Below are 243,793 nucleotides of genomic sequence, written 5' to 3' on the forward strand. Positions count from 1 at the left end.
CAATTACTCAATTTAGTGGACTGCCAGTGGAACGCGAGGCCTACGTGCGCCATTGTGCGTGCCAGTCCCTAGTCCCTACAAGAACTCACGTGCTTGCTAATTTCTCTAAAGCAAAACTAAAGTAGCATCGCTACGGCAAAATAGTCAAACTCGTCTCTAAACTTTGCTCCGAGGTTTAAGTTAGACCCTGAAGTATTAAATTAGTCGTCCAAGTCCTTTAAGATTCTTTTGCAAATGATGGCCGATTTGATACTTCAGGGACTAAAGTGATTGTTGGGGCAAAGAATATATACTACTTTTCATAGTTCATCACAAAACGGCACAAATGCAGGCATGGTGATGTTCCTTATCTTAGCACGCACCCTACAAGGCTACAACGCCATGCCCTACGTCTCCCCTGCAAGCTGCCATTTCAGGAATGTCACTCGCGCAATTACCACGCCCATGTCAACGTGGCTTGCCTTGGATTGCTAGCGGTAAATTTCAAGGAAAAATTCATAATGAAACTTAACTGAGTTTGTAGAAGCTGTCTTACTCTCCATCTTCTATGATCTCGGTGGCACAAGTTCGGCCACTTAGTTTATCGCAGATATTCATTTATGAAACTGCGAAGGTACTTTTACAAAACAAATCTTCTTTTGAAATAAAGCATGCAAAACAAATCTTGTAACGCAAGTGCCACAAAACAAAATTGGTACCTTCAGATATGCTAGTGGTCAACATCAGAATGCGATATACGGGTTCTAGGGCATCGAGTAACAGAGAATGAAGTACCCAAGTCAATCATTCATTCATTCTAGTGTATTGGTTTGCGTCGCGTTCTATGTGCAGAGTAGCTAAGTTCCAAAACTTCAGTTAAAGTGGTGGTATCCTTGATGGTCCCGGACACCACGCGGATTCTACTTTTTCCCTGTCCGGGAAAGAAACACTTACAGTGGGCCTTTGATGGGCTTGTAATCCTAAAAATATGGAGAAGATCCGTAGTCCGTCTCCTTCGCGGGCTGGGCTGTACATGGGCTCCCCCCCAGAAACCCTCGCCTCAGTGGAAGGTTCTAGTAACCACCAGTCTGGCCAACCGCAACCGTCCGATTGGAAGCTTGCGGCCGGATGCACCGTGACCTCCTTTATATGCGCTTCTAGACGCGAGTCGAAGCATCCAATCCAACCAAATCCTGCGTGTCCGTACTCTGCTTCCCCTCCGGCCACGGCGGCGCTGCTCTCCGGTAAGCCTCCTCCCCCCGCATATACCATGTGCCGTATTGCTTTGCTTCTCGAGATGCCTAGATGTCCGCGCGTATTGGGTTAGGATCGGAGGGCGCCTGCTGGCTGCTGCTACTTGCGCCATGCCCGTTTCTTCCCCACGATTTGATGCCTTCTCTGTCGATTCTTAGCAGGTCGGAAGATGTTGGATCTTCCGCTACAAATCCAAGCATTGAGGATAAAGATTAGTTTTCTTTCTGTTAAATTTCTTTCACAGTTTAGCGAGTTGTTAATTTCCCCCCAAATTTAAGCAGCTGCTATTTTGAAGGTTTCTTTCCGGGAAAAAAAAATTCAAATCCCGAAACCGACTGGGATTGCAGTAGCCGCAGATGCTGTTAACTATCAAGTTCCCGGACATATAAATTACTCGACTTGTTATTTCGTTTGTTAATCCTAGCTATTGCGTCCTGTGTGCCTGTGATTTCTGATCCTTGAATTGGAACCACAGAAATCTCTAGGCGACGAATCGAATCGAGCAGGTAGAGGAGGAACCAGGCGGCCATGGCTGAGCACCTGGCGTCCATCTTTGGCACGGAGAAGGACCGCGTGAACTGCCCCTTCTACTTCAAGATCGGCGCGTGCCGGCACGGCGACCGGTGCTCCCGCCTGCACAACAAGCCGTCCATCTCGCCGACGCTGCTGCTCTGCAACATGTACCAGCGCCCGGACATGATCACCCCGGGCGTGGACGCGCAGGGCAACCCCATCGACCCGGAGCGGATCCAGGAGGACTTCGAGGACTTCTACGAGGACATCTTCGAGGAGCTGAGCAAGCACGGCGAGATCGAGAGCCTCCACGTCTGCGACAACCTCGCCGACCACATGATCGGGAACGTGTACGTGCAGTTCCGGGAGGAGGAGCAGGCCGCCAGCGCGTTGCAGGCGCTGCAGGGCCGCTACTACTCGGGCCGCCCCATCATCGCCGAGTTCTCGCCGGTGACGGACTTCCGGGAGGCCACCTGCCGCCAGTTCGAGGAGCACAGCTGCAACCGCGGCGGGTACTGCAACTTCATGCACGTGAAGCAGATCGGCCGGGACCTGCGGCGGAAGCTGTTCGGCCACCTGCACCGGTTCCGCCGGAGCCACAGCCGGAGCAGCCGCAGCCCGAGCCCGTACCGCCACCGCCGGAGCTCGTCGCGGTCGAGGGACCGCGACGACGACTATGACTACTACTACCACTACCGTAGTGGCAGTGGCAGCCGGAGGAGCAGCGAGAGGCACCGCAGCCACGACAGCGACGGGAGCCGCCGCCGGCGCGGGCGGTCGAGGAGCCGGAGCCGGAGCCCGGTGAGGGAAGGCAGCGAGGAGCGGAGGGCGCGGATCGAGCAGTGGAACCGCGAGAGGGAGGCCGCGCATGTGTGAGCAGAGCAGGTCCTGTGGGCTGTGGCTTGCCGGCTGCAGTTTGCCGCTGTGATGGTGTTGGCTTGGTTAGTTTGCCAGGTCGCTGATCTTGTGAACTAGTAATTAGTCAGTATCAGGTCGTAAATTGAACTCAAAATTTGGGGTTTTTAATTGTGACCAAATTGAACTTGTGGTTGTCGGTGAACTCGCTCTGGATGTATTGTTGGAACCTAATTGCCTGTTCTGTTTCAGGATGAGCTTGTGCTAATGATCAAGTGATGCTCTATTAGTTTATGCTCTGCATTTGATACATTTTCTTGCTCTCAAGCTTCTGCCAGTGAAATTACTGGGAAAAATGAGCTTGTGTCTAAAGAAGCATTATTTGGCGTCTGCTGATGATCAGCAAAGGTGATGTAGGAGGATAATTCAGATAGGGTGATGTAGGAGGATAATTCAGATAGGTTGTAGGCTTCTAACAAATTTCTTACCACAGCACATTGTCAATCATACTTGCCATCTCCTTTTTTCTGAAAATAACATCCTGCTCTTTATATATTTTTTCGAGAATGACCTGCTCCTTATATTTTTTTTCTAGAATGACCTGCTCTTTATATATGTTTGGGGGAGTTTATCTATCCTGATGTTTATTTTTTGAAATAAAATTATGCTTTTGTTTATCATCAGACAGTCGGAAGCCGACAATGCCCTTCGCAATTGAGAATGAAACCAAAATTCACACCAGTGTTGCCTATTTGCAGTACTCCTTTTTCTCACTTCTGCCGCTATAAACAAATTGGAATTGGGAGCAGGGCTCAGCTCGGTTGGTCAACCCGCGTGGGTGTGAGGCTGACAACTAGAGTTGGAATCCCGTGTGTCGCGTCTCTGGTAGAGCGCGGGACAGACCGGTTGGGATTTAAATCTCGGTCCCCATGCCACGTTCCTCGGGGTGGTAGGAGGTTAATCTACCCTCTGTTCTATGTAAACAAATTGGAATTACTTTAGCGTCATCTACTGTTTGTACCTCATACTTTTCGGGCTAGAAATGCCATAATGGAACTATCCATTATGCTAGATCTTTGGTCTTTTCCTCTTTGGAATGGTCATGTTGCTGGGATGTTTCATAAGATTGGACAATCTAGCAGCTGTTGAGGACCTCCAAAGCATCCTCTTATTAGATGGAGCAAGCAAATCTTTGAGATGTACCAGAATTCTTTTTCGATGATGCTTGGCTGGGCTGCTGCCCTTTCAAAAAGAATTGTGTAGAAAGAGTAGTTCCGTGTTTTTCACTTGTTTGAATGCCATAAGGCCCTATGGCCGTGGAATGGTATCATCATTAAATCTCGAAGTTTTGTTTCACATACAATACATAATTAAAAAAACTTGTCATTAGGGAACAGGCTGATGCAACACCCTTCCAGAAATGCGGACAAGTGAAATTCTCATGGGTGTTGGGGATAGGGGTAGAGCCAACACGTGGGCTGCGGTAGACGGTAGAGGAAGAGAGGAAAAGAGGAGAACTGGAGGAGGAAGAAGGGAAAGGGCCGAGCTCCTAGCTATAATCCCGGCTCTAGCACTCGTAGGAGCAGAGAACTCATGCAAACCATCCGGGTTCGAAGATCAATTACAACTTATCTAGGGAGAAGAGAAGTAAAAGTTAAGAGTACAAGTCAGCATGTAATCTTAGGAACTACTTGAAGGAAAGTTGCATCGCATGGAGGGTGTGGTCATGGAATTCTTCAGCAGGTCTGGATGGAATTTCAGGAGTAGAATTAAGGCTCAGTAATCTAGTTCTTGTTTTGTTGGTTTGAACCAAATAATTGTGTCTTTGGGTAGCGTGTGCTAGCAATCTGGGTACTGCGTTCTTGTCTGTGTGGCTGTAGACGTCAACTTGTGAATGTTCGAAGCCGAAAACGTTTCCTTACTCTAAAAACTAACTTTCGCCTTATGGATAACCAAGACGAATTCTCTAACAAATCATGATCTACAACAATGAATGATGGGGGTCCATGTCATTGAAGATCCAACTATTCCTTGTCGTCCAAATTGCCCATGGCACCAGAACGACAATTTCTATGAAAGCAAAGGATCAAGGTCCAATGGGGGTGACATTGGGAGGTAAATTGAGGTCCAACAAGCTTTGGTGAAGTTATACCTGAGGAGCAAGTGGGTCAAAGTCTCCTCTCCCTGGCAGATACAGAAGTTACAGGTGTATGATTCGAGATGAAAGTTCTTTCGCTTCAACAGTCCTCTTTGTACTAAGCCTACCTTTCGAAAGGAGACTGAACAATTCTCCATGTTTCTTTTGACAAGAAGTTTTCCAAAGCCATACAACATAATAGACAACGAACGATCACGCGTTAATATATGATCAAAGTGTAATGATACTGCCTTGTCATAGTTTTTTTTCCCTTTTTGGTACAACTTGACAGTGGATATTGCTTCTATATATAAGATAAATACTTCTCTTACGAGAGACTTGAAGCGGTACCATTTGACCATCAGCTGTGCACGAGACATGCCTCGTTGTTTTTGTAACGAAAATATCTGATTGTGCCGTGCCGTGCCGTGGAGTGCAGGAGACGTCAGTATTCGTGAGAGGAACTGCAAAATTGGAGGAGGCTGGAACTACGACCAGAAGTGGGCAGGGTCAATGCACACCCAGGAGAGGTACCTTCTTGGAAGTTGGAACAAAGAACGGGTCAGGCCATCCTCGGCATATGTTGTTCACAACTTGTCAATAGCTAACTGCCACCCTACTGCCGATCACTGCCAACCAACCGGATACCTACGCAGGCACCTACCAGTCGAGGAACAGCTGAGAAAGCTGAGCAGTGCCGTGTTCTCCCGGCACCAAGCTGAGACAGCGCCCAACGTAACCATGGAGTTCTCCCGGCTTGTTCTCCTCTGCCTTCCGGCAGTGTGGGCGCTCGCCGCCACCGCCGGCGCAGCGGCGGACGTCCCCGCGGCGCGGAGCCCAGGCTGCGCAACGAGGTGCGGCGACATCGAGGTCCCGTATCCCTTCGGCTTGGACACACGGTGCGCGATCCACGCCGGCTTTCGGCTCAACTGCAACAAAACTACCACCGTGGGCGGCGGCGGCAGCGTCAGGCTTCTTTACAAAAACGTCGAGGTGACCAGGATCTCCGTGCAAGACGGCAAGGCCTGGTTCAAGACCTGGATCTCTCGGCAGTGCTACAACGAGACCACGAACAAGACGGTCTACGGCAACGCGTGGATCAACTTCACCAGCTCCCCCTTCGTGCTATCGGCAGACGACAACAAAGTCATCGTCCTCGGGTGCAGAAGCATGGCTTACATGCGGAGCAACTCTGTAAGCAACTCTAGCTTGACGTTCTGCCCTTCTCTCTTTATATCTCTATCTCTATCTTTTTTTTTAAGGTAACAGAAGGGGTGCACGCCCCTACTGGTTATATATAATAAAAAAAAGCATGAGTTTACAGGAAAAGAAAAAGAAAAAAGTTATAAGCAAGATTCTAGCCATTGAACTATTTAACTGTAAAGTACTTTGGTTTTGGCCCAATCGATAACCATGCCAAACTCCTTTTTGAAAAAATCTTTTGCTCCATCAACCGAGAAAGCTTCATTCTTAAAAATAAGGTTGTTTCTTGATGTCCAGATACTCCAAGATAATAAAATAATTATCTCCATGAAAAATAGCTGTGAAATTTGCTGTCGAAGCGATTGCAGAGCATCGAACGCCCCCAATTGCATTCCAGCAGAGTTGAGCAAAAGGGCAGGTTAGGACTAGATGTTCCACTATCTCATCCTCTTGACAGGAACAGAAAACAGAACTGTAGTCATCTAAATGCATTGTTCTTCGCTATAACATTCCCCGAACATTAATTCTATCTTTCAGAATCAACCAAAAGAATATTTTGTGTTTAAGATGACAACAAGACTTCCATAACCATTTAAAAGATGGGTATATCTCCATGTACCTTTTATTATCTGATATGCTTGCTGTGAACGGTAAATGCTTCCCCCCCCCCCCCCCCCCCCCAAAAAAAAACAAAAAAAATATACATCCAAATATCATTCGCCTGATGTATGTTACAAGTGTCTATAGTGTCCAAAAGAGCTTCCAACTGCAATGATGCTTTTGCTGAAATAGGAAGATGTAATAAGTTATCTAAATCATCAATATCTGCTGCATCTTGTAGAGTGATTTCCTTACATTTCACAAAAGAATAAAGTTCAGGGTAGGCCCATCTCAGCACACAATCTCCCCATAGATCCTCCCAGAAATGAATGGTAGCCCCACTTTGTGGTATAGGCGAAGCTATGCCTTTGTACTCTATCTCTATCTCTATCTTTATCTCTATCTCTATCTCTTATATCTTCTCTACTTATTACCAAAGCAAGAAATGATTTCCTGACCCGTCAATCGAGTCCTAATCGGAATTTGGGTGACTGTACTCTAAGTTAAAGTTAAGGTCAGAAACCGTTTAGAATTAATGTTTGACGAGTAAAATAGAAAAAAATTGAAGTCCTCAACCTATACGTACTATATTATTATATAATATATATGGTGGATAATACATACATTTTTAGATGCTAATAATATATTTAAATAGCTTCTCGTAGCAACGCACTCTAGTATATAGATACACATATATATATATACATATATATTAATATATACCTATGATGCTGCGCGCCACTTGCAGTACATAATCGGCTGCATGTCGATATGCGACGCAGCACCCAAGAACGGCTCGTGCTCCGGCGATGCCGGGTGCTGCCAGGCGGATCTCCCCAAAGGCGTGCAGTACTACCAGGGCTTCTTCAACTCGTTCTACAACACCACCCGGATATGGAGGGAGACCCCTTGCAACTACGTCACCGTGATGGAGAGGGCAGCCTTCAAGTTCAGCACCACCTACCTCACCACAAGGGCGTTCTACGACGCCGACGACGCAAGGACCCCGGTTGTGATGGAGTGGGGGATCACACGGCAAACATGCGAACAGGCCAGGATCAACAAGACTAGGCCCTACGCATGCGTCAGCGACCACAGCGACTGCGTCGACGGCGACGCCGGCTACCGCTGCAGGTGCTCTGAAGGATTCAGAGGCAACCCATACATCGCAGACGGATGCGCAGGTTCCTCTCTTCTTGTCCAGGGCCCATTGGTGTTCGTCCATGTCTTGTAAAGTTGTAAGTCATTGCGATAATTTTTGTCGACCCATTTTTTTGTGCGGTTTCAGATGTCAACGAGTGCTTGGACAATGTTACTTACCCCTGCTCTGGAATATGCCAAAATAAAATGGGGAGTTTCACATGCTCGTGCCCGCGAGGAAGAAACATGGTCGATGGCGTTTGCGTGAAAAATCAAAGGTCATCTTGGATGGCGGCGGTCGTTGGTAGGTTGCCGAGGATGCTCTGTTCTTTTGTTAAACATTTTAGTGCTGGGGAGTTAAAATGTTCATCATTTCAAACTTTGAATCATCAACCAGGTGCAAGTGTTGGACTCGTGGCTCTTGTGATCGGCATCACCTGCGCATACTTGGTCAGAGAGAGGCGAAAGCTACACCGCGTCAAGCAGCGGTACTTCCGGCAGCATGGCGGCCTGCTTCTGTTCGAGGAGATGAAATCGAAGCAAGGCGTCGCGTTCAACATCTTCTCCGAGGAAGAGCTGCAGCAGGCCACGAACGGGTTCGATGAGCAGCGAGTCCTCGGCCACGGGGGCCACGGAACCGTCTACAAGGGAGTTTTGAAGAGCGACGTCGAGGTAGCGGTGAAGAGGTGCACGACGATCGACGAGCAGCAGAAGAAGGAGTTCGGCAGGGAGATGCTGATCCTATCCCAGATCAACCACAAGAACATCGTGAAGCTCCTCGGCTGCTGCCTTGAAGTCGAGGTCCCCATGCTGGTGTACGAGTTCATCCCGAACGGCACGCTGTTCGACCTCATCCATCGAGACCACGGTCGGCACATCTCCCTGAACACTCGCTTGAGGATTGCTTGCGAGTCTGCTGAGGCATTGGCCTACCTCCACTCCTGCGCATCGCCGCCGATCCTCCACGGTGATGTCAAGTCTACGAACATCCTTCTGGACGGTGACTACGCAGCAAAAGTCTCCGACTTTGGCGCGTCCATCCTAGCACCAAATGACAAGTCACAGTTTGTCACGGTTGTCCAAGGGACTTGTGGGTACCTCGACCCGGAGTACATGCAGACATACGAATTAACAGACAAGAGCGATGTGTACAGCTTTGGAGTAGTCCTCCTAGAGTTGCTCACACGCAGGAAGGCATTCAACCTCGAAGGACCTGAGCACGACAGGAGTCTGTCAATGAGGTTTTTGTATGCAATGAAGGAAAACAAGCTTGAGGATATCCTAGATGATCAGATCAAGAACAATGAGAACATGGAGTACCTTGAGGAGATTGCAGAGTTAGCGAGGCAGTGCTTGGAGATGAGTGGTGTGAATAGGCCGTCAATGAAGGAAGTTGCGGATAAGCTTGATAGGCTGAGAAAGGTCATGCAACATCCATGGGCACATGAGGATCCTGAAGAGCTGGACAGGTTGCTCGGGGAGCCGTCCATGGTGAACTCGGCTGGTACTACAGGAAATTTCAGCATCACAAAGAAAGCTGCCATGGGCTTGGAATCAGGGCGTTAGTTGCAACACTCCACATAGCAAATATCTGTACATTTTTTTTGACTGTGCAACGATCTGCAGAGGATCTATGTGTCATTCTACTTTTGCATTAACCTACCTTGAGGCATTCTACTGCTTGACCTTGCCTTGCCGTCAGGCATTGAGAATCTTCTAGGAACTGAGGCATTCCTGTGTTCAGGTTACCATTATTTGGTCTTTCCAGTGGGTCGCATGATTGAGCATCTACTCAAGATTTCCAAAGAGGTTCGAATGTGGAAGGATTGCCTAACGAGCCGTTTGGATCCTCTCATTTTGAAGGAATTGAAATCTACTTTATAAACTAAACTATTTGGCTTATAATTTAACATCCCACCCCTTTCCAACCACTTTCCAAAGTTTAGATATAAGCCTATCCTAAATTCATAGGATGGAAGATGGAAATTGATTCTATACATCACCAAGCTATGTTTCTATTCCGTAATTTATAGCATGCTATTTGGCTCACTCCTCTGTAGTAGAAATATAGCACATAAGTATCTCCCTCGTATGGCCAACAATAGTATACAGATATATTCCGTATATAATCATATTAGGTTAATAGATTTATATCTAAATTATGATTATTAAAATGGAATTCAATTCCAAAGTTCCAAATGGGCGGTAAGAGGTTGTAGTTGATGATATTTGCCATCAGCCACCTACCTTGTACAAATTACCAAGAGATACATTGGAAAATATATGTATAAGCAGTGGGGCCTCTCTAGCTGAGAAATCATTTACAAATTGGTAGTTGCACCACTGTAATAACTATTTCAAATCATCTCACCAGAGCCATCTCTTGTGCAATAGCTAACTATAGAAAGAAATAACCTCAATGGAACATCTGGAAACAATTCCTTTCTTAGAACAAAAAGTTAAGGTTGATGTAAACACATCATGGTATACTGGCAAGCATTAGACACACACAGTACAGCCCTGCTCTAGCTGTACTATCGACTCTAGGATTCTGAGATCAATGGAATTCTACAATCTGATGTGCCCTACTCATGTGCAGAAATTATCAGTAGCAAAAATTACAGGAAAGCAGATATAAACCCGAAACAGGAAATTCTTAAGCCTGACGCTGTAAAGTAGTTTGAGCCACGGGCATTCTTCTCCTTTCATAGCACCACAGATATGAGCTTCCAAGCTCTCTTAATAACCTTGAAGGTCTCAATATCACTGCTCATTCACTTACCTGAATATGTAAATGCAGACAAAGATGCAACAGCGGGTTAGCAGTTGTCACACAAATGAGTTTATTCTGAACAAGGTAGGATCAGACAGCAATTTCTATTAATATTGCAATAATACAGACCTAATTGAAAAGAGTGAAATAATGCCCTTGTAATTCAGGATAATTTGAATGACTAGACTAAAGGAACATATGTGGTCAATTATAGCACCAGCTGCACAGGCTGTGGGCTGGGGCATTTGTCTCTGAAAAAGGGAACAAATTGCTCGAGTCTGATTATGCGATTGAGCAACAGGAAGTCATTCATTTATTGACGGATCAGAACACCAACAATAAATAAGTATTTATTTAAAAGATGGGAGCTGATTTGTTGGGAAGAGCATCACCTATAACTAAGTATTTTTACTTTCTAGATTGTCCTTCAGTAAAAGAATTTTCATAATGGCTGCCCATTTCATCCAACATATTTTGAGTTATATGTGAGAAGGTAGAAGTTCAGACACGGGAAGGGCACTAACTGGACCAATATGCCTAAGTTATAAATAAGTTACCAATCAATCGCAGTAAAGAAAAAAACAGATAGCTATTTAAGATCAATTCAATATCAGAAAGATAAAACACTTTGTATCGTACCACGATATTGATTGCAGCTTGTGGAAGCAAGTATTTGACATGGATGGCCAGATGGGTTGTATCAGACCTACACCACATGTACAATGGCTGAAAACACTTGCATCTTCTTTTTGCATAACTGACCACACATCTGTTTTAGGAGAATAGTAATACAGAAACATCGACGACCAGTTACTTCTACTGAAGAGAGACCAAACAACTTTATTTGGAGAACAAAAGTAAATAGTGCATTGAAACTACAGGTTTCAACTTCTTTTTGAAATTTTCAATGTATCTGTGACACAAAACCAGCAATCAGCAAGGATCATTAAATCTAGTACAGATGAGCTTGTCCGCCCCCCCCCCCCCCCCCCCAAATTTATGTGTAGCAGCCCAAAATTTGCGAAAAAAAAATGTTACAATTCTCGTTCGGATCATTAAATCTAGCGAGAGATGAGTTTGTCCCCCTCACAATTTATCCAGCAGCCCAAAATTTGCCAAAAGAAATGTTACAATTCTTGTAGCCCTCACAGAAAACTAAGTGACCAGAGGCAGGTGAAGATATCAACTTCCTAAGTGGGTGTGTGCAAAAGTGGAGATTTGATGCAGGTTCAGTCTACATCTTGGCTTCCTTGGAGTCCTGGTACTCAGCTTCAGGAGTCTGGTCTCCACCGCTACTGCCGCCGCCGCTGCCTGCGCTGCCACCACCACCTTGCTGCATGTGCTCTCCAATCTTCGATACTGCCTTGTTTGCAGCTTCCAGTTTCTGCTTGATCTTGTCCAGATCATCCTCGGCCATAGCTGCCCTCAGATCAGAGACGGCAGACTCGATCTCCTTGGTGACTTCAACAGGGACCTTGTCCTTGTACTCACTGACGCTCTTCTCGATGCTGTAGATTGTGGTGTCTGCAGAGTTCTTGAGATCAATCAGGGCCTTCTTTTCCTGATCCTTTTGAGCATGCAGCTCAGCCTCCCTCACCATCTTCTCAATATCACCCTCCGACAAACCGCCAGAAGACTTGATGGTGATTTCTTGTTCTTTGCCAGTGGATTTGTCCTTCGCAGACACCTTCACGATGCCATTGGCATCAATGTCGAAGGTGACCTCAATCTGGGGCATGCCTCTTGGAGCTGGTGGAATGCCTTCAAGCTGGAATTCGCCAAGAAGTTTGTTATCTGTAGCCATCTCCCTCTCACCCTGAAGCACCTTGATTCCAACCTGTGTCTGGTTATCTGCAGCGGTGGAGAAGACCTGGCTCTTCTTGGTTGGAATTGTGGTGTTCCGGTTAATCAGCCTGGTGAAGATGCCACCAAGAGTCTCAATGCCAAGCGAGAGGGGTGTGACATCCAGCAACAGAAGCTCCTTCACATCGCCCCTCAAGATGCCGCCCTGAATAGCAGCACCCATGGCGACAGCCTCATCTGGGTTGACACCCTTGCTTGGTGGCTTGTTGAATATCTGAGAAACAACCTCCTGGACCTTTGGCACCCTTGTCATACCACCAACGAGTAGAACCTCATCAATCTCCTGCGTAGAGATGCCAGCATCCTTGAGGCAGTTCACACAAGGGATCCGAGTCCTCTCGATGAGATTGCTCACAAGAGACTCAAACTTTGATCTGGTCAAGGTAATGTTGAAGTGCTTTGCACCAGAGGCATCAGCAGTGATAAAGGGGAGGTTGATTTCAGTCTGCATAGTGGAGGAAAGCTCGACCTTGGCCTTCTCAGCAGCTTCCCTGAGCCTCTGCAGCGCTAACTTGTCCTTGCTCAGATCAATGTTGTCAGACTTCTTGAACTCGGCAACAAGATACTCGAGCAGTGCACCATCAAAATCCTCACCACCAAGGAAAGTATCACCATTGGTTGCCTTGACCTGAACAGGGTGTTAAAACTAAGAATCAGAACACCTATTTCAACATCTGCATATAGAATCTGGACAAGATGTTAAAAGAAAGTACCTCGAAAACTCCATTTGATATCTCAAGGATTGACACATCAAATGTGCCACCACCCAGGTCAAATACAGCAATAAGGCCCTCCTTGTTGTTCATTCCATATGATAGAGCTGCAGCAGTGGGCTCGTTGATAATCCTCATCACCTCCAGCCCAGCAATCCTACCAGCATCCTTGGTAGCCTGGCGCTGAGCATCATTGAAATAAGCTGGGACAGTAATGACAGCCTTGGAGACTGTCTTGCCAAGGTAAGCCTCTGCAGTTTCCTTCATCTTGGTGAGAACAAATGCACCAATCTGGCTAGGGGAGTACTTCTGGCCACCCATCTCCACCCAGGCATCACCATTCGGTGCCCTGACAATCTTGTAAGGCACCATCTTCATCTCCTTCTGGGTCTGCGGGTCATCAAAGGTCCTACCTATCAGACGCTTCGACCCACGGATTGTGTTCTGGGCATTGGTCACCGCCTGCCGGCTTGCAGTGATACCGATTAGCAGGTCCCCATTCTGATTCTTGGAGACAATGGATGGCGTTGTCCTCGCGCCTTCTGCATTTTCAATCACCCTTGGTGTCTGCACAAGCAAATTCATCCATCACTTCCTGACAACCAGTATCACAACTAACTACTAATTGGACATGTACTCCTATTCCAGCACGTTCAAGCCATGATACTAATTACAGATGGATACAGCAACTGACTTAAACTAGTAGCAGCCATTCAAGCCATGACATTTGTTACAGATAGGTACAGCATCTTACTTAAAAGGAACAGGGCATCGCAAGTTTCTGAGTGAGCAGGGGAAAAAACATACCTTTCCCTCCATGACGGAGACGCAGGAATTCGTTGTGCCCAGATCGATGCCGATGACATCTGCCGCCGCCGGCTTTGTGCTGCACACATAACACTCGCTCAGACACCGAAAAGTGAAGAACCAAAATGTCATGGATGCAGAACGGCTGATGATATGACATCTCCAGTTCCTAATTACCTGAGAGCACGAGCTACAGCCCCGAGCCTGGAGAGCAGAGGAGTCGCCGTCCGCTGGGCCGCGGGAGCCTAATCAGATCGCACGCAACGCAAGCAGAACAGATCAGCACATCGGATCAATCCAAACACCATCAGACGAACGCACAACACACAAAAAATCGCGAGAATCTCAGAAAGATGGGAACTGACAACTACCGCAAGCAAAGGGCAGACGCAGAGGAACAGAGGAGGCGCGGACCTGGGCAACGGCGGAGGCGAGGGTGCGGCCGGACCTGGCCAGCCTCGACGCGACGAGAGCTCCGAAGGCCATGGCTGGCGCTCGAGCTTGGGCGCGGCTCCCGGCTGCGGCGGCGGCGTGAGGGGGAGGAGGAGGATGCGAGGTCCGAAAAACCCTAGTGGGCGGCGGCGGCGTCAAGCGTGCGCGCCTCTTAAACCCCTCCCGGTCCGCGGCACTGGCTTGCGAGAGGGGAAAGAAATGGCGGCCAGGGGCATTTCCGTGATTCCCAGCGGGCCAAGGCTGAGGCTGACGGTGGGCCACGAGGGCGTGGGCGGAAGCTTCTAGACGGCATCAATCCACCCCCGCCCGTCGTGCTGGGGCTCCGATGACTTTTCAATCGTGTCCCGATCGTGGGCAAAGGATTCCCAGACTTCAGGAAAAAATGGTAACTATCGCGATCTCTTTCTAGCACAATACTACTCAACTTGTATATTCCTGTTGCAGAAACATCCACATAGAAAATAAAACCATGATTTAGACGTCCTTAATCACGGGATTAAGAAAGTTTTGCAAACATTAGTGTGAAATTGGGGTAAAAAAAAACTTGTCAAAGCTTTCTCCTTTAAACTGGGGCCAGCATATTGTGCCCTGCAGCTCTAGAGGCCTACACCGACGTGATAAATTTGATCAGTTTCTGACTTTTTATTATTTTTGCCGCCCTGAAAATATTCGGCCTTTCTAGCCGTCGCCTTTTTGAGTTGGAACACGACTCCAGAAAACTTTGTTTCGTAGAATCTCCGGCAAAATGGCAGCTTACTGTTGTTTTGATGCCAAGAAGCTCTATCTTGTGTGTTGATCCTTCTGCTCCGTGGCAGAATGTGTGTTGGTCCTTCTGCATGCAGGCATCAAAGCATCCGTGGCAGAATGTGTGTTGATCCTTCTGCTCCCTCTGTGAGGCTAAATTCTGTTGCAAGCAGAAGAGGGAAACGGCAGGGTAAAGTGCACTAGAGATCCTTAACCCTTTCTCGGATCCTCATCTAGGCCTATGAACTATCATGAGAGCATCTGATTCTTCAACATTTTGAGTGGTGCGTTCCGACTTCCAAGTGAAAAATCTAGGTTCGTGATTGGACATGGAGTGAACTTTATAGTGAACTACTTGAAAAGTTTAAGGGCATAAATGCTCATATTCAGAGAATTTGGAAAATAAAAATAAGGGTTCTAAGTTTTTTTTGCTTAAAAATGAAATGTATCAGCATTGATGTGGTTCTCATAGTTGAAATCAGAATGCATGAAACCATATTGGAAAAACTATTCCTGCTGCTCAACAAGAAGCATCAAGCAGCTGAAGCGAAACAGTTGCCGCACGTGTGCTTCCTCCGGTCCTAGGTTCCTTCTTAAGTTAGATTCTGTTGTAAATATCAGGAAAACGGCAGGGATTCCCCTCCACATCCTCAAGAAACCCAGCGTTCTGGCAGAACTCAACGGTATCCGCGATAGTTTCCTTCAACGGCCTGACCTTCCACCCCAGTTTCTTCAGCTTGTCAGACGTCATTGGAGCTGGGTGATCCATGTCACAGATGCTCTCCCTGCGATTTCAGATCATGTCAAAGTTAAGACTTTGCTAGGTTCCATTTATCATTATATTCATTATATAAAAGAACGAAAAAAAACAAGAGAGTCAGCCAAGAGAAGGCTTACTTGCTCATGAAAGGGTACTCAGTGTACATGCTCTTCAGTAAGTCCAGAAGGTCACGGGTGCTGATGAAATGAGGTGCGCAGATGTGCCTACCAGAGTTTTCAGGTGCCTCATAGACCAGCAAAAGAGCATCGGCGGTGTCCCGAACGTCAACGATGTGCCAAAGTTTGTTCCTCATTTGATCAGGACCCCCTGCAGCATGAAGATAAAAGATGTGGTGAAGCTGTATTCACCACTCCAAGAACAGTAATTAACATGTGAACATAAGATGATCAACTGAAAACCATTAGTCAAATAAAAAAAAAGGGAATCCAGCGCATATTTAGCTCATGCGTGATGAGTGCATGAAACCTTTCAGGAAGTAGACGAGGAACTGGCAGCTTGTGTTAAGCGTTGGCTGCAGAAGAGGACCAAATACCAGGGCTGGGTTGACAGTTACAATATCCAGCCCTGTTTGCTTCCCATACTCAAGTGCAGCCTGTTCCGAAGTGATCTTGGCAACTGAGTACCAATCCTGCAGTCGCCCCAGGGCGAAGTGACGAATTCAAATCCGCTAGATATTGACTGAAGTTAGCACTTAAAATCATGTCTCAAGTCGTTTAGGATTTCCTTGTTTCCATTGCTGCTGCTATGTTTACAGTACTAGTTACCTGGTTATTCCTGCAGGCTTCTGGGTCTGACCAGCAACCTTCATCTTTGATCTTGTCTTTGGGCCAATCTTTCGGGTCGATCTCAACAGCCACCATGGAAGAAACGACGACCACACGCCGCACACTCGCAGCTGAGGCGGCCTTGAGTACGTTTGTGGTGCCATTAACCGCAGGGCCCAACATTTCTCGCTGAAAAGTTGCGCACGGCGTAATGCATGTGGAGAACAAAATACGAAAAAAGAAGAAGCAGAAAGCCTTGGCAAGTTCGAATGGACATCGTTCTCGGACAATGAGCGCTTTGGTTTGCAACTCTATGCTCGATAACAGTTCCTCCTGGAAAAATCGATCCTAATAACCTCGTTGCTGGCATGGACTGACTGATTGAACCCTAGATTTTCAGTCGCGTAAAATCTTGGAGGAGTATGGAATAATGAGATGCTCCACCTAATAATAACTAAAAATTTACGAACCTAATATCCCACAGCAAAGGTTATTACCTCTGGATCAATTATCTTCCCCGAAGGAACTGGAGTGGCAACGTGGAAAACTCCCTGGCACCCCGTGATGGCAGCTGCCATGGAGTCATAGTCCAGGAGATCGGCCTTGAAAAGTTTGAGGTTTTCGGATGCGTTCTCTAGCTGCTTCAAATGGGCGGTCTTCCTCTCAGCTGAAACACGAATACAGAGTCACACAGAATAATTAAGACCATAACCTCTCAAGCAACTGTGTCCGTGTAGTTTTTCCTTTATACTTTTGAGGAGAACGGGGGGAGAGCATCCCACCTTGTCATTCATCATGGAGCTTCTTGCAAGCTCAAAAAACATATGGTTCAGCAATTTTACAATAACCCAACACAACACAACACTTAGAATAGGGATGGAAAAACAAGCGTACGATTCAAAAGACAGTCATGATACAAGCTAGAAAGACGATCACTGATCATTGATGAGAGCCGCCACCGAACAACATACTTGCCTATTACGCTTTCGGCAATTGCGCATCCACACCACCGGTCGTAGCTGTGCCGCTCCAGTGTCACCCTCCATCTGAGGGTCAGATCAGCGGAGTGGGGACTAAAGGTGGCACGAGGCATGCAAACCAAAGATTCCCTTTGAAGCTGATGGTAACACCTTTCAAGCATATCCATCTAACGCCATAAAGGGGAGGAAGCCTTGTAGGGGAATGGTCAAAGAAGTAGAAACACCATCTGGCATAAGATTTGATGACACCACCAACGCGAAGAGCGCCATCGGAGCAGAGGCGTCACATGGAGAACACTCATCAAACCATGGGAATGGCCAACAACCAGTATCAGCCAAGTCAAAGAAGTGTTCGTACGAAACAAAAGAGAAGCAGGAGGCTTCCCAGAATCCCAGTACTCATGGAAGATCAAGGACTGTAGACCCTGCGAAGGAGAGACACCCCCATGCACCGGGCATGGAGCTTTAGCAGCACGAGAACTGCTGCCACAATCAAGATCCTCATGGGCTACCATGTGTATGGTGTGGGGGTCGCAAAGACAACGCCTCCATGGAGGTGAACGACGCTCGCAAGCGTTGCCGTTGTCACTGGTTGGAAACCAGAGATTGCTTTCACCGGCGACTTCCAACACCACATACCGGCAGCAACATCTTCACCACAGAGCATCGGCCCCACGGCACCACAGTAGCCCGTACAGCGCCGTGCCTCAAGTGGACCCTCAAGTGGACGAGTGCAGCCGCCGGCGCCCGTGGACAGGCACTGCAGCTTTGGACGAGCGAAGACCATGGACATGGCGACACTTGCTCGTGGATGCGCCCGCCACAGCACCACTGACGGGAATGGGCGCTGCAGACCAGCCGCACCTCCGGCTGGTCGTCGCCGGGTTGGCCACAGGCCACGGGTGGGGCCCGCGCACAGATCGGGCATGGGAAGGACGCCGGAGTGCAGATCGGCTGTCCAACCGCCGCCGGCCATGAATCTGCGCGAGGGAGCCCAGGAAGTGTAGATCAGGCCCACACAGGGCCGGATCTGGCCGGGGAAAGCTCGCAGCTAGCGCTGGACGGCCACACGGAGCTCAAATCGGGCATGGGCATGAAGGGGGGAGCAAGCAACAGAAGCAAGACGAAGGCACCAGGGGAGGGAGAGAAGGGAGGCAGGGACCGCGGCAAGCACCGTTTGGTGCCGGCGGCGAGGGAGGCAAGGACAGTGGCGCTCGGGTGGTAGCTGTGTCGCCTGGGAGACGAGCGCGAGGGGACTCTCCAACCAGTTCGTTTCTTCTTTATACTGATCTGCTAAGCTAGTGCCCACACACACAAGCGACGAATGATTAGTGGTCGGAGTTACGCACCCAGGTCGCGGACGGTGCCGTGGACGGCGTAGCCGCGGGCGAGGAGGAGCTTGACGAGCCACGAGGCGATGTACCCGCCGGCGCCCGTCACACAGACCGTCTCCCCGCTCCCGGCGGCGCCCTCCGTGCATCCGGCGGCCATCTTTCTCAGCGCGACTCTTGCCGTCGTCGTCTGCTGCCTGCCCTCGTCTTAAACCTTTGGGTGACGAAGGGTACGGCTTGGGCCTCATATATGGGGCCATGGTCTCCGGATCTCCGTGTGTACCTGCAGGTCCGGTGCCTCCACGTATTCCACGAGTACAAGGTGCTTAGGAACGGCCATCACGGGTCCGAACCACCGCGGGGTGGTCCGGTGCCGCCACGTGTGGAAGCCGGACTCCTAGGGGACCTGTGCACCTGGGTCGGCCTCGTGGGTCCGGACCTCCGGGGAAGAGGTCCTGTGCCGCCACGTGCCTCTGAGGAAGCGGCTGCTAAGCCAGCTCTGCCACGTGCCCGGTGGCAGCCAGCTTTCCGCGGGACGCCAGCCCAACCACCGCACTAAATGCGGGTAGATGGGTGCAAGTGCCCGGGTCAAGGCGTGGGTTGTCCACTGACACGCTGGACACGTATGCTGACACCACGGTAAGTCTGCCTGTTTCCAAGGCGGCACGTCACTGTGCTCTGCGCACGGACAGACGGCGTGTAGTCACATCACGGCGCCGCGCGTGGATGATGATGGCCTGCTGCAGGCGAGCCGAGGCGTGCGCGGCAACAGTGTGCGCGAAAGCGACCGCGTGGCGGGTCAGCGCTGCACCTTTGTCTGTCAGAGGGTACTGACCCAGCAGCGACAGCACGACTTCCACTGTGCCTAACGCTGACAGCAGGTATTGTGCCGGTAAGGCGGCACATGACCACATCCTCGCACATCAACTTCCTGATAGAGGACTACAGGGAAGTGCTGGAGATGAAGATCACCATAGCTTCCTTAGAACAGTCTTCTGTTGGCCGGACCCACCTGTCGGGGCTCCGCACAGTGTAAGCACTCCCCTTAGCCTATAAAAGGGAGAGTGCGCTCGTTAAAGCTCCGAAGCTCGAAGGTTCAAAAAAAAGCTCACAAGCTTGCAAGTACACAAGGTCTCTTTCTCAAGCAATACAACTCACAAGTGGACGTAGGGTATTACGCTCCTGCGGCCCGAACCATTCTAAATCCTTGTGTCTTTCCCGTGTTTCTCCACCCTTTGATCAAGCGCTCTTAGGTCTCCCCCAAACTCATCCATAATTAGGATTAGCCGGGTGCATTCCGCCACCCGGCTGGAGATTTTCTCCGATATTTGGCGCGCCAAGTAAGGGGTTAGTTTGGTTTGCGCAAGATCAAGGCCCTTGGTCACAATGTCTCTCCGTGACCACCTGATGAGGGAGGAACTGGCATCATCCGTGTCGCTTGCCTCTCGCCGTCCTCCTTTCAGGGTTGTGGCGCCTGTTGCGTCGCAGCGACCTGCGGGGCAATCCTCCCGGGCCATGTCGCAGCCCACTCGAAACGGGCCGCTAGCAGCGGCCAGGGAGCTACTCCGCAACCTGCCAGGCGCGGTGGCCTCGCCCGACGCGCAGAGGCAATGGCGTGACGACGTTGATCGCCTTCTCAGCCTGGCACAGGTTACCCCAGGCTCAGCGGGGGAATCTGTGTCCAGGCAACGCCGTCGTCAGGGCGGCGCATCCGGCTCTGTGCATTCCCCAACGGTGAGGAGTGCACGGACCGAAGAGCTCCGGATCGAGGATTTAGTCCTACGGCGAATCCTGAATCGAGAAGGGGTTACACAGGCTCTCCCCCAGCTGGGAGGGCCCCTTCAAGGTGTTGAAGGTGTGCCGACCCGGATCTGTTCACATAAGCTACGGAGGAGGGCGAGCAACTACACAATTCATGGGATATTGAATACCTCCGTAAGTTTTATACTTAAGGGTTTAGCCGAGAATAAATCTTTTCCTTTATAATATAATAGCACATCCGTGCAGTCCAGGGCGGTTGAGGTCCGCCCTCGTAAACCCGACCCCTGGCGTACATCACACAATCTATCTGAAATAATTTATTAAAGGAAAATTTATTCTCAGCCTGCCTTTGAGGTTTATGCAATTCAGCTTCTTTTCTTACCTACTGCTTACCCTAACCCCCACGTGGTCCTTTATCCCTACGCCACGCTTGAAGCTCGAATTGAGTTGCTGGATTGTGTCTCCGCTCAGGACCTCTAGTTCATAGGAAGGAAGGGTCCGGTCTTCTAGGACCGGCTTCAGGGAAGCGTACTTGTCCTCAGCGAGGTTCAGAGTTGTGTAGACGCTTAGCCTGGTTCCGTACCCTAAGCCTGCACGCTCTACCTCTCTAGGATAAGTACCACGGCTTTGGAGAAGCGTACTTGTCCTCAGCGAGGTCCAGAGTTATGTAGCCGCTTAGCCTGGTTCCGTACCCAAGCCTGCACATTCTACCTCTCTAAGATAAGTACCGTAGTACCTAGAACCGCGGAACCGGAAGTCCGGACCCCTTCGATCCTAGAGCATGGGTCCTGGCGCTCTGATTCACTAAGCCCAGTCTTACATCTCAAAGGACTCTTGCCGGTATGGTGAAAGGATCGATGGACCAAGAGGGGGGGTGAATTGGGCCTTTTTCAATTTCTAAAACAAGATAAAGCAACCTTAACCTATGCAAAACTAGAAAGGCACCAATTTACCATCCGGGTAACAAAACTACTTACGCAAGCTAGGAAGGATAAAAAAGAGATAAAGCCTAGCAAGGTAGAGCTAACTAGTGATCCCTAAATCAAGCATATGAAAATATTTGCAAGAAAGATAATGCTTGAATAAGTAAAATGAACAAGAGACAACCGGATTTTTCCCGTGGTATCGATGTGTTGGCACACACCCCTAATCCACGTTGTGACACTCACAAAGAGTATTGTCACCTCCCAAGTCACCAAGACGAGGGCGCTCACTAAGAGTCTCCGTTCACCATCCCGGTGTGGTGGAGATCAAGCCACGTACAATTTTCTTCTCCGGGCTTCCACAATCTTTGGCAAGCTCCGCGAGAATCACCTCGATCACCAAGATCGCCTAGGTGATGCCAATCACCAAGAGTAACAAGCTAAGGCCTTTCACTTGAGCAAAAACCGATCACCAAGAACGGATGCACACAAGCTTCTCTCTACTCAAGTCCTTAATCTTGCTTCTTGAATGAACAAGTGTATAAAATGATGAAGCTCAAGGTGGCTCTTGACTATAGTATGAGTGTTTGGGTGTTCCCTGGTGTCAAGAGTGGTAGAATGACCTATTGGAGGGGTATATATAGGCAGCTCACACAAATAGAGCCGTTGGAGAAAAAGCTGCTAGAAAACTGCGTAGCGCCGGTTAATCCGACGTCCCTCCAATAGTCATCGTCGGTTTAACCGGTGAATGTAAACTACCCCTTCTGAAAACTAGCCGTTACAGCTTGGGCAGATTAACCGTCGTTGCATCGGTTTAACCGGTGAGTGTAGTTATCCATTGATCAACTGAAAAACCAAGTCACTGGACAACTGCACCGACGTCCAATTTCAAATAGCGTCGGTTTAACCGGTGAGTGTAGTTGTCCACTGATCAACTGAAAACCAAGTCTCTGGACAACTGCACCGACGTTAAATTTTAAATATCGTCGGTTTAACCGGTGTATTGACTTGTCCAGACCTGTTGACCTCGTTTAACCGATGTATAGAAAACTTGAGGCGTCGGTTAAACCGGTGTTAAGGATTTTCCTGTTTTTGCCTTTTCTGACTTGAGTCTTGAATGAAATCCAAATATTCTTGAGATATAAGTTGAGAACAACTTATTTGAGCTTCTAGAAACCTGAGTGACCATTGTGTGCATCCATTTTCAAATGACCAAGTCCATGCTCATGTTACTAAGCCTAAACCCCTCTCAATAGTGCGATCACTATAAAACTATAAAACCTATACTAACCTAAGTGTCCTTCTCATCCTTATGACACTTAGGACTAGAAAGGTCCTTAGTCTTGACATATTATTGAGTTAAATACCGAGATCGCCTTTTTGAAAAATGAAAGTTAGGGGCCTCTTTTGACATATAACCAAATGAGCAATAATGATCTATAAAGCTGCACAAACTCATTAGTCACAATAATGGTTGTCATTAATCACCGAAACATACCTTGAGGGCCTAGATGCTTACAATCTCCCCCTTTTTGATGATTGATGACAACATAAACATAAATAACGAGAGAGCAAGAAAGATAAGGCACGAATAAACACAAGCAAACTCGAAAAGAGAGGATCAAAGAACTCAATGGTTCAAACGAAATGCATAGATATGTCTCAAAAGCTCAGCATACTCAAATGACAAATGTACATATCCATGAACTAACACCAAATATAATACAATAAGAAACATCAAGGTCCTGATCACGAGCTCTCTCTAATGCTACCCTCCCCCTGACTCTCACTCCCTCTCCCCCTTTGGCATCAAAGCACAAAAAGGAGAGCTACTGATCCGGCTGACGAGGGACGGCGAGGAAGCGATCCGGGTCATCATCATCGTCGTCGTCAGACGGTGGATCCTCAGAGACTGACGGTAGCTGCTGATCTGAAGTGCCTGCTGGGGCTGAGCTGACCGGAGGTGTAGCTGTCGTCGAGGCTCTGGTGCTAGCACTGCCGGGGAGAGGATCCGTGGAAGTAGTAGCCGGCTCAGCAGAAGATGTGTCAACATCTGAAGTAGTGTTGTCGATCGAAACCCACCGGCGAGCAGCGACAGGCAACACGAGGAGCCGGGAGGCTTCCGGGACGGCTGGTGGGCCCCGGTCCCTCGGTCAACGGCCCAGCGACCTGGTGCACACCCTGGCTTGGAGTTGCTAGGCGTGCCACCTGATCCTGTACCTGATCAGGAAGGTGTGATTTGTGAAGTTCCTGTAAGCACAGACACTTGTAAAAATTAGTCCGAGCCGTGATCGGCTCATCACTCCTCCCCGGTATCGGCCATAAGGAGCCGATTGCATCATTACCGGATCGGATCTTTGGGTCAGACAACATATGTATATAATAATGGGATAAAAACTTGCTTTAAAAATATTAATCTAATCCAATCTACGACAGCTAAGCCCTCACTACACAACCGGAACATCCTACACGTGATTGAGCCTAACGAATACGCAAAACATCAGAACAAATACCCAAGCAGAGACCCTAAGAACAGCTAAAGAGCCGACTCTTTAAGGAACCCTCTACGCAGACTAAGATCCGATACTAACGTATTGCCGGAACTTTCAACTCGTTTGCAAGGCCTAATCATGCACATATTGAACTAAATCCCTAACAAGTAGGAACTAGCCGTAACAGGTTGGATCTATCAATAAAAATAAAGCAAGACGCGATCATTGCATCCATGAACAGGTGCAATGATCGCGAAACACGCAAGAACAATGAACAGAGCAAGATCATGATATAAGAATAACATTACTCTATGCGCGCTATGATAACTAATGCTACTCGCCATCTACAAGGCTTCAGAACGAGCAACATATAAAGCAACAAGCAAGAGCAATGCGCCCCCGATCACGCGAAGCGTGATCAGGGGGCAACATGGCACTTACCCGATGAAGAACCCTGGAACAGGGGAGGCGATGCGCCGTGAGTTGTTGATGAATGAATCCCCTTTCTTGTTTATTCATGGTACATATTTATAGTCCGTAGACTTGTTCTCCTTAACTAACCCTAACCAAACACGACACGAATCCTAACTGCCTAAGCCTGAATTTACACAGCCTTACTGGCCCCAGACACCCGTACGGGACCCAATCTGTAATCCTACCATCACCTTTCCCTAGGCCCGTTTTGCTCCTTGGCCCACTTTTGGCCCGTCCAGAATATGGCGATAACACATGCCCCCCTGGTTTCGGCAATGGTAATTCCGAAATCATTTCTTTTAAAACCATCTCGACCCTTCGGCTTCCGATCCGTATATGCCTTTTCGACTTCCAACGGACATGACTGCCCTATACCAATCTCCTCGGGAACTGTCACAACGCCGATTCACCTTTCTCCCTATTTACCTTTATAAACTTACCCATCGTAACTTCCCCGGTCATCTTTTCTTACAGCCATATCAATTATAGTGTCTCTCTTCTTCCACCATGGCTTCTTCTTCCTCTGCCTCTTCCACCATTTCTTATGAATCCGAGTCCTCTCGAGAGCCAACCCCGGAATACGACCCAATCGCTGCTTATGAAGTCCGTGCTCCCCTGCATTGGGACACAGAGGAGTGGGACTTCCGTTATCAATCAGAGGATGATGAGTCTCTGACTGATGGTGAAGATCTCGCACTCCTCCTCGGAGCCGAGATGGAGGAAGATGAAGACGACACGTCTTGGGGGGAGGACCTTTCTTCCTCGGAGGAAAGAGCCGATTCCTTCTCCTCTGAAGAAGATCCGATGGCAGGTACCTTCCTTCTTGGCAGGTTATCGGACAATTCTTCCGACAGCAGCACAGGAGCCGAAGGCGACGATAGCTTCACCAGCAACGATGGCGGGGACGACGACGACAGCGGCAGCGACACCGATGACAGTGGCTCAAGCATTGCTCCGTCGCCCAAGCGCCGCAAGACTTCCGGCATGTACTGGTGGTAGACTGTAGTGTCCTCACTAGGCCGTCTTTGGGAGCAGTTAACTCCTCTTTTGTATTTGCTATCTTGCTGTGAATAAAGTCTACTTTTGTACCAGCAATTCTTTTTGTGCGTAATTTGTTTGCTTTGAGAGCCGATGGCAACGCATTGGCTTCAGAGTAATCGGTCCGGATTTGAAATAGCCCTTCAATTTACTTTACCCTTCCGCTGGCCTTCCTCCTGACACAAATCTTCAAGGAACCTGGGATTCAGATCAACTCCGATCCCCTTTTCTCACAAACCCTAGCCGCAAGGTCCTTCCCGGTCCTTGAGACACATATCCGATCTTGCGCCGCCAAACCCAAATCCGCCCTCCAAGATCCCGATCCAAAATCCCCGATGGCGGAGTCCTCGCGCACCGCCGCCGATGTCTTTGGTCTGAAGGTGAACTCCGACCCCCATTAATTTTAATATAGCATCTGCAAGTTTTACTGCACGGTTAATTAATTCCTCCTTCGGCAATCTTGTTTTTTCTTGGGGCTTTTTCAGGCTTCCGATATCTTCTTTCCACACCCTTCTTCCCCCAATTCTTTCTGCCTTGGGCCTCGTTCCTATGAGAAACCCATAGATTTGATCTCTTGTGAAGCCAATCGGATCCCCTTTGTGAGTCAGGATATAGACCTAGAATCTTGGTCGGATAGCCTCCGCGCTTGGCCAAATCCACCTGAAAACTGGATAGTTTGGTACAACAGAGTAGCGAGCGCTTACCAGCCCTTATGGGAATCCATCGGGATAGCCGATGCTCTGTCTCTGTCTCTCTCCCCCCTTGAAAAAGACGAGAACCTTCTGAAGACCATCGGCTATTTCTGGTCTGACGCCTTGAATTGTTTTCTCTTCGGACACAGCCCATTAGCACCAACATTGCTAGATGTTATGATGATTACCGGCTTGGACATATCATCAACCTGCCCCTCTGCTTACAGCCTCCCTGTGGTCCCTTATAAACTGTCATCCAAAACCGAGTGCACTAACTGGAGCACATACCTGAGCCAACACCAGAAAAGTAAGGGCCCTGTATCGGAGAAGGAGCACACAGCCTTTCTGAACCTATGGCTCGAACATTTCCTCTTCTGTGGCCCTTCCCTCGCTCCAACCAAAAACTACCTCTCCTTGGCTTATGAGCTGGCAAGGGGCCAATCTGTTGGCCTTGGTAGGCTATTTCTCGGGGAACTTTACAGATATCTCCATTTGATGACTTCTAGCCTTCTTTCTCAGAAGAAAATCAGGACCGGTGGCCCATGGTGGTTTATCCAGTTGTGGGCTCGTCTTTATTTCCAAAGTTCTGACCCTGATTTTCCTTCCTTAGTCGGCAATTCCTTCCCTGATCTGAGTGGGAGACAGATTAGGTGTACTAGTTTCGGGCAGGCCTTGTATAGTCTCCCTGGCGGGAAACTGAACCCTCTAGATGCTTCCCGATGGTTCCGGATCTTCTATAAAGGCCTTGACAACCCAAACTTCCTTCCTTATGCCGATTCCGAGCTCTTTGAGAACCCGGCTACCTTCCGACTGGCCGACATTGCCTATGATGCCGACACCAGGCGCCTTTACTCTATCATGGTTCGGCCCTGTCTCCTCCCAGTTGGCATGAGCACCTCCAACCGGATCCTCAAGCCTGGTTATGAGTTTTACCAGCCGGTCGTAGCAGCCCGGCAGTTCGGTCTCGCGCAGGTGCCTCCCCACTTCCTTCTTCACCTGTTGACATCAAGCAGGGTGGACCTTCCTGACGCCTTAACCACCCAGAGGTGCTACAGTTTGTTCACAGACCTTCCCTTGTCTGTTCCCACCAATCTTTCCTTTACTTCTTCGGCCGTCGACTTTGAGGGATGGTGGTCGATGTGGAAAACTCACGTTTTCCGAAGAGCTCTGGGCCCGATGCTGCAGCAAATCCATCCCGAGTATGATATCCCAGCTGGAGAGGTACCGCCTTTGATTGGTATTTCCTCTTTTAACCTTTACTGGACCCCTTTCTGACCCCATTTTCTGCTTTTGCAGCAAGAAGACGGCCCAGAGCCGATGAACGATGATGGATCGCCCTTCTGTTTTCTGGCGATTGCTCCTGTGGTTCTCTTCGGTAAGAATGCGCCCCCTCCCTCAAAAAGCGTGATGCAGATTCAGCCGAGCACTGCTAAGCTGACCCCCAAGCGAAAACGGCTTTTGGAAGCTGTTGCCCCCCGTGCTCGTGCCAAAACGAGGAAAATTCTGGTCAGAAAGGTCCGGAGAGAAACCACACCGTCTTCTCCTGTTCCGTCATCTCCAGTCGTCGCCCAGGTTTGGCCCCTCCTTTCGCTTGGCAATCGGACCTTTGTTCATGTCCCCTTTAACGGCACTCTCTTTTCTTGCAGCCTGCTGTTGTAGAAGTCTCCAGCGGGGAGGAGCCCCCATGCCAGAAAGGTTCATCTTCAGAGGCGCCAGAGGACGTGAATGCGCCTATCAAAGCCCTGATTGCTCTTCGTGATCCGGGCGCAACAACCTTGGAGGATCCTTCTGCGTCAGCTGTTATCCCATCTGCCTCACCAAGCCCGCAGGCGCCGATCGTGACTCCATCCTCCGCTGGCCCCTGTTTGGAAGGACCCTCTACCGCTTCGGCCACTGCCAATCCCCCTGCACGAGAAGTACGTCCCGCGAAGCCGATTGCCATCTCACCGGCCATCCCTCTCACGGAGCCGACTGTTGTCCCGTCGGCTGTTGCCTCTTCTTCTGAGGGTGTGGCTCAAGCGGCCTCTGCTGCTATCGTTCGTCCTTCGGAAAGGGTGCACCCCCGGGAGCCGATCGTCCCTTCGTTGGCCATCGCTACTTCCTTCTCAGGACAGGTATGACCTTCCCTTTTCCTTTGCAATTGCTTTGGTCTTCTCCTGCCATACCTCGCTCACCCTCTTTTCCCCCAGAACCTAGATCTTTCCGAACTCCTTGCGTTTGATCCTGCCACGATTGGGTCGACCATATTGGAAGCCGATGACTCTTCCTCGGGTCTGTCCAGCACCGCCGATCGGCTCCTCCGCGTGAAGGAGCTTCTGTTGGGTCCGATCTCCGCGCTGATTCAAGACTCCAGTGCAGTTAAAAAGATCCTTGACGAGGTCAGTTCCCAGCTCCCGGTGAGTCTCCAGGCCAAGCTCTTGCCGGCCGGATACCTTTCTTCCTTCCAAGCAACAGTGGCAGAAGCTCGCCGTAGGATCGAGACTCGGCGTTCTCAATCACTCTTAAGGACCATCATCGCTGAGATGTGTCAGTCGATCAACAAGAAGAAGGCCGCACTCGACGCGAAGGTTGACACATCCGCTTCTGCCCATCGGCTTCGGCTTTTAGAGAAAGAACTGGAAGACCTTGAAGCCAAAGTCCGGCCACCAAGCAGCGCATCCAGGAGGAGAAGGATCTCATTGCAGGTTCTGAGCAGGAGGCAGAAGCTTTGACTTCCGAGCTGAAGGCGGACTTGGCCGAGCTGAGCAACTTGAGCAAACAAGTAGTGCCGGGAGCGAACGAAGATGATGAAGCGGTACTTGCTGAGGTCGACCGTATCCGTCTAGATGCTATCGCTGCTATAGACGCCTTTCTTCAGTAGTCCTGTTTAGAGTAAACTTTGTATCTTTATGTAGTGAACCCATGTAGTGAACCTAAAGTCGATGGTGGCACATCGGCTGTTCGATAATTTGTGATGCTTTGACTGCCATAAGCAAAAGCTTCTAAAGTCGATGGCAACGCATCGGCTGTTCTAATCCTTTCTATTATTGTACTGGCCGATCAGCGCTTATCGGCCCTTTTCCCGTTTTCCTGTCTTGCCAATGCTAACGTCGTCGACTCAACTTTCACCCCCTTCTTACCCTGTTGGTTGCATCGGCTTCTTGCCTGATGGGTGCCATCGGCTTTACTGTTCGTCGGCCCACATACTTGAGAAATATTTCTTTAGGTGTTGGCCGTTGACCGTTACCGGAAACTTGACGCCGTCCAATTCTTCAAGCATGTATGCGTTCCCGGGTAGAACCTGGTCAACCCTGTACGGTCCATGCCAATTTGGGGACCACTTGCCATAGGTTGCATCTTTGGTTCCCAACGGTAATACCGCTTCCCAAACCAAGTCTCCTACCTGGAATTCCTTTGGTTTGACCTTTTTATTATATGCACGGGCTACTTTAGCCTTATTCTCCTTAATCTTATCTAGTGACCATAGCCTGAGTTCCGTGAGGTCCTCCACATTATCACTCATCAGAGTAGCGTACTCTTCAGTGGATAAATCATTCTGGAACTCTATGCGTCTGGATCCAGCTGTAACCTCCCACGGTAGCACGGCTTCCTGTCCATAGACCAAATGGTAAGGGGAAGTTTTTGTCGCCCCGTGACAAGATATGCGGTATGCCCATAATGCTTCCGACAAGACTTCGTGCCAGCGTCTGGGATATTCGTCGATCTTCCTCTTAATCAATTTAATAAGGCTCTGGTTGGATGCTTCGGCTTGCCCATTCGCCTGGGCGTAATAAGGGGATGACCTAATCAGCTTGATACCCATATCGGTAGCAAATTTCTTGAACTCTTCTGAAATAAAGACCGAGCCACCATCTGTCGTTATAGTCTGTGGAATCCCGAATCTATGAATAACGTGTTCTTTGACGAACTGAATCACATCTTTGGATGCTACTGACTTCATTGGGACAGCTTCTACCCATTTGGTAAAATAATCTGTGATAGCTAAAATGAACTGATGACCCTTGCTAGACGGAGGATTGATTTTGCCGATCATATCCATGCCCCAGCCTCTGAACGGCCACGGCTTAACAATGGGATTCATTACTGACGCTGGCACTATCTGGATTTTTCCGAATCTCTGGCATGCCTGACACCCTTTATAATACTTAAAACAATCTTCAAGCATAGTGGGCCAGTAGTATCCTGTCCGTCTGATTAGCCACTTCATCTTGTGCGCTGACTGATGAGTCCCACACGTTCCTTCGTGAACTTCATGCAGGAGCCGATTGGACTCGGTCGGCCCTAGACATTTGAGCAGCAGCCCCTCCAAGGTTCTGTAAAACATATCATCTCCTATCAGGACGTACCTCATGGCTTTATACCGTATCTTCCTGGGTGCCCCCCGAGCCGAATCCTTCAAGTAGTTGAAGATATCGGCTCTCCAATCTCCCTGGTCCAGGAAGTATACCTGATGTCTGGGCCCATCGGCTTTGTATCCTGAAGCCAGCTGCGCGAGATCATTGGCCTCTGCATTCTGAGCTCTAGGTATCCAATAAAAATTTATATATCTGAACTGGGCTATCAGTTCCTGGCATTGCACCCATAATGGGAATAATAACTCACTTTCACACCTGTAGTCCTCGGTGAGTTGGGAAATTACCAATTTGGAGTCTCCGAAGACTTCTACAGCTTCGGCTCCAGCTTCCAGAAGCAATTCCATGCCTTTACGCACCGCCTCATACTCTGCAAGGTTATTAGTACAAGTGGCCGGTAACCTAATCGAGAAAGAGTATGTTGCCCCCCGAGGTGATACCAGCAGGATGCCGATTCCACATCCATCTCCACAGACGGATCCATCGAAATACATGGCCCAGGCTCGTACGGAAAGCGCTACTATGTTGGTATTAACTCTCTCAGCAATAAGATCAGCCAGTGCTTGCCCTTTAACTGCCTTCGCGGGTTGATATCGGATGTCGAATTCTGATAATGCAAACATCCATTTGCCCAATCGGCCTTTCAACACAGGAGCCGATAGCATATGCTTTATAACATCCGATTTGCAGATGATGATTACCTCAGCCGATAGCAGGATGTGACGAAGTTTGGTGCATGTAAAAAACAAACAAAGGCAAAGTTTTTCCATGTCAGAGTACCTCGTCTCGGCGTCCAACATCCTTCTGCTGAGATAAAATACCACCCGTTCCTTGTCGTCGTATAACTGCACTATCACCGAAGCGATAGAGGTGTCACCGACCGATAAATATATGTAAAATGGCCTGTCTTGTCGTGGTGGCACCAACACAGGTGGTCTCGACAAATAGTCTTTGATTTCTTCGAATGCCCGTTGTTGTTCTACCCCCCAGCGGAACTCTTCACTGGTTTTGACTTTTACCAGTTCCATGAAGGGTTCAATTCGCCCAGATAGGTTAGAGATAAACCTCCTGACAAAGTTAATTTTGCCAATAAGTTGTTGGAGTTCCTTCTTGTTAGTGGGCGGTACCATAGTACGCACGGCCTCCTGACTTTTTAGGCCGATCTCTATTCCTCTTTCATGGACCAAGAAACCCAAGAACTGCCCAGCTGTTACACCAAAGGCGCATTTTTTCGGATTCATCCTGAGCCCGAATCTTCTAGTTCGTTCCAAAACTTGCCGTAGATCGTCTAGGTGCCCTTCGACCGATGCTGACTTGACCACGACATCATCGATGTATATCTCTACCAGATTGCCGATTAGGTCATGGAAGATGTGGTTCATGGCACGCTGATACGTTGCTCCGGCATTTTTCAATCCGAAGGTCATAACCACGTACTCGAACAGCCCCACCGCTCCGGGTACTCTGAACGCCGTTTTGTGTATGTCTTCAGGGGGCATGAAAATCTGATTGTACCCAGCATTACCATCCATAAAGCTCAAAATCTTGTGGCCGGCAGCCGCATTGATTAATATTTCTGCAACAGGCATCGGATATTCATCCTTCGGAGTGGCCCTATTAAGATCTCTGAAGTCCACACAAACCCGCCACCGGCCATCTTTCTTTTGCACGGGTACGACACTTGAAATCCACTCAGCATATCTGCAAGCCCTGATAAATCCGGCTTCTATCATTTTCTCTATTTCTTTTTTTACTTCGATCAAGACATCGGCTTTCATCTGACGTATCCGCTGTTGGAACGGTCGAAATCCACTTTTGAGAGGGAGCCGATGCTCCACTATGCTCCTATCGAGCCCAGGCATTTCCGTATAATCCCAGGCGAAGCAATCGGCATATTCTTTCAATAGGGTTATCATCGGCTCTCGAAGTGACGGATGCAATTTCTTACTAATGAACGTTGGCCGCGGCTTATCCCCGGGACCAATATCGATCTCTTCAAGTTCGTCAGCCGATGTGAAGCCATATCCTAACTTCCCGTCCTCTGTTAGATCAATGCTGCAAATAGGAAAAGAAGATAACGAAACGATCTCCAGCCGATCGGTGGTATTGGCCGATACACATATTTCACTACTTTCCAAATGTTTAAGAAAAGAATCAGGCCGGCTGTCAAAGCTGGCCATCTCACAACAGCTACGTAAAGCGCCTATCAAAAATTCACTTTTTGGAGGCCGATTGCGCGAATCGGCCTCAATGGGTACATTATTGTGACTTCCTTCATACAACTCCTCTACTCTGTAAGGCCAGTGGATAAGACCAGCCTTACTCCATTTTTTGTAGCCTCGATGCGGTCACACCCTTCTAAGCTTATCCCTGAAATCGGCTCTTGGTCCTCCGCATCCCAGATGCTCATGGCAGCATGCGAAATCTCGATTGAGTCGTCTGCCTGGACTACCTCTACTTCATCTCCATCCCACTGGATCAAGCATTGATGCATTGTGGAGGGGATACAGCAGTTGGTGTGGATCCAGTCCCTGCCGAGTAGGATGTTATAGGTGCTTTTGCTGTTGACGACGAAGAAGGAAGTCGGGACGGTCTTGCTCCCGACGGTGAGATCTACACTGAGGACACCCTGAGCTTCTGAAGTCTGCCCATTAAAGTCACTTAACGTGACATTAGTCTTGATCAAATCCCCGGCGGATCGCCCCAATCGGCGCAGAACTGAATATGGCATAATATTGACCGCCGCTCCCGTATCCACCAGCATTTTATTGACGGGCTGACCATTGATATACCCTTTGAGATATAATGCCTTCAAGTGCTTGTAATTCTTGGCTTGCGGCTTCTCGAATATCACCGGCCGTGGTCCCAAATCAAGCTGGGCTACGGATGGCTCCTCGTACGCCTGAGCGTGGAATTCTGCAGGAAGCACAAAAACCATGTGTGTGTCAGCCGATACCCTCTTATCGGCTTTTGTCGACTTGGGCCGCCATTCTTTCCTCGAAGCGCGCGGCTTCTTTTCCTGCTCATAATGAACTTGTTCTGCCAAATCCGGTCGCGCTTTTCTCAATGTTTCGATGTATTTGGCCTCGGCCTCCTCCAAGCTCCGTAGCCTCTGAACCCGACGCTTCTGTGAACGATTTAGTCCATCCGGGCACCACCGTGGGCGATGATACCTATCCCCCTCTTCATCTTCCCCTCGTGGTAATTGAACCCGCCGTTGTTGAGTTGGCGCAGGTCCTAATCTCCCAAAAACTGATTCCCTTGCCTCTGTCTTCATAGGTGCACATTCTGGGCAGTCCCTAACAGTAGGCAATCGGCTCATACCGGAATCCCAACAGTACCTGAAGAATGGGCAGTACCAATGATCACGAGCATCCTCATGCTTCTTCAAACGCTTTCCGGTGCGATGCTCATATTCTTCGTCTTCAGATTCCCGCTGGAGGCGCTGCTGGTACTGATACTCATATTTCCTAAGAAGGTCAGAAGAAGTTGGACGTTGATTCCTTACATACCTTACTCGTTCTTCCGTGACATATTCTTTTTCCTCTTTTTGGGGCCGATTGCTGGAACCAGCCTTCACATTTTTGGCCTGATGTTGCGATGCTACCCCTGCCAAGTTGATGCCGAGCGCGAAGTTCAACTGCCGCCTTGCAGACCGATCATTTTGTTCTACCATGTTTACACCAGGAAAAGGCTGAGTATCTACATTCATGGCGGTCTTCCCCAAGATCAATCGGCCCTGTTCAATAGCCGATTGTATTTGCCGACGGAGTTCCTTGCAGTCACTCGTGCCATGGGTAAAGGAATCATGCCACTTACAATATAATCTCCCTTTTAACTCCTGTGCCGAGGGAAGCTTATGTCCTTCTGGAAACTTCAACTGTTTTTCTTTCAGTAATAAGTCGAAAATTTGTTCGACCTTACTCACGTCAAAGTCAAACCCTTTTGCCGGACCAGTTTGCTTCAGCCATTTACAAGGCACGGGATTTGCACCACGAGCCCACTCAGCAACCGATACCCCCAGTTCCTCTTCGGAATCATCGGCTTCTTCCGTTTCGGCTACTGCCACTTGACGCTTAAATTTGTCTTGATATAACTCAGGATGGCGCTGCTCATACGTCGATAGTTTCTGTACCAGATGCGCCAAAGAGGTGAATTCCAGTTGAAAAGCCAGATCCCTGATCGGCTTTAATAATCCTACTGATGCTAATTCGACAGCTTCTTTTTCCAAGATCCGTGTTGAATAACACCTATTCTTCATCTCCCTGAAGCGTCGGATGAATTCCGCCACGGTTTCCCCACGCTTCTGTCGGAGCTGCGCCAGATCGGCAATTCCTGCTTCCGCAGCTTCTGTGTGATACTGAATATGGAATTGTTCTTCCAGCTGCTTCCAGGTAAGGATGGAGTTGGGACCTAACGAAGTATACCATCCGAAAGCCGGTCCCGTAAGCGATTGCGAGAAGAACCTTACTCGCAGCGGATCTGATACAGAAATCATGCCCAATTGTGCTAAGTATCGGCTCACATGCTCGATAGAGCTAGATCCTTCTGCCCCACTGAATTTAGTAAACTCGGGGAGCCGATACTTGGGTGGTAATGGGATTAAATCATAGTCTCCTGGATACGGCTTAGTATAGCCGATCGCTCTCCTTTTTGGTAACATGCCGAACTGATCCCTTAGGATATTGCTGATTTGTTCCGCTGTCTGTAACCCAGGGGGCGAGTGCATACTGTCATGACTCGGCCCGGTAGCATAAGTTGCTAGCCACGCTTGTTTATCCGCGTCAGCTCCGGAAGTCCCTCCAACTGTCTTCTGTACAGGATGTACCGGATTATTACTGTCCGGTATATACATACATACATAACCATGTGGGATCTCCTTAGGTGGCTCGCTGAAAAACTGGTGATCCATGGGATCACCACCTTCTTTATAAACTACATAAGCTGGAGCACCATGGGATTCTGCAGCTGCAAGTGTATATGGTAGTGGTGGTCTGGTTTGGAACGGCAATTCTCCTCTATGACTTCCCAAGGTAGGTCCAGTTGGGGAATGTTGATGCTTCATAATCTCCTGGACCACACGCAGAGCCACACGCTCAAAAGCATTGACCAAACTTTCCGAATGTCGGTGCAATGAATGGGCCACCGCATAGTTCACTTCCTGCCGCAGCGCTCTAGTATGATCTTCAGACGGAATGGATAAATCCACCCCATCAAGGGCACCTTCAGGTGAAAATCCCTTCCACCTGACACCATGGTTGCGAGTCCTTTCGAAAGAACCGATGAGATCGGCTTCAAACTGAGTCTTGATTTCGTCGTACCTCTGCTTGTGTTCAGCAGAGAGCTCGTCGTAAGTGATCGGATCTTCCCTTGCCATCTTGTTGATCACCGCTAGCGGAGTCGACGAAGACGACGAGGTCGATGAAGATGATGCCGATGACGATGAAGAAGTCGATGAAGAAGGTCCCACTGGGCGTGCCAGAATGTGTTGTCGATCGAAACCCACTGGCGAGCAGCGACAGGCAACACGAGGAGCCGGGAGGCTTCCGGGACGGCTGGTGGGCCCCGGTCCCTCGGTCAACGGCCCAGCGACCTGGCGCACACCCTGGCTTGGAGTTGCTAGGCGTGCCACCTGATCCTGTACCTGATCAGGAAGGTGTGATTTGTGAAGTTCCTGTAAGCACAGACACTTGTAAAAATTAGTCCGAGCCGTGATCGGCTCATCACTCCTCCCCGGTATCGGCCATAAGGAGCCGATTGCATCATTACCGGATCGGATCTTTGGGTCAGACAACATATGTATATAATAATGGGATAAAAACTTGCTTTAAAAATATTAATCTAATCCAATCTACGACAGCTAAGCCCTCACTACACAACCGGAACATCCTACACGTGATTGAGCCTAACGAATACGCAAAACATCAGAACAAATACCCAAGCAGAGACCCTAAGAACAGCTAAAGAGCCGACTCTTTAAGGAACCCTCTACGCAGACTAAGATCCGATACTAACGTATTGCCGGAACTTTCAACTCGTTTGCAAGGCCTAATCATGCACATATTGAACTAAATCCCTAACAAGTAGGAACTAGCCGTAACAGGTTGGATCTATCAATAAAAATAAAGCAAGACGCGATCATTGCATCCATGAACAGGTGCAATGATCGCGAAACACGCAAGAACAATGAACAGAGCAAGATCATGATATAAGAATAACATTACTCTATGCGCGCTATGATAACTAATGCTACTCGCCATCTACAAGGCTTCAGAACGAGCAACATATAAAGCAACAAGCAAGAGCAATGCGCCCCCGATCACGCGAAGCGTGATCAGGGGGCAACATGGCACTTACCCGATGAAGAACCCTGGAACAGGGGAGGCGATGCGCCGTGAGTTGTTGATGAATGAATCCCCTTTCTTGTTTATTCATGGTACATATTTATAGTCCGTAGACTTGTTCTCCTTAACTAACCCTAACCAAACACGACACGAATCCTAACTGCCTAAGCCTGAATTTACACAGCCTTACTGGCCCCAGACACCCGTACGGGACCCAATCTGTAATCCTACCATCACCTTTCCCTAGGCCCGTTTTGCTCCTTGGCCCACTTTTGGCCCATCCAGAATATGGCGATAACAAGTAGTGAGTGTTGATGCTGCCGGCTGTGACGACTGCTGAACCAAAGAGACCTCTCCTCCTCCTCCTGAAGGTAGTGTCTGTGGAACGACGGGGAGGCCGGCAGACTGCACTGCTGAGGGTGACTCCTGGAAGAGTGAGGTCGCAGGCAGTGGAGAGAAGAGTGGACGACTCGCAGACCCAAGTAGTGCTGACAATGAGAACATAATCTCCGGGGTCGCGGAAGAAACTGGAGCAGTGGAGGCTGGAGCTGGTGTAACTGCAAGTGGTGGTGCTCCAGCGCCCTGAAGGCCTGACGGTCCTGGCTGCTGTGGGGCGAGTCCGGTGTGAGAATATAGCTGAGAAATCATCCCGAACATCGCCATCATGCCCTGCTGCATCTGCCGAAACTGAGCGTCTGTCCTCTGAGAAACTCTGTCAATGAGGCCGACAAAACGCTCCTCTGTAGCAGCTCGCTCTCGGGCGGCCTCTCTCTGTATCTCTGCAAGCTGGGCCTCATGGGCTCTCCTGGCCTCCTCCTGAGTACGGCGGTCCTCCCTCTGCTGTGTAACCAGCTGCTGCAGAAGTGCGGTGAGCTCAGACGGCTGAGACACCTGAGACTCTGAAACTGTGGTAGCAGCAGCAGCTGACACTGGAGCTGGCTCTCTGGAACCTCCTGCCTCGTGATCGTGACTCGCTGGAGCAGGTGCAGGGAAGTACTCCTCGTCCTCGGAGGAGTCTGACTCTAGGTCTGACCAATGTATCTCATCATCTCCTCCGGAAAGCTGTGCCTCTGCGGCTAGCAGTGCCTCATCCTCCTGGGCAACACGTGCCTGTACCTCAGGTGACAGCCGTGCCATGGCAGCTCGATCTGCCTGTCTCCCTCTCCTCCTATCTGAGGGTGCTGTCGGACGGTAAACTGGAAACCATGGAACCTCGTCCTGCCTGTACACTGCACTGACGGGTGACTCAGCTGGCACGATCATAGAGCAAATGAAGCTGATCCAGTGAGCATAAGGAAACTGTCGTACAACGCCCATCCCGTCAGTGATGACATCCTCAATCTCAGCCAGAATAAAGTCAACAAAATCGAACGGCTCGTGAGTGAGAATGTGAAGAAGCAGTAGCTGCTGCAGACCTGTGAACCCCTCTGGGTAGCCACTCCTCGGGAGCAACGTCCTCCGGAGTGCCATGTGAACAGCGTAAGCCTCTGGGGTCAGCAGGCTCGGTACTCTGGCGTAAGAAGCTGGAAAGGGCTGGCGGAAGCACTGTGAGATCGCCTCGTGAGAAGGTGCAATCCCGCCAATCATGGCCCTGCGAGGTGGATCTGCATCACCGTAGACCATCTCGTGCAGAGAGACGTCAACTAGGTCAACTCCAAGGATCCCAGCAAGTGTCGCTCTGGACAAACCAAACACCTGGCCTCCAAACATGAAGTGTACTGCTCTGCGCTCTGGGGCTATCCAAGCTGTGGCATAGAAAACCCTGACCCAATCCTCAATATATCTGTTCCTCTCAATCGAGAGCAACCTGGGCAGACCCCTGAAGTGAGCAAAGTGCTCCCTGACATCTGCTCCCCCTGCAGCTGTCCTCAAAGAAACCCAGTCAAGAACTCTGTGAGGAAAGATCCAGTGGCCCCGCCTCTGATAGGTCTCGTAGAAACTGGCCTGAAGGAGTGTCCAGAATCTGCGATCGACCCTGCTGTCACGGGTCACCGGGAACCACTCCTCCTCCTGTACACTCCACCTGAGCCTCTTGACCTTTGCCGCATTGGCCTTGGTCAAGTTCTGGAGCAGCACACCTGGCTCCAGACGCACGACAGTGTCCATGCGGAACACTGCGCGCTCGGCCGCTAGGGCCTCGGCTCGACGAGCTGCTGCTGCTGCTGCGGTGGACCTGCGAGGCTCCTGTGGCTGGTGGCCTCCTCGCGTCCTCAGTCCGGTGCGACGCTCGGTCGCTGGTGAAGTGTCACCTGCGGGAGACGTCTGCCGGGTGCGGCCAGAACGTCGTAGAACTGGTGACTGAGTGTCCTGCCCCTGAGACTGCTCGGACTGCACTGTATCTGAATCTGAATCGGACTCTGCCGCTAAAAGTGATCGCTCTGACTCTGCTGCTGCTGCTGCGGCTCTGGTGGCTCTGGCACCTCGGACTCTGCCCATCCCTCTGCCTCTGCCTCTGCCCCTAGCTGGCGTATCTCTGATCGCGAACGGACGAGCACGGCCTGACGCCTGCTCCACAGCGGCCTTAGCCACCATCTCGGCCCTCTCGGCCTCTCTCGCTGCGCGAGTCCGCTTGCGAGCGGGCTCCTCGACCACTATCTCCTTCCCCTTCCTCTTGTCACGACCCATCACGACTCTGGAAGTAACAAGGATGCGGCGACGCGGTGGCGTGCGGGTGACACAGGATACACGGCCGGCACAGTGACGTACGGGCGGCGCTGCGGTGGTGGTGATGCAATGCGGTGCAGGTGGCGCGCGGTGGAGCTGCAAGGCGGCGCTGTGGTGGTGGCGACGGCGCGGGCGCAGGCGGCAGCGGGGTGGAAAGCGGTGGCGGCGGTGTGGGCGCAGGCGACAGCGGGGTGGAAAGCGGTGGCGGCGTGGGCGCAGGCGACGACGCGAGGGAGAGTGGGCGCGTACGGGCGCCGGCGCGAGAATGCGGCGGGCAGCGATGAGCAGACGGCGAGCGGCGGCGGAAGGCGACGGCGGCAGACGACAGCGGTGGTGACGGGAGCGGGCGAGTGAAGACGAAAAGATGGCAGGAACGGCGAAAGTGAACAGGTGGTAGCGAGTCGGGCAAGAGAGTAATATGACATGTGGACCCCGCAATTTTTCTTATCGCCGGTTGATCCGACGCTTAGGTTTTGAACGCCGGTTGATTGCGTCGGTGTAGTTTTCCAGAGACTTTGCCAAATCTGCATCTGCACGCCGGTTGAACCGATGCTTCCACAAATGAACTCGTCGGTTGAACGATGCAAATAACAATTGATTTTCAGGTCAAATTTGTGATCTGTTCACCGGTTGATCCGATGCTACAAACTTTGTATACACCGGTTGAACGCCTGAAATGACTGAGCTGAAGCTGACACATAGTAACGCCGGTTAAAACGATGGTTATAGATCCATTGAACGTCGGTTTAACCGGTGAACCCAAAAATCTTCTCTCAGCTCACTTTTCTATGCTAAGTCCAATGAACTTATAAGATTCAACTAAACTCAAGTTAATGGACTTGCATAGGCGACTTTACCCCTCAAAATAAATATGATAGCTTAATAACTTAAATAGTTTTTCTTTTCAAAATCAAGAAAAAAATCGCAAGAGAGACAAAGCGCCAAATTAAAATGTATGAGCTATGTCATAGGAATATTGAAGGAGGAAAGCTTCAAACTCACCACGACATTGCTCACTAGGCAATAACGCACCTAACACTTTACTCTTTTCACTTCTCATCAGTTGAGATCTTGTACGTAAAACAAGTCTCATTTTCATCAAGTGATCTCTTTTGTGACCCTTACGCATGCAATGATAATGCAAGCTACAACCACATGCGAAAGAGAGGTAAACATGAAGTGCACAACTATATGATAAGAAATGCATAGCGAGAATTTTAAATTTTACTTGTCAAGTTTGATCCTATGGAAAGCTTCATCATGATGAGCTTTTCTACAAGCCTAGAGGAAAACAAGTGGACCACCACCTCTAGCTAAACCCTTGCTCATCACTATCTTACCATGGTTAGACAAGTGTCCTATATGTATGTATTTTTCTATATGACATGGCAACTTACATGACGTTTGCTGCATCTAATACATTAAGCTCATTTCTTAGCCTAACAAAGGTACTCTCGTCTAAAGGTTTTGTGAAAATATCCGCCAATTGCTCCTCGGATCTCACACCTTGAAGGGAAATGTCCCCCTTGGCTTCGTGATCACGCAAGAAGTGATGGCGAATATCAATGTGCTTTGTGCGAGAGTGTTGAACCGGATTCTTGGCAATTTTTACAGCACTTTCATTGTCACAAAGGAGTGGTATTCTTCCTAGTTTCACACCAAAGTCCAAAAGAGTTTGCTTCATATATAGAATTTGGGCACAACATGCACCGGCTGCTATATATTCCGCTTCCGCGGTGGACAAAGCCACGGAATTTTGCTTCTTACTCGACCAAGAAACTAGAGAACGCCCAAGCAAGTGGCAACCCCCGGAGGTACTCTTGCGATCCACACGGCTTCCGGCAAAATCCGAATCCGAGTATCCCAAGAGATCTAAGCTAGCGCCTTTAGGGTACCACAAGCCTATGCTAGGAGTGTGCTTGAGATACCGAAGGATCCTATTCACAGCAGAAAGGTGTGATTTCTTAGGGTTAGCTTGAAAACGGGCACACAAGCACACACTAAACATTATATCGGGTCTAGATGCGGTAAGGTAAAGCAACGATGCTATCATAGAACGATAGAGGGATTGATCAACTGGTTTACCGTCCACATCCAAGTCGAGATGCCCATTTGTAGCCATAGGAGTCTTAATTGGCTTGCATTCATCCATCTTGAACTTCTTCAAGATATCTTTAGTATATTTTTCTTGATAGATGAATGTTCCTTCTTTCATTTGTTTGACTTAAAAACCAAGGAACAAAGTCAATTCGCCAATCATGGACATCTCGAATTCCCTAGACATCATGGTAGCAAACTCATGGCTTAGTAAATTATTAGTTGAGCCAAAGATAATATCGTCAACATAAATTTGACAAATGAAAAGATCCCCGTTGACGTCTTTTGTGAACAAAGTGGTGTCCACCCTCCCGATCTTGAAACCTTGCATGATTAGGAAGTCACGAAGCCTCTCATACCAAGCCCTTGGAGCTTGTTTGAGCCCGTAGAGTGCCTTGTGCAACCTATAAACATGGTTGGGATTCCTCGGATCTTCAAACCCGGGAGGTTGCTCAACATAAACAAGTTCGTTAATAAGGTCATTTAAGAAGGCACTTTTCACATCCATTTGATATAACTTAATATTATGATGTGAAGAGTAAGCAAGAAGGATGCGGATAGCTTTAAGTCTTGCGACCGGAGCAAACGTTTCACCAAAATCCAAACCTTCGACTTGAGAAAACTCTTTTGCCACAAGTCTTGCTTTGTTGCGTACCACCACCCCATGTTCATCTTGTTTGTTTCGAAAGACCCACTTTGTGCCGATGATGTTCTTGTCTTTCGGAGGAGCTTCGAGGACCCATACTTCATTGCGGGTGAAATTGTTCAACTCTTCTTGCATGGCCGTCACCCAATCCGAGTCCTCAAGTGCTTCCTCTATGCTAGTGGGTTCAATACAAGAAACAAACAAGTGATGTTCGCAAAATGAAGCATACTTAGAGAGAGTTCTTACTCCTTTGGAAGGACTACCAATGATTTGATCAATTGGATGATCCTTGGAGATGCGACCATGCTTCACAAGCGGTATTTGCGTGGATGCTTGTTGGGGTGGATCATGAGTGATTTGTGCTTGTGGTGGAACATTTTGCTCTTCTTGTTCTTGGACTTGGGGTGTTGGTGTTGACATATTTTCTTGAGGTAGTGGATCAACTTTATCTTGATCTTCATCCACTTGGGGTGCCGTGGAGATGTTTGGCAAAGATGAGGAAGTTCCTCCCCCTTGATCATTGTCTTCATGCACCTCCACCGGCTTGATATCCCCAATGGACATCTTCTTTAAGACTTCTTCAATCTCTTCATCCCCTACATTTTCATAGCCAACAACCTCCTCTTGGGAGCCATTAGATTCATCAAACTCCACATCACATGTTTCTTCAACTAACCCGGAGGTTTGATTGAATACTCTATATGTTTTGGAGTTTGATACATAACCAAGAAAGAAATCTTCATCACATCTGCTTTCAAACTTACCGAGCCTCTTCTTCTTATAAATGAAGCATTTGCAACCAAAGACTCGAAAGTATGAAATATTTGGTTTCCTCCCGGTGATGAGCTCATATGGAGTTTTCTTAAGGAGTCGGTGAGGATACACTCGGTTGGATGCATGACACGCCGTGTTGATTGCTTCCGCCCAAAACTTCTCGGACGTGCCATAATCATCCAACATTGCTCTTGCTAGGGTGATGAGTGTCTTGTTATTTCTTTCCACCACTCCATTTTGTTGAGGCGTGTAGGTGGCGGAAAACTCATGTTTGACTCCTTCTTCATCGCACCATTCTTCAATCTTCATATTTTTGAATTCGGTGCCATTGTCACTTCGGATCTTCACGATTGGGGAATTGTATTCCCTTTGAGCTTTTCTTGCAAATGACTTGAAGATTTCTGGAGTTTCACCCTTATCGCCTAGAAACATGACCCAAGTGTAACGTGAAAAATTATCAACAATTATTAGGCAATAGAGGTTACCACCAATGCTCTTGTATGAAGTTGGACCAAAGAGATCCAAGTATAGTAGCTCGAGCGGTTTGGAGGTAGACAACATCGTCTTGATAGGATGATGAGTTGCAACTTGCTTCCCGGCTTGACATGCTTTGCATAGCTTGTTTTTGTCAAAAGTGACGTCCTTTATGCCGGTAATCATCCCTTTCTTGTGGGCTTTCTTGAGGTTGCTCATGCCAATATGAGCAATTCTTCTATGCCAAAGCCACCCAAGAGACGACTTGGTGAAGAGGCAAGTCATGGTGTTTGTTTGCTTTGAAGAGAAATCCACCAAATAGATATTGCCATGCCTAAACCCCGTGAATACCAATGACTTGTCTTTTTCATGAGTCACTACAACACCATTCTTGTCAAAGGCACACGTTAGTCCAAGATCACATAATTGTGCAATAGAAATGAGATTAAAACTAAGTGCTTCTACAAACAAAACATTTGAGATGGATAAATCTTTTGAAATTGCAATCCTACCCAAACCTAAGACTCTCCCCTTTGAGTTATCACCATAGGTGACATGTTCATGATCGCCGGGGTCTTCAAGAGAGGTGAACATGCTATCATTACCGGTCATGTGTTGAGAGCAACCGCTATCAAGAACCCAATGTTTTCCACCGGTTTTGTAGTTCACCTACACACATGAGAATTCATTTTTGAGTTTTAGAAACCCAAACAAGCTTTGGGCCTTGCACATGTGTGACAAGTGCTTTTGGGACCCAAAGTTGCTTGGGGAGCTTCTTCTTCGACTCCTTAGCAATTTTGCCAATGAACTTGGCCTTCACCTTGCCCTTCACTTTACTCAAGAGAAAATGGTTATCTTGAAACATTGATGAGTAATTCTTGGGTAATTTAGGAAGAGGACGTGATGGCAAAGTGCACTCCCTAGTGTGGTGCCCGGTGACTTGGCAATGTTGGCAATATGAACCAACTTCCTTGATGAAGCTTGTCTTGATCTCCGGAGAAGGAGTTGCAGCCATGTTTGGCTCCGAAAATGAACCAAGACCTCTCTTACCATAGTCACGGGCATTGTTAAAGAGAATCTCCTTGTGGATGTATTCTCCCCTTGAGAGTTTCTCCACACTACTCTTGAGGCTTGCCACTTGATCCATCAATTCCTTTTCCCTAGAAGAAGCAAGCTTGGGCACAACATTAGTGGCATATGCATCAATGAGTAGGTCATCACATGAAGTAGAAGCATTGACCTTTTCAAGAACAACTTTCTCAAGACTTGGGTCAATTACTTCATAAGCAAATTCAAGTTCTTGATACTTGTGAGCCAACTCCCTATGCTCTTGGTTGAGCTTTTTGTGGCTCTCTTCAACTTGCTTAACAAGTACAAGTGACTCATTGTGCTTTTTGAGCAAGTCATTATACTTACCAAGTAAGTCGGAGTGGGCAAGCTCTAACTTGGCATGAGTGCTCTCAAGAATTTTGACTTTGCCCTTTTCCCTCTTGATGACGGATGTATACTCATTGATGAGGTTAGTGAATTCATTGGGATCAAGCTCTTCATCACTATCATCTTCACTATCTACCTCACATACCTTGGTGTTACCTTTTGCCATGAGGCACATAGGAGGCGGAGGTAGAGATGGGTCTTCATTTGTGAGGGCGATGGTGACGATGTCTTCTTCATCACTTGAGTCTTCGCTTGATGAGACATCGGTCACCCACTCTTGTTTTTCCACCAAGAAACTTTTCTTGGTGTGCCCTTTCTCCTTTGGGAAGAGCTTGGTCTTCTTGTCATGGGTCTTCTTCTTCCCAAATCTCTTGTTTTTGTTCTTTTTCTCCTCTTCTTCATCATCGCTTGAATCATGGCGATGCTTGCTCTTGTTGTCCTTGTTTCTTTTATCCGGCTTGGGACAATTTGGACGGATGTGCCCTTTTTCGCCATAATTGTAGCAAATCTTGTTCTTGACATCCATTGGCCGGAACATTCCCTTCTTGGAGTCAAAGTTGAAACCCTTCTTATTGATCTTCTCATTCAAGCGTTGAACTTTCTCATCATGAGAGCAAGTTCTCCATCATCTTCAACATCGGATGAGCTCTCATGATGATCATCTTCTTCATTGCTTGAGCTTGAGTCTTGTTTGACCATCTTGAGCTTGCGGGATTTGTTTGTCTTGGTCTTTAGAGCAATTAACTTGCTTGATGTTGGCTCTTCGGACATACCAAGAATGCTCATTTCATGAGCGCGAATTTCGCCCACAAGTTCTCCTACTTCCATTGTGGCGAGATCCTCCTTTTGAAGCATAGCATTGATAATGTTATACTTGGGCTTCGGGAGGAACATGAGGATCTTGCGATTGATGGATGCACTGTCAATTTTGAATATTTCAAGTGCATTAATGTCCTTGACAATGACATTCAAGCGAGAATACATATCATTGCAATTTTCATGAGCTAGCATTTTAAAGGAATCATACTTAGCTCTAAATAAGTGATATTTTTGCTCACGAATTTTGGTGGAACCTTCATAAATTTCAATGAGTTCCTTCCAAATATCACTTACTAGGTCCATGCCATTTACTCTAGCAAAGACCTCCTCACTAATAGCTTCGAAAATTGCATTTCTAGCTTTAGCATTCCATTTTAATTGTTCGGGGGTGGGAGTTCCGGTGAACCCGACTTTAGTTGCCGACCACACTTCGGGGGCAATCGCATCAAGGTATGCGGCCAAGCGAACTTTCCAATAGGCAAAGTTCTTACCCTCGAAGTGAGGCGGCGAACCACCCATCTTGGCCATAGCTCTAGGCGGTGAAGCCTAATGATCCAAATGAGCAACGAGGCTCTGATACCAATTGAAAGGATCGATGGACCAAGAGGGGGGGTGAATTGGGCCTTTTTCAATTTCTAAAACAAGATAAAGCAACCTTAACCTATGCAAAACTAGAAAGGCACCAATTTACCATCCGGGTAACAAAACTACTTACGCAAGCTAGGAAGAATAAAAAAGAAATAAAGCCTAGCAAGGTAGAGCTAACTAGTGATCCCTAAATCAAGCACATGAAAATATTTGCAAGAAAGATAATGCTTGAATAAGTAAAATGAACAAGGGACAACCGGATTTTTCCCGTGGTATCGATGTGTTGGCACACACCCCTAATCCACGTTGTGACACTCACAAAGAGTATTGTCACCTCCCAAGTCACCAAGACGAGGGCGCTCACTAAGAGTCTCCGTTCACCATCCCGGTGTGGTGGAGATCAAGCCACGTACAATTTTCTTCTCCGGGCTTCCACAATCCTTGGCAAGCTCCGCGAGAATCACCTCGATCACCAAGATCGCCTAGGTGATGCCAATCACCAAGAGTAACAAGCTAAGGCCTTTCACTTGAGCAAGAACCGATCACCAAGAACGGATGCACACAAGCTTCTCTCTACTCAAGTCCTTAATCTTGCTTCTTGAATGAACAAGTGTATGAAATGATGAAGCTCAAGGTGGCTCTTGACTATAGTATGAGTGTTTGGGTGTTCCCTAGTGTCAAGAGTGGTAGAATAACCCATTGGAGGGGTATATATAGGCAGCTCACACAAATAGAGCCGTTGGAGAAAAAGCTGCCAGAAAACTGCGTAGCGCTGGTTAATCCGACGTCCCTCCAATAGTCATCGTCGGTTTAACCGGTGAATGTAAACTACCCCTTCTGAAAACTAGCCGTTACAGCTTGGGCAGATTAACCGTCGTTGCATCGGTTTAACCGGTGAGTGTAGTTATCCATTGATCAACTGAAAAACCAAGTCACTGGACAACTGCACCGACGTCCAATTTCAAATAGCGTCGGTTTAACCGGTGAGTGTAGTTGTCCACTGATCAACTGAAAACCAAGTCTCTAGACAACTGCACCGACGTTAAATTTCAAATATCGTCGGTTTAACCGGTGTATTGACTTGTCCAGACCTGTTGACCTCGTTTAACCGATGTATAGAAAACTTGAGGCGTCGGTTAAACCGGTGTTAAGGATTTTCCTGTTTTTGCCTTTTCTGACTTGAGTCTTGAATGAAATCCAAATATTCTTGAGATATAAGTTGAGAACAACTTATTTGAGCTTCTAGAAACCTGAGTGACCATTGTGTGCATCCATTTTCAAATGACCAAGTCCATGCTCATGTTACTAAGCCTAAACCCCTCTCAATAGTGCGATCACTACAAAACTATAAAACCTATACTAACCTAAGTGTCCTTCTCATCCTTATGACACTTAGGACTAGAAAGGTCCTTAGTCTTGACATATTATTGAGTTAAATACCGAGATCGCCTTTTTGAAAAATGAAAGTTAGGGGCCTCTTTTGACATATAACCAAATGAGCGATAATGATCTATAAAGCTGCACAAACTCATTAGTCACAATAATGGTTGTCATTAATCACCGAAACATACCTTGAGGGCCTAGATGCTTACATAAGGTTCGGAACCCCGTGGGAACGATCGCTAAGCGTCGATCCTAAGTCATGTGCAAGTCTAAACCTTGCGACTACCTACCAGGGGGTCAAGGGACCTTGGTAGTCCAAAAAGCACACGACAGAAGGAGAACAAGCAAATGAAAAAACAGCTAAGTTTTTTTAAAAAACAGCCAAGTTTTTATTACTTGCCATCCACAGAACACTACATTACTTATCATGTGTACAAAAACAATTTGTATTGCATATCTTTGTATTACATATCGTATACAAAACTTTATATAACTTATAATATGTGCTACTACTCCTAGTCCTTCGGCGGTCCGGAGGGGCCTTTTTTCCTTCTACAGGTCCGGCTCCACGATAGCGCTCGAAGCGGGCGGCCATGATCTCCACGGCCTCTTCTACTCCCTCCCGGGCAGCGGCCTCCGCTTCTGGTGCGGAGCCCTCCGGGACCGGAGTTAAGGGGATGGCGGGGTCGTGGCTCCGGAGGCAAGACAGGACGTGGTCTACCACCATCCGAGCAAGCTGTCCACCTGGCGCAACGCAAGGATATGGCCCCACCTGCGGGTTCGTTCCTCACCCGAGGTGGGCCCGGGGGCCTCTGTCGGTACATACAGACAGAGGTACCTCCAACTAGGGTGTCCAGCCCGAAGGGCGCGGGGTTATCTGTAACCTCGCCTTAAGCCTTTGGGTGACGAAGGGTACAGCCCGGGCGTGACAGCTGGGGCCATGGTCTCCGGACCTCCCCCTGTGCCCTTACAGGTCCGGTGCCTCCATGTACCCCACGAGGATAAGGTGCTCAGGAATGGCCACCACGGGCCCGAACCACCGCGGGGTGGTCCGGTGCCACCACGTGTGGAAGCCGGACCCCCAAGGGGCCTGTGCACCTGGGTCGGCCTCGGGGGTCCGGACCTCCCTTCCCTCCGGGGAGGAGGTCCGGTACCGTCATGTGCCCCTGAGGAAGCGGCTACTAAGCCAGCTCTGCCACGTGCCCGATGGCAGCCAGCCTTTCGCGGGACGCTAGCCCAACCACCGCATTAAATGCGGGTAGGTGGGGTGCGTGTGCCCAGGTCAAGGCGTGGGTTGTCCACTGACACGCTGGACACGTATGCTGACACCACGGTAAGTCTGGCTGTTTCCAAGGCGGCACGTCACTGTGCTCTGCGCGCGGACAGACGGCGTGTAGTCACATCACGGCGCCCCGCGTGGATGATGATGGCCTGCTGCAGGCGAGCCGAGGCGTGCGCGGCAACAGTGTGCGCGGAGGCGACCGCGTGGTGGGTCAGCGCTGCACCTTCGTCTGTCAGAGGGTACTGACCCAACAGCGACAGCACGACTTTCACTGTGGGTAACGCTGACAGTAGGTATTGTGCCGGTAAGGCGGCACATGACCACATCCTGGCTGTATATACGCACATCAACTTCCTGATAGAGGAGTACAGGGAAGAGCTGGAGATGAAGATCACCATAGCTTCCTCAGAATAGGCTCGTGTTGGCCGGGCCCACCTGTCGGGATCCCGCACAGTGTAAGCACTCCCCTTAGTCTATAAAAGGGATAGTGCACTCGTTAAAGCTCCGAAGCTCGAAGGTTAAAAAAGAAGGCTCACAAGCTTGCAAGTACACAAGATCTTTTTCTTAAGCAATACTGCTCACAAGTGGACGTAGAGTATTACGCTCCGGCGGCCCGAACCACTCTAAATCCTTGTGTCTTTCTCGTGTTCCTCCACCCTTTGATCAAGCGCTCCTAGGTCTCCCCCAAACTCATCCATAACTAGGATTAGACGGTAGCATTCCGCCACCCGGTTGGAGATTTCCTCCGACAATTCCTAAGACTAGTTTTTAGATAAGAAACAAAAGACTAGTGAAGTGCACTAGAGATCCTTAAAACGTTAGTCGGATCCTCATCTAGGCCTATGAACTATCATGTGAGCTTCTGATTCTTCAACATTCTGAGTGGTTCGTTCCAAGTGAAAATCTGATTGGACGAGGAGTGAACTTATAGTGAACTACTTGAAAAGTTTAAGGACATAAATGCTCATATTCAGAGAATTCAGAAAAAAATAATATTAAGGGTTCTAAGTATTTTTTGCTTAAAATGAAATATATCAGCATTGAAGTGGTTCGCATAGTTGAAATCAGAATGCATCAAAACATATTGGAAAAAATATTCCTGCTACTCAACAATAAGTATCAAGCAGCTGAAGCGAAAAATATTCCTGCTATAGGCTGATCACGCACGCACCACCAGAAGATCATGCCACCACGAGTGGGGAGTGCTTTCTGATCACCACAGATCATGGCAACAAAGGCCGGATTGTTCATGCGGATGTGTCGCACCACGGACCACACCACAAGCTTGGACCTTTTTGAAATTTGAACACTTCTGCACCATAAGGAAATAGCTTGTGCTTTCAGGCACTCCGCCTATAGTACCGGAGATTCCACCAAACTCTGTCCATTTATGATTCCCTGCAGTAATATAGTTCTTAGTTACCAGAGTTACTGGCGAGATATCTCTTTTTCTTTTTCTTTTCTTTTCCTGCAAAGAGAGATGAAAAGCTGGGAGTTTTGCCCATATGGGCCAAATTACAAGGTCGGTCTAGCCAATAAAAAACCATAAGGATTACTCGTGGAGTCTCTTGCTCTTGTGTTATAAGATCTGTTCTAGCTTCCTTTCTGTACGATCATGTTCCATGATAGTGGAGGTAGTATCATAGCAAGCTAACCAGTGCGCGGCACAATCACTCCTGTAATAATTCAGGTGTTCCTGAAGGACGTCCACACAAAAGAGGTGAATTTCTAAGTGGCCAAGAGTGATTTGTAGTAGGAACAAATTGCTAGTGATATTTGTATTAACCAGCTTCTCTTTTACTATTTGCCATCGACTACTGACCAAGGAATCCTGTGTAGTTTAAATACTGACAAATCAAATAACATCACTCATGACCATGATCTGTCATATTAGGAACACTACTGTTGTTGTATCCGAATGATTCTTGTTCGATCATCGAATCACTGAAAGAGACTGGCAAAGCAATCAAACTCAAGGTGAATATCAAAACAAGCACAATACAGGGGACAAGTAGAAAGTCCAAAGGCATATCAGAATTCCGAAACAGGGGCAATGGATTAGATGCAGAGAACGTCCATACTGAATGGGTGAAAGGAAAATACACTTCGTTGCACACATTTACATTTAGCTGACAGCGAAGGATTGAAAAAGCAAGTCCATCAACACATATGCATTATTGGTGTAGGATATAACGTATTAGTTAACAATGTTCTGAGCGCAATTAGATAAAAGGAGAAGCAATAATAAATAGTTTGTTTCATTTATCTGTAGCCATATGAAAGGGATGAGGAAGGCGGCAAGGACATCCCTCTACATCCTGCAGAAGCCCTGCCTTCTCATAGTATTCGACGCTATCAAACAATGTTTCCTCTATTTTCCTTGGTTTCCAGCCCAGATTCTTCAGTTTCTCCGAAGTAATTGGTGTAACTATAGATTTAAGATCCGAACCAATGTCACTGCAGAAGGGAGATGTAAACCATGTAAATAAGTGCTAACCATTCAGGTTCTAACAACATAGGCACGGTAAGAGATCCACCAGTTTACATAGTTATAATCAGGATGAGTCATCTTCAAAATATTCAACAGATCTTTTGTGCTAACTCGATCCGGTGCACAGAGGTATCTCCCTGATGATTCTGCTTTCTCGTACACCAGAAGCAAAGCATCAGCCACATCACGGACATCAACTATGTGCCACAACATGTAGTTCATTACAGTAGGACCTCCTGTAATCAAGATAATAGAATTCAGGAGTGTGAAGTACTGTAGTTTAGAGGCATTTAAGAACTAAAGAGGACTGAGTATGCATTATCAGCACCGCAACAAAACAGAAACAGAAAAATAGAAGTGATTGAATATTAAAGTTAACAACGAAAGGAGTTTGTTTCTAATATACCTATAATTGCACTGCTGAAAAAATATCAGAGGAAAAACTTCACATCAGAAGGTAGATAATGGTTATTTTTTTAAGAAACTGTTCTTTTTTCTGTGTACACATAGTAGGCAGAACATAGAGGCGTATATTAGCAATTCAAGGTAGCAAATGAAAACTATTACCAGTGTACTCTGATCTCATCTGAAAACCTCAAACTTATCAGGTTGGCACTTGATTATTAATGCTGGTAAGTTTCCCAATCAAAGACATATGAATCACATAGATACATGAAAATATCCTGATAGCAAACATTAACTAATGGGAAGTAGCAGAAAATACATAAACAACCTTTTATGACGTAGATGAGAAATTCACTGCTGGTATTAACAACAGGCTGCAGGAGTGGGCCTAAAACCACACAAGGGCAAACTGTAACAACAGTTAGTCCATTTTTCTCTGCATACTCCAAGGCTGTCCCTTCTGCAAGAGTCTTGGCAGCCATATACCAGTCCTGCCAGCAGAACTAGGTTAGCATCAACTTAATCCTCCCTAGTAGCAATCATTGTAACAAGAATTGATAACTGAAATATAATTATATCATAAACTAGAAAATAATTGAGTGCATCTGTCTAAGCAAACTAAATTAGATGCTCATCTTCAAGCATGTGCTTTGTGGTGCTCTAGTGGAGTTCTATTACCGATAGCAACTCAGTGCCCCAACAAACTAACCTCGTTCTTCAAGCATAAATTTCTGTCGGACCAGCAACTTTCATCTTTTGGTTTGCCTTGAGGCCAATTCGAGTTAAAATGAACAGCAGAAGTGGATGAAACCACAACAGCCTTCTGAACATTATTAGCTGAGCAAGCCTGAAGAACGTTTAAGGTGCCTTTAACAGCTGGTGCCAATACTTCTGACTGCATTGTTAAGGGTTGAAGCAAACAATTAGAAATCTCCAATGCTTAACGAGTAAAACTCAATAAGATACACAATTCTAGTAAGAAAATTGCATCTTGATAGTAGCGCATAAGGGAATTATGACGATCAAAAGTCACAAAACAGAAACCGTGCTAAAATTGCGGTTCATGTACACTGACTGCACCAACAGTTCAACACATCCTAGTTCTGAAGAAACACTAAGGCTCCGTTTGGTTCTGATTTCTAGGACCGATTCGCTTCAAAGAATCCGTTTACGCAACCAAAGGGCTCCACCGGCCGCAGCGATTCCGTGGAAGCGGTCGATTCCTCCAGTTGAAGCGCGGCAGCGGCTGGTACCCAGATTTTCACCGATTCCATTGGATATTTACCCACCTGCCATCGGTTAAGCGTACCGGTTCGGCTTCTTTCTTTTGTTTCCCGTGAGCTTCTCTTTCCTCCTTATCCACGAGCTGCCCTCGCCGCTGCAGGTGCTCCCGCCGCCGCCCCCACACCCCCCCCCCCCCCCGACGCCCTCCCCGCCGGCCCCGCCGCGCCTCCCGCCGCCCCCCAACGCACCGCCCGCTGCCCCCGCTGCCCCACAACGCACCGCCCGCTGCCCCCGCTGCCCGCCCCCGACGCGCCCCCCGCCCGCCGCCCCCGACGCGCCCCCCGCCCGCCCCCGACGCGCCCCCCCGCCCGCCGCCCCCGCCGCACGCCCCCGATGCCGCGCCGCCCGCCGGCCCCGCCGCGCCCCCCAGCGAAGAGTCTAAAGCAAGAGCACAAGATGGGCTTGGCCATGGCCATGTGAGGGAGATTTGTAGGGCGCATGGAGAGTTGATGCTTCGTTCCCCATGGAGCTCTGGTAAGTGAACCTTAGCATTCTTGCGTAAAATTTGATTCTTTCCGCGGCTTGAGGTTTGCCCTGGTTAGACAAGATTCCTTCAGGATCAGACTGAGTTAGTTTTGATATTGAACTTGACCAGCTATGTATGTGCCAACCCTAGCTAGCTTGATTTCTATTAGCAACTATCTATCAAAGAAAATGAAGTATGAGCACTCATGCTAACGTTTTTCTTTCTATATGTTGATATAGATATGACTTGTTGGATCTTTGCACCAATGGACCAAAAGAAAAGCTTGACTCAACGGTGATCAGTCAGGTATGTTGATTACAGAGTCCAAAGTCATTTGCACTATTATAAAGTAAAGTTGTTTTCTTTTTCACGCAGCACGTTCACTATATAGCTTTGCAGTCACTATATGCATAGCTTGAAAAAACCAGAATTGATCCATAATTTTGCAGAAGTAGCCTGCTCTTGTTTGGTTGCAATATTTTCATTTTGAAGCTTGCTGTTAGGCTGGATATTCCAAGGAATTAATTTTGCAATTTTCTTTTTGCATCAGCTATATCACATTTTGAATGGCTCAAGATTTACCTATGATTATGCATTTTAAGTATAGTATTTTTGCAGTCTTGTCAGTGAAGTGTTGTGTTCTGCTTGCTGAATAAGTCCATTTTGCAGCCAGCTATATATGTTACCAGCCTTGCAGCAGTAGAGGTACTACGTGCACGCGATGGAGGCGAAGATGTGATCAACTCTGTTGATGTTACATGTGGTCTCAGCTTGGGAGAATACACTGCACTTGCATTTGCTGGTGCCTTTAGGTATTCTTTTTGTTCATTTAGAAGCACTCATTTGTCAGGTCAAATCATGTCCTACATGGAGTGAACCTCTATACGTAATAGGCTTTATTTGGTGAATATAGTTTGGATACTATAGTATATCAAATATGCATACTTACACATCGTATATCAACATGCAGCTTTGAGGATGGACTGAAGCTTGTCAAGCTAAGAGGAGAAGCTATGCAGGTTAGTCTACAGAAACACTAAGAGTTCATTTGATTATTTTTGTACATTGAATCCTAATGTCCATTATCTGTGTAGGATGCTTCAGATGCTGCCAATAGTGCGACGGTTAGTGTGATTGGTCTAGATTCAGAAAAGGTGCAAGAGCTATGTGATGCTGCTAATGAGGAAGTAGATGAAAAGGAAAGAGTTCAGATAGCAAACTTTTGGCTGATATCTTTGCTGCTTGATCATGTATTCCTCGTTTTACACTGAAACAAAATAAAACCGATCTGAAGCAGTACTCTGTTTTAGGGAAAAGGAAACTGTCGAGGAAGTATTTGCATGTTTGACTAGGGGCCTTGTCGGTGACCAAAATTTCTTCGCCACAGCCCATCTTTGACAAGGTTAACTAGTTGTTCATTGTTCTACCTAGTGCTTACCACAGTTTAGCCATGCTATACATTTTCCCTGCTCCTCCGCATCACCGGCACACTAGGTTGTGGTCACAATTCAGGTCGTGGACTCGTGGTTATGATTTTTCTGCTACAACTTTGACGAGTCCTGCGAGAATGTTGGGTCATTTTTGGCTCTGAAACAAACATGCCCTGAACAAACATACGTTGATTTTTTTTTCAGCGTCACGTATTATTGTCATTCGGTACTGTGTACAAATTCTAGCATGTGTGCGCGCACAAATTCGATAAGGCCATGCGCTGTGTATACAAGTTCCTTCAATATATCTTTTGTATTAATTATATACGTCAAACAATTCTAATTATGATAATTTCCTTTTCAAAACGGTCATCTACATATCCTTACAATTAATTAGCATATAAACAGTCCTATACAGTCCCAAGGGCAAAACTGACATTTTTACAGAAATCCACAGCTGACAGCTGTTTTAGCCAAACAGCTTTCAGCTTTCCTACAGCTGTCAGCTCACAGCAGCTTTCCCACAGCTGATTCCAGAAATCAGATTTTCAGGAATCCACAGCTGAACCAAACGCACCCTAAGTACAAAATCAAAGCAACTGACCGAGTGAGATAGGTGCTTGCCTCAGGATCGGCAACCTTAACCGAGGGCGGCACGGGAGATGCAGCATGGAAGACCCCCTTGCACCCAGCGATCGCGGCCGCCAGCGCGTCAGGGTCAAGCACGTCGGCCTTGAACAGGCGCAGGTTCCCCGCGGCCCCGTCCAGCCGGCACAGGTGAGCGTTCTTCGGATCACCTGACACAGTTTCCACCGCCATTAGCCCCACCTTTCGACCCAGAACGACAAGCCCGCATATGCAGCACCAACGCGAATTTTCTGCCTCCCCCGGCAGCTATCCCCCTCCACGGACGTCCAGGAAGTCGCGACGATTCGTGTTCGTGGAAGGGGGGAGGAAGCGGGCGGCCGTCCTGCGGAGCCTCCGCCGCCGCTGTCCTTCCGCCTCCGGCCTCCCTCGCTGCATCCCAAGTTCCACCGAATTCTACATATGACCGCTTGATGTTTTTAACAAACCCCCCAAAAAGGATGGCTATTATCGATCGCGATCCAAATTTTTGCAATAAACCCTCTAATTCGGATCGCGATTATTAATAAAGATCCAAATTTGTACAATAAACCCTAAAATCGGATCATGGTTTCTTACCGCGATCCAATTTTTTCATATAACCCTCTAAATTGGATCATCACTGTTAATCACGATCCAACTTTTGGCAAAACCCGCGACTATTAGTCGCGATCCAACTTTTCGCAAAACCCCCAAACTAGTCCCCTCGTTCGCTTCTGCTCTACTCGTGGCATCTGTTCCCGTCCGCCGCCGGCCGCCGGCTCCGTCATAAGCGGCCGGAGTTCTGGTGGTGGGAGAATCGTAAGGCGACCGCGCACCGCGGCGGCGCGCTGCGGTTTCTCACCGCTGGCCAGGAATCTCGTAGGAGGCTTAAAGAAGATGCTACGCGAGACCGAGACCGACAGGGTCGACAAGCACATCCACCCGTGGGTGCTCCGCCTTCTCGAGCGCACGCGGCCGCTGCGCCGGGAGAGCTACCCGCTGCTGCACGCGCCGCAGGGGATCCACGGCGGGGGCGGCGACAGGGAGGCAGGCGGTGGTCGAGCTGCTGCTGGGCCAGCGAGACCGGCGGGACGTATAGGTGCTCCCCGTCACTGCAACGCGGCGGGAGGTAGGAGAAACATTAAAACAGATGCAGCATCAGAGCGGCGGCGGGACGCTTACTTGGGTCGCGGACGGTGGCGTGGACCGCGTAGCCGCGGGAGAGGAGGAGCTTGACGAGCCACGAGGCGATGTACCCGCCGCCCCCGGTCACGCACACGCGCCGCGGCGCCGGCGGCGACGCCATCTCCGCCAACCACCGGGTGCCGGCCGGCCGGCTTGCTGCTGCTCTCGTCGCGCACTGATGGTTAGCCTCCGGGGCGCAAATAGATTAATGACGAAATCCAGGGTGTTCGTAAGCATCTTTCAAGAAAAAGACTGCCGATATAATAAGCATTTGGATCCTAAACAATTTGATTAAAAAAAGCACTCGTGTGTGACCATTTGATACAGGTTTGGTTTGAGGATCGAAGTGCCGAGAGAGAGAACCTGACGGTGCGTTTGGCATGCTTTCACGCTATGCGTTGAATCCAGCACGAGCTCTATCGAATCTGAATCCAGCAGCAGGAGCTCTATCAAATCTGCCAAATAATTTTCTAGAGAGAAGTAATTCTCTACTAATTTTGTGGGGTGATTTTCTAAAGTGAACTAAAAGGCTGGGAGCTGGAAAAAGTAGCTAAAATGATTCTTATCCTAATTTTAAAAGTTTATGCTAGAGAATAAAAAAAATTACCTTCAGTCACAGAATCACTTCTACCAGAGAATTAGAATAAGTTAGAGCTCTACCAAACACACCATAAAACATGGTCGGATATAAAGAGTACCATACTTCCCTTTTATTTATTATAGGAAAGAATTACAAGCCTCGCAACCTATTCAACCGACCCGACAAGAGCACGCACAGTAGCATCACCGGATTACAAATATAGAGTTCAAATCCAAGTTGGTACATATCCACACGAGAAACAAAATAGCATATAAACATTTGCACACTCGGCTGCGCTGTCCCCAAATCCATGCGATTTCCGGGGCTAGATTTTGTTGAAAAGAGGAGGGAAACGGCAGGGAGCCTCCCCATCCGCATCACCAAGGAACCCAGCCCGCTGGCAGAACCCGATCGCGTCCGCGATCGTCTCCTCCAGCGGCCGGCAGCTCCACCCGAGCTTCTTCAGCTTCTCAGAGGTCATCGGAGCCGGGTGATCTCGATCACATATGCTCTCCCTGCCAATCATCAATTTGACACCAGCAGATTCAGTGTCAGAAGTCAATGAGAGTAGATATTTTTTTGTAGTAATAAGCGATTTCGAGTAATTGTTTTACCGGGTAATGCAAGGGTAATCAGGGTACTTGCTCTTCAGCAAGTCGAGGAGTTCGCGGACGCTGATGACAGGAGGTGCGCAGATGTGCCTACCGGAGGCTCCAGGCACCTCGTAGACCAAGAGCAGCGCCTCGGCAAGGTCACGGACGTCGACGACGTGCCAGAGCTTGTTCCTCACCTTGTCAGGGCCTCCTGCACCAGCGATAGATCAAGGATGAAGAAGCGCTCGTGTTCCCAGCCGCAGCGGATCAAGATCGAAGCAGTTGCTGATGAGGCGTAGTGTGATGCAGGGTCCAAAGTCCAAACCTTCAGTAAGTAGATGAGGAACTGGCTGCTCGCGTTAACCGTCGGCTGCAGCATGGGACCGAACACCAACCCCGGGTTGACGGACACCACGTCGAGCCGGTCTGTCGCCCGTATTCCAGCGCCGCCTCTTCCGAGATGATCTTGGCGACCGCGTACCAGATCTGCAGTTACACAACACACGGCAGCAAGATTTAAGCAAAGAATTTGTAAAAGTACGATCAGAGCTTGTCTGTGCGTGAGAGTGAGACTGGCACTTGCAGAACAAGTAGTACGTTATTGTTCCTGCTGAACTCTTCGTCTGACCAGCAGCTCTCATCTCTGATCTTGCCTTCAGGCCAACCTTTCGGGTTGATCTCCACGGCAACTATGGATGACACGAGTAACAGCTTATTTTTTAAAAAAATGCTTGTTCTGAATAAAATATCAGATCCGAGTACTGAACTTACCTCTGGATCCGTCAGCTTCTCTGATGGCACCGGAGTGGCCACATGGAAAACCTCCTGGCATCCCACAACGGCAGCTGCCATCACGTCGTAGTCCAGGAGATCAGCCTTGAAAATCCTGAGGCGCTGAGCGGCACTCTCGAGCCGCTTCAGATGGGCCGACTTCTTGTCACCTGAAACGGCAGCCTGTATGTCTGTCTGTCCTGCCACGTGAACAACAAACTGAAAACAATCCAGCAGGAAGCTTCAGATTGCGCACTCAGGTCGCGGACGGTGCCGTGGACGGTGTAGCCGCGGGCGAGGAGGAGCTTGACGAGCCACGAGGCGATGAACCCGCCGGCGCCGGTCACGCACACCGTCGAACTTCCGGCCATGGCGTTGACGCCGCCGCCTCCGAGTCTCCTCAATGCTTGGCGAGCTCTTCCTGCAATTATTGCTAGCACTACCAGCGAGGTACGTTCTGAGCAAGCTAACAGTCTCTTATCCTAGTACGGGGAGGACCTTCTTAAACAAAGACATACTATCTAAACTTCGATATGTAACTACAGTTATCTACTATTCCAACCCACTCAAATAAGAGTTTTACAACCTATAACCAATAAAACCGCTTTAGACAAATAAAGTCACACAAATTGCAAATATAGAACATGGAAATATAAAGAAGTATGTTAGTGAAATGCAAAATTGGCACGTCGATTTTTTTTCTCGTGGTATCGGTAGGCTAAAGCTACTCCTAGTTCACGTTGGGGCTCCACCGAAGATACGCTCCCGATCAAGAGCCTGGTCTCGCCACTAAGGCTCACGCCGACCAAGTGAAGTTCTCGCCACAAAGATAATGCTCACCACCTCTTGCACCGGTCACCTTGACGCCGTCTTCGCTACGCAGCCTTCCATGAAGGAGGGGTCTTCTCGTCCCCGAACACGATCGTTGACGCCGCTCCACACCAAGCCGGAGGGTCGAAGACTTGCCGATAAGTTACCAAGACTCTAAGAGCCAACACACCAAGGTTACAACAGTGGTTCACTCTATAACCCAACACAAGACAGCTACATCTTGCTCTCTCATTCTTTCTTATCTAATTTAGCACTAACACTTTCAAAGCTTGTGCTAAAGGCTATGGATGTGATCACTAAGTACTATGGTGGCCGGCTAGGATGTCCTCTTGAATGTGTATGATGAGCTTCCTCTAGATTCCAGCAATCTCAAATGGGCGAGACAGAGTATAAGTAGCCCAATAACTTCAAGAAGCTGTTGCTCCAATAGCTAGAAAAAAGAATAGTAGTGTCAGATGAATCGAAGCTCTGCCTGAGTGGGTGTCGGTTCATCCGGTCACAGTCTTTTTGCCAAATACCCTCTCTGCCACGCCAGCTTTTGCTTGCGTCGTTGCATCAACACCTTCATCTGATGCTTGTCGATTCATCCGGCATTGAAGAATTTTCTTCCAAGACCTTCCGTCACTTGAGTAATCAAACCACGATTTATCGAATCATCCGACGCTTGAGGACCGGTTCATCCGACACCGAAGATTTCTCTTCATTTGATCATCGTTGCAATTCTGCATTGCACGGACCCGTTATAATTTGACGAGCAAATTCCCTATATAGCACTAGATAAAAACTTGATTTCCTATTTGTCACTGGAAAATTTTACTTCCTTCATTGATACCGAAAGTTATATTTTTTTTTCTTTTCGGCACTGCCGTTATATCTGTTAGCATCATCCGTTAAAAATCATTGTTGATCATATTGGCATTTAATTTATGAACCAAAGTACCCCTGACAAAAAAAAGTAGTGGGCCACTTGTTAACCGAACCCCTCCCTCCCAGAACCCCCGCCCCGACCGACCCCAACCTCTCTCGCGCAAACAGTCGCGCCTCCCCTCCCTCTCGTTCTCTTCCCAATCCTACATCAACAGCAGTGACGATGACTGACAACAGGGAGGGCCGCGGACGGCGCTAGCTTGAACAAGACGTGGGGGGCGACCCGTTTTGCAGGCCGCCGGCACGGGGGACCCGCGGCCACGGCGGTGGGGACAGGCAGCGGCCTGCGGGTGGCCGCGGCGGCGAGCAGGCTGCGGGTGGCTGCGGCGGCGAGCAAAGCCAGATTGGCTGCAGCAGCGGGTAAGGCGCGAGAGCAGGCTCGGCTGAGGACCCGGGGGCAGCCTAATCATGGACCTGATGATATTTCAGTAGATAAGATAAAGGGTAAAAATATTTTTTAGGTTGAGCTTAGCACCCAGCTAACGGAAGTGCTAAGAAAGTAACAAAATATGAATTCCAAAGTCAATTAGGGAAGACAAAATTTTGTAGTGTCACATAGGGAACTATACTAATTTTCTCTAATTTAATACCGTCGGTTCATCCAAACCGTTGAATTTTATTCTCCCTTGTTCAAATCGTCTCGGCTGTTATTTGGACATGCCTAAAATATTCTCTCTGATTTTTCACTATGGCTTAGGCATCTTGACTGCAATTTGGAATATCTCCATCCATAAGAAAATTCTTCAAATATAATCTTACAAATTTATTAGTCTCATTAACTATGTTATCACTCAATTATCAAAATCACAATTATAATCTAACGAGACCATATTTCTTACGCACATGGCACATGGCCAAGAGCGACCACTGAATGCACATTTTGGACTGAAAATTTTACTGGCTGTAAAGTATTGCGAATTATACATCTCGATCGCCGGTGGTCACATGGCTCTGGGTATTCATTTCGGACGCCGAATGGTTGTTGATAAGATACAAACAGACCATCTGGGCCCATATAGAATATTCAGAAATGAATGAACATGCATGAAAATAATAGGATAAGCTCTTATTGACAATGAAGCTAGCTAGCTGCAGCCAGTCAATGACCGCACGGGCCACGGCAGCCAGTTACAGCCGCTGAAGCAGATCTTTTTGATAAGGAGGGCATCAGGAACGTGTAGGGGCGGTTTGACCTTAAGGCGGGTCCCAATCTTTGGAAGACCGTCCAGTTCTCTCGTCTCTTCGTCATCCAGAAGCTTGAGTGGGTGAGGAAGACCGTCCGCCGCCTCGCTGACGATGGTGGTAGACTGGTTGTTGTGGTAGTTCGGAGCTGGAAGGAGGAGAACGATGGAGAAAGTAATATTTTAAGGCGTGAGGTCGGGTTTTAAGCTTGTGGTCGGTCTCAAGCTTTTATGAGGTCGATCTTAGCTGGCTTAAAATCTCCCTATTTCACACGCTACTGATGCCCTAAGAAGCTAGCTGATTGCCTGACTAGGCTGCTGGCTACAACTGCTTACGCCTGCAACCCAACGGATGGGCGGTGAAGCTACAGCTAGCCAAATAGCTGAAGTGACTGCAGATCTACACATAACTTTTTATTTTATAATATAAGAAAAATAGGTGAAATATCTTTCGGTCAGCCAGAAATTACAGCGACGTGGGATTTTACATCTCTGGTTGCCCAATGATGATATAACTAATCAAATTCTAACCACTATTCCTGATAAGTGGACTGCCCAAAAACATATTTGAATTCTCAAAAACAAGGATGAGAGAGTACATGAAGAGAAAACTTCCATACGGAATGGGTTAAAGAAAATAGACTTTATTGCACACAGCTGATGAACTACAGCACAAACCACTCATATTTAGCTGAAAGCAAATAATTGAAAGAGCTGGTCCACCGAACATAGACGTTATTGGTCTCTGTTTAGAAAATGTCCATCAACAATGTTCTAAGCCTAATTAGATGAAGGTAGAAGCCATGCAGAGTTTGCTTCATTTTTCTATAGCCATATGAAAAAGGTGAGGAAGACGGCAAGGGCGTCCCTCCACATCCTGCAAAAGCCCCGCCTTCTCGTAGTACTCAATACTGTCCAACAAAGTTTCCTCCATTTTCTTCCTTGGTTTCCACCCTAGATCCTTCAGTTCCTCCGACGTAAGTGGTGTCACTATAGAGTGAGTGAGGATCCAGATCACTGTCACTGCGGCAAAGAGATGCAGAACATATAAATAAGAGCTAGCCATTTCAAGATCTGCCACCACAGGCATGGTAAGAGATTCACCAGTTCACGTAATTGTAGTTGGGGTGAGTCTTCTTGAGCAAGTTCACCATAACCTTTGCGCTAATATGATGTGGCGCGCAGATGTATCTCCCAGCTGATTCCTCTTTCTTGTATATCAGAAGTAGAGCATCAGCCACATCACGGACATCAACTATGTGCCACAGAATGTTCTTCATTACCGCTGGGCCTCCTGTAATCAAGCTAACGGAACTTCAGTGGCGTCGCACTTAGTTCAACATGGAGTATTAAACTAGTGTACACTAATCCCAGTTCAAAAAACTAATTAGTGCAAGCACATAAAAGTTGGAATTTGTCATTTGGTTATTACTGAATGCAAATAAATTTCCTAATAAAAAAGTAAGAAAAACATCACATATATGATAAACCTAGTAATTAACAAGGAATAGGAGAAAATAACAACAAATATAATGCAACCTTTTATAGTGTATAGGAGGAATTCATGGCTGACATTGGCCACAGGCTGTAGGAGTGGGCCTAATACCATAGTAGGGCCCAACACCACTAACCTCATTCTTTTCACAAAAGCTTATGTCCGACCAGCAATTCTCGTCCTTGGGTCTGCCTTGAGGCCACTTCGGGTTGAAATGGACAGCGGCATTGGATGAAACCACCACAACTTTCTGAACGTCATTAGCTCAGCAAGCCTGAAGAATGTTTAAGGTACCTTTCACAGCAGGGGCCAGCACTTCTGTCTGCATGGTTAAGGTACATACACAATCAACTCTCCAGTGTTTGAGCAGTGCAATTCAGTAGGACACACGGATTACAGCATAAATTTAATTTGCAAATCTTATTGATAGCATTGAGTCAGTGAAAGCCAAACCAACTGAACCTAGTGGTACTGATACTTGCCTCCGGATCAACAACTTTGTCCGTGGGCACCGGGCAGGCGACATGGAGGACCCCCCGGCACCCGGCAACCGCGCCGGCCAGCGCGCCGTGGTCGAGCACGTCGGCCTTGGACACCCGGAGGTTCTCCGACGCCCCTTCCAGCTGCCTCAGGTGGGCGTTCTTGGGATCAGCTGAAATAGGTCGGGAGCTATTAGAAATGGAGCCGCAGCCAGCAACAGGGCGGCCGCGTGTGGAGAACCCGACGGGAAGAGGGTGCTTACACGGGTCGCGGACGGTGGCGTGCACGGCGTAGCCGCGGGCGAGGAGGAGCTTGACGAGCCACGAGGCGATGTACCCGCCGGCGCCGGTCACGCACACCTTCTCGCGGCTCCCGGCCGTTGTGCCCGATGACTCACCCATACTTGACTAACCCAGCTGTACCCGTATCCGATGCTTGCGTATCCGATACTTTCTCTATACTACCATCGTGTTATTTTTTAAACTCACGTGTTGCCGTACCGGTATTGCCATACCCGTATCGCGTATCGGTGATATACAGGTGCCCACCCCTTGCTGCTCAGTGCTCAGCGCCTCTCGCTCTCGGCGTCGTCTTCCGCTAGGCGCTGTGCCCGGCCGTGAGTAGCAACCTCGTGCAGGTAGTCGTAGTCCGATACAGCAAGCTCACGAATGACTCGAATGGTGGTTCAGTGCAGGCAAGGGCGGGAGTACCTAGTGGCCCTTACTGATCTTAGACAAATTGAATGAACACGTGCGGTGCGGAGGCTGCCACGACGCCGTGTCCACCAACTACCTGACGCCGCCGGCCGGTCGGGCCGCTCTGCTCCCGCGCCGCCCGCTGCCAAGAACAGGCGTGTTCGCAGAGCATCTTTCATGAAGATATGAATGTATAGGACTGCAGACACGGGCGTGTGCTGTTGGTAACTCTACGAAGCTCGTCGTTTAGCATCTTTCAAAGAGGAGCTTCCTGGTTTGATCCCCAACCCAAGGCCACCTTCCTGGTTTCGTAGTGGGGATTGGGGAATGGTCAGTCAGTCGGCCGGCTGTGGAGGCAGAGGGCATCTTCAGAGTCAGGCGGGGCACTACGCCAGAGGGCAGAGGTTGCAGAAGCACTGGCTCCTCGATGTGCTTTGGTTATCGCGCTTGATGGAGGTTTTCAGAAGGTGATTATTCTGCAGCCAGATTGCTTGTTGCTAGTCGCATCCAGGATGTTGTATACTTTGAAGGTAAAATAGGCATTTTGATCCCTTAATTTTATTCGAAAGCTCAAGTTCATCCCTTAATTTTTAAATTAACTAATATAGTATTTTATTAAGGTCAAACTCATCCTTGTGATGATATTATACTCCATAATAACATGAGATAAATGTAAAAAGTTCTTTTTATCCTTGATTTCATTTTCCTCTCCTTATTTTTCATGTTTGTGTCACTGTTCGCTCAACTTTCTGCAACATTCTTATACGGTGGTATGTAATTATATAATAAGTAGCTTTAATTTTACAATCCAATACTGCATGGGTAAATAAAATTCTATGTCCAAATTAAGCACTTATAATGTTTAGCTTCTAGATAAATTTTAGAAGGGGAAGGAGTTAAGGGCAAAAGAAAGATAAAATCTCATATTATTATGAATATATATCAGCAAAAGAATGAGTTTAATTAAAAATAAAAATTGAAGAACTATCTGAAAGTTGAGAGATGAACTTGGCGCTCGGATGAAAGTTGAGAACGTTTGGGTTATTAATGACTGAAATCAGCGGCCTGTGAGGGCTTTCCGTGCGGGCTGGCCCAGTGGGCTAGCGATACGGCCCACCCGGACGCCAGAAGCTGCATTTTTATAGGCGTAACAAATCACAGATTGGCGATACGCAGCAAATTCTTTCATGCTTCCTTAGCACAGCGTGCTCCAGGAGGCTGGAGGCGCAATATTACAGGCGGCTCCAGATGAATTGCAGAATTTACATCGAACGGGATTTGCTCTCTTGCATGCATCTCTTCCCATTCCAGGTTCATGATTTTCAGTCACATTACTGTGTCCAAGGATGTTTGAGATGGTTTCAGATAACAACCAGCTTTTCCTCCGACAGTGCGTCCTGGAGTGATGATCCGGGTGGCAATGCTGTGCAGGTTGTTGAGCACCGCCCAACCGAATCACATCTCGTCATCCATGAGAGTATGTGGTTTTAGGACTTTTGTTGCATACCAAAAGGTTTTCTGTTACCCGATTCAGTCGCTGTGGAAATTGAACGTACCGTGGTTCTGAAAACAAGCATGCAGGGGAGACAAGCAGACTGTCCAAATGCAGTCTCCGATTCTACTTCGTTCGTTTTAAATTGTAGTTCGTTTTAGCAAATCCAGATATATAATTTTTATTATGTATTTAGACATATCAAAACCTATATATCTAGATTTGTCAGAACAACCTACACAGAGGGAGTAAAATACAACGACATATATTTCTCCTACGTATTTCCAAAAAAAATTATCGTGCAATACAATATTGTCATCAATAACGTTCTGAGCTTATAATAAGATAAAAGTGGTGGATATAATGCAGATCTCTGCTTCATTTGTCAGAAGCAAAATGGAAAATATGAGGAAGACGGCAGGTGCGGCGGCCCTCCACGTCCTGTACAAGCCCTGCCTTCTCGTAGTATTCAACGCTGTCGCACAAAGTTTCCTCCATTTTCCTCGGTATCCAGCCTAGGTTCGTTAGTTTCTCCGATGTAACTCGCGAGATTGCAGATCCATAGTCCTTGTCGTCGCTGCAGCAGAGAGATGCGTAGATGCCATTGTAAAGGGCAATGAGCTAGACATTCAAGCTCAGACAATTCGGATATTGTCACTCACCACTTCACATAACTGTAGTTAGGGTAGGCCTTCTTCAACAAGTTCACCATGTCTTTTGTGTTGATCCGGTCTGGTGCACAGATGTATCTCCCAGATGATTCCGCTTTCTCGTATACCAGAAGCAAAGCATCAGCCACGTCCCGGACATCAACTATGTTCCAGGGCAAGTTTTTCATCACACCAGGACCTCCTGTAATGACGCTAATGGAACTTCAGTGGTGCAAAGGAAACTATTGTAGTGTACCCGAGTATGATTTTGCAGGGATGAGGTATTAAAGGCTAGTAGTACTACATAAAAACAACAAAATAGAAAACAAAACTCAACTCAATATTTGATTTAACTTTGAGGTTAGCAACCAAAATTTTTGTTCCCACAGCAAGTTGAGTAATTGTTCAATTTACCGACTTCAAACCAAAGTTTGATAATCAAAGGCAAGAAAAATCATCGCATTCGGCAGTGTAATTATCCAAATAATCAATAAGAACTAATGGAAACTAGCAGAAATATATGCAGCCAACCTTTTATAATGTAGATGAGGAATTCACTCGTAGTATTGACCACGGGGTGCAGCAGTGGACCTAAAACGATACAGGGGCAAACTGTAACAATAATCAGCCCATTCTTCTCTCCATACTCCAATGCTGTCTCTTCAGCAATTGTCTTGGCAGCACTATACCAGTCCTGGGAGCAAAAGTAGGTTAGCCATAGTTTGGTCCTCCCTGACAGATTAATGAGCAATAAGAATTGATTATAATATAAACGATAAGAACACTAGTTTTCCTAAAAAAATACTATTTACGTTTTTTAAGGGCATGAACACTGTTTATGTTAGCAACCTTTAGAATTGCTTGGGTATATTTAAAGAAACTGAATCAACTTTACTAACCTCATTCTTCATGCACAAATTTCTGTCTGACCAGCAGCTCTCATCTTTGATTCTACCTTGGGGCCAATTCGGATTAAAATGAACAGCAGCGGTGGATGAAACCACAACAACTTTCTGAACACTGTTCGCCGAGCAAGCCTGAAGAACATTCAGAGTGCCCTTGACAGCAGGAGCCAGTACCTCTGACTGCACGTTGTACCCAGCATATGTTTATGCAGCAAAAAAAACTTTTGGACAATAGGACAAACGGTTCAAAAATGCATCTTGTTGGTAGCAGGGAACCAGTGAATTCTGGCAGTTGATAAGCATCGAGATTGGTACTTGCCTCAGGATCGAGGACCTTATCTGCGGGCACAGGGGAGGCGACGTGGAAGACCCCCTCGCACCCGGCGACCGCGGCCGCCAGCGCGTCCTGGTCGAGCACGTCGGCCGTGAACAGGAGCAGGCTCTCCGGAGCTCCCTCCAGCCGCCGCAGGTGGGCGTTCTTGGGATCACCTGAAGCAGAGTCCGCGCCGTGCATGAGTCCCAACTTCCGGCATGCCGACACGTCGGCCGATCATGGCGAGGCAGCGGCAGGCAGCAGCAGAGCGGCGAGCGGCGTGTGTGTGCATGCTTACTTGGGTCGCGGACGGTGGCGTGCACGGCGTATCCGCGGGAGAGGAGGAGCTTGACGAGCCACGAGGCGATGAACCCGCCGCCTCCGGTCACGCACACGCGCCGCGGCGGCGGCGACGACGCCATACTTCTGCCTCGATTCAGTGCCTCACCCACCGTTGGGATCCTTCATTCTTCCTCCTCCATATATCTGCGCCACGGCTTCCGCTTGCCAGTTGTGCTTCCCTGTCCTTCCACTAGTCCACCAGCGCGAGCCGACGAGAGGAACACGACGAATGAACCGATCAGGAAAAGATGATCGAACGCACGGAAAATAAATACAGGAGTAGCGATCACCCGCTTTGAAATCATCGCTATGTTTCTCCCTGTCGCTTGATTGGTCGGAGGTTGCCGGCGAAATTTGCAGCCCCAGCGTCCGTTCACATACTCCAAGTCCGGAAGTCCCAGCCCATTCTTGATTTCCCTCTGGAGTATATATTCTCTTCTCTTCTCTATACAACTAAAAAAACTCAAGTGGCCACAAAAATTTTGTTTCGTAGGTCGCCGCTGCAAAAACCATCGTCCCGCTAAAAAAACCCGCGCGCCGTTGGATTAGTTTCATCGTGCGATTCCTTGCATCTCGCGGTCCGTGTTCCCTTGCATCGTGCGATTCCTTGCGTCGTGCGTTCTGCAGCTGCCTAGAGGCGCGATCACCGGGGCGGTTCTGCCGCTGCCGGCGGCAACCACGGCGAGGGCCGCGTTCCGGCCACTGCGGCTAAGGAACAGCGCCGCCAACCGCTCCTACCCTTTCTGTGCCCCATCACACACGCCCTAGACCGCCCAGAACATACCCACGGCCCTGGAAACCCTTTACTCACCGTGACTCTGTTCTTTGTGTGCGCCGGCGGGCTGAAGGAAGAAGATGACGGAGGGAGGGACACTGTGGCGAGGGATTTGGCTCGGGAATAGCTCAAATCGATACGTGAGGTGGCGCTGAGACTACTAGGGCAGTGAATCGACGGGAGATTTCTACTCGGAGACGAATTTGGCGGCAAAGCGAGCTCGGCCAAGGAGGAGCAGACTGGCGAGAGGAGGAAGACGATGGCCCTACAGGCGGTATTTATTCTCATCCGCAGCGCCTGAGCGGTCTCCACCTCCTGCTTGCTCGATTTCTGCTATCCCTCGCTCGAATCGACGCGTGGCTCACTTCAATTTTTACCACCATTGATCAGCGGCGCCATGTCGAGAGGATAAGCTCGAGCTGCTCTGCTTCTGTCTTTGAATTTTCTGAATGGCTCGATTGCTCTCTAAACCAGCAAGTTTAAACTCAGTTATCTCCAAAGTTTACTACAGAATTTCGAAATATGACAAAAGCAATGTTGTAGCCCCGATATTCCTCTACAACTTTCATTAAAGGTATCTATCTTTCTTTGTCCTCGAAACCATTCAAAAATAGCTCTTAATATTGCTATTTGTACCGAGTTAAACTGAATATTCCTGAATCTGAACGTTGCAATGCATTTTTCTCCAAATTCTTTCACTGAACTTCAAAATCTCCAAAAAGTAAATTTGTAGGTTTGAAAATTGTCTAAATTTTTTTTTTGCAGGCATCCTTGCTGGTTTTTCCTCTAACTTTTCCAAATTTTACTCCGAACAAATAGGGTTCATGATGTTTTTCTGAATATTCAGCTAAACCCTTTCAGACTACCTCTGTTTGAATTCAAATTTGAATACCTTGCAAAAAAATTTCATAGGAACAGTGACATATTTGCATAGCTCATCCAACCAGCTTTGAAATGGGGTACTTGTCATCCAAAGTTATCCCATACAAAGACACTTTATTTGGCCTCAAAGTTGAACCCTTTTCGCTGAAAATTTCAGACTTAGAAATATTGTAAGTGCTGAGCTGTTTCGGCATTTTCTTCAAACTTTCTTCAAATAAATTCTTAGCATCTCCAAATCTTCCCAGGTTTGGTTCTATTGCTTAGTACATTCCTTGTACTATACTTTCATGCTCACCAAGTGTTCTTCATTCGTGCTGTTTTTCCACGTTTGATATACTTATTACTACTATCTGACTGTCTGTTCTTGGATGACATATTAAATTTTAGTGATAAGATATGCATGATAGTAGATAGTCAGATAGACATCATGCCTATAAAATATATTTTTATGAACCATACCATTTTGCTTTTTCCAAAATTATTGAGATCATAGATGGCTAAGATAAAGTGGGAGAGAAACCTAACTATAAATAAATATCTCATTCCTCAAGTCAATCATAAATAAATATCTGACCCCTAAAATGTCGAATTAACCAATTCAAATGTGGATGACTTGAATGCGGACATCCGCAAGACGCTGTTCTTCTGATCTTTCCCTTTGGGCAAACAGAGCAACTTCTGTTATGAGCAAAATGTGTATTGAAAACTGGAGCTCCTTCCTTCTTCTTATGTAACTTTTTTTATACCCTGGTTTTTGTTGTTTAAGGTTTCATCCTTCTCCCTGCCTCCTTCTGCTCGCTGTTGTTGTAATCCTTCTGTAAACATTTCCTTGCTCCTTAATATATGTCCAGGCTGATCCCAATGGGTCCACCTTAGTTCGCGTCAAAAAAAACATTGAATTAGGATTCTCGGATTGTTGAATCAGTCATAAAAATATTGAAGTATTTATCGTGCGTGGGAAAAAATATGAGTGAGGTGTAGGAGAAAGCTATAAATAAATATCTGACCACCTTTAGATGTTGAATTAGCTATTCGAAATGTTGACAACAGAATCTCTCTTTACATAATACGCGGCAGCGAGTATTTTCCGATTATAAATAGATAAACTGTGATATGCAAACCGATAGAAATACATATACATGGCACCACGACTCCAACTTTATAAAAGACGCACAAAGCAGAGCAAGCAGGAGTGAGGAACCGCAGCCTGCTGCCCGTGTCCCTGTCCCCCAACCCCAAGCCTACTTGACGGCGTCTCAAGGGCAGGAAAGAGCGGTAGAAATAGGGAAGCCGGCAAGGTTCCCGGAGGAGGCCGGCCTTCTCCAGGAACTGGAGGCCGTCCGCGAGCGTCTCCTGCAGGCTCCAGGCTTCTCGGCTTCCACCCTAGGCTCCTCAGCTTATCTGCTGTGAAGGCAACCTTGTAGTCCACGTCCACCGTCCTGCGACCCAAAGCCATCCTGTAAACGACAGCAAGCGCGAGCGCGAGCCGTTCGCAGCAGCTCGAAAGAGATGAGGTGATGCCGTGATGGGTGGCAGCAGGGCTCACTTGCTCACGTAGTCGTAGCTGGGGAACATGCTCTTGAGCAGGGCCACCATGTCCGTGATGTCCATCTGCTCCAGCGCGCAGATGAACCTCTCGGATGGCCCCGCCTTCTCGTAGACCAGGAGCGGAGCGTCGGCGATGTCGTGAACGTGCACCAAGGGCCAGAACTACTTGTTCATCGTGTCAGGTCAACTAGCTCCCGGTCCGCATTAGTGTGTGCAATATCGGAGTGTGATTGCCAGCGCGAGTAAACTAAGGTAATGGATCGATCTCATGTTGCGAGCAGCCTGCAGCTACCAAGTTGACCAGATTAGTTTGAGACTGATTCATTGACAAGTGCTAACATTTCCCTTAACGAATCATTGCTCGGAGCATTTTTTTTAAGGGAATGCCACACGATTGATTTTGAGTTTTGAGTTTGAAACAATAACATCTCACTGTAGTTGGTGGGCATAAACAAGTACAACTGGCCAAGGCAGTATGGGAATGGCGCCAAGAGTTCAGCTGAAATAAAAGGTATAAAGCTGCGTCCTTTGTATAGCTGCAAATATATGTGTTATTGTCTGATATTTTGATCGTAACAGCACAGATCCCGTTCATTCCTCAGCGTTCTCACGGTAAAAATAGGGAAGTCGGCAAGGTTCCCCATCTGCATCCTGAAGAAGACCAGCCTTTTCAAAGCACTCAATGCTATCCGTGAGCATCTCCTCCAGCTTCCTCGGCTGCCACCCCAGGTTCTTCAGTTTATCCGATGTAGTATAAACCTTGTAATCCACATCGACCATTCTGCATTAATCCAAACCATGTGTACACAACAAGCACAAGCATTAACACCCCGTTTGATTGGATGACAGACCTCCTGCTGTTTTTTTTAAAAATAAAAGACGAAAAACTTTAACACGTAACTGATATGATGGCACTTACTTGTCTGCATAATGGTAGTTTGGGAACACGCTCTTCATCAAAGCGACTAAATCCTTTATGTCCATCTGATCCAATGAGCAAATGTATCTCCCAGAAGGTTCAGCCTTCTCGTATGCTAGGAGCATGGCATCAGTGAGATCGCGGACATCTACCAAGGGCCAGAATTTGTTGTTTAATGTGTCAGGGCCGCCTGCAATTAGACCAATGGAATTAGATTAGGGTGAAACATGGAAAATCTGTTTTCTTTCAAAATTTGTTAAATTGCTCGTGTGGCTTAACTAATGAGTAATGAGATAATGAACATAGCTCGATTTAGTTTCAGATTATTATCTGTACTGCAGCTTTCAAAATTAGTAGTATCCTGGTAAAAGATGAGAAGTAATGTATAAAATTCGCTATGGTGTGAACCTTTTATGATGTATAGGAGAACTTTGCTGCTGGTATTGACTGCCACATGCTGCAACAGTGGGCCAAAAACTAGACCCGGGCATATTGTAACTACATGCAGTCCATTTTTCTTTCCGTATTCAAGCGCCATCTCTTCTGCTTCGGTTTTGGCAAGAGAATACCAATTCTGCCAACCACAGAAAATGTTACCAAATTAGCGATCCTTCCCAGGAATAAATTACAAGTACTCAGTAATGCAGAAGATGATGTTTAGATTTGGAAACCAGGTTAATTTGGACTTGTCAATTCCTTCAGAAGACCTATCTGTATAACGAATTGAGATGCAGATTCATGTATTAGCAAATTAGCACGCGTTCTTTTGATTGATCTCATTGCTTTGGCAATTGCATAGCTATCAACTGATAATGGGAGGAGTAGTATCTGTAACCTGAGTTTCCTTGCAGAGCTCCTTGTCTGTCCAGCAACTCTCATCTTTGAGCTTGCCTTCAGGCCAGTCAGGGTCGAAGCAGGAAGCAGCAACGGACGATACTACAATGAGCTTCTGAACATTCGTGGCCTAGCAAGCCTCGAGCACATTTTTAGTGCCCTTCACTGTAGGATTCATCAGCTCTTTCTGCACAATCATGTTTTTCAGACAAAAAAAAACATGTGTTTTTCAGAAAAAAATTCATGTTTTTCAACATATTTTTTTAATGGAGTTTTTTTCAGCATATTTGTCACGGAGAAAGTCTGAAACCACAGGGAGACTCTATTGTTCGGCTAGTTTCAGTAAATCTTCTTCTTTAAACACTGCAGCTGAAAATGGGCGTTGTATGAATCTACAACACATTCGAACCTCGGGGTCATCAAGCTTGTCTTCAGGCACCGGAGTAGCCGGGTGGAAGACCCCCTCGCACCCCGCGAACGCCGCCGCCAGCGTGCCATAGTCGAGGACGTCGGCTTTGAACAGTCGCAGGTTCCCCGAGGCCCCATCCAGCTGCGCCAGGAAGGCGTTCTTCGGATCACCTGGAGGATGAACAGCATTCAGCATGAAGAAGACAAGAGCCTCTTTCAGGGCCGTCTCAACGGTGCAAGGGATAAGGTATGTGTCACTTGGGTCGCGGACGGTGGCGTGGACGGCGAAGCCGCGGGAGAGGAGCAGCTTGACAAGCCACGAGGCGACGAACCCGCCGCCCCCGACCACGCACACCCGCGGCGGCGGCGCCATCCCCCTCCCTCCTCTCCACTGCTGCACCACCGCGGCGCTCACCGATTTCTGAGCGAGAACCCCGCGATTTCAAATCGTGGAGATAGTATGGGCCTGTTTAGTCCAGGACCTGTAAAGGAAAAAAAAAATTTTAAAGGAATCTTACCAATTTGAAGTACTAAATGAAGTCTATTTACAAAACTTTTTGCATGGATGAGTTGTAAATCACGAGACGAATCTAATGATGCTAATTAATCCATGATTAAGCAATAATTAGCGGATGGTTACTGTAGCATCGCTGTTGCAAATCATGGATTAAGTAGGCTCATTAGATTCGTCTCGCGATTTACAGCCTATCCATGCAAAAAGTTTTGTAAATAGGTTTCATTTAGTACTTTAAATTAGCAAGATTTCTTTAAAAATTTTACATTTACGTTTACGGGGTGGGAATTAAACAGCGCTGGCTGCAGCAGTTAACTAAGTTCAAATCGACAGATCGATGCAGCCTCGAACGTGCAGATCGAGTAAACAAACAACACGCCGAGTAAATCAATTTGGCCCACGTGGACAAGTGCGGAAAGGAACAAAAACACGTGGTGGGACCACGCACACCCGCGGCGGCGCCGCCATCTCCGCGGGCTGCGGGCTGCGGGCTGCGGGCTGCCTAGGCTTGTGTCCCCGCTCCTTGTCGCTTTTCTCCGCAGCACTAACAGCAGCACCAATGGGGAACCTTCAATCGAGATTGAGGATCTCCCGGGCCATGGAACTGATCTGATGGACCGTGAACTAGTTGAAAGTTACAGCACAGGTTTTTGTCGTCCAACATCTGCACGGCAAGGCAAGGCAACCGCCCGAATCGCAACGATCCCCAGGCGTAGAAGATGCCACGCTGCAACCAGGGAGCACACACGTGTCATTGCTACTGCTAGCACGCTCCCCGCGCGCGCATCTCGGGCGAAGTAAGACTGATGATCGGTAAAGCGCCCGTGGTTTTCTGGCCGTGCCGGGAGCTCGTCGGCGCACCGTATCCCGGCGCGGGGGCGCGGCCGAGGCGCGTGCTGGGACAACACGTCGTTCCGCACGGAGGGGACACCGGCTCGGCGAGGTTGTCTTCGTCGTGAGACTGAGATCGACGGCGCCCGAACTGGTTAGTCGAGATCTTCGGAGCAGACGCGTAACGATCAGCGTGGCGGTCGAGCACGTCGACCTTGGACGGAGGCGCATCCTCCGGCCGGGACCGTGCCCAGCCATCAGCTTCGGCTGGATGGGCACTTCTTTGGCGTCACCCGAGACGGTGCGCGGATGGAAACCCCTCGCAGCAAATGCATCGTTTCGCCTTTCACCGTTGCACATCTTTTTCTCCCCGATCTGCAAAGATGCCCTTTTTCACAGTGACCTTGCCGCAATGGGTTCCAGAACACGTCGCTCGACACGACAGCTAGCGATTTACCGAGAAGAGAGCTCCGTGTCTCCTGCTCCAAAGCGAGCAGATGGTGGACCTTGGCATGAGCAGAGCAGCAGGCCAGCTTCCATATTGAAATGAGGAAGGTTTGTAGGAGCGTTGGAACATGGCACTCGTTAATTTCTCTCTTGTGAAAAAAAAATGACCCCTCGTTATTTCGAGTTCACAGTTCAGCAGCGTAAGACCAAGAGAGCCACCAGTTCATAACCAAGAAACCCTGCCACGGCAGTTGATTCACTGGTCACCAGCCAGACGGAAGAGATGGGGAAGACGGCAAGGGCGCCCGGGTACATCCTGGAGCGCGCCGGCCTTTTCGTAGCACTCGACGCTGTCCGAGAGCGTCTCCTCCAGCGTCCTTGGTTCCCAGCCCAGGTCCATCAGCTTCCGGCATGTCAACGACGCTTTCTGATCGACGTCAAGGATGCTGCAAGAGCAAAAGGAAGTGGTTCAGATCGCGTAGAGCAGCACAAGTTCCAAATCATCGCCATGGCGAAACCTACTTGTCTACGCAGTTGTACTCTGGGTGCATCTTCTTCAGCAAGGCCACCAAATCCTTCGTGCAAATGTGATGCGGCGAGCAGATGTATCTCCCGGATGACTCTTCCTTCTCGTACAGCAGAAGCAAAGCATCAGCCACATCACGAACATCTACTATATGCCACAGTTTGTTGTTCATCACATCAGGGCCTCCTGTAATCCAACCAATGGAGTTAATATAGTCCAATCAAGCAAGCAACTTGTACCCAGTAGTAGCACTTTGCAGTGCGAAACAGCGAGATTAGCTCAAGTGAAATATCAGTACTACTCGTTTCCTCAAAACGTCATTAATGCACTGGAAAATGCGAATGGAATGTGGACTAGATCCTACTAAAATGCAATAATTCTATCATGGAATATGATGTACATGGTTTTGTCGTTTGTATTCATCTTAAACATGTAATATCAACAATAAATGAGCTGGATGTGGAATCGCATACAATAGATTGTGAAGAATCTGCTCGTGGATGGAGGTTCTGATTGAACAGCTGAAGAGCATTAAGAAAAAGCATAGCAGCTATTTCTGAAAAGAACATAAAGGACGAACATGAGACAGGAAAGGTAATGGTGACGAACAGAGCCTAGATGATGATCACTAAGTACCACAGTATTTGAACCTTGCCATCATTTGAATTTGAAAGGAATCCATCTAACAGGAACTATTAATGTGATCTCATCTCAAGGCCTTAGATTCTGTTGTTAAACAGACTGGACGCTTGGTTGTTCAGGTTCTTCAATTAGTGTTGGTCAGTTAGCGTTGGTTGGTTTTCCATCTTCTAAAGTCAGTTTCATCGAGTCTGTAATCTATATATGTAACTCTCCAAGCTATGAATGAATCAAGTTGTGTTAATCACTTCTTCATGGTATCATTCGGGTTCCTTTCCTGAACCTCCCCATCTTCCGCTCTTCTCTCATCGTGCCATGGCCAACGACGACGCGGCTGCCGCTGAAGCAGAGCGCCTCGCCGCAGAGCAGGCTACCGCTGCCCGCGTCCAGGCTGCTGCTGCCGAGCACCGCGCCCTTCAGGCTGAGGTCGCTCGCCACGAGCAGGCCCTCGCTGATGCCCGCCGCCATCTCGCGGCGGCCTCCGCTCCCGTTCCTGAGGATGATGACGGCGCCTCGTCCGTTGCCACCGACGACATCGCCGGCGACGCCGTCCCTACCCTCCACGCGCAGGCCCTCGGCATCCTCAACATCCGCGCTCTCGTTCCGGTGACCCTCGACCTCGACGCGCCCTCCTTCTCCAAATGGCGCCGCCTTATGCTCCTCGCCCTTGGCAAGTACGCCCTTGCCGATCACGACCTCAGCGACGCCATCTACCCCAACAATCCACACTGGGTGCGGATGGGTCTTCATGTGCTGTCCTGGCTGTACGGCACCATCACCACCGACCTCTTCGAGATCGTCACCACCGCCACTCCTTCTGCCCACATCGCGTGGGTTGCGCTCGAACAGCAATTCATAGGCAACCGCGAGACACGCGTGCAGCTCGTCGACACCGAGTTTCGCACGTTGTGTCAAGGCGCTCTCTCCGTCACCGACTACTGCCGGCGGATGAAGACCCTCGCCGACTCTCTCATCGAGCTCGGCGAGGTTGTTCCTGACCGCGTCCTCACCATGAACGTGCTCCGCGGCCTCTCCGAGCGTTTCCACACCCTGCGCCTCTTCCTCAAGAAGCAGCGGCCCCTGCCTACCTTCGTCGAGATCCGCTCCGAGTTGCTGCTCGAGGAACTTACTACGGCGTCGGCCGCTCCGCAGCCGCCCACCGCTCTCGTCGCCTCCGGCACACTTGCCTCCGACGGCAGCTCTGGTGTTCCATCCACCGGGTCCTCCTCAGGTGGGCGCGGCTCATCGGGCGACGGTAACCGACGCCGCCGGCGCGGCCGCGGCAGCGGCTCTGGCGGACAGTCCGCCGGCAGCAGCGCCGGCTCGGGCACGCCTGGTGGTGGCGGTTCTTCTACCTCAACGCCACGGGCTACCACTTGGCCCACGATCTACAATCCTTGGACCGGGACCATCCAGATGTGGCCCGATCCGGTCCAAGGTTGGCACGGCGGGCCATCTCCGCCGCCTGGGCCGCCCCGCCCGGCGTCTAGGCCGCCTCAGCAGGCGTTCGCGGCCTGGCCTGCTCCCGTTTCGGCTCCAACAGCTTGGCCGGCCCTGGTCTTCTTGGGCCGCCACCTGTAGCTCCTCCTGCTGCTGCTCCACCGGTCTACTCGCGCACGCTTGCTGCTGGAGGTATTGGCTCATGGGATCAGCAGGCCCTTGCCAGTACCTTCAACACCATGACTCTAACACCTCCATCTTCGTCTGGTGATTGGTACATGGACTCCGGTGCCACTTCCCACATGGCCTCCCATCCCGGTATTTTATCTTCCTCTCACCCACCATGTTCCTCTACTCCTTCGTCTATCATTGTGGGTGACGGGTCCTATCTTCCCATCACTGCCACTGGGTCCGCTTCTGTCGGTAATCTTCACCTAAACAATGTTCTTGTTTCTCCCCAAATTATCAAGAATCTTGTTTCTGTTCGTCGTTTTACCACTGATAACAACTGTTCTGTTGAGTTTGACCCCCGTGGTTTTTCTGTGAAGGACCTCCGAACCCGGAGCGTGATCACCAGGTGCAATAGCTCTGGCCCTCTGTACCCAATGTGCCCTCCGCTCGCCAACACATCACCCCATGCCTTCCTCACCAGCGTGTCCTCAGAGCTGTGGCACCAACGCCTTGGTCACCTAGGCCACGAGGCTTTGTCTCACCTTGCTCGCTCTTCTGTTATTTCATGTAATAAAGATACTACTACCTCAAATCTTTGCCATGCATGTCAACTTGGTCGTCATGTTCGCCTCCCATTTCCTCACTCCCAGTCTCGCGCCTCTCGACCGTTTGATCTTGTACATTGCGATTTGTGGACCTCCCCCCTATCCAGTGTGTCTGGTTTTAAATATTACCTTGTCATTCTTGATGATTACTCCCATCACGTGTGGACTTTCCGTCTTCGTCTTAAATTCGACACGTTTTCCACTATTGCACATTTCTTTGCTTATGTTGCTACTCAGTTTGGCTGCACCATCAAAAGCATGCAATGTGATAACGGTCGTGAGTTTGACAACTCCTCCACACGTGCCTTCTTTCTCACCCACGGAGTCCATCTCCGCATGTCTTGCCCCTATACCTCGCAACAAAATGGTAAAGTTGAACGTGTTCTTCACACTCTCAATAATATCATTCGCTCCCTCCTTTTTCAGGCACACCTTCCCCCTGCCTGTTGGGTTGAGGCTCTTCACACTGCCACTTACCTCCTAAACCGACACCCCACCTCCACCCTCCACTTCTCCACACCCTTCCATACCCTCCATGGTCATCCTCCGTCTTATGATCATCTTCGGGTTTTTGGGTGTCGGTGTTACCCTAACCTTTCTTCCACTACCCCGCACAAGCTAGCCCCTCGCTCCACTTTGTGCGTCTTTCTGGGATACTCGTCTGACCACAAAGGCTATAGATGCCTTGATCTCACCACAAACCGTGTCATCATTTCTCACCATGTTGTCTTCAACGAGTCTTCGTTTCCTTTCGCTGAGGCGTCCTCCTCAGCCTCTCCTACTAACCTTGATTTTCTAGATGATTTTTCTTCACAACAGGTAATGGCGCCTTCTACACTGGTTATTCCCGGTGCAGCCTGGCCGACTAGGCCTCCTGCTGCTCCTGGCTGCCACCCTGGGCCACTGCCTGGTGGACCGCTGCCTGGTGGGCCGTCGCCGCTGCGGCCGCCTGGCTCTCCTGGGCCATCCCCGAGAGGACCGTCTGGTCTTCCGCCCGGGACGCCACCTGGTGGGCTTCCTCCATCGGGTGGGCCGCCCCCTGGGCTGCCTGGTGGCTTGCCACCCCCGCCCGGTGGGCTGCCTGGTGGCCCGCCCCCACCGTCCCCACTGCTGCCTGGTGGGCTGCTCCCTAGTGCCCCTGGTTCTCCTACGGTCTGGCTGTGGGCTGGTCTGGGGCAGGCACGCTCTGCTCGCGTACCGCGCCTGCACCCTGTCGCCCCTGTGCTGCCCCCTGGTGCAGTCCCGGTACCTCCCATTGTCAACGATCATGTGATGCGCACTCGCGCCAAAAGTGGGTTCAAGCAGCCAAGCAAGAACCTTCATGCGGCTACTCTATCACCTGTGCCAACTTCTGTTCGCAGTGCTCTCACTGATCCTAATTGGCGTGGTGCTATGGAGGAGGAGTTTCAGGCTTTGATTTCCAACAACACCTGGACTTTGGTACCACGGCCTCCTCATGCCAATGTCGTGACTGGTAAATGGATTTTTCGACACAAGCTCCACTCTGATGGTACTCTTGACCGCTATAAAGCTCGATGGGTTCTCCGTGGATTTACTCAGCGTCCTGGTGTTGATTTTGATGAGACGTTCAGTCCTGTTGTGAAGCCAGCCACTATCCGCACTGTTCTCAGTTTGGCTCTCTCCAACAACTGACCTATCCATCAACTTGACGTCAAGAATGCATTCCTCCATGGCACTCTCTCAGAGACTGTGTTCTGCTCTCAGCCTACTGGTTTTGTTGATGCGGCTCACCCTGATCATATTTGTCGCCTCACCAAGTCTTTATACGGTCTCAAGCAGGCACCTCGTGCCTGGTACAGCTGCTTTGCTGCTCATCTGCAGACTCTGGGTTTTCTCGAGGCTAAGTCCGACACCCCCTTGTTTATATATAGACGGAATTCTGGTACAGCATACCTGCTCCTCTATGTGGATGACATCGTCCTTACTGCCTCCTCAGCTAGCTTGCTTCGTCAGCTTCTTACTGCTTTACAGGCTTCCTTCCCAATGAAGGATCTTGGTCCGTTGCAGCATTTCTTGGGTATTGCTGTTACACGCTCTTCGTCTGGCATGATGCTCTCCCAGCGCCAGTATGCTCTCGACCTCCTGGAGCGTGCCGGCATGACTGCATGCAAGCCATGCATCATTCCCGTAGACACTAAGGCCAAACTCTCGTCTGATGGGCCTCCTGTGGCTGACCCAACCTTGTATCGAAGTTTGGTTGGAGCACTACAATATTTGACCTTCACTCGCCCTGACATTACCTACGCAGTTCAGCAAGTCTGCCTTCATATGCATGATCCGAGAGAGCCTCATATCACTGCAATGAAGCGCATTCTTCGTTATCTGCAGGGCACCTCGGACCTCGGCCTCTTTCTCAGCTGCACTGCATCATCAGCTCTCACCGTCTACACTGACGCCGATTGGGCAGGCTGTCCAGACACGCGTCGCTCTACATCAGGGTATGCTGTCTTCCTTGGCAACAACCTGGTTTCCTAGTCTAGTAAACGCCAGCATACGGTTTCTCGCTCCAGCGCCGAGGCTGAATATCGTGCAGTTGCAAATGGAGTTGCCGAGGCTTCTTGGCTCCGTCAACTACTTCAGGAGCTCCACCACCCTCCTACGCGTACCACACTCGTTTACTGTGACAATGTGAGTGCCGTCTATCTCTCCTTCAATCCGGTGCAACATCATAACAAACACATCGAGATCGACCTTCACTTTGTCCGGGAGCGTGTGGCTGCCGGAGCTGTTCGCGTTCTGCATGTGCCGACTTCCTCTCAGTTTGCCGACCTCTTCACCAAAGGTCTGTCGTCGTCTGTTTTTATGGATTTTCGGTCCAGTATGAATGTCCGTTCCACCGGCGTTCCTACTGCGGGGAGGTGTTAAACAGACTGGACGCTTGGCTGTTTAGGTTCTTCAATTAGTGTTGGTCAGTTAGCGTTGGTTGGTTTTCCATCTTCTAAAGTCAGTTTCATCGAGTCTGTAATCTATATATGTAACTCTCCAAGCTATGAATGAATCAAGTTGTGTTAATCACTTCTTCAGATTCTACCACATAAATGCAGTCCAGAATGCACAGATACAATTTGCATTAAACCGCAACTGGACTAGTGGTAAGGGAGCATAACAGCATAGTGAGTCAGGACAAAAAATTCACCAGAGAAGTGATAATCCTAGTAACACATGAGAAGGAATGTAAAGAGGGAACCTTTTATAACGTAGATGAGGAATTTGCTGCTAGTATTCACCGTAGGCTGCAACAGTGGGCCAAAAACCAAAGGTGGGCAAAGTGTAACAACATTCAGTCCATTTTTATCTGCATATTCCAAAGCTGCCTGTTCAGCCATAATCTTGGCAACAGAATACCAGTCCTGCCAGTAAAAAACAGAGAAGCTCCCAATTTAGACCTCCCTCAAAAAAAAAACCTCTAGTAAAAAGACTAGCCTATGTTAAGAAAAAACACAATTGGCCTTTCAATGGAGATATTACTACAAGGAACCAACAAACAAGGTAAACACGTATGTTTATGATACTCCCTCTGTTTTTATTTGCATGTCGTATTAGGTTTGTCCTAAGTCAAATTTGACCAATTTATAGAAAAAAATAATAACATTTACAATACCAAATCTGTTTCATTGAATCCACCATGAAGCATACGTTGATAGTGCATATGTTGGATGGTATAGTTGTTGCTATATTTTCTATAGACTTGGTCAAAGTTAGCTAACTTTGACTTAGGACAAACATAATACGACATGTAAATAAAAACGGAGGGAGTATTGCAAAGCTTGCTGTACTAACTTGCATTACTGACCCCATTTTCCTTGCAGAACTCTTTGTCTGACCAGCAACTCTCATCTTTGATTATATCTTGAGGCCAATTCGGGTTAAAATCCACAGCAGCATTGGAGGACATCACAACAAGTTTCTGAACCTTTGCAGCCGAGCAGACCTTTAGTACATTTAAGGTACCTTTCACAGCAGTATCGAGTACTTGTGACTGCATAGATGCATCCAGATCATGGTGAGTGAAGAGCACTAACCTTCTATACAACACAAAAACTTACAGCAAGATTCACAGTGCCAATAAACATTGCATTTTAACAAAGAGTGCTTCCAGCATTCAAGCCTTACAACATAAGCTGACTTAAAACACAGCGCATAATGATCCAAATTTTATTACTCACCCAATGCTACAATAGGTCGTGCGAATATTCTCCAGGAGCTAGTACTGAAAACATAAGTCAGAAAACAGCCTGGTTTTGGAAGCATGAATGACTGAAGGTTCCAAGGATAAACCCACTTACACATTTCCTCTAAATCGTTAATAGTCAGAGCATATGCAGGCACATGGCTGAAACCATAGGAGTCTGGAAATGCATTAGCTGTGAAGTGACCTTAGAACAACACACGCTGATCCGATAAAAGCATAGTCATTTTTTGGAAAAAGGAAGAGTTTCCGGCCTCCGCAACCCCATACAAGCATAGTCATGCACTCCACCTATCTATCTAGATACAGTGCTGAATACGCTGATGATAAGCATTGGTGTCAAGTAAGCAAGGACTTGCCTCAGGATCAACAATCTCATCTTCAGGCACCGGCGTGGCAAGATGGAAGACCCCCTCGCATCCTTCAACTGCAGGCGTTAGCGTGTCGTAGTCTAACACATCGGCCTTGAACAGACGCAGATTCTCTGGGGCCTTGTCCAGCTCCTTCAAATGGGCGTTCTTTGGGTTGCCTGAAGGAGAATCCGCAATTAATTAGCACAGTCACGTCCATGGCGGCATGAATGAAGCATTTTAATTTCTTGCATCCATGATTTCAAGGCGCATCGACTGTTCGAAATCGGGGCATTTTCAGAACCGAAGGAGCGGCTGTGTCAGTGTCACTGTGAGGAACAGGAGGGTAGTTACCTGGGTCACGTAGGGTGGCGTGGACGGCGTAGCCGCGGGAGAGGAGCAGCTTGACGAGCCAGGAGGCGATGAACCCGCCGCCCCCGGTCACGCACACACGCGGCGGCGGCGCCATCCCCCTCCCTCCTCTCCACTGCTGCACCACCGCGGCGCTCACCGATTTCTGAGCGAGAACCCCGCGATTTCAAATCGTCGAGATAGTATATGGCTGCAGCAGTTAACTAAGTTCAAATCGACAGATCGATGCAGCCTCGAACGCGCAGATCGAGTAAACAAACAACACGCCGAGTAAATCAATTTCACCCACCTGGACAAGTGCGGAAAGGAACAAAAACACGTGGTGGGACAGATCCAGCAGATGAGCACATCGCAGTCAGCCACCTTGCAGCCATGAGCCATCCACCATCTCCCACGGCCGCTTCGAGATCTCTCGGATGGAGAACGCCATGAGCAACGGAAAATGCCGCAGCGCCGCCGATGCCATCGAGGATGCCGATGCTTGCCCAGAAGCAAGAACAGGTGTGGCGCTCCTAGACCTGAAACGGCTACTGGCTCGGTTCATTGGTTGGGCCGCGTGGGGTGATGAGGGCGCGTCAAGTTGTTCGATCGCGTCCCTCCGTTTGGGATCCGGTGGTTCAAACACGACGTCAAGCTAACCATTAGGCCTGGGCATAAAAACCGAAAACCGAACCGAAATAACCGAAACCGAAACCGAAAACACCAAAACCGATCTAACCAAAAGCTATTTCGGTTGTCATTCCTCAGAAACCAAAATAAATTTCGGTATTCGGTTTTTATCGGTTTAAACCGAATAAACCGAAAAGCCCAGTATGTTACAGGCTTACAGCCTAGCGGGCAGCGGCGGCCCAGCCCATTACCAACAAACCCTGTCCCTAGGCTAATCCCGTGACGGTCTCAGGCTCCCAGTCCTAGGCTCGAGTGCCCGTGCCGCTGTGCGGCTGTGCTGTGCGGCTGTGCCTGTGCTCCCAACGCCGCCACACGCCGCGCCCCGGGGCCCGCCGCCGCCCGTCGTGCCCCCGGTCCCCGCCGCCGCTCGCCGCGCCCCGCCCCCGGTCCAGCCGTCGCCCGCCGCGCCCTCGGTCCCGCCGCGCCCCCGGTCCCCGCCGCTGCCCGCCGCGCCCCCGAGCTCTCGCCGCCGCCCGCAGCGCCCGCCGCGCCCCCGGGTTCCAGCCGCCGCCCGCCGCGTGCCCGCGTCTGACTGAAGGTAATTTTTGCCCTACAGTTAAAGATATGTGCATTGCTGCAACAGCAGCTCAGTATTTTTGCCTTGAACCGATAGGTGCCGCCGCCAGCCGCGCCTCACGTCCGCCGTCGCTGATCTGCGCTACTCGCCGGCCGCCGCCGCGCCTCACGTCCGCGACAACACATTCTCCATTCTCCAACATGGCAACATCAGAGGACCAATCGTCGAACTCGAACCATGTACGTCCTGTTCTGTAGGTTCTAATCTTTTCCTCGCATTTTTCTTTACTTAGCTTCTGTTGTTGCGTGTTGACGTGTTGTAGATCCTCCTCAACGCCACTCGGACTCAGGTAGAGGTATCCGTATCAGAAAAAACAACAGGTGAAACAGAGGACAACAAAAAGGATGAAGTTAACAAAAGAAAAGACATGGCACCAAGATCAGAAATGTGGAATCACTTCAGCAAGGTTCTTATTGATGGTCAGTTGAAGAAAGGCAAATGTAAGTACTGCAACCGCAAGCTTAAGTGTGATCCAACTTTGAATGGAACTTCTTCCTTAAAGAGTCATTTTAACACTTGCAAGCTTAATCCTCGTAAGAACCAAGATCCGAATCAAGGTAGTTTGCAATTAACTCAAGGTGAAAGTGTTGCAGTCTATAAATTTGATCCTGAAGCAATTAGAAAAGCATTTACTGAAATGGTTATTGAAGATGAGCAACCATTTGCATGTTCTGAAAGGCCAGGCTTTAGAAAATTTATGTCAGTTGCATGCCCACGTTGGAGTATACCGTCTAGAAAAACACTAACTAGAGACAATGTTTCTATTTACTTTGAAGAGAAAGCAAAGCTTAAAACATATTTTAAGCAACAATGTGAAAGAGTTTGTCTTACAACTGATGGTTGGACTTCTCAACAACAAGATAGTTATATGTTGTGACTGCACATTTTATTGATTCTGAATGGAAACTACATAAGAAGGTTATTAGTTTTTTCTTGGTCAAGGGTTACAAGGGGAATGATATTGGGAAAACTATTCAGAGGTGCTTGACTGAATGGGGGATTACAAAAGTTATGACTATTACAGTTGATAATGCTAGCTCCAATGATTCTGGTATAGATTACGTACGTAGACAAATGAATAATCAAAAGAGTAGCATTGCTTTGGGTAAGTATCTTCATATGAGGTGTGCTGCTCACATAATTAATTTGATTGTTACTGATGGCTTAAAAGAGATGGATAACTCAATTAAGCGTGTTCGGGCTGCTGTTAGATTTGTTAAGAATGGAAGTTCAAGGTTAGCAAAATTTAAGAAACTTGCAGAGGAGGAAAATGTAGAAACAAATGCTTTCTTGAAATTGGATGTGTGCACTAGATGAAATTCAACATATCTTATATTGAATACAGCAATCATGTATGAGAAAGTATTTGTAAGGTATGAAGAAGAAGATCCAGCCTACACAATAGAGTTATGTGGAGATAAAGGGCCTGAAATTCCTGTTGAGTATGATTGGGAGAACGCAAAAAAGATGGCTGAATTTCTTGGGTATTTTTATGATATCACGCTTCGTGTTTCGTCTACACTAAGTGTGACAGCTAATGAATTCTTTCATGAGATTGGTGAAATCCAGGTGCTGCTCCGAGATTGGGCTGACAGTGAAGATCCTTTGCGCCAAGCAATGGCTAAGAGAATGAAGGATAAGTATGACAAGTATTGGGGCAGCTGGCATGAGAATGAGAATGAGTTTGCAAATGAGGTGAGGGGGAAGGGCAGAGTGAAGGAGAAGGAGAACATGAATTTGCTCATATTTGTTGCTATAGCTCTTGATCCTAGGTACAAGCTTTCTAGCTACACTAAGTTAGTAATTTTGGAAATGTTTGGTGAAGAAAAAGGACAAAAAGTATGGGATGCAGTGAATGAATGTTTTTATGCACTGTTTGAAGAGTACAGGAACATCTATGCTCCAAGTGATTCATTACCAAATGAAGTTGATGAGGAACCAACTCAGAAAAGAAGAGGGAGTTTAATGAGGTCAGTAATTGCTAAGAAGATGAAAGTTGGAAGTGCTTCAATGGGCACCACCAAATCTGAAATTGATAAATATCTTAGTGAAGACAACGAAAATGATAGCAAAAAGTTTGATATTCTAACATGGTGGAAAGTAAATGAATATAGATTGCCTATTCTAGCCCGAATTGCTCGTGATGTGTTGGCAATTCCTATATCAACAGTTGCATCCGAATCAGTTTTTAGTACGGGTGGGCGGGTTCTAGATGACTTTAGAACCTCTCTAACCCCATTTATGATTCAAGCTCTCATCTGTACACAAGATTGGCTGCGGCGATCAACTCCTATTAATGTTGATGAGGATGCCGAAGAGATAGCAAAACTGGAAGAAGGTAATTTTATAATTTAAAGTTTTTAACTGCCTAATCGTACTATTGAAAGTGTAATTCTAATTGATTTATCTTCTATTTCAGAACTGGTTGTTGAGTATAATGCTGAGAAGGCTGCTGCCAAGGAGGGTTGTAAAGGATCCGGAAAGGCACAATCAAGTGTGTCCATCACTAAGCCATAATGTAGTGCTGTTTGTGTTGATTAAACTGTGTTTGTAATATTTTAAAACTGTTTGTGATGCCTTGTGAATTGTGATCAGTGTTGTCAACTTGTCATTGAGTTGAAATTTGTTGTTTGAACTTGGAAGCATCGGATTTGATTTGTTTGAACTTTGAACCATGTTTTTATTGAACTAATTGATATGTAGTTATGTACTGTTATATGCTGATATATCTGTTATATGCTGTTCGGTTTTTTTGGTAAAACCGAAATACTGAACCGAATAAACCGAAAACCGAACGCTCGGTTTACAGTTTCCCATATACAATTTCGGTTTCTGTTTTTCATTAACCGAATTTCTGAAAAAACCGAAATACCGAACCGAATTAATTCGGTTAACCGAATGCCCAGGCCGTCTGTGCGCAGGACCGAGGGTCTTGTCTGTCTGCTGGTTTCGATTATTTTGGATTTTAAAGGTTTGATTTTGAAAAATTTAAAAGTTGGATGACTCCTAAAATCGAGAATCGAGACTCCCAGCTGATTATGGATTCTCGATTCTCGATTCTAGGAGTCATCCGACTTTTGGATTTTCTAAAATCGAGCCTTCAAAATCCAAAATAATCGGAACCAAACAGCGCCTGAGTTACATTTGGCCCAGCCCAACCCGGATTTTTCTATTTTCAACCTTTACTTATCTAAAATTTTATTTTTAATCTGCCCAGGACTATCTCAACGAGATCTACGACTCTAGTTCTGAGTTCTTTCATTTGAAGCAGTCGAGATGCTTATGTAATTTTATATAAACTTTGCACAACGTGTTACGCACCTACGGGTGGCTATTCCATGTCATCTTCAACTTAACGCTATCCATCAAGGTTTCACTAAGAAGTTGAAAGGATCTAGATTTCATAAGAGAGGTGGGTGAATATGTGTTTACTGAAAACTTAAAGTCTTAGTGGAACTAAATACCGGATAGAGTATCCTGCTGGCACAATCCGGATGATGTGGGCATTGAATCTTTTTTTTGTGTGTGGTATTTGTCACGCCACTTTGGGTGGTGCAACAATATACAAGGTTGTTATTAAATATGCGTCGGCACACCGGCCTCTTCCAAGGTGGCACGTCTTGTCACACCAATGCAGGTAGGGTGAAAGAGTGCTTCTTGCGGATTAAAAATAAAATATTAAATAAGAAAAGGACACAGATGTCATGGTCTCCAGCTCTGGATCTCTTTCGTCACATACAGTGCGCACGCAGCACTGTACTGACCATCGAATCAAGTACTGACCATCGAGTTAATGTGCGCACCCCCAAGTCCCAGCAACCAAGATAGTCTTGAGAGATATACTTGATTCGTTTTATTTTTCTTGAAAGAAAAAAAGAGTTAAAACGCATTTGGCTTGATCGCTCACAGCCACCGAAAGCATGCGCCGCGAACAGTGCAGGACCCAGCGCTGTCTCGCGTGGATAGCGTCCGCTCGACCCGCCCATCTCCTCCTCGTCATGCACCGGCGTACGGAGGGCCGAAGCGCTGTCGTCCCCGATGCTGCCAGCGCGTATGCGAGGAAACGGAACGCGATTTGTACGCCGTCGCCGGCTCGTCGCTAACATCTCTGGATCCTATCCCGCGATCGACGAGCTCGGTGCAGGGTCGTACGTCGTGGCGCGCACGGCCGATCGAGATCTCCGCGACGGAACGTAGGTACGTAGGTGCTTCCAAGCGCGCCGCTGGCGATGAGCTGGTGGCCACGTACGGATCGCAGCAGCTTCGACCGAATCCAAAGCCCCAGCGTGATGCCATGCCACGCGACGCGTTACCACCATGGCTACTACGGCGAGTGCATGCGGTGCCCGGAGGGAACACGACGACGCCCGCCCGCCCGGCGCGTTAAATTCTGGCGTCCCGGCACGGTTCGCGGGTGCCCCGCCGCCGTGTCGTCCGTCGCCGCCCCAACCGCCGCGGGCGTCGCTTCGACCGCATTTACTGGCGACTAGTACTACTCCCGCACCAACACGCGCGCGGGCCCGGCGGCGGCGTGTTCGTTTCGGCCGCAGTGTCACACGCCCCCCGCTAGCTGGTGTGTAGCAATCTCCTCCGGTAGTAGTATGTAGCTAGCTACAGCAACCCCCTACCATACCCAATACCGCGGCACATCACTATACCGGGGCTCAATCAAACCACTAGCGTGTTGGGAGCTCGATCAAATCATTGCCGCTACCGCTAGCTTCGAGACAGAAGCTGCTGCCGCCGGTGCCGGCTAGCTATAGATCGATCGACGATCGACCATGCACACTGCACATGCGCCCGTGCACTGCATGGGAGAACCGAGCTAGGCCAGGGACAGTGTGCCCGCCGGCGCCGCCCTCCGGCCTCTTCAACGCCGCGGTGGCCCGAACCGAGCCGTGATGCTGCCGGGCGATGCCCATACGGCCATACCGAAAGCATGATATGCATGTACCAGTAGCATGTGAGATTAGTGCCACGCGGCAGGCGCGGATACGTCAGCAGCGAGGGCTGCAGGTTTCGGTCAGACGAGATTTGCTGCGGCCGCATTACGGCAGATTGGCAGAGCCGACCGGCCGTGATGGGAACGGATCAGAAATTCAGAATTGAAGGGCACTTAAACTGAAGATGGGGATGGCCAATCGTTTCCTTTCTTCTTCGATCGATTTCCTGCGAGCGATGGTCAGACGGTATCGATCGCGAGGGCCGAGACATGCATTGTACTCGCTCGTCGTGCTCGTAGCAGCAGCAGCAGCCACGAGACGTTGCTTCGACGCCCCAAACTGCATGTTCAAGGATAGGGATCTGATCAGCTAGGCCGACGAGGGGATCCGAATATCCGATGGTCATGGTGCCCGTAAATTTTGGTCGTGCTGACTGCCGGTCGAGCAGTTAATGTCAGTCCTCGTCGCCTACAGGACGTCCACCCTGCAACGTCTGAAGAACCCATTCGAGCTTCAGAAAGGTCGTTGCCGAAGCTGACGGGCCTGCACACACGCCGCCCGTGTAGCAGGCTAGCAGCGACCCGCGACGACCATTTTTATGGCGGTGCGGACAGCGTAGCGGAGGTGGCTACCACGCCGGCCGACGAAGGTGATGCGGCGAGGTCAGTGTCCACGTCCCGAGAGAGCCTCCAATTTATGGAGGTCAGACTGACCTGACGCGCGCGCGCGCGCGCCTCCGGATCATACCGGACGACGTCCGAATTCCGGTCTGCCGGGGCAGGAAACGCGACGGAAACGTGCGGCGAGAGCCTTTTCCGCCATCTTTTATCGGCGATATCGGCTCGTGCCGCCGTGCAGCGGCGGAATCGGTCGAGCCGCCGCCCGCCGGGCGTCCGCGCAGTGCCGTGCAGCCCCCACTTGTGCTGGATTTGGATCGGAAGAATTTGGAGGTGTTCTTGCATCGTGTTCGGATCAACGCGCGTTTGCCATGCTAAAGTGTATTCTGACAGAGCATGCTAGTATGCTACTACGGCGTCTGACAGTAGTGTTCGAATCAACGTGTCTGCTTGTGATCTGAAAGACAATGGCAATCGCCCCAACTAACCAAGCTTAGTTAGCACTTGCACTGGACCGGTCTCTCCTTAGGTCCCATCCTGACGAGATAAGAACCTGCTACTGTTGGGTGATGGTTGCCTTTAGAATGAAGTACACTAGGTTTGGCTTTCTGATGCGTGTAAGCAATCAATCGGTCAAAAGCCTACGTGGCTAGTGCATCGCTTCTCGTGGACGTGGTTGGCATCACTAGCTGGGGTGGTGCAAGCTCGGCCGCCTTCGAACGGAGAAGAGTAGCAGACAAACTTGTCTCATGCGAGTTTGAGGAAAAGGAAACCTAAATCTTCTAGGCCGCCGTTCACGACGCTGACACTGGATTGTCACGATGACGCTCTAAAAGTCCTCCTCGTTGTAAACATGATCTGTACCATCCTGGATTGATAATTAATCCTAAACCTACAGTGATGTCACATGAAAAAAGAACTTATATTCTCCAATTACGCACGCGAATGTAAAATCATCATTTGTACTAAATGAGCATTAAGGCTTATAGAAGACCAAAACGAACAAGAAAGGTTGAGCCTAATAATAAAGAGCACAATCAGGCACGGTTCGCAAACGACGAGCTGGATACGTCGTGCCGCCGGCACTCGTGTCACCGGCTGGCACCTACCTCGGCAGGACGTGTACACGGAGCATAGCCCCCTTCCAACCACGTAACGTGCGTACGTGACAGGGTGACCAGCAACAGAAATGTACACTAGAAAAAGTTAAAAGTTTAAACCATACGAGCCCGTCCGGACAACTCAAAACGGCCACACAAACTAACCAACCATCCCACACAACTGTAGCCACACCACGGGCCCGCCCGGGCGAGCAAAACAAAACCCGAGCCACCCGCGGCCAGGCAGGTCCCCGGGCCCGCAACGGCGCATGGCGGGCCCAGGCTGTCAAGGAGTCCGCGGAGCTCAGGGCAGGGGGGCTCGCGGCGGCGAAGCTTGTATTATAAAGCGCCCGGCTCGGATCGATCCCTCCCCCAAATCAAAATCCCCAAACACACACCCAAACCCCGGGCCGGGCCACTGCTCTGCTCCACCGCGCCGCGGGGGGAAGGGAGGTCGAGCGCCGACGAGGCCCCAGCACCGCCGCCCCTATGGCCATGGAGGTCCGCCGCAGGGTCCCGCCGCCGCACGGGGGGGCGGCCCCCGCGGGGCACCATCCGCGGCGCCGGGCGGCGGCCGGGGGCGAGGGGGAGCGGGAGCGGGTGCGGGTGCAGGCCGGGGACGCGCTGCCGCTCCCGATCCGGCACACCAACCTCATCTTCTCGGCGCTCTTCGCGGCCTCGCTCGTGTACCTGATGCGGCGGTGGCGGGAGAAGATCCGCGCGTCCACGCCGCTCCACGTCGTCTCCCTCGCCGAGATCTTCGCCATCTGCGGCCTCGTCGCCTCGCTCATCTACCTCCTCAGCTTCTTCGGCATCGCCTTCGTGCAGTCCGTCGTCTCCAACAGCGACGACGAGGAGGACTACCTCATCGACTCCCACCGCGCGCAGGCGCCGGCGCCGCCCGCACCGGCCCCGTGCGCGCTGCTGGGGAACCCCGCCGCCGCGCCGGAGAAAATGCCGGAGGAGGACGAGGAGATCGTGGCCGCAGTCGTGGCCGGGAAGATCCCGTCCTACGTGCTGGAGACCAGGCTGGGGGACTGCCGCCGGGCCGCCGGGATCCGGCGGGAGGCGCTGCGGCGGATCACGGGGAGGGAGATGGATGGCCTCCCGCTCGACGGGTTCGACTACGCGTCCATCCTCGGCCAGTGCTGCGAGCTGCCCGTGGGCTACGTGCAGCTGCCCGTGGGCGTCGCTGGCCCGCTCCTGCTCGACAGTCGCCGGCACTACGTGCCAATGGCGACCACCGAGGGCTGCCTCGTCGCTAGCACCAACCGAGGGTTCAAGGCCATTGCCGAGTCCGGCGGCGCCTCCAGCGTCGTGCTCAAGGACGGGATGACGCGAGCACCGGCCGTCCGGTTCCCGTCTGCCCGCCGCGCCGCTGAGCTCAAGGGCTTCTTGGAGAATCCCGCCAACTTTGACACCCTGGCTACAGTGTTTAACAGGTAAGGACGCTCAATTACAAATCAACGTCACATTGTCCCTTTCGATCCATGCTTCACGCTCAACGATTGCGCTCTAGGCTAGTGTGACTCTTGTGTTCAACGATACGTCTCTGCCATCAGTACTAATCCAAGCAGAAGCACATGTTGTCATCTGTCAAATTTCAACCAATAATTGCTTGTACGGTTGCCCAGTTTTTGACCTTAAAACCTGGTTTTAAGTTAGGATGATATGATGATCGAGCTGTTTTGGCCTTTGGGTTTGTGCAGGTCGAGCAGATTTGGTAGACTGCAGGGAGTGAAGTGCGCGATGGCAGGGAGGAACCTTTACATGAGGTTCACCTGCAGCACAGGGGATGCCATGGGGATGAACATGGTCTCCAAAGGCGTCCAGAACGTGCTGGACTACCTCCAGGATGACTTCCCTGATATGGATGTTATCAGCATATCAGGTTTGTGCCATATCATCATAAATTCTTTTTAAGTTTATTTGTAAAATTTGAGTTGATGAGTTGTGCATATGATTGTGCTGTTCACTTTCAAGTGTATAGTTTAGGTAACGTTGTACATAACATAAATATTGGTTGTATGAGAATATTCAACACATATAATTGATTGTTAGGTTCACATGCTCATCATTGTTTCTGTTTGAGATAAGCACTTTCAAATCGTGGAAAATTCTCTTCATCTTCACTCAAATTTTACCATTTTTCTAAATCAGACAGCGAACCATCTAGGCGTGACCCAGATAGCTGATGTTGACTTCAGTTGCTCCCATTTGTAGCAGTGGGGCACTGGGGCTAGCTTCTGCCTGGTTCATCCACCTATATGAAATTAACAGTTGAAAAATAGTACTGATAAAGAGAAATCACACAAACGAAAATTTTGGAGAAAACCACTGTGTTATTTTGCTCATATTTTTTGTGCGATAGGATAGCATAAACAATGGCAGTTGGCCCGTTTCCTGCTGTACAGTTATGAAGTGACTTGGCAAAATATTAAAATATCAATTGAGTAATGCTATAAGAGAGATTGGAGAAATAGAAACTACAGCCTTTTGGTGTGTTTCTTTTTACTTGTTGATTACTAGCAAAAGATTGGACCTTTTACCTTTAAGCACAGTTGAATTTGTGTCAATTAACATGATATGTTAGCAAAATTATCTCCTGCCACCAAGCTTTGATGACTTACGCTTTAGTCAACTGATCCTATGTAATGGAACAGGTAACTTCTGTTCTGACAAGAAGTCAGCTGCTATAAACTGGATTGAAGGGCGTGGAAAGTCTGTGGTTTGTGAGGCAGTAATCAAGGAAGAAGTTGTGAAAAAGGTTCTCAAGACTAACGTTCAGGCACTAGTAGAATTGAACGTGATCAAGAACCTTGCTGGCTCAGCTGTTGCTGGAGCTCTTGGGGGTTTCAATGCCCATGCAAGCAACATTGTGACAGCCATCTTCATTGCAACTGGTCAGGACCCTGCACAGAATGTGGAGAGTTCCCAGTGCATGACAATGTTGGAAGCTATAAATGATGGCAAAGATCTCCACATCTCCGTTACCATGCCGTCTATCGAGGTATGAAACAACATTCTCCTGTGCTAATGATGTTTTGCTCTTTACTTAGTTTGTGGTCCCTAATCGTTTGACATCCATGTCTTTTTAGGAGACCTAGTGATTTCTTGAAACAATTATATGTCATGCCCTTCTTAAAATAGCTAGTTACAATACATTTTTTATAATAAGCAAGTGCCTTTTTTAAATGCTGCCTTGAACTCATCAAGGAGCAGCTACTGTCATGCTAACAATATTGCAATACTGCTTCCTACCCTTCATTTAAGTACATCTGGAACCTAGGGATTTCATTATGAAGCCATTGTACAATTGAGATGTCTAGCTATGCTTTTATGACCTTTAGAATTGATGTTGTCTATGCGATCATGGCCTTACCTCTTAATTATTATTCCTGCTTGAGCTGATCTGTATACAAAAAATGAATGTCTTGCCATTGTTGTTTGATCTTGTTTTCATAATCAGCAGGAGCTGGCAATACCAGTCCACATCTATTTTATTAGTGCTTAGTAATCTTGTAATGTTCTGTTAGCTATTGCTGATTGCTGAAATGGCATCTGTCTGTACTTGACGCTTGCACAAGAGTTGTTTGCTAGTGTCATTATCTTGTGGCCATCCATTATACTATAACTGATGAGGTGTTGTCCTAACCGAAACACAGGTTGGCACGGTTGGGGGCGGCACGCAGCTGGCCTCACAGTCTGCCTGCTTGGACCTACTCGGCGTCAAAGGCGCGAACAGGGAATCCCCGGGGTCGAACGCGAGGCTCCTGGCCACGGTGGTTGCTGGTGCGGTCCTCGCTGGGGAGCTGTCCCTCATCTCTGCTCAGGCCGCTGGCCATCTGGTCCAGAGCCACATGAAATACAACAGATCCAGCAGAGACATGTCCAAGGCTGCAGAGGAAGCAGACAGACCCAAAAAATGCTGAATACTGCCTAGTTGTTTTATACCCCTTGGGAATACGGAAGAGAAAGGGTTTCGTAGGTTGATTCCTCGTGGCATGCGCTGGCCTGCAGGAGGGTTAAAGGAAGAAAAGCCCTTCAGGTAAAAGAGAAGATTCAGTCGACTTGTCATATATTTACCAGGCCGTGAAAGTCAAACACCTCATGGATCCTGGGGTATGACGTATTTGATTATTCGTTGATGTTGTAGCTGTTCCTCACCTGTCGTTGACAGTTGATCCCTCCCCCCACCCCCCACCCCTCTCGTTCTAAGCATCTTGTTTCGTCCGGTCCCCTGCGAGTCTGCGACTTTGGAGAATCTGACCTCTGGCCAAGGGGTTTGTCGTGGAACCATCACAGCATCGCGGCCACTGGATGCTTCCTCCGCTTTGGCGAGGAGAAATTCGCGTCGGCAGGTGCCTGATGCCTTTGTATTTTCAGCTCTGTAAATTTAATTTTATTCTTTTTTTTTTTTATTTTTGAACCGTAGAGCCGTCGTCGGTGAAGTCGGTGATGTGGGTTGTAAAGAAAAGATGTGGTCCGGAACAGTTTTATATCCTGTTGTCTCTCTCTCTAGATCGTGCTCATCTCAATTGTATGCTCCAGTTGCCTGCCTGTCCACGGATCAGGCTTTCTCAATAATAAAGCTGACACTCTTTGGCAAAGCGCCAAAGGCTGATCCCGTTAACCAATTGCATCTCTGTCTTCTGGACTAAGGATCCAATAGGCTCTGTGCCTCACCATCTGCACAAGGAACGCAGCGTAGCATGTTCTTCGTTTGTAACGCAAGAGTTCCAGTCTTCCCACCCAAAGTCACTCCACCCCTTGCAGGCTAGAGCGCAGGCGCTACGCACGTGCTGCCCGGTTGGATCTCGGAATTGCACATGGGATGATGGGATTGGGAGGCCCCCGGATTCTGAATTCATTATGAGGTTAGCTGCCGCAAACCGTGTGTCCCGATGCGATTTGTTCCCCCGACCCCTCACGCTAGCCAGTGGTTTCTGGCAACCGATCACCTGTTGTGTTGTGAGCGCAGCTTATGGGCATGCGATCTTGTAGCATCCGGACATAAATCCTCTGCAATCCTGTCCTCTGTAGTTCTTCAAAAAAAAAATACTACATCCTCTGCACGTGGAGGGCTGATCCCACACGATCGCGAGCGACTCCCGTCCATACCACGCTGAGCGGACATTGCTCTCAAGTCGGAATGACAAGTGCGAGCGTCAACTGAAGCGATCCTAAACTCTTCGTATGGGACGACGCACGCCGCTGGCGGGCCGTGGGGCTCCCATGGAGTCATGCTGCCACGCAGGGCGGATCGAGGCACCCGCGCGCTCGCGGTGTCAACGTGGTCGCGGAGTGGATGCGCGGCGCTGCATCGGTGCCGCCGTGCCGGGAAGTTGGAAGCCAACAGGCCAACAGCCAAGCGCCTCCTCTCCTGTAGGGAGGTGTGTGCTGCAGCCTGGGGACCAAGCTTGCGCGCTCGTGAGGTGTGACCGTGTGAGCATCGTGGGCCTCGGTGGAGCTAGCTAGAGAACTAGAGACACGATCGACTTGGCCTCTTCTGAACCATCGGGACAGGCTACAGGGCCCTACTACGGCTCTGCATGCCCAGCATTGCTAGTTCGCAGCCGTCGGCCAGCGGGAACGTCGGCAACGGACGGACCAAGTCGACGGTGACCACGGATGAGCAACCGAACCGAGCATGTCCGACGGTGATCAGGCTGTCACGGACGGAGCGGTCGGTGGCAGTGGCCCTGGGAACAATGCTGGCAGCAGCGAGGTCGGCTGCCTCAGTAACCGTCTCGTCGCCGTCGCGCCGTGCTCTGGAATGAAAAAAAAAGAGGAGTAGAGTGTCAAGCGAGCGAGCCCGCATGCCCCATTTTGTCACGGCGGCGTCCCCGCAATCTGCCGGGGCTCGACACAGTTCGCTACGAGTACCGGGAGCACGATGGCTCCAAAACGGGCCGCAGCCCACGAATCGCCCCTGGCCCGCTTTCACGGTGGGCTAGAGCCGTCGGCTCGTGCGATCGACGAGATCCTCGCTCGGCCCTGATATAGTTGGGCCTCATCTTCATCGGCCCGATAGCCTAACTAAAAGAGGCCGGGCTGGGCTGTGTCGGATTTTCGAAGTTGCGGTTCGCCAGTTCGGCTGTTGTTCGGCAGCGCATGTGTCTCTTGACATGTTTTCTTCGGAGTCCCATGTTCTTATTCAGACCTCAGACAGAGAGTTCAGAGGGTGGCTTTCCATGGGAACCGAATCTCGAGTGTGTTCACGAGAAAGCTACAAGCTGATGGCGCCCCAACGTTTTTTTGTCAGATAACGTGCATAAGTGCACAAGCTTCCATTTCGGTATCCCATGATGGGTCCGAATTTGCTTGCCGGTGTCAGTCTGGAACGGGTGGATGAGGGAGGATCGCGCCCACGAGTGGCCTCCGCGGCTGGAGCTGGGCATGGGCATAAAAACCGAAAACCGAATGCCGAAACCGAAATAACCGAAACCGAAACCGAAAACACCGAAACCGATCTAAACAAAAGCTATTTCGGTTGTCATTCCTCAGAAACCGAAATAAATTTCGGTATTCGGTTTTTATTCGGTTTAAACCGAATAAACCGAAAAGCCCAGTATGTTACAGGCTTACAGCCCAGCGGGCAGCGGCGGCCCAGCCTATTACCAACAAACCCTATCCCTAGGCTAATCCCGTGACGGTCTCAGGCTCCCAGTCCCAGGCTCGAGTGTCCGTGCCGCTGTGCTATTGTAGTGCTGTTTGTGTTGATTAAACTGTATTTGTAATATTTTAAAACTGTTTGTGATGCCTTGTGAATTGTGATCAGTGTTGTCAACTTGTCATTGAGTTGAAATTTGTTGTTTGAACTTGGAAGCATCGGATTTGATTTGTTTGAACTTTAAACCATGTTTTTATTGAACTAATTGATATGTAGTTATGTACTGTTATATGCTGATATATCTATTATATGCTGTTCGGTTTTTTCGGTAAAACCAAAATACCGAACCGAATAAACCGAAAACCGAACGCTCGGTTTACAGTTTCCTATATACAATTTCGGTTTCTGTTTTTCATTAACCGAATTTCTGAAAAAACTGAAATACCGAACCGAATTAATTCGGTTAACCGAATGCCCAGGCCTAGCTGGAGCGACGCCACGGCCTTGGGAAAGCCAGGAGCAGCGGAGCGCAGAGTGTTAGCGACCGATGTAATCAGGAGATCACGTTCCGTGGCTCTCCTCGTTGGTAGCTAGGTTAGCTGAGTTAGTTGCTGACTGCTTCATCATGTACTTGTGCATATATACTCAGAGATCATCAATACAAACGTTGTCGTTGTGCTCAGGGCCTGTTTACTTCACTTTGCATTTTTGCAAAATTTTACTGTAGCAAAGAAATCTTGCTAATTGCAAACTTTTTGCATGGATGGGTTGTAAATCGCGAGACGAATCTAATGAGCCTACTTAATCCATGTTTTGCAACAGTGATGCTACAGTAACCATCCGCTAATTATTGCTTAATTATGGATTAATTAGCATCATTAGATTCGTCTCGTGATTTACAACCCATCCATGCAAAAAGTTTTACAAATAGACTTCATTTAGTACTTCAAATTAGCAAGATTTCTTTACTACAGTAAAATTTTGCAAAAATGCAAACCGAACTAAACACGCCCTCAATCTCGTTTCCCTCGCTTACACAGAGGACACGGCCTTGGGAAAGTTCAGATACCATCTGCTTTCACAGAAAGCAAGGTGCCGCACAAGCAGCTGGGAGCAGCGGTCGTGGAACCGCTGGGCATTTCTGTGGTTGCGCTGGGACTGGTAAGCGGTAAGCTCGAGCTGCCCTGCCGCCTAGAACCGCGTGTTGTCAACTGGTAGTAGTTTCGGCGACAGATGAAGTTTTACCATCTGTCGAGGCCTACTTTTCTTGCTTTCTACGTATACGGGGGGTTCAGAGGCGGATTCAAGCCCAAGCGACGTCCCTGTTCTTCCTCGATACCATTACCTCCGCTGCTCATCAAGATTCCAGATGTCCCCTTGCATCTGCGTCCTCTATGGTACGTCAATTTCCTCGGGGGCGGGCATTGGTGCGAACGCCAGCATTGATTCTGCATGATGTAGGACTAACTGCTTCGAAATGCTGAGCTCTTGATACATGGATAAGAAGCTGCGTGTTCTTTTGACAATATGATCCGATACTGATGAGGACAAAACCGTATGCTAGCCGGGGACAGCAGCTCTAGGCACTGAACAAGACCACCCAATTCCCCAGCTATGATCTTCCAAAAAAAAAAACCCAGCTACGACGATGCGTTTAATGAGTATACTGCCGCCCTTATCCTGTTTGCAGGGGCTAGATCTGCGTGCCGTGATCCCAGATCCAACTGCCAGAGCGACTGATCGAGTCTTCTCCTGCACTGTTCCGCCCGTGGCCGGCGCCTCCAGAACACCCCGGATAGCCAGCCAGACTGCCAGAGCGACTGATCGAGTCACAGACGGCTTGGGCCGCGGGCGCGCGCGTGATCGCTTGCTCGCATGCGGCGCGCGAGCGTAACGGCCTGATCCGATCCGCCGACCGCGCCGGTAGGCGCGGGTGCCGCCGCTGCAACGAACGCCGGGACGGGACGGGGCGCGACGCCGACGACGGACGACGGGAGCCTGGCTTTGCCTGCCCGAGATGCGGCGATCTCCCGGCGGCCGGTGGCAGGTTGCTCGTGCCGACCGCGCGTTCGCGCGTGGGCGTGGCGCCGGCTTGTGTCCCTCCCCCGCTTTTGTTCCGTTGCGTGATCGATGGATGGTTCCGTGCCCGTGACGCGACCGGGCGGCGGGCGGCGTTGCACGCCACAGGCCGCATGCCGGCCTAGTTGTGGCCACGGGCGCTCGAACCGAGCCCGGTTCCTTTCCTAGCACAGCAGTGCGATTAGAAAATTGGACTTCCGTGCAAGGAACCGGCCGGCCTTTTTCTTCCGCGGACACCTTTTCTGAAGCAACCGGCAGGCTCTCGCAGCTGCTGCATACGCATACGGTGGTGGTACAGGCAAAACGCGAGGTTACTCTTGTGCTCGGAACGAGGTGTGTCGAACGGAATTACGGAAATACGTGCTGGCAGGCGTAGCGGATCTGGGGTGGCCAGCCAGGTCAACAATTCCAGCTAGTGGTCACCACGTCCTTTCCGTTGGCTCAGCCTGCAGGATGTCGGAACGCATCCCGTGATCCAGATCCTGGAGAAGCTCGGGTGCTCGGCTACGAGGAGGTCCGGTGGCGGTTCGCTCAGTGGTTCGGGTGCGGAAATGAACAACCAGTGCTTCAGCGGCTGTGTCATCTTACCGTAAAAGGGTGCCTGCGCGGAGAATCTGGCTTCTGTAAATGGTAAAGCTCGACAAGGCTAGAGGTTCGGTACCGAGAACCAACCCGGCGGCCGGCGGGTGGATCTGATGACGCGCTTCAAGTGGGCAACAGACTGGCTGAGCTGCTGGTGAAGGTGAGGTACTGATGATGATGTGCTGCTACCTTTCTCTCAGAACGTGAAAAGAAAAGGTGAATCTACCGCTTCCTGGTGTGCCTGTAGGCTGTGGCCAGAAGCCCAGGACAGCAGAAGGGAGGAGGCAGCAATGCAGCATGGCTGGGTCTGGGCTCTGGGTGCCCCGGTCAAAGGCGGTATCGTAGCTTCTCCCGATCCACATCCACTTGGGTGCCCGTCAGTCAGTGTGGTGTGTGAAACGACCCGGGGATTACGCCTTTACCCCACACGCACGCAGCACGCCTGCCCGCTTGCTTCCTGGCTCGCCGAAAGCAACAGCGAAGCGATAGATCCACTGATCCCAGCTCCGTGCAGCCCGGTCCACTTTTGTTTTTTTTTGAAGAAAAAGAAGAAATGCCCGGTCGTCTTTCACCGCAATGTCTGTTTAGCTGCTGCCGCTGCCGCCGCCACCACGGGCAGATGCCCGGATTTAACTAGCTGATCCATGCCGCCGTGAAAGCAGCGGCGCGATTGGTGAGTCTGAGGGGGAACATGCCCGTGCCTCTGCGTGCGGCGATCTCGATGCGATCCGGGCGTCCACGTCGCCGTCAGGCAGAATTCTCCCCACGGATTAAAGAACAAACAGGAACCCCGTTCCGTTCCCCCGGTCCAACGGGGGAAACGCCCCGGCCCGCGCCTGTTCCGTTCCGCGGCCTCAGCGGCACGGATCGCGGCGACGGTGACGCGGGCGCGGCTGGTCCCCTCTCCCCCTCCCTCGCGGCCTCGCCTAGTCGCCTCCGAGGTCCCGGGTGACGGCCGACTGGACGAGCCCTTTGCCCCCCGTGGCCCCGAGCCCGCGCGGCCGCGTGCGCGCCGTCGCTTTCGGTGGAGCGGAGGGGGGCGCCCGCCCGTGGCGTTCGTTTGACCCGGCGCGCGCGATGGGGGTGGGGTGCTCTCGGCTGGGGTTGGCTTCGGCCGTCGCCGTCACGCTCGCGGCCGCGCGTCTCGGCTGGAAACCAGCCGGAAAACGGTGGGGATTCGGTGCAAGTCGCGGCGAGTGGTGGAGCCGCGCCCGGGTCCTCGTCTCGACGGCTGGGCGCTGGCAGAGCGTCAGCTGGTAGTAGGCACTAGATTTCCGGTTCCCGTCGCGGGCGCCGCCCATGTTTCTCGCCCACCTCCCGGCGAATAGTCAGGTCAGACCTGGCGGTGGTTCTTCCTACGCTTTTACCCCCGCGAATAGTTCTCCGCCGGCGTCGCACTCGCACCAACGGCGTCCCTCTCCCGATCGCGGACGGCGTTGCCCGTCGTTGTGTTGCTGTTACGGTACGGTGAAATCGGGCCAAGAGGTTGTTACGGCACGGTGACACGGGATCTACCGCGTGCGAACTACCTTACCTGTCGTGGGACGATGGGAGATACCACGGCGTCGCTGTCATCCGCCAAACAACCAACACCCGAGCAGCAGCTAGCGTTCACATGTCCCTTTCACGTACGCGCACAAACCGCAGCGGGAGGAAGCATCCAACTCGTGTGCGTACGGCGTACGATTTTTTCCCCACAACGGTGCAGGTTTTGTTCCGAACAAGGACAGATTTCAGTGACACACTTCCAAGCTATCGGCTTCTGATTCATTGCTTACCTCCTATGCCCAATCTGTGTGAATCATGAGGACCACTTTGCAGTGCTTAAATCGCTTATTTCTGGTATAGTCTAAAGTTTCTTTTTAAGAGTGTATAAATTTTAAGGTCTGGATGGACATGGTAGAAAGGAGATAGTGGTCCACAGCGGCCTAACAAGCCATAACCGGTAACTCTTTTTGGACCATAATTTTTTCTCTTTGCCAATGGAAACTTCACTCTCAAACCCAGAGCACAATACTTATCATTCATGCACTTGCCAGACTCTCAAACTCATGAGCTTGTCCGCGTCATGCATGATGCTAACTTGCTATAGTTACCGCATCTTACAAAACAGACAAGTTGTAAATGCATTTAATAGCATCTTTTTTTTTCTAATGATAGTACAACATTTTTCTAAACAGGTAAAATTGCATTCATAAAGCGGATTAGTAGTATCCACGTATTGCAGCTACACTTTGGATAGCTTTCAAATCATTCCATATATGATGGCTACGCCTTGGATTTTATGTTTGATTCAATGAGCAACTAAAATGTACCTACGAGGTGTTAGATCCATGAATATGTTTGTTGCATTGAAAAGATGGAGAAGTATTTTTTTTAATTAAAAGTGGATATAGAGCCAATATCCCCATTTCGAATTCAAATGAAAATTCTATTATATATCTTTAAGTTCAAATTGGGTGAAGTAATTAAGATATTTGACCTTTGGTTGAATACTAGCTCAAGGAAATTGCTAACACACAATTTTGTGACGTAATCACGTACCAGCATTGAAAATTGATTCCTACCCGGTTACTGAGCAGAGGAGATAAGAGATCTAAGTTGAGATCAAGAAAGAAGACACAAAGAGAAAAGAATTGAAGCATGTATAGATAAGTATGAATTCAACATTGAATCTAAGTCAAAGCGTGGCTTTTAAGTTACAGGGGAACATATAGTTTTGCTCGGTAACAGGCTGCAAGCACCATGAGAAGAAAAGTAGAGGGCAACTATTTATGAGAACAGTATACATGTAAGTCCGGCGAGGTGAGCAACCAAGAGCCTTTGGATGATAGTACCTATCCAACTGTCATATCCATTGGATACAATCGAGCGACGATAAAAATAATGTGTGCATATATGTGTATATGATATGGCGCTCCTGTTGATTCTATAATAAGTTGTTGACTCGCGCGGTCAAGTTAATACCCTCAGTTGTAACTGTGGTTGTCAGATTTGAATCGGACAAACTTGAAGAAGACAATCAACTCTAGGCTACGTGGTTTAATTAACACTCTTACATAAAAATATACATATTTTCTGGACTACAATCGTATGACCATGATATAATAAGTCTAATCTATCTCCCGATACCTTGCACGCAACTCCGGCAAAAGATAAAACCTCGACAAATCATATTCCATATGATGATAAATGGACGCCTACAGTGGAAGCATGTGCAAAAGCAGTCATAAGCCATTTATTTTTCTCCAAGATGACCACTTTCCACGCTTAAAATAGCCGCACAAAAATGTCGAATATGTTCTGTCAACAAACTAAGTATATCGCCATTTTCAGGGGTTGAAACGATAAAAAGGAGAGAGAGAAAAATAGAAAAAAGCCACGAGCTTCTAGAAGCACCAGACCCCAGCACGATTACGCACCGAAACTCCAAAAAGGTCTATACCTGCAGCAGGCCTCCGCGTATCTCACGACGACGTCACAGGAGCGCCCCTGACGCTGGCGGCTGGCGGAGACGCCGGCCCGGCTGGAGCCTGTCGGTGGGAGCGGCTCGTGCTAGCGCATGTATCCGAACCACACTGTTCGGCCGCACCACGTCGCCGCGGGGCCCCGGACCCAGACGACGCCGCTATCCGGACGCAACGACCTGGGCGGCTGGGCCGCCTTGCAGTGACAGTAGGAGGAGTAGCCGCTAGCCGTCTGGTAGGCCGTATAAATCCAGATCCCGGCATGGTTTGGAAGGATAAATCATAAATCGCGTCCTCAAAAACCTCCTCTCCCCGAAAGCGCACACAACAGCAGCAGGTAGAGACAGATCCGTCCGCGCGCCCACCTCCTCGCCGATCGGGGGTCCGCCGCGGCCAGATCGCCTCGGTGCGGAGGTGGCCGAGGGGAGGAGCAGCCTCCCGGATCCGCCTCGCCGTCAGCTGTAAGCTGCTTTCCCGAGCCTCGATCTCCCTCTCTCTGTTTCTCTGTTTCTCTGTTTCTCCTCGGGAGCTGTTTGGATTTGAGCTGTTTGTTTGAGCTGGCTAGCGCAGCAGCGTGATCTCTGATCTGCGATCTCCGGGGGGGCAGTCAAGCTGACGTCGGTCTAACAAGCGGGGTGCTGCGGTTCTGTGCGCGCAGGATCGGGGCGTGATCCGCGGGGTGAAGCAGCAATGACGGCCGAGGGGACGGCGTGCAACGGCGCCGGCGAGGCGCCCAAGGCGGAATTCCCGCCGGGGAAGGCGGTTCCCGCGCCGCCGGAGGAGAAGGCGGCCGCGGAGCGCGAGGGCGAGGACGTCGGCGGGCCGTTCGTGATCGTGAACGGCGGCGACTCCGACGGCCACTCGGACCGCGGCTCAGATCTGGGCAGGGCGCCCGACGAGGACTCGCCCTCCGAGGAGGACGACGTGCACGCCTCCAATGCGGCTCCGGACGCGGCCGCGGGCGGGGATCACGGGGCCGCCGGCGGGGAAGTGGGCGATCCGGGTGCAGCACCGGTTGCTTCGTCGGCTGACGGCGCTGATCGTGCTGCCGACGGGTCTGAGGCTGGCGCGGATGAGGGCAGAGGTGAGCTGAGTTTAGATTTTGTTACTGAAGTGCCGCGGCAGAAGGCTGCCGTGGAAGAGCACGGTGGGGCAGCTGCTCCGGCTTCCAGTGGGAGCGAACCTGCAGTCACTGGTGCTGACTCTGAGGCACCTGCTGTGGATTCCGAGGTTGAAGGCAAGGAGGAAACAGTGGATGAAAGTGCTGCTACTGATGCCGCTGAATCAGTGGCGCACGAGGCAGCTAGCAATGAGCAGGATAGAGAGGATGCTGCTGCGGAGTCCTGTGGGCACGATGATGCACTAACATCTGCCAAATTCGGTTCTGCTGTCGTGGAATCCGAGGTTAATGGAGAGGATAGCAAAGAAGAACAGAGTCCCGCTGATGTTGCGGAACCAGTAGTGCAGGGTACAGGTGGATCAATTGCTTTGGTGGAAAATGGGCATCATTGTCCCGATATGAGGGCTGATTCGTTTGAAGCTGCAATTGAGTCTGAGAGTCAAGAGGATGCTGCTGTGGAGTCCCTTGTGCATGATGAAGCCCCACTGCCTGCCAAGTCCAGTTCCGTTTCCATGGAGTCGGAGGCTAATGGGGAGGATAGCAAAGAAGAACAGAGCTCTGCTGATGTTGTCGAGCCGGTGGATGGTACAGATGATGCATGTGCTTTGATGGCTAATGGGCATGTTTGTGCCAACATGAGGTCTGATTCATTTGAAGCTTCAACTGAGCCTGATAATCATGCTAACGATAGCAAACCGGAACAGAATGCCACTGAAATTGCAGAATCAGCAGAGGAGAATGCTGTCTGTGACTGTGAGGATGGCATGGATGCATCGCAGACCAATGGTCATATTTCTGTTGCATTAAGTTCTGACTCTTCTGAGTCCGAGGTCCATGCCATTGAGACGGGAGGGCAAGAAACTAATCAGCAAGAGGAGGGAGCTCAACCAACTCAGGTTGAAGTATTGGAAGGACTGCTAGAAGCAGCTGACAGAAACTGTGAAGGTAGTGTTGAGGAACTCATAGAAGAGAAAGTCAATGCAGATGGACATAGCAATGCAGAAGGTGGTGCTGATGCGTCTAGGGAGTCAGAAAACGTGGACAAGCAGGTAGAAGGTGAAGCCACATGTGGTATTCTTCAATTAGAAGAGAAACTAGGCAACGGTGTAGACAGTTCATGTGATGACTGTATATCTGCTGTTGTTTCCTATAATGAGGGAGTAGAGCTTCCTGTGGGGAAAGCGATAAATGAAGCTGTCCCCGATATGTGTGAGCTGGAGGAAGTAACTGAGAATACAAGCCAAGAGACCGTGCAGGGTGAGGTCAAGGATGGGGTTTCTATTTGCACACTTCATTCTTTGAAACCAGAAGAATCAGATCCTTCTGTTAAATCAAGCCTGGAACATAATGTCCAGGCAGAAGTTGCCACAGTTGATGAAACTGCAGCAGAGTCAGATTTGAAAGCTGACAATGTGGTGGAAGTGGAAACAGCAGCTCGTGAAGTTGAGGAAACCGAGGTAAAAGATGAGGCAGATCTAGCTCCTTTCTTATCTCAGCAGAATTGTGAATCTTCAACAGAAACTGTAGAGCATGAGAAGATTGAAGCACCAAGTGCTGGGCAGCCTAATGTAACTGAGAATGATGTAGCAGAAGTAGAACCAACGAAAGAGCATGAGAGGGAGGTTGTTGATGCTGTTCCATTGCAGGAAGCCTCAACTTTCCACAATGAGCCAAGGTCCATTGATTTGGTTGACAGTGATAACATCAATCATTCTAGCTCGGTTACTGAGCTGGAATCTTGTGACCATGTACACACTGAAGAGAGCAGATCCAGAGAAATATCGGAGACCGCTGTTGAGAAACTTGTATCTGGTGCTTCTTTAGAACATGGAACTATGGTGCGCGATGAAGCTGAAATCACTCCTGAAACAGAAAATGGATCTCAAGAAGAACCTAGTGATGCTGCTGTTGATCATGGTGAACCTGTCGAATTGAAAGGTGAACTTGAGGTTGATGATGCTCAACTTGGCTCAACTACAGGGTATGATTCTCTCGCGTTTGATACAGCTGGAAGTATTTCCGAAAAGGACGAATCGAGTGAGACTGTTGGAGGTAGCAAATCACAGGAAAAACAGTCAGAAATTTGTAACACATCTACTACGTCTGATGAACTTTCTGCCACAATTGGAAATGAAGTCCCCTCACCAATTAACGAGGTAGATGAGACATGCAATGGTACCTGTCCTGAAAATGTAAATGTGTCTATTAAATCTTCTGAAGAGGTCGAAACCAAATGCTTGGAAGGTAAGCAGCCATTTTTCGCTGCTATATTTTATTTATTTCAATGCATTATTCTCCTTAAGCTAATTATAGCCCACTTTGGGAGTTAAAATGCTTACTATCATAGTCCTTGTATAACAGCATTAGAGCCTTCATCCACCGACATTGCTGTTCCAGCAGAAGACAAGGAGAATGACCAACATGCTCCTGGTGGGCTGCATGGAGATCATGCAGAGGTCATTGGGCCACAAAAGGTCCACATGATAAAAATCCCAAGATTTGCAGGTGAAGATATCTGGGCTAAGACGCAAGCTGCACAGGCTCACTTAGATCAACTTACCCAGGAGAGAGATGCAATTAATCGTCGTAAGCAAGAGCAAAAGGTAACAAGCGTCCGATGTTCAGCATCCTAATGTTTATCTTCTTTCCTTTTCTTCCTATCACACTTCATATTCTGAACAAATATATTGCAGGCTGTATGTGATCAATACAGGGAGAAGCTAGAGGCAGCACGGCGAGAAGAGAGGGAAGCTAGGGCTGCACATGGGGATAAGAAGAATGATTTAAATAGTGTACGGTCAGTGATAGGGAAAATGCACCAAGCAAAGTCCATTGAAGAAATTGATGAGTTGGTAAGAATTCTGCAATGGTTGTTCACCACCCTTTAATATTGCACAATGGTCTTTAGATCTTAACTCCTTTTCTTTTGATGCTGTAGATTGTTATGAAAGAGAGGACTATGCAACATGAGACCATTTCTTTGAACGTGGAAAAGCAATTACTTAAAGAGATTAATGACCTAAAAGCCCAACGAAAGCAGTTGTCCTCCAATATGGGCTCAAAGGCTGAAATCAATGAGGCATTCGACCGAAAAGATCATATTCATGAACGGCACAAGGTATTGAATGCAGCACATCATAATTGACATCTTAATATCATTTCATCATTTTTATTTTTAAATACTTTCCTATTTTTTATCTTGTCTAGGCATTAAAGAAGGATTCAGATGTCTTATTCACGAACCTGAAATCCCTAGAGGAGAACACAAGAAAGATTCTTAAATCCTTTGATGATGAAAAAATAGCACTCAGGAAATTAACTGAGGAATACCGAGCTGCTAATGAATTACGTCAAAAGGCCTACAGTGAGTGGTCTGAGCTTAAAGCAGAGCCCTGGAAGAAGGTAGGAGTCTTTACATGCTGGAGTTCTTGTGCATTTGGTTTCTGCAACCTATTAGACAAGGGAATGGTGAATTATGTGCGTCTCGTTTTACTGCATTCACAAATTTGAACTGTATGGAAGTCATGGATAAAACAGTATATTGAATAGAGGACTACTATTTTGAGAAGATACCTGGTTCCATGGGACTGAAAGATTGACTATGTGTTAGGAATTGCATTACCTTTTCAGTTTCATCAAGACATCACTCATCTGTGATGTTGTGCTCCTCGTCTCCTCCTATCTGTTGTGCGCATGCGCTCATTTTATCAGAATTCAGTTATACTGAGCACTGGACAGGCAATTTCTTTGTGATACACTGCTCCTGCTTCCTGGAGGCCGGGGGGGGGGGGGGGGGGGTGCGCGTTCCCTTGCCACAAACAAAAGTAGCGTATAACAAACTTACAGAGACATGTAATTTTCTTAAAGGGAAGCATGTGATCTAGGGTATTTTATGGTTACTTCTTAGTTTTTTTTTCTGAAAACTGAATACGTTCCTTCACGTTTGTTTTGGTGTGCAGAATCAGTACTTTTTCATGTACAGGGATGACCGGAAGGCAGCAGAGGTTTACAAAACTTCTGGTGATATGTATGGACTTCTGTCTTACTGTAATGATCAGGTAAATATCACATCCTGTCTTCAATATGTCTGCACTTACGCATTCCAGCTATATCATCATTTAACCTGATTTTGATATTCCGCTGATTAAGCTGGTTTGATATTACCTGTCCTTTATGCTAATTAAGGAGCAGTATGAGCTCATACCATTAATGTTTGTGAGTATTGCAGTACTACAGCTAAGTGTTGTATCCTTAGTCCTGCCTTCTTACAAGTGCCATAATTGTGGGGTTTTTGACATTTTCTCATTTGATTGTTGTTAAAGTTCAACCCTCCTTGTGCACAATCCCTAAAATCCAATGCTCGTGTTGCCAGTTGCCTTGATATTTTGTTAAAGTTCGACCCTCCCTGCACGCACCCTAAAATCACATGCTCATCTTGCCTCGACATTTTGTAATGTACTGACATTTTTTCTTTCTTTCTTTTAGATCGAGAGAGTTATGAAAATGTGGAATGAAAATGAGGACTTCCGCAAGCAGTATGTTGAAGCAAACAAGTTTAGCACACTAAGGAGATTAGGGACCCTTGATGGACGAAGACTTGGCCCTGATGAAGATCCTCCAGTCATTCCAACCAGGAGACCAATGAATGCATCTCCATTGACTGCCTCAAGCCCGGACGTGCCCACTTTAACTTCAGTACCACCACCTGTATTGGCTGCTCCAGCTCCAGTCCCTGCTAAAGAGGACTCTTTTCCTGTTTTGCCATCCCCCCAGATCAGTAAGCGCACCAAATCAAAAGCATCTGGTAGCTCTGCACAGAATGAGAACAATGCTGTTTCGACATCAGAGGCAGAAGATATTAAACAAACTGAAAAGGAAAAGGCTCGTCTAAAAGAGGAACAATTGGAGTTAGCTAGGAAGGCAGAGGAGTTGGCCCGTAAGGAGGAGGAATTAAGAAAAGAGAGGGCCGCGGCTGAAAAGGAGCGGCTCCGGTTGGAGCAGAAGGCTAAGGCTAAGGAGGCCGAGGAGCGGAAGAGGCGTAAAGCAGAGAAGGAGAAGGAAAGAGCTGAATTCAAAGCACGGAAGGAAGCTGAGGAGAGGGAGAAGGTATGATATTTGTACACGTTTCTGCTTTGATATTTGAGTTAATCTTAATGATACAATGGGGACTGTCTGCACAACAAGTTTCTAATTGAAAACCCCACTTTTTTCTTCCGAACATCTGCAGAAGAAAGCAAAGAAAGATAAGAAGAAAGGCACAACGCCAGCAGACTCCAGCGCTATCGGTGACAGCAATGCCGCAGCATTGGCTACAGCGGATAGTGACAGCAACGCTTCAGACAACCCAAGGGAAGTTGAGGCTTCTCAAGCGACAGCCCCCAAGAGGCTATCTAGACCGGCAGCTGCCATCAAGCAGCTGAACAGGGTGCAGCCCATGCCAGCGCCCCTGCGTAACAGGGGCAGGAGGAAAATGCGGCAGTACCTCCTGATCACCGCGGCAGTGCTATCGGTTCTCGCGTTATTCGTGGCTGGCAACTACATTCCCAAGTTGAAGTCGCTTCACCAGTAAATTTATCGGCACTCCCTATGGGACGCCTAGTCCATAGGGACGGGAGGTGGTTTCTGATAGTAAAGGGACGGCAGGGCGAGTCCACAGGGGACGAGGAGGTGGGTTCTGATAGTAGCCGGACGGCCATTCTGCCGTGGTGAACTTGTTCTGCCTAGATGGTGCTTCTTGGATTTCGACTGTTCCCGGTTGATTTGTATTTATTTTCCCATATATAGGTTGTGAAAGTTGGGGTTGCATTGTGTTAAAAGTTATCGGATGGTGGTGACATATTCGTTAGAACATGGTAATTAATAATAACTATAGATTCTTTTTTTGTACATACGTCTCTGGTGGTAACTCTGACTTCTGGCGTTTCATCTCATCCTGTGGCGCTGTTTGTTGCCATCGTTCTCCCATGCCGTGAATGATGTCGGTCGCTCTGTTTGAAATAGGCAGTTTGTTTTATGTGCCGTATACAAATACCATCGTACGAGACGACGAACGACACGAAGAAGATGCAACACACGCACGCACACAAACACCACTCCGTTCATCTGAAGCTCCTCCTGCTCCTCCCGATGTTTTCGACGAAGGCCTCGCCGATGCCCTCCCCAATCCCCTCGATGAGGCCGCCGAGGACCCCGAACAGCGCGTTCACGGTGACCCTGGCCGCGGCAGCGATCGCGCTCCGCCTCTCCGGCGGCACGATGCCGTGCTCGTACAGCCCGTTCACCATGTCCTTGGCGCACCGGGCGTGGAGGCAGTACCCGCACGGCAGGCACCGGTACACGGTGTGCCCCGCCGACCCGCCGGACCGCCTCGCCGTCGCCCGCCTGCACACCTGGCACACGAGGCTCGACTCCGCGCCGTCCTGCGCCACCAGCTCCAGCGGGTGCTCGTGCGCCGCCGGGAGCTCCATCCGCCGCGCCATCGCCGCGCAGCACGGGTGCATGTCGAACCCGCACGACGCGCACCGGAACGAGAAGCCCTTCACCGACTTGCCGCAGACGTCGCACTTGCACCGGAGAAACCCACCTGGAACGCAACGCAAAGCCAGGTCAAGATTTTTGCATCCCCATTTCAAGAGCAGGTGATCCGCGACGAGCACCTGCCGGCCTGGCGAAGAAGAGGAGGTGCGGGTGCTTGGGGTGGAACGGGTGGTCGTGGAGCGACGGCGGCGCCAGCGCGCAGAACTCGTGGAGCTGGAAGCCGCAGGCCTGGCACATGAACCGCTTCCCGGCGCCGTACTCCCTGCACCCCATGCACAGGAACAGGTACGGGAAGTCGAACCGGGCCAGCCGGTGCTCAGGGTGGCTGAAGTGCACGATCTCGCCGCCGTCGTCCTCCTCCGCCTCGCGCTCGCTCGTCTCAGGGACATCCTCGGACGGCGGCAGCCTGCCGCTGAGCCCTCTCGAGTTCGTGGACACGCACCTGCTGCTGCCGCTGCTCATGTTGCTTGAGCTCTCTGCCTCTAGCAACTCTATTGATCTTTATTTACCACCATGGCCGAGGCTAGAACTTATATAAGGCGGCAACATAAATGGAAAGATTGATGAGGAAGATCCACAGACGGCACAGAAACTGCTGCTCTGATCTACTCCAGCTATGGCTGGGCAGGCTGCAGCCTTTTTTACACCCCGTGGTAAAGCTAGGTTTTGATGCTTGTGTGACGAACAAGTCTGACCTCCTGAGCGGAAGTGACCGCCTCGAGAAACCTTCGCCCCCTCTGCAGCATCTAATTCCTGATGAGCTCAGAACCCGTGCCAAGCTAGGTACGAACAGAAATTGCCACTTTTAGAAACATGTTATCAGCTGAGGAGGGTCTTGCCACCCGTGAGGACCCTGAATCCCTGACATATCGGATGCGCATGTCAGCTACAAGTTACAGTATTGGTTGGCCCTCAGATCAATAGCCTCCGCTCGACTTGAAGTGGCAGCATCAGCAGGAGTTCTTCAGACCTTCACGAATTTGATGTTTTTTCCACAAAAGAAAAGGAAGTTGTGGCGAGTGGCGACCGCGAAGTATGACTGTATATGCAAAGAAATGAAAATATATAGGAAGATTGGGCCTTTTATGTTCGGCAACAAACCCAAACAAATGCCTAATGGGCCCCCGCAATCCACAGAAAACATTCCACCAGGCGAAGTCGAGCACCCGGAAGGCCGGAAGCGGATACCGTTTAACTTTGGCTAAAGATACGCGTCGAAGAGCGACGAGCACCGAAGCGGATACGATCGTGGAAGCGATTATTTTTTCCCTGAAAATAAGATGAGAATATCTTGCTCTGGTAGCTTTGAATTTTGATTTGGTTGGGGTGCGCCAAGCCTAAGCAATAGTGCAACACTTAGGCGACACACGAGGATTCTAGTAGCAAGCTACCATTATGGATCCTCCCCCACAAAAAATAAATTTAATATCGTTGTGGGCACATATCCCACGTATCAGATATTAAACTGATAAGAACAGATACTACACTTGATCTTAGCCAAAAGGCCGAGAAAGGTATGAGTTGCTAGCATGCCCGGGCCCTTGTTTTATTTGCGCCGCACAGGTTTGGTTTTCTTCTCCTTACCATGTGGTACTAATCATCTGCGACTAACGTTAACCCCAGCTAGAGACCTGAGGGACCCAATCACCCAAAGGAAAAGGCCAACATGCGGGTTTGCAACCGGCCCATTAAGATTTCCAGGGCCTTAAGCCCAGCTGAAGGAACCGCCATGGCCGGCCCCTGGACGACGACACGCAGCTCGGCGAGGCAGAGAGACGCTCATGTTAGGCCCCGATTAGATTGCAAAATTTTATAACATTTGGAACTGTAGCGTTTTCGTTTGTATTTGATAAATTTTATCTAATTATGGACTAACTAGGCTTAAAAGATTCGTCTCGTGATGTACAATTAAACTGTGCAATTAGTTATTTTTTTTACATACATTTACTGCTCTATACATGGGTCCCAAAATTGATGTGATGGAAAGAGAGTATAAAAATTATAACATTTTGAGTGCATCTAAACGAGACCTTAGGTGAAATTCTGTGTGCCCGCAGCTTTTTTTTCCCTGTGCTCATGCCAAGGAGGACCTAACGGCCCGTCTTGTCCTCGTCGTCCTTGTACTCCCTCGTGCGTTGGCTGAGTGACTGACCCGGACGTCGCGATCAGCTGCCGCGAGCCGTGACGACCGACAAGCCTACCGAACCTGCTCGGGATGCATCAGACATGACATGACCCCAATCGATGGATCACAGGTCCGTCGCTGTCACCGCATAACGATCGGTGTCGAGCCGCCATCTGGCGGCCTAACCACCAGCTCCTCCTGTCCCCGTCAGAGCTGCGAGTTGCGTGCATGGAGTGCTGCGCACGCTCTCCCCTGCCGCCGTAGACGCTGGCAGCGTGACGAATTGGCCTGCGTCATCGCACGCACGAGCACGCGACGGCGACGACCCTATAAAAAGGCAGCGCACCACTCGCGCGGCCGAGCAGCACTTGCCCAAACCAAGAATCCAACCAAGATCAGAAGTAATCCACCTTGGCCACCAGGCGGATCAGTTCGCGGACAAGCAAGCAAGCAAGGCGCGCGCGCCGCGGGCGTGGACGGATCGAAATGGGCTCCTGCGTCTCGTTCTCGCGCTCGCCGCCGGCGGCGTCTACAGCAGCGGGGGAGTCGGCCCGGCGACAGCGGGCGGTGGCCACCGCGAAGGTGGTGAACCTGGACGGCTCCATGGCGCAGTTCGCGGGGCCGGTCACGGCGCGCGAAGCGCTGCTGGAGCTGGCGCCGGGCGAAGGCGGGGGCCGCCGCTCCGGGTCGTCGCCGCCGCGCTTCCTCTGCAGCTCTGACGAGCTCGGCTTCGACGCGCCCGCCCGCGCGCTGGCCGCGGACGAGGCGCTCCGGCCGGGGCAGCTCTACTTCGCGCTGCCCGCGCCCATGCTGCGCCGGCCGCTGTCCGGGAACGACATGGCTGCGCTCGCCGTCCGGGCCGCCACGGCGCTCGCGGTCGAGGCGGGTCTCGCCGCCGGAGGCTTGTCTCCTCAGCGGCAAACGAAACAGGGCGGGGCGCCGGCAGGCAAGGGCCGCCGGCGCCGGCTGTCGACGGCGCGAGTGGCTCCGCTTCTCGTCGCCAGCAGCAAGGACGACGGCCGGTCCGACGACCATTCTTGGAACGGCGACACGCGCGGCGGATTCGCAACGCGCAACAAGACGGGTCACGACGGTGACCGCACGGTCGGGAAGGCGAGTGCGGGACGGGGAGCTGCTCACAGGAGCGGCGGCGCTAGTCTCCGTCGTCCCGGCGTGCAGCAGAGGTTAAGCGCCATCGCCGAAGACGAAGAGTGATGCGCCGGTAAATCGACGGATTATTGAGTTCTGACCACGACCGGGGGATCCAACTTACTCGTCTGTCGTCGGTCTCGTCTGGCTCCCCCGTGTTCGAAGATCAGCGGAGAAGCGAACATAGTAGATGTATATAGGAGTAGACTAGCATCACAACGCGTGGGTGCAGGGCATGAGGGCAACAGGCACCTCCGATTCTTTCCATTCGTGTGTGGACCCAGATTCGGTCTCTTGAATAGATAGATCATATTTATATCGAATATTCAAATGCTAATTAGGAGGGCTAAATGTAAACTAATTATAAAAGTAATTGTAGAAATCGGGATAAATTCGTAAGATAAATTTATAAAATCTAATTAATCCATCGTTAGCAAATAGTTACAGTGCCATGTCCCGAGCTTCATCCTGCTGGACACCCGGAGTTGCATCACCGGCCGCCCCAACGCCAGCACCGCCGCGTCCAAGACGAGCACCGGCCTGCCCATCGAGGTTACCTTCTGCGCCGTCCCGCCGCCGCACCTCTCCTACCAAATCGTCCACTGCCCTGGTCTGGAAGTGGAACCCACTGATCTGTCCCTGGCGCCCTAAGGTCATCAGCGTGGATGCCGATCTCGTCCTCGTCCGCGTCCCCCGCGCCCCATGGACACTATCAAGTACATCGAGATGGAAATCACTCAGCCAACTAAGGTTCCCAGGGCTGAGTCTGCATCTGATTCAGATTCACACACAGATTCAGATTCCTACTATGAATGGCTGAGCCGCCAAGAACGCCCCTTGTCATACACCTTGGCCCCTGATTGTTGGAAGGCCACTGCATGGAGTATGCCTATCCCAATCGCTTCATGGGAGAACTGGCAGCGACAATGCATGATCCGTTCGGAGGACATCCATCTCCCTGCTGACAACACAGTGCATTACAAGCTGCTGCAGAAGCTCATGAGCAGTGGCGGTCTCTGGTTAGATGGAGTATCGTCACTCGCTGAAGGAGTTGGACTGTTGGCAAAGTTTTGCAACCAGAAAACCTATCTGGGTCGTGCTGGTGCACTTTGGAAGGATATGATGCTCAAGAGGGAGAATTGGTAATAAGTTAATAAAGTAAAGATAAGACCGTAATATTGTTTTACGTGGATGTGTAATGAACTATGTATATTTGCCCACCCAAAATTTGGTTATATATGTTGCTTATGAAACAAACGTGTTACACTGGTGTTATCTATAACAATCGAGTTCTGCATGCATGCCTCGTTATGCACACAATGAGAGGTGCTACTCTTCATTTGATAGTTTTGGCAGGCGATATATGGTCCTCAACCGTCCGATTTGAATCCAACATACCTCTTTTCTTCAACCTCCGTCTAAGATGTACTGTTCTTCCTTATTCCCATGGTTGGTGTTGCAAGTACACCTGAGTCCCCAGCGGATCTCAAACCATTGAATTTAAGGTCACCCACCGCTTGTCCGTCCACCGGCTCTAGGGCCTGTTTGGTATTTACAAATTGAGTGGATTTGAATTCAAATGTATCTCTCTTCTTTTCTCTCCTACTACCTCGGTCCCAAATTATACATTATTTTAAATTTTCTAAGTATATAGTTTTCATATAATGGTCGAATATATTATTTATTTCTATAAGAATTTCTCTGACTATTCTAGCCCATCTCATATATGATTAAAGTAAAGCTAAAAAAGGTTTCCAATAGAAAATAATAAGATAAGATATGATGCACATGAGTAGCATCATGACATGTTCAATCGAATTTGTTTTTTCTTTCAAAGGAACAACAACTTCCATAGAATCGTCGGCTACAAAGCCCTTGAAGTCTGAAGGCAGCTCATACCAAATAAACTACTAGGTGCAAAGGAGGGGACACACACACACACACACACACACACACACACACACCCTTGGCAGCTAATTCATGAGTCACTTTGTTACAATTTTTCTCTTTGGCAAAAACTAACAGAAACCAAATTAAAACTTGTAGATATCAAATTCTTCGGTTCGAAAGTCAGGCCACCGGTAGAGGAAAGTCTGAACGAGCCATTCATTCTGCAGTGCGTTCTTCAGCATCGTGGAGTCCATTTCCGCCCAAATGCGAAGCAGCAGTGACCCCAGCGATACATGCCAGAACTTAACGTCGTGCCGTTAGCTAGGCTCGGTAGACCTCCGCGCTTGTTCGTCTCATGCCGTTCATGTGATTGTGATGTCGGAATTTTCCCCAGCACAGCTTCTAATAAAAAAGAAAGAACAAAAAGCTCCCAGCGAGCGTCAGCACGGAGCCCCGCCCCCGGGTTTCGCCATCCCCTGACGCGAGCCGTGACGATACGGAGCCGCTTTGGCACCACAGACCACTCGCGCGCTGTCACCTGCGATGCCAGGACCACCACTGCACGGTGCAGGCGACCTTTCCCTCTCAGCGATGCAGACGACCACCTGCCACTTCGTCCCAGACAGGCAGGGATTGCAGAGGACAAAGCCGATCGTACCCCAAAATCACCCGAGAAGGTTCATGGTTTCTGCACGCTTTGACCTCTCCAGCCTCGCTCGTTTGACATGGACTGGTGACGAATTCGCCTGCGTCATCCTCATCCATCGAGCACGCTGTGCCTTTCACCAACCTGCGCCCCGCTCCTCAAGCATCTCCCTCCTATATAAAAGAAGCAGCGACGACTGAAGCTACCCCAAACCATATCGAGTTGGATAGTCGGATGTTGGATCATCCTCTCCGCCACACAGAGTCAGAAACAAAGATCGCAGGTGAAGAAGACCAATGGGTTCGTGCGTCTCCCGCTCCGGGGCGGTGTCGTCGGAGGCGGCGGCGGAGTCCGTGCGCGCGCTCACGGCCAAGGTCGTGGGCCTCGACGGCTCCCTGGCGCAGTTCGCGGCGCCCGTCACGGCGCACGAGGCTCTGGCCGCCACCGCCGCCGGCACAGCGCCGTCGTCGCCGCGCACGCGCTTCCTCTGCTGCTCCGACGAGCTGGACTTCGACGCGCCCGTCCGCGCGCTGGGCGCGCGCGACGCGCTCCAGCCCGGGCAGCTCTACTTCGCGCTGCCGGTCGCCATGCTCGGACGGCCGCTGTCCGCCCAGGACATGGCCGAGCTCGCCGCCAGGGCCGCCGCGGCTCTAGGGACGGCGCCCGTCGTCGTCGCCACCGCGGGTTCGGGCCGTGTCGCCGCCGGCGTGCCGTCGCGGGGCAGGAGTAAGGCCGGCGCGGCCAGCAGCAAGCTGCAGCGACGGCAGACTACGGGGCGGCGAGTCGCGCCGCTCGTCGACGTCATCGTGACCGCGCACGCGGACGGTGGATGGAAGAGCGACCACGTGCGCGGGGGATCATACGGCGAAGCGGCCAAGGCGGAGTCTGGCGACCGAACCGTGGGGAAGACGAGGTGGGGAGTCGGCCACAGAGGTGCCGCTCCTCGCCCTGTTGCGGCGGTGCAGAGATTGAGCGCGATCGCGGAAGCAGCTAGTGAGTGATCCATTGATCAGCAGTACTAGTTTTTGATCATGGCTAGCCAGTCAATTTAGTTCGGGTGGTCCCCCCTTCCATCTGCGAGGAGACCGATCTACAGTAGCATGTACAGTACAGTTCTGATTCTTTGTTATTAGTACACATGTTCGTTTGGATCTCTCACGAGTAAAATTGGTGATTGATCAATGGAGTTGGGAATGATTTTTTTTTTCTAAGTGATCATGGGCCTGATTTGGACCGGGCAGGGGAGACTTTTTGGGCCGAAACAGATCAATCCGCCGAACCCACCGAAGCTCGTAGTATTTTCTAGGAAACCTCTGGGCCGGTCCAACTCAACTATATTTGTGCACACTTCACTGTTCACTCCTGCACTCGCTTTCCGTGTACACCCTGGGTGTCGTGTGGCCGCATGTGCGTGTAAATGGGCTTTCATGAAAAGACACCAGGCCGGATTCGCAACGTTTTCAGCGCTGGCTTTCGCGACAGACAGGCGGAGGAAGCATGTTTCCAGAAGTACGTGCAAGATTCCTTCCTTCCACCACCAGAGCTAGCCGTGCATGCATAGCATATCTTCCGCGACGGCCGAGGAAAGCTCTCCCGGCGCCACCGACTCGGCCGTAAAGCAGCAAAGATGTGTGAACTGTTCATGTGCTTTTGTTGTTCTGATCATGTGCCCAAGTGTCTCGTTTTCTAGTGCCCTTGCAACGGCATCGGTCGATTGCTGAATGCTCCCGGGCAAGTTCACGCACATCTCTGCGAACTGTGATCGCGACGCCTCTCCTTGTCTCTCTCTCTCCCGATTGAGCTCGAGAGCATTGCGGCAGCTGACAGTTGAACGACTAGCAGCTTGCCCAACGAACTGCACCTTGTCTCCTATTGGCAAGTGACGGAGATACGAATAGCAAGCAGGAGAGGATCCACTGCAACGTCGTCCTGGGCTCCTGGCGTGTTGCGAGTTAAGCAAGCTGCCGGGCCTCCTAACCACGGCGTTCCTTGTCTTCTGACGCCGTGACGCGGTACGCGCCTACCGTCCTACGTACCGCTGATAGTGGCAGTACTACCGATCGCGGCGATCACTACAGTTTACCGTCACCGGACGGGGACCGAATGATGGGCGTACTTGCAATCATTTGAATCCCGTCCATCCTCCTAACGGGACTACCACCGGACAGTACCATTCCTCCTACATTAATGCCAGAATCACTATCTTCCACACGAGTGAAAATCGAAGTTCGAAATGGTGGGCGACTAATACTGATCCTACTCCAACTGCAAGCAAGTCACTGGTAAGCTTGGACGATCCTCGCCGGGAAAAAAAAAACAAAAAAAAGCACCCTACCAACAGCGAGTGTTCCGGGCCACGCCTGCCCAGCTGTGAAGGAAAGGACGGATCAGCGACGGCAGGCGGACAAATAAGTACCCCCAACCGTACCCGTATAGGAAAAGAGGACGCCGGTCCGGTGGTCCCGCGATGCTATCCATGTCGGGACGGCTACCTCCTAGCTGCAGCCGCCATGAAATTTCCTCGGCCTCGCAAAGGTTCCGGGGCCCTGATAATGACGGACTGCAGGCCAGAGGCAGATGCTGGGTGTGCGTGCGCCCCGCTTTCGCTTGGCCCTTGGATCCGATCGTCCGACCACCGGCCGTCCGCCACCCTAGCGCGGGCGCGGCGGGCCGCGGGCACAATGAATGGGCGGGTGGCGCTCCGGTCCGGCCGGACCGGCGGATCGATCGATCGCCCGCCACCGACACACGGCCGCACCCGCACGAACACATGGACAGCCGCGCAGGCGAGGTGGGCACGGCCCGTCACGCGCCTCCGCGCTCCGGGAGCCACATACCTGCATGCTACAGTGCGTGCGAGCAGGAGCAGCAGCTGCTGCCACTGCCATGCAGATGCAGCGCGGGGCCATCCCGCCGCGCACGTAACGCAGCGGCAGGTAGGTGGCCCGACGGCCACCAACCTCCCCTTGACGCCGACGTGTGGGTCGCCGCGCCGACGCCGACGCCGTCCAGGTGCGTGCGCCCCGACCGCTCGCCGTCAGCCCGGCCCGCTCCGGCGCAGGGTGAACTCGTGAGCGTCGGTCGCCCGAACCGCCCAACAAACGAAAGGAGCACGCGCGCGCCGCAATCCCAGCGCCCTGCCGCAGATCCCGCCCACGGCGCGAGCGAGCGGGATGGCCGGGAGGGAGGCTCCGTCTCCGACCACCCGGTCCCGTTCCGCGCCACGCTTCTGCGCCCGCTCGCGTCGGCTGGCGGTGGCGGACATGGGGCGCAAGGGGGCGGTGCACGCGCGACGGGCGCCCGGGCCCCGCTCCCGATCTGGGATTTGTTTAGGCCCTGCCGTGCCATGCCGCCGTGCCCGCTCGCCGAACGAAGATGCTCCTCGCCTCGCCTCGCCTTGCCGTGTTTGTTTGTTTGCTCGCGGAAGCGCATAGAATAATCCAGCGCGGATCCGTCGCCCCCCGACGACCGAGCTTCGACCCCATCGGATCCCGGCCCATCCTTGTCACTCCGATCTCCGGCCGCCGATCCTTTTATTTAATTGTTTGTTTATTAACTATATATAATCGGCGACGAATAATGCCCAGCAGTGGACTCGTGGTACTACCACGAGCAGTACAACACACGACGAGCTGCGAGCCTGCGACGCGACGCATGCGTCCGATACAGTGGCGACGGTGGTGGGGCACCGCTGCTTACGAGCACAGCCACAGCGCGGGCTCCGGCTCGCCCGGACGTCGCTGCTTGTCCGCTTGCCTCGCGAGCGCACGCGCACGGGGCGCGCCGGCATCTCCGGGCTCGGAGCTCATGCGGCCAGCGGCCTGGGCTGTTGCCTGTTGGCTCCCTCCCCGTGCTCGACGGACGACAGCGACCCGGTGCCTGTCCTCCCGGTGGCGCGCCAGTGACGGGATCCCGTCCAGAACTGTTTGTTCGAGCGCCCGGCCTGGCCGCATTATTGCGGGGGATCACAGACTCGCAGGATGACAGGACAACGAGGAGGAGGTGAGATGTTGCGTCGGAGCAGAGTTCGGAAGGCCGGACTCTGCTTGCTTTTGCGCAGGGGGTGTCACAGTCACGGGAAGGAGCGGGCGTGAGCAGGCAGGGCCGGCCGGCGGCGTGCCTGGGTGGCACGCCATCTGGGTGCAATGCAAGGCACCGTCGGTTCGGTTTGACCGTCCGCCGGGGCTCACTCAACCGCGTAGCTTTTGCTTCCGGTCCACAGAAAGGCGCAGCTGCGTTGCCTCCGTTAGCAGTGTCAAAGGACCGGCACGTTACGTCTCACACTCTTCTTCGTTTTGTTTTGTTTTCAGGAACAAGGGAGGCAGGGAGCCAACACCAACATTGTGCAAAGAGTAGTAAATGATGGGAGAGCCAGTGCTCCATGAATTTCAGATGCTCAGGTGTCCAGCTCCCCCAACTTGCAACGCGGCTGGCCACCAGATTTTAGGACCGGATCGGATGGCCATAAATGAGCTGTCCCGTGCTCCTGTCACTAATATGGCATCAGTCAGAAGTCAGAAGTAGTAGTAACCAAGTTGCGTGTCAAAAAAAAAAGTTTGTGTGCTGCTGATGGAGTGACGGATCAAGAATGGTTATCTTTGGCCTGACTGACCACTCTGCATTCCCAAGAAAACCAAGAAACAAAACAGGGCCAGCAACCAAATCCCCGCATTATTCCCACCTGCCCTCCCTGCTGCCCGACCCAATAATAATTCAGTCATTCTCGCTCACATCTCCTTTGCCAAGAAAACAAAAGATTTGGTGCCTGTCCCCAGCTTCTGATGCTGCTGCTAATCCACCTAGTATCATCATCATCATCTCCTCCTCCCTGCTAGCGCTGATCAGACTGCAACTACTGCACAGGTTTGGGGATGGAATCGGCCGCTGGCCTTTCCCTGTTCCTTCGGTTAAAGAACTAACAGCGGTGGGACAACGAGGATTGATGCCATTGCCCGATTCTTCTCTCTCCCTACCTCCCTTCTTTCTTCCTCCTTTTAAGCGCCTGCTTTCCCTGCCCGTCTTTTCCATTCCCATTTGTTTTGGCGGCGGCTGCTGCTGCTGCGCCAGCTTTCCTGTGCCCCTTTCGTCTCCCGGGGTATTCTCCTGCTCTCCCCTCCTGCCTCTCTGCCTCGTCCTTGTACCAGAGCCATTGGCAAGCAACGAGGAGCCAGCTCTGCTTCTCCTCCATTGTTCTTGGCTACTAGTTCTGTCGTTGGTACCCAAGAAAGGCTTGGCCTTTTCCTTTGCAGGAGCGAGTAAGCTCAGCTGTCAGCTCTTTCGAGAACCGGAGCAGCTGAGCTCCAGCTCCCCGGACAAAGCTGAGCCACGGCGGCCTCCTTTCTCGCTTTGTACATGGGCAGCTCACTGTTCCCGGCAACAGCTCAAGGTACGGCATCCCTCCCTGCTGCCAGATGCTCATATTCTCCGCTACTACTTCAGCAATGTTAATCCAGCCTGATAAGATCACCGAGTGAATGATCAGATGCATCTCTGTGGAGATCGCTAGCATTGCGCATGCTACTCATGTCCATGGACTGATCGATGGCTGGCGCTCGGCAGGTTCTCGGAGGTGAGGGGAGAGAAGGCTCCGTCGGCGATGGAAAGGGAATCGAGGTCAGGGGTGCTCTCGGAGACGGGGTCCTGCGCCGGCACGCCGAGGTCGGTTCAATCATCTCGCAGTCTCCAGCACCGGTACTCTTCACGGAGGTTAGAACTGTACTTCTCTCAGCAAGTCCTGAAACCTGCAAGAAAATTTTCTCCTGAAACTTGCTCAGTTCGTCATGATTAATCGGTAGTGAGCATGTTGAAAGAGCAGCTTCAGTAAGAGATTAAGCGCCCATTACGGCAGAGGAATAGTAATTCGCAAGCGCTGAATTGATGTGCAGCCGTGCAGGGAACCTGAATAAAGGACACAGGTGGACAGCTACCTGTAGCATTCTAACCGTGTTTAAGCCCTGTTCAGATCATCATCCGTATTGGGCATACACAGCAATTGTGCATCATTTCAGTTCAGCAGCCTATTAACTTCTTTCTGTACAGTTCCACCGTCCTCTTCGGATCACATTGAATTCCTTTAGGCCACAAGTACGGTACCACTGTAGTGTAGTCCACTGTCTACAATTCATCTTCTATAAAATGGTTGACAATGGTATCAACTATCAGTATGGATTAACCTAGTCTTAGATTTACTTTTACCACACATAGCCGTAAAATTAGTTTTAGGCAAAATTTATTCCTACCAATTCCCTAATTTTAAACAAGGCCTAGGGGTTGAGAAGCCTTTTAATTAATTTGTGTCAATACATTGAAGTTGGAAAGTAATGTTCTAAAAATTTACTGCTTGTCATTTTAGCATTCTGAAGACACATGAAGGCGCATCAGATATGTCGCCACGATTCTCCTATTGCAAGCCTGTGAGTAAATTGGATCCAACTTGCAATTTGTTTTCATGTACATTTTATACGGTTTTCTTATTGAAACAACCTTTTCTCATGCAGACAACCCACAAAGATAAGATGTTCAACAGAAGGCACTCACTTAACTTGCCAGAGCAATTGCCGAGCCATTGCTCGAGAAAAGCAACAGAACGAATCCAAAAGGCAACCTCAAAGGTTTGTTGCAACTCCAGCAGAATTATTTCAACATGTTGAGGACAATATATGTTTTTCTTAAATCAGATGAAATATGAAGATGCATATGTTATATGCTACTGTTCATTCACTAGTAGTGCTCTTAGTACATTACTGACATTGATATCCGGAGGGGATGTGATTGTAGGCCAAGACTACACTTTGAATATTGTATCTGTTTTTTTTCAGGAAAAAAGGTTTTAAATCTAAACTCGAACATGTTCATGACACATCAACGAAAACTGAATTGAGAAACATTTTTTGTTCATCTGTCACTGGTCCTTTTAGGTTGTATAAGGTTTCTTCATTGTGACCTTGCAATTCTGCAGTCTGTTGCAGATTTAGTTGGGGAGATTGCAGCTCTTGAGCAGGAAGTCATACGCAAGGAACTGCATCTGCTTTCCCTCTATAGAAGAGCATTTGATCAATATGTATCTGAACCCTGCAGCTTCACAAGTGAGGTACATAACTCAACATGAAAGATCGGATCAGATATATGAAGTCTAAATGTCAATGTCCTAATATTACTGTCACTAGCAGCAGGCGGATCAAGAAACCCTGAAAAACATTGACGAGGGTGCACTCCGTTTAAGGGATATAAAGCACTCTGCAGCCTTCAACTTGCCAACCGTCTCAAATTCTGTTAGTGCGCAGACCATTTCTTTCATTCTTTCATACTAATGGCACCATCTTTCTAGCTGAAAAAAATTTGACACAGCTCTCGTATGTTACAGGAGGTACCCAAATCAGGTGCAAGGCATTCAAGCCTTGTGAACTTCTTGAGTGCTTCTATTTCAGAATATGTGCCTAAGATCTCATGCAAATTATCGGAGGACATTTTGAGCTGCATTGGTGCTGTCTACTGCAAACTTTCAAGCACGCAACCGCAAGACGCCGAATGCATGACTTCACCAAGTCCTTCTGTTTCATCGTCAAGTACTTTTTCTCCGAGGCGCCGTAATGACAGTTGGAGCCCTCGGTACAACTTTGACAGCCCACGCCAGTATGAATTCCAGAAAGAGAAGAATGAACAAAACGTAGCCATGATTGTCATTCCGAGGATACGTATCGATGCTGACAAGTTTGATTACGCCTCAAAAATGTTGGAGACCATCAGGTAAGCACCTGAAACAGGAAAAACAGCGATTTTTCGAGGTGCTGATTTAATAAAGACAAAATTCTCAGGTGCTGATTTATATAGTTATTCATGCTGTGTCCCACAGGTCCCTGATACAGCGCCTCGAAAAAGTTGACCCATTGAAGATGACACATGAGGAGCAGCTCTGCTTTTGGATTAATATCCACAATGCTCTAGTGATGCATGTATTGCTCTATCCTGAAAATCCCATCTCACCTTTCCTATGTCCCATCGGTAGCCCCATAATTCAGAATTCATGCTTAACTTGCATTGCTGCCTTGTGATACGACAGGCTTTTCTGGCCTATGGTCTACATGACAAACGCATGAAGAGCACGGACATGATTCTGAAGGTACATCATTTCATTTGCCACTGTGCTATCTCTATTTACTGACAAATGTATCTGATCATTTTGGCAATTTTTTTCGTCAGGCTGCGTATACCGTGGGCGGGCAATCAGTAAACGCTCAGATTATTCAGAACTCGATTCTTGGATGCCAATCCCATCGTCCATCATTGGTACGTCCATGAGCAAAACATTGCATTTCCTTCAACAACAAAAACAGAGCCACTCATCAGAAATTCAGAGCAAACAAACTAACGGGAAGAACATTTTCAGTGGGTCCGCGCGCTATTCACACCGTCGAAAAGATCCACGGCAGGGACGGCCAGGCACCCCTACGCCCTCCACCATCCAGAGCCGATCGCGCACTTCGCGCTGTCGACCGGGGCATTATCGGACCCGCCTGTAAGCTCCCGATCCTAGCATTTTCAGAGCCTACGGCAATCGGCAAGAGGGCATTGGCACGCGAAGTCCTCATTCCAGAACCTTCTCTTGTTGCGTTGCAGGTCCGGCTGTACACGGCGAAGAAGATCCACCAGCAGCTGGAGGCGGCGCGGACGGAGTTCATCCAGGGCAGCGTGGTGGTGCGGAAGCAGGCCCTGCTGCTGCCCAAGGTCCTGCACTACTACGCCAGGGACGCCGCGCTGGAGCTGCGGCACCTGGTGGAGCTCGTGTGCGAGAGCATGTCGGACGCCCAGCGGGAGCACTGCCCGAGGAGGAGGGCCGACAAGCGCGTCGAGTGGATGCCGTACAAGTCCTCCTTCAGATACGTTGTACATAGGGACCTGGCTGACTAGGCGCCACAGGTGGTGTTGTTTTGGCTGTCGCTGCTGGTCTTCTGTCCATTCGGACACACCTGCGTCGTGCGTGACACCTTACACAGTGTAAGTAGTGGAGTGTGCATGCGAGAGTGTGTGTGTAGAACTGTAGATACGGATGTGGCTGCGAATTATGTAGTTTTGAGTTAGGGCTGGTGGCTTGAAACACCGTACATTTTCTTTCTGTGAATGCGCATTGGGGAATTTGGGATTAAGATCATGAACTGACGAATTTTTCCTCCCTCCGGCTCCGCGCCGCTGCCACGCTTCCGTTGATCATCAGTTCATCACCGACAACCACAAGCACAGCAATAGGTTCGCAGAAAAGATGGAGACAATAAAGGTAAAGCGAATGACTAGATTTTATTTAAGTAGTCTCTAGTCGTACAGTCCGTGAGCGATGAACTGAGAGCAGCAGCTTAAGAAAGGACGCTGACACGACATGGAATTATTGAAACATATTGGCTTGGAGCCAACGATTTTGTGGACGTGATCCAACTCTGTTTGGCTATGGCCTGTTCCTGTCGACGACTCCTCCTCCTCCATCACAACGGGCACTCCAGCAGGTGGCCCTGGTCTTTGAGCGACTGGACGCAGTCGTCGAACATCTCCTGCAACCCCCTGAACTTGAAGCCCAGCGCCTGCAGCTTGGACGTGTTCAGCTGGTACGTCTGCTTGCCGTAGGGGTTGTCCAGCCTGCAGAGCAATTTCAGGAGGCGCGTTTCAGCCAGAGCTTTATTTGGGTTCATCTGATCAGTGGCACGTATCTGAATTCTGAACGACGACTAACCTCCGGGGTACGGGGAAGACCGGGTACCGTTTCGTAAGGAAGGAGACCAGCTCGTCGTTGTCCAGCACCACCGAGCTGCACAGGTATCTCCCGGTGGCCTCGGGCGTCTCGTACACGAGGATATGGCTGCTCGCGACGTCGTCGATGTGGACGTATCCCATCCTCCCGTAGCAGCTGAACCTGGCAGTGTCACCTGAAAGGCCACTTTGTTAGGACTCGATTGAAAAGCTGAATACCTATATCATGGCTAAAATGTGAAAAAACAGAACTAAATGATGATACTAGGAGCATGAGTACCTTGGAATAAGCCAAGGACATCTGAAGCTGTAACGCATAATTCATGGGATAAACTGGGCCCAATCACAAATGAGGGAAGAACAGTCACAAGGTCAATGCCATTCTCTTTGGCAAACTCCCATGCTGCTTTCTCTGCAAATACCTTCGCCAGGCCATACCATAGCTTTGGATGAAAAAAAGGGACAGCGCCATTTTCAGACCAACGATTGATGTCACATGGGAATTCAAAAACTAGGTAGGGAGTACGTTGTTCCATGTATCACCTGCATCTTTTCACAGAGTGGCACAGAGCTCCATATCGTTTCATCCAGTGAGATATTCGGCTGAGCATCATCCCTGATCCTCACCGCAGATGACGAAGATGTAAGAACAACCCTTTTCAGAAATGGGTTCTTCTTGCACGATCTTAGCACATTCAGAGTACCGCTTACTGCAGGAACAAGCGTTGCTTCCTGCAACATGAACACCACCAGAAAACAGTTTTAACTTCAGGTAGATGCATTTCAACGGAAGGAAACTAGAATTTGAACAAAAACTTCTAAAGCCAAAATAAAACAGCAACTATATAAACGAAAGAGTGAACTGTTTAAAGCATAAGCAACATGCCTTGCTACTAGAATCAGATTTAGCGAGGACAGGTGATGCAGTGTGGAAGACGCCATCACAAGCCATCACAGCTTCGTCGAAGCTCCCTTCCTCCAACAGATCAGCTCGCACAATCTGCAGCCTCTCTTTAGCACCAGGCAATTTCCAAAGGTGTGCCACTTTCTGGCGATTTCCTGAAAATTCAGAAAAAAAAGCTTATTGTACAAGGATCAATATACAACGTAATCAAGAGGATGATAGCAAAAGTAATGATATGTGTGTAAGTACCTGGGTCTCTGACAGTCCCTACCACATGATACCCAGACTCGAGAAGCTGTTTGATAAGCCAAGAGGCAATGAAGCCTGAAGCCCCAGTCACGCACACTTTACCCTTGCTTGAGCTCACCATTTTCTAAGACAGTTGCAAGGGATGCTGAGCTCTGGTCCGAATCCACCTTCTCTTATAAGCACCAAAAGGAATATTCTAGAGAAGGAAGAGCAAGAATTGCACATCATATCAACCCAGTTTTGGTGATCATGATAAACAGATACAAGCTGGGTTGGTGGAGGGTAGATTTACAATCCATTCAGGAGGTATCACATTCTAGGTGACAAGTTGGTACGAAATAAGTTGGGTGATTTACAATGAGTTTGCAGGTTCTCATGCCAATTTTCTTTGTTCGTTCCATCATCTTGTGACACTCAAAAATGGAAGTGAGGCAGCGGGTAATGCTGTTCGGCATTTCTCTCTATGCCCAACACACGTAAGTCAATGACGCGCCATCGAGCCTGTTCCTGGGCTGAGCGGCTTTTCCATGCGATCATGCACAAAGCATGGCATGATCAAGACGCTTAGGTGATCCTTTCAGCTAGTTATGAACATTCCTGATTCATCAATCAAACGAAATGTGCCTGTTTCCAGAATTCCAGTCGATGTTGCGGCCAAGATAAATTCAATTACACTATCTTCTGGGGAGAAAACGCTGTGACAAGAGCATCAACAACTCCATGGAAACTGCTGAACCTGGCGCTCACGACGTCCACCTCGACGCCGAGCCTCCTGGCGCCGTCGGCGGTGACCGGCCCGTGCGCGGCCACGACCATGCCGGGCCAGCGCGCCCTCAGCCGCGCCCAGCTCCATCCCGCGGCGTCCAGCCCCTTGAGCAGCCCCTCCACCTCGGCCGTGCTCGTGAACACGACGGCGTCGGGCGCCGCGGCGTCCGGGCCCACCAGCGGCCCCGCGCAGCCCGGCCCGGCCCAGCACGTGGTGTACGCCGGCGAGCGCACGGCCACCCAACCGGCCGCCTCGAGCCCCGCGAGGAAGTCCGGCACGACGGGGGGCTCGCGCAGGCCGACGACGTCCGGGACCGGGCAGAGCACGCGGCGGCCGGACCCGGGGCCCAGCGCCTCCACGAGGCCGGCCGGGGTGGCCACGTCGGGGACGAGGACGGCTACCCTCGTCCCGGCGTCGCCGCAGAGGCGCGAGAGGAAAGCGCGGTCGAGGAGGTCCGCGTCGCTGCCCAGCGCCGCGACGGTGAAGGGGAGCGCGGAGGCGCCGGAGCCGGAGAGGGGGCGGTGCGAGGACGGGAGGGCGCGGGCGAAGGCGGAGATGCCGGAGCGGGAGGTGAAGGCGATCGCGGCGAAGGGGTCCAGGGCGCCGGGCAGGAGGAAGGGGCGGAGGCGGTCGGGGTCGTGCGGCTGGACGGCGACGGTGGGCACGGGGACCGGGCGCGCGCCGCGCTGCCGCAGGATCGCGCCCAGGCGGCCGCCGTAGGCGCCTCCGCCGCCCGTCTGCGGCGTCGTGAACGCCACCCGGCGGCCGGCGAGCGACAGGGCCTCTGGCGGCGGCTGCGCCATTTCCTTCCACCGCAACGGGAAGCTAATCTAGAGAACGGATTATGATTATCCACCGCGTTGTACAGTACCTTCTGCGTTACGAGGACACAGTGGATAAATTTTCAGACTTGCAGCAGACCCAGGATATGTTGTGTTTCCTCTGGTTTGTTCTCGGTAATCTGTGGTAACTGGATCGCAGGAATGGAGAATTTGGGAATAACCAGGGAAGACCATAATTACATTTTTTTTAGCAGACTTGTCGACTCGAGGAGGAAGAACAGAACGGACAGAGGGATGCAGCAGGTTCAGTCTGTTCTTCAGAGGGGGGGATTGGCTGCCGGACACTATTCAATGCTGACTTTTGCTACAGGATATTAAGAAACAAACATTAAGAAACAAGAGTTTTGCCAAAACACACTGCTCAAATATGTTAATTTGCTGCTGGACATTATAGCTGTTATATGATAAGAAAACAACATTTCTGGACAAGAATACCCTTGCCCTTCAAATAAACATTTGAACACCATAACAGAAGAATATTTGAACAACAAACGGGGTAATATGATAGAGGAATTCAACAGCATTTTATCTTAAAATAATATGACAGGTTAATAGAAGTAGCAGGTCCAACAAAATATCATGCTCCAGTCATATTAGGCTATCTAGTACAGTACCAGATCCAAATATTACAAGGCCACATGTTACAAGGTTATGCTTTGAACAACAACACTATATAAACATATCACTACATAGCTTATGTTTTCTTAAATTTGACAACCTTCAGCTTTTTTGGCTTTTCCTTGTCGTTGATAGGAACTGGAGATAAAGTAAGACATTGAACAGGCTCTACGGTGTCTTCAAGTTCAAATATCCTCTTACGGCTGTAAATGTAAATAGAGTTGTGTGAAATAAATATAGATAAAAAGCATAAAGGTATAGAGAATGAAGCTGCAGTACCTTCTTGTGACAGGGCTTGGTGTAGAGTGTCATGGCTCTAGTTGGTGTAGATAAGTCATATTCCAGCATTTTTCTTGACATACTACATATAGGTAGAAATCATGTAAAACTCTAAAACATCATCCAACCTATCACATTCAGAATCAGAAAGTAAAGTTTTGAAAGGATCCTCATCATCCAGACCAACATACTCTACGTCATCGTCCACCCAAGCTACTTCAACACTTTCCTGAACTAGAGGCTCCAAAAGGGATGGTGCAGTTTCAGATGAAGGTACTGCAATAATCTGGGCATCTGAGGTCTCGGTGCTTCCCTGCAACACACAAGGAATGTTTTGCTTCCGCCCAATTTCATGCACAGAATCTGAATCATCCTTTTTCATAACACAGAATTGCAATGAAAACCTTCTTATCTCCCGATACATGTCAATTGCATCAATTAATTTCTGGTCAGAACTAATCTCCTCATAGCTACAATTTATTTTGTCCCAATATGTGACACGCAACTTGTTGTTAAGTCCCAGATTAATTTCTGTAACAATATCAACTATCAAATCTTTCCAATTGGTGCGATCCCTATCTAAAACCTTTGGAATATTACAGGCATCACAATAAATAAACACGGTTGCCATCATCAGTCAATTTCACATAAGCACCGACACGCACAGCAAGCCTGTAGGACGAATTGGGATCCATCCTATACACAAATATTGACACAAATTGAAGCAGAATCAACACATGTTATGGTCTACTGCGCAAAATTGAGGTCAAAGTTAAAACTAACCCTAGGGGAAATCGGAAGAAGACTTACCCATCAGGAACCCATGAAAGATCGGTCTGATCCTGCGGGAAAATCTCGCTGAGAAATCGTGGGACCTCCATCTTCTACCGACTGCCGCTGGAGGGGCCGCGCTGTGGCTCTGGTTGGCCAAGGTCGCGCCCTAGGAGGCGCTTCCCCCGGGTGCCGTCGCCCGTCGGGCACGACCCGCGCCGCGAGTGGGGTGGGTAGGGGGAGGAGAGCCGCCGGAGGGGCTGCGCGCCGGCGTCGAGGGTGGCGTAGCTTGGGATGCAGCGCGCGTGCTACCACCGCCGCTTGTATCGCCAGTGCAGCCAGCCACCGAGAAAGCAAGAAGCGATTGAGTTGGGAGGGGAACAATGCGTGCTTCTCGATCTGAAAAGGCAACAGGGGTAAAACTGTAATTTCAGGTGCCTTTACAATTTAATTGAGTAAAATATAGAGTCTGGTGTCTAGCAGCAAAAGGCGCGTTTAAGGAGTGTGTCCAGGCCAAACTGTTTTTTCTTAGTGGGCTGCAGCAAAAGTTCCCATCGAACGGTGTCCGCGGGCTAATTTTCCCTTCAGAGAATCACGCCGATTCAGAGTTCACACTTCAGAGGCAAGGCCCGAGGTCAACCTTGCTCACATTCGTTACGTGGGCCGCCCGAGGTACAAGGCCCAAGTCTTAAGGCCCACTCACCCCACACCAGTGAGTGATTCTAGCCCAAGCTACGGCCTTACTCCTTGCTCACTCAGGTTCATTCAAAGCCGGCTCTTCTGCGCTCACATTGCAAACGTTTCCCAGACTTGTGCAGCAGCCAGCAGCGAGTGTTTTCAATCTCTCCTGTTAACCATCGTGCATCTCAAGTTAACGAGCACAACATTCTGTTTGTTATTATACGGACCAGGACTCCAAGCACCGTAGAAGAATTGACTCTCGAAACATGGCAGCAGCTACGCCTATTTTTGGATACCTGAAAGCCCGAAGGCAGAAGGACATGTCCGAAGTCAGATATTTTTCCCTCTCTCCCTTCTAGCGTGTTCAGATTTGACACGGGAACATCACTAGGAAATAGTTGAAACCGGGCAGCCAAAAAAAAAATGTTGCTTACGTTGGCGAGAAAAAGAAAAGAGAGCCGTCTGAGCAACTCCAGCACATCCCTCTCTATCTGTTTAGCACTATCTGTTTAGCAGACCCTTCTTTTGTTCAGAGAGTTAAACTAAAAATAGTAGAGTAAACCCTCTATTTTAATTAGGCCTCCAAATCTTCTACTCCACTCTTCATTTTTAGGTGATCTCTAAGGCTGGTGCTAATGGGGGGGGGGGGGCGGTACCGCCCCCTATCAGCGCGGCGCAGGCGGGAGGCGGTCGAGTGGGAGAGAGAGGGCGGGATCCACGTCGGGCGGGAGCGGGCGCTATCGCCCCGCTCTCGCCCGCGTTGGCAGGCGCGCGGGGGCGGGAGGCGGGCGGGAGCGAGGCGGCGCGCTGGCGTCGGCGTGCGCGGGTGAGAGGGGTGGGGCGGGAGTGACGTGGCGCGTTCCTATTAGTTCACGCGGACTATCCGTTGAACTAGCCGTTATTTGACCGTTTGAACTCCAAAAAATTCGAAAAAATTACAATAAATCCCAAATTTCATCCCTAACCCCCCTATAAATACCCCACTCAGGTTTCACTCTTTCCCCACCCCATTTGAGCTCATTTCTCCCATCCACACTTCAATTTCACTCTTCTCGACACCATGTCTTCATCTACCACGAATTCGAGTGAAGGAATAGAGGCTGAAATGATTGATGCGTTCCAAGCGGAGTATGAGGAGGCGATGCTCAATCTTGAAGAGGAGTCAAGCAGAAGGCGACGTCGTCGACGCTACATCAAGCGTGATCGTGAGGGTGCCCATGATCGGCTGTTCCAAGACTACTTCGCCGACAACTGCGTTTATCCTCCGAATTACTTTCGGCGAAGGTACCGAATGAGGCGTCAACTTTTTCTACGTATTATGCGTAGATTAGGTGAATAGTCTCCATATTTCACCCAAAGAGAAGATGCTTGCAACCGTCGTGGTCTCTCTCCGCTACAAAAGTGTACCACGGCCTTACGCTTGTTAGCTTATGGAGGCGCTGCGGATTTGATAGATGAGTACCTAAAGCTAGCTAGATCAACTGCATTAGATTGTTTAGAGAAATTTTATGAAGGAATCATTCACTGTTACAGGGATGAGTTTTGTTGTCGACCAAATATCGTGGATACTCAGCGTCTAGTAGCGAAAGCCGAGGAGCGTGACTTTCCGGGCATGCTAGGGAGCATCGATTGCATGCATTGGCAGTGGAGAAACTGTCCGGTGGCACATGCGGGGCAATTCACAAGGGGGGACATAAAACATCCCACCATTATCTTAGAAGCCGTTGCATCGTATGATCGTTGGATCTGGCATGCCTTTTTTGGAGTGGCCGGGTCCAACAACGACATCAATGCATTCAATCAGTCGCCGTTATTTACTGATGTGCTTAGAGGAGAAGCACCCATAGTGAACTTTATGGTTAATGGACATGAGTACAATAGGGGTTACTACCTTGCCGACGGCATTTACCCCTCTTGGCCGGTGTTTATGAAGGGTATTACTCTTCTGCAGTGTGAGAAGCATCAGGTATTCACAAATGCTCAAGCAGCTTGGCGCAAAGATGTCGAGTGTTCGTTTGGACTGCTCAAGTCTAGTTTCAACATTATAGCAGTTCCCGGACGCTCTTACTCACAGCGTACTCTTGGTTGATCATGCGTGCATGTGTCATCCTACACAACATGATCATCGATGACGAGCGTGATACCGGTTTGGACGAGATCTATGAGACAATTGCGTCCAATGTCGGTCCGGCGATTCACAACGATGCACCACCAAGCCTAGCTGCCAGAATTTAGATGGACACCGAGATGAGGGACTCACCGATGTATGCACAGCTCCAGCAGGATTTGGTTGAGCATGTGTGGACACATAGTCATCCTTAGATTTATGTAATTTTTTTATTTATTATGTAATTTTTTATTTATTATGTAATCTAACTTTTTTAAGTTGAATAAAATTTATTTTTTGAATTCTTTTGCGTATTCGAACAAAGAAGGTTGAAATAATTAAATCTGGAAAAGAAAAGCTGATGTGGAAGAGAGAGAAGTGAGAGTTGGCACTGTAGCGTATGCATTGGAGGGGTGGGGTAAGAGTGGAGTGAGAGTGGGGATGAGAGCTGACGTGGCGGGAAGATATCTCGCCCTACTACTGGACTCAGCCTAAAGAGTTTATAGGTTAGCATTGAGACCTACTGCTCGAGTTGGAATAAATTTAATGACCCGAATAAATTTAATGACCCCTAAAAAATAGAGCCAACCCTATTTAACATTTGGAGGAGGTACGATTCAAAGACCATTGCTGTATTGCCGAAATTGCTCTCATCCTACGGAACTTTGAAAATAGTTCGAGTTTGAGATAACTGCAAAACTTTAATGCAAAAGAAAATTAAAGATACAAACTTGCTGGCTTAGCACTAGTGCCAATAACCTGACGGCTTTGTACGGTACACGTACCATCCGGTGTCCTTGGAATTGAAGGGATATTCTAAGGACGCGATGCACACAGAGACAAGCCATTGCACGAATCTCGTGGCCCAGTCTCAGATTGACAGTTAAAAGATGAAACGGAAAAGGTTTTAGAAAAATATCAGGGATCGGAGAAAACTGGCCTATCCCCTCCAGCTCCAGTGTGCCGCCTCCTGCTCTGCCTCTGCTTATCCCGTTCGCTCCGCCGGGCTCAAGCTCCTGCTCGACTCACGCGGAGGATTTTCGAAGCGGCAGCCAGCATGGGAGGCGCCGCCATCTCGAGCCACGGCCTCGCCTGCGCTCCCCCGGCCGCCGTCCCGCTGAAACCACGGGCGCGGCGCGCTTCCGCCGCCGGCCACCGGAGCAGCCCCCAGCTGCTCCTGAGGAGCGACCTCCCGGCGCCTGCTGCCCTTTGCCGAGCTCGCTCGCAGTCTTCTTCCTCGTCTAATGTGGTGAGTGCCGGGGGGAGTAGCTCCGGCCACCGGTTCTTGTCTTGTGCTACATGCAGTTGCTCTTGTGCCAGCTGTACGGTTGTTCTAATCCCTCCGGGTTCTTTGTTGATCGAGTAGAACTTTGGGAGAGGGGACGACGCGGACAAGCTGCTCGAGGATTTGCTCAAACAGCACGGCGAGGTGGTGTACAGCTCGGGAGGCTCACCGTCCCCGGCCGTCGAGGCCGACGACGACGCCGAGTGCTTGTCCTGTACGTGCCCGCCCGCCGCACCCCCCCCCCCCCCCCCAATCGCAGCATCTCCTGATGCTTGTCTGCATTGTCGGCAGTCTGTGTGTTGTGTGCGGTGTGCCGATCTCCTTCGAGTTAGAAGATAGAGGGACAAGGAGGCATTGGCGGTTAATTGGATATGATTTGGGGTTAGAAAAAAGCACAAGCACGGGATTGGGAAGGATACGATTTGGAGGAGAATTTATCGTGCCTCAACGGCTCTTCCCAGTCTAGGAAGAGTCCGCCCAGTGGGCCTCACGCACACCGTCATATAATTTCACTTACATCTGGCCCCACACCATTACGTTTCGAATCCCTCTCGCCTATTCATCCAGACGCACCACGGTTTCATTGTTGCCTTCAGGCATGACACTGTGACACTGGGCCAAGGAATCAATCTTAGCCAAACAAAAATGTTTAGAAAGTAGTATTGTTGCCCAGTGGCGTGAACCGAGAGAAACATTTTGATGCTAAAGTACACACCCAGCTAGTGAACCAAGACATACACATAAAAGATTGGAAATTTGATCCTAAAGCATGCACCCTGTTAAATTGTAACCCTGCCTAGTGCAGTGTAACTATGAATTGCATGGTTGCAGATTGTTATTTATCCTACCAGGCACTCACAGATTGTTTAAAAAAATCATTTCTACTGTTAATATTTCATTATTTTGTTATAAAGGTTAAACCCGATCATTATTTACTTTATTTTCAGTTGCTGTCTCCCTGGCTAAAGTTGCAAGCGAGATAAAGGCTGCTGACATTCGTGTGCTTTGTGTGAAGCGGCTTGTTTACTGGACTAGGTTCTTCATCATTCTCACTGCCTTCTCAAATGCTCAGATTGATGCTATCAGGTACCAATTGAGTTTTCTCTTGCTGAATGTCAAGGCTCAAGATTATTTAACAACTTGCTCATGCAACCTTTACTGAATGAGAACTTGAAAATGCATTACTTGCACAGCTTAGGTTGACATGGAATTGTGATTTTACCTTGTAGTTCCAAGATGAGAGATATTGGTGAGAAGCAGTTTAGCAAAGTTGCATCTGGTGATACGAAACCGAATTCTTGGACCTTACTGGACTTTGGCAAGTCTCTGTTTTCCTGATATGTTTATCTCTATTAACTTTACTCATTTCATATTGCCAACTTCTACTACAAGATCTAATTATTTGCTTTGAAAGAAAAAAAAAGATCTTAACTGCATTATGAATCAGATATAGAGTAGCTCCCTGACTGTGGAAATGCAAAACAGCTCCTGTTTTATCACTCAAGTCCATGACATGTTTTTCTGTTAGTTTTCAGACAAAGCTTTAGCAATGGGTATATTATGTTGTCATAACTCATATTTAAGGAAACATGCTCATGTCATGTTTCTGTCCGCCACATGGGAAAAAAAGAAGAAATTGAATCTTACTCTTACTCATAGTCTAGGGTTATTTTCACAATTCCGTTGTAAATTTGACGCAACACAACTCTTACTTCTAGTCTTCTACCTTTTGGTTCTTAAGAAAGCCTTTTTTTAAAAAAAGCGAAATTTATTGTTTCAAGTAGCGTTACATCAATGTGATACAATGATACTTGAAGAAACTCCCGACCTCTGCCTAAGGGGCATACGGCCTTACAAGAGAGAGAGAGAGAGAGAGAGAGAGAGAGAGAGAGGGGAGAGAGAGAGAGGGAGAGAGGGAGGGAGAGAGAGAGAGAGATTCCATTTTGCCAGAGAAAGGATATTCTTCTATTGAATGTCTGATGCTGTTATCCTGTTTTTTTTCCCCATGGGCCTATTTGACAATATTTTGCACTCCTACAGGGGATGTTGTTGTTCATATATTTCTTCCTCAGCAGCGAGCATTCTACAATTTGGAAGAGTTCTATGGTAATGCTACACCCATTGAACTCCCATTTGACACCCAGTGGCAGTGATCCGTGAACGTGCAATTGGAGACACACAATCAAGCAACTGACTGCTTACTCCACTGAGAAATGAGTTCTTTTTTTTTCTGGAGACAGAAAACAGTGTTTTGCCGAGAGTCTTGACATGGCCATCTCATCGATCAGATGTGGGGAGCTTCCCAGAGATAGAGCGTTCACTTGTCACAAAACTCAACTCACAAATGTTGCCTGCCCACTGCTCCTTTCAAGTGTAATAAAAGTGTCACCTTGGTGCAAAGTGTCATTTCTCTGAACTATCAGTCGTGTTAGCAAGAAGAGGAATAGGATCTAGGAGACTGTCAGATTATGAATTTATATGATAGTGTGCTTGTCAACTATTTATATGAACATGGTGTTCGTTACGTCAATCATGTACCGTCTCTGTCCCAAAATATAACAATCTTTTGACTTAGTCAAAGTCAAATATTTTCATCTTTAATCAATAATATCTAAAAAATAATTACTTTTAAATATGAAAAATTACGTACTATGTTAGTTGATTTCATATAAATAAACTAATATTATTTTTACGTTGTCAATCTTTATATTTTTTTACCATCTACGGTTAAAGCTTAAAAAGTTTGACTTGGAGAAAATCTAAAAATAGGTGGGATGGAGGTAGTAGGACTATTCGCTTCCTGTTACATATAGTTCCAACTCCTTTCTTGGATTAAAAAAAATGTTGTTTTAGCCTCTTCTACTTTTTCCCAGTCTATTTGTAAGTTTTGGATAATTTTTCACCTGTAAATGAACAAAAAAGTTTAGGTAGAGCCGGATCTAAGTGTTGGATAGGTAAACACCAACCCATAAAGTTCTATGAAAAAAATAAAGGTTTTCTTCGCTCCTAAAAGTTGCGTTAGGGGATATTTATTTCTTCTTTCCTCTCATTTTCTTCTTTTTCCTCTTTTTCATCCATGGCTGAAAAATGTTAGGTTGGGGGGGGGGGGGGGGGGAGGGTGGAGCCCCCCGCACTGGATCCGCCCCTGCATGCAAAGAAAATTCAGTACAAAGCAACATGGTTCGGACGTTCCTTGACTATACTGTTTAACTGTGAGCACGGACACTGCATCAACCGCTAAAATTTCAGAATGCACATCGAATTGTTGCTAAAGGCTGAACAAATTCCTTATCAAGGCCAAATAAGGATAAAAAAGTCAAATCAGAACACCAAAATGCAGACGAGCACCGGAGATTAGACCAATGCCATTTCACCTGTTTCACCTAAGCTGTTGCCGCGTTGCTAAAAATACATCGATCGTAAACATAGAGCTTCGACCGGTTGAGTGATTGAGTCGACCAGACGATCAACATTTAGAAACACTGCACCTTGAAGTTACCCGCGAGTGGAAAAGGGTGCTCTAATACTAATGGCGGGCAGCTACAACAGGAAAAAATGTTGTTTTATAGTAATGGGTAGGAAATTATGAAAGGAAAACACGGATTTGTTCCGGCCGGTTGAGTATTTGAGTTAGCCAAGACAACTGCATGTGTACAATTTCCAGCTCTACTTGCCATGAGCTTCTGAACCATGTTGCCATCAACCTTTATATACATGGTCATGCGATCAGTTTTCAAATAATCCAATCCAGATCTCAAAACAATCCCAAAGCCTGTGAAGCCCCAGTCCTTCCGCTTGAGAAGCTGTACGTGATGGCGAACCAGACCGCCGATGTGGTAGTGGCCGAGGATGGCAGCGGCAACTACACCACCGTCACCGCTGCCATCGCCGCGTGCCACCCAACAATGACAAGAGACACGTGATCCATATCAAGCGGGGTGTGTACAAGGAGTTCATTGTCTTGGGTCAGGAGAAGTGCAACGTCGTCCTCATCGGCGACGGCAAGGCAGCCACGGTGATCTCAGGCAGTCGATGCTGCGCAGACGGCTTCAACACACCAGACACTGCAGTGCTGAGTGGGTATAGTTCCTTTCCTTCCAAGTTAATTATCTACGCATGCATCATTGTTCTGTGCAAGGAAATTTTGTCCCTGATCAATGTTCATTACAAAACGGCATAGCAAATGGAACCCATCTAGTCTTTTCCTCCATTCTTTTTCCCTGTTCATTTCTAGATGTACTGTTGTATAGCAGATGCAAGGCACATCCCCTAGTCATTTTAGGCAAAGATAGAAGCACCTCGATTTTCATAATAGAAAAGGTTGAGTATAACAATAACTAGCTAGAAAGGAAAAGGATCAGAGGTCCTCGATTGCAAACAGAGTAACAGACCTATGAGAAAACTAGGGGGAAAATTAGTTCTGTAGCACCAAAAGATCATCGTTTTCGTAAAATACTACTGAAAGATCTCCATTACATGAGGGGAAAATTGGTTCCGTAGCATGGCGAGATCATGTTTCCGTAAAATACCACTAAATGATCTCCGTTACATGAAATATCACTGAGAGAAGAAACCGTTACCTTAAAATAGCATTCCGTCACTTTTAGCAGCTAACGCTGTTAGTTGTGACAATTCTGCTTTTAGAAAATGACGTTTGTACTCTTTGTTGAGGATAACAAATGAAAAAGGTAAAATAACCAAATTCATCCACAAACTATCGTGCTTGACTCAATTTCATCCCTCAACTATAAAAACATTCAACTCAGTCCTTGAATTATCTAAATCGGTTCCATTTCGTTCATTCGCTAACGTGGCACGCCGCATTAGCTCGCCTTTATCACTTGCCCAGTCAGCTAAGGTGTAAAATACTCTTTTTAGTTTTCATAGAGCAGCTCACCCCAACCAGCTTCCGTCATTAGAGGTCCTCTGTCCGCCACCAGCAGCTCACTCTTTGTTTCAAAACTTAGTCCCAGCAATGGCCGACTCCATTGCTCAAGCATCTGAAAAGACAGTTGCCGGTGGAAATGCATCTTTTTATAATGGAGACAAGTGCTGGCATGGCTAATGGGACATCTGCAAAGGCAACCATTAATATTGCAGAAGGAACTGCTCAACCAAGATTCGATCCACTTCACTTTGAATGAACAACTACTTTAATTATTTCAACTGGATACATGGTTATAAGTCTCACAACATCATTTGATATCAAACAAGTATTACAATTGACGCAAGCAGTCTGGGTGAGCTGCCCTATGAAGGGTAAAATACAAGGGTATTTTATACCTTAGCTCATTGGGCAGGTAACGAGGTGAACTAACCTCGCGTGCCACGTCAGCGAATGGACTAAATTAGATCGATTCGGATAGTTCGAGGACTGAATTGAATATTTTTATAGTTGAGGAATAAAATTAAGCTAAGTATAAACCACGAATTCAGCTATTTTGCAAATAAAAAACACAACGTATTGTACTACTGGATCCAATCCTATCCAGTATCCACTGCCTGAGGCCACATCTTCCCCGCACAGTACGACGGTGCTCGACGGTGCCCACCGCCCGCCGATGCGCCGCCCATTCTCTGATGCTGCGCAACATCCCTGTCCCGTCCGCTCGTGCTGCAGCACGGCGCCCTTCCATTGCGCATGCTGACGCGTCGCTGGCTCGCCGCGCCCCCTGCTGGCAAAGCTAGTCCGCCCCTGCCCAGCCCATCTGCGCCGCTTTGCCCTCGGCCTGACATCTGCGATGATCTGCTGCTGCTACGTCGCCCATAGCCGGAGCATGCTGCTCCGTGAGGCCCCATCCTCTCAGATTACAGAGCAGCGCAAGATATAGCCGGTTACAGCGATACCGCTATAGCCTCTGAGAGAGAAGAAGATTAGGATATCCACCTTTTAGCTCTAAAAGACTAAATCCGCTAATAACCGGTTATATCCCGCTAAATTAAGGATCATCTAACAAGCTAAATCATATAATTGATCTTTATTTATTTTTAATTTAATATTGAATTTCATCGTTTACAAAACTTAGTATTTCGTCAATGATGTAAAAAGGGAATAAAGTCTTAGACGTACTTCAGTGCATGAAATTTTCTTAATTTCATATTTATATGTAAAATTACTTATAGATTTATGCATGATATTTACAGAACAGTCAAATGGTTAGCTAGGCTATAGCGGGCCCGCTATAGCCTTTCTTAGCCTCTACGACACCAACTGCTAAATGTGTAAGTCCGCTATTTTAAACACCAGCGAGAACAGAGCAAGGCAAGCAGCCAATTAGCTTGATTTGGTTTGGGTCTTAGATGTGATTTGTGCGGATTCGATCGGGGTATCCATTTTAGCTTAATTTCTTTCTCATTTCCTATCGATTGAATTCCATCTGTGCACCGAAGCTTGTTTTCGACTTTGATTTTTTTGCCAGAAGATTGGATGGCCCGTGAGAGCCGCAATTCACAGCAGCGAGCAGGAGCAGGAGCAGTCAGGGCAGTATTGGCAAAATTCACAACGTTAGGTGCCACGTGTGACGAAATGCTATTTTAGGGTAACGATAGGTGCTATTTTATGTGATGGTGATTTTTAGTGGTATTTTCGGAAATTTTGGACTTCATCTCCTGACCCAAGCAATTCTACCGCGAGTGCACAAACACCGGCACAGTGGACTTCAACTTCGGCGACGCCGTGACCGTGTTCCAGGATTGCAGCATCCTCGCGCGGCGGCCAATCCAGGGGCAGGAGAACACCATCAGGCGCAGGGGCGAGATCGTGCCAACAGCAATGGAGGCTTATGCTTCCAGGCCTGCACCGTGGCGGGCGACAAGGATCTTGCTGCTCACGGCAAGAGAACCGTGCAGAGCAGTGGCGGAATCGGAGAGAAAATTAAAGTAGAGCAGATAAATATATTTATAGTTTAAGAATTTGACAATTTCTTCTAATTTTTCATTATCTAAACAAGCATACACTAGCTAGCCAACTATAGTAATAAATTACGCAATGACAATACACACAAGATGAGAATCTAGTGCCCATTGCCGGGCAGCGAGCAGGAACCCATGAACTCGGTGGTGTTGAGCTGCGCAGTTGCAACCACAGGCCTCGTAGAATGATTTGGCATCCAGTTATTCTGCATTGAAACGGAAAATATAATCATTGATCCCGTTTCTTATTTTTCTTCCCCCATAGGTAGACTACGGTGCCAGTCTTCGCACGCAGAATTTCACTTCATCCGGAGAGCCTAGTGCCCAAATGTTGTGCCTATGGCCAAGCAGATTGGCTAGAAAAAGTAGAGAAGCAAATGATAACAGAAAGGAGAGCTACGCTTCAGACCGGAGTTCGGACTCAGAACAGGGGCAACGAAGATACGTGATGACCAGAGATGATTGCCGGCATACTAGAGTTTAGGATGGACGAAGAAATACCTGGAGGAGGAACGTGCGGTCGGTTCGCGACGAGGCGCTGGGGGTCCTGCGCGACGTTCGCCGACGCATCCCTCGGCAGGGAGGGCGACCTGATGGCCATGCTCGGGCGGCTCGAGACGGCCGCCGGCAGGGGAAGAGGGGAACAAGCGGAGTGGGATCTGCAAGACGCGAATCTGTACACAGGCTCGGTGGCGTCTTCCGCAACGTCGTGCGTAGATGATCTCGCGAGCATCAGCGACGCGGGGCGAAAGGCGCTCGCGCCGCCAGTCGGTGGTGGCCTGGGCGGCAAACGTTCATCTTCACGGGGACATTGCACTAGACCTTGTTTCTTCCATGAAGCTCTGAATGTACTGCAATCTGAATATATGTGTCCTCTAAATAATCTAGTATCTCCATGATTCTCTTTTACTACTTTATAAATTCGTTCATGGGTTTAATGCAGAAGAGGAACATGCCGATCTTACAATCACAATCTGATCTTGTCTCACTCCTACACCATCGCCCTCAAGAATTCAGACTAGTGTTCCCCAAAAGCCGTCGTCCGTATTTGTTTTCAAGCATAAGTATTCTGCTCGACGAGACTGCCATTTCTCCATAGGAGGAGCATGTACATGACTGCTCGCCTTCAGAAAGGTACATTCTCACGGTGAGTCCACGGTGTGGGAAATGTACACTTCACGGTCACCACTCACCAGTATCTTAGCGACAGAATGTACACTTCACCACTCACCACCAACTCCTTGATATGTTTCAGCTAAGTATGAGCGACAGAAATGTACACTTCATGGTCACCACTCACCAGTATCTTGTCTTACTCGCACACCATGGACTTAGCTACACATCGCCAATTCGTGTTGCTAAAAAAGCGCCATCGATATTCATTTTCATGTAGGACAATGCTGTTTCTTCACAGGAGTAGGAGAACTTAACTCCCCACCTTCAGATACATATCATGAATCTACAGTGTTTATGAGACCCGGTACTCTGTTTCTGTTATCGTATTTTTCTATTCCTATGTTTCTATGCGCCTAACATGATGCAAGCAAAACCCAACACCATCTACACTGTGATTAGGACCTGTGAGAGAAGATCCATTCCTAGATGGTTGGCTTCATAGTCCAGCATTGTGGTGCATGATTTGTCTCTAAATTTGCTGGTAAGTCTTAAAAGCACACAAATACGCACGCACAAAAGATACAGTATCCACATAGACATTGGATCTACCATTGTGCTACATTGAAATCTTCTTCCCCAAAACATAGTGAGGTAGTGACCCTATGAACAGAAACTGCAGTTATCTTAATGCTTCACTTACATTCAGTATATATTTCCATCAAAATACAGAAGGATAATAACTCAGTTGCCACATATATTACCATCAGATACCCTTTTTGTCTCGCATTATCTTTATTTTTCCTTGTTCTATTGCATAAGCTACTAACACCTGTAATCATTGATCCACCCTCAAAATGCTTCTACCTCTTCCCCTTTTGAAAGGAAAGGGATATTCAAACAATAACTCATACAGAGGACTGAAGAATTAGAGAGGACCAAATCACCAGAATAACAGGAAAAAGGTTGCGTAGATCCTGTCACCTAGAAGAGGATTTCCATAACCCCTTGCAGAAATTGAGTGCAGACCCAGCACTGCCAACAGTAAAAGTCCACATAACAGCAGCAAGTGTAACCAGTAGAGAGATGAACATAAGTCTGCCACCTCTTGTAACCTGAATCCTTGGGGTGCTTGGTTGTTCACTTGCAGCTTGCTGTGACCTGAAGCTAGAGATGCGATGAAGTGTTCTGTTGATAACTGTGTTTTCTTGACCTGAAGCTTGATGTGATCTGAAACTAGAGATGCGCTGGAGTGTTTTGTTGATAACAGTATTTTCAATTTCAGCAGCCAATGCTGGACTGCTAGGTACAGAGTCCAACAAGGCTGATAGAGCAGCATTGAACCATGATTGTGAAGCAGTCGAGCTCCTGTTAGGTGGCTCATTTGCCGCATGAAGATTTAGAGTGCCTGTCAAGCATTATGGACAAAATCAGATATCCCAAAAGGTAGAGTTTCGAGTGATCACACAATAGAAGTCCAAAAATGAAACAAAATAATTATGCACCTGATGCATGTGAGGGTAAGACAACATGAGTATGCTTCATGTGGCTCCGCACATTAAGAGCGGCCTGATTGTGTGTTCTTACTTCTGTTGTATACTGATATCCCTGGTCCTGAATTCCAGTGTTACCAAAATCAAAAAATTGATTTTCAGCTACCACTCCCGCTGTGTCAAATGGACCAGGTAAAAAAGTATGAGCATCAGAGTATTCCAAATTGTCAAACATCCCATTTGTTGCAGGTATCAAATGCTCAGTTGCCGTACAATTTGCACTCTGTTCTACATCCTCCAGATCAAAGAAATCATTGATTTCAAGGAACTCATCAGCATCCTGGCTATAACTGATCAAACCTGACACAGAACGTGGCACACTTGTCCCTTCAGAAGAATTTGTTTCTCCGCTAAATGGCACATTGGTTAGATTAGACTGTGGAAATTGACTTCTCGTCTCAGTTTGTGGATCAAATGTACTTTCTTGAACTATACAAGAAAGATTACCAACCGGAGCACCATGAGATTCATGGAAATCCCCAATGCCGACCTACACAAGTCAATCAGACATTTTATGAATAGGAAACATTGAGTTAAAAGCTTCAATGCATATTACAAGATGCAGCTGCATAATGCAAGATCAGAGACATATTCTGACATATGCACAAGACACCAGAAATTCTTGTGCGTCTTTTAGTAAAGTTCTAAACTGAAGCAATTGTATGAACACAATTGTATAATCTGTTATTAATCACACTGCAACATGATTTCTAACCATCTAGAGGACAGCAAGACAAACCTGGTTGAAGTTATGATATGGAATTGGTCCAGACAAATCTGATAGAGGTTCAACCATGTCCTCTTCATTGGCTATATGCAGCAGAAGCCCTTCAAGATCCCCAAGCTCTGTGTCAGTACATTCTGCTGTTACCTCGGCACCACTGCTGGAGGTAGGATCCGGAGCACAAACTTCCTGCTCCCTGTGTGCATCAAGCCATACCTGATGACCGTCACACTGAAGCTGCAGTTGTGGAACTGATGCTGACAAATCCGAGAACAATTCAGCGTTTTGCTGATCATCAGATATTTGCATCAGGAGCTGCTCAATATCCCCAAGAGGGGGACCAGTGCACGTATTCTCTGCAGCTACCACAGCACCACTACTAATCGAAGCATCCACGACCTCAGCCTTGTCACCCCCATCACTAAGCCAACCCTGACTTTGAGCATGGGAAGTAGCAGGTGTCGAGAAATCAAGCTGTGCTTCACCAAACTCCTCCTTATCATTTCCAATTTGTGACAGGAGCTCGTCAAGATCCTCAATCGGAAGTTCACGGTCAGCAATTGCGTGCTCCTCCACAGTAGCAGGACAATTATTGGTGTTAGGAACGGAATTAGCAGGAGCAGCCGCAGTCACTCCCTCCTCATCGTTATCCAACCAATCCTCCTCCCGGAAGGGCGCGCCGTACTGCTCGCCGTTCTTGGGCCCGGCCCCGCTCTTCTGGAACAGCTTGTACAGCGCGTAGGTCTCCCTCCCCTGCGCGGCGGGCGGGAGCGCGTCGGCGAGCAGGGTGTACTCGTGCATGACCCAGTCCGTGCGCTCCCCGCGCGGGGCCCGGCCGTGGTGGTACACGAGCGTCTTCTTGTTCCCCACTGCCCGGCCGCCGCCGCAGATGAAGCGGTCCTTCCCCGTGGCCTTCCAGTAGCCGTCGCCCGTGGTGCGGCTGGCGCGCGAGCCGTTGGGGTACTTCCGGTCCATCCGGCTGAAGAAGAACCACTGCCTGTCCCCCGTCTGCAGCGCCGACCTCTCTGCAGTGCAGCACCGCCGAGTCTAGGTCAAGAGACCGCCGGAGGGGATGCAACAAGAGATGCGATCGATTAGGGGTAGGGGGGAGAAGGGCGCGTACCGGGGAGGTGGGAGGGGTGGGACTTGTAGACGTCGACGTCAGCAACGTAGGGGGAGGGGCGGCCAGAGACGATCCGGCGCTTGAGGAAGTAGAGGACGAGCTCCTCGTCGGTGGGGCTGAAGCGGAATCCCGGCGGCCACCGGCGCGGCGGCGGGGCCTCCATCTCGCGGATGGTTGGTGGCGTGCCGGCGTGTCGTCTGCCGGGTCAACCGATGCTCCGGCTACTTAAGCTAAAGAACTCTCAATCGATTATCTCCCTACTTCCTACGCGGCTTCCTGGTAACTTCGCGCTTCTTTTGCTGGGCCCAAGGCCCAAAAGGCCGTACGACAGTGAGTATCGAACGCAAAAAGGCCTGAATCATTGAGGAACGAACCCACGCTCACTTGGTCCCCCTGTTCGTGCCAAAACATACTACTAGTATGCACGAGCTAGCAACACTTAACCATGTCCTTGGAATGCAGAAAATTTATAGAAAACAGAATAACTTTTGCATTTCCTGTGAAATTCAAGCCTTCTAAAAAAAAGCCTTTAATCATTGGAAGGATCTAACAGTTAGCATTATAGAGTCCATCTCGGGGGGGGGCGGCACTGGGGCACTGTGACCAGACACCCAGTCCCCCGTCATCAGAGATTCAGAGTTGCAGAGGAAGTAGGGAGAGATAATCGATTGTCACGAGACAAGCTGTTGTTTTCACAGATGGGCCATAGGCTAAAACAATTATGCACCCATAGACACATGAAACAAAGGGGAGGTGATAGTTCATGTACAACAATGGCTGATCTGTTGTTGCTGCCTCAACACACAGCAGCAGCACAAGCCTGCCTGCAGCCCTATACATACACAACACAAGGCTGACGTCGTTGCATGCTTGATTGATTGATTACACAACTGAAGAAAATAAGATAAGAAAAGATGCAAGGGATACCAAACTGCTGCCTCAATCTAATGCTACTAATGTTACAAACACAAATGGCGACCATGCCATCATCTACTACACAAGCAATATTGTACAAAATGACGATCCACACAAAACGGAGCTGCTGCGCTCCAAGCAGTCATGGAATGGGGTCCCTCTGTGCGCCGGGTGGCGCGGTAGGCATTGGGAAGAAATAATCGCCGAATCGAGGGGCCTCCACGTATGGACTCTGGACAGAAAGAAGGCAGTTATTCAGTCTTTTGTTTGACAGAGCAAAGTTTCATGCCAAATGAGTGTTTGTTTATCACATAAGCATCTTTAGTCAGATACAACACAAAATGTATAGTGTCTGTTCTTGGTAGAGGGTATAGAGTACAACCATTAAAATGACCATCTCGTACTCTGTTTTCATTTGAGTTAATGGGATGAAAGACAATCTAGGAGTTGTGCTTGGAACTGTTGTTAACATAACTCGGAACTGATGCTATCCATGGCAGTCTAGAGTTGGGTTTGACTGCATCGAGCACATGCATAAGCGAGTAGGTTGGTTCTTCAATATGAGACGTACAAATTCCTTTTGCAAAGCTCACAGAACCGGTCATTAAATCAGGTACTGGAGACAACAATAAAGGCCGCTAGTATGAAATTACAAGTGGAAAGTTGGTGAAACTCGATGAAGCTGGACCCCAATTAGTCACCACAAGGTGTGGTGGATAGCAGCTTTCTTTCATGATGTTCAGGATCCCATGCGTTGTAATGCAGCTCGGCTTTCTCTATGAAGTTAATGCCAAATTAAAGATTTTAAACGGAAAGGGACAGTAGGTGGCACAAAAAATAGATAAAAAAGAGGGAGGGAGGGAGTTTGCAAACTTCTCTGAACCCAGTAGCCAGCGGAGCCTTTATTCATGGGTTAGGGACTAGCATTGTACAAAGTTGGTGGCAGCTGAAGAATAAGTAGCAAGAAAGGAATAAAGGTAACGCAGCGATTTAAATTTTGATTAATATGTTGAGATTTAGCTAATTAGCAGTGACCTATTGAAGGGTCAAGTGGAAGTTGAAGGTGAATATGGAGGCGTACAACCTCTAGGACAAGGAGGAACTAGTTAAAAGGTCATATTGATGCCCCCTTTTTATGTTTAGCCTCATCACCAGAAAGTCTGGCACTGGCCACGTCTACAGTTGGGCTGACTTTTTTAACACTTTTAAGTCAGGTTGGTATTGCACTACAGTTCAATGACACTCGTGACTCTTGATATAAATGCAAAACTGCCGTTTAGAATTTTTAAAGTTGCACCGGATAACTCAATAAAAAAAATTAAAAAACAGTAAGATCTAAAACCTTGCATCTGTTAGGTTTAGTCCACATTACTAACGCATTAGGGAGTAAATAAGACTTGTAAATGTGAGTGGCCAAAATAATCATAGGCTCTTAGGTCGTAGCAAATAACTAAATATTTACCTGGGCATAAGGTGGATTTGCATCGAACATTTGATCCCTAGGAGATTTTGGTGATGAATCCGGAGAACTACCATCATTGTCATCTGAGTTATTTATCGTATTCTTCATTGCTGCTGGCTCTCCCTCGGTAGCCAGCTTAACACGCTGCAGAATAAAGCCCAACTTAGCCCAAGGAATAACACTGCACAACTTACACAAAAAAGCATTGAAACATATATGACGAACTGTACCTGGAATACTTTTCCTAAAGTTTTCAATCCTTTAGCTCGAGCTCGAAGTTCCTCTTTCCTGACACTGCTGTCTTGAAGCACCTGATATAGATCAAATATTTGAAACAACTGTCACAAGTTATGACAATGAAATTGAAGATGGATACAAAAACATCGAAAGGTAGACATGAAAACAGACCATTTGACACACATGTGATAGGGTTGCCTCTATATCAGCAACATTAAGCTTCCACAAGGAATCTACCATAACACTTTTGTGAGTCTGCATATAAGCCTCCAGTTGCTCTTCGGTGTAATGGCACTCAGCACTGAGATGCTTCTTCAAGTCTTCCTGCAGCTGCATAAGAGCTATTGCACCTGCAGATACATAAAAAAAACAAAATCTCATAAGTAAATTATGGGTCTGTGCTAGCACCAATAATACATAACTTATTCATCTTAAGTGAAAATTGTTGAACAAAATAACTTTTACCTGTCGCAGCTGTTACTTGTGATTTAATAAAATGCCCTTTGTTTCTGAACCATTCAGCTATAAACGGAACACCTAGATATAAAGCTTTCTTTCCAAGCTCCTTTGCAGCTTGTCTTGAGTACACATAACCAATAGTACTCAGCATGTCAACACCATATGCTGCAAGTAAAAAAAAATGGGACCCGAGAAGAACCCTGAGTTAATATACAATTGTACTCAGGCTACAATCTTAAAAACGAAAAGAAGTGCTACTGAATGTTGTTTTGCTACTTGACTCATATAAGGATACATAGGGAGAAAAGGGTGAGGGGAAAAAAGATTCTGAGCTACCAGGTTGAGCTAAAAGCAGAAAAGGCATCCAAAATGTTGAGTTGTTGCATGGACATACAACATAGCAAGTGATAAAAGGGTTATCATGAGTATTTCATGGAGATGGATGAAGGGTTATCGTGAACACATACCTGCATTAGAGAGTCTAGTCACCTCAGCTTCAGCATGCTGGATAAATTCCTCTTTGTTTCCTTGAACATAAAGGTGCAATCTATTTTTCAGTGCCTCTGCTAGCTTCTCTTCCCTTTCCTTCTGTACAACCTACAGTCATAATTACATCCTTAAATAAGTACTGCAGCAGAAACTAGACAAAAAAAAGGGCATGAAACACCAGCTACCAAATTCATAAACTGAATTTTGGAAGCACTAAAAAGTTTTATTGTTGAATATTCAAAGCACTAGTAAAGAACAGAAAATTCAGGTAGCATTTCCATACAGGGGCAATAAATTCAGGTAGCATTTCCATACAGCGGCAATAAATTCAATACAGCTCCAATCAAGAATGAATATTAATGTCAAGCGCCAATCTGTAGAGCCGCAGATTGAAGATTTCTCATTCCAATAACAGGATTTAACAAAGTAATAGGAGAAATCAGTGTCAAAGTTTAGTGTGGGGGATCACGTTTTTATAACTTGACGCATAACATGTTAGAAAAGGGTAAGTTTAATGAAGCAAAATACAAAACATTCCCATATATGTCCTCTGATTTTGAGCTTCTAGTGTCAGGAGATTCCTTCCGCTGAACAATAGTTTCAGTTTCATTATGAAATTCTTGAAGTAATAGTTAAAGTATGTAACAATAACAACAAACCACCATGAACTGCTTGCATAGAATAGTGAGAAGCTAAAATGAAATTCATAGTTTTATAGAAACAAACAGCTATGAATTTCTAGTCAAGAATGAATATGTCAAATATAATGGAATGCCCATTGATTGTTCTGGAAAAGAGCCATACTCGCATTTGCTCTTGCAATTTCCTGGCATCGATTTGCTCGTCTTCACTAAAACCATCAAGTGAAGCCATGGCCGCCATTGCCAGTTGACCAATGTAATCCTCAAAGAGCTCGCTACCAAACAGCATTGCAAATATTGCTGCAGGGTCAATTATGGCTTCCCTATAGGACGTTGACAAAATATGTTAGAATGAAATCATCTCACAAGGTTTGACAGCATATGGGCTCAAATCACCAATTAATTGTCGGAGCTACAGCTGGGAAAAAGGAGAAAAAGAATTCATTGTGTTGTATCTCTAAGCAGTCAACTACACATTTTAACAGTTTAACATGGTGACATAGTGTGAAGTATTTTTAAATACGTACGTTGAAATACCAGATTTCCCATATGAGTCATAGGCTTGACGCTGTGTGGGGTCACTGAGTACTTGGTATGCCTCCCCCAATTCCTGCAGTTGCAATGAAGATGTGATTACTCTTTAAGTCAGTACGATTTGTGTAATGACAAAAAATAGTATCTCAAAGCAACAAGATGGTCTGCATCAATTGTCAACGAATTTCAGGTAACTTGATAATGTGCCAAGTGCACTTGGATGATGGCTTTTAATACAGTATTGGTTTCTACCATGAAGTCATGAACAATGAAACATTACAGCTACATGCCTACATGCCACAGGGGTGCATAGTTCATTCATCCATAGGTTCGCCTGATGCTGAAACACAAAAATGCTAGTACATTTTGAAAAACGATAGGAGCAGACCAGATGGAGAAGCGTGATCGCCATATTCCAACATCTAACAAGATGGCAACATTGTTCTAGACAACTTCCAGCTCGTTCGCAGCGGGCATGGTAGTTACAGAGTGAGCAGTAGGATCACGGTGTTGCGGTTTGGGAGCTAAACAAGCCAGTGGGGCAGTAGGAGGAGCAGGAGAGAGAGCCGGACGAACACACTTGCCTGGAACTTCTCCGCCGCGAGCGGATCATTGGGGTTCTTGTCCGGATGGACCTGCCTCGCCTGCAACACCAGCAGCGAACACCGAAATGAGGCCAAATCACCACCCGATCAAACGGCAAAAACCTCAAGGGGGGGAAGCGCGCGGGGGGCACCTTGACGTAGTACGCCTTCTTGATCTCCGCCTCGGTGGCCGCCGGGGTCACTCCCAGCACGTCGTAGTACCCCGTCTCCCTTACCATTGAACCAATCTACTCCTCTCCTCTCCTCTCCTCTCCTCTCCTCCGCTCTCCCTCCCTCCTCCCGCCGCTTCGGCTCGATCGGAGCCCACCCGAGATCTCCGCCCGCCGCTCACCGCCCCTCCCCTCCTCCGCGCGGGTGGTGCGAGACAGCGAGAGAGAGGGGGCGAGGTGGCCGGCGCTGCAATGCTCTGGCGGGCTGGCGGCTGCCGGGGGAATCCGACCACAAAGCGCGTCGAATAATTCGCGTGCTTTTCCCCCCTCCCCGCCACCGTATTATAATGCGGGGATGAGTCACATTGACATGGAATTCTCGGCTCGCCGCTGGTCAAAATCGGGGCTCCCCTCGGTAAAACCCCCCCTCGTCCCCCAAGACGAGCTAGCTCGAGGTTGTTTAGAGTAATCCACTGGCTAATCCCGCGGGTTCAATCGCGCTGATGACGTGGCGCACGGTGGAGCGGGTGGACCACATGGCCGGTGAGGCCGGCGCTGACCCCGCGGAGTCAAGCATGCAGGAGGGCGGGTGCGGGGTGACGGAGAGGGAGGGCAGGAGCGACGAAGGCCCACCTGTCAGCGACTGGGTTCGGCGGTCCGTGGGTCCTCCACGCCCTGCTAAGTGATGGGCCGGACACGGCCCGCTTGCTATTCATCCATCAGAGATTTTTGACCTTTTGCTGTCCTTTTGGGCATGCACAGAAACTGAACCTTTTGGGAAGCATCCAGTGATCGATTGCTTGGGTCTCGAATGAAAGTCGACTGAAACTTTGCACTGGCTGCTGGGTTTTTACAGAAGACAACGCCATCACCATCGTCTAGAAGCAACAGCTTCCTGCACGTACCTTTCCTCCGAAAATAAACGGTTTTCGCCGCATATAGTAAGACCTTGTTCGTGCCGGTCATTTGGAAGGCTATTCCCCAGTCCACGACGCGTCAGGAGACGGCCCGCTCCACTTGGCTTCGCCACCGCACCGCACGCGACGGAGCGAGCCCCAGGGAGGCTGAGTGGATGACTGGATCTCCTGTCCGAAAGGGAAAAAGGGTGGGAGGTCGGGATGGATGGGCGGTGGCCGGTGGAGGCGCGCTCAGTTGCGGGCTGTACGTACGTGGAAAGCCGTTGGTCCGACGCCCCTACAGCTCCGAAAGCCGCCTGCCTAATCGCGGCCCCCGGCCGTCTGACCCCCGCGCAAAACACGCGTGGGCAACGTGTTCCGAGGCAACCTGTCGCACTCACCTGCTGCTTCTGCTACGAAGTCTACTACGAGGAGGGAGGGAGGCAGGCAGGCAGGCAGCAATGGCCGCACCTTCCTGCCTAGGACTGGGCAACAGGCGGAGGAGGAACGTTCTGGAGGCTGCCGGAATGGGCGGATGGTCGTCGACGACGACGACCCTTCATCGCTAAGGCAAGGCAAGGCGATCCATCGGCGTGTTTCGTGGAATCCTTTTCGTTTTTTTTTGGAACTGATTTCGAGTTGTTGAATTGGATCGGATTGGATGATTCAGAATGCCTTGTTGCTGACCGAGCAAGCAGCATGACAGAGTAGCAGAGTACTGTAGCTTACCATGCCAACAGTGACGCCTTCAGTTGCAGTGATTTCAGACCAAAACAGGAAGAGATACACCCTGCGGAAGTTTTCAAGTGCTACTCCTACAAGATTTGCCCAGGCTGGATGGCTGGGGCCTGCATCCATCTGCCGCTCCGGCAAGTGCCGGTGCGTGTGCGTCCCTCCCCCAGGCCCCAGGTCCTCGCAAACCAGCGTGGCGCGAGCACCAGATGAGTCAGTGATATGGGATTCTTTTTAATAAATCAGCGATCTGGTTGTTGCGGGAGAGCAGGTGAATGGGCCGGTTGCTCGGATCCAAATACTAATACTAATGCTCCAAAGTGTTAAACTTTAGCACTAGTTAATCAAAATAGGAGTGCTAAAAGAATGAGCTAAATTTTAAATAAGATTCAAAAATTTTAGCTAAATTTCAGATAAAATTTAAAAACTTTAGCTAAATTTTAGCATCAATTATCATTCAACTTGAGCCTACCCAAAAATCCGTAAGTATCCCTGGCGAGCACCATCGCGCCCACCTAATTTCGATTTTGATTATTCACGTGACAAGCGATCTGCCTCTGAGCTGTGAGCTTGTCGCTTTCAGAAATGGACACGGGAATGATTCCTAATGTCTATGAGAAGTTACATGCATTCTCCTGTTCTTTCGGTGCGAGAATCAAATAACTCCCGTGTTTGTTCCCTAATACTTTTTTTGCGAGGAGTTTATTCCCTAGTACGTGGATATCATCCTACTCCCTTTTGTAAACGGATGTATGACGTTGCGGACAGATTTGATAAAATTTATGGACTTGATTATGAAAAACTTTTGAAATATTATTACTCAGTTCAAAAACATGAAAGTTATTTTGCCTTGAAAGGTACTTCTATAATCTCACGATCTAATGGCATAACCAAGACCGTATATGCCTTATTCCATCTGCAATAAATCAAAACAAACCATAAAATGCATGGCATACCACAACCACCAATTATGTTTTAACTGTAGAGATTTCTCCTAGAGCTAATGGTCACGTAGGCAATATGGCGAGGTGAAGAGATTAGTGCATCGCATGTCTTGTTCTAGTGTTAAATTCTAGCGTTAAAGGTGGCTTGCCAATGTAAGAGCATTTTCAACAGACTACTTATCTTTCATACTCTATATATTTTCTCTCTTCCTTACCAATAATATTTTTTATTTTTTAATAGTTAGTGCTATAGCAGATTACTCAACGGATAGCGATGAGGGAGGAATCCCCTATATTTAAGCAAGAGTGAGGTGTGTTTTGGCGACCACAAAAAATATTTAGGTATTGGAGATGGAATTGGTAATCTTTTGGAGCACATCTCATTATCAAAGGATAGTTTTTTATATTGGAGAGAGGGATGAGTAATCTGTTGGAGATGCTCTTATGAAGTAATACAAAGAGGTCCATACATATATATATTCCCTCTAGTTTTTAAATATACTAATTTTTAAATTTTAGGATAAACTAACAAAGAGAGAATTTTCTTTCACGATCCTTAGAAGACGGACAAACTTCTAATTAACCTGTTCGAAAAATGATCAGGATAGAAACTGTTTGGCCAGCTCTTGATTCATATAAAAATCTTAATATTTGGGACAAATTTAACCAAAAAAAAGAAAAAAAGGCTATATAACTATTGATTACACGAGGGATTACATATTAACCTTAAATTTAAAGATGCATGGAGTTTACTTGTAGTGCAACTCTCGAATTTAACTTCAACTAAGATGAAACATTAATTAAACTTTAGTTGAGTACTGACGGGAAGAAGAAAAAAACGTAGAGAAGCAAAACATTCTTGCAGAAACAGCGGTGGACATTTTAGAGCAACGCACTGAAAAAAGTCATCCTGCGTTGCTGCCTGGCCGGGCGCTTCTTCCCCCTTGACGGCCTCCCGCCACCGACACCCACCACACTCCCCCGTCGGCACATGTGTGGTTGCCACTTCGCTTTCCCCCCTCCCTTACCTCACACTCGTCGCCACCGATTAATCTCCTCCCCTTCAACCACCGCGAGGTCTCCAGCTACCGCGCCCTCCAGCTGCATCGCGCGCGCATTCGTCAGATCCAGAATCGAGCCCCCGGCCGAGATCCAGCTAGCTCTCTAGCGAGCTTCGGACCGAGCAGCGGGGATCAAAGAGAGGGAGAGAAGGATGAAGCGGAGGACGCGGAACAAGATCATCCTTTGGTCGCTGGCCGTGACGGCGGTGGCGGTGCTGGTGGGCGGCACGATCGCGCTGGTGCTGACGGCGGGGACGTGGAAGGCCAAGATAAAGAAGTCGCAGGAGAAGATCTGCAACAAGGGGTGGGAATGCTCGGGGAGCAAGTACTGCTGCAACGACACCATCACCGACTTCTTCAAGGTGTACCAGTTCGAGAACCTCTTCGCCAAGCGCAACACCCCCGTCGCCCACGCCGTCGGGTTCTGGGACTACCAGGCCTTCATCACCGCCGCCGCGCTCTTCGAGCCGCAGGGGTTCTGCACCACTGGCGGCAAGCAGATGCAGATGATGGAGCTCTGCGCCTTCCTCGGCCACGTCGGCGCCAAGACCTCCTGTAAGCGAAGATTCTTTCACTGCTTTGGTTGCTTGCTCTGCTTCGATTTCCAGCAGGAGTTTGACTGGCCAGCGCCGGCGCCGAAATTGCAGGTGGGTATGGCGTGGCGACCGGCGGGCCGACGGCGTGGGGGCTCTGCTACAACCACGAGATGAGCCCCGACCAGATCTACTGTGACAAGACCTACACCCAGTACCCCTGCGTCGAGGGCGCCGAGTACTACGGCCGTGGCGCGATCCCCGTCTACTGGTAATTCTGTCCCCATTTCTGCCGTTTCCGCAACTCGCGTTGAGCTTCCAGTTAACCATTGAAGTCCTCTTGCTGGACATGGCTCGATCAATTTGGAGATCGGAGTTCAGTAGAAATTAGCAGCCATGCTACGGATCTTCGGTGGTCTGATGTAGTTGGTTACCTTACCCTTGTCAGGAACTACAACTACGGTGCGGCTGGCGATGGGATCAAGGCGGACCTGTTGCACCACCCCGAGTACTTGGAGCAGAATGCAACGCTGGCATTCATGGCGGCAATGTGGCGGTGGATGACACCGATCAAGAAGAGTCAGCCATCAGCGCACGAAGCGTTTGTGGGCACCTGGAAGCCCACCAAGAATGACACGCTCAGCAAGCGCCTGCCTGGGTTCGGAGCCACCATGAACATACTCTATGGCGAATCAATCTGTGGCAGGGGATTCATCGACGCCATGAACGTCATCATCTCGCACTACCAGTTCTACCTTGACCTCATGGGGGTTGGCCGTGAGCACTCTGGAGACAACCGCGACTGCGCTGAGCAGGCCCCGTTCAATCCCTCCAGCAAGCAGGATGACCAGCAGCAGCAGCAGCAATCAGGAAGCTAGAATGGACCCATTACCGCGGCCACATGTGTTGTACACCTGTTCTTGCCATTGCCACTGATCAAGCTTCCCGCGCTACAGTAAGCTGCTGATTCTTCAGAATGTGTGGAGCTGCTTTGGATTGATGTTGTTTTGAGTGGCTGATCAGAATACTGTATGTGCTGTCTATGGGAATTGGGAAATTTGTAGTCATTGTACCATGGTGTCCATAGATAGTCAGTCTGTATTTGTTTCTTTGATTTTGTCAGATACAACATACATGTGTTAAAGAGGATGGTTAAAACTGAACGTAGCAAGGCTTCTTTTCTGAACTGTATGTCTGCTACGAAATATGTTTAAAGAGGATTCAATTGAACATACTTTGACTTTCTCTGAACTTTCCGTATGTCTGATATTCTTAATTTGTCACACTTTCTGAATTTGAGCAGTTGCTAACCTGCTAGTACAATGTTAGCATTTATACTAGAACATGTTCATGACATTTCTCGACAGAATTATTCTCAGGTATTCCTTTCCGTTTATGTTAATTCAAAATAACTATCAAAAGCGCAGCAATTGTCGTGGAACCAGAAGAAAGTAGAAAATGGGCCATGCTTCTACAGTTCTACTTGGTCGTAATGTGGGCTGTCACACACCGAAACAGAAACATGCTTAGAGAAATGCAATAGCAATGGCATAGTCATATCACCACCATTGCTACTGGTCATCTAACAAAAAAAAACAGGAGATTAAATCCGACGTACAGCAGAACTAGGTCACTACAACAGTTCACCTTACACAAAGAAAGATAGTGAAAAACACTAATCTTACATAAGCAGGTTCTCCTAGCTAAGTACATGGTAATAGACATACTTATCCGCAGGAGTTCCATACGGCTCTCAACTCTGATACAAATATTTCGTTAAGTTGCTGCCCCCAAAGTGTCGGATTCCAGGTCAGCCAGCCTCTGTAGTTTTACTACATGTAAGGCTAGTGTGGCCTCACAAAACAGAGAAACTGTCTCCCAAGTGCAATGAAAATAGAGGCTCCATAAAACCATGAAAGGGGGCAGTTGGAATTATGACGTTGCCCACTAATACTGTTCAGGTAGATGTGTCTCCGTTCTGAGCGTCCTCCAACTTTGGTTTCTGTTCATCAGAGAGATGGTTTGACTCTTCTGACAATGAGCTTCCTGCTTTTCTCTTCCGGGTTAGCTCTATTTCTTCTGATCCAATTGTCTCATCAGCGCGAGAAGCTTCTTCGCTAGCGTCTCCCTCATGTGCTGTAGGAACCGCCCAGGATATGGGGCTCACTGAAACAAAAAGTTCAAATGCGGAATCAGAAAAGTTTAGTGAGCCTAGCCGTGCACATACTACAACAGATGGCAACCACTTGACAAGCTAAATTAGGTTTCTTTTTAAAATGTGGAAGAGAACTTGCTGCATAAGTTAACACTTAACAGTAAGTAACCATGATGGATGCTTTGAGGTGCACAATGTAGGCCTCTTAGCATCTACAACAGAGATCCTGGGATATTACAGGGCAATTCGCAGTAAACACATAGCCAACATATGGCAGTTAGCAAGACCTGTTTGGATAGTTTTAGGTGGAAACAGTTTTCCCAACAAATCCTGATCACCGAAATAGCCCCCACAAGAAATTCATTTTGAATTTTTATGTACCACAAGTCCACAACAGCATTTCAACAGGTTAAATAAATTCACTATTCCCATATATAGTCAGGGATTCAATCTGATAAAGTAATCAGAAACCCAGATAGCAACAGCATCCTAGCCAACCATGTATTTTCCAAACATCTGCTAGTCTGCCCATGTAATTAAAGACATATCATTCATGATTTAATATGGAAAACTTTATCTAAGAATTAATAGTCATGCACTATTGGAAGTCATTATCAGTTTGATGATACTCAATTACGGACCTTCTTCTGGTTGAAAAGACTTGGACATAATTGTACTTGCTTCATCGCTTGGATTTACCAACTTCGGTTTCTTTTTGACATAGTCCTGCCGCAGAGGTCTAGGTATCTGGAATGAAAACTGAGCTAAAGTTACACCCTGTGCAACATACTCCGGATTCTCTTGGAGGAACCTGCGAAAGTAAGACATGGAGACTTTAAGACAGACAGGTCAAAGCACATGTAAACAATTCAGAAATAATAAAGAATAGAGGTAGTGCATAACTGGTATAGTTAACAAACATACTATTCATTTGGAATATCTACTCATAAAAACTATAATAAAATAGTATTTGTTGTGTAAGTTCTGCATCAAGAATTCAAGATGCAGCAACTTTTCACAATGCACTTCAGGAAAAAAAAAACTAAAGCTCAGTGGTTAGAATGGCATTCAAGGAAGTTTTGAAGAAATTAGAGTAGCATACCTATCAATTTCAACCAGAGACCTTAGTTTCCTTCCAGTAGGAGAGGTATAGTACCTGAAAAAAAATTGAAGAAGGCACCACAAACAATATTAAGTTAAGAAAATGCAGTAAGAAATGTATATCTTTGTATGTCCCGCATGTACCTAATTGTACCCACAATAATGCAGGCGTGCATTGCAGAATTTTTCCTATCTCCGTGATATTTTGCAGAACATTTTGGAAAATTCATAATGTCCCAACCAATATGCAAATGTGAGCTCATATAAGCACCTATGTTTGGGTTATTTTCAATATCACTAATGATGATTTGAAAGGAAAGATGGGAGGCATAAAAGTTAGAACAAAATTGCTATGCAAAAGAGAACAAGATCAGAGCAAACACAGTACTGAGAGAAAAGCATTACTTACACATCAGCAAATTTGGTGCCCCCTTCACCCCTTATCCTGATCTGCCTCTCCCAGCCACGAGGGGGTTGTGCAATATTGGGTTTGTCAATAGCCCAAAGTCTGCTGCCATCCTGAGATATATCTTCTGGGTCATTACATGTTACATTGGGTCTCCACTCACGAGCTCGTTTGCATACAAAAGGTTCCTGTATAATGTGTTCACGAATTTCTTCATACTTATGTTTTGTTGGAATAAGTCTCCATTTGAAACATTTAGCACATTGGACAGTGAATGCCCCAATGGATGGTGATATCCCCCTTGTTATGCCTGATTTCTGTGAGCGGTTTTCACCCAGTTCCTCTTGCTCTTTATCTCCTGCTTCAGAGTTGAAAACGACCATTTGATTTGATGCACTTTCAGAAGAAAAGTCATCATTGTCAAATCGAGAGCCATTAGTATCCGAAGGCACGACAACCCGACTCTTCTTTGATGATTGAGGAGATTTAGAACTTTCCATAGGTTTTGTACAAACTGTTAGAGCCTAGGTACCTGCAGTTGGTAAATGTTAGAGTTCCGTTCTATGAACAGAAGAACAGTTCCATGTGGAATATGCACACATTATGTAAACAACATGTGATGCTCAGTTCACTAGTGAATATGGCTAGAAAACTATAACACAGAATAAACAAAAACATACAGCTGAGTGCAAGCAAGAAAAAGAAAAAACAATCTGAACATAAATAAAGATGAGTCAGACATCATCGCTTATTTTTCTTTCGCAATTGATGCAAACCACAATCACTTCATTTAGATGAATACTGCCCTTTTAATTTTTGTCCCTTATTGCTCCGCAAAATCAGTAGTAGCTCTGGGAAGATTTTTGACATGCTTTGGAGTCAGAATATTTATTCAATAACCCTAATCCGATGGTCTAAAACGAGAGATGCATATTGGGTAGATACTAGCTGTGGGACAGATATCAACGCAAAAAAATGAAATGTGAGGTTATATATGTAATACAGGAGTTGTTCTTTATCTAGTTTCCTTTTTGTTAGGTGGCTTGAATTATAATATGAGTTACATCAAGGACTCATGATTCATGAAGTTCAAATATTGCATGAAGAATAATAGTATGATGCATGGTAACCTAGCCTGCATAAGCAAACAAACGAATTTGGTTAAAATGCGGCAATAAAGGCTCATGGTACCTCATAGGCAAGAATAGCTAGAACAACCTTTCATACCAAGTTACAAACTTTTGTATGACACAAATTCAAGAAGGATCCCTGAATTCAGATTAATGAGCTTTAAGGTGCAGTTGTGATTGCTTATTTTATGCTCCAACGGACAAGAGATTGTTTTGTATATCATAATGCACACCAGATAAAGCTGCATATTCCTCGTTAAACATTCAACTATATGAATTCCCAATTGTCGACCCCAGGGGCGGACCCAGCATAGGACATGGGTGTACACATGTACACCCGATAATTCTTGCAAACGAAATCGAAGTTAGTAGGTAATATATTGTAACTGGATTCAGATCCAATACAAATAGTTTTGTTAGGGTTTGGGGTGCTCCGTCTCGCACAGCAGAAGGAAAGAGAAGGGGCGGGCATACCTGGAGGATGCGCTCGTCGCCGGCAAAGGGCTGGGCGAAGACAGGACGGCGCCGCCGCTCGCCCAGTCGTCGCCGCCAGGGAAGGAAGAGCAAGGGAGGAGAGAGTCCGAGTGAGCCGAGCTCGAGCGAGCCTGCCACCTAAAGCTGGAGGATCCGGAGCCGAGGTGGATCCGAGCTCGAGATTTTTAACTTTTATGGAGACCATCATAAAAGGATATTAGGTAAGCAGCATTGATGATAGATAAGAAGGTATACATGTAAAATTTGTTTTAGTAAAAATTTTATAAGTATTAAATATTATGCTGCACCAGTAAATTTACTGATATGGCAGGATTATTTATGAGAGAGAAAAAAGAGTTTCGTAAAATATGAGATGTGAGAGGAGTTTCATCCTCTTAATACTTATCCGGTTCGGTTACCAAGTTCACATTTTTCGTAATAGTGCAATGAAACTATGTACTGAGATTGGTCTGAAAGATGCATTCAATTTGATAAATAAATCGAAAGATAAGCATATCTGGATATTTAGTTTATTCCTTCTATTTTCTTTTGATAGTTCTATTTATAAAATTGAATTATTCTCTTTTGATAGTCCCATTTAAGTTGATATTTAGAGAATAGTATGGATGGTCATTTGATTCCCGTGCAGAATAACTTATTAGTGTACGTATATGATAACATAAAAAATAAGAAGTCGTGATTAACGAGATGATAAGCAAGATTTTTTTCTGATCATTGTACCAAGATGAAATAGAACTATCAAAAAATATTAGAGATAGTATTATTTTGTACAAATATTTTAGCTTGTGCAACATAGTAGATCGCTAGCTAATGCAAGATTCCAGCATCCATCTATATTATTTTAACTTTTGATGGTTGAAAATTTAATTAATAGAGGTAGTAGGGTGCACATGCCATGCAAAACTGAAATACATGAGTTTCATCGAATATCTCAATCTCGGATCGTTGGATCTCGCAAGGTCTAGGTTAGATTCAAGTTTGATTTGATTCTAAGTATAGTTTAGCTTGAATTGATTCTTTTACCAAGTCAAATATAAATAGCTCGTGAGTCTTGAGCTTTTATGGTAATCCTATTTGGGATACAGGTGAACCATGAATGTCAGCACGTCAGCAGGTATAAATCAGCAGGTCATCAGACCATAGTATCGGGATGAGCACGCATGCTAATCTGGTGGGCACCCTCGTTGTTGCTAAAATCAAGATCTCGTTGCTGAAATCAAAATCGCGACAGCAAACATCGTGAATGATAGCAGGCAGATTTTTTGGGGAAGGGGGATGGATGGCATATATGAAAGTCTTAAGAAATGCTAGAGGTCAAAACTTTATTTGAAAGGATTTTGAACGAGATGTTATCATGTGAAATTTAATTATGCCGTGATGATATTTAAACCGATAAGGTTAATAAATGGTTCACGGTATCACCCGCAGCAACATACGGACATATTTTCTAGGATTATAATAAATTATTTCAGCTAAACAAATTTATTCTACCTAAATATTAGAAAATATCCTTTGCAACAATTCAAATCATACATTAAGCAAAATATCACATTGATAGATATTTATGTGCTAGTTAGGTAACAACTAACATAAGCTATAAATAAAATACTAGAAGACCATACACAAGACATGTAGAATCTTTATTATTTAATTTTGAGAAGCTATTGTCTACACAGAAATGTAATGTATGCTTAAGTAATAATTTTTAGTTGTAAAATAATATATATTTCAAACTAGTCATAATGATTTTTACTTAGAATATGGTTACGTAAAAAAATATTTTTAGAGATCATGTACACCTAATTTTAAAGATAGATCCGCTACTGGTCAACCCGATACAGCAAGCAGATCTCAGCACCAGGAACCCATCTCAAAGGTTGGCCTACCCTAACACAAACCATCGAACCTAAGAACCATCTACCCAAGCACATAAAGAAACTTTAACGGTAACCCATCTCAAGGGTTGGTCTACCCTAACACAAACCATCAGACCTGAGAACCATCTAACCCAAGCACATAAAGAAACTTTAACGGTGACCTATCCACCCGCAAATTATTCCATGGGAGTGTCAAGATGAAATTTAGAGACAACAGACGTGTCTGCAAATAACCCTATGCAGAGAGCCGGAGTTAATGCGGGCATGACAATTTAGAAAATGAACAGCAGGCGCACCTAAGTAGATCGATCTTGCGTGCTGAAGGACCTAATTGAACCATGCGGGGATGGATTAGACTGCCATGCGGCAATCAAATGGCACCCAGCTGAACAGAGAGTGGATGATTTGGATGTAATTGCTCACGCTCACAGTAAAGAAGTGGTTTCCTTAGAATGGAGTGAGTCCCTACACCACCGCGTCTAGCTTGCCAAGGTCACCCACCAGCGAACGATGAAATCAATTCGAGCTCGGAAGGATCTCCACCCCGCGCCACCCCAGTGTCTAGGATGCGAGCATGCGGGCAGTCCCGAACGATGGCCTTGGAAGAGATCAAGTTCCGGAGGGGACGAGGGATGAAGCTAAGGCTGGGGTGCTCCGGCGAAGATCAACGAGGTTTACGGCGGAGGGGAGGGGTTGGGGGTGGAGATTTGGGGGATACTCGCATTCTCCTCTCGGTGCCCCTCTCCTCCCGATCGGGTCTCGATTCGAATGGAAAACCCTCGTGCCGTGGTGCCAGCACCCGCGGCCTGGTCCTCGGGATGGGGACGAGAGGAGCTAGTGTCACTGACTCACCGTGCCCTGCTACGGGAGTGACCTCTTCGTTACCATATCATCACGATGGGACGACCACTATCTTCACCACCGTCCAATAATGTAGTTTTCTTTCTATCCAAATTTTTTCATTACTAGTAACTTGTATCTTTTTTCTCTTCAAAAAAAACTAGTATTTTTGCAAAAAAAAAACTAGTATCTTTTTGAAGGAAAACTGAGATCTGTTCCATTTGCCAAACATATTGGCTCACGTGCCCCCCAGCCCCTAATCCTCTCTTGCGGCATGTGTTTGGGCGATTCCTGCCCCGCACTGGGTCTGGCGGTTTAGATTCTCAGCTCGCTCTCTCCCCTTTAGATTCAATGCGTCCTGGTTTTTGTTTTAGCATCATGTGTGTTTGTTGTGTCGTTTCCCCTTCCTGTATTTTCTGTGTGCAGGTTATTCTCTAGAGAAATTGGATTAGATGACGCAGGAGTTCGGAAGAAATCGAAGTGTCCAATTCCTGATGACGCGTCCGGCTTTGAGGTAATGCTGCAACATGTCAAGTTTGGGCACCTGTTGTTAAAGATATTTCATTAGTTGTACAAAGTCACAAGCAGCAGCTCCTTGTGAAGTTGTTTAGAGGGATCCGGGAAATATGACCTCTATGGGATATCTGTTTAGAGGGAATCATGGTACCATATCAAGTTGTTGACGTGACTATCTGGCAGGAAGCTTTGCATTAGCTTTTTTTGTCCTAGAAATTTGCATGTGCTGAAATTGCCTATGGAGCACTTTGACTTCCGTGCACTTTCCTAATTCACCATCTGAGATATCACCTGGCATTCCCCCACCCCTCCCCCTTGATTTTTTTTGCTTCCAAAACTAGCAGTACATGAATCCTCCCTTGCGAGGACGTGAACATATAATAGGATGATGAAAGGTTTGAAGGATGCTCTATGGTATCTTGTTGTTCAGGTATATAAGAGAACACCTGAACTTACAGGGCCAATAGTGTTCTCCATTATTGTATTTTAACCATGTAATAAATGAACTATTTTTCTTGTGTGTAGAAGTTTCAGGCTGTGGGTTTATTCAGCAGCTATGAAAGGTAGTGACTACTATATACTCCTTTCTTATCTTTCTCACTACTGCCTCTGGACTCCGAGTTGTAGTTTCTCGTGCATACCTTTTATTCAACCACCTAACAAGCAATTTACCGTTGTTTATTACTACTTTGCAATTTTGCATATAAACCTGGAGCTTTGATGCATGCTTGGTGATTTCTGTCACCTTCAGTGTCTATACTAGGTCTCTTCACCCTTACATGATTACAGGCAGTAAGAGCTACCTTATTATGTGCATGCTGCAATCGTTGAATTCCCATTCCCTATGCAGAAATTTCAATTATGATACCAGATTTTACACTTGAGATTGAGAATACTACACTATGCAGTATGTCTCCATATGTAAAACTGCCTCATAACACCTTTTTTCAGCCGAAGATTGCTTCGCACATTGCGAATTTGCGATTGACTCGAGAAGATTTGGTAATCAACTAATCCTATTAAGTATTAACTTAATAATTAGTCTGTATTTCATCTATGTGTGTTGCTTATGGAGGAACATCCTAGCTTTCCCTTTCTCCATGTCATAGCAACTCATGATGCCTTTCCTAATAGTGAACAAGGGCTGCAATGCACTAACAAATTTGCGAAAGCCATGGTCGTCCACTCCGAAGACCAAATTTTTCGGCTGGAATGTTATATTTGCATGGCTATTCAAATTGGACACACGGTGGAAGGGAGGAGGGCAAGGCGATGCTGTGCAACGCAGCCGACCGGCGGTGTTGTTCATCATGCCGAAAACGCAAAACCCCAGTCAGCACCGGCATGGTTGATTGGCTGTTGAAACAGAGCTTCGCTGCATCCACCGATGCGATCACGGCATGGCTGATTTGCTGTTCGAAACGTCCATGGAGCGAGAGCATCCACAATTCCACGTGTTTTCCACCACTTCAATTTCACGGACATGTTATACGGACGTATATAAAGGCCTTCTCAAAACTTGAAAAGGAGACAAATTTGCAAAAGCCACGGTCGTCCACTTCACCGATCCCAGGCAAGCACATACCACAAAACCATCGTCGCCTCGGGCGAAAAACGTGTGGCATCATCTCCCCAAAATCACATCCTCTGCTCGGCGGCTCACGCTTTCCACAGCTCAAAAATCAAGCGGAGCAACCGGAGCAAGTATCCATCCTAATCGCTACTCACTACCATGTCCTTCCTGCTCTGATTCGCGCTGTTCACCACGACCACGTGACCGGGCTCGGCTGGTAGCTCGCCACGGGGAGCTGCACCTGCTGCGGCGCCACGCAGTGCTGCTGGTGGTAGAACGCCTCCCCCTGCACCGCGCCGCCAGCTTGGGGCGTCGGCCGGCCCTCCACGTCGTGCTCGACCTCCATGGACGCGCCGTCGCCGTCCTGATCAGCGTCCATCATCTCGGCGCCCGTCGCTGAGGCGGCGTGGGCGTGGTCCTGGGCGGGCGCCCACGGGACCACGGCCAGGTTCAGGTTCTCGTCCCTGGCGGCCAGCTCCTCGAACAGAGCCCTGTGTTTGCTCGCCTCGTGCAGCATAGTGCCTGCGGGATCAGAATATCAGATTAATTCGAATCAGATTAGTTTCAGGCTTTCAGATATCGAACAGAATTTGCTCGAATTCATTCGGGGGAGAGGAGCAGGCAAACGGAGAGGTAGGGGCACGTACTCCTGAGCCCGTGGATCCAGTTGGGGCTGACGCGGAGAGAAGGCCCCGGGCGGAGCGGGCCTTGCAGGAGGCTGCGCGCGGCCTCGGCGGGCTGGTACACCACGATCGCCCGCTCGTCGTTCGCCGCTGGCGCAGCCAAGCCAACCGCCGCGGCCGGCGTCGGCGCCACGTCGCCGCTCACCCGCACATCCTCCACCACGAACGGCACGCTCGCACCGGTCTCAACAAGCGGCGCGCCCACGGCGGGGCCGACCGGCGGCACCTCGGCGTCCTGCGCGACCAACCCCGACACAAACGCACGCGTTAGCAACCTCATCGGTGGGAACAAAGGAGAGAGCGAGCGGCTGCGGGCTGGTGGTGCGTACCAGACGGCGGATCTTAGTGGCGGGTGCTGGGACCCCGTCGACGTCGAGCCACGGCTGCGGCCCCTCCGCACCCTTCCTCTTCAGCAACGGCAGCGTGGAGTCCACGGCCGGCGCCGCCTCCACCCCGAAAGCCTGTTGCGGCGGCGGCGCAAGCGGCGCGCCCACGCCGGACTCGACAGGCGGCACCTCCACGTCCTGCGTGAGCAAACCCAACCCAAACCGCGCGCGTTAGCAACCCCATCCACCGGAAGCAACGACGAAGGAGAGATAGAGTGAGAGCGGGATGCAGGCGCGTACGAGTCGGCGGATTTTGGTGGCGGGGACGGGGACCCACGGCTCCGGCGCCTCCGCGCCCTTCCGCTTCAGCACCGCCGCGGCGTCCATGGCCGTCTCCGCCGCGCGCCCGGCCGCTCCGCTCCCCCTCGCTCGGTGGTGCCTCAGCGAATCGAACCGTGAGTGAGTCGGGTCGCAATGGCGGTGGGTCTCCGTGCCGAACTGCGGATGCTGCGGCGGTTGCGCGCCGGTGGATTAAAACGGAGGGGAGTGGGAGAGTTGGAGAAGGTTCAGTTCGTGAGGAATCGCGAGGGCTCTAGAATATTTCCGGGGCGTCGTCTCGTCTCCCTTTTCGTTTCGCTTCCGTTCTCCAGTCCTCCTCGTCTGGGCCGGTCAGGTGCCGCGCTGTCTGCGTGCGCGCGTGTGTGTCAACCTGAACCTGCGTGTGCGAACGGCACTGGTGGGTGGTGGTGCCCACCGCGAACCGGCTCGGGCCGGGAGAGGGAGACGCACGTGGCCCCCACCGAAAATATCTTTTTATCCACTCTCAAGCTCTTCAATTCCTGTACGAGGGGAAAAAAATCGTAACCGCTGTCTCAGGAAGTGATCGCTCGTGAAGGTCGCAGAACGATTGATCGAAGGATCAGCCGAAGTTTGGACCGATTCCTCTCTTCGGAGAGGATGAATTGAAGCCGGAATACTCTTTTAATCTTTTCCATTATTAGATATTAAAAATATTTGTGCCAGGCGACTACCATTTGTTCATGTTCTCGTTATCTGTTGGGGAATCTTCCACTCAATTCTTGGCGTGTGATGTTTTCTCGTACCAACAACGCACGCGTAAAAAACGTGAAAGAAACAGATTGCGATTCACTAAAAATTGTCCTGAAAGGCTACACGGCCAATTTCATTCTAGTTCAGTCCACTGCTCCCGTGATTTACGCTCGACCTTTTGGGCCGGCCCAATACACGATCGACCCAACTAGTCTCGCTGACCCTGGACCCGAGTCAGATGCTGATGGCCCAAGACTAGAACAATCCGGACTGAGTTCAAGTTTAGCCCACGGTCGCCGAGCAAGCTCTGGCCTCCTCACTCACAAGCGATGCACACAGAATCGACACGTGCCTCATTATTTTGACCTGCATATCCCGTTGTTTAGGGCTTGGTAAATAGCAACTCATTTGAGATTTTTTTTTTGCAACGCATGGTGTGTAGCAAAATTTCCTTAACGTAAGATTGGGCAACACCTCTGTGCCTCTAACATTCAAGAAGGTGATTAAGATGCATCTTGCAAAATCAAGTGCCAAATGCGAAATTTCTGGCCCTCACTCAGGACCTAAGCAGGAGAAATACGAATAAAAATGTGAACCGAAAACCAAGGGCACACAGCGATTGCCCCTTCAGTCTGTGTCATGTGCCTGTTCTGCTTCTGCATATGTGCTCTCACATTTTGGTGGGTTCGGATGTAAATTTGGAATGGGAAGGGGATATGAACATTGGATATGAGGAGTGGGTTATGATTTAGAAAATTGGTTTCTTATCCTTTTCCCACATGTGGGATTTACGGGAGTATATGCTTCAAGTGGAAAAAACAATTTAGTTGATATTCTTGACTATTTTAAGAAGGAAAATATCCATTTTTGGCCATTCAATTATCGCCGGAGTTTGGTTTTGGCCATGTAACTCCAAAATTAGGTATTTCTAACCATCCAACTATTAAAACCATCCATATTTAGTCATCTAGCAGTTTTGATAGGTGATTTCGCCAACATGGATGACACATAGTGGTGGAGCCCACATATCAGCTATCCTTTCTTCCTTCTTATTTCGTCTCTTCCTCTTTCTTCCCTTTAATTTGCTCCGACTCGACTGGCCGCTCGGACGGCTCGGACCACCGGCCAAATTCGCCTTCCTCCCTCCATGATTCCCAAATCCCTTGTAACACAAGCTCGATCGCCTCCCCATTTTCCTCCCCAGCCACTCCAACACGATCCCTGTTGCGGTCGGCTCAGGAGCCGGGATTTCCCCCAGCCGCCATTGCTGCCGCCGCCCAAGATCCACTCTACGTCGAATTCCAACCTCTGGTCACCGTTTCGCCTGCCCAACGGCTCAAATCAAACCTAAGTAACTCCCGAAAGCTCGTGTTGTCCATGTTTCGTGGTGTTCACCTCGTTTCCACGGTCGTTCATGTCGCTCACCGCTAGGCGGAGCCGCAGCTCCGTGTTTCTTCATGTTGTTCACCCCAAAAAGATTCGTCTCGTTGAGTAGATGCTACTAGCTCAGATCCAGTCCGTCGCCTCCACCTATGCCGACGAGCCGCCAAGACGCCGCCACTTGGCTGCACCTCCATCTACAACCTATGGTGGCACAGGGCGTAGCCAAGAGCATCCTCCTTTTGCTGAGGGGAGGGCGGGCCCGGCCATGGCAAGTATGGGCGCCGACGGCCATGAGCGGAAGAGAGGGGAAGAGAAGAAAAAGAAAAGAGGAGAGAAAAGGAAAGAGTACCTGACATGTGGGTCCCCAGCATGTGCCATCCATGTAAGTGAAACCACCTATCAAAATAACTAAAGAGCTAAATATGAACGGTTTTAGTAGTTGAATGGTTAGAAATATCGGAGTTTCAAGGTCAAAACCAAACTCTTCCGATAGTTGAATGGCCAAAAATAAATTTTTTAAAGGGTACGTCCAGATCTTCCTTTGGGTACTTGAGTGCTTGTCTGTATTCATGATTTGGTTTGCGCTTGGCTTTGATATCTTCATGCGCATCTTAATAATCTTGTTGAAGCAAGTTCGGCGAAGCCTAATTTTCTTTATTAGTTCTATTATTTTGCATGTTTGATAGGATTAGTGCTGTGCTTGGCAATTTCCGTAGCTCCTGGCTTGAGATGTTTGCCCTCTGAGCCTCTTCTAAAAGACATGTCGAAAAGTTCTTTGAGGTCACAATTTATCACCGCGTGCGATCCTGGTTTGAGATGTTTCCCCTTTGTGTCTTTGCTAAATTAACGGGAATGTTCCAAAAAGTACTTTTGCAGTGCAATTTACGAGTATTTTTGATGAATTGATGTCTACTTTATTTTTCAGAATCCTGCCTGAGGTCGAGAAATGAAGGGGCAGCGAACTCTAGTAGCCTAGTACATTCCTTTTGGCTTTAATTTGTGAGATTTGGATTTGATCTTGTCGCGTGCTAGGTGTCAAGTGATCGATTGCAAATGAGCTTGTAGCTCAGTGGTAGAGCATCCCGCAGGAGGTGCTACTTTACCCAGGGCTCGAATCCTGAATGCTACACAATAAAAATTTTCCTCGCTCCCTCGCTGGTGCAGTCAGGGTTCAGGATTTTTTTCGCGACCAGGAGCACCTCTTAATGAAATATGATGAGGGAGTCTTTCCTTCCCGGTCGCGTTTTTTTTCAAGTGATCGAGTAGAGTACCCTAGCTAGTACTACTGCATTATTACATCATGTTCCTCCGTTCTATATTCTACCCTGGGTAAGTAGCCTAGTACATTCCTTTTGGCTTTAATTTGTGAGATTTGGATTTGATCTTGTCGCGTGCTAGGTGTCAAGTGATCGATTGCAAATGAGCTTGTAGCTCAGTGGTAGAGCATCCAGCAGAGGTGCTACTTACCCAGGGCAGGGCTCGAATCCTGAATACTGCACAATAAAAATTTCCCTCGCTCCCTCGCTGGCGCAGCCAGGGTTCAGGATTTTTTTCGCGACCAGGAGCAGGTTTGCTTCCTCTTAATGAAATATGATGAGGGAGTCTTTCCTTCCCGGTCGCGTTTTTTTTCCAAGTGATCGAGTAGAGTGCCCTAGCTAGTACTACTGCATTATTACATCATGTTCCTCCGTTCTATATTCTACGACTATTATTCACCTGACATTTCCTCACAAATTCCTCGTTCTCGTGCATACTCCGTAGGCCACTAAACCCACGCTGAAGGCTGAACACAAGTAGTAGCGTGAAACTGACGGACGCAACTCACAGATACTGCATGCACGACTGTTCGAGTTGGAATGAAAGAAGCCCAGTGTTCGCGCGCCACACGAACTGGGACACGATCGAACGCGTCGAGGCTGCGGCGGCATCACCAGGAGGTCGCTGCTCGACGATGAGGCGCCGAGCCTGTGTTGCCGAGATGCGGTACAGGAGGACGAAAAGGTGGATCTCAACATGTTCCAAATTATAGATCATTTTAATATTTTTAGTGTATAATATTTGCTATATGTATCTAAACATAGTATATATCTATGTGCATAGAAAAAACTATGCAACTAGAAATGTCAAAAATAATCTATAATTTTTTGCTATGCACTTAGAAATATCAAAAATAATCTATAATTTGAAACGGAGGGAGTACTCCGTACCGGGAATTGTATATCATGTAAAATTCACAAGTAACTGGCCAGCAGCAGCAGTGGCAATATCAATGGGGATGGCAGGGAGTGGGAGTGAGGGTACACAACAGGGCGCAGGGACAGGGTTCCATGAGGTTAAAATTCAAAGGGCACCTCGCACCACAAACCACTGGCTCAATTGCAACTGTAGTGAGATGCTGGATCGGTACATCGTCAAAAGAGGAGTTGAGAATGAAAGAAACTTTAAAAGAGGTGAGATGGAAAGGCAGCCTGCGAAATAACGAGTGGCGTTTGCACCGCCCGGTAAAAGAGCAAAGCCTTATCGCCACATTTGTTTTCTTTTTCCACCAAAAAAAAATAAAGCGGGAGCACTTGGGCACTTGGCCTACCCAGCAGCTAATCAAAGCGATCGCCTAGTCGACCGCACAGCTCTGCTGGGTCGGTGAGCGAGAGGGCCCGTGGCCATGCGTGACGCTCCCATGCAACACGGGGCGGGGCTGAACCGGGACGACGCCCCGGCCAGATTCATCGCTCGCCCGGGTGTGCTAGCTCGGCTAAGCTACCTCGGGTGGGTGCGTGCATGTCAGCGCCCATTTTTATTCACCGGCCCTGCTTTTCCTCCGATGGATTCTGCGCATGGTCGAGTGGGTGTTTAGTTTAGCGTCACTTCCTCCCATGTCGCTTTGCAACAAGAGGATCGACATGATAATCACAATAATTTACGAGTAGGAGTACCTGTGGTTGTGAAGCCATTTGTTTTGTTTGCTTTGGGTATTGGCGCCTTTAATTTGTTCAGGAGACCGACTGCCTTTCGCTCCTAATTAATTGGTGCTGCTGCTATAGTTGTTCCGATCCCTGTATCGATAAATATAGAATGAATAGTACGTGTGACACTGATCATTGTGATGTTTCTTTCTCCAACCCAACCTGTTCATGTTCAACTTTGGTTGACGTATCTTCACAGTTCTTTCTCCCATCTTAGCTTATTAGCTGCTTCGTTTTCTCAAACAAGAACCCCAAAGGAGGTTTCGATATTGATCATCATATCTGTGATCTGTCAACCCTGACGGGAGAAAGAAGATCTAGAGACTGAACAAAATGGCAAAGAAAACTGATCATTTTTTTTTGGCAAGCTACACGGTTCAGCAAAAAAAAAAAAAGCCAAACTGCATGCCTAGGCTTGCTTTCAGCACAAGTAAGTAGTGCTGTGCTGTCAACACGTAACGTGACACGCAGCTGTCGCGTACCAGAATGCTGAGAATGGCATGCTGGGGTTGCCACCGATCGGCCGATCGAGCTGCCCCCTCGGCAATTGGCAACCGACGCAGACATGCACGAAACCGGCCGGGTCAGGCGCTCTCACATCGACCGCGTATGCTTTGCAGCTGCAAGCAGCTAGCCATGGATCGATCGATCTCTCCAGAATCCCGGCGGAAAACGGGTAGCTAGCAGGGGTTCCGGCTTTGCGAGCTCGAACATGATGGCGGTTAGTGACGAGTGAGGCAGCCATCTGATCGAGTGATCCGCGGGTGACCACGCCGTGGAGGCAGGAGCTTTCGTCGTCGTCGCGGCCAAAGTAGGAAGGCGACGAGGACCCCAGCAAATGACCGTAGCACGAGTGACAGAGACACTCAGCTCCCTGCTTCTTTTTCTTTTGGAACGAAAATCACTCACACTGAATCTAGTATCACACATGCATACACACACAGCGATGGACTGGCACCACTTATTTTTACTTTATTTTTATGTTTAGAACTGGACTACCCTAGGCGATGATCATTGTTCTCGCCTTGTTCTTGGTATCCAGTTCAGGTCGATCCGCGCGAAATCATACCGCCCGAACGGTGATGCATGTCAGGCGAGGAGCGTCCTTGTCATCACGCGCATTCCATGACGGCCACACCAAACCAAACCAAAAACCGAACACAGTGCGGCGATTCGGTTACGAGGGGGGTCGCGACACCGGCGTCACCAGCCAGGCCGCAACTGGAACGGACACGAGCCGGAACGAAACGGCCACGCCACCCGGCCGGTGTGCCCCGCGCCAGCCCGAGGAAGAAGCACCAGCGACCGCTACCAGCTTATCCTTCGGCGAGCGAGAATTGATGACTACTAAAAATATTCTACCACTGCAGATTACTGATCTGGTCTACCCGCTCAAAAAAAAAAAACTACTACTGATCTGGTATCTGCCCGGCTTTCGTGCTGCTACTTTTAGCTGGTGATTGATCACTACTAAAGATCGTGGCCTTTGTGTAAGACGCCACTATCTCTTCACCAAGACCCTGCCCTCTCTCTCTCTGCCTGAACTCCGGCCGTTGCTCCTCTACATATAGCTGCGCCCGCACACAGACAGACCGATCCAGACGCCTGACCAGAAAGCAACGCCTCCCCACCAAATTAACCCGACGCGTCACGAGTCAGAGCCAAGCAAGCATTCTACTAGCTAGCTAGTACATAACCTCCTGAGCGTTGCTTGTGTAGCTGCTAGCGTCGTCCCGTTCGTTGATTCCGTGCCGTCTAGCTTCGATCATGGAGTGGAGGGACAGCTTCCTGGACCTGGCGCTGATCCCGCTCAGCCTGCTGCTCCCCATGGCGTACCACGCCTGGCTGTGGCGCGAGATCCGCCTCCGCCCGCTCCGCACCGCCGCCGGCATCAACGCCGCCACGCGCCGCCTCTGGGCCATCGGCATGATGAAGGTACGTGGTCGTGCAGTCGTGCTCGTACTCGTACATACGCGCGCGCGGCGAACGTATTAATTGTTCGTGTCTGGCACGTCGCCGTCCGCGCGCTGGACCGAGTTGGCGGAGGTGCCGCGCGCGCCGCCGTCGCACGGCACGCGCCGGCCGACCGCCGGCAGGCTGGCTGGCTGGCTACCGAATACTACTGATCGATACGTGCGCATGCATGCAGGACAACGCGAAGAACGCGGTGACGGTGGTGCAGTCGGTGCGGAACGTGATCATGGGGTCGACGCTGATGGCGACGACGGCGATCCTCTTCTGCACGGGCATCGCGGCGGTGCTGAGCAGCACTTACACTGTGAAGAAGCCGCTGAGCGACACCGTCTTCGGCGCGCACGGCGAGTACATGATGGCGCTCAAGTACGTGGCGCTGCTGCTCGCCTTCCTCTTCGCCTTCCTCTGCCACACCCTCGCCATCTGCTTCCTCAACCAGGCCAGCTTCCTCATCAACACCTCGAGCTGCCTCTTCCCACCCGCTGACGTCGCGGACCCGGAGGGCGGCGCCGGCGGCGGCCTGCCGTCCGCCTGCAGGGACTACGTCGCCGAGGTCCTGGAGCGCGGATTCACCCTCAACCTCGTCGGAAACCGCCTCTTCTACGCCGGGGTGCCGCTCCTCCTCTGGATCTTCGGCCCGCTCCTCGCCTTCCTGTCGTCCATGGTCATGATCCCCATCCTCTACAACCTCGACATCGTCGACCTCAAGGGCCACAGCGGCTGCGTCAGCGCGAAATCCACCGAGACGACCACCAAGGGGAGCGAGTGCACGCACGCCGTCTGAAACCTGATCCGCTGATCGAGCGAAAAACTCATCGAAGCTGGGAAGAACCTGAACTTTGTTCTGAACAAACCATGTGATCTGTATCATCTTCGATTCGTTTCAGTATTCTGCTGCTGCTTGCGCAACGGTGTGTGCGGGGCTTTCTTGTCAGGAGACGGCAACTTGCTAGCGTTGGTGGTGTTGATTCATGTCGGCCTAAGCTAGCCGTCTTAGCTGATAAGTAGACGTGTAATGGAGTACTAGGAAACTCAGCTCTTTGCATGGATGCCATGTCGGAACCCCACGCGTGCTTCAGTTGCTGCCGGTTTCTTCGTGGGTGCTGGTGCTCGACGAGTTGATCGACACTGTGCCACCACAGAGGCATATTCCTAAGCCGCCTTTTTATCCTCCTGTCTCGCTGCCTGTCCCTTCGTCTTGTTTATCTTGACAGTTTTTTCTTTCCCGTGGCGGCCGAAGCAGCAGGAGGACGGCACGCGCTGGTGGGCGTTAGCATGCGCGATGTGGAAATTACGTTGCGCTGAGGGACGGAGTGCAGGCTGGCAGCCCATGTCATCAGCAGCACGGTGTCGGCGGGGCGCGTACGCACTCGTGCAGTCGTACTCATGCTGTCAACGGTGAGTCGTGAGCACCAGTATCTGAGCTCCCCAGGAGGTGGTGAAGTACTGGGCTCTACCAGCAGCACGCAGCACACAGAGTTAGAGGAGGATGTGGGGAGAAGAGAACATTCCTCGGTGGTGAGTGAACCCAGCAGGGATTAATCTGGTCAGCTTTCAGTCAGAGATTAGATAAGGCTAGCACGCGTCTGTTTCAGCCGATCGGCACCCTGAGACAGCTTCTGCTTGGTATTCCCGTAACGGATCCTGACGTGTGCGTGCGTACCTTGAAGGCGTTTCGAACTCGCTTACTTCAAAGATCGCGGCTACTGGTAAATGCTGGCTGTTCTTTTCTTTTATTGATAGAAGGCAGCCCACTTCAGCAACGAGGATTTAATGAAACTAACTGGATATGGGCATACACAAGCATGGACAAGCTGTATCTCTCTCTCTCTCTCTCTCTCTCTCTCTCTCTCTCTCTCTCACACACACACACACACACACACACACACACACACACACACGACCACTGATAGTATCTGATTTAGCAGGTTCCTCTTCATCAGGCGAATTGTCAGCAGATTGGTTCGTGAACAAGCTCTCCCCTCTTTTTATGCGGCACGCAAGCAGCAGCAGCATACTGGATCGCAATTAAGTCAGGGGGACAAGGCGCTTCTCTATGCCTGCAGGAACTGCGAGCATCAGCTCAACTGATTCTCCATATTTACCTTTCCTCAATCCACTGCTTGCTCAAAGATTTGAAACTATCTTCTAAATTCTGCAAAAGAACTTGAGCATCTGAATTTAACGGCCGTCACTGAGCTTTCTTGTTCTGAAATCTGAACTTGTGATGATCATGCAAGCACCCTGTCTGAACAGGGAAGTGCAGGCTGCAAAGCCAGTCCCAAGTCTCCAATGGCACCAGGTCGCGAGCAACAGCCAATTGTCCAAAGAAAAAGGGGAAGCTGAAATCATGATAAAAACAAGTTACTTTCTTTCTGGTAGCACAGAAGTTCTCAACACTACTTAAAAACAAACAGCTGAGCTGACTGGGCTGTGAAACAGATTATCAGCGACTGCCCTCGATGAGTTGAAAACAGTGTATATATGATGATAGCCATTGCAACACACTAGGCAGATAGGCCTGAATCAACATGTCCACGCTTCGTACAAGGACTTGGCAAGTTGGCAACCACCATGCTTGAATGGTTGGTGGAGGTGACGGCGAGGAAGGCATGCCATGACAAACTTCTGCATCTGCTGCAATCCAAACTTCGGCCACAGGTGAAGAGATCGACTGGCCTCAATCTCACGATGCTGCAGCTGATCCTTGCTTCTGCGTCAGGAATTAGTGTCTAGCAACGTCCCAAATTCAGAGTTCATGTTCCAGTCCGGGGGGATCGATGGCACAAACACATATGGACAGGAAATCCGTTGAGCATCTGAGCTCCTGCTCTGTCCACGCGCCTTGCATGCCTTCCATCAACACGCATACCCGCCGCCCCCTCCAGTGAGTCCGAGAGAGAGAGAGAGAGAGAGGGGGGGGGAGGGAGAGGGGGAGAGAGAGAGAGAGAGGGGGGGGGGAGAGAGAGAGAGATGGCCGGAGTGTGGTGTCGCCGCCGCGATGGTCCGGCGGCGAGACGCGCGCGGCGATGAATCAGAGGAGGCGAGGTTTCTTGTCAGCTCAAACACCGTCCACGCAAGCGGGGCAACCGCGAGACGGCTGGAGGAAGAAGAGACCCCGAAGGGACGTCCGGAAACTCGGGATTTTCAGAAAACACACTGCATATTTTCAAATAACCTCCTATTTAGGATCGCGATTGATAATCGCGATCCGGCTATTTACAACTACCCCCTAGATAGATCCCTAATTTGGATCGCGATTATTGATCGCGATCCGATTATTTGCAAAAAGGTCCCTACATTTTTCACATAGTACCCTGGTTCGGGTCGTCTTCTCCAGTTCTCCCCCACCCGTCCAGCGCCGCCCGCCGCTGCCACCGGCGTCCCCGGCTGCCGCGCCATCCAGCGCTGCAAAACCCCCATCCAGCCCGCCGATGCCCAGAAGCTGCTCGCTGAAATGCTGCACCGGTTAAGGGGTTAAGAACCACCAGCTCGTTTCCCCTCGCATTGCCGGTCAGATTCAACTTGCCAGCCATGGAGGAACGGTGGCGCGCGGTTCATGTTCACCGTCGCCGCCCACCGGGTTCAACTACTTCGAGCTTGTCTTGGGATGGGTGGAAGGAACAAGAGACGCAGAGAGGAAATCGCAGCATGTCTGCTCGTCCCTGTTTCTTTGCTGTACCCTACCGGTTCCTCGGAGCCCAGCTCCGACTCCTGACCAGCCAAACGCGTCGTGGTCTCGTGGAACAGTGTACGAGGTTTATAAATCAATGAAACCTGTGACAGCAGATTAGCCAGCAATGAAGATCAACCCACCCAACGCCCCCCCCCCCCCCAAAAAAAAAAAAGAAAAAGTTTCCGGAGTGCAAACCGTGTTATGACGGCAAAGAACAATGCTGCTACTGCTGCATTTCAGAGCTGAATGCCAACTGAAAACTATACATTCCCTAAAAAGGCTCATCAAAATCACAGGTACTCCTTGGTCCAAAGTACTTGCACTTTACCACCGTGTGCCTGAGAAGCCCTGAACTTTAGCCAGGCATGTTGCTAAGAAAAAGTGAGAATTCACAAATGCAGAACCAGAAAAAGATGAGTGTTCTAGACGACGCAAGATTCCATCATCGAGTAAATTTAAGTAGCATGTGTACGATCAACTATAGCAAGACAATAGATTGTAAGCTTCAATAGCAACGGCTATTATCGAAAGTGACGACGGTTAACTTCACAATACAGTGAACTAACAGGACTCAGCAGAATAGCAGTACTTTCGCATGCATTTCACTCAGTGATCCAGCTCGAATGCAACAACTTCTTCTATGATGCCCACCACCTCCTCGACCTCAACCTCCTTGGCTTCGTACTCTTCCTCGTCGTCGCTGGCATCCCCATCTCTGAGCTCCATCCTATGTGAATGGTCTTCCTCGTGCAGCTGCTTCCACTTGGCAACCCATGCGGCCCACTCTTCCTCAAGCTGCGTCCGCTTCACGCGCTCCTGCTCAGTCATCTGGTTAGATGCATCCCGATCCTCTTGTTCATACTTCTTGCTGTACTTCTTCAGGTTCCTCATGATCTCCTCTTCCTTCTCAGGAGCCAGTAGTGCTGGTGGTCTGGGCCGCCAAGAGAACTGTTGATACCATTCAGTTGAAGTAAAAGGCAAAACATTACAATAAAAAACAATCATACTTTGGTTCACAACAAGTGATAGAACCTCTACCTGATATAAATGATCCTTTGACAGCTTGTAAAGAAACTTGCCACTAAACGACCATATTTGAAAACCATTCTCCATTTCATGGACGGCTGTAACCACAGTTGCAACATATCTGAACACAAAGAATTCTAAAACCATCAGTCCCATACTTCCATCAGATTAAAGGGTATCTAAACACAGAAAACACAGGCCATTATTAAAAGCTGCTTATGAAATTTTCAGGAATTTGGAATTTCATTTATATGATTTACATGTGTATGCGTTTTAAAGCTGACAAAAAATTTAAAAACTCTAATTTAAGCTGTGGAGCCAAAGACTAAATTTTGGCAATTCGATACTAAACGGTAGCACATCCCTAAGTGGGTCAGACAAATTTTTAATCCAGCGCTTAGCTCACCTTCCAGTAGGATCCCACTTGATGTCAGTAGCCATAAAATGTTCTCCTGTTGCCATTGTCTCAAGTTCATCAACATTGTAGAACTCCAGCTTGCCAGTAAAGCCCTTCAGCCCAGCAATGAGAATGAAATGCCCAGTAGGACACCAGTACAATGCATTAGCTTCCTTGGACTTGAGAGTAGTAAGCTTTGACACACGGCTAGTGTTAGCTGCTTGCATGCAGTAAAAGCTAATGTCAGGATTAGGATCATCACCATGAATGACAGCAAAACGATGGCCTTTGGGCTCCCATGCAAAGGCAATGATCTTGTCATTTTTGTTGTCCAGTTCAAGGACCTCAATTGGGATGTCCCTTTCTTTAATTCTAAAAAGCTCAAACCCTGTGTAAGTGCTCTTCTTTGTTTTTGTATACCTATCAACCTGGACAGCAAGATATTCCCCATTGCTCTGCCAATACATTTTGCAATCACTGACACTGAAAAGATTTTTCTGCCGCAGCTCCTCTTTTCCAGGAATTTGCATGAGACTCACCTTTAAGTAACAGTGCACAGATTATAGCCCTCATCGTTAAAAATTGAACAAAAATCTTATAAGAGGTTCAGAGAATATATTTGCTTACCCTTGCAGGGTGATTCCCGCCACCCATTTCAGGCACAAACAAGGCTACCATAGGATCAGTGGGTGACCAGCAGAAGTCAACTACATTTTCTATCTTCAAAGATTTCTTGTCAATAAGGGAGAATGTATGGGTTTCATAAATAGATATGGTATTCTTCCCAAGCCTCGCAAAATACTTATCATCCTTACCACCACCCCACCTTGGAAAACATAAAAGGTACAGTAAGAATCTAAGTGAGAACTAAACAAAAATTGATGACTTCATTCATAAACAAATGCAGGGTTCGGTGCTTTTACCTGAAGCAAGGCCATGGAACACCAGAAAAACCAATGTTCTCAGCAGTGGTAAATTCATCAGCACTTCCCTTGAAATCCCGCATTAATTTCCCAGTTCTTACATCAAAAATATTTAAGACAACCTTCTACAAGATTAAGAATATAAGTCAGAAAGGGAAAGTTAAGAGCACAAAAAATAAGCTTATGACAGTCTCTTACATGTGTGTCTCTAGGATTGCTGGGTTTATGGCTGCTGTATGTTACCAAAAACCTTTCACCAGGAGAAAAGTCAATAAGTTCAACCTGTTACAAACTACTGTCAGCTACAATAAGTACTGGAGTAATGCAGAGAATTTAGAGTGATCAAATCCAAAGCAGTACCTGTGGATGAGCAAAGCGCATTAAACGCACAAACTTATCTTCACCACCCCACACCTGCGATCCCTGCCTATGCACTGTCGCCAAGTACGTTCCGAGAGGGGACCATTGAATGAAACAATCCGTCCAGAACTACAAAAACTTGAGGTAAAAGAGCAAGTATATACGTGAAATTAGTTCTACCCATGGAAGTACCACACAACCAAGTTGAAGTTTCACTCTACTGTAGAAACCAAATGTTCAATAGTACCTGGTGTTGATAAATTAGCTCAGACGACAACTGCCTTGCATCATTCCAGTAAACTTCCGTATATGTACCAGCACGCATGACAAACTGATCTCGGGCATTCTCATCAGTTAGCCACTTATGCAGATTTTCCTGCAATACACCAATGCAATATGAAGATATTAAGCAATGTAACATGGAAATTTGTTTTTTCCTAAAAATGTAAGTGTAAGGCAAAAGACTTACACCAGGAGTGTATGGCTTAGTTTCAGCAGCCGTCCATTCATCAGGAACTTTCATATACCTCTCGAAGTCATCAAATATGTTAACTACTAATATGTGAGACTTGTCGAGTTTGTATCCATTGCCCATTTCCCTAGCAAGTTGAGCTTCCTGAAACGCCAAAACATAGATGCACAAATATAACTTAGTTCCACAACATTTACCCTTTACAATCCATCTACCATGAGCATTATTAATTTGATAGGACTCAAGAAAGAGGTGCATACACCCATGATGGTGGCAAAAAGAAAAGGTGGGTTGAACTATTCAGATATTTCTGCCAATTGTATGGATATCAAAAGAACATGCAGCACAGTTGAAAAGTACAGGCAGAGAAACATTCGTAAATACGGCATGTGATATACTCACTGGTATGCTGATATAGAACAAACCTCATTAATAAGGTGTGGTTCAAATTATAGGAACATAAATTTGGACACATGCCCCAGGGATGACTTGTAAGGCAATAGAATCAATGGAAGGCATAACATCGTTCAAGAACAAAGATAAGAAAACAAAAGTGACTGACAAAAGCAAACTACCTGTGGGGTATTGTACTCAATGAAACAGTAGCCATAGGTCACATTTGTATCTGCGTTTACTGGCATCCAAAAGCCACCTTCTTTGATTGCACTAGCGTGGCTGAAGATCTTGCGTATTATGTTCCCAAGTTTCTCAAACTTTTCCGGAGGAACAACTGGCAGGTTGTCCACCACAATAGTGTTGGCAAAGCCCATTTCGACCTCTGGAGGGTCCTCATTCTGAAGTATCTCGTCATCATCACTGCAAGCCACAATCAATCAGCAATATAGAAGACTGAGGTAACATATCCACAGGACTGCACATTTCAGAGTGCCTCAGATTTAATTTGATCAAGTGTTACCAAATAAAGGAAGTATGTGGGCAAGATAAGTATTTACAGTCATTCACCCATGCTTAGCCTTTGATGCACCCAAATATTTGTGAACTGTACTAAACTCCTTATAATCCTCCATTATAATTCAGAACCAAGTTTGAAACGGTATCAAATTCTTTTAGCCATGCTTAGGGCCTGTTTGGATGGGCTAAAGTTGAGTGCTAAACTTTAGCAACTATTAGCACTTATATTTTTGCTAAAGTTTTTGAGAGTTGGCTAAAGTTTAGCCCAGCCCATTAGCACCCCTGTTTGGATAGGATAGTGCTAAACTTTAGCACTTTGGGGTATTAGCACTTGGATCCAAACACCCCCTTATTCAACACAACAAATGCGACAACAAGATAGATTAAAACTGAAAGCAACCTAACAACAGAATTTGCAATTTGAAAATTAATGCAAACATACCAGATACTCGATTTGTTAATTGCATCAGTTCAGCAATTTCAATCGAGTCTGCCTACCCGCTAGAAACAAATCAATATTGCACGAAATGTACCATGGAGGATGACATCTGGACGAAACTAACATAGGACGAGGTGAACTCGTGTTCGCAACAGATGGGGAGTCCGAGGGAGCAGCGCGCATGGCTACCTGGGGGTATCGAGGTCCTCGCCGGCGGGCAGGGTGATGGCGTCGAGATCGATGGAGGAGAGGTCGATCCCGAGCTCCCGCGCACGCGCTTCGAGACCGTCCAACAGCTGGGGCGGGTGGTGATAGAAGCCAAGCCGGGCCTCCACCATGCTGCCTCCTTATTGCAAACTCTGCGCGCACAAACAGGAAGAGGAAGGATGAAGGACCATCCCTCCGAATCCAAGAGAACAATATTTACACGAATCGCGATTGCTGGGAACACGCGGAAGATTGGAGGAGAACTAGACCGGGCAACATCTCGTTCGAGCAAGCGAGGGCTTCCTTACCTTACCAACGGCAGAAGAAATCGGGCCGGGTCCGGGTGGATTGCGCTTCCAGCACCAGCGGAGCGGTGGAGGCGGGCGACGAGTGCGAGGGGAGAAGCCGTTCGAAGTGGAGGGGCACGGCGGAAGGAGGCTCGAGGTGCGTCGGGCCGGAGAAGGGCAGCGGAGGCGGCGCGGCGGTGGAGGTGGAGGTGGGGGGCGGTGCGGGGGTTTCGACGGAAAGAACCGGGCTGGGCGCCTGGTTGGGTGGGTCAGGGGCCCATCAGACCGGGGGCGTCGGGCTCGGCCGTCAGGTCGGTTTGGGTTCCGCCAGACTGCTGCCACGGTGTCTCTAGGGCTGGGCCTTGAGGCTTGAGCCCATGACTAGAGTACTAGAACTAGACGCAGCCTTGGGTATCCGAGTTTGACTAGTGTTCGTTCAAAAAAAAAAGATTTTGACTAGTCAAAACTCAGCTAGTTTGATCAATTTGGAAGCTTTTAGGCCAAGCCAGGATCAAATGTGTCTCCATGCAAGACTGCAACTAGGATGCTTACCGTAGCTTCAGGCTCATGGTGTTCGATAGTTGTCGCGTAGCTCAGGCATACAACGACGACTACATGCAAATCTCCCTTCATACTTCTGCTTGGCAAATTTGTGTCGGTTACAAAGGATCTCAAGCGTGTATTCCGTTCATGTGTAGCTTTAGTATTCTCTCCCAGAGCAGCTCTACCAAACTGGCTCTTAGTATTATTTTTTTAAAAAAAAATAACTTCATGCAACGTTGCACTTTAAAAAGGACCTCGTGCTGAATAAAATTATGGTTAAAATGACACATAAATCTAAACACACTCAATTTTTAACAACCTGCCCGTCCCAAGCAGCACACCAAGAACGGAGCGCGCCGCGCAGAACCCACCCCAACCCGGAGGCCGCAGCCAGGCGCCCACCCGTCGCCGGCGGAATGGCTTCGTCAGCGGCGTACCCCGACGCGGACGAGAACCTGGAGGCCATCATCACCCGCATCGACCAGAAGTCCCACAAGATCGAGGCCCTCCTTAAGCAGCAAGTCCCTTACCCTCCTCTCCCAACCTTTCCTCCTCCGCTCCTTGACTCACCGGATCATTTCTGTGCGGCGTTGGGCAGGTCGAAGCCGGTGGAGGCGCTGAAGACGGCGCTCGAGGGATCGCCCCTCAAGACCCGCGACGAGCGATGCAAGGTTCCGCGTTGATCCTTGGTTTCGTTTCTTCCATTGATTGGAATATGGGTTTCTTGATTGGTGGGGTTGGTTGGGCGCAGTCCGCGAACTGGATCGTGGTGCACCGCGCGATGATGGCGATCAGGGACGTCGAGGGCATGTTCACCTCACTGGATCCCGAGTACTACGACATCCTCATGAAGTAAGATGACATGTAGTCTTGGGTTGTGCAAAAACCTAGGAGCCACATGTGAGAAACACACAATGGAGTCTTGGATTATTCCATTACTTTTGTGGTGGTCAAGAAGCTAGAGCATTTAGATTTTTTTTCCAGGACCTAGTTAAAAATTAATCTCATTAGGCTGCATGCAGTCAATATATTTTAACATTGTCAACGGTATCTTTACACATCTTTGGATGCACCATAAGATTAGTTGCTTTATTTCGAAAAATTATTATAATTTCATTAGTTTACAAATAAATTAGAATAGGAATTGTTGATCAAAGTAATGCTTTAGACTGGATGACATACAAATCTGGGAATCTGTAGTGCAAACTACAGTGCATTTATTGACAAAATGACAATGAGTGAGTCATATAGTTTGACAGTGAGTGAGTCATATTATACTTAGGGCAGTCCCGATGCTCCTAGTAGGACAGTTTTCGCAGCATAATAAACTGCCACATAAGCAATTTGATGGCATGGCAAGCAAGTTAATGAAAAGAAAAGAGAAGGAAACCGTTCTCAATTGAGAAACGGTGTCTACACACTGTACGAGGATCAAAGATACTGCTGTTTTCGCGTTGGGAGCGAGTTCCCCATTTTTCATCCGTGGGGCCCACATATCCACCGACGTCCCCGCATCTGAGCGGCGAGCTGCTCGCCGCCACTGCATCCGCGCGCAGCCCTGCCGCCTTGTTTGCCGCTCGTCGCTTGTAGGCTTCGGGCATCGCAGTCTCTGCATCCATGCGCGCAACCCCGCCGTCGCGTCCGCGGCGAGCGGCCTGTCCGCCGTTGACCCTCACCGGAGCTAGCAATCAGCAATAGCTCAGGCATCCACCTCGTATGCTTTGCTCAAGCACGTCAATCCCGGCAACATGCCATCCATCTCATCTTTTCCCCTTTCTCCACCTATCCAGGCTCCAAGCCACTCTTTTCAGTTTTGAGTGCTTGCGAGATACAAGCAACGGAAGCAGCACCCTTTAATGAGTTGTGCGCCATAGTAGTGATTTTGTGCTTCGATTTGGATTCCATAATTTCGATTTTTTCCTTCAATTGGCATTGCAGTCAGAGCTTGCGACTGAAGACACCACTGCTCGCGCGTGTGCTCGCTGTTGTGCCCCCCACCGCCCACTGCTCACCGTCACGGTTTGCTCTGGCCTCGCCGCTCGTGCGGAGCGCCCGTTGGGCCAACTGTCGCATGAAGCTCGGCCTTGTGCCATGCCGGAGTTGCCGTGCCTGCTTGCCGCTGCAGCCTGGAAAGAGCGTGTGAAATGGGAGAGAAAGGGATCAATCCCCCTCGCCGCAGCAGCCTGGAAAGAGCGCGTGAAAGGGGAGAGAAAAGGCCTGCGGCGGCGAGCAGGCACGGCAACTCCAGCACGCAGAAAGGCCGAGCTTCAGGCAACGGTTGACCCAGCGGTGGCTGCGCTCCGCGCGGGCAGCGAGGCCAGAGCAGGCCGCGACGGTGAGCAGTGGGCAGTGGGGGGCACGGCAGTGAGCACACGCGCGAGTAGTGGTGAGCTCTTCAGTCGCAAGCTCTGGCTGCAATGCCAATTGAAGGAAAAAATCGAAATTCTGGAGTCCAAATCGAAGCACAAAAGCACTACTATGGCGCACAACTCATTACTCGAGTGCTGCTTCCGTTGCTTGCATCTCGCAAGCACTCAGAACTGAAAGAGCGGCTTGGAGCCTGGATAGGTGGAGAAAGGGGAAAAGATGAGATGGATGGCATGTGGCCGGGATTGACGTGCTTGAACAAAACAGATGAGGTGGATGCCTAGCTGCTGCTAATTGCTAGCTCCGGTGAGAGTCAACGGCGGACAGGCGGCTCGCCGCGGACGTGACGGCGGGGCTGCGCGCATGGATGCAGCGGCCACGAGCAACTCGCCAGGGACGCGGTGGCGGGACAGCGTGCACAGACGCAGAGGCCGCGATGCCCAAAGCCTGCAAGCGACGAGCGGCCGACAAGGCGACAGGGCTGCGCGTGGACGCAGCGGCGGCGAGCAGCTCGCCTCTCAGATGCGGGGACGCCGGTGGATATGTGGGCCCCACAGATGGAAACGGGGAGCTCGTTCCAACGAGAAAACAGCGGTGTCTTTGATTCTGGTACCGTGTAGACACCGTTTTTCAATAGAGAAACGGTTTCCCTCTCTTTTCTTCTCTTTCTTCATTAACTTCCTTGCCGTGTCATCAAATTGCTTATATGGCAGCTTCATTAATGCTATAGAAACTATCCTACTAGAAGCGTTGGGACTGCTTGCATCTTAATATATGCAAGTCTGGTACTTGCTGCATGGTCATGCTTCAAAAAATGAACTTATGCGCTGATTGATATTCCTACGCTTGTCCACTTCATCACATTATCCCTATCACCATTTCTTTAGAAGTGTCACAGCACCACTTACCGTACATTTATTGTCAAATTAAGTTGATAAACACCATTTTACACACATGTTTAACTTTATTTGTGTCGCTGAATTGCTGCCTTAATATCATTTCGGGTGCGTTTTATAGTTTATTACTCCCAAGATTATCTGTCCGTAAACACCTATGCGATACAGGTACCTTTATAGAGGTTTATCTACCGGGGACAGGCCTACATGTGACCAGTGCCTCAAAATTCATGAACAACTGACTGAGAAGGCAGGCCTAGGATGTGTATTGCGGTCACTCGCTGATACTGTAAACACTGTCTGAGCTTCATCTCAGCTAAGGGTGGACAGAACAAAGTTTAGTTCCTGCTCTATGCTGTGGTAAATCTGATAAATTAGCTGTATGAAAAATTGCTAATTATATGATTTACATTATCTTTGCCATCTGGCAATTTCAGTTAGAGTATCCTTGTACCTTACTGGAATGGCTGAACTTATGTAGTATTACGTCATTTTCAACTCTTTGTACTAGACTGTTTTTCTTTGCTACTTTTGTTAAAAACTCTAGGAGATTTTTCGTGCCATCAGATGGCTGGAGCACCAAATGGATATCTTTTTGACCCCAATTGTTAAGCTTCCAACTTATTGTTCTGTTCTTAATGCTAAATGTGCATCATCTGGCTAGCTGAACCCAACTTGTTGGACATAAATGTGCCTCAGTGCCCAGCCTCCCTCGCCACCTACAAAGTCTTGGATAGCTCCGGTAATCTCACGCGAGACGCAAAGCAGCACACCAAGAAATGGTTGGCACTGTTTACTCTGTACAGTGGACAAAACTACGCCCTGCAAACGAAAGAAATGGTTAAACGTCTAGCCATCGTTCTGAGCAAAACACGTGATATCCCTTCCATTTTGAAGGGCATCACCAGGCACATGTCAAATTCTGTCAGCTTTCTTCCTACAAGGGTACCTACAAAATATTTACAAGGCAAAATTGGCTTGGACTTCTACAAACGGTAAGATCACTCTATTTTGTCTGTATGGTCCCCGCATCCAAACGGATGAAAATGGGGAATAAAATGCTCTAAAAAACAATTTACAGCATCAGAAGAATTCCAGCACAAGGAAAATCAGTTGCTAGTCTTTTCACTGAATCAATGGAGGTAGTCCTCCCTCTGTAGGCGTCAGCCGTTGCCAATCATACAGCACCAAGCCAGCAAGCAGTTAGCATTCATCTAGAAATTAGCTTTGGAAGACAGAGACTCATAGTTCAAGCACTTCCATTACCAAAATCCCTTCACAGAAGCTGCAGTATTCATGAGATCAGCACGATCCCATCAGCAGGCTAAATGTTGTTTATAGTCTGCAGAACAGATGGAATGTCTGCTGCCACCTGATTACAATTTTACAAGTGTGTTAGGTTCAGAAAAGCAAATCAAAAGATTGCAGTAAGTACGAACACAGATAAACACGAAGAGATAAACACTTAATACTACATAGCAAAGCTTCCTTTGAAAAATGATTCAGAAGAAAAGATCAGGTACAGATATGCTATATTGTTGTCGATATAGAATTATACATGAATCATTAATCAATCGTATGCAGCCACAGTATAAAAGCTACCATTGAGGATATTTTTAAACAGAAGGGGCAAAAAATTATAAAAAAACAAGCAGCAAAAATGTAAGATCAAACATGACAACAGAAAAAGAAATGTGCAGCCTTCAACTATAGTGCAGACATGAGTTCTGTATATAAAGCACAGCAAACGTTGGTACACAACTTTCTAAGTCATAATGGCAAAGCACTGACTAGCAAAAGGACATATAGCCAGTTCTGTTTTTGTCTGTAGCATAGTTAAGGTAGCATGAACTTGCCTTGGCTTCTTCTCATTTTTTTTTCTTGGTACGATGAGTCGACGACGGTATAAGGGCTGAAGAAAGCAAAGAGTCAACATCCTCACGTTGTCGTTTTCTTTCTGCAATCAAATCTTTTTTACTACTTAATTTAGTGGATTGGCTTTTCTTGAGTTCTGGCACATGGCTACTTGCTTCATTAAAATGAGATGGATGTGAGGGATCTACTTGTGTTGAATTCCAAGGTCTTGGTTGTTCAGAGAACCTACTAGTTCTCTTGGCCTTATTAGCTATCTTAATATCTGGGTTTGTTGGTGGACAAGCACCATCATTCTTATTTGCTGGATCCAAAATTCCATCATGATTAACTGAGAGATCCACTTGATTTGGATTATCATATCTAGGTTTCTCAGAAAACTTCCTTGCACCTTTAGCATTTTGTATCAACTTATGCAGATCAGGAACTGAAGGTGGAGAAACATCATCTTTCTTGCTTGCTGATTTCAAGTTGAGATCATGTTTCAATGAGCCCTTGATGGTTCCCATATCATTGTTTCGGCTGGCATTCTTTTTATAACTATTATGTGTGACCTTCGGATTCTGAAAGTCTTGGTTAGACGAGGCCTTATTAGTTTCCTTGCAAACATTCTGCTCCGCAGGTATATTCGATTCCATCTGCCTTCTGACACTGGAGCCTTCATGAGAGCCCCCTTTCACTAAGCCTTTAGAAAGCTCTAGATGATTATCATTATTCACAGTTGACTTTTTACCCTCCATTTGGTTTCTCATTACAGAATCCTGATCAATGTTTTCTTGCCGTGAGCTCTTGGTGGATCTGATATTATCATTCTGCTTTTCTGACCTGTCTTCACTAGATCTCACAATGGATTCTTGAGCTTCAAGAACCTTTTGGTCCCAGCATGATGCCCATTTTGAATGTTCTTTAGGTCTTTTACCTTCTTTTTCTACATTCCTTGCAGCATGAGTTGATTGCTCCTGGAGTCGAGCATCAATCCTTTTTGAGCTCATCATAGCAGCTTTTCTGTTATCCTTCTGCTTAAGATGATGACTAGTGTGATAGCTACGAGTAGCACCATGTATATCTCTGGAATGAGGTTGGACCTTTTCAAACATCAAACCATATGGCCGCTTAATTGAGATGAACAGATTCCGTTCTTCAGCATTCTGTACTAAGGAATCCCAGTGTGAATTTGTCCGCAAAGTTCTTGCATTTCCAACAATCCATAGAGAAAGCCTGGCACGTGTCAGTGCAACATTCATGCGTCTAACATCTGCAACAAACCCAATACTGCGTGCTTCACCAGTGCGATGTGTATCATCTGCGGAATTTGACGCTCTAACAGTTGACAACACCAAGATGTCAACTTCACGACCTTGAAACCCATCCACAGTATTTATCTCCATCTCAGCAACAATCTCAGGCCCAAAAAAGGAAGTGAACCTTGAACGCAATAGAGAGAGCTGGCTTCTATATGGAGTAATGATCCCTATTTTCCTAGAGGAGAACTCCAACGGATATCTGTTCACGAAGAAAATATAGAGCCTCAGTTTTCTGCACAATAATAAACTTAGGCAGAGAGAAACAATCCTCTCACCTTTTCTTTAGATAAGTCAGTATTGCAAGAGCTGCGTCAGCTTCAAACTCGTTACAGAGTGACTGTGTAGCAGCATTTCTTCCACAATGTTCACAACCATCAGCAATATCAAAGAACATGTATGGACCAAGATAATCATGATCATGGAATGAAGCTGATTTCTCAGACATCTCAGCACCATCAAGCAGTTTATTTTCGTAGAAATGTAAAGATGGAAATCTGCTAATCTCTGGATGCATGCGATACTGCAGACAAGGCAAAAGAAATGATGCACAAGGAATTAGCCTAAAATTGACTGGTATGTCGCTTTCTATCGATGCATAAATACATAAATAATAAATTAATTAATGAATGGATTAATAGATAAAGATAAAACAAGGTTGGGCTCTACAAATTCATGATATAGACAAATTTTGAGGACCCTGTTACTCCATTTAATAATTTCATCAAGGTTGTTATTGTTCAGCACTAAGATTGCACAAAGCTATTTAGAAGCAGATAGCATAGACTGTATGGATGGCCCAGACAGGCAAGGCATTTAAGCTGTGTCATAGAAACAGAATGATGTGATAATAAACTACCTGTTTAGTCAGCATAATCACTGGGTAACCAGCTCTTTGTAGGCGTTCAAACATGCTGCACTCATAAAGAAACTTGCTAGCCAATCCAGACATCACAGTAGCAGGTAGCTGCTTTGGATCACCAACCTTCAAAGGAACATTGCTAAGTAAATAACTAGTTCAAAATAATTGTACTGCCAAAAAAGTATTATACACAGTACCATTATGCATTTAGTTCCTCTCGATTTCAGAAGCTGAAGTGGAATCAGGGTTGCAGGCTCAAGGGCCTATAAAAAAGGAAACCAAGAAAAACTTATTCTTTGGTTCAATAGAACATACAGCTAGAGCGATTTAAAGAACCCAGTAAGCGCTAAGACAATACCTGTGCAGCTTCATCAATAATAACAACATCAAACAGAGCATGCTCCGAAAAGGTCCCGTATTTATTAGATGAAGCAGTTTCTGAGCAAACTCCATAGATGTCACCTCCGCACCCACTCAGTGTAGTCACAATAATTTCTGCTTCTCCAAGAATTGACTTCCGTACCTTGTGCTTTAGAAACTTGTTTTCATCAGCTATTTTCTTTTCGTGTGCGTGAGCAGTGGCAAGTTCTGCAGAAACTTTCCTTTTCTGTGCATACAAGAAGTTAAGCTTTCCACCAAGAGCTTCATCAGAAACTTCATCGACCTCATTTTCATCAGGTACAGGAGAGCCATCTTCACTTTTATCAGACTCAATTAGTTTTCGCCTTGACTCATAATGTCTAATTCTGTCCACGATCTTCTCCAAATTAGCCCTAAGAGAACTAGAGGATTCAGCATCAGATGAATTTTTGCCGTCATTATTAGTCTTCAGCTCATCCGATAATCTTTGTTCAACAAGTGTATCAATGAAGAAAGGCAATGAATTAGAATGAACTGTCTTTGCATTACCAACTCTCACTATATAAGGCCTATACATCTTTCCGTCAGCACCGTACAGTCCCTCACTGAGTCTTGACACAAGCTCATCAACTGCAGCATTTGACTGCGCACAGATTAAAGCCCTTCCTTTTGCAAACCGCTCTGACGTTCCAGGACATTCTGTCCGAGAATCCTTTTCTAGTTGTTTAGCAAGGGCTGCATCCTGCCAAGCTCTAGTTACAGCAGCAGATTGACTAATCTTTGCTCTTGGCTTGGTAGAATCAGTACTATTCAGGGATTCATTTCTTGGTAACTTGTAAGGGTTATCTGCATGCAAAGATAGCAGTGCACTTACAATTGCTACGATTGTTCTTGTTTTACCTGTACCTGTATAGGGAAAAAAAACAAGAAGAAATTTTTACGCTCCTGACATGTGGTGACTATGGTTGCACAAATTTGCTGATAAAAATTGTGAAAGGACAAACCTGGAGGGCCCTGAATAAGGGACAGATCAAAGTTTGTTTTAGAGCCTGCTGACCCAATGGCAATGCTTACAGCTTGAAGCTGACTTTCATTATATGATGATTTCAATACCTTCCTCAAAGGGTGTGCAAGTCGATCGAGATGCACTTTTCCAGATTTATGATAGCTTGCAGCACAAGAAACAGGATTCAAGATTGCTGGAAGCACTGGGATATCATTTAACGATGAGAGAGCACTGAATTCACGAATTTGAGGGGTCATGCTCATAACCCGATTTAAGAACCACTTACTTCTTTCAACAAGAAGTCGTTTCACTTTATTTAGACGTGCCTTGTTACTAAAAAGAAAGAACTTTATCACAAAAATTAATGCTTTATTTTTATCACTCTCACGCCGCTCCACCTGAAAGAAAAGAAAAATATTAGACAGCACTTAAAAGAGTTTAGTTCATTTCAGTAGCAAACAATGATGGGCAATAACTGCACCTTTCCAAGCACATGGACTTGGTGTTTCGGGTTCTTCAGTGGATCTCTCGTGAGTAGTATTAAATCATTCTCCATGCAGCCTTTGAATTTGATAGACTGACTATTCTCAGGGCGAGCACGGACAATAAGGAATTCATCAACTCTTTCAACTGAGAGGATAGATATGCATCCGCACATCATGTCATCAGGAGGGGTCTCAACATAAGAATTCTGCAACTGAGCCTTGAACTCTTCTAGAACTAGTGGCTGGAAAATCTCAACATATTGAGCTTGTGAATCAAAGCATACAGGAATTTCTTTTAAAGCAGGCTTTTTTACTATCTCAGAAGAAGATAACCCAACAACAGCGAAGTAGTCCATTTCCAATATATTTTTAAACCAGCTACCCAGTTTAGGAGGCTGAAGTCGTCGAGTACTTGTAACCTTAGTGCCAGAACCTTGTCTTCTTCCAACAGGCACTGGAAGCTGAACAACTTGTCTCTTAGGAACCAATATACTAGGCTTTGATGATGGGATTTGTGGCCTTCGGCAGTAATCAAGTGCATGATCCAAAGGATCATCTTCATCATCAGATATATCCCTGAAGATTGACTTAAATTTTTCTGTATCTGATGACAACTTTGGACGCTGTGGTTGAGAAGTGCCACTAACAGATGATTTAACCGATTTCGGTAACAGGGAATTATTATTTGCATTTTTTGGAAGACTCAGCTTTTTCATTCCATCTAACCCTTTTGAGGCGGCAATGCTGCCTCTACTATCTGTTGATACAGGTCTAGAAGCACTAATATTACTAGCTGGAGTACATATCTGTGGTTTTAAAGGCACGTGTCTATCGTTGGTCAGCATTCTTTGTTCAGGAGGCTTAATTTCTTTCGCCATATTGGAAGCAGTGGGTGCATCATTGTCCATAACTGATGACAAGACCTCCTCATTGGACACATCAGCAGCCGGTGAATTATCTTCACTGTCTGAAAGAAGTATTATTTCATGAATATCTGGTGAACGGGAGGGCTTTGTGCTTTCAACATTCACAACATTGTCCATGCCAGTATATCTACCCTGAACTGGAGAAGGAACACTAACAATCGGTTCTTTGAACATTGGTGCGTCAATTAACCCTCCCCTTTTAACTGTTGCAGGAGCCTCCTTGGACAGTGCAAGTTTAAGATTTGAAATTCTATCTTCAAGTTCATCAATATTGACTGCATCTGAAAGCAAGGCAAAAGGTGTTATGATTTTTTTCTAAAAAGCTGCTAAATATATATTAAAAGGTTTGAGCATTATTCTAACCATGTGAGATGATATTGTCAAGATCTTCAATGTAGCACTGAATGGTACCACTATATGAACCTTTTAGTTTTTTCAATAAAGAGAGCATGCACTGTTTCCAATGTCTGATAATCACAGGGAGAGATGATTTTCTCCAGTGGGTCAAGTCAAGAAACCATGCAATATCCATAGGGTCTTGAAACGCTGTCATCGTATTGCGAGATTGGGAGTGGCAATTTATATTGACCCTCTCATACACCAGAGGAAGCAACTCAAGCAAACGAACACAAGATATCTGAAACAATATTTATATATGAAGATATAATAGGTGGAAATAACGACGACCAATCAATATGAACAATGTTGTTAAACTTTATAAGAAACGCTGCTGGAGATTTACCTGACACTGTTTGATACCTATTAGCTCCTTTCCTTCTCTAAGGCATGTGGAAATGAAAGGCCAGAGTGTTGCAGAAAGCAAAGTGCAGAACTTCCCCCAGTTAGTAACATCCACAGCATGTTCTGGTGGGCTATCTACGACACTTGAATACGGTTGCCGCAGGAAACCCCCTTCTGGAGGTTTTCCTGGCTGTGCAACTGGAGGTTTTTGAGCAACAACCTCCTTAAGTAGTTTGCACATGACAAAAAACAAGTGATGGAAACTATGAAAATCTGCCAAAACTGATCTCGTTCCCACCTAGATATTTCAAACAAGTAGACAAAATCATTATTTACTATTTCCAACTTCAAGGGAATAAAGGAGAGAACTTAACGAATACAACAACAACAACAACAACAACAACAACTTAGCCTTTTGTCCCAAGCAAGTTGGGGTAGGCTAGAGATGAAACCCACAGAAAACAAGAAAAAGAAACATAAAAAGGGCACAAGCCAAAGGAAGAGTTAGGGGTAAACAAAAAGTAACAAAGGTCACAGTTCAGGTACGTTAATTGCTAATCTCCAAGCGCTCCTATCCATAGCTAATTCCTTAGCGATATTCCACTCCTTAAGGTCTCTCTTAACCGTCTCATCCCAAGTTAGTCTAGGTCTACCTCTACCTCTCTTTACAGTATCGCCCCGCTTTAAAACTCCACTACGCACCGGCGCCTCGGGAGGCCTCCGTTGTACATGTCCAAACCATCTCAACCGATGTTGAATCAACTTCTCCTCGATAGGTGCCACCCCGACCCTATCTCGAATCTCTTCGTTCCGGACTCTATCCCTTCTTGTATGCCCGCAGAACCAACGCAGCATACGCATCTCTGCTACACTCAGTTGCTGGACATGTCGTCTTTTTGTAGGCCAACATTCAGCACCGTATAACATCGCTGGGCGAATCGCCGTCCTATAGAACTTACCTTTTATCCTCTGTGGCACCTTCTTGTCACAGAGGACGCCCGAGGCCTGCCGCCACTTCAACCAACCAGCTGAAATTCTATGTCTAACATCTTCATCAATGTCTCCATCTTTCTGAAGCATTGATCCTAGATATCGGAAAATATCCTTCTTGGCCACCACTTGACCTTCGAGGCTAACATCCCCATCCTCATGCCTAGCCGGGCTAAAGTCGCACATCATATACTCGGTCTTGGTCCTACTCAGTCTGAACCCCCTCGACTCTAACGTGTGTCTCCACAGCTCTAACTTCGTATTAACCCCTGCCCTACTCTCGTCAACTAGCACCACATCATCAGCAAAGAGCATACACCAAGCGATATCACCCTGTATGTCCCTTGTGACCTCATCCATCACCAAAGCAAATAGATAAGGGCTCAATGCTGACCCCTGATGTAGTCCTATTTTAATTGGAAAGTCACTGGTATCGCCATCACATGTTCGAACACAAGTCACCGCATCCTTGTACATATCCTTGATGAGGGTAATATACTTAGTTGGGACGTTGTGTTTTTCCAAGGCCCACCACATGACGTCTCTCGGTACTTTGTCATACGCCTTCTCTAGGTCAATAAAGACCATGTGTAAGTCCTTATTCTCCTCTGTATATCTCTCCATCAACTGTCGCACTAAGAAAATCGCCTCCATGGTCGACCTCCCAGGCATGAACGAATAGGTAAGAGAAAACAATCATTCTCCTAGATCATCAAATTGAATAGCACTACAACCCTTTAAAATTAAGAGATACCAGATGGTTCCGATCCCAAAATTGTTAGTACAAAATTTAAAGATTTAAATATGACTACATTATTTCTGCTGGTATTCCTCCAGTAACTGCAAGAAACTGACAGTCTGACACCAACTAAGGGAATTTCAAACTTAGGTTCACGCTTCAATTCCAACAAAGCTAAGTGACGATAAATGCCAAGACACAAAGGGAAGTATGAAATTTTACCAGTTGAACTGCATATCTTAGACCCAGAAAAACAGCAGAGAGTGAAGATGCACTCGAGCACAAAAACTGAAGCCCAGAAGTCAAACCCCGTGCTTGGGATACATGTTCCAAGATAGCTCTCCCAACTTGCCGCACATCCTATAATAAGTACAGTAAAGAATAATAATAATAATAATAATAATAACCAGTTAGATGCAATGAGGGGTAGAATGAAAGATAATGCTAGTAACCTTACATCATTGTTGTCAACTAGCGCCAATATCAAGCTTTCTCCCATCATTGGTTCCCAAATCCATTGCTTTTGGAGCCCACAATGTTCGATTTGTGTCATGACATGAATGGCTAATCTAAAAGGTATTACTTTCATGTAAGTATGACATACTGGCAAAAATATTTAGGTCTTAAGGTTTGCAGTCAATGAGAGCTGTCGATATAGCATATAGACTAAATGAGAAGAAAAATAAATTAATAAGATAGGACCAACCTTTTAAATATTTTCAATAAGAGAGTGCAAAACTGTAACACCTTGAGAGTATTGATACAATCCTTCCCACCTCCACCATCATCAGCGCCATTTGGAACTTGCCATGTAAATGTTGAGGAAACTTCTCCAGCATGTGATGATAACCAAGCGTTAACAGGCACCGACGACTCTGTAGCTAACCCAGGCTCTAAAACAGATACATGAGACAATCCCCAAAGGACTGCTTTTGAAAATGCTATGGGTAGCTTAGAGGGTTCCAACTGAACCATTGTAAGATACCATAACAAAGGGATGCATTTCCAATCCTTGCATTCCCGACTTGCCAACTTGTTCAGAACACTGAAGTCATTCCAACAGCTCTGGGACTTTTCTTCAGCGTCATGCGAGAAAGGCAATTCATCATCATCATCGGCAAACATGACAGAATTGCTTACATTATCCTTTTTAACAGCCTCGTACTTCAATTTATAGGAAATCAAGGCAGAAGCATCAGAAATTACGATAATATAGATAAGACCAAGTGCAGGTTGCCGCAATGAACTATGTAAGGATGTATCCTCTATCGAACTGATCAAAGATGGCCCCCTACCAAAAAAATAAACAGAAGATGACATCAAACAATAGATAAATTAAGAAAACCTTAAAGGAGAAAATGAAAAATGGCAATACAGCATAAGTAAAAACATCAGTTTTTTGCTTGAAACAGTCATACAACAATCCACTCTATTATTCAGAAAACAATGAATTGCCTTGGTGGAAATATGTGTGAGCAGTCAAGTCAGTAAGACGGGGGATAGTTTGGCTTGGATTGCGCTATCTCACTCCCAAGTCAGTACATTGAAACAGTCAAAACACCCAGCTCAGAATACAGTTGAGCCCATGAACAGCCCATGTAACACAAACCTGGTAATATGTATGTGCATTGAACACGCAGCTCTCCTGCGTGTTCGAGAAAAAAAAAATATGTATGTGCATTGTGTTGCAAACCCAGCCCAACCTGTAAACCTGGGCCCAGTATAATCCTAATCTCCATATGGTCAATTTAAATGTTAACTAGAATATTGTAGTTCAGAATTAAATAGTTTGACAGCACATGGCCTTGGGCAACATGCTATTTTCTTACTGAATAATTTTTTAAAAAAAAACAAGGCACCTGTATAAGAAATTAAAAAATATAAAGACCAGGAACCATGCTCACCAATAATATAGCACTCAACAAAAGCATGCGTGAGCATAAGAATCCTATGAAACAGTAAAGGTATCTGCTATTAGATATTCAGTGAGCAACATAATGATTGGTTTCCTCTCTGATTCTATTAATCAGCATCACTAAAAGTTTCATGGACTATCACATATGGCCTCAGTATATCATATACATAATGAGAACTCAAATAGATAAACTATCATCAGAATAGACATGATTGTTCATTACCACATATGGGCGCATTCGGTGGGTGGGCAAGGAGGGGACATTGTGTAGCCTCTTTGTACAATAAGAAGGGCAATCTGGAAGGGAAAGGAATTAGAAAAGACATCACAAACACTAACTAATAACAGAATGTGATATTTTGCAATCAGTAAACGAAATGACGACAAACATACAATTTTAAATATCCAACAAAATGATGCAGTAGCTTGGTTACTTTTTACACTAAAGGTGATATATAATTTAAAAGATAGTTTAAAACTCCCATGATGGAACCTACTCAAGGATGAGTTACTTTGAAACACTAAGATATTTTACACTCACCACTTCATCCCCAACACAGTGTTAGGCCAATCCCAAGTGCACAGTTTCATGGCACAGTTACCAACATTGAGAACTCGGTAACTGCGCCGGCTGAGTTTCATGGGGATGAAACTCCTCTCTCATCCCATGAAACTCTCTCCTTCTCTCTCCTCGCCATGTCAGCAAAATTGATGATGTGGCATAGAATTTAATGCTATGAAACTCTCCATGAAACTCCCATTGAGACTGGCCTTATGAAGATGGCTAGTTGTCAAGGTCAATCATGTAATTTATCCCGAAAATCATTCTGCTGCATGGGTATTCTGAAACAAACCATCGCAACAGATGCATCCCTTGGCATGGTGAACAACCTTTCAAGCTAACACAACCATATTAAATTAGTCCAAGTCCCAAAAAGGTGGCATTTTTTTTCAAAAACCAACAGGACAGATGCCCCTGCCCATCATTATAATAAGAAGGAATAAAAGATACGCACGCACAACTAAGTTACATTCGCACGAGACTCTACGATCTAGACAACCAAAACGCCTCTCAGAATTAAGAGTCAGGGGCCAGCGACCTAAAGAGAAGCTCATGAGTGTGGAGGCCCCAGACATACACCATAAGCTACCCTCATTGGCCACCATGTGTAAGACCAAAATAACTAAAAAAGAAATAAAAAATAAATAAGCTAACCTTAGTGGCATTTTTTCTCATCAGATTACTGAAATTACTACTCCGGGTGACTTGATGAAGAAGAAAATATAGAATGTTCCTCCTTTGTTTTTCATGTTCACCGTCTTGTAGTGCTTCCAGTGACTGCATATAAATAACTGACTTATCATATTACATTAACATTTGTTAGATGAGAAGACAATTCACTAAAGGAATGAGAAACATGCCTGAAGAAATGGGAGGAAAAGATCAAAAATTTCTTTGTGACTTTTCTCATCTCGGGTATGAAAACAGTGACCCAATAATGTGTTCCGCATAACACTAGGTGATAGTGTTGTTCTCAACCAAAGTTTGCAACCTAAAACAAGTGAATGTAAATTTTTGCAACTGAGCGAGTATCACAGGTCAACAGAAACTCATAACACACTTACCAAGCATTTCAAATGAAGCTTTGAGGCAACTTACAGCGCACGACAAATCAGATGTGTCATCACTGACGTGGTTAAGTACAATATTCAGGAATACAGGGTACTTTTCCAGAACTCCATCTTCAAAAGCTGGCGCCTCAAGAAACCCAAGGCTGCAGAACCAAGTCAAAAAATTAACAGGCATGATGTTTAGAGTACATAAGGAATAAGTTATGTGTTAAACTTACATACAGTGATTTAAATCCAAGCCATATGTCGGCTCTTTTGAGCTGCACCCTAGGCCTTGAATGTTCTGAAGTAGATGGAAGAACTTCCGCTTCCAAGAAGTTAATATACCTTTGCATTAAGGGTTGCAATGGTTCCAAATCAACTGCTCTCCTGTAAATTGTTGTCAAAATATTTGCATGTGATGACTTTATACTTAAAGCAGACCTGGCTAACAAAACCCATCATATGCCAAAACGTCATTAGAGCAATTGCTCAGATGCAGCTTGCTTACTTGCATAGAGTTAAAATGGTGAGTTATGTACAACAGTAGATTCATTCAACCTAAGATTCAATACTATATGAACTGATAAAGAAAAGTGGTAATGATATGGAAAGCCAGTATTTCTCTTCTCTACTATTACTAAAGCAAGCAATGATTCCTTGGTCCGTCAATTGGAATTCTAATCGGAACCCGGACAAATCAATCGGAATTCTAATCGGAACCTGAATAAATCAATCGGAATCCCAATCGGAACCCGGACAATCAATACCTCTTGCGGTCACGGCATGGCATGTTCACGGAGTGAACTAAAAGAGCACAAAGTTGGTGGTCTTATGTAGATCCGGGTAAAGTTTAAATTACCCGTAGCAACGCACGGGCACCGTGCTAGTAAAGGATAAATACAGAAGAAGCATTTGTGTCCCTCTCATGTTTCAACATTATAAGTCAGCATACCCTTCTATTAGGATTTTACTGTAGAAATCATGGTTCTTAAGGCAGTAAAGGTGACGCATGGCTGTCCACCCCCTTCCAAATGCCTAGGCAAGCAAAGGAGACATCTTACCAAGCTTGAGAAATAGCAAAGCAGAAGCAGGGAGGAGGAAAGAACAACAAAAGACAAAAACAAAAAGGGGGAAGGGAAAGAGAATGGAGGAGCTTAGCCCAGCCTACCAGCCAGCACATATATGCCTTTCCCTCTCATAGAAATCCTCCAAGACTCCTCAGATTGGTATGTGATGCAGCCAGCCCCGCGGGTGCTCCCTCAGCTTCTCTCACGCAGCACCCAATTCCTCGCTTGCCTCGCCCACCTCTTTCTATTGTGCTGCTAGGTCCCGCTACTCCTCCCTCCCGCTCCCCTACCCCTAGAAGCGCCCCTGCTGAGATCTTTGATAGCCGGCACCGCCACTGCAGCTGACCATAGAGAGTACTGCACCGTCCACCAGCGCCAGATTTGGCAGACATGGGAGATGCTGTGGCTGCTTGGACCTGCAGGCCGGTTTCCTTCTTGTTTTTCCTATGTTTTCCTCCTCTCTCTCACTTTCCCTCTCTTGAATTTTGGCAGCGACAGAGACACCCAGGACCTATGAGCGCCTATGGTATGCTACGGAAATGTCTTGTAACTTTCTTGGCTCGTGATGAACGGACAAGTGGAGAGTATTACCTCAGTTTCCCCATGGATCGAGCCAATCGAAGCCCAATGGCCCGAGCTTTGCCAGTTTTGAAGAAAAGTAGGGCATAGACACCCTAAATTTGAAAGTTTTAAAAACATTGTGAGATACAGGTGGACAATCTTACAATACTATCTGAGCATTAGGCTAAAATAATGGTGAGAAACATGTATCCTGGACTACTGGATCATACAGAAAAACGCCAGCTTTTAAGTCTCCATGACTCAACTGAGATACTTGCTGTGCTATGAGCAGGGATCAAGGGAAAAAGTTAGCTTACAGGGTATTGCTGATTAGTTGAAAGGCTCAATTCGTATGATTCATCAATTGTTTCAATGAACATCTGAAACTGATTAGCCAAAGATTGGTCATCTAATAGAACTGGATACATCAAAACCTGCAAACACAAAAAAGGACAGAGAGTCAATCATTGTTGTCACGGAACTTAAGAACCTATGAGATGGTTTTATACAGAGAAGATACTGATGTTTCTTGTTTTATTTTACAGATAAAAGGATCAGGTTCATTGGCAAAGGTAGATAACAAAAGAAAAAGGAAATTAGTTGCTCATTTACAGATATTAAACACAGTACACCATATGTGCAGGCTAATTATGTTCCTCTCGTATTGTAAATATAGCAAAAGACATTTAATTAATTCATGGAATACATGTAGGTTCAATGGGTGTCAATTATCACCTAATAACAATAATAAAATCATCAGGACCGATTATGTGATAATGGCAGATAAAACATTGTATGCAAATGCACTAATAAATAAATGCCAGTTTATCTGTGTACTCCATGTAGTAATGTGACATGTTACTACTCCCAACATTTCTTTTCATTGTCCGCATTACGATTTGAAGAAGTCTTTAAAAGCTATGCTTTGAACATCAACTTATCTTACAACATATCATCAATTGCTACAAAATCAATGTTGCATTAAGAGATATGTGGTATATGAATACATTGATACAACTTTTGTACACTAAAGATGCATAATCGACTAATCGCTAGCCAAACTTACAAAGTTTGAATTTTTAAAATCCCAATACATCCAATAAAAATAAAAGATTTAGTCTCCAGTTAATCATAATTCATGCCCATACTTCTCAAGAAAAAAATGTAAATAAAAGATTCCAACTTTCACAAATTACAAGAGGAAATCAACAAGTTGCAGAAATAGAAACTGAAAAGGCATCACATGAATGGAGCATACTTCGAACATTATGCTAACAACTTCTGCACCATGGCATGAAGGGTCATATTCCTTGAGCTGAATCTTTTTGTTGATCTGTATAAGATGCTCTGTTACCCTCTCTTCATCAAGAAGTCGCAATACTTTCAGAAGGGGATCAACAGTATCTGAACGATATTCAGTATCAAAAAATCCCTGCGCCTGGTGGTGTTCGCATACACATTGTGTGCAAATACCCATTTCTTGAGAAACTCGTCTCCAAATTATTCTAAGAGATGAGTTCTCATCTTCATCATCAAAGAAGCCATGGAATGTCTCCAAGAAGGGGCCCATAATATCAGCATATCCACACCAAATATGCTCTTGTTTTGGCAAATTTACCAGGAAAGTATAACAACGTGAAAACCTGCAGATGATTTGACAAATGTGAGGTGTAAGATCTCACTACAATAACAAGGGAAACATCAGAAGAGGCATAACAAACTAGGATTTTCGTGTTTTTGGTGTTCCGAGACAAGTCAATTTTAGATAGACCGAAATGTCTTTCATCATAACCATAGACTATATCAGCTTTCATTTAACGTCAGAATGTCAAGAAAAAAAACAATTGAAAATTTTCTACACAACTGCATGAATTGAAACCCTTCTCACCATTAACTAAGAATTGTTTCAGATCTATATTTCTGCATCATAAAAAAGCAACAACAATAAGTTTCCCTAAACTCAACACTAGATAACTATCACGTTAAGATTGGAACTGAAAAATGCAGAATTGAAATTGAAAAGTTGGGTACTGGTCCTTTAATTTGGTGCCCAAGCAGTGGTCCATATTTGGTTTGCCATGTCATTTGCTTGGTACACAGCTTTACCCATTCTGAAATAATCATCTGGAAGAAGCTTTATTGTCAACCGACCATTCAACATCATAATCACTCATCTTAATACCTAACTCTCTCAGCACATCCAATATCAGAGCAAGATGCAGAAAATAAGCTACATAGCTCATACCATGCTCACTGAGAATGTTCTTGGGGACTACTGTATCTTTTGCAGAAATGTCAGTTCAAACTCCGACGGTGCTTCTTTTCAAAACCAAGTAAATGTGACCCCAGCCTACTTTTTCAGTTATCCAGTGGATAAGTTGTCCACATAGCCACAGTACATGAAACTTTCAACAATGATGGACCACGAAACATAAAATTTGGCTATAAATGCATCATCCAATGTCTAGCACGAAAGCCTGTTACACAATCGTCACATAAAGTAAGGTAATAATGTCCTTGAGCTATTTGGAATGTTCCATTCATGCCAGCTAATCTTAAACCCATAGCATTCATTAGATCCACGCTTTAGCTAGGTAAGTTTACATTCAAGCTAGTGAATCTTAAACTCATAACATGTATGTAAATCCACAATGTTTGCTTGCTACTTAGGTAGTGTTTGGTTGAGAAATGTAAACGGTAAGGGTAATGGTAACCCAAAACAGCAGGATCTGATGCAAGGTAGCGGATTACTGCCTTTGTTTGGCAAACACTTATCAGGTAACCGTATCTCAATCACCCAAGGCGCGCTCGCTCTGTGGTAGATGCAGATTGGTTATCCTCAGCTGGGCATCGTCGTCATCCGCAGCCTTGCTCTCCCCGTTTGCCGGCCGTGGCAGCCACCTCCTGCTCCACCAGGAGTCCGCAGCTTCCCACACCACTGCACTGAAGGAGTTCGCCGGTGCCTAGGAACTCTACTACTGTCCTCCGCCGTCGTAGCCGTCTCCTCACTGGCGCAATCCTCGTATCTGCGGCCGGGACATCCTACAAGCAGGCTGTGTCCATGCTCACGGCCTTTGTGTCCTCGGAGCTGCTCGGCAGTTATTAGAGCAGGAGCTCAGCACCACCGTCCTGCACTCCGCCGTGCACTGGCCGGAGTCCAGCGGCGTGGGCGCGGAACACGCGTTCACGATGCTGCGGTAGGGTGGGGTCCTCCTTGACTCCTGCGGCTACGTGGCAGGGACCAAAATCGTGTGGCAGCAGGCCGAGTTCACAAACAGATCGGACGAGAGTCCGGGCTGAGCGAGGGATCAACTCTGCGCCGCCGTATCTATTATGGGGAATTTTGAGCATTATCGGGATTACACTATGCCGGTAACGGATGTCGTGCAATCGGTATACGGCCCATCTAAACCAAATGGCAACTAACGTAATCAATTGACGCTGTGATCTGATTACAGGGTAGAATAGGCGAACCAAACACCACCTTAGGTGTAACAGACATCATATGACGACCTATGATCATCTGATTCCCTAACCTAAACACTTGATCTATATGCCCTGAACTCTGTGTCCAGTGTCTACTTCTGAGCACATTACAAATCCATCTGCAACCACCATCTAAAAAGTTCAGTTTCACAAAATCCAATCCCTATCAAACAATAATACTGCAACTACACTTCCAACAGCACGGCTTCCATTATAACAATGATTGCATTCATGATGTTAGTAAACCCTGAAATCTGCATGTATACCTCCCAGCATATCGATCAGCTACATTACAAAAGTCAAAGTGAGGAGCACGAGAGACGCCATAGGCAGTAAGGCACCTACATTCGCATCGCGTAATCCAACTAGCCAAAAAGCAAATCCCAAGCCTAGACCCTAGTAATGTGCAGCCAGGTTGCTCGAATCCTAATCACAGGGCAATCCTAAACCCACGACGGCACCCCTAAACGGCTAAACCCGCGCGCGATTACGAATGGTACCGACCGCCGCTCCGCCTTAAGAGAGATGCGAAGTGGGTGAGAGGAGACTTGGAAGGGCCGCAGCCTCACGTACCACTCCTCCTTGGCCCGCATGAGGCGACGGTGCCTAGCGGCGTACGGCTCGCCCCCGTCCTCGGCCTCCTCGTCTTCCTGGATCCCGCGCCACCGCTCGGCCAGCTCGAGACGCCGCTCCGCCGCCATCGCCATCGCCGTGGATGGCGGAGGCCCCGTGATCGGCTCCCGCCGGCGGGGTTCTAGGGTTCTGGCGAGGCGGCGACGTCGGCTCGCGAGAGAGACGGGAGGCTGCCGAAGTGGGGCCTTCGGAATGGAAGGGGATTTGCGAATGGTAAAGCTGCGGGCGCCAAATTATAAGCGCCGGAGGCCTCGTGCTCCGCCTCCGTTGCCCGCCAGTTCCTCAATTTGGGAGGACTACGAGCGCTCTCGCGCCTGGCGGAGTAGCCGAATTCTGAATTTGTCTCGGTATTTTTTCTCTTCTGTTTTATTTAAGGTCTGGCTTGGGTTATCAAACGCGCAACACACCTATCTCGAGAGCTTAACGGCGCGTTTGGTTGGTTGCGTTTACTCCAGCCTGGTCGGTGGAATGCAATATCGTGTTGATTGGTTGCCTGATCCTCTATCTCAACCTGACCTGACGCATAAAAAATACACCGCTGAGCTTGCGCGAGCGCGAACGAGCTGCGTGCAAGATAGAAAAGTTTGCTCCGCTTTGCAAATACATCATCAAATAAGTGCTCCGTTCATCAAGTACAAATTGATGCAGTGAACCAATCAATAGCCTGATACATGCATTCAGCCTGGCTCAGCTCCGCATGGATGGTAAGTGCGAGTCAGGCTCCGTAGGCCAGCCAGTAAACCAAACACGTCCTAAATTGATGGAAGCGAATTGAATGGTTTATAAGGTGGGTGGGTGTTGTGGTGGAAGAGGGAGCTATACTGGATGGTGTTGCCATGTTGGTGGTGAAATACTGCTAACGTATGAGATCAAAAACTGGAGATAAAAAAAGCATACGATTAAATTAGCGAAGGGAGAAGGATGCTATTAAAATAGCGAAGCAAGAAGGAGGCTGACATGACAATTTTGTAACATAGATGAATAAGGAAGAATAAGACGGAAAAGGTCACTTTATACTTTAAAAGGGAATGAAAAAGGGACGACTAATTTTACACCAGCATTTGACAAAAGGTGAAAAGAAAATTGTATAAATATTATTCAAGAAAACTACATAAGCAACATATCTTTGTTATAGTTTATAATACATTTTAACCTTACGAAATCAAAAGTTATACTTATGGATCTGCAGTGGTTTAGCTATTTTTCAAAGCATGGTTTTAATTCACGATTATATGGCATGGAAAAAACTTGTAAAGGAATGGGAATTGGTTGGCTAGAAATCTATTCAAATCATAAACAAGATGAACATGAACTATAGATAAATACCGAGCAGAGTACGGGCGTGAAATCAGAATTAGTCACTATAAGAGAAAAGAAATTTTGGTTCTGCGTCTTGGTCATATAATATGATAAGCATTTTTCTCAAGGTTAAATTAGGCTAAGTCTATACTAGTAAGGCTCCTCTGACTTTGTCTAGTCCATGTGCAAACATTTCACATAAAATGGTGACTTTTCTAGTAGGCTAAGCTACATCCAAGGCTTCTATGACTTTCTTATTCATGCCGAGTTAAAATCACATAAATGGTGATTCAAATCAAACATTCCAAATCTCTATCTAAGCTAGTTTGTTTATAACTTTATATTCTAAACTGCATAAACTGCTATATGCCGAAACTCTTATAAAAGACACGAGAAGAACAAATACTTTTAGAGCCTCAATGACTTTTATGTGAAGAAATTACTCTATATTAAATTGGATGATCGGGTTGAGCTCAACAATAATATGTTAATTGATTTCTCGGAGTGTTGAATGACATATGTATTCGCATTCATATCGCGGGCATACGGTGAGGTTCAACGATTTTGCTTTACGCGTTGATTTTGTGGTCTGTTTTTTGTTTTACTAAATCCATGCTTTTACTGTCTTTTTACTCAAAGGTGCAGAGTTATTGCTATATCCTTTTGGTAAGAAGGAAGCTGGAGCCATGGTAGAATTCGGATTTCATTAGAAATAGAAATGGGTACTCGGCATAAACACAGTATAAAAAGATGGATAGTAAACAAAATCAATATAATTACTTACAACAAATAATTACAGCGCCAGCCGGTTTGGGCACGTTATTCATCTACACACAAAAGTACAAAACCGGCTATGAACCCCGTCTCGCTGCAACCCAAACAGTCGCACTCGTGCCCTTGGCCCCTTTGCCCAAACAGTCGTGCTCGACTCTGCTCGTGCACTCCTGCTGCATCTCTTTTACGTTCATGCCCTCCACCGGTCAGTGATTCAGACATCAGCTCCGTCCCTACGCCCTCGCCGTCCCGGGAGAGGCCGGGACCGCAAGGCGCGCAGCCGCAAAGCAGGGCAGCAGAGACAACGTTTGCACTCGCCCCCCTGTACCCTCCCTTTATTAACGCCTCCGCCCCTCCCAAATCCAAAAGCACGACCGCGCCGCCATGGGCTCCCAGGACGCGCCGGGCGGCGGCGGCGGCGCGAAGCTATCCCTCGCCAGCGTGGGTTTTGCCGGCCCCGGCGCCGGGGCGGGCGGGGGCGGGTACAAGGAGCTCCTCGTCATGGCGCTGCCTAAGGACGACGGCCTCGACGGCGCCAAGGTCGCGGAGGTCATCGGCGTCAGGCTGCCGGACGTCGCAGGGGCCGTGAAGGTAAGGAGATTCCTAACCCCTAGTGTTTGTGATTTCCGTGTCGCTGGAGCGAGCAAGAGGATGAAAGCCTTTGCGGTTTTTGCCGGTTACTTTTCTAATCTAAACGAAACAGGCGTGCCGTGCTTTTCCCCCATTCGACGCGTGGTTTAGTTTCAGCCTTTCAGGCTTTTGATGCGATGATTCTCCACTGAGTTTCAGATTCCTACGTTTTGTCGCACGGGAAGGCTGTTTACCGCTAAACATAGGAAGCGCGTTTGATTCTGCGAGATTTTTGCCGCCACGTTGCAAGTAGCTTGCTCCGGTGAAGATGTTTTGTTGCTCGTTTCATATGCTGCTTCGTTGCGGAGTTTTAGCCGAGTTCAGCTTCCAACCAAGACACCTCTAATTCTGTCAACTGCATGTGCCTCCTGTTGATAAACGCTGTGGTTCTCCCTTTATGCTTACATTCACGTTGTGGCTTTATCTTAATAATTGATTCCACCTTATCTTGTCCACTCATGGACCTATTTGACGAATTTCCATTGATTTGTAACAATTCAGACGTAGACGATGCTATACAATTGTTAGTTGCTAGGAGTTAGGACCGTATCGTGTATACAATCAATGTGCATGCGCGCCCTTCATTCTTATTTCAAATATTTTTTCTTGCCGTATGTGGATAGTTGGATAGCCAAAAGTTAGATCTGACTCTAAATAGTGATGTCTAGCCCAAACGTATGCTAGAGGTGGAAATACTAATATTTGTAAAACTCAACAGCCAAGAAAAGAACTTCTACACTTCATACTCTTTTCATCCGTACTTAACTGAAAGCCTTGAAGATACGGTCAAACAAGCTTCCAGAAATCAAATGGAACAAACAAGATTCCTTAGAGATTGAGTAAGCCAAATTGTTTTGTATGCTAAGCCAAGTTAGAAAAAGGTTTTTTTTAGTTAGATATCTGCATCACAGATCCATACAAAATGTTTCTTTCACAGATGGAACTATATTTGTCCTACTTCATTCATGCCTTCTGTGGTCTTCATCCACATATTTGGAAGATGTACGCACATAGAAATTCAATTGTCTCTTTGTTCCCCTGTGTTGTGCAAAGCAACAAACTAACTTGTCTTTACATTTTGTTGACAATGACAACATTGCAAATTCTAACCACTGTTTGTGAAACAAACCTTTGGGCTACGGGAGAGCTCTAGATGTGGTATTACTTGTGCGAATACCCCCCTCCCCCCACCCGCAGAAGCACATAGTTGAGTGTACATTGCTTACCTTAATAATTTGTACTTTGCACTTTAATGTGTAGATACAGCATCTTTCATAAATCTAAATCCTGAAATTGGCTTTTGTTTATGATGGATTAGTGTGGTTGCTAATTTGTTACACTCTCCAAAAACAAAAGAATTATTATATGTACTGTGTACCTTGATGAATCTTACTCATCTTCTTTACATATATGAGCATACAATTTCAAAGCACTTGCAGGTAGGCTTTCTCTAGAGAAGCTGTTTTAGTTTCTATTCTCATAGGTCCCTTGCAAGTTTAAACTTTGAAACTACTAATGAATTTATGACTGATTGTTTGAGGCGTTCCTCTTATCTACCTAATTCACTGCAGACTATTTTGGGGCGCAGAGAGGTTAGAGAATTTGCCAGTGGGGCATTAGCTGGTGCTATGTCAAAAGCTATTCTTGCTCCCCTTGAGACTCTCAGGTATTCAGAAACTTTGATCTCTATGTTTTGCCTTTGCACTTTAATTGGCCAGTTCAGTTTTTTAAGCACTACAACGGTGGCTGCAAATCCTACAGCTAGCTTGCTCAACATTCAAACTGTAAGCTTGGTTTTCATTCCTCCTTATCAAGGTTGATGCATGCACTTCAAGATAACTACCTGTAGCCCATTTTCTTTTGCATGATGCTGTGTTCTGAAAGATAAATGTACTGGGCTACTGGCAGTTTGCAAATTGCTAGGTTTCTCCAGAACACCACCTTAGTGATGTGCTACAAATTTTAAGGGATTGGCCCCCTTAACATATCCAATTTGCAAAACAATTTGAATTTTTAACTCTCCATGTAGTTTGTGTTACATTAATCCAGCATATGACCAAAACTATTTAACATTGCAAATGTATAAACATTTTATTTCATTTCATGCACAGCAGAATACATTACTTTTAAATTTTATGGTAACTTATTTCAAACTGTCCTGTTAAAACATATAGTTTGACACATGCTGATTATTAATTTTTTTCAACATCATATGATTAGTTTATAATTATCTCTTGATTAAAGCATAAGAATGGTCACATATTACCATTGTGTACTGATTTCAGGACAAGGATGGTTGTAGGAGTAGGATCTAGGCATATTTTTGGTAGTTTTGTGGAGATCATTGAACAAAATGGGTGGCAAGGGCTTTGGGCGGGAAATACAATCAACATGCTCCGCATTATTCCAACACAAGCAGTAGAGCTCGGAACATTCGAGTGTGTCAAAAGGAGCATGGCAGAAGCACAAGAGAAATGGAAAGAGGATGGATACCCAAAGATACAGCTTGGCAACCTGAAAATCGAGTTGCCACTCCACTTGTTATCTCCAGTTGCTATTGCCGGTGCTGCTGCTGGAATAGCTGGCACATTGGCTTGTCATCCTCTTGAAGTTATCAAGGTGATTGCTGAATTGAGACCTTGTTGACAGTCAGCACTATCTCTTCATCCATATATTCAACTGTGAAAATCATATTACATCATTACTTAGTGTCACATTATTGATGTTCTGACAGGATCGCTTGACTATCAATCGAGAGGTTTATCCTACCATTAGCCTTGCCTTCAGCAAGATCTACCAGACTGAAGGTATAGGTGGTCTATATTCTGGCCTCTGTCCAACACTAATTGGCATGGTTCCTTACAGCACATGCTACTTCTTTATGTATGATACAATCAAGACCTCTTACTGCCGCTTACATAAGAAATCATCTTTGAGTCGTCCTGAGCTACTAGTTATTGGGGCTCTTTCAGGTAAAAGATTCAGCATTTCCTACATTACATCTAGTTTCAGCCGCTTTCCTTTGGTTTACCAGTTCAAGATTCTATCTTGAATTCTATGACAAAATAGCAACATCAGGGGCATTCCGTATATTGCTTAATAGTTACTTGAGTCTGAGCAAACAGGACTGATGTTTTGCCGTTGCATCCACAGGCCTTACTGCAAGTACAATCAGCTTCCCGCTGGAAGTAGCAAGGAAGCGGCTCATGGTCGGCGCCCTGAAGGGGAAGTGCCCGCCCAACATGCTTGCTGCCTTATCAGAGGTGATCAAGGAGGAGGGCCTCCTGGGACTGTACCGCGGATGGAGCGCAAGCTGCCTGAAGGTCATGCCGAATTCCGGCATCACCTGGATGTTCTACGAGGCTTGGAAGGACATTCTTCTCGCTGACAAGGACAAGCAGCGTGCTTAGCGTTAGCTGCTGAACAATGAAGGCATTGCGCCATTGCCGTTGATGAAATTTGCTCCTTTGGCTGGGATTCCTGGTACCTTTTCAAGTTTCGGAATCCCACCCGTGCCGAGGAATGGGTAAGTAGGATGCGTTGTGCGCCTTTTGGCCGATGAGTGGAAGCATTTGTTCACCCTCACCGATTCTGAACATCTGATCGCCGATTTTTGTTAACAAACAGGTTTTCATGAGCTCGTAAAATGTGATAAATTGCAGTGGGGTCCTGACGTTTATGTCATCCATAGCTCATTGCCGCCTTTGCTCTGGAAGCCCTTTTCTTCCCGTCTTGAATGCGAAGGCTGGCACCGTGCTGTTTTAAGCCCCACGGCCTTGGTGGCTAGCCACCGAGTCGCTGTCGCTGACGACCTCTACGCGCTGGGCTTCTGCCTGCTGGGAAGATTGGCAAGAGTCACCACTCGCTAACGATGTCCGTGGGTGCCCCTGGCAGGCTAAACCAAGACCTCCTTCTCGTACGAATTGTCAGTTTTTCGCCATCCACCACCATCATTCATCGCTCATGGTCATGGATACCCCCCCTTTTCTTATAAAAAAGAAGAAAAGAAAACTCCTCTCTGGTTTTGTACGGCGAACCGATGAGCCAGCATCCATCCCCACCATGTGTCTTCGAGACAAGCTATAAATCGTGCTCACAGATTATCAATTCCCATCTACTCCTACCAGTGAATTTGTGGGGACGAGGACCGGAGGTACAGCGTCTTTGGAGAATGAGCTGAACGAGGACCGCACTGCAGGCTGCAGCAGCTATAGCTTTAGCTCCTCCACCGTGCTGCTTCCGCGGCTGTCCTGTTTCCTCATCCAAAGGCCTCACGACAACCTGAGGGTGGCTTTGTTTTGGCAGCACAGCCGTCCGTCCAACCCCTCGCGTCGCCAGGCGGACAAATTTCCGTTTGTATGCTCGCGTAGTAATAATATAAGAGTGGCCATAGGTGGTTCCTACGTTTGCATGCTCGCCAAAAATCTTTAAGAAAAAGGATGGCCACTGACTTCTCTCCTGGCACCATCCAGACCGAACTGTCCAATAGAGAGCTGCCATACGCTAGAATGGAGACGATGAACTTAGCGGGAAGTTGGAACGTAGCACGAGGGGAGGCATCAGCTGGATCACGGTAGTGTCGGTTGTTGTCGGATGATAGCAAAGAGGCTGAGATGGGCGCAAGATTTCCTGCCATTTTTGCAAGCAAACGAAACCAAAAAAAAAAAAAAATACAATTCAGTCGGCACGCACCTGCATGAAGCGTCGCTATCGAGACTTGGCGAGAACGGCCACAGCTAACGCCGCGGATTGAGTAGTCCTTTGCCCGAAATGGAGAGCTTCATCTCATGATCCACCGCCGCCTCCAGATGGGCGAGAGACAGTGGCAGGGCATATCCTCGGCATCATCAGTGCTCCAAAAGAAATAAAGAATGCAAGGAAGCGTGGCGGAGACTGAAAAGCGTATATCGTTCCCAATATGAAAAACTGCTGTTTTAGGGGTTTGAAGGGCGGAAAAAAAGGGAAAAGGAAAAAAAGAAAAAAAATTGAGGTATCGGAGTCACGGGCCATATGGCTGTATGGGCCGAACTAGTGTAAAATGGGCCTAACTAATAGGAAAGGGGCAAAAAAAAGTTATTCCGAATCGTAAGTCGCAGTCGAGTCGAGGAACGAAGAGGGGAAGAGACTCGTCGTCCTCGTCTAGTAAATAAGTCTTCTTTCTCCGTCCGCCAAGGCCCACCGATCCGCACCCGCACCCAACCCAACCCGGCGAGCTCGCTTCGCTAGTCGCTACCGTCCGCTCCTCTCAGCCCGACGCCGCCGGCCGCCGCGCAGCTAGCGCCGACCCCTCCCAGCGGCGATGGCGGAGGAGCTGGTTCTCGACACGGCGATTCGGGACTGGGTCCTGATCCCGCTCTCCGTCGTCATGGTCCTCATCGGCGTGCTCCGCTACTTCGTCTCCAAGCTCATGCGGTCGCCGGCGGCCTCCCCGTCCCCCGATCCCAAGCTCGTCAGGGAAGGGTCCGTAATTTACCCGTCTGCCCTCCCCCAATTCCCTCCCGATCTGCTCGCCGGTTCCCTCGATCCAAGCGATCTGGATCCGGAAACGACCTCCGGGGTTTTGGTTTCTAGATACACATATGCATCTGCGATTCTGCGGGTGTATTAGAGGCTGTGAGTTGCAGTTGCTGGCGTTCAGTTGTTGGTGTACTAGCTGACGTGAGGTTTTTGCTTCACCGCAGGCAGGTCGTCATCAGGGCGAGGAACCTGAGGACCAACTCGCAGTTTATACCGGCCAAGGCCTTCAAGGCACGCAAGGTTTATTACACCAACGAGGTAATTCTGCTTGTAGTGCCTTAATAGTTAGCTGCTCGGTGTTCACTAAGCCTAATTAAGGAAGGATCAATAAAGCGTTTTCTGTTTAGTCGGAATACAGCGCCTACAAGCAATAAGCCAATAAGTATTGCCAGTGGAAGTCACAAAATTGTAGAATTGCCACGGTGGGCCTGATGATGGTTCACTGTTATGATTTGAAACGCTGATTGAACAACTGACACATGATTATTTTTTTTTGAGTTTATATTGTGTGACAATCTCTGGTGCACTGTAGGAAAATGGATTACTTCATGTTCCGAAGGAAGATGCTCAGAAAGCTCAGGCAGCCATGTTTTCAGATCCTAACATGGCCATGGACATGATGAAGAAAAACCTGTCCATGATAGTTCCTCAGGTTCAGGGCTCAGCAAATTGAATTATATGCATCATATTTATTGTGCTTATCTATCTATATTAACATCCTTTGTCCTTTTCTTTTCCCCTGCAGACACTTACATTTGCATGGGTGAACTTCTTCTTTTCAGGTTTCGTTGCAGGTATGTGTATACTACTGTGATACCTGCTATTTTTATATGCCATTCCATGTCCACATTATATATTTATACATGATGCTGTAAGAACATCCAAGTCAATTACTGAAGTATAGTGGCGCCTTTCCAGTTTCCAAGTCTCTTCAAATCTATCAAATACATGTTGTCTAATTAATGAAAATTGTCTTATCAGAGCATCAGTAGATGTTAGACATGCTTCTAAGCATGTTTTGTCCATTTGGTACAACAATCTTCTGCAGCTAATTTGACCCCTTCCAACAAGCTACCTTCTGATTATTACTTCTTTTCGCTAGTATAAAGTTGTTGTACACAATAGCATTCTCTGTCATGCACATTTCAACCTCTGGTGTCCTGTGATTGACAAACTTGGGCCAATAAAGTTGTGAAGGAACAGACATGCTTTATAACACTTGAAACTTCTAATGGGCTTGAAGTGCTTGGTGGATTCAGCATACAGGTGCTGATATATAGCCATGCACTCTATGTTTTTCTGATCCTTTTGTCACCATGTGTGCAATACAGAATTACGTAGCTGGCTAGCTGCAGTCTTGGACTCACATATCCTCCAATTTCTTTGCAGCGAAAATCCCCTTTCCACTGACTCAACGATTCAGGGGAATGTTGCAAAATGGGATTGACCTGAGTACTGTTGACGTGAGCTATGTTAGCAGCCGTTCATGGTATGTATAAAGTTACTATCTTATTGTCAAGGAATGATCTTGGTGATATAGCAACTACAGGGTCTAAAGTTCTCTAATGATTTGCTGTTAATATAGGTACTTCCTAAATTTATTCGGCTTGAGAGGCCTCTTCAGCCTGATCCTTGGCGAAGAAAATGGTATGAGACACTGTTTAGTTCACTTCTATTCTAATAAACAAATCTTAGAAGTTAGAAGTAATATACTTGTGACCTGTGTTTTTTTTTGTTTTATGGAAGTTTTATGATTTGTGCATGACATGCAGCAACTGATGATGCCCAAAAGATGATGCAAATGGGTGGTGGATTTGGATTTAACCCAACAATGGTACTATGCCCCCTTCCCTCCCTCCCTCCCTACCTACCTACTTACCTACCTAGCTACCTAATGCAATTCTTGATGCTTGTTCCCTGCTGATACATGTACGCATGCATGTCACGTCATGTAACACTTGTATTTTCACATATAAAGAATAAAGTAAGGCTGCTTAGCATTTTAGTTGTTCACTTCTTTTTTCAGTCCTGCATTTAGTTCAATTGTCTTGAAAATTAGATTGCTTCACGTTATATAGAAGTGTGTAGCTCGGTGGAGCTTCTTTGAATGAACTTCGAATTTAATGTTTTGTAAGTTGCTTGTATGCTAGTCTAGGAGTTAGGTACTTTATCAAGATGTACAATGTAAATCTGTAGCTGCTTTCCTCTTTCTCTGTTGTCAGACATATAGTATGCAAGTGAATTCTATGGCTACTAGGCTAGCTCCTGACACCATCCTTTTGCTATTTGAGATGGCTATTATACGAATTCAGCAATACTCATGTTGATTTGTCTAGTCTTCAATGAGTTTTTGGTATTCTGTTTCTGGTTTATTCAGATCAAGTTTCTTGATAGTTACAAAATGTTTGTTTTTTTCAGAAGTACCTATATCCAAATGCTTGTGTCAATAATTATCTGTATGCTTGACAAGGATCTTACCTCTCTCTTTTTGGTCATTTCCAGAGTTTGGGTGCGGAGAAGGACAGCTTGGATATCATCCAGCATGACTGGGCTCTACCAAAGATGGAGCGGCACGCTGAGGATGTGTTGAAGAAGCTGGTGAAGAAATGATGCGAACATCTAGGCTTCTACGAAGCATCACCGCATCTTGCAATTTTAGTTGTAGCCTGTTGGTTGACCCCAAAGTTTACGTATTTCTAATTGTATTATTTATGATCATGGCTGGCTACGATACCCTCAGAGACTGGAGACCTAGGTTCACGAGAACATCGGTGTTTTGGTACCTTAGTAGAAAAGATGTAACTTTATAACTCGTTTCTTCGTACTGTATGAACGGTGTTTGAGCAATCCTGCTGTGATTATCCTCCTGATTGAATCTGCCATGTCTTTTATAAGATGTTAATGCTGTAGCAGCAATCTTATTCGTTGCTGAGATAAACATCATCTTATCAAGGAAGGTGATCACCCTTTGATCAAAAGCTGGCAAACATCACGATTTTGTTTCAGCTGCCAGGTTTTGGATATTTTGTATTCTTACAGTTGATCACCATTATCATATACATAGCAGGCATCCGTACATCACTAACTAACTATCCAATTAAGCACCAGAGCCGGCTCACATGAGCGGGTAGCTCGGGAGCAGCGCGATGCCGCAGAGGCCGTCGGCGGCGCCGGCTTGGCGCTGCATGCGGATGTAGCCGGCCTCGCCCCACTCGGGCCCCCACGAGTTCTTGACGATCCAGTACTTCTGCCCCGGGGTCCCGCCGCCGTCGCCGTCCGCGTCCTCCTGGGTCTCGCCGTACCCGACCACCGTCACCCCGTGGTTGAGCTCGGTGGTGCAGGGCCCCGTGAACACCCCGCCGCCGTAGAGCTGCCACACGAAGCTGCCGGCGTCCACGGCCACGGACACCGGCTGCGCCGCGGCTGCGCGCAGGAGGTCCGCCTCGCTGCTGGCCGTCACGTTGACGTACCCAGAGATGGCCACCGCGCTCTCCTTCAGCTTCGGCTTCTGGCAGGCGCCGTTCATTCCTGCGTGAAGAATCCGCACGAGCCGAACCGTCAAGCCATACACATACAGCTCCACGATCTCTTGGCTGGTGCAGCCAGCCAATGGAACGACGGGGCATGCGTGCGTGCGATCGAGCGTGTATGCACCTTGGTAAGGGTAGTTCCTCTCGGTGGTGAGGCCACGGTTCTTCATGACGAACTCGAACGCCCAGCTCATGTACCCGCCGGCGCAGCCGACAGCCACGGTGTCGCAGTCGACGAGCTCCTGCTCCGACAGGGACACCAGCTTCCCGTTCTTGATCTGGTTGACGCCCTCCATGGCTGCGACGGCGGAGAACGCCCAGCAAGAACCTGCACATACAACACGCAAAACCTCATCAGAACAGGCTTCGATCCACGCCCATCATTCCACGGATCATTGCTCTTCACCGATGCTGCCATCACTCTCCACTCACCACACTCCCCCTGGTTCTTCACCGGCGCCACAGCTCCTTTCTCCCGCCAGTCGACGCTTTTCGGCAGATCAGAAAAATCTCCAGCCAGTCCACTGGCAACCTACATCAGCAATTCAGCACAAACCATCATCAGAAGAAATAGCTCCAGATCGAGTCAATGTTCGATCGATCACTAGCTGCTAGTGGCAGAATACAAACACGAGTCATGGTGCTTGGCGCCGTGGTGCGCCCGGCCCTGCTGCGAGGTCCCAAGCCCAGCATCTTGGTCCTGAACTCCTCATTCGTCAGGTCAGCAAACCTGGTGTCAGCGAGCCTGTACCCGCCATTGCCCATGGAGTTGAACCGCTCGACCAGCTCGACGTTCCTCCGGTACACCTCGAGCCGCCTCTGCTTCTCGCCGGCGTCGGCGTACAGCCGGCCGTGCCTGCCCATCCACCGCTCGAACCTCTCCAGCAGCGGGTCGGCGCGCGCTGGAGCCGCGCATACCCAGACGGTGACCAGCAGGGCGAGAAGCAGGGATGGCCTCGCCATTGCTGGAGCTTGACCTGGGGAGGACGACGGTCAGCGATGGTGCACGGAGACGCAATGATTGTTGAAGCATACTTATATATGTAATAGTCGCCTGCAACTTGAAGACAAGCTGGGGACAATCTAAGAAGGTCGTTATGGACTGTCACTCATGCCGTGTGCGTGATTTGAGGATGATCTGTTGCACAAGCATGCACCACTGCATGTGAACTGTGCTGCTGCAAAGAACAATTGGTGCACAAGGTTTTCGTTTTGTGACGGACCGACAGCAAGGTTTCCAATTTTTCTCCCTTCATCACCTTATTCAGTGAAGACATGCTTGCCTTCAATAGACACTGTGCGGGCTTTGCCATGAAAGGAAAGGCAAAGGTACGCACTCTTGAACCAACTGCTCAATCAGGATTCAGGCACCCGGAATCACATTGCCACACTGTTGTGCACCAGTAATCCTACAGGCTACAATACAGGATGTGCCATAGACGCTTCAACTTTTCCAAGAAATTTAGCTTCAATAGACTGATCATTCATCAGAAAACAATGTAGAAACAAAGCATAAATCAACTCTGCTAGAACTTTTAAGCACACTAGATTATTTATACGCAGATTAGAGAACAAGCTGGCAACTATTGTGAAAAACAAAACCAACAATTTCAACCGGAGGCTGCAAATGCAGAAGCTGGCTGGTGCTGAAAGTGTAAATATACACTGAAGTAACTGAGCAAACCGGTGACTTGTATCTGTATAAATGCAGTTTCAAGAACTTATGAAAAACAGGGGTATTTCCACTCAAACAACAGTGTAACGTTCTTGAAGTTGTCAAGATGCTATATGTACATGAATCATCCACTGGAATTGCCGCTCTTTGGCACCGGACTTTGCCTTTTGGAAAGTATATGCTACTTTTATCCACAACAATGCAAAGTGCACAACAAGAGCAACAAATGTGCGCTAATGGCCAAGCCATGTTGAGGGTACTGGCTGAAATCTAGACTTGGCAGTTGACAGCGCATCATGATAATCAGCTCTGCTGAAACAGTCACGGAAGTCGGTGAACAGCTTGTCAAACACCCTCCATAGTACCTTATATGATCTGGAGTACGGAAACGGAAGGAAAAACTGCAGATGAAATACGCACGTAAGTGATGCGCTATGAATATTAGCGTATCCAAAGTCAACCTTAAGTAACCTACGCACGCCTAATTTTATCATTATGTTAGTACTAAAACATTAACATCACTATCCATCAGAGAAAATAAAAATACGAACATTGATGCCAGAAGACCATTTTATGACTTGTAATTTTGGCAATTTTAGTGCATAACGTCTCCATCGTACCAGCATGTCAAGAGTGGCTTCTTTCTTTTTTGTAAGTGTGTAAAGAAAATTCAAACAAATGAGAATGATATCTTACTTCTCCTTCTCGTGCGAGGTGTTTCAACAGCAAGAATGTTTGCTGGTTTTCTTCCAAGCCATCAATGACGGCAAGCCATATTTTTGAAGCAAGATCATGAGCCTTTTCTCCTGTCTTACCATAAGCAATGAACTGATCTGCACGGAGGATAAACCAAAGGTTAATTCTGTGTCAGCATATGCATGAGTATCAGCAATCCTCAGGGGTGAATCATTATTCTGAACTCTGAACATGTAAGTACAGAAAAGTATGTGTTCTCCAAGCTTTCCATTGAGACAGCTATGGAGTAACTCAGTGAGCCTATCTGACAGGGAAGGGCCAAGAATGTTAAGTAATGTTCCTATGCTCCTAACAACCTAAAACACCTGCACATTTGCTAAAAAACCATTACCTTTAACTGGAGAAGATAAAGAACATACAGATACATTAGCTCTTCTTATGATGACAGGCATATCCATAAAAAAATTCGACTAGTTTGTACATGATCCACTGCAGCATTCCATTTTGTCTGAAATTAGTAGAATTAGAAAGTAATTCATTCTTGAGAAATTTGGAACAGAAAACCTCACCAATGATTGTGCCATGAAGTATGCTGGAAGGAGGCATGGCAGGGCGCTCAAGTTGTTCTTTTAAGTAGAGATAAGTGTGACCAACAAGCTCATCAATCTCCCCACCAGATGGGACTAAGTTCTCACTGACATATAGTGCTTGAAATCTCCTAAAAATGACCCAAGAAACTATTTTTATTTGATGTTCACAACACTAGAGCTAGATGATATCCAAAGAGAGCAACAATTCGCTAGTTCTGATCTAGTGAGTTGGTATAGCAGGAGCCAGTTCTTATTTTTTTCCTTTATTTCTTAAAAGGGAAAAAAAAGCCAGTTCATTGCCACAAATTTCGCTCGAAGTTGAATTGCCTCAATTAAATTCAAAATATATGAATTTCGTACCACAAGGATCAGTATTCAGTAATACATAAAGACTGGAAGCATTTGGCCGCATTTTGAATGTTTTAACCAACATATTACAGTACTCACCTCCTCGCAGAACCTCTGGGTATTGGCCCAGGCCAGCGTTTCCGAAGACCAGCAGATGGCCAGTTCCTTGCAATAGCAGTTTGCCACAAGCAATCTCCTTGAAATATGCTTGCCCACTGCTTGTTGACACATGCTATTTGCACCCACTCGCAGACCGGTGCACGAATGAATATTTCTACAAGAAGATGTTCTGGGAGCCTACCAATTGGTCCATCACTTCTGTCTGTCATGAGACTGTCAAACAGAAAATGAAGGCTAAGCATACAAGGCTTTCATGTCTAGTTCAACTCATATTATGAAAATACTGCCCTAAAAATCAATTAAATTTGCCCATTAGCAGTCAGCAATAATTACTAAATGTCAAATGCCGAAGACATAACTGTACGACTACCTACATAATCTATTTGATCAATGAAAAATATGTTGAGATCAGTGGCAGACAAAGAGAAGTGTAATCTATCCCCTTAGCAAAAGGGACCTGGAGGAAGGTCGTCTCCTACATGCCAAAAACAAAAATCCTTACAGAAAAAAAATGCATTCTGCCTCTCCCATATCAGTGACCTAAAACAAAGTTCAAATGTCCAAATTATTTGTTGAACCTACGCCTGGCAGTCCAAGAAGCAGCTTCCTTTGCAACTAAAACATATGGTGGTTTCTGCATTGTGCACTACAGTACAAAACTGATCAATGAACTGAGAATGTTGGGGCAGCATATCTCTTGTAAATCTAGGAAATTTAGAAATTGAGCAAATTCGAGGAAATAAAATTACACTTGTGACAGGCATGCACACCCACATCAACAAATGAAAGACCCAGGACAGTAGACAGCTACAAGGGATGGCACAGAAAGTTATCCTAGTCACAAGTCCAAGAAGATATCACATAAACACGCAAAGACTTGATAAAGATTGATCACTATGACAAACTGGAAGAACATCAACTGAACTGCTGAGCAACAAGTAACAGCTGCAGAGACCGAGCAGAGCTAACCAGCCTATCGACCAACCACAAATAACGACTAGAGACTTATCCTGGGCACAAATCCACACAAGTGACCACGCAATCCGATCAAGGTTCCATTTCCATTATGGTCTGGGACGAGGAGAGCATCAGTATGGGTCTCTGGGGAATCAAACAACCACACTTATCTAGAAAGCTGAATCAAAATCGAACACTGCCGCAGGTTGCAAGAACTGAGCGGGTACCTGGGAGGGGGAAGCGGCTCCCTTCCCTGGAGCCTCACACCGGTCTGCGAGGGAGACGGCGTCGGCGAGGGACGAGCGGATGAGCGGTGGCCGCCGAGTCCGGGTAGAGGAGGTGGAAAAGAGGAAGTGCAGACATTGACGGGTCCGCTTTAGGCTAGCTGCCGCTGTCGTCTCCTCGTGTACTACCTTCCTGGGAGCGCGTGCCGTCTCCTCCTCGTCGTCGTCGTCATCAACCGTCACGGACAAAACATGCTGCGGTAGCGCCGGCCCGTTACCGGCCCATCTTTTGCGTGGGCCGTAGTGCACGGGCCACGACCTAGGCAGCCAACTCGGACGGGTCCACCGAGCAGTAACGCGTAACAGCACGACGACCGTCACGGTGCACGACGGCCGGCCTCCACGTGCCGCCCACCTCGTCGTCCCCTCCGCGGCCAGCCAGGCAGCCAGGGCCGAGGCAGCCGCGCCCACGTGCGTCCTCTTGGACGGAGCAGCGGCCCGCGGGACGTGTGGCTTGAGCACGGGGACGGAGGGGGCGCGACTCTGACTAGTAGAAGTAGGCGAGCTACCGGCACGCCGCCCTGTCTCCCTCCCTCCTTCCCTTCGCAGTAGTCTCCCACTACTCGTCATCTCGGCGCCGAGCGACCGAGCGAGAGAGAGCGTGGAATCTCAATGACCATGCGGATCACGAGGCGGCTCTTGCTTGCAGCGGCGGCGGCGGCGCTGCTGCTGCTGCTCGTCGCGGGGCCGGCGGCGGCGCAGGACGCGGCGGTGGAGGGCGTGGCGCCGCCGGCGGAGGAGCTCGCCGCGAACGCGAGGGCCAAGGAGGCGGCGGTGCTGTCCGCGGAGCTGGTCCAGCTCCGGGCGAAGATCTCCGCGTTAGGTGCGTGCACGTTTACCTGATGGGGCTGGTTCCGTTCGGTGCTGCTGCGGGTGCTGCTGCATCGTTGGGGGTCTGCTGGGTTCGATGGGGTTTAGTTGACTCGCTAGGGTTTAGGTGGCGATTCGATACGTTGTGACGGAACGGCGCAATGCGAGATTGGGTGAGTATGGTGGGGGGAGGGATTTGGTGAGAACCCGATGGATTGGCTGCTGTTGTTTCACTGGATTTATGTTTTAGCTTGGGGCAATTTCAAATGGTTTAACGAGGCCAGGTTTATCTGGGAAATGTCTCCGTTGAAACCTTGCAACTGAGAGCAAAAGGCTTCTCATCGTCCCCTACATTCCCCTTGCAAGTTAGAGCGCAGCAATGCTGCTCAAACCAATTTCTCGTGTTTTGGAAGGTACAGTTTCAGCTTTGGTTTGCGAGCAAAGCAATTTGGGTAAGATAGCCTGTGTAGCTGAGTGCAAGTTGTACCAACTTATAATCATGACAGAATACTGCTTGATTCTTCCTGAAATTTTGAATAAATTAGAAACCAGTCTGATTGTTTTCATTCTGCAGAGTCACGCATTGCTGACCAGACCCTGGAGTTAAAGACCAAGGACGATGCAATTGAAACACTGGATATGATTGTCAAGGAGAAGTCGCAGCACATAACTACTATGCAGAATCAAGCAGCTTCCCTCCAGGTGATTTAGCGTCAAGGAATATGTTGTTGAAGCATTGCTTTATATCTTATTGAAGTAGCTATATCATTAGCTTCTGCCTATACAGGTGAAGGGATCTTTAGCTGCAGAGGAGCAAGCAAGCAAGGTCAATGCACGAGTTATTGAGCTCGAGAAGCAGGTAGCGGGCTTGCAGAATTCCATGAACTATTAGTGTGATGTAATATTGTGGTTGCTGATCTAACTTCTTCTAGATTGAGAAGCTCAAGAAGGATATTACAGCACAAAAAAGCAAAAAGGCAGCCCTGGAGGCTAGGGCCGGCGATGCAGATAAGAAGGTGCTAGAGCTGAATATGAAGCTGGAGAAAGTAAGTGTGCAGCTGTGGTTGTGGAGTTGTCTTCTTTGCTACTACTTTTCTTTACTTCACTAAAACATCGGGATTAGTTTGCATTATTTAGGGGTCATGATGGATTTCCTATGGTTAAGCAGCAAGTATGCTTTGTTTGCTAGGCCTAGTCCTATCTTTTTCCATGTGATTGGTAGATTTAAAAAATTTTCCTTTTTTTTCTTCTCTGCCTATGATAATTTAAGTGAATATGTAACTATATGACACAAGAGTCATGAAAAATTTGAGGTTGAATTTCTGTATCACAATTTGGTCACTGATAGAAGAGGTTTGAGTAGTTGTCACTTGTCATTGTTCCAAGGCATGACAGAGTATACCTCATGTTATGCATTTTCTTATTTACATAAGTATAGATGAGGCTCATGTCTTGTTGAGTTACCTCTAGTTTTAAAGCCAAAGGAAAGTTGAGGTTAATGCCTGTTGAGACATAGGCTAGATTATCAGATCCTGTATGCTTTCTTCCTTTTATTTTCTCACCAGCTACAGTTCTTTGAAAATAGGGTTAGACCCTCAGAAAGAAAAGAAAAGGGCTTTAGTACAATTTTGATATTATGCAAGCACTGTCCTAGTGTCCTTACTTCTATACTTTTCTTAATAGCTCCAGAGGACAAGCGATGATCAAAAGCGCAGGATTCAGAAGATTGAACATGCTCTTAAAGTTGCTGAGGTTTGTAGGATATGTGACTACTGTGATGCTTTGTTCCTATGTAGCATGTTTGCATTCTCTTCAACCTTTGTTCCTCACGTTTCTAGGAGGAACTGATGAAAGTGCAGCTGGAAACAACAACAAAAGCAAAAAAGCTGAGAGAGGTAATATATGTGTATTACTGCAATTGCTATCCTATTATGGTTTGTCAAGTTGATGTAAATTCATTATAATATTGTTGGTAAAACTATTTGCTTCACATCTTGGTGTAGTGTAGCAATGATTTTTTAACAACACAATTCAAATGCCTCATAGTCTGTAACCTCGGCTGGTCTAATTGTGATGAAGTTGCACATGATAACTTGTTCTGAATCTGATATTCTATGAGTGCTTGTCAGGTTGTCGTAAATTCGTTATAAAGTTTGATAAAACTATCTGCTTCACATCTTGGTGCCGTGTTTCAATGACCTTTCTAAGTACACAATTCAACTGCAACTTAATTTTCCAGCTGACTCTAATTGTGAGGATGGTGAATAGAATAACAAACTCTCTTCTTGCTAAAACCTTAGCACATTCTGGTACCTGGGCATGTAGTTGTTATCAGGAACTTCTTGTTCATTGAGAAGGTTTCCATAAGCTACTGCGTACGATACTCTTTGATGTTTCATGCTTTGAACGTTACCCTTTTTTCTTGGTCATTTTCTTTGGCAGGTTCATGGAGCCTGGTTGCCATCTTGGTTGGTGACACATGCAGCCCGCTCTATGGTATAAGTGGGCCTAACGACTATTCATCCTCATCCTCTCTGTTTACTTTTTCTTACCACATTGGTTGTGTTACTATGCAGGAGGTGGTATCGAATCACTGGAACGAACATGGGAAACCTGCCTTTGACAGCTTATTGCAGAAGGTGCTGTGTATCTTCCTAGTTATTTTTATTTAAGGATGAAAATGCTGATTTAAATTGATTCTTTATCTGTCCATTTGTACCCTGTGAAATAAACAACGGCAGGCCTCAGAAAAATCAGCACAGGCAAAGAAATGGGCCGAGCCCCATCTGGAAACTGCTAAGACGGTAATATTCCTACATATTCCTGGATCTGTAGTTTCCGAAGTATATAGGAGCAGGTGTATTTGAAGCATTAAATGTGAATCATATCCTTGTGCATTTGTAGCAATTCCTGACATGTATCATGCTGTGAATCTGTAATTGAAGAAATTTGTTGGTTCATAAAGTGAATTTGAAATGTTAATACTACAGTATAGCGTGATATCTTGTAATATATTGTCGTAACATTTCTAATTTTTGGATATCGATTCTTCTTATACTAACAATGACATTTCCCTTATTGAAGAAATGGATGCCTGTTGCTAAAGAAAAATGGGCTACCTTGAAGAAAAATGCGGAGCCTTATGTCCAAATGGTCTCAGAGAAATCAGTGGAGGTTTATCAAACATCAAGTGACTTTATGAGGCCTCATCTTGTAAATGCACATCAAGTTGCTGATCCCTACTTCCAGGTGCATCTCCAGCATTTAAGAATTCACAGTTCTGTCTGTGCCACAGTTTTTCACCAGGAAACCCAGCAAAGTCATCGATATATAATCATTTGGTCCTATGTTTTTCAGGAAGCCAAGAAATTATCCAAACCCTATATCGATCAAATTGCTACAGCCACTAAACCACATGTTGAGAAAATTAGAACTACTCTGAAGCCTTATACTAAAAGAGCACACCATGTATATGGACAATTTCTTGAGACGGCTACTACATATCATCAGCAGGTATTTGTTATTTCCTTTTCTCCCTCCACCGTAATCCAGATTTTCAGTCCCAAATATATTCAAGTGCTATCCATATTCTCATGCCTGTAGTTCTTATCTGTCTATGTTCATTGCTTTGGAATTTTAAAAGTCTTGGCTGGATTTCTACCATAGTTTTTAGTTGATCCTACTTCTTATGTTCTTTCATATTCACCCAGCAATATTTCATGTAGCTTCCGATGTATTTTCTCTGCTGAAAAAACTTAACATTGAGGTCTAGTGTTTTTCTTTTTTCCTTTTGGTATGTGTGAAGACTGCTGATATAAATTGGTCACTGAGGTCTTTCTCCTTTTCTTTCTGTTAGTAAATATCTCAAAATACCTCCTACTGCTAAATTGCATTATATTTCCCCATTCAGTATGATGGGTCAATGCCAATAAATTTAATTAATCTTTTTATTTGCCTAAACAGTTTGCATTTAATAGTAGTATAATCAAATGTTATTTTTTTCAAGATCTACGACCATAGATAAGAATCTCAGCCATTTCCTTTTCCAGGCTCAGGCAACTGTCTCGGATTACCTTCACCAACATGAATTTACAAAACAATTTGTGACTGATGAGTTGGTGTGGTATCTGGTAGGCACCAATTGACCATCAAATAAAACCCTCTTTTTTCTTTTTTTATTGTACTTTACTGTTTTGAAGGGGCTTACTGTATTATCTCTCTTTACAGGCTGCTGCTTTGTTGGTTATGCCCATTTTTGTTTTATACACACTCCTAGTTGACGCATTCTGGTCTGTGTTTTCTTTTCTAAGAATTGAGCTAGTTTTATTTGCTTTCTTATGATGGCATGGCGTTACACGAATTGACTTTATTTGCCACTTGATTTTGGTCTTTTTATTTGCATATAGTACCAAGAAGCAGAAGAAAACCCCACCGAGCAGTAATGCCAACCATGGGCATCGGAGACATAAGCGCCGGCATGCTGACAAATAGATCGTAGATAAACACTTCAGGCTTGTCTATGGTGTGCCACATTGTAATGGAAGAAGGTGCAGCTATTGCCTATTGGTTTCTTCTAATACGGATCCATTTTCTTTGCTGGCTTTAAACACTTTGGTTGTTTCAAATATTGTTTGGATTTTCAGCCATTTTGACAGATTTTTTTAAAAAAAAGTTGTACCATGCAGATCATGAAGTTTGGCCATGTTACCTTTCAGGCTTTCACTGATGAGTTCGTTGTCAGGCATACACACTACATGGTGATCTGGTGTCATCGCTGAACCTTGCTGTGTATCCAAGAGTTGCAATACACACAAGAACTATATTTCTGCCCCCAATGTGTGGGCAGAGTTGTAGGTGCGGTTTGTATTTCATCACTGATTAGGGATTGCGACCTTAAATCTATGGGTGTTCATTTCATTGTTTATTTGTTGTAGCCTTGTGCATGTGTTTGAGCTTTGTGTCTACTCGTCCTTTGTTGCGTCTCACAGTTGTTGTTGGTCATTTGTCGCTGTAGCTTTTGGTGCAGCTAAAACTTCGTGCTCCGCCTTGCTGCAGCACATTTCTGAATCTGTCACGATTCTAGCCAGTGTTCTCTGTATAATCGTCGAGCACATTTGATAGATTTGTGTGAAGTTATGCGTAAGCCCCCTATCTTCTTCCTACCTGCTTGATGTTTCTCCAAATCGAGTTCATGGGCATATCCCGTATTCCCGTGTGGTAGGCTTCCGCTGTCTTCTCTTCGTCGAGGAGAAAACCGGCCACCCTCAGGCCTGTTTCGTGATGACCATTCCCGAGCGATGCATCACGTAACCACGTTTCAAAATTCCACGGTTAGGTTTGAAGAAACATGCACATTGAACATGAACACATCACACGCACGGGTACACCTCAGTCTCGCCCTATATGAATGAGCTCACTACCAAGCCTGATTGTTTTGGGGGGCACATGCTACCAGCGTCAAGCAACCTATCCTCCGATTTCCTGCAAGCCAAGACAACAAACAAACCCCTAAACAACATTACACCACAGCAAAACCAAAAGAAGATAGATAACTTCAGCTACTCATACAACGACGAAGGATCACTAGATCACCTCAAATCTTGTCTTCCTACATGTATGATAAGACCAACAATTTTGCTTGCCACTTTGGCACTGGCGCACTGCAAGCGCACGGTGGGATCCACAGCTACTACACCTGGTACCCGGCAGGCCAGTACCTCTCCACCAGCTGCTCCACGTCCAAGCTCTGGTACCGCGCCCCGGCCGCGTCCGCGCCGAACCCTGCGTCCGCGCCGGGCGCGATCACGCACCCGCCGAGCCCCGCCGGCGCCATCTGCTGGTGGTGATCGCCTGCCATCACCTGATGATGGCTACCCGCGGCGCCGGCACCGCTCGGCGCGATCTGGTGGCTCATCGCCATCGACATCGCGTGGAGCGGCGGCGGCGGCGGGGACGGCATGGCCGGGGAGGCGCCGAGGTTGAGGCTGAGGCCGCCGGAGAGCGTGAACGGCGGCGCCACGGCGGTGGGGTTGATGTACGCCGCCGCCGTCCCGGGGTGCGGCTGGATGTGCGGGTGCAGCCCCGGCGTGCCGCGGGCGAAGCGCGCGAGCTCGGCCAGGTCGGCCGGAGTCATGTACGGGTGGTGGGGCCCGCGCGCGAAGGGGTCGTGCTGGAGCAGCGTGGGCAGGAGGGGCGGCACCATGTCCAGCGTGTACGGGTGGTGGTGCGACCGCGAGTGCGCGTTGTTGGACGGGTACTTCTTGACGCCGGCGCTCTTGGCGAAGACCCGGCACACCACCCACTCGTCCTGTGTCATACAAATAACCAAAAAAACATTTCAATTTCTCTACGACGATCGTAAGTTTCCACTGAATATAACTATGTGAAATATGAAAATGCAACAAATTTGAAAGTTATACCTTGTTAGATTTGGGGGCTGATTTTGAGTGCAGGCGATACTCATGCATGACCCAGTTGGTCTTCTCACCCCGAGGAGCCCTTCCTTTGTAGAACACCAGGGTTTTCTTCATCCCTACTAGCTCTGGCGTGGCTGGTAGTTGCCCAGTGTAGATCTCTTTATCCTTGCCTGTTGTCTTCCAGTAACCAGCATTAGTTGCGCGATTTGTTCGCACACCGGTTGGGTACTTTCTGTCCCTTAGGCTGAAGAAATACCACTCCTTTTCACCGAGCTTCGCTTTTTCTGGTACAGATTGTTAGATATTCACAAACTGTTAGTACTTTGATTTTCATCGTGCAAACTCTCTTAAGCTAACTCTACATGCATGATACAACCAGCACTAAAAAAAATTTGGTTCTTGCGAGTCGTTGGTTCCAAATTTCATATTGCTCTCTCATAGGTTACAGTTAATCATATGGTCTCAGAAAAATGCAATTTCGAACGCAACATTTAATTGTTTTATATATTGATAATAGTCCACCATAATTATATTGTCATAAATAATATACTCACAGAAACCTTCATGTTTCCAATCTACATAATTACTACATAGTTATAAGAGTTGCAAAACTTTGGTCTGAGCAGTTCTTACTCTGTTCGGTGATCAAGAAAGCATATGCATGTCCAGAAAACAACATGTATTGTTATCCCAGAGAGTAATATATCATGGTACCCAACTTATTTTTCTCACCATTCTTCTGGATTTTAATATTTCCGAATGAATATTTATGAGTATATATATATATATATGGATCTAGAACATAGATATTTATTTGATGTGTTAATGTTTGCAATGTAGCTCTGCCTCTCAAAAGAATATGCTCCATCCACTCCCAAAAGATTGCCATTTTGTATCATATGCAATCAACCCGATTTTTTTTTAAAAACGACTTTGACCATTTTAATATAATAATGAAAACAATTTCTAAAATCTTGCTACACTGTGCATATAGTTTTTTACTGATATTAGTGACATAGTAGTGCGTTATTGGCGTGCCGATGTTTTAGCACACTGTTGTGACCGGAGGGAGCACATGTTATTAACTACACGAAGATAATTGGTATAATCACATATAATGACAAGTGCATATGTACAACAAAGATGTAGAACAGCCAATTCAAATCACAAAGATATATAATGGAATATATACATCCAGTTGTTCACCAGTAGTACTATCTAATTAGGTGCATATAGTTGTAAGAGAGGACTAGTAAAATTGAGTTTTAAAAAATAGCCGTGCCTTTGAGAACTAACATAACTGCTAAGACACCATGGCAACTATATATAAATTTTCGTATCCCTCTTTAGATGAAGAAGAGATGACGGATGTACTCGATCATATGCAAACTACACACACGAACACAAAAACAAGGAAAAAGAAAAAGAGGAGATGAATATATAAGGACGACGGAGTAGTCATCAATAATATAAAATGTAAGGAATAGAGAAACCTTTGAGACCTAATGACCCATTCATATTTGAAGACGTAGTAGTTTGAGGCTTTTTCTAGCTTTTGAAAACATGCACCAAACACATGACAATTAGACAACTCCTCTGATAGGTAAGATAGATGCTTGGAAATTAACCATCATGCCCGCATCTACACGTACCTAGATGTTCTATCTATGTATCAAGAGATGCAAAAAGTCAACAATATCATGGAAATATATATGTGATGCTTGAATTTATGCGTAGATAAATATGTGGTTGCATAAAAAGATAATTATCCTTAAAAAAGAGGTAAAAATATATAGTTAGATTGGTATAAAGACACGCATGTTATTGTTAAGAGAAAAAAAGCATATGTAGCTTCTGATGATCAATTCATGGAGTTTATCTTGTCATGGGCATGCATGCATGTGCGTGTATATACAGTTCAATATATTCATTTCTCCTTACCCGGGAGATCCCACGGCTCGCACTTGTTGAGGTCGACCTCGGCGATGGCCCTCGCCGTGAAGCTGCCGTCGGCGATCTTGTGCCGCAGGTAGTACGTGATGAGCTCCTCGTCCGTCGGGTGGAACCTGAACCCCGGCGGCAAGCTATCCTCCTTCTTCGACCCTCCCCCTGCACCTCCTCCTCCTGCTGCTGCTGCTGAGCCTTCCATACTCAGATCAATCGATAGGTCTCCAACACAACAAGTACAAGTTCAAGAAAAAAAAGCCCTAACCCTAGCCTGCTAAATTGCGCAGAAAGAAACAAAGCTTCCTGGTTTCTTGTTGCGCTCGAATTGAGGAAGACGGCAGGCAACTATAACGGACTCAGGAACGAAATGATTTTGACAAGAAAGGGTTTCATATGCTGCTAGTGCTACTAGGCGACGAGAGGAGGAGGAAGAAGAACGCACTGCACACACGGCAGCTCGCTCGCTCTCTGCTGGTTATTTGGGGTGTTTTTTCACGCAAGAGGGGGGAGATATAGGGGGGCCGCCGTGAGCTCGAAGAAGAGATGTCCTGGAGAAGCTTTTACCAACCGTGGGTCGTGAGCTACAAGCCGGACGTGCGTCGTCGCACGTCTTGTTCCACGCGCTCGCCGCCGTATCTTTCAACCGGGCCGGGTCGTCCTCGTGGCGACAGTGCCAAGGGGTACGGTCGTGCTAGCTAGCCGGAGGCATGCATCAGTCCTACTCCTAGCCATGGCCTGTGTGTCTTTTACTCTCTTCATGGACGCATCCATAGTTCTTGCCAGTTGATTGATTGGGTTATAGATATAGTATAATGATGTAGTATAAACGCTTAATTAGTAACATCGATCGAGCTGTGCCCCATGCCCGCAGCTCAATGCTTAACAACTTTGCATATTATTATTCTAGCTACAGGTGTGCAGCTCGATCAGCTCAGTGTATGCTCAAACTAAACATATCGTTCTGGTATACAAGTGTCAACTGTCAAGTGCCATCACTCAATTAACTCGTACTGGTTTTGACCTCGAAGAAGTTTTAGTTTAGCGAAACAAGCTAGTGCAGGAGAGATCGATATGCAGTTACGCACGTAGCTTATCCTGAACAATATATAATTTTCATAATGGAAGTCAGAACATGCGTATATATTTCGATCGATGGCAACGGAACTGAAGTAGTCTATTCCGTAAAGATACAAGGATCGATCGATCAAGGAACTCTGAAACGCCTGTCGAGGGACGCCGCAACCAAGAGAGCACACAGCAAACTGCATGCTAGCAACGCAACCATCGTACGTCCACACGGGGAAAAAAGAACTCCGCGCGCGCGCGCGCGAGAGAGAGAGGGAGTCAGCTAGCGAACAGGACACGTGCGGGTGGGCCCGGCGCCAGATACGGCCACGTCGGCAGGGCCCCACGCTCCCCTTGACCCGGGGGTAGGGAGGGAGCGGCAGCCGGGCAGGGGCGCCGGGCCTGGGTTCCCTGCGACCCCAACCAACGCGTAGAAAACAATTGCAGCGGCAGCGAACTGTTCAGCACTTAGCTTCACAGCCATCTATCTACGGGCCCAGGATTATTCCTTGCTTTGTTGTTCGTTTTGTTGCTTGCGCTGTGCTTTCCTTCGGTCTTTCTCAATCATCGGCGCAGAAAGGCTGATTGCTCTATGTCTATGTGCGTGGCACAATTGAATTTGGTGGTGAGATTCCGAGAAAGAGTTGGGCCTGTTTGTTTGTAATACAAATCTGAACATTTTTTTCCTTTTTAACACGACCGATTGGTATCTAATAACTTGAAAAGTTCCAGAAACCGAATAATCCCCTCACATTTGAAACAAAAATTATTCAAGTTTCAGTTGAAAAATTGCTCATGGGTGCAGGAAATTAAGCGGCAAGCAACCACAAGTTGAGCAGCTGAAACGTAGGAAACAGAGGATGATGCCAAACTGTGCCATCGGCCTTGTCCACTTGCAAGCCAGTGAGACACTGCCTTGCACTGTGCCAGTCCGTGCTGCTCCAGGTCTTGTGAGTATCAAGACAACGACAGTAGGATGCAGTCTTGACAAACGGGTACAATGTCGGAGGACAACAATTCGTCAGGATGGCCCAAAGCACAGGTTCTTCAGACCTGATGATCCTTGGTCGTCACTCCTCACATGCCACAGCGGTACAGCACCCCCGATCAAATTATTCCCTCAAGAACAGTTCTTCTTTAATATCCCTGCCTAAATCTAGGGTTCTTGTTCATGTTGACCGCCCAAATCGCCCTCTGATCAGTTTGTCATGCTTGCTGGGCACTTTACATTTTCTTTGTGCCAATATGTCTGGGGTACAGACACTGATAGTTGAGCAGAGCTGAATATCTGTACATTGACTAAATCTGCACTGAAAGATACTGGTTTTGGTTTTGTGTGAAGTTTCTGAATTTCTTGTGGCAAGAACAGATAGCTCAAACGATCCGATCATGGAATGCTGAAGTGACCTCTTTCACTTAATGATTTGTGCGTGGTTCTCATGCATGTTGCCGAAACAAAAAATGCACTGATTTGAGAGGAGTTGGTGGTGGTGCCTGCCCCCCTGTGCACCATCATTGATGTTACTGTTTGCTTGCGGTGTAACATCTGAAAAGGGCCACCTGAAAAGTGAGTTGAGGAATTGACAGTTCGAATTCGAAAAGGTTGGTGCTGGTGACTCCGGGGGCATTGTGGTGGTTGATGTTGTTGAAGTGTGACTGACAAGAATAGGTAAAAGTTTTCCTGTGGGTCAAAATCTCTCTTGAATTTGTCACTCTGGGTTTGCTCAATTCCATAAGTTTAGGGTTGGTTTCTTGAGGGTTCAGTCTTTTTTTCCCTCTTGCCATGTCCTGAGCTGTGACCTCACTGTCATCTGAGATCCCCACACAACATGTTGCAACTTGTATCTGCTCGCAGGACCGAAACTATGAGACAGAAGTCAGAGAACGCCATCTGTTTTCAGGAAGGATGAGCCATGTTTCCTGTCCAGTGATCAATGGTACTTCAGTAATTTGTTCCTACGTAATGTACTGCTTGATTATAGGAAAGTCAGCAGCCCAACAAAATAATAATTTTGGAGGTGTACCCTGTGTTCATCTTGCTAGATGAAATCTGCCGTGTAGAAAATCATCGATAAAAATTGCCGGATTCTTCACAAACTGTTTGCTCCTTCTTGTTGATGTTTGTATTTTTCCTTCCTCAGAAATTTTTATTTAGCAGAAAAATCCCTTTTGACCACAGTAACGGCCTCATGGTCACGGGCCACGGCGACACGGCCGCACGCCCGCACCCGAACCTGGTCCAACCCGACCGATTCGCACGCACCTCCTCTGCACCAAACCGCCCCGGCACGGCACCGCACCGCACCGCACCGCGCGTGTCCATGGCCCGAGCGGCGGCGGCGGCTCGTCGGGCTCGCCCGCCGGACGCGGCGTGGGGAGCGAGGCGTAGCGGTGGGCGAGGAGGCGGTCTCCTGCGGAGGCCACTGCAACGCGCCCTGGTAGACTGCAACGGCGGGAGGTGCGGTCTTCTCTGCTACTGTCCGTAGTGGTCAGATTGCGAAGTCTTTAGGGATTTGCGTGGCTTTAGAAAGGGTAGCGCTTAGTGACTTTGATAGGGCTTACAAGCTACTCTGCGTGACTGCATCATGTAAATACTCGTAGATCAGTGAGGGAAGGATTTGTGTAGCAGTAGTGCTCTTAAGGTTAATGTAGGTTCAGCTTTCCAAAATGCACAATTTAATCAATGACGCCCAATTTGCACAAGCGTTACAAGTCAGAAAAAATTGTGCACAAATGTTAGCCTGGTTGAGAAATTCTTCTGAGTATCATCCTGTCACCGCGATGCCATCACTAACAAATTGTCGTTAGCGAAACTCCGCATCTGGCAAACCAACCCTTTGACATTTGTAAGATTGGTTTCAATGAATTGCCCATTACTTGTGAAGCACTTCACCGGCAGAAAGTACATGGAAGCTTTGTGCCGCCATCAATCTTTCCGCAGCCAAAATTTACAATTCTTGGTACGTATGGATATCTTCCTTTGAAATTGCATACCTAAAAGGGGGGCAGGATGTTACAGTTTAGTTGACTGCTTTGTGTGACAGGAATGTCTGGAAACCTGGTTCAAATTATTCATAGCAAAAACCATGATATGATAAGAACGATTAATGAATATATTTCGCATCACTTTGTATAGGTTCTGAAAAAGGAATATAATCACATTCATCTTCAGATTGTTTATAACTCATTGAGGGTTTCAGTATCTTTACCAAGCCATTTGAAACTTACTATAGAGGTGGTTATAGTGCTCTACCTTTTGCCTGAATGTTGGAAGTTAATGGTGGTTGAGTGCAAGAAAAGAAACATAACTAAAACTGTACAGATGGAGGGATATAGAAACAGAACAATTGTCGCTAATGATGAAAACAGGCTCATAACCTGTGAAAGGTAGCTTCTACCTCCCTTATCTAATATATTGTTTCCTGCAAGACTGCTAACAGGTTCCAAACTTCAAAGATCATGTTCACATTGCTGTATCCCATCTTAATCAGTGCTGTCCTTGTAGAATTACATGGGGAACGCGGACATCGCGCTATATTATAGCTGGAAGCTTCATGTTTAATCCTTTTACTTAATCCAACGTGATGCTGTCTTGAAGAAGGAAATTCTCATTTGCGGATGTATGCTGTGGTGTGTCCCAGGTTTAGGGTGCTTTTATGTTTTGTGCGACAGTTTTGGGGTGTAATTGGTGTTTTTGTCCTTGGTGTCTAAAGATGGGTCTGTTGTAACATTTAAACTCGAATCTTTATCTAGTGAAGAAGCAGAGCTCCTGCCATTTGTTTCCAAAGGAAAAGGTTATTCGTTTGTTCTTAAATTTTGACAGGTAGACTTGTAGGTTGAAATTTCTTTTTATTAGTATATATCACTGGAATGTTTTACTACCGAATCTCTTTCACAATGCCTTTTTTTTCCAGTGTGTTTTACTTTAAAAAAATATAGATTACAGTACCAATATATATTACAGTGAATAGTGGTCTTTCACAATGCCATTTTGTAGAATGTGAGCTATTCCAGTAACTAATATAGTTGTATTTTATGCAAAAGAAGACAAAAAGGTGCTCATGTCACTCACCATGATGGAAATTTGAATTTTTGCATGCTGAACTCCTAATTGCTATGAGGTGTCTGATTGATCGATCTATTTCCTATGGCGTCACATAAGCATATAACTTAAATTTATCCAGCTACTCAGCATAGGATTATTCTCTTTGACGTTTTGAACATTACAAATTTCTTGTGCTATACATTTTTTACATGGCTCAATGAATGCAGCAGTCATTATCCAAACCTCCTGGGCATCTGCTTGAAGTATCTGTGGTAAACCAGCAAGCAGCAGCAGCGCATAATTCACTGCACCAATCAGAGAAATGACAATTTTTTTGGACAAAACTTTATGGAATTTAATTTGAGTTGGCTGGAGTGAGAGTAAGTACATTGAACTTGTTGAACCAGCTGAAACCTTGTTACAATAGATGGTTAAATTTTCAGAATTCTGTATTTGAGTTGCTTCAGCATATGCTGTACTTGTGAATTTCTGCAAGTAGGAAAAACTTTGGTATAACACTCCTGCAGAAAAAGAAGAAGATTCAGTTCGGCTGTTTATGGATACTAATTTGGAGTCATCACATGCTAATTACTTAGTTCCAACATCTATTGCTTGCCTTAAACACCAGTGACAGTTGTCAGTTATTTTTTAAAGCTTGCATTTGGTGGTCTAGTAATTGATATGGCAACTAAATGGCTACTCTATCTTCAGCTTGTTGATCACTACTTGCTGATTAGTTGCAGACAGTTGGGTGTTCCAAGGGCAGTAATATGGCTTGTGTAGAAAGTGAGGTACAGACGTACAGCAACCTCCAATTCCTAATCGGGTAAATATCAATCTTTTACTCCTGCTGGTGGTATTATTTTGTCTCATGCACTATTTATTTATTCTAATGTCAACTTAGTAGCTTCCTAACAATTTAATGCTCATGCTAGTCTAACTAAGCGCACAAAAAGATTGGCTTACAAGATTTAGTAAACTTAAGATGAATATGGGCCTTGCTTGATAACAGAATTAGTCCATCTCTGTTCTATCTGCAAGTAGCCACATCTTACATGAAGAAAATTCTTATGCTGCTTAAAAATGCAATAGAAGAAATCAATGTGCTTGGATTTAAGAATCTGTTGCCAGTTTCTGACAAGAGAATGGTTGCAATGTAATAATTCACCGGTGATCCTGGAATGGATTGTGGTTCGAACTTGAATACATGTACACTAGTATGCTACCTTTACAGGGCGCATTCTGGAGTGATCTTATAATTTTTATAAACTATTCCATGTCATGCCTTGAAATTTCGGCTTGGAAAGATGAAATATGGTTGAAATTTTTCCTTGAAAAGATGAAATATCCTTGGAATTTTGTCTGTTGGAGCAGTTTGTATTTAATGGTAATGCTTGTCATGTCGCATGTTCTTAATTTTTGTGTTTATTCTTACAAGTAAAGAACATGTATTAATTTAAAACAAAAACTTCTGTAAGTAAAACAAAGGTAAAATGACAACCAAGGGATTAAATATAGCATACTTAGGTACATGCTAATGAGAAGAAAAGCATCACAGAAGCCTGAGACCTAGCCTTGTGGTAGAGGATCACGCAAACGACTATTGAGTCATTGACAGTGATGCTGAAAGTTTTGTCGTATCTATTTCCAGTGCTGTGTATACACATTTCAGATTGTTGGCACTTCAAAATTGTTAGCACTTTCTCTGTTTCTGTATCATAGCCACCTGTTAAATAAATTTGGAGCAAAATTTTACATACTTAACTATACATGTGTAGATCCTAAAAAAGAAATGTGTTCATCATCTGGACGCAAACATCTGAAACATGTTTCCCATCCATTTGGATGCACAGCAATTGAAAATATGGTTAATTTCTTCAGCATTTGAAAGTAAATTCATACTTTGTGCTGATAGACACATTGTACCTGTGAATGGTTCAAAGGCATCCGAACATTTTGTCAGGATAACCATCTGCACTGCAAAATCTAACTGACTTGTCTATTCTTGCAATCAACAAGTATTTTTGGTATGGCTTGTCTTTTGTATGCCCCCTGATTTGCAGCAGTGATGTGTGGATAAGTTCCAATCTTTAGTGAAAGGTCTTTCTGCGATGAATAGATAAGTTTACTTGTGAAGCACTTCATGATATGAAATTACGCAGTGTCACGTTTGTGTTCACATCATTATTAAACTGGGTGCTATAGACATAGTCGGAGTAAACCGCAAAGTAGGAACGGGCCTTAGTTGTTCTCTTTGAAGTTGAATAGATCAATCGTGCGTCATTGATATGTGAGAGAGATTGACCCGTAACTACTCTTGGTGACTGATTGATCGAAACACGTCATTGGGTTACAGATAAACTTGTAATGTCATTCAACATAAGCGTCCAAACAACGACCAAATCAATGAATCCATTCGCATCAAGGTTGTTTGTAAGAAACTTAGGCACGCAATCGCTTGTTGCCAACATCCTTACTCCATGGTCCAGATTTGTTAGCTAAGCATTCATATATTCAGGGCAGAACTAACTGGCCTATAAAATTGCATATTTCACATTGGCCATCCACTTGGAAAACTGAAATGCGAGTAGCCAGAAGCTAGATTTCTTCTAGATGAATTCACTCCACAAGAGCACCTTCCATTATTAAGATAGGTACCAAGTTTGTTTTCTCTTCATCACTACAAATGCATTTATTTTTACATAATACTTTTATGCTATCTTTCTGCTGCACTTTGCTTTTGGTAAGAATCTGCAGTTGCAATGAAAACAACAATTCACAGCTGACAAGTAGCATTGTCACTTCTACAAATGTTAATACCTTGAACGTAATACCAGAACAAGTGAAATATATATTTGTTAATTAATACTTGTTGGTATAATGCAACCCAAAACTGTTGGGTGGACAGAAGTCAATCATTCCTCTTGTTGTTCAATGCCACACTAACTTTCGGGTAACTATTGAAGCATTCTGGAAGCATGGAAGTTAGGCTCTTAGACAGTTGACATGGATAGTAGGAAAAGGAGGAAAGAGATTACAGTACTTAGTTTATAATTTTCACTTCCTGTTTTAGAATCGTACATATAAGTTGAAAGATGTTTCTTCACAAGCAGCAGAAATATCCAAATGTTTTGGCCTACTTAGGATCAAATTCTGGTCTGCTTTCTTCAAAAAGGTTATCTCATCCCATCTAAAAATATTGATGTATAAGTGTGCATGCACATTTTAAGCAGTTTCTTCAGAATGTCTTTAGTGATTATAGCCTGTTGATATAATCAATTGAAACTTGATGGAATTTCTCAACTATATAGGCATGTGAAGTTATAGATCTTTATCAACACAGCCTTTGCTTCAAAAGCAAATATTCCTCCAGTATTTCTTGTTTTTTGTCAAAAAAATTGGTCCGACTTTGTAGGAAAATTTATGTAACAAAAAGTTTTTTTTGAAGAACAACGCTGAATGTATTTTCCAGTGACTAAATCCATATTTCCTTGATTTCTTCTGACAGGGACCATTTTTTAGTGTGCATGTTTTCCCAGACGGATACAATGCGTCAGCAATGGGATGGAAGACAGCTCTGTGCTCGTGTATAGTTTCCTTGAAGCTAATGCTGGTAGGAGTTTCTAGTTTATTGACAGATAGTTCTTCTCTTAGTTGTTGGTCCCAGCAAGAAATGCATGTCCTTGCTGGTTCTTTCGCTTTTAGGTGTTCGTAGGTAGGAAAAACGTGCACAGCATCATGGATCATTGACACTTGTTAGGGAGAGCAACGCTGATGTCGTTGCCATTTGTTAGAGAACAATGTCAATGCGAACAAGAAAGCATATAATTTTTTGTTCAATAATTCCTGATTCTTATTCTTTCCTTTTCTCCCACTTCTGGATCACTGCATTCATTCTTGGACAAAGTTTAACCTGCATTTCAGCATTTGTGCTTCTGTCTTTTGGGCAGGAAAAGTATGGTACGGCACCAACCAGGGGAAGATTGCTTTGGAGTGGCTGACTGCGCGTGCAGCAAGCCATATATGCTCACTCCAGCCTCCACCAGCCGTTCTGCCTGTGGCATGCTTTCCTTCTATACTCTGAACTGAAAATAACTGCATGAGCAAAGGAAGACTAGTGTGCTTTCGAGATGTTGATATGGTGCATGCATACATGTTATTATCGATGAAGTTAATGTGAGTTTCGCAGATTATTTGTCAATGCAAAAGAATCGTAAATTGTCTGGAAAAAGGAGAGATCTGTGGTCAAATTTGAGTATAGATGGCCCAGAGTATTGGCCTGTAAAACTCTGAACGCTTTCCTCTTTGGCCCAACAACCTTAATCATGTGAACAAATTGAAAGGCCCATATGCAATATGTATAGATCCAGCCCATATTCAAGCCCACTCTGTTAATCTCGCTTGCACACTCTCACCCCCTCCCTTGAACCCTTGCGCCCGCACGACGACCGCAGCGCAGCCGGAGGAGGTGGGAAGAAGGCGGCGCCGGCCCCGGCGACGAATTCAAGGAGGACGAAGCCATGGTGGTCCGGATCCGGCTGGCGCGGTTCGGGTGCCGGAACCGGCCTTTCTACCGCGTGATGGCCGCCGACAGCCGCTCCCCGCGCGACGGCAAGCACCTCGAGGTCCTCGGCTACTACAACCCGCTCCCAGGTTAGGTTACGCTACTGCCCTCCTTCCTCTCTCTAGCGGCATCCCCTCAAATGACTCCCATAAGATTGATTGGTGCGTTCCTTTACCGGCTCAAGAACCGTTTTCTGCAGCTGTTGCTGGCCTGCTTAGTTTTTTTTTTTGACCCAATTGATTGTGCGCGCGTCTTTGTTTAGTAGTGAAATACGATTATATGTGCTTTGAGGATCCTAGTCCTAGCTGTGACTGAATACCTTATTAAAGATGTGTGTTTTTCCTTGTTGCTGTGTGCAGGGCAGGATGGCGGCAAGAGGATGGGTCTGAAATTCGACCGGGTGAAGTACGTTTCACTTGCTCGCGATTTAAGTGTCTTGTTTTATTACTTTGGTGAAGTTTTGGTGTATTGCAGCTATTTCTTCACCTAGTATAGCATAGTCAAAGAAGGGTCTTGATTTGGAAAATCATACATACGGTTTGGTTGGAGGCTAGTTTAGACATTTGATCGTACTGCCATTTTGGTTTCATGCTAAGGTTGAGGTTGTAGGTCATACCATTTTGGATGTTGGGAATATGGGGGAAAATTGTAGAGTTATGTGTGGTCTGTAGCGCTTCACCGTGCTAGTTAATTCACAGTGCCAATCTTTGGAAAGAAGATCTTTTATATGAAACTTTGGAGAAGATTATAGGTAAAGAAATTAAGATATCTGGAAGCTGTGGAATGTGTAAGACGTACTTGGTAGCATAACTAGAGGGATAATACCGCCTACCCTGTATTATTTATTCCCCCCCTTTTTAAGCATTTTGGTGAGAACCAAGATTTCAATCTTTGATTTCTTTTTTTGGTCAAGTTACTTCCAAGATGTATGCTGTGCTGTTTTCCTTTCCTGCTTTGAAGGTCATGTAACAAAGTACTACTATCTTCCGACATAGGTATTGGCTCTCAGTTGGGGCACAACCATCAGATCCGGTTCAGCGTATTCTGTTTCGGGCTGGACTTCTTCCTCCACCTCCATTGCTAGCCATGGCACGTAAGGGTGGGCCCCGTGATAGGCGCCCCATTCATCCAATGACTGGGAAACCCTTGGATCTTGAGGGCGTCACAATAGTTGATGACTCCAATGCACCTGAAGGTGATGCTGAAGAAACTAAAGATGAGGTGGCTTCATAAGTCTTTTGCTTTAGCATATGAAAATGATCCTAAATTTTCTATCTTAGCATATGTAGTGATGCTGCAAGAGAAAACTTGTTTGTTGTTCCTCTGACAAGCCTGAGTACTCGTATGATGTGGCAAACTTTTAGACATGTATTGTTTCATCCATTTTGTTCTACAAAATGACAGTACTGTAGTTTTTCCTCCTAAATGCAATGCCATTCTGTGCATCCTTAGCCCTTATTCTGCTGCACCATTCTGCATTTGCTCAATAAGATTCGCCTCTGGAATGGAATACGTGTGATAAAGTTTGCCTTGATGAATTTTTCATGATCATTTGCTGGATTCTTAAATAGAGACTACTAGCACGCACTGTATATTGTTTATGTTCAAACAAAGATACACGTACTGAGATGATTTGGAAGGTAGGGAAGATGTTTTACACCAACAGTTTCTGCAGAGTGCAGAGCCAACATAAGTTTCCTAGATCCTGTATGATCTATTGTCTGTGTGATCCAATCAGACTGATGCTTCACCTGATCCCGATCACAAAGTTCATGTCTTGGGTATATGGAAATCCAAAATATGCATCTCTGTGGATCCTTGTGTTGACGCTGACG

The 243,793-nt window shown here is 47.5% G+C and overlaps 32 protein-coding genes, 2 long non-coding RNA genes, 1 other non-coding gene and 3 pseudogenes across 55 annotated transcripts; 18 read left to right on the forward strand and 20 right to left on the reverse strand.

Moving 5' to 3' along the window:
* The first annotated feature begins 1,078 nt into the window (after positions 1-1,078).
* LOC112882632 (splicing factor U2af small subunit A-like) lies at positions 1,079-2,869 on the forward strand. The gene is made up of 2 exons (XM_025947725.1): positions 1,079-1,223; positions 1,709-2,869. Exon 2 carries the CDS (start codon positions 1,762-1,764, stop codon positions 2,620-2,622), a length of 861 nt encoding a protein of 286 aa, XP_025803510.1. The 5' UTR covers positions 1,079-1,223; positions 1,709-1,761; the 3' UTR covers positions 2,623-2,869.
* Positions 2,870-5,097: 2,228 nt separating this feature from the next.
* LOC112879971 (wall-associated receptor kinase 2-like) lies at positions 5,098-9,412 on the forward strand. Its single transcript, XM_025944415.1, has 4 exons — positions 5,098-5,932; positions 7,290-7,725; positions 7,830-7,985; positions 8,079-9,412. Exons 1-4 carry the CDS (start codon positions 5,252-5,254, stop codon positions 9,245-9,247), a joined length of 2,442 nt encoding a protein of 813 aa, XP_025800200.1. The 5' UTR covers positions 5,098-5,251; the 3' UTR covers positions 9,248-9,412.
* Positions 9,413-11,471: 2,059 nt separating this feature from the next.
* LOC112879974 (heat shock 70 kDa protein, mitochondrial-like) lies at positions 11,472-14,566 on the reverse strand. The gene is made up of 5 exons (XM_025944416.1): positions 14,252-14,566; positions 14,015-14,082; positions 13,838-13,916; positions 13,031-13,597; positions 11,472-12,945 (listed from the first exon to the last, which is right to left on the reverse strand). The coding sequence occupies exons 1-5, from the start codon at positions 14,321-14,323 to the stop codon at positions 11,689-11,691; spliced, it is 2,043 nt and encodes a 680-aa protein (XP_025800201.1). The 5' UTR covers positions 14,324-14,566; the 3' UTR covers positions 11,472-11,688.
* An 853-nt stretch (positions 14,567-15,419) lies between these two features.
* LOC112879975 (cinnamoyl-CoA reductase 1-like) lies at positions 15,420-19,092 on the reverse strand. The gene is made up of 6 exons (XM_025944417.1): positions 18,909-19,092; positions 17,077-17,246; positions 16,580-16,768; positions 16,281-16,443; positions 15,932-16,121; positions 15,420-15,819 (listed from the first exon to the last, which is right to left on the reverse strand). Exons 1-6 carry the CDS (start codon positions 19,048-19,050, stop codon positions 15,633-15,635), a joined length of 1,041 nt encoding a protein of 346 aa, XP_025800202.1. The 5' UTR covers positions 19,051-19,092; the 3' UTR covers positions 15,420-15,632.
* A 32,198-nt stretch (positions 19,093-51,290) lies between these two features.
* Positions 51,291-57,293, reverse strand: LOC112879976 (cinnamoyl-CoA reductase 1-like). Of its 2 annotated transcripts, none has more exons than XM_025944418.1 (6): positions 56,995-57,292; positions 55,831-56,003; positions 52,736-52,921; positions 52,355-52,517; positions 51,668-51,857; positions 51,291-51,587 (listed from the first exon to the last, which is right to left on the reverse strand). In XM_025944418.1, the coding sequence occupies exons 1-6, from the start codon at positions 57,116-57,118 to the stop codon at positions 51,389-51,391; spliced, it is 1,035 nt and encodes a 344-aa protein (XP_025800203.1). In that variant the 5' UTR covers positions 57,119-57,292; the 3' UTR covers positions 51,291-51,388. The 2 variants fall into 2 exon arrangements, with proteins under 2 accessions (XP_025800203.1, XP_025800205.1); XM_025944420.1 differs by having other exon boundaries at positions 51,449-51,587; positions 51,676-51,857; positions 56,995-57,293.
* LOC112879978 lies at positions 53,625-55,202 on the forward strand. The gene is made up of 5 exons (XR_003226224.1): positions 53,625-53,784; positions 54,016-54,082; positions 54,446-54,588; positions 54,747-54,795; positions 54,871-55,202. It is a non-coding gene; the product is annotated as an uncharacterized LOC112879978 (long non-coding RNA).
* A 390-nt stretch (positions 57,294-57,683) lies between the features above and the next one.
* On the reverse strand, positions 57,684-59,463 carry LOC112879977 (annotated as a pseudogene).
* Positions 59,464-62,607: 3,144 nt separating this feature from the next.
* LOC112881143 lies at positions 62,608-64,256 on the reverse strand (annotated as a pseudogene).
* A 2,035-nt stretch (positions 64,257-66,291) lies between these two features.
* LOC112881687 (cinnamoyl-CoA reductase 2-like) lies at positions 66,292-68,572 on the reverse strand. Its single transcript, XM_025946499.1, has 6 exons — positions 68,209-68,572; positions 67,917-68,086; positions 67,592-67,777; positions 67,224-67,386; positions 66,705-66,894; positions 66,292-66,619 (listed from the first exon to the last, which is right to left on the reverse strand). Exons 1-6 carry the CDS (start codon positions 68,330-68,332, stop codon positions 66,421-66,423), a joined length of 1,032 nt encoding a protein of 343 aa, XP_025802284.1. The 5' UTR covers positions 68,333-68,572; the 3' UTR covers positions 66,292-66,420.
* A 3,385-nt stretch (positions 68,573-71,957) lies between these two features.
* On the reverse strand, positions 71,958-74,074 carry LOC112881972 (annotated as a pseudogene).
* Positions 74,075-75,438: 1,364 nt separating this feature from the next.
* On the reverse strand, positions 75,439-84,247 carry LOC112883281 (cinnamoyl-CoA reductase 1-like). Its single transcript, XM_025948564.1, has 7 exons — positions 84,013-84,247; positions 83,706-83,913; positions 83,361-83,530; positions 82,606-82,791; positions 82,000-82,162; positions 75,933-76,122; positions 75,439-75,856 (listed from the first exon to the last, which is right to left on the reverse strand). The coding sequence occupies exons 2-7, from the start codon at positions 83,818-83,820 to the stop codon at positions 75,667-75,669; spliced, it is 1,014 nt and encodes a 337-aa protein (XP_025804349.1). The 5' UTR covers positions 83,821-83,913; positions 84,013-84,247; the 3' UTR covers positions 75,439-75,666.
* Positions 84,248-92,118: 7,871 nt separating this feature from the next.
* LOC112881963 (3-hydroxy-3-methylglutaryl-coenzyme A reductase 3-like) lies at positions 92,119-96,266 on the forward strand. The gene is made up of 4 exons (XM_025946897.1): positions 92,119-93,071; positions 93,339-93,520; positions 94,293-94,639; positions 95,295-96,266. The coding sequence occupies exons 1-4, from the start codon at positions 92,119-92,121 to the stop codon at positions 95,559-95,561; spliced, it is 1,749 nt and encodes a 582-aa protein (XP_025802682.1). The 3' UTR covers positions 95,562-96,266.
* An 8,393-nt stretch (positions 96,267-104,659) lies between these two features.
* LOC112879887 lies at positions 104,660-111,376 on the forward strand. The gene is made up of 9 exons (XM_025944310.1): positions 104,660-104,831; positions 105,029-107,734; positions 107,852-108,093; positions 108,184-108,342; positions 108,429-108,608; positions 108,698-108,892; positions 109,450-109,548; positions 109,976-110,596; positions 110,718-111,376. The coding sequence occupies exons 2-9, from the start codon at positions 105,061-105,063 to the stop codon at positions 111,057-111,059; spliced, it is 4,512 nt and encodes a 1,503-aa protein (XP_025800095.1). The 5' UTR covers positions 104,660-104,831; positions 105,029-105,060; the 3' UTR covers positions 111,060-111,376.
* Positions 111,377-111,588: 212 nt separating this feature from the next.
* On the reverse strand, positions 111,589-112,489 carry LOC112881144 (diacylglycerol kinase theta-like). Its single transcript, XM_025945839.1, has 2 exons — positions 112,147-112,489; positions 111,589-112,073 (listed from the first exon to the last, which is right to left on the reverse strand). The coding sequence occupies exons 1-2, from the start codon at positions 112,487-112,489 to the stop codon at positions 111,589-111,591; spliced, it is 828 nt and encodes a 275-aa protein (XP_025801624.1).
* Positions 112,490-113,348: 859 nt separating this feature from the next.
* LOC112883670 lies at positions 113,349-113,545 on the reverse strand. Its single transcript, XR_003226924.1, has one exon. It is a non-coding gene; the product is annotated as a U2 spliceosomal RNA (small nuclear RNA).
* A 988-nt stretch (positions 113,546-114,533) lies between these two features.
* Positions 114,534-115,639, forward strand: LOC112883029. The gene has a single exon (XM_025948249.1). The coding sequence runs from the start codon at positions 114,639-114,641 to the stop codon at positions 115,365-115,367; it is 729 nt and encodes a 242-aa protein (XP_025804034.1). The 5' UTR covers positions 114,534-114,638; the 3' UTR covers positions 115,368-115,639.
* Positions 115,640-118,061: 2,422 nt separating this feature from the next.
* LOC112882589 lies at positions 118,062-119,042 on the forward strand. The gene has a single exon (XM_025947671.1). It carries the CDS (start codon positions 118,134-118,136, stop codon positions 118,836-118,838), a length of 705 nt encoding a protein of 234 aa, XP_025803456.1. The 5' UTR covers positions 118,062-118,133; the 3' UTR covers positions 118,839-119,042.
* A 3,599-nt stretch (positions 119,043-122,641) lies between these two features.
* Positions 122,642-126,985, forward strand: LOC112881719. Of its 4 annotated transcripts, none has more exons than XM_025946547.1 (12): positions 122,642-123,223; positions 123,397-123,543; positions 124,190-124,250; positions 124,335-124,448; positions 124,796-124,927; positions 125,007-125,108; positions 125,201-125,583; positions 125,690-125,789; positions 125,897-125,956; positions 126,037-126,123; positions 126,224-126,352; positions 126,454-126,985. In XM_025946547.1, the coding sequence occupies exons 2-12, from the start codon at positions 123,434-123,436 to the stop codon at positions 126,742-126,744; spliced, it is 1,569 nt and encodes a 522-aa protein (XP_025802332.1). In that variant the 5' UTR covers positions 122,642-123,223; positions 123,397-123,433; the 3' UTR covers positions 126,745-126,985. The 4 variants fall into 4 exon arrangements, with proteins under 4 accessions (XP_025802332.1, XP_025802333.1, XP_025802334.1 ...); XM_025946548.1 differs by having other exon boundaries at positions 123,397-123,540; XM_025946549.1 differs by having other exon boundaries at positions 123,397-123,528.
* A 124-nt stretch (positions 126,986-127,109) lies between these two features.
* Positions 127,110-128,953, reverse strand: LOC112879479 (tetraketide alpha-pyrone reductase 1-like). Its single transcript, XM_025943738.1, has 6 exons — positions 128,726-128,953; positions 128,459-128,631; positions 128,116-128,304; positions 127,853-128,015; positions 127,556-127,748; positions 127,110-127,461 (listed from the first exon to the last, which is right to left on the reverse strand). Exons 1-6 carry the CDS (start codon positions 128,844-128,846, stop codon positions 127,311-127,313), a joined length of 990 nt encoding a protein of 329 aa, XP_025799523.1. The 5' UTR covers positions 128,847-128,953; the 3' UTR covers positions 127,110-127,310.
* Positions 128,954-129,146: 193 nt separating this feature from the next.
* LOC112879480 lies at positions 129,147-130,585 on the reverse strand. The gene has a single exon (XM_025943739.1). The coding sequence runs from the start codon at positions 130,292-130,294 to the stop codon at positions 129,395-129,397; it is 900 nt and encodes a 299-aa protein (XP_025799524.1). The 5' UTR covers positions 130,295-130,585; the 3' UTR covers positions 129,147-129,394.
* A 5,114-nt stretch (positions 130,586-135,699) lies between these two features.
* Positions 135,700-138,604, forward strand: LOC112879369 (protein Iojap, chloroplastic). Its single transcript, XM_025943606.1, has 5 exons — positions 135,700-136,038; positions 136,156-136,288; positions 137,022-137,160; positions 137,304-137,392; positions 138,115-138,604. Exons 1-5 carry the CDS (start codon positions 135,847-135,849, stop codon positions 138,225-138,227), a joined length of 666 nt encoding a protein of 221 aa, XP_025799391.1. The 5' UTR covers positions 135,700-135,846; the 3' UTR covers positions 138,228-138,604.
* A 1,282-nt stretch (positions 138,605-139,886) lies between these two features.
* LOC112881145 (probable pectinesterase 56) lies at positions 139,887-143,515 on the forward strand. The gene is given in 3 exon segments (XM_025945840.1): positions 139,887-139,965; positions 139,968-140,143; positions 142,694-143,515. Coding segments are annotated over 3 exon segments (519 nt in total). The 3' UTR covers positions 142,958-143,515.
* Positions 143,516-144,689: 1,174 nt separating this feature from the next.
* On the reverse strand, positions 144,690-147,734 carry LOC112881565 (NAC domain-containing protein 82-like). The gene is made up of 4 exons (XM_025946310.1): positions 147,500-147,734; positions 146,392-147,401; positions 145,605-146,142; positions 144,690-145,507 (listed from the first exon to the last, which is right to left on the reverse strand). Exons 1-4 carry the CDS (start codon positions 147,660-147,662, stop codon positions 145,080-145,082), a joined length of 2,139 nt encoding a protein of 712 aa, XP_025802095.1. The 5' UTR covers positions 147,663-147,734; the 3' UTR covers positions 144,690-145,079.
* Positions 147,735-148,167: 433 nt separating this feature from the next.
* LOC112883450 (chaperone protein dnaJ 10-like) lies at positions 148,168-153,561 on the reverse strand. Of its 2 annotated transcripts, none has more exons than XM_025948751.1 (10): positions 152,973-153,551; positions 152,821-152,880; positions 152,230-152,312; positions 151,866-152,025; positions 151,040-151,169; positions 150,579-150,737; positions 150,285-150,463; positions 150,107-150,187; positions 149,877-150,020; positions 148,168-148,646 (listed from the first exon to the last, which is right to left on the reverse strand). In XM_025948751.1, the coding sequence occupies exons 1-10, from the start codon at positions 153,057-153,059 to the stop codon at positions 148,557-148,559; spliced, it is 1,173 nt and encodes a 390-aa protein (XP_025804536.1). In that variant the 5' UTR covers positions 153,060-153,551; the 3' UTR covers positions 148,168-148,556. The 2 variants fall into 2 exon arrangements, with proteins under 2 accessions (XP_025804536.1, XP_025804535.1); XM_025948750.1 differs by lacking the exon at positions 148,168-148,646 and adding an exon at positions 148,680-149,190 and having other exon boundaries at positions 152,973-153,561.
* Positions 153,562-156,470: 2,909 nt separating this feature from the next.
* Positions 156,471-158,407, forward strand: LOC112883461 (chitinase-like protein 1). Its single transcript, XM_025948765.1, has 3 exons — positions 156,471-157,178; positions 157,271-157,427; positions 157,605-158,407. Exons 1-3 carry the CDS (start codon positions 156,776-156,778, stop codon positions 158,032-158,034), a joined length of 990 nt encoding a protein of 329 aa, XP_025804550.1. The 5' UTR covers positions 156,471-156,775; the 3' UTR covers positions 158,035-158,407.
* A 261-nt stretch (positions 158,408-158,668) lies between these two features.
* Positions 158,669-162,597, reverse strand: LOC112883143 (methyl-CpG-binding domain-containing protein 2). Its single transcript, XM_025948386.1, has 5 exons — positions 162,423-162,597; positions 160,822-161,350; positions 160,414-160,467; positions 159,953-160,122; positions 158,669-159,322 (listed from the first exon to the last, which is right to left on the reverse strand). Exons 2-5 carry the CDS (start codon positions 161,316-161,318, stop codon positions 159,114-159,116), a joined length of 930 nt encoding a protein of 309 aa, XP_025804171.1. The 5' UTR covers positions 161,319-161,350; positions 162,423-162,597; the 3' UTR covers positions 158,669-159,113.
* A 4,536-nt stretch (positions 162,598-167,133) lies between these two features.
* Positions 167,134-168,871, reverse strand: LOC112882250 (NAC-alpha domain-containing protein 1-like). The gene is made up of 4 exons (XM_025947260.1): positions 168,559-168,871; positions 168,262-168,456; positions 167,897-168,167; positions 167,134-167,771 (listed from the first exon to the last, which is right to left on the reverse strand). Exons 1-4 carry the CDS (start codon positions 168,643-168,645, stop codon positions 167,437-167,439), a joined length of 888 nt encoding a protein of 295 aa, XP_025803045.1. The 5' UTR covers positions 168,646-168,871; the 3' UTR covers positions 167,134-167,436.
* A 6,391-nt stretch (positions 168,872-175,262) lies between these two features.
* LOC112881488 lies at positions 175,263-176,796 on the forward strand. The gene is made up of 2 exons (XM_025946196.1): positions 175,263-175,589; positions 175,804-176,796. Exons 1-2 carry the CDS (start codon positions 175,422-175,424, stop codon positions 176,410-176,412), a joined length of 777 nt encoding a protein of 258 aa, XP_025801981.1. The 5' UTR covers positions 175,263-175,421; the 3' UTR covers positions 176,413-176,796.
* A 2,922-nt stretch (positions 176,797-179,718) lies between these two features.
* On the reverse strand, positions 179,719-184,565 carry LOC112881487 (eukaryotic translation initiation factor 3 subunit B-like). Of its 2 annotated transcripts, none has more exons than XM_025946195.1 (12): positions 184,349-184,565; positions 184,023-184,192; positions 183,058-183,298; positions 182,480-182,626; positions 182,258-182,386; positions 182,011-182,139; positions 181,849-181,932; positions 181,651-181,772; positions 181,355-181,553; positions 180,737-181,266; positions 180,343-180,451; positions 179,719-180,252 (listed from the first exon to the last, which is right to left on the reverse strand). In XM_025946195.1, exons 2-12 carry the CDS (start codon positions 184,169-184,171, stop codon positions 179,911-179,913), a joined length of 2,181 nt encoding a protein of 726 aa, XP_025801980.1. In that variant the 5' UTR covers positions 184,172-184,192; positions 184,349-184,565; the 3' UTR covers positions 179,719-179,910. The 2 variants fall into 2 exon arrangements, with proteins under 2 accessions (XP_025801980.1, XP_025801979.1); XM_025946194.1 differs by having other exon boundaries at positions 181,651-181,775.
* Positions 184,566-185,227: 662 nt separating this feature from the next.
* On the forward strand, positions 185,228-188,661 carry LOC112879988 (actin-related protein 2/3 complex subunit 5A-like). Its single transcript, XM_025944430.1, has 4 exons — positions 185,228-185,387; positions 185,469-185,541; positions 185,622-185,722; positions 188,302-188,661. Exons 1-4 carry the CDS (start codon positions 185,287-185,289, stop codon positions 188,435-188,437), a joined length of 411 nt encoding a protein of 136 aa, XP_025800215.1. The 5' UTR covers positions 185,228-185,286; the 3' UTR covers positions 188,438-188,661.
* An 82-nt stretch (positions 188,662-188,743) lies between these two features.
* Positions 188,744-207,035, reverse strand: LOC112879987 (helicase SEN1). 5 transcript variants are annotated; one of them, XR_003226226.1, is made up of 23 exons: positions 206,632-207,035; positions 203,831-204,215; positions 202,890-203,006; positions 202,603-202,685; positions 201,185-201,331; positions 200,957-201,105; positions 200,753-200,883; positions 200,547-200,669; positions 199,554-199,627; positions 198,122-198,706; positions 197,873-197,984; positions 197,638-197,775; positions 195,688-195,984; positions 195,309-195,582; positions 194,016-195,226; positions 193,533-193,932; positions 192,527-193,434; positions 192,366-192,431; positions 192,166-192,291; positions 191,585-191,829; positions 189,990-191,508; positions 189,400-189,505; positions 188,744-188,955 (listed from the first exon to the last, which is right to left on the reverse strand). XR_003226226.1 is itself a non-coding variant. In XM_025944426.1 (22 exons), the coding sequence occupies exons 1-21, from the start codon at positions 206,763-206,765 to the stop codon at positions 190,002-190,004; spliced, it is 7,212 nt and encodes a 2,403-aa protein (XP_025800211.1). In that variant the 5' UTR covers positions 206,766-207,035; the 3' UTR covers positions 188,957-189,505; positions 189,990-190,001. The 5 variants fall into 5 exon arrangements, 3 of the variants coding, with proteins under 3 accessions (XP_025800211.1, XP_025800213.1, XP_025800214.1); XR_003226225.1 differs by lacking the exon at positions 188,744-188,955 and adding an exon at positions 188,957-189,287; XM_025944426.1 differs by lacking the exon at positions 188,744-188,955 and having other exon boundaries at positions 188,957-189,505.
* Positions 207,036-208,961: 1,926 nt separating this feature from the next.
* LOC112883239 (probable mitochondrial adenine nucleotide transporter BTL1) lies at positions 208,962-213,078 on the forward strand. Of its 2 annotated transcripts, XR_003226780.1 has the most exons (6): positions 209,149-209,355; positions 210,966-211,060; positions 211,680-212,013; positions 212,129-212,366; positions 212,548-212,920; positions 213,022-213,034. XR_003226780.1 is itself a non-coding variant. In XM_025948510.1 (5 exons), exons 1-5 carry the CDS (start codon positions 209,149-209,151, stop codon positions 212,802-212,804), a joined length of 1,131 nt encoding a protein of 376 aa, XP_025804295.1. In that variant the 5' UTR covers positions 208,962-209,148; the 3' UTR covers positions 212,805-213,078. The 2 variants fall into 2 exon arrangements, 1 of the variants encoding a protein (XP_025804295.1); XM_025948510.1 differs by having other exon boundaries at positions 208,962-209,355; positions 212,548-213,078.
* Positions 213,079-214,499: 1,421 nt separating this feature from the next.
* Positions 214,500-217,758, forward strand: LOC112883242 (ER membrane protein complex subunit 3). Its single transcript, XM_025948512.1, has 8 exons — positions 214,500-214,854; positions 215,076-215,169; positions 215,444-215,563; positions 215,657-215,705; positions 216,301-216,400; positions 216,497-216,558; positions 216,684-216,745; positions 217,414-217,758. The coding sequence occupies exons 1-8, from the start codon at positions 214,694-214,696 to the stop codon at positions 217,519-217,521; spliced, it is 756 nt and encodes a 251-aa protein (XP_025804297.1). The 5' UTR covers positions 214,500-214,693; the 3' UTR covers positions 217,522-217,758.
* A 129-nt stretch (positions 217,759-217,887) lies between these two features.
* Positions 217,888-220,931, reverse strand: LOC112883241 (ervatamin-B-like). Its single transcript, XM_025948511.1, has 5 exons — positions 220,813-220,931; positions 219,072-219,418; positions 218,874-218,973; positions 218,566-218,769; positions 217,888-218,439 (listed from the first exon to the last, which is right to left on the reverse strand). Exons 2-5 carry the CDS (start codon positions 219,402-219,404, stop codon positions 218,027-218,029), a joined length of 1,050 nt encoding a protein of 349 aa, XP_025804296.1. The 5' UTR covers positions 219,405-219,418; positions 220,813-220,931; the 3' UTR covers positions 217,888-218,026.
* Positions 220,932-223,557: 2,626 nt separating this feature from the next.
* LOC112882423 lies at positions 223,558-228,904 on the forward strand. Of its 9 annotated transcripts, none has more exons than XM_025947486.1 (15): positions 223,559-223,934; positions 224,496-224,623; positions 224,709-224,780; positions 224,854-224,967; positions 225,605-225,673; positions 225,760-225,816; positions 226,364-226,417; positions 226,498-226,560; positions 226,663-226,725; positions 227,006-227,170; positions 227,279-227,434; positions 227,971-228,051; positions 228,149-228,214; positions 228,328-228,468; positions 228,594-228,904. In XM_025947486.1, the coding sequence occupies exons 1-14, from the start codon at positions 223,724-223,726 to the stop codon at positions 228,361-228,363; spliced, it is 1,335 nt and encodes a 444-aa protein (XP_025803271.1). In that variant the 5' UTR covers positions 223,559-223,723; the 3' UTR covers positions 228,364-228,468; positions 228,594-228,904. The 9 variants fall into 9 exon arrangements, with proteins under 9 accessions (XP_025803273.1, XP_025803271.1, XP_025803270.1 ...); XM_025947485.1 differs by having other exon boundaries at positions 228,607-228,904; XM_025947487.1 differs by having other exon boundaries at positions 228,663-228,904.
* Positions 228,905-229,236: 332 nt separating this feature from the next.
* LOC112882425 (NAC domain-containing protein 92-like) lies at positions 229,237-232,753 on the reverse strand. 2 transcript variants are annotated; one of them, XR_003226664.1, is made up of 4 exons: positions 232,279-232,753; positions 230,341-230,621; positions 229,514-230,228; positions 229,237-229,402 (listed from the first exon to the last, which is right to left on the reverse strand). XR_003226664.1 is itself a non-coding variant. In XM_025947491.1 (3 exons), the coding sequence occupies exons 1-3, from the start codon at positions 232,484-232,486 to the stop codon at positions 229,611-229,613; spliced, it is 1,107 nt and encodes a 368-aa protein (XP_025803276.1). In that variant the 5' UTR covers positions 232,487-232,753; the 3' UTR covers positions 229,253-229,610. The 2 variants fall into 2 exon arrangements, 1 of the variants encoding a protein (XP_025803276.1); XM_025947491.1 differs by having other exon boundaries at positions 229,253-230,228.
* Positions 232,754-235,609: 2,856 nt separating this feature from the next.
* Positions 235,610-241,237, forward strand: LOC112882427. Its single transcript, XR_003226665.1, has 3 exons — positions 235,610-236,736; positions 236,855-238,220; positions 240,903-241,237. It is a non-coding gene; the product is annotated as an uncharacterized LOC112882427 (long non-coding RNA).
* Positions 241,238-241,721: 484 nt separating this feature from the next.
* Positions 241,722-243,429, forward strand: LOC112882426 (30S ribosomal protein S16-2, chloroplastic/mitochondrial-like). Its single transcript, XM_025947492.1, has 3 exons — positions 241,722-242,047; positions 242,318-242,363; positions 242,954-243,429. The coding sequence occupies exons 1-3, from the start codon at positions 241,915-241,917 to the stop codon at positions 243,189-243,191; spliced, it is 417 nt and encodes a 138-aa protein (XP_025803277.1). The 5' UTR covers positions 241,722-241,914; the 3' UTR covers positions 243,192-243,429.
* The last annotated feature ends 364 nt before the right edge of the window (positions 243,430-243,793 follow it).

Source organism: Panicum hallii, chromosome 2, assembly GCF_002211085.1.
Source record: "Panicum hallii strain FIL2 chromosome 2, PHallii_v3.1, whole genome shotgun sequence".
Lineage (NCBI taxonomy): Eukaryota > Viridiplantae > Streptophyta > Magnoliopsida > Poales > Poaceae > Panicum > Panicum hallii.

Coding starts and splice junctions, on each gene's coding strand:
- LOC112882632 (XM_025947725.1), top strand. CDS start 1,762: ATGGCTGAGCACCTGGCGTCCATCTTTGGCACGGAGAAGGACCGCGTG.
- LOC112879971 (XM_025944415.1), top strand. CDS start 5,252: ATGCACACCCAGGAGAGGTACCTTCTTGGAAGTTGGAACAAAGAACGG. Junction 5,933..7,289: donor CTTACATGCGGAGCAACTCT/GTAAGCAACTCT, acceptor CGCCACTTGCAG/TACATAATCGGCTGCATGTC. Junction 7,986..8,078: donor TTGGATGGCGGCGGTCGTTG/GTAGGTTGCCGA, acceptor ATCATCAACCAG/GTGCAAGTGTTGGACTCGTG.
- LOC112879974 (XM_025944416.1), bottom strand. CDS start 14,323: ATGGCCTTCGGAGCTCTCGTCGCGTCGAGGCTGGCCAGGTCCGGCCGC. Junction 13,598..13,837: donor TCTCCGTCATGGAGGGAAAG/GTATGTTTTTTC, acceptor TTGCTTGTGCAG/ACACCAAGGGTGATTGAAAA. Junction 12,946..13,030: donor TATCAAATGGAGTTTTCGAG/GTACTTTCTTTT, acceptor CACCCTGTTCAG/GTCAAGGCAACCAATGGTGA.
- LOC112879975 (XM_025944417.1), bottom strand. CDS start 19,050: ATGGCCGCCGGATGCACGGAGGGCGCCGCCGGGAGCGGGGAGACGGTC. Junction 16,769..17,076: donor GGAAGATAATTGATCCAGAG/GTAATAACCTTT, acceptor GCAACTTTTCAG/CGAGAAATGTTGGGCCCTGC. Junction 16,444..16,579: donor AAGCCTGCAGGAATAACCAG/GTAACTAGTACT, acceptor GGGCGACTGCAG/GATTGGTACTCAGTTGCCAA.
- LOC112879976 (XM_025944418.1), bottom strand. CDS start 57,118: ATGGCGTCGCCGCCGGCGCCGCGGCGCGTGTGCGTGACCGGGGGCGGC. Junction 52,922..55,830: donor TTAAGGTTGCCGATCCTGAG/GCAAGCACCTAT, acceptor TTAACAATGCAG/TCAGAAGTATTGGCACCAGC. Junction 52,518..52,735: donor ATTTATGCTTGAAGAACGAG/GTTAGTTTGTTG, acceptor TTCTGCTGGCAG/GACTGGTATATGGCTGCCAA.
- LOC112881687 (XM_025946499.1), bottom strand. CDS start 68,332: ATGGCGTCGTCGCCGCCGCCGCGGCGCGTGTGCGTGACCGGAGGCGGC. Junction 67,387..67,591: donor ATTTGTGCATGAAGAATGAG/GTTAGTAAAGTT, acceptor TTTTGCTCCCAG/GACTGGTATAGTGCTGCCAA. Junction 66,620..66,704: donor AACTACAGTTATGTGAAGTG/GTGAGTGACAAT, acceptor TCTCTGCTGCAG/CGACGACAAGGACTATGGAT.
- LOC112883281 (XM_025948564.1), bottom strand. CDS start 83,820: ATGGCGCCGCCGCCGCGTGTGTGCGTGACCGGGGGCGGCGGGTTCATC. Junction 82,163..82,605: donor AGTTCTGCAAGGAAAATGGG/GTCAGTAATGCA, acceptor TTTTACTGGCAG/GACTGGTATTCTGTTGCCAA. Junction 75,857..75,932: donor GAGTACAACTGCGTAGACAA/GTAGGTTTCGCC, acceptor TTGCTCTTGCAG/CATCCTTGACGTCGATCAGA.
- LOC112881963 (XM_025946897.1), top strand. CDS start 92,119: ATGGCCATGGAGGTCCGCCGCAGGGTCCCGCCGCCGCACGGGGGGGCG. Junction 93,521..94,292: donor GGATGTTATCAGCATATCAG/GTTTGTGCCATA, acceptor GTAATGGAACAG/GTAACTTCTGTTCTGACAAG. Junction 94,640..95,294: donor TTACCATGCCGTCTATCGAG/GTATGAAACAAC, acceptor ACCGAAACACAG/GTTGGCACGGTTGGGGGCGG.
- LOC112879887 (XM_025944310.1), top strand. CDS start 105,061: ATGACGGCCGAGGGGACGGCGTGCAACGGCGCCGGCGAGGCGCCCAAG. Junction 108,094..108,183: donor GTCGTAAGCAAGAGCAAAAG/GTAACAAGCGTC, acceptor AATATATTGCAG/GCTGTATGTGATCAATACAG. Junction 108,893..109,449: donor AAGCAGAGCCCTGGAAGAAG/GTAGGAGTCTTT, acceptor TTTGGTGTGCAG/AATCAGTACTTTTTCATGTA.
- LOC112881144 (XM_025945839.1), bottom strand. CDS start 112,489: ATGAGCAGCGGCAGCAGCAGGTGCGTGTCCACGAACTCGAGAGGGCTC. Junction 112,074..112,146: donor CTTCTTCGCCAGGCCGGCAG/GTGCTCGTCGCG, acceptor GTTGCGTTCCAG/GTGGGTTTCTCCGGTGCAAG.
- LOC112883029 (XM_025948249.1), top strand. CDS start 114,639: ATGGGCTCCTGCGTCTCGTTCTCGCGCTCGCCGCCGGCGGCGTCTACA.
- LOC112882589 (XM_025947671.1), top strand. CDS start 118,134: ATGGGTTCGTGCGTCTCCCGCTCCGGGGCGGTGTCGTCGGAGGCGGCG.
- LOC112881719 (XM_025946547.1), top strand. CDS start 123,434: ATGGAAAGGGAATCGAGGTCAGGGGTGCTCTCGGAGACGGGGTCCTGC. Junction 124,449..124,795: donor TCCAAAAGGCAACCTCAAAG/GTTTGTTGCAAC, acceptor GCAATTCTGCAG/TCTGTTGCAGATTTAGTTGG. Junction 125,790..125,896: donor ACAATGCTCTAGTGATGCAT/GTATTGCTCTAT, acceptor GTGATACGACAG/GCTTTTCTGGCCTATGGTCT.
- LOC112879479 (XM_025943738.1), bottom strand. CDS start 128,846: ATGGTGAGCTCAAGCAAGGGTAAAGTGTGCGTGACTGGGGCTTCAGGC. Junction 128,305..128,458: donor AATCTGATTCTAGTAGCAAG/GCATGTTGCTTA, acceptor TTCATGTTGCAG/GAAGCAACGCTTGTTCCTGC. Junction 128,016..128,115: donor CACTCTGTGAAAAGATGCAG/GTGATACATGGA, acceptor TTTCATCCAAAG/CTATGGTATGGCCTGGCGAA.
- LOC112879480 (XM_025943739.1), bottom strand. CDS start 130,294: ATGGCGCAGCCGCCGCCAGAGGCCCTGTCGCTCGCCGGCCGCCGGGTG.
- LOC112879369 (XM_025943606.1), top strand. CDS start 135,847: ATGGGAGGCGCCGCCATCTCGAGCCACGGCCTCGCCTGCGCTCCCCCG. Junction 136,039..136,155: donor CTTCTTCCTCGTCTAATGTG/GTGAGTGCCGGG, acceptor TTGATCGAGTAG/AACTTTGGGAGAGGGGACGA. Junction 137,161..137,303: donor GCTCAGATTGATGCTATCAG/GTACCAATTGAG, acceptor TTTACCTTGTAG/TTCCAAGATGAGAGATATTG.
- LOC112881565 (XM_025946310.1), bottom strand. CDS start 147,662: ATGGAGGCCCCGCCGCCGCGCCGGTGGCCGCCGGGATTCCGCTTCAGC. Junction 146,143..146,391: donor CATATCATAACTTCAACCAG/GTTTGTCTTGCT, acceptor TGACTTGTGTAG/GTCGGCATTGGGGATTTCCA. Junction 145,508..145,604: donor CTTACCCTCACATGCATCAG/GTGCATAATTAT, acceptor AATGCTTGACAG/GCACTCTAAATCTTCATGCG.
- LOC112883450 (XM_025948750.1), bottom strand. CDS start 153,059: ATGGTAAGGGAGACGGGGTACTACGACGTGCTGGGAGTGACCCCGGCG. Junction 152,313..152,820: donor TCGCGGCGGAGAAGTTCCAG/GCAAGTGTGTTC, acceptor TTGCAACTGCAG/GAATTGGGGGAGGCATACCA. Junction 150,738..151,039: donor GACTAGACTCTCTAATGCAG/GTATGTGTTCAC, acceptor TTTTACTTGCAG/CATATGGTGTTGACATGCTG.
- LOC112883461 (XM_025948765.1), top strand. CDS start 156,776: ATGAAGCGGAGGACGCGGAACAAGATCATCCTTTGGTCGCTGGCCGTG. Junction 157,179..157,270: donor CGTCGGCGCCAAGACCTCCT/GTAAGCGAAGAT, acceptor CCGAAATTGCAG/GTGGGTATGGCGTGGCGACC. Junction 157,428..157,604: donor GGCGCGATCCCCGTCTACTG/GTAATTCTGTCC, acceptor TACCCTTGTCAG/GAACTACAACTACGGTGCGG.
- LOC112883143 (XM_025948386.1), bottom strand. CDS start 161,318: ATGGAAAGTTCTAAATCTCCTCAATCATCAAAGAAGAGTCGGGTTGTC. Junction 160,468..160,821: donor GGCACCAAATTTGCTGATGT/GTAAGTAATGCT, acceptor ATTTTTTTTCAG/GTACTATACCTCTCCTACTG. Junction 159,323..159,952: donor GTCTTTTCAACCAGAAGAAG/GTCCGTAATTGA, acceptor TTTTTGTTTCAG/TGAGCCCCATATCCTGGGCG.
- LOC112882250 (XM_025947260.1), bottom strand. CDS start 168,645: ATGGACGCCGCGGCGGTGCTGAAGCGGAAGGGCGCGGAGGCGCCGGAG. Junction 168,457..168,558: donor CCACCAAAATCCGCCGACTC/GTACGCGCCTGC, acceptor TTGCTCACGCAG/GACGTGGAGGTGCCGCCTGT. Junction 168,168..168,261: donor CCACTAAGATCCGCCGTCTG/GTACGCACCACC, acceptor TTGGTCGCGCAG/GACGCCGAGGTGCCGCCGGT.
- LOC112881488 (XM_025946196.1), top strand. CDS start 175,422: ATGGAGTGGAGGGACAGCTTCCTGGACCTGGCGCTGATCCCGCTCAGC. Junction 175,590..175,803: donor GGGCCATCGGCATGATGAAG/GTACGTGGTCGT, acceptor GCATGCATGCAG/GACAACGCGAAGAACGCGGT.
- LOC112881487 (XM_025946194.1), bottom strand. CDS start 184,171: ATGGTGGAGGCCCGGCTTGGCTTCTATCACCACCCGCCCCAGCTGTTG. Junction 181,933..182,010: donor TGCGCTTTGCTCATCCACAG/GTACTGCTTTGG, acceptor AGTTTGTAACAG/GTTGAACTTATTGACTTTTC. Junction 180,452..180,736: donor AAGTGGGATCCTACTGGAAG/GTGAGCTAAGCG, acceptor CTTTGTGTTCAG/ATATGTTGCAACTGTGGTTA.
- LOC112879988 (XM_025944430.1), top strand. CDS start 185,287: ATGGCTTCGTCAGCGGCGTACCCCGACGCGGACGAGAACCTGGAGGCC. Junction 185,388..185,468: donor ATCGAGGCCCTCCTTAAGCA/GCAAGTCCCTTA, acceptor GGCGTTGGGCAG/GTCGAAGCCGGTGGAGGCGC. Junction 185,723..188,301: donor TACTACGACATCCTCATGAA/GTAAGATGACAT, acceptor TATGCGATACAG/GTACCTTTATAGAGGTTTAT.
- LOC112879987 (XM_025944426.1), bottom strand. CDS start 206,765: ATGGCGATGGCGGCGGAGCGGCGTCTCGAGCTGGCCGAGCGGTGGCGC. Junction 203,007..203,830: donor TTGTTAGCATAATGTTCGAA/GTATGCTCCATT, acceptor TTGTGTTTGCAG/GTTTTGATGTATCCAGTTCT. Junction 197,985..198,121: donor TTATTGAAAATATTTAAAAG/GTTGGTCCTATC, acceptor AATACCTTTTAG/ATTAGCCATTCATGTCATGA.
- LOC112883239 (XM_025948510.1), top strand. CDS start 209,149: ATGGGCTCCCAGGACGCGCCGGGCGGCGGCGGCGGCGCGAAGCTATCC. Junction 209,356..210,965: donor ACGTCGCAGGGGCCGTGAAG/GTAAGGAGATTC, acceptor AATTCACTGCAG/ACTATTTTGGGGCGCAGAGA. Junction 212,014..212,128: donor ATCCTCTTGAAGTTATCAAG/GTGATTGCTGAA, acceptor ATGTTCTGACAG/GATCGCTTGACTATCAATCG.
- LOC112883242 (XM_025948512.1), top strand. CDS start 214,694: ATGGCGGAGGAGCTGGTTCTCGACACGGCGATTCGGGACTGGGTCCTG. Junction 214,855..215,075: donor CCCAAGCTCGTCAGGGAAGG/GTCCGTAATTTA, acceptor GCTTCACCGCAG/GCAGGTCGTCATCAGGGCGA. Junction 215,564..215,656: donor TGTCCATGATAGTTCCTCAG/GTTCAGGGCTCA, acceptor TTTCCCCTGCAG/ACACTTACATTTGCATGGGT.
- LOC112883241 (XM_025948511.1), bottom strand. CDS start 219,404: ATGGCGAGGCCATCCCTGCTTCTCGCCCTGCTGGTCACCGTCTGGGTA. Junction 218,974..219,071: donor CGCCAAGCACCATGACTCGT/GTTTGTATTCTG, acceptor TTGCTGATGTAG/GTTGCCAGTGGACTGGCTGG. Junction 218,770..218,873: donor GAAGAACCAGGGGGAGTGTG/GTGAGTGGAGAG, acceptor TTGTATGTGCAG/GTTCTTGCTGGGCGTTCTCC.
- LOC112882423 (XM_025947482.1), top strand. CDS start 223,724: ATGACCATGCGGATCACGAGGCGGCTCTTGCTTGCAGCGGCGGCGGCG. Junction 224,624..224,708: donor ATCAAGCAGCTTCCCTCCAG/GTGATTTAGCGT, acceptor CTGCCTATACAG/GTGAAGGGATCTTTAGCTGC. Junction 225,817..226,363: donor AAGCAAAAAAGCTGAGAGAG/GTAATATATGTG, acceptor TTTCTTTGGCAG/GTTCATGGAGCCTGGTTGCC.
- LOC112882425 (XM_025947491.1), bottom strand. CDS start 232,486: ATGGAAGGCTCAGCAGCAGCAGCAGGAGGAGGAGGTGCAGGGGGAGGG. Junction 230,622..232,278: donor CGAGCCGTGGGATCTCCCGG/GTAAGGAGAAAT, acceptor AATCTGTACCAG/AAAAAGCGAAGCTCGGTGAA. Junction 230,229..230,340: donor CAGCCCCCAAATCTAACAAG/GTATAACTTTCA, acceptor TGTATGACACAG/GACGAGTGGGTGGTGTGCCG.
- LOC112882426 (XM_025947492.1), top strand. CDS start 241,915: ATGGTGGTCCGGATCCGGCTGGCGCGGTTCGGGTGCCGGAACCGGCCT. Junction 242,048..242,317: donor CTACTACAACCCGCTCCCAG/GTTAGGTTACGC, acceptor TGCTGTGTGCAG/GGCAGGATGGCGGCAAGAGG. Junction 242,364..242,953: donor CTGAAATTCGACCGGGTGAA/GTACGTTTCACT, acceptor CTTCCGACATAG/GTATTGGCTCTCAGTTGGGG.